At 42.0% G+C, this 288,358-nt stretch overlaps 6 protein-coding genes, 1 long non-coding RNA gene and 7 other non-coding genes across 20 annotated transcripts; 2 read left to right on the forward strand and 12 right to left on the reverse strand.

Moving 5' to 3' along the window:
• Nucleotides 1–19,375: 19,375 nt before the first annotated feature.
• Nucleotides 19,376–63,821, forward strand: alx4b (ALX homeobox 4b). Its single transcript, XM_088996949.1, has 4 exons — nt 19,376–20,018; nt 50,585–50,895; nt 60,548–60,676; nt 60,753–63,821. Exons 1-4 carry the CDS (start codon nt 19,691–19,693, stop codon nt 61,071–61,073), a joined length of 1,089 nt encoding a protein of 362 aa, XP_088853075.1. The 5' UTR covers nt 19,376–19,690; the 3' UTR covers nt 61,074–63,821.
• On the reverse strand, nt 38,490–74,516 carry LOC148897945 (uncharacterized). The gene is made up of 4 exons (XR_016115042.1): nt 74,409–74,516; nt 74,161–74,293; nt 71,378–71,474; nt 38,490–38,630 (listed from the first exon to the last, which is right to left on the reverse strand). It is a non-coding gene; the product is annotated as an uncharacterized LOC148897945 (long non-coding RNA).
• Nucleotides 74,517–78,331: 3,815 nt separating this feature from the next.
• Nucleotides 78,332–94,557, reverse strand: LOC148897946 (tetraspanin-18-like). Of its 4 annotated transcripts, XM_088996942.1 has the most exons (10): nt 94,428–94,557; nt 94,238–94,271; nt 91,332–91,476; nt 89,763–89,858; nt 86,758–86,952; nt 83,922–83,996; nt 83,743–83,841; nt 83,523–83,633; nt 80,402–80,485; nt 78,332–80,020 (listed from the first exon to the last, which is right to left on the reverse strand). In XM_088996942.1, exons 3-10 carry the CDS (start codon nt 91,416–91,418, stop codon nt 79,961–79,963), a joined length of 807 nt encoding a protein of 268 aa, XP_088853068.1. In that variant the 5' UTR covers nt 91,419–91,476; nt 94,238–94,271; nt 94,428–94,557; the 3' UTR covers nt 78,332–79,960. The 4 variants fall into 4 exon arrangements, with proteins under 4 accessions (XP_088853068.1, XP_088853071.1, XP_088853069.1 ...); XM_088996945.1 differs by lacking the exons at nt 94,238–94,271; nt 94,428–94,557 and adding an exon at nt 92,682–94,221; XM_088996943.1 differs by lacking the exons at nt 94,238–94,271; nt 94,428–94,557 and adding an exon at nt 92,320–92,342.
• Nucleotides 94,558–97,820: 3,263 nt separating this feature from the next.
• tspan18b (tetraspanin 18b) lies at nt 97,821–146,122 on the reverse strand. 4 transcript variants are annotated; one of them, XM_088997123.1, is made up of 9 exons: nt 145,841–146,122; nt 119,858–119,942; nt 106,742–106,840; nt 105,529–105,723; nt 101,851–101,925; nt 101,652–101,750; nt 101,332–101,505; nt 99,513–99,596; nt 97,821–99,237 (listed from the first exon to the last, which is right to left on the reverse strand). In XM_088997123.1, exons 2-9 carry the CDS (start codon nt 119,858–119,860, stop codon nt 99,184–99,186), a joined length of 783 nt encoding a protein of 260 aa, XP_088853249.1. In that variant the 5' UTR covers nt 119,861–119,942; nt 145,841–146,122; the 3' UTR covers nt 97,821–99,183. The 4 variants fall into 4 exon arrangements, with proteins under 4 accessions (XP_088853249.1, XP_088853248.1, XP_088853250.1 ...); XM_088997122.1 differs by having other exon boundaries at nt 119,858–119,945; XM_088997124.1 differs by lacking the exon at nt 145,841–146,122 and adding an exon at nt 125,578–125,621 and having other exon boundaries at nt 119,858–119,945.
• Nucleotides 146,123–168,974: 22,852 nt separating this feature from the next.
• trnae-cuc (transfer RNA glutamic acid (anticodon CUC)) lies at nt 168,975–169,046 on the reverse strand. Its single transcript has one exon. It is a non-coding gene; the product is annotated as a tRNA-Glu (tRNA).
• A 613-nt stretch (nt 169,047–169,659) lies between these two features.
• Nucleotides 169,660–169,731, reverse strand: trnae-cuc (transfer RNA glutamic acid (anticodon CUC)). Its single transcript has one exon. It is a non-coding gene; the product is annotated as a tRNA-Glu (tRNA).
• A 1,077-nt stretch (nt 169,732–170,808) lies between these two features.
• On the reverse strand, nt 170,809–170,880 carry trnae-cuc (transfer RNA glutamic acid (anticodon CUC)). The gene has a single exon. It is a non-coding gene; the product is annotated as a tRNA-Glu (tRNA).
• A 601-nt stretch (nt 170,881–171,481) lies between these two features.
• On the reverse strand, nt 171,482–171,553 carry trnae-cuc (transfer RNA glutamic acid (anticodon CUC)). Its single transcript has one exon. It is a non-coding gene; the product is annotated as a tRNA-Glu (tRNA).
• Nucleotides 171,554–172,154: 601 nt separating this feature from the next.
• On the reverse strand, nt 172,155–172,226 carry trnae-cuc (transfer RNA glutamic acid (anticodon CUC)). Its single transcript has one exon. It is a non-coding gene; the product is annotated as a tRNA-Glu (tRNA).
• A 913-nt stretch (nt 172,227–173,139) lies between these two features.
• trnae-cuc (transfer RNA glutamic acid (anticodon CUC)) lies at nt 173,140–173,211 on the reverse strand. The gene has a single exon. It is a non-coding gene; the product is annotated as a tRNA-Glu (tRNA).
• A 601-nt stretch (nt 173,212–173,812) lies between these two features.
• On the reverse strand, nt 173,813–173,884 carry trnae-cuc (transfer RNA glutamic acid (anticodon CUC)). Its single transcript has one exon. It is a non-coding gene; the product is annotated as a tRNA-Glu (tRNA).
• An 11,012-nt stretch (nt 173,885–184,896) lies between these two features.
• On the forward strand, nt 184,897–185,788 carry LOC148897955 (ferritin, middle subunit). Its single transcript, XM_088996950.1, has one exon. It carries the CDS (start codon nt 185,073–185,075, stop codon nt 185,601–185,603), a length of 531 nt encoding a protein of 176 aa, XP_088853076.1. The 5' UTR covers nt 184,897–185,072; the 3' UTR covers nt 185,604–185,788.
• Nucleotides 185,789–194,164: 8,376 nt separating this feature from the next.
• Nucleotides 194,165–219,856, reverse strand: cd82b (CD82 molecule b). The gene is made up of 9 exons (XM_088996680.1): nt 219,721–219,856; nt 216,450–216,522; nt 215,321–215,393; nt 209,407–209,531; nt 205,683–205,757; nt 200,834–200,932; nt 200,184–200,357; nt 197,007–197,090; nt 194,165–195,501 (listed from the first exon to the last, which is right to left on the reverse strand). The coding sequence occupies exons 2-9, from the start codon at nt 216,510–216,512 to the stop codon at nt 195,424–195,426; spliced, it is 771 nt and encodes a 256-aa protein (XP_088852806.1). The 5' UTR covers nt 216,513–216,522; nt 219,721–219,856; the 3' UTR covers nt 194,165–195,423.
• An 11,584-nt stretch (nt 219,857–231,440) lies between these two features.
• Nucleotides 231,441–276,992, reverse strand: LOC148897957 (tumor protein p53-inducible protein 11-like). Its single transcript, XM_088997235.1, has 8 exons — nt 276,833–276,992; nt 266,037–266,111; nt 240,367–240,506; nt 237,135–237,193; nt 236,937–236,985; nt 236,532–236,628; nt 234,167–234,268; nt 231,441–233,586 (listed from the first exon to the last, which is right to left on the reverse strand). Exons 3-8 carry the CDS (start codon nt 240,493–240,495, stop codon nt 233,453–233,455), a joined length of 570 nt encoding a protein of 189 aa, XP_088853361.1. The 5' UTR covers nt 240,496–240,506; nt 266,037–266,111; nt 276,833–276,992; the 3' UTR covers nt 231,441–233,452.
• Between the last annotated feature and the right edge of the window lie 11,366 nt (nt 276,993–288,358).

Consider the following 288,358-nt stretch of genomic DNA (forward strand, 5'->3'; position numbering starts at 1 on the left):
AAAGTCAAAGGGTGGGGGCCAAATCTGGCCCGCCACATCATTTTATTCGGTCCGTGAAAGCAAATGAAACTTTTGAAATTCCATGATGCTTGCAAAAGTCCAAACCCAAATGTCAAATTGTCCCATGTACACCACAATAATAGTCATTATTTTTGACTTCATATTTGAAAACTAGTTACAGTGATACCTCGGTTTACGAACCCCTTGCCTTACGAATTTTCGGTTTACAAACGTTACATTTATGAAAAATTTACCTTGGCATAGGAACTATTTTATGGGATACACACGGAGCACAACAATGAGTGATGTGTCATTCGCAAACGAGTCCGTTCTCTTAACAACAAAATGGCAGCCGACTGTTTTTGTCCTCTATTCCTGTCAAGGTTTGCAAGGTGGTGATGGCGGTTGTGGATCCCAAAAAGCAGGCAGGAGGGAGCAGCAGGTTGTATTGGAGAAATTGTATTAAAATAAAGTCAACAGGAACAAAATCTAAAACATTAAAATCATCTGAACAGAAAAAGTATCAAAGAAAAAACCAAGAGTAAAAGTCTGCCAAGATGAAACAAACACATGCACAGTATACAATGCATACAGCATACAATGACCCGACCCCGAATGGTCGTGCCCGGAGTCCTTTTAACTGCCACTAATGAAGACGACCAACACCTGAACAACTGAGGGCGGGGCCGACAGCACGACCCGTTGGTCGCCAACCAGATCGTGACAGTCTGCCACTAATCAGAGCGACCAGCACCTGTGCAGGTGCCGGCGGGGCCGACAGCGCCACCCGTTGGTCGCCAACCAGATCACCGCCCGCAGTCTTCGGTTAAAGCCACGTGATTGGTCAACAACGCAGCAGTAAGGGGCGGGGGGTTACAGACAGAGAGAGTGAGGCCGTTCTCCAAAAAACAAAATGGCGACAAAATGGCGACGACTTTTTTATTTTATTCCCCGCCCCAAGTCTTCGGTTAAAGCCACGTGATTGGTCAAGAATGCAGTAGTGAAGGGGGGGTGAAATTTGGACTTGTTTCAACTTTGATAGTTCAAAAGCAGAGTGTAGACTGCAAGGTTAAAATATACCACTAATCAGGCTCCACAAATAACCCGCACAAGCCATCTGTACACTTGATGCAAAAAGCTATCAACCCAGCTAAACAGATCACAATTGATTAGGAACTGGGTAAAATGATCGCAGAGAAAGCACCTACAAGGGATCATTCCTCACGATGGTGAAAGAAGAAGGCTACATTCCTCATCATGTGTTTAATGCTGATGAAACCGGCCACTCCATTCCATCAAGCCATCAACGGCCATCACAAAGGTAAAAAAAACAACTTTATTATTCAGTACAGTTTATTTCTAAAACTATAATACCATAGCACATTTATTATACATAAAATAAGGTATATTTTGTGCAGTTTTAAGGCTTAGAAAATTAGAAAGTAGAAAATTATGGTTTATGGGGACCTGGGAACAGATTATTCTCATTTTAATGGTTTCCTATGGGAAATTAATTTTTGGGATACACACATTTCCCCTTAAACACTCTGTCTGGGAACCAATTAAATTCGTAAGCCAAGGTATCACTGTATTCATAATTTTTTACACTCTAAATGTAATATGTGAAGGAGATGAAACAGTCTAATGCCTTCCCCAAATTCATAACAGCCCTGGAGAGGAAAGTGTAACTACAATGTGGCCTGCAGCAAAAAAATTACTTTGACACCCTTGGCAAAAAGCAATGCTTAAAAAACACAACCAAACCCCCCCAAAAAAAAGTCAAGGAATTCTCACCAACACTGGAAGGAGAAGCCTTCCATCTTAGGCCATTATAAACAAACATATGTTTTCAATGTTCGGGAGGCCCACTTGCCAAGTGTCATATTATTTGACTGTACCCTTTTGGCATGTGCCAAAAAGACTCATCGATTTACAATAATACCTCACAGCGTAATAGTGAGAACAGAAGTTTGCCTATCCTGTTGCGTTGCGTGTTATTAAACGTTCTACGACTATAATTGCTCCGCTCCCCTTGAAGTCACGACGTGAAATGCAAATGACTTGACATCTTTCATTCCTTTCATCACTTTGCTGCTGTGAAATGTAAATTTCTCCACTGCGAGACTAATAAAGGCAAATCCAATCCAATCCAATCCGATCTCAAAGGAGATTAGCAAAGATTAGCATACAGCAAACAGAAATGCAATTGACGCTTGGTCCCAAACTGTACCTTTGTACCAGACATGTTTTTTTAACTAATGATGGCCCATGATGTCAAACCAATCCTCCACAATGACTGTGACCTCATAGCTATAAAAAGCGACTGTCGTGTGAGGTCTTCCTAAGCTCAAAACGATCCGTCGCTTAAGTTATTTGGGGGACGCTTGTAACTATGCTTTGAATTTCTAGAATAGATCAAATGAAGCAGGGAAAAACAATGGAAAACAAGTGTCATGGAGACACCGATGAGGCTGTGAACCAACAGGGCCCTGTGGAGGTCTGGCAGCAGCGAGAGGGACACAGAGTCTCTGCAGCAGCCATTTGAAGGAGGACAAGGCAGTTGTTCAACAAGTGTCCACCCAAATTTAAGTACAAGCTGCGTGACTCTAATTAGCAAAGCCATGTGAAAAGACTTCTTTCTTGTCGCAACGAGGACATTCCTGACAATTAAGAAGATGAGTATGGTACTGTTTGTCTCTCCGAGGAAATGTTGCTGTGGCGAGTGACTACCTGGAAGAGAGAGATGCGCTCCAGCCACGTGTTGAGTCTGAATGCTGCTCTGCAACAAACAGCAGAGGAATGGATTTTTTGTACACAAGGGGTCAACCATCATGCAAGTTTATAATAAATGTAATGGAATACATTGTTAGCATGCTAAGGGACACCTGCCAAACATGCAAAATATTGACACAATTTCATTTAAATCAGTTCTGGTTTCGAGTATATGCGTGTATCTGCACACTCCATACAATATGGCCACATTTTGTCCTCATTTTGACAATGATCTATTGAATTGTATGACCTCAAAAATGAAAGTTTGGAGATTTCTCGTTTTTTTTGGGTTACGACTTCATTGCCTCATTGTTTTATTTATTGCATCAATTATGGCTGGAAGACCTTTGCAAGTTTGGGAAGATGAGGTATATCCACTGTCGTTTGCTTTTTTTTAAGTAGTGAAGACTTTTTGTCTAGCAAGAGGGTCAGCGTGAGCACAGACTTTGATGTGGGCAGCTGGAGCTGGTGACATAGTACATTTTCATCAAAGCTGGAAATTAGCATTTTGCGTGACAGTACTTGCTGAATTTATGTATTTATTTATTTATCTATGCATTTATCTATGTATTTATTTATTTATGAGTTTATATATATTTTTAAATTAATTAATTAATGTATGTATCTATTTATTTATTTACTTATTGATTAATTTATCATCAATGTATTTATGTATTTTTTATTTATGAATTTACATACATTTCCAATTTACATATTTATTTACATCTGAGTTAATAAAATATGATTATTATTATATGAAAAATTATATATATATATATATATATATATATATATATATATATATATATATATATATATATATATATATATATATATATATATATATATATATATATATATATATATATCTGGAGCCTTCTCTTCGCCGAGATGTGCAAGTGGATCCAATAGTTTGGATCTCCGCCCAATATCCCCATATATATATATATATATATATATATAGTTTTTGGGGGGTATTTATTTATTCATTTATTTATTAACTTACTTATTTATTAATTTAGCATCAATCTATTTATTTATTTAGTTTATTTTTTTTAATTTACATCTATATTTTACATGTATTAATTAATTAATTAATTTTAAATTTATATGTATATTTGACATTTATTTATTTATTTATTTTTGAGTTTATATATAGAGTATATATTACATTTATTTATTTATTTATTTATTTTTAAAGGTGATTATTGTTCTGTAGACAGAAGTGCCATAAGCCAGTGTTTTCTTGTGCCGGTCCCTCGCCCGGATGAATAGAGGGTTGTGTCGGGAAGGCCATCAGATGTAAAAGCCTGGTCAAAACAAACATGCCAATCAAACCTCTGAAGATGGAGGACACCGATTCGCTGTGGCGATCCCTTAAAGGGAAAAGCCGAAAGGAAAAGAAGATATAACATTTTTATGAACCGCTGCTTTCATTTCCTGTTTCCTCTAAAATGCATCTCCTCTCACCATTTTAATCCACCCATGATTCTAGATCTTCCCCATACGCTAACAACTTCTGTTGCAATTGTCACTAGATTTATCAAATCACATTGAAAATGTCATTGACTTGTCGATGAAATTCTGACAGTAACATTGAATGATGTACTTTCGGCACCTGAAATATTGGTGGATCAAGCATGCCTCACGCTTACTGTTTAGGGTTGAGTGCCTGACACAAATCTTCATGATGATGATGATGAGGTTTCTCGGGGGCTTGGCTTAGTTCGCAGTCACCCCCACTGTCTTCCTGTTAACCCTTCTTTAAAGCGAAACTCGATTGGATTAACGCTGGCCCGAGGGGGCGAGTAGGTTGGGGTAACCTGAACAGAGGGGAAAGCGGGGTCAGCCAACTGTTTCAAGTGAAAGTGGAATTTGGGGGGCATCTGTGTTTGTTTGTAATCGACCGTGTTTGGGGCTGATGCTGACATCCTGTGAGGCCTAAGGGGTAGGGCAGAGGTTAGAACGGAAGTGCATTGCGCTCCAATCAAAAAAAATGACCATTTTAAAGTCTGGAATGTGAAATCCTTCTCGGTCAATTGTGAATTTGCATTGCGGCCCCAATGAGCCTGTTGGATGTCACAATATCAACAGGCCGGAGATAAAAGCGGGAAACAGGTTCGTGATGACAGCTTCTCTCCTCACCTCCTCAAAGAGATAAGATTATCTAGAGCCTTCTCTTCGCCGAGATGTGCAAGTGGATCCAATAGTTTGGATATCCGCCCAATATCCCCATGATCTGCTTGCCGGTATCAAAATCTCAAACTGCGTTTTCGATGGGGAAAGAAAACTTTGACCAGAATAGAAAGTGTGTCATGGGATTGCTCAGCATTCAGAACCCCCGTGATGGGCCACCTCTGAATTTCCTGGGGTGAAACTGACCGCTGTGACAGTGCCGGCTCATCAGAGGGTTTCTCTTGACGCCAAAAGCAAAACACCAGAGGGCAGAACACTAGGCTTGCCTAGCCACCCAACCCGACTCCTCGGGTTCCTGGCAGGGATGCACAGAGCTCAGGATCATGCGCCCTCTGCACCGCCACCCCCCTGCACAAATACAGACAGGGTCGTGGGTCATCTGGGGAGCTCAAACAAGGCTTTCATCCCAGAGAAGCTCATTTCAAGGGAATGTGGCTCTTTCCCCATCGAGATAGGAGTCCTCCTTGAGCCCTTTGTGGCTGCGCTGAACCCTGGATCGGCAGATCTGTTCCCTCGGACGCGTTTGTTTTGCTTTGTTCCCGCATCTCTGTGCACATCGCTTGGCCTGGCCTGGACACTGTGGTGGGAAGATCACGTTGGGTCAACACACACACACGCACACACACACGCACGCACACACACACGCACACACACACGCACACGTTTTACAGCATCTAAAACAGGGGTGTCAAAGTCATATTTTGCCGCGGGCCACATTGTAGTTATGGTTTCCTCTCGAGGGCCGTTATGAATTTGGGGAACCCATTAGAATGTTTAAATCCCTTCAAATATTACATATAGAGCACACAGCAAATTAATGAATAACTCGTTTTCAAATCTGAAGTCAAGAATAATGACTTTTATTGTGGTTGACATCCAAAAATATGAAATTTTGGCTCAGATTTTAGCAATCATCATGGAATTTAACAAGTTTGATTTGCTTTCGCGGGCCGAAAAAAAATGATGTGGCGGGCCGGATTTGGCCTTGACTTTGACACCTGTGATCTAAAATATCCAAAACACGCAGTATATTTTTATTCAAATGCAAAACACCAATAAAAATGACTTAAAGTGTCCAAAATCTGCAAAAAATTGAGCTGCGAATTGGGCATTTTCAGAAAGTCCCGCCCCCAGTTCGTGACGTCTTGCATTGCTGGAGAATAAAAACAATGGCTTCAGATTCGGCTAATATGCTTTCTTGTTACACATCCAGTTATGAATATGATTCAAATAGTTCTGAAGAGGAAAGCATACATGTTTGCAATAGATTAAAGAATTTATTCCGTGTCATTTTGAGGCAAACGGCCGGGGGGGAATGTCTCACCCAAAAAGAGGCAAGAAAATGGCCACCGAGCTGTGAGGAATGAATCACAGCTGATTCCACAGGCTGATAAATTCCTTCCATTGAGCTTGGACTCCCTATGCTGGCAGCTTTTGGATGTAACACAAAGTTAAAAAAAACGCTACAATGCATCTTTTTTTACGGTCAGGAGGCGGTCCTTTTCTAACGTCACGTAAGGACTCGTCACCAACTCAAAAACAAGACTTCCTGAATGTTCAACGTGAGTCTTAAAATGTAAAATATAGCTATATGCGGTGTAATCTTATTAAAATACGCCCAGTAGAAGTCATTTGAAGCCATTTTACAAATTATGGACACAACTTGTCCGGAGGTTGTCCTTTAAGCTTGTTAGCCCGCAAGATAGTTGTTGGCAAGCAACATTGCAACACACACAACGGAGGCTTCAGGCGAATATATTTTCACGTCACAAATATGTAGGCCAATGCAGGCATGATAAATATGTTAAACATTTTGTTAGACATTTTTAATAATTCAAAAAGTTCTGGGTTGTTAACAAGAATGTTGTTGGCGAGAATGTTAGCAACGGTGTGGTTATTTTGTTTATTTTCATTCTTCCTGGTGATGAGTTCAGTCACTCATGCTATGTGGGACTTTAGTTCATTTAGTGAAAAGTGCCACCTGTGTTCCAATTGTGGTGCGGGGTAAGGGGTTAAAGCATCATCTGAGAATTTTAAATCACAATAAACAATGAACATGTGCTCTTGTCAGATTAAAGACCACTTGCTTTAGCTTGTCTTTGTATGTAAGTCTTTGTCCAAAATTGTTGAGGAGGGGCACGCACAAGTCTTTTGTGTCGAAAACCACTTCTGAAGTTGATGTTCAAAGATGTGGAAAATTGGAGAATAAAAATGGAAGTAAAAACGAGTGATGAAATTGTGTCCTCATAGATTCTTTTCATGATCATGTGGAAACAAGCACATCTGGCCATCATAGTGAAGCTAATGTCAAAATTGCAGGACATCAGTGTGATCTTTTAAGAATGCTTGGCACACACGCCATCATTTTTGCCTGCAATCAGTTTGTACAGCGTTGGGGGGGGGGGGGGGGGGGGGGGAATAGCCATTATTGTAATTATCCTGTGTTCGTTTTGAACGGACTGTGCTGTGATCAGTATTGTGCTCAATATCTCAACACCATTCAGGATGTTTCTACTTGTGAGCATTTGTGTGTGTGTCAGTATATTTGTAGCATGTGTCCGCAAATTGCTCGTCCTCTGAAGTTCGCCATATGTACCGCGTTAAAACAATCATGAGTGCTGTTTCAGTTTTGACATTGTTAGTGCGGGACGCCTCCATGAATATGTTAAAGTGATAAAATATATTCCACATTTCAGCCACCGAATGTCAAACGTTTGATCCATTGTTAGTGGCCCGTTTAATAAAATGGGTCTCTGCGGGAAAATATTAGCTTATAATTTCTTTGGCTTTAAAGGTTCCCAGCAGTCATTTGTTATTACTAAATGCCACAATCATCTAGAATTTATCCCAATACATTAGAGTGGACAGGGCTTTTTTTTAAATTACTACGGAATTCACAGCAATAAAGGCACAGCAAAAAAAGTCAAGTTAGATTTGTAATCATGTTGATCTATATCTCGATTGTATCTCACGATCCACACAACACACACATACATCTCTCTCTCCATCTCTATCTATCCAGCGATCTACACACACACTTCATACCATACATGGATAATATAAATCAAAATGATAGTGTTGGTATGAAGGTGATTATTATTCGAGTAATGATAAATATCCCCTTGCCTCCATCCCTATTACCCTATTAGCACAGACAATGTTGAATTGCTATTTCCAAAATTGGGGCAGTTTTATTCAATTGTGAATTAAATATTTTGACATTAGAGCACAAATTTAGATTAGTATGTTAACTAATTCACTGACAGACATGTGCAAAAATGTGTCCACTCCAGTGCCGGGGTTTTTGTAATTTTCACTTAAAAATTCCAGGACACACAGAATATTGAGTTTTAGGACTACATAAATATTCAATGCAGCGTAAGAAACCTTAGACTTTCTTCTTACATCAGAAAAAAAACATTTGATTCCTAAATTATATGGGTCTGGAGTTATATGAGCTTGAAATGAGGGTGGATGGCCAAAACACAATGCAGTACATACATATTGGTTTATATAGGGCTTTAACAACAGCTGAAGTTGGAACAAAGTGTGGACATGGGAAAAAGGCAAATGCTTCACCCTTGTGGAAGAGATAATACATTGCCAGAGGTCTGGCCAGCGCTTTAGCAAGCAGGAAAAAAACAAAATCCGAACAAATTCGGCAATTGGCGCTCTACGTCATATTTTCAATTCCTGTGAATGGCAGTGAATGAGTTAACATTCAATGATGCCATTTTTGTTTTATATTCCAATCATACTGTACATCAATAGTGTAAAACTAGTTGTAATAATGGAAGTTTCCTTTGCTTTAAAGTATTTATGACCACAACATCTGCATATGTCAAAACACAGAAAATACGCAAATCACTTAAAAAAGAGACTACAGTGATACCTTGGCTTGCGAACTTCATTGATTCCCAGAAAGTGTGTGTGTAAGGCGAAAAGTGTGTATTCCAAAAATCAATTTACCATAGGAAACCATTAAAATGAGAACAATCCGTTCCCAGGTATTGTAATTAAAGACATAACCTGTACAATATACGGTATAATAAAGTCGTTTTATTTACCTTTGTGACGGTCGTTGATGGCTTGATGGAATGGATAGCTTTTTGCATAAAGTGAGCTCTGGGTTGTACATCTTAGAAGTTGTGATATTGCAACAGCAACAGATGCATGCAGACACACTAGAAACTTCATTAATAGCTGGTTCCCTTGCTTGTCTACTCTTCAAATTGTACAGAAGGCTTGTGCGGGTTATTTGTGGAGCCTGATTGATGGGATATTTTACACTTTGCTTTTGCACTATCAATAAAGTTGAAACGAGTCCAAATTTCAGTGTCTTCTATCCATTTTCTCACCATTTAACTTTTGTTTTTGTTTTTTTTTTCACTTGTTTTTTTGTTTCAAGCTCTGTCATCTCCCTTTCATGTGTGTGTGGGTGTGTTTCTGTTTCTGTAAACCCTCACCCCGCTCACTCACTGATGCGTGTGTCCTGCTGCGTATGTCCCCTTCCTCCTCTACCACGGATCTTGACCAATCACGTGCGGCTTTAACTGAAGACTGGGGGCGGGGAATAGAGGGAAAAAAAGCCTGCTGTCATTTCAGAAGCTCCAAGAACTGGCTCGTTTGCGAACGACACTTCACTCATTGTGGCGCGCCGTGTGTTTACCAAAAAATAGCTCGTATGCCAAGATTGTACTCTCGCGAATTTAACGTTCGTAAGGCAAAAAGTTCGTTAGCTAAAGTGTTCGTAAGCCGAAGTATCACTGTATTTGGATTGAGAAAATGACTGGATCATGGGAAAAGCAATCAATATGAAACTCTAAAAAAATGTAGGCTGAGTGATAAACAGGCTATACAGTTGGGTTAATACCAATTACACTACAAAGCCACATTAAAGCAACTTTTTTTGCCATCTGGCTGGTCGAAAAAATGTGAATATCGCAACTGTAAATCTTGTCAGTGTGTTATTTATTAGAGACAATTTTCGAATATGGGTACCCCGGAAGACCCTCAGGGAACCTTGGATGAATTGACAGATTGTTTTAGCCCCATACAGGATACAAATAGTCATCAGTGTTTTATAGTGTGATGATGGATTGATGGTGAGCGAACAAAGAATCCGTCCGGTACTTCAAATTTGGAGAAGTGAGATGAAGGCGGCACAGCATCTTCTTTGTCTGTCTGTCCGTTTGGTCCTGTTTATCGAATTATACATCAGTACAACCGCTGGCTACCCCCCACCCTCCATTCCTCTCATCGCAGTTTAATTTGATCAGAGTATCTGCTGATGCAGTGTGCCCCCAACTCATGTGAAACCAATTTGAAACTACGCGTCAAACTCAAGTGCATCTGTCCTCTGCGCACACATTCAGGGTGTGGTGTTGCCGAGAGGGCTGGTTGATAATTAACTGACAAATCCCAGCCAGGAACACGCATTTATGAAGTGTTCACAGATGAGCGTGCCCAAGATGACTGCTTATATGTGCCAAAAATCTTCTTCATGCCATCATCGTGGATCAACCATTTCATGTCTGAATTTAGAGTGGAATTTTATCAAATCAAACTCCCCTGCAGGTCATAAAATTAAACAAATCTGCCTTTAATTTAGTCGGCACCAAGATAAACCAATTCACGATGTTAATATTTTCGAGAAAGAAAAAAAAAAACAATTCCAAATGTGTCTCGAATAAAATGTGCCAGACAGAGAAAGGGATGCAGCATCAAAGGACTCCCTTTCAATATTTTGTGGAGCAGCCGATGATGAAATTTCATATTTACATGTCAAAGACGAGGCCACCGTGTTGCCCATCCTGTGAACATCACTTTTCAAATATACACATGTACGTCAAGTACAAGCAATGCTGACTGGAGGGAGTCTTTAAATAAACTACAGTCTGTTGCCACCACAAATAGGGAGCACGAATGGAAAAGACAACAGGGATTACAGCAGTAGTAGGAGAGGATGCGCTGAGCAACAACAATCAAAATCGGCCACATGACAAATGCACAACAAGAAGCGGCGGCTGCTCAATAGCGTCCTGCTAAGTCACCTTGAAGAGGACAAAAGTGGTAAAAAAGTATAATAATAATAATAATAATAATAATAATAGTCGAGTAGTTAGCACGCTGCCTTCACAGTGCAGAGGTAGTGAGTTCGACTCTCACTCTGGCTGCCCTGTGTGGAATTTGCATGTTCTCCCCGGCCCCGCGTGGGTTTTCTCAGGGTCCTCCGGTTTCCTACCACTTTCCAATAAACATGCATCGCAGGCTGATTGAACAATTGTCCCCAGTTGTGAGTGTGAGAGTGACTGTTCTATGTCTTTGTGTGCCCTGCGATTGGCTGGCAACCAATTCAGGGTGTCCCCTGCCTCGTGCCCGAAGACAGCTGGGATAGCCTCCAGCACGCCCTGCGACCCTAATGAGGAATAAGCGGTATGGAAAATGGATGGATAATAATAATAATAACAATAATAATAATAATAATAATAATAATTACATACAGTCCAACAAACAACAAAATTAATTTTTTTTTGTCAAGTGCTAATTACTGTTTTAAATAACAAACTACCATTCAAGGATGGCATAAAATTCCTGAATAGGAAACCAATATGAAATGGAAGAACTCATTCTGTATGTTTTCACACACAAAAAACACTAAAATGTGAATATTATTGAGGTACTGTTTGTCTTATTATGACGAATTTTCCCCAACATGGAAAATGTATATAAATATCAGGATTTATCGATATATTTCTTTTTAATTATTCAAAGGGCTGCTCACAGTGTAGTCCCCTCGAAGCTGCCAGTTGCCCATCCTTGGTCTACAGTGGAGGTGACAAACTTTTTTTTGTCACATGGCACTTTGGAGTTTTGTCTTCTCTCAAAGAGCCTTTGAAAAATCTCAACATGACTTATTGCCCTTGACAATTTGGCATTTCGATCCAGATTTTAGGCAAGGATCATGAAAGTTGTCAGACATGATTTGCTTTTTAGGGCCATATAAAATGATGTGTGGTGGGACATTGAATCTTGAGTTTGACACCTTGATCTACAGCAGGGGGTGCTCATTACGTCGATCGCGATCTACTGGTCGATCGCGATCTACTGGTCGTTCGCGGAGGTAGTACTGGTCGATCGCGGCGTGACAGTAAAAAAAAAACATTTGTCAGCCTATCAAACGTCCCGTCAGTTGATTGACATTCAGGGCAACCATTCAGATGACAACTGAAATTTTACCTTTAGGTCGCCGTGCATGCGTAAACAACGGCGCTAAACGCAGCAAAATTTACAAGCTAGTCAGCGAATTACCTCAGATTTTAAGCCCTTGCTAAAACATATGGTGATCAAAATGAGTGAGAAACCTGGATAAAGTAAGGGGGTAAAACATATTACTTTCATACGGAATGGGAAAATGTGGAGCGACATTTTTGGACTGTTCATGGACTTCACATTGACTTCACGCCGACATTGACTTCACGCCGAAAAGCCAGCTGAGAAAGAGAACGGTGGACGAACTAAAATCCCAGTTGTTCGGACAGCAGTCATTTTTCACTCAACATACTTCAAAAGCGAAAGTCGCCACCGAAGCATTTTTCCGGGTGAGTCACGCCATCGTTAAAAACAATAAGTCCTTCCAAGACGGAGAGATGGTAAAAGAAGCATTCGTTGAAGCAGCTGACTCCTTGTTCAGAGACTTGGACAGTTCTGTAATTTACTCACACAGGAAAAGTACCCCAACTTGAGGAAATGTGCCAAATCCTTGACAGCATTATTCGGCTCCACTTATTTATGTGAGTCAGCCTTTTCCTACATGAAGATCATTAAGTCCAAATACCGTTCCACCATGAATGATGAACATTTGGAAATGTGCTTGAGGCTGGCTGTCAGCATCTACTGTCCGGACTATGCATCCCTGGCTGATTCAATTCAGTGCAAGTCATCAAAGTAAACTCAGATAATTACAAAAAATGTTAATAGTTATTTATTATGTTATGTATATGTAGTTATTATGTGTGTTGTGCAATATTGGGTTACTCAGTTATGCAAGGTACATCAACATACATTGTACATACAAAGAATCCTTAAAACATTTGAAAATAATAATGATTTGCATTTTTTTCGTGGGTAGATTTTTCTCTCTCTCTCACACACACACACACACACACACACACACACTTGGTAGTTTTTGTAGGTAGCTCGTATGCTGAAAAAGTGTGAGCACCCCTGATCTACAGTATCTATCTAGTATTTGCCCATGCACCCAGAGATCGAGCAATCTTCATAGTTCCCCGCCAGCAAAAATTCCGTCAGTTATGACTGACGACAGTACAAAGCACACCAGCTGGTGTATGAATTACCACCATTGCTGTTGTTCCTTCAAATTTGACTGAGTTGCATCTGTTCACCATGAGCAGGCCATGCAGCTCTAGTTTCATGTAAAAGATTCGAAGATCCCTTTTTTTTCTTCCAATAACCATCTCCAACGGAATATGGCGTGTAAAAAAATGACCACACGCAACTCGCCTCATTATGTCGTTCGAACATGAAATGAATAGCCAAGGGGAGCCTTCTGCTCGAACATGAGGTCTGTGCCAACACAAACCGAAAGGCTTGCAAGGCAAGCACAGGCTACGCAGTGCAAGCAGAGACACTCAAAAAAATGCTCAATGCAAACGTGTCCAAATTATGATCCGTGGGCCATTTACGGCCCGCTTTCATTTTCTTGAGATGCCCACAGCAGATATTCAAAGTAATTTGGCATGGCCTCCATCATGTTTTGATTTTTTATTTTTGTTTTCAAAAAAGGCAATATGTGTCTCAATAGTTGGATGCTTGCAACATCCAAATCCTGAATCTAAGCCTATAACTGCAACTATAAAATTGGTTGAGGTAGACTTTTTAAAAATATTGTCAAACTATGAGCATCATTGCCCAATTTAAAATTTTTGGAAAACATGTTACAAAAACAAAAGGTCAACTTCCCTCATTTTTGTCACGTTTTGCGAGGTGGTGATGGCGGGTTCGGATCCCAAAAAGCAGGCAGGAGGGAGCAGGAGGTTGTTTGACAAATTGTATTAAAATAAAGTCAGCAGGAACAAAATGTAAAACATCAAAATGATCTGAATGGAAAAAATACAAAGTAGCAAAAGAAGACCAAAAGTAAAAGTCCGCCAAGGTTAAACAAACACGTACACGATGCACGCAGCAAACAAACAGCAAACAAACAATGAATCGGCACCGGATGATCGTGCCAGGTGTCCTTTTAAGTGTTATTGATTATAACGACCAGCACCTGCGAGGCTGCCGGCAGGGCTGACGTCGCTACCCGCTGGTCGCCAATCTGATCGGGACGACCAGCACCTGTGTAGGTGCAGGCGGGGCCGACAGCGCCCCCCGTTGGTCGCCAACCAGATCATGACAGTACCCCCTCCTTCAAGGGGCTGCTTCCAGAAGTCCCAACAGTCGCCCAAAAGGTCCACTCGCCAGGGAACGGTCGGTGGAGAGGGCAACCGCTGCCTCTCCAGCACACGACGGGCGGCGGCCTGATGGAAACGGGACTTTGCCTGGGGTGGACGAAGACGCGGCACGGATCGTCGTGGGCGTGAGTGCGATCCCTCTCGCACGTTCACGCGACGGCGCATGGCTCTGCGTGGACGTCGAACTGCCAGGCGCAGAATGGCACCCCGTACGGCCGTATGGGACCAGGTCTCGGCCGGACGCCGACCTGGGCGTGAACTGCCCGGCTCCGGGGGAACGAGACCAGTCCAGAGCCGCTCCGGGATCCAGCGGTGAGTGGGGTCTCGGACTGACGTTGACACGGACGTTGCACGGCTCGTCGTGGATGAGACTCAATTCGTCATGCACGACGACAGCGTGGCTGGACGTGGGCGTGCAATGCCAGTCACCCAGTGTCACCCTGCACGGCCACCTGGAAGGAGGTCTCGGCCGGACATTTACGTGGACGTTGCGGCTCGTCGAGTGATGCAATTCAAACTCGACGAGGCTTGCACTAACGTGGACGTAGCATTGCCAGGCACAGGGTGGAAATGAGACGGGTCCGATGTACCTGCGGGATCCGATGGTAGGCCGATTCATTCTGTCACGTTTTGCGAGGTGGTGATGGCGGGTTCGGATCCCAAAAAGCAGGCAGGAGGGAGCAGGAGGTTGTTTGACAAATTGTATTAAAATAAAGTCAGCAGGAACAAAATGTAAAACATCAAAATGATCTGAATGGAAAAAATACAAAGTAGCAAAAGAAGACCAAAAGTAAAAGTCCGCCAAGGTTAAACAAACACGTACACGATGCACGCAGCAAACAAACAGCAAACAAACAATGAATCGGCACCGGATGATCGTGCCAGGTGTCCTTTTAAGTGTTATTGATTATAACGACCAGCACCTGCGAGGCTGCCGGCAGGGCTGACGTCGCTACCCGCTGGTCGCCAATCTGATCGGGACGACCAGCACCTGTGCAGGTGCAGGCGGGGCCGACAGCGCCCCCCGTTGGTCGCCAACCAGATCATGACAATTTTAGCCTTTACATATTACCACAACCTGGATAACTGTGAATCCACAGAGTTAATTTATAGTAATAACATCCAGCTTTGAATTTTTTTTTTGACAGTAAGTTGAAAACTGCTTTCGGCAGTTATTCTATGAATACTATAGTCACAAAATTGCCCTTTGTTGAGATGAATAAAGAGATGGAGAACAATGTTGGTGTGTTTTGCGCAGCTGCCTCACATAGCAGAGGTGCAGGGTTCAATTGTTGTGTGGAATTTGCATGTTCTGGGGGTTTTCTTCGGGTACTCTGACTTCCTCCCATATTCCAAGAACATGCATAAGAAGGTATTGGAACACTCGAAATTGGCCCTCGGTGAGATGGATGGTTGTTTGTATTTTATAAACATCAAACATTTTTCTCTCCAATTTAAAGCAGATTCTTTACTTACAGACAGTGTAGGTTTTCAAATACCTAGTACATACTTAATAAACAAATTACTTGACAATAATTATAATATAATTAACAAATACTTAGTACAACGATTTTCTCTCCATCAACACACAATTGAGAAAAATATTTTGATGCTGTTTAATGTCTACAAACTCAATTATCACGCATAACATCCATAAAATAAAGTACAAGTCTTGAGGCTCTCTTTTTGTCCATGAAGAAGACGTGTGTCAAAGTCAAGGCCCGGGGGCCAAATCTGGCCCGCCACATTATTTTATTTGGCCCACGAAAGCAAATCAAGCATGTCAAGTGCCATGAAGCTTGGTAAAGTCCAAACCAAAATTTCAAATTGTCTGATGTAAACCACAATAACAGTCATTATTTTTACTTCTGATCTGAAACCTAGTTATTCATTATTTTTTGTGTGTTCTGTACGTAATATGTGAACAGGATTAAACATTCTAATGGCTTCCCCAAATTCAAAATGGCGCCCAAGAGTAAACCGTAACTACAATGTGGCCCGTGTCAAATAATGAGTTTGACAGCCTTGCTGTAGATGAAAATGGCTTACATCATAAACTACAAAATATTGGGTTGTTATGTTGACGATAGACTACAGTTTTTGGTCATTCAGCGCTAAATGAAACCACTTTATGCGAAGCACTTTAGACTGTCCCTGCAGATAGCCCGTCCTCAAAAAAATTTGGACGCGGTTCCAGCTTGAAGTCAAACAGGCAAGTAGCCATTTAGCAAAACGCTTTTAGAGAGGATGGGCGATGTATATCTGTGACAGATGAGATTGCTGCCTGAAGCACACGAGTGGTTTGGATTAAGTGAGCGCATGGGACAGGACTTCAACGGAGACCTGAATGACAGGTCTCATTGGAATCCAGTCCTATGGTGTTCAGGGACCATTTGTATACCTACCTCGAACTCCCTTAAGGTCTAATCGCTTTACTTTTTATTTTCGCACACATACACATACATCATGCCATCCATCAACGAAAATATTTCAAGAGGCTTCCTATAACCTCCTTGGCAGGGCAATAGAACGGATGTATGGGTCTCAAACAGTGCAAAGCTTGTAAACCCCAGAACCTGCTTCACTGTTGGAAATATATATATTTTTTATTTTACAGGGCATCATCCCCATATGCCCACAAGGCAGCAAAACTGCTTTGCATGCCACCACACCTGCGACCCAACATCTCATTTTCTCTCTCTCTCTCTCTCACACACACACAAACACACACGTTTTTATGCTTTTTGGGGACCACTTTTCGGATCATCACTTCTGGGGACCACCCTTTCTGAAACGTTTTTTTTATGTTTTCTTTATGGGGACCAGGTTTTTTGTCCCCATACGTCAAATGGTCCCCAGGACGTGACTGTGTAAACAGGTTTTTGTCCCCACAACCACATATAAACGAGAGCACACCCGCCCACACCCCCCCCCACACACACACTTATCCAAACTATTCCTAACACACTTAATCTCTGTCTCTCTCTCTCTCTCTCACTCACTCACATGCAGCCACACAGACGAGCATTCTATTCCACTCACCCAGGCACGTAAAATTGTTTCGAAATTACAAAGTGAAAACCAAGAACACAATGCCATTGTCTTCCCCCAAAGCAGCTGTCATCTGTGGCGCAAATTTGAAATAAATTGAAACCTTTTTTTTTTTAAATCAGCTGAAGTTTTTTTTTTTAACAAAGTTGAAAACCTTGCCAGGCACTTTCTCCTCGTCTCGTTTCATGCGCGTTGTTGTGAAGAGGGCATATTACATTTTCCATGACATAATGGAGGTGAATTTTACGTGAACACGTATGAGCACGTCCCCCCCCCGTGTTAAATACCACGGTAATTCAAATATGTTGCTCACGAATGAATTTTAATAGGGTGTGTAATTAATTAATTAATTTCGAAGACGATATATATATATATATATATATATATATATATATATATATATATATATATATAATATATATAATATATATATATATATATATATATATATATATATATAAAGCAAATTAAAAAAAAAAAAAAAACAGAGCCCAAGTGCCAAAACAAAATGGCCTCCAATAACAAAGCAAAACGCATTAGCAGGCATACAGAGTCAAGCGCTACTGGGCTCTCAGTTCAGGGGACACACCATGATCTGATAAATGACAATTTCCCCAAAACCTAAAATTGCCATTGGTGACCAAAACCCAAAGAGATGACTCACTACGGGCGTTTCAACTCTCATATATATATATATATATATATATATATATATATATATATATATATATATATATATATATATATATATAGTGAAAAAAAACGACAAATCATAAATAAAATAAATGCTAAAGTGCTTTTAGCTTTTAACATGGAATATTAATTAACTGCTTGCGAAAATGGCCAGGTGTATCTTTAGTTTTTAAGAAACATTTTGCTCGCAGCCTCATTCAACTCATTTAAACGATTTTTGCTGGATTTTAAGAACCGTTGTAAGAACCACATTTTTAATGGAGACAAAATCTCAAACAAAACAAAAATTAATCGCGTGCTGACATTTCAGGACGAATCTGGAATAACACGAGTATAACAGACCTGGTCTGCATTCAAGAGATAAACACGGGGTTATATTTTCTCATTTAATTGTTGTTGATAGATATTAAGTCATTACCTTCGTTGACTTTCGGATAAATTAAGGAAGGAATTGACGAGAATGTATTCAATTTGGCCACAGACCCAACTTGTCTCCTCTAAACGATTTAATTCTGCCTTTTATAGCCTACGTCGTTTGAGCAAGCCAAACATCTCAACGAGCAATATTGGTGTGATGCTTTATACGTAATTTAATATTTCAACTGCAGCTGGAGCTCAAATAAACTGACTGCGGGAGTTTAGCGCGGTGACCATTGTGCATCGTGGAGAGACGTATGCATGCAAGGAGACTCGCAAATACGGCCTGGTGTTTGCGATCATTTATTTAACAATCGAGGCTTTTTGGAAAACCAAACAAACAACCTATAGGAATGATTAGCGTAATTTTAATCACGATCAAATAATTATCATGGTATATTGATGATGAAAAAGTCGGGCAAAATTTAGTCTTGATCCCCTTTTGTCTTCCTAGTTACTTTGCGTTTAAACAAACGCAGCGTATGAATCCCTCCAAATAAGAATAAACAGCGCGGAGTTTGCAGCTGTAAGACCCGCAGGAAAAATTAAAAAATCTGAATTCACGTACGCAATGAAAGCTGCTCCATTCATCTTCTGATTGCATTAATGTCATGTGTTGCGTTTCCCACGTGTTTACCACCACAAAAAAAAATCAAGAAAAGAAAAAAAAAAGAGGAAAATACACCCCACCCCCGCCCTTTCCTTGTTTTTGACCTCCCATCGGAGCATAATAGCGCGGTCAGAGCGGAGCGGGCCTACTCGGAGTGCGTGCGTGCTTGCAGCTTGGAGGTCAGCGCAGTTCTGCGTGACGCTTTTCCACTGCGAGCTCCTTCTGAGGCATCTCGCTCTCCTTCACAGAGAGTTTTTTTTAAAGCATTTGTTCACCCCCTCCACCCCCTGACTCTAAAGCAGTCCCAGATGCGCCTCTTTGAGCGTGTGAGAGCAAGGGCGCGTCAGTGTGCATTGCGTGGAAGTCCAACGAGAGCCGAATAGAAGAGGGACAGGGAAAGAAGACCAGCTTGGATTTTGCAACTCACTTTTTTCCTTGTTTTTTTTTTTTAATAAAACTTTTTTTAAAAGGTATGAACGCAGATACGTGCGTCTCATACTGCGACATGACTTCAATGGATGCCTATTATAGTTCGTCTGCCTCGCAAGGTCGCGAGCACCAGGCGAACCCGTTCAGGACATTCGGCAGCAGTGAAGCCAAATACAGCCCCACTTTCGGGGCAAGTAAAGCGCAGTCCCGGAGTCCTTTCCAGACAGAGTGCCAATCGCTGGATGGAGCGGAGGGAGACGGCCCTTTCCACAAGTACCAACTCTTCATGCAAAGACCCACCTGCAAGACTCCCCCCGAGGGCGGCAAATTACACACGGACGGAGGCCCCAACGGCATCCTCTCTTGCTACGGTGAGTTGACTTAGACGGGCAAAAAGTCCGGTGCGCATTATTGCGCAATTATGCGCCATGCAATTTTTATTCTTATTCTTTTTTTTTAATCAAAGGCAAATGTTTAACCGAGCTCTAGTAGAGAATTAAAAGTGATATATGAGAAAACAGGGTAATATATTGTAGGTGTTGCAATCCGATTTTTTTGTGTTCCCATTCACCAACTAATATTGAATCACACTGATACTGACATGCCTGTCGAAATCCCTGGGATGCCTTCCAAACTGCAGCCGTTAAATACAATATAATACATATTGATTTATATAGCGCTTTAACAACAGCTGAAGTGTAACAAAGCGCTGAACGTGGACAACTATCATATAAGGAAATAAAGCAGTCACAAAGAGCGTAATAACTAGGGAGTTAAACCAAGATCAATATACAGGGCAAACACTTAATTACAGAATAGAAAATGTATCAATGATTCAATGTTATAATTAGAGCTACAAATAGATACACAGCACTAACATACACACATCATATATGAATAAATACATAGTTTATACACATATAAAATATTGCTATGTCGTTATGTGTAGGTATAAAATAAAAATGACAAAAAAAAAATCAGTGAGTCTCCAGGCAGTGTGCATTAACTGATGACAACATGAGCGTTATGAGTAATACTTGAACTCTCCAGAATATTTTTATTTTAATACATAGTTTTAGTGTACATGAGCACACAATTGGAATATAGACTTGTACATTTTTGTGTTTGCAAATATAGAATATATCATGTCACTGAAAAGCTGTTATCATGGCTCATAATTTAGTTTCTGTTTTGATCAAACGCCTATATTTTACAATGCTTACTTGCCATCTTCATGCTGGGGAGACGCAGCACAGTTTGCACTCGGCTATTTAAATACAAATAAAGTTTGCCAATACCACGCATAGCAGAATGGCAATGTGCAGAGTCATCTACTTTTTAGTGGGGAGGCTGTCGCCAAGCTTGTTTGCAATCGTGCTATACTTTGGTGAGCTGATCTGGCAAATGCAGAGACAGAACTGTTTGAACGCATTCATTAAACACAGTATGCGTCCAAAGAGAGAGAGACTGCAGTGTTATTACTGAAAATGTTGCAGCCAGATGAAGGCAATGTGACTTTGGGATGGACAATTTTGGGGTCGAGTCAAAGCCTCAGGCATCAACATGTTTGTGCTCTTATGTGTGGTCCAACACATGAGATATATTGCTCAATGTTGATATTTTATCTCCTTCAAAATGACAAAAAAAATCTTCTGATACATTCTTGTGTGTGCCAACCTATCAACCAGGCTCTTGTGAATTCTTCGGTTTTACAGCCATTTTACTTAATATTACTACAGAGATTAAAATATTAAAATTGGATAGAGTGAAACATTTCAGTGTTTAGATAATTGTCAGAAATGTAACTTATGTCCCTATGCAGTGTTTTCGTCTGTGTAAGCTCTCAGTCGTACAGGAGTGGTCCATCGATGAGAAGGTTTCTTCAGCCGTCATCTGTACAAAAGTGAAGGTTTCGGACGTTTCGCCTCCTATCCAAGAGGCTTCGTCAGCGAACTAAAGTCTGACTGGTCGTATCGGCCCCATTTATATATCCCTAATGTCCAGACCTGGTGGCGCCGGACACAGCTATGATAGGTCCCTACTCTCAGGTTGGGGGGGGGCGCGGGACCCCCCCCCTGTGGCCCCACTGATTGTTCCTACATTCCTGACTAACGATTGGCCTATTACACCCACTCCCCCCGGTATCACCTCATCAGCATAACGACCCTCATCAGCATTGCGAAAGTTGCCTAACCTGTTTTGCCTGAGCAGGCTATTGTATGAACGATCCAAATTGAACCTCACACCACCAGACCGGTTTAATGAAGGATTTTGTTGTTTTATAAGAATCGCCTCTTTCACCCCCCTTTCAAACCATCTATGTTCTTTCGCTAAGATTTTAACCTCATTGTCGTCAAATGAGTGGTTGCTAGCTTTTAGGTGCAAATATCAATATGTTGTACACTTATTGTATATACGTGTGTGTATATATATATATATATATATATATATATATATATATATATAGGGGGGAGGGTGTGTGTGTGTGTGTGTGTGTGTGTGTATATATTTTGGGGTGCCTGAGCATCTGCCCTCAAAAAATGCCTTTTGAACCATATACAATAAGTGTACTATCCAAACGGATTCAGAAGTAGCCTCCCCTTATTTGACAAGCAACAGTTTTTATCCACTAATCAGTTTGGAAAATCGTCAAGTCAAATGACCACACTCAGCAAAACAGAACACACTTTTCACATTGGCCGACCAAAGACAAATATGAAGTCTGGAAGAGTGGTAAACAAGCTGCAATTGAAGGATTCCAGTGGGGAGGAAACTCAGAATGTTGGTGCCACTCCATCAAAACAGAACAAAATATATTCAAACTGTTTTTGGTTCTTGCAAGACTAACGGTTTCATGGTGTAGGTCTAGGAAGTAAAAAGACTATACGACATTGATTCTTTGATTTCATAATGATTGTGATTACAGTATATATATAAAATTACAGTGTATATATATATATATATATATATATATATATATATATATATATATATATATATATATATATATATATATATATATATATATATATATATATATATAAGCCAAAAGCAAAACAAGAAGTTAAACAACCATTTTCTTTGACTTTAAGTGCAAAACTAGCTGCAGACACTTAGTGTGATAATAACACGGGGTGATGTTCTCACAGTGATAGTAGCCCTGTGAGGGCAACCATAACTAAAGGGTGGGCCTTGACAAACATGACTGTTGAAAATCCTGGTGCAGGAATTTGATTTTAAAATTAAACATAGTTTGGGATCAATTTATGTAATGTGATCAATAAGGGTAAATACATGCCCTGGTCAGGCAGCATCACCACCCGGGACAGAAAAAGACTGGAGCGCTTTGTCAAGCGGGCCAGTTCTGTCGTGGGCTGCTCGCTGGACTCTCTTGAGGAGGTGGGCAACAGACGGACGCTAGCTAAACTAAAAGCTATGACGGACAGCCCCTCCCACCCCCTCCTGCCCATCCTGACAGCTCTGGGTAGCTCCTTTAGCCAGAGACTATTACACCCGCGCTGCAAGAAGGAGAGGTACCGCCGCTCGTTCCTACCGACTGCTGTCAGGCTTCACAATTCCCAATGATCACATGTGAAAAACAAAAAACAAAAAAAAATGGACACTTGTAAATATGGGTTGTTGCAATATATCTAAATGCATCTCTTGATTCTGCACTATGTACAGTCTTGTTTATAGAACGGTTTTTGCACATCTACATTTGCACAGTATACAGTTGACATTTTTATTTTGTTATGCTTAGAATATCTTGTTTTCTATCCTTTCACTCCCACCCCAACCCCATCCCTCTTCAATTGCTGCTGTGGACTGCAAATTTCCCCATTGCGGGACGAATAAAGGTATTCTGATTCTGATTCTGATTCTGATTTGAATTACCTTTTGAAAAGACACATTTTGCATAAGTACTGTATTTCAATTTTTGGCATTTCTTATTATTCAAATGGTAAACAAAAAATATTCCAGTCATATTTTCCAAACTTTAAATGTCAAAATACCTATCAATATTTTTCCCAAAAAGGTTTTCTGAAGATGCTAATTTCACTTCCATGTAAAGTAATACAAATACATATTTGTGGCTCTGTCTGTTTTCTTTTTTTTTCATTTACAAATGATTGTTCATTTTCCTTCAAGCCACCTGTACCATTAACTCAGTCACTGCCAGAAAATGTGTCCACTTCAGTGCCAGGGTTTTTGTCATCGTCACTTGAATTCCGGGACCAACAGAATATTGAGTTTTAGGACTACATAAACATTCAATGCAGCGTAAGAAACCTTAGACTCTCTTCATTCAGCAGAAAAAAAGAGTTAATTCCTAAATTATATAGGTCTGGAGTTATATAAGCTTGAAATGAAATGAGCGTGACTGTCCGAAATACAATGCAATACATATATATTGGTTTATGTAGCGCTACAACAACAGCTGAAGCTGGAACAAAGTGCAAACATGGAAAAAAGGGAAATGCTGCCCCTTTGTGGAAGGGAAAAACATTACCAGAGACCCTGGCTAGTGCTTTATCGGCACCCGAAACAAGAAATAACAAAACTTGAACAAATTTGGGAATGGCTCTGTACGTCATATTCTCAATTCCCGAAAAAAATGTGAATGGCAGTGAATGAGTTAAGTTCACAGAGGGAGCTTGATTGTAGCAATATACCAGAGGGATCGCTGACATGCCAAGATTATGCCTGTTATTGCACTTTCAACAAATGCAAGAGTATAATGGGGGTCAATGAGTAGTTACGATCCATGATGCACTTGTATCCGCATAGTTTGGTGGGTTACACATGCAAGTTGAAGATTTTAGTTGAGATTTACAAAACCATTGACATCTTTAGCGTTTTGAATTGAGTGTAGTTTTGCACTGTCAATAGGGATCACATTTTACTCTAAGTACCAAAAATGTCAAATGGTTCATCATTTTGAATAAACAGGTAGAAGCGTGGCTGTTTCAGCATGTGATACATTGTCAAATCAAGGTGGCATTGGTGGTGGGAAGAGGGGTTGGATGTTAATTTGAATAGCATTTTCAAGCATTATAATTGACGAAATTTGATGAAAATGAGATTTATTAATACATCCGGGTAACATCATAGTTGGCGCCACATATTGTTGCGCCCCAACGGGTGTGCATATGAAACAATGAGCGTCCCAAAGGGGTGAATAATCTACCTGCTTACACCCACTGCGAATGAAATCAAACCCCGTGGAGTTGATAGAGTGCAGAGGAATGCAACTCAGCGCCGCAAAAGGGGTCTGTATTGATCCGAGGCAGATGTGCATCATTGGCTGCTCTATGGTTATTATTCATACTCGCCAAACATCAGATCTCCGAAGGAACCACGCGTCCCCACAATGACAATGTGGGACCGGTTTGCATAACCCTGTTTCCACAATACCTTGGAAAAATAAGCAAAATGTCCCAAATGGACAGCTGTAAAAGTCTGAGACACTGGACAAAATTTCTGATATGCGTACGCGCACGGGCCAATTAACTAAATCCGCCTGTACAAATATTCACATTGAAAAGAGAATTTAACAGCATATTTATTATTGTGGTTGAAGCTTAAAGTAGAAGTTGCACCGCGTCATGTTGAGAGGATGTCTCTGACATTTGCGTTCTAAGTAGTTAGTATATTTGAGCCACCGCAGTTTGAAGCTGAGCCGTTCGTCAACCACTGGAAACCATAACAATAACAAACATGGTATTAAATCATTGGCTCACTGACACTATCAATCAGAACCGAGTATTATCTTAGTATTGGGGAACGATTTGTGGTCGAGCGAATGCATTAGGGCAAGGGGCCACTCATTCACTGCCATTCACAAATTTATTCGGGAATTGTAAATATGACGTAGAGCGCCATTCTTGAATTAGTGCGGGTTTTGTTTTTTCTTGCTTGGGTGCTGACAAAGCGCTGGCCAAATGTCTGGCAACGTTTTTTCCCTTCCGCAAGGGGGCAGCATTTCCCTTTTTTCCTTGTTAGCGCTTTGTTCCATCTCCAACTTTTGTTAAAGTGCTATGTAAACCAATAAATATGTATGTATTGCAATGTATTTTATACACGCACCACCAATTCAATCTCATATAACTCCAGACCCATATAACTGAGGAAATAACTTTTTTTTTCTGATGAAAGAAGAGAGACTAAGGTTTCTTACGCTGCATTAAATGTTGATGTAGTCCTAAAATTCAATATTCTGTGGGTCCTGGAATTCGAGTGACAATGACAAAAACCCTGGCCCTGGAGTGGACACATTTTTGCACATCGTCTGACGGTGAATGAGTTAAAATGGATGCAAATATTCGACACCCTCCTGTTCAAATGGCATTTTTGTTTTAGAGCGGGATGGGAGGGATAAAAAAAAATAACAAGACCAAAACAAATAATTTCCACGATTAATGTGACCTGCACGACACATTTGACAAAACTCCCGAAATCTTCAATTGAGGTGAAAAAAAATAAACAATGGTGATAATCTAGTTGCACAAGTGTGCACACCCTCTTAGATCGGGGAATGTGGTTTCGTTTGGAATTAACTGTTCGGTTTAAATTCTTGTTTAAAACACTCTATCATTAACCTTCCTCGTTTTCAAATCTGATGGCAAGAATAAAGACTGTTATTGTGGTTTACATGGGATAATTTGAAATTTTGGTTCGGACTTTAGCTTGACATGCTCGATTTATTTGTCATGTCATTTTTATTATGATACGAGTGTGATGATTCAGTGAGGTCTACCGGAGACAAATTCATTGTGTGTTTACATACTTGGCCAAAAAAGCTGATTCTGATTTGCTTTCGCGGGCTGAACAAAATGATGCGGCGTGCCAGATTTTTCATTTGGGCCTTATTAGATATTTCTTTCGAGTTGCATCATGCAAGATAATGAAGATCATGAAGATAACTGCTGAGAACTATGTCATACTCAAATGTGGGGAAACAGCCTTTAACTTCAGCAGAACTATTTTTAGGGGGTTGGGGAAGTCATACATTTAAAGTCCCTTCGCTTGAATATGAGTGCCTTTTTTATTGCATCAGTGGTTATCCAGCTCCCTGATTTAGACAGCTTTACTTGGGGTGGCAGGAGGTTCAGTTGGGAAGTGGGAGGTTATACCCCCACCCTCAGCCCCACACATACAATGTAATTTCAGGTTTCGATTTCAACATTGCCCTGTTAGTTTACACGTTACATGAATAACAATATTTATATTGTGCACTGACCCAGTCTGTGTAGGCCACGCAATATAACATATTTGAAATACGGCTGCCACCAATGATTATTTTGCTGGTCGACTGTATTTGCTACTCAATTAATTTTATCAATATTAAGTGTCATTTTTTAATAAATGGGGCCATGTATGCAGTTACATTACCGTCCAGTCCAAATTCTTGAAGGTCGGTCTAAATTAATGAGGACAATTATGATGAGAATATATAAATTTTTGGAAATTTTGTAGCTTGTGCCAGCATTTCTGACACTTGTAACTCATTCACTGCCAGACGATGTGCAAACATGTGTTCACTCCAGTGCCAGGGTTTATGTCATTGTCACTCAAATTGCAGGACCCAAAGAATATTCAGTCTTAGGACGACATAAACATTCAATGCAGCGTAAGAAACCTTTGACAGAACAAAAGAGTTAATCCCTAAATTATATCCGTCTGGAGTTATATGAGCTTCAAATGAGGGGGGCTGTCCAAAATACAATGCAATACATACATACGTGTTGGTATAGCCCTTTAACAACAGCTGAAGCTGGAACAAAGCACGAACATGGAAAAAAGGTAGATGCTGCCCCCTCGTGGAAGGGAAAAACTTTGCCAGAGTTCTGACCAGCGCTTTATCGGCACACCCGCAAGAAAAACCAAAACCTGAACAAATTCCAGAATGGCGCACCTCGTCACATTTTCAATTCTCGAATTGACAAAGTTATGGATGAACCAGGACTTAATTTCAGAGAGGCAGAGTGAAAGGGAAGAAGGAGGAAGAGAGGCGTCGGGTTTGGATTGGATTTGGATTGGCCTTTATTAGTCTCGCAGTGGAGAAATTTACATTTCACAGCAGCAAAGTTATGAAAGAAATGAAAGTAGAAAAGCAAAACACAGGAGCTGCTGGAGAGATAGAGCTCGGTGTCATCCGAATAGCAATGAAATTGTGTAACAAATTTATGGAGAATATTGCCAAGGGGAAGAAAGAAGGTAGGTGATAAAGAGGAGCGGTTCCAGGACAGAGCCTTGGGGCACACCAGAACATATAGGAGAGGACTGTGAAGTGCAGGAGTTAATTTGGATGAACCGAGAGCGGCCAGAGAGATGGGAGTGGAAGCAGCGGAGGGGCGTGTCAATGATCCCTATGGAATAACGTCTGTCAAGGAGGGTGGGATGAGAAATGGTGTCAAAAGCTGCAGTGAGGTCAGGAAGGACGGGTATGGAGAGTAAACCGGCGTCAGCTGCCAAAAGAAGACCATTTGTGACTTTTAAGAGAGCTGATTCTGTAGTGTGGTGGGGGCGGAAACCAGATTGGAATGGTCCGTAGGGATCATTCTGGGAGACGTGAGAGTGTAGCTGGGAGTACACAACTTTTTCTAGGATTTTGGAAATAAAAGGAAGGTGAGAAATGGGGCGAAGGTTCTTGAAGGCATTGGGATCAGATCCAGGCTGTTTAAGAATTGGTGTGACAGCCACCGTTTTAAGGGGCACAGGGACGATACCCGAGGACAGCGAGGAGTGAATAATGGCTGAAATGAATGGAAGGAGAGATGGCAAGCAGGATTTGTCCAGAACTGTTGGGAGGGGGTGTAATTGACAAGAAGAATTCTTGGATTTAGTTATGAGGTTTGAGATTGTAGAGGGATGGGGGAGATCAAAAGAAGAGATGAGAGGGGGTAGGAAGGCCGGGGGAGGGGAGGAGTACAGAGGAGCCAAGATGCTGGTGGACTTTGGTGACTTTTTCAGAAAAGAATAGAAGGAGAGAATTGCAGGTGTCAGAAGAATAACAGCGAGGGGGGAGAGAAAAGGGGTGAGAATTCTGTTATAAAGAGAAAAGAGAGCCCGAGTATTTCCAATATTTGAGTCATTGAGTCCAGAGTAGTCTTGTGATTTGTCTTTTTTTATTTTTGCTTATTTATTTTGATATTTGTTCACATATTTCAGGCAGCAAGATTTTTTTCATTGCAGAAGACTGAAATCTAACGAGTAAAATTGTGAAAGAAAAAATGTGCTCAAGCAAACTAAAATAAGCATTCGTACTGGATTTTATTTTACTTTTACTTGGGACCTTCAATTATCCAAAATATTTAGCTTTCCTTCATCTGTACTATATTTTAAAAGCACTCAATCGATTTGCAAATGTGGCAGAATGCAAAAAAGAGAGAGAAGGAGAACGCAAGAGACCTTATAATTTGGCGACGGAAAGTAGTCTGCGCTTAATCATTTGCATAGCGGAGGCCATGGTCTGTTGAATGGGCGTTACTTCCACTCCTCCTGGCGCATCTCACTATTTGGTGACCCCCCCAAAAATGGCCAGAATGGAGGCGGTACAAGGTGGTCTCCAATATTGGCCGCATCACATACATCAGCACATCATTCAAAAGGTGATACCTCTGTTTTTGACCATAATCCGTTCCAGAAATTTGTTTGAATACTGATTTGTTCGAAAACCGAATCAGCAATATCCATTATAATCAATGTATTGTTTTAAAATTCTACAAAACAACTTTTTAAAAGCACCTTTTCACTATTTTACAGCATAGACTGTACACACATGTAATAAAAGAGCAAGGTATTTGTAAAATACTATAAAAAACAAACCGCAATATGTAATTTTCACCAATTTTAACATCAACATTAACATTGGAACATAAAAACATCTCTTTCTCTCTGTCTGTCACGGGGCATGTTGGGCACCTATCCCAGCTGTCTTTGGGTAGTAGGCGGGGGACATCCTGGACAAGTTGCTAGCCAAAAAGAATAAAAACTCACGCCTATAACCAAGACAGAGTCCAGTTTGTGCTTGTTTGCATATCATTGTGAATTTATTGTCATAATGTTTTCATTCAAAATGTATTGTTTTCCTAATCTTGTTTTGTATAGCCAGACAAGGTGCTTAGATGTAAGCTAGACAGAAGTGCTTCGCCACCTCAACAAACTTCCAATTATGTAAAAAGATTATTGCTAACTACTCACATAAGTTGTAACACCTTCAAGACCATTTCAATAAATTAAACCAAAGTCGAGCAAACACAAACCGAAATAGCTTATCTGTCTGTTTGTCTCTCTCATCTCATTTTCCGTACCGCTTATTCCTCATTAGGGTCACGGGGGGTGCTGGAGCCTATCTCAGCTGTCTTCGGGCACGAGGCGGGGGACACCCTGAATTGGTTGCCAGCCAATCGCAGGGCACACAAAGACATACAACAGTCACTCTCACACTCACACCTAGGGACAATTTGGAGTGGTCAATCTGCCTGCCATGCATGTTTTTGGAGTGTGGGAGGAAACCAGAGACCCGGAGAAAACCCACGCGGGTCCGGGGAGAACATGCAAACTCCACACAGGGAGGCCGGACCGGGACGCGAACCGGCGACCTCTGCACTGTGAAGCCGGTGTGCTAACCACTCGACTACCGGGCCGCCCTTCTGTCTGTTTGTGGTTTTCCTTAATTGGTGGCGTCGCTTGGACGCAAACGTTTCTTCTTCAAAGAAAGGGTCAGTGTGGGAGTAAGTTCTAAACACATGCAAACACATGCTCATTAGCTAGTTGGGGGCTCGCGGCTTTCGTTGTGGCGCGGCAAACCCGTTAACAATCTGATTGGGATATATTCTGGCCACCGGAGGTTTCAATATAATTTAGTGGCTCAAACACAAAGGGATATGCAAACATAAGACAAACCTTTATATTTTTTTCGTGAGGGGGTGATAGCAGCACATTCACATTTATTTTTTATTTTCATGGACTTTGGGCTTTGTGGTTAAATGCTGCAATTGAAGCTAACTGGAAAAATAAAGATATTTTAGAACAAATTTGAAACTGCTGCTAAATGGGGCCAATACAAATACAGTTGAGAGCTCCACAACTCTGCTTTATCACAAATTTAGATTTTTCTGCCTTCAGTGGGGTCATTTCACAGTTGTGCCATATTTTGTCCAGCTGATTTTGACTGGGGTATTTTGTTAATTCTTTTGAACCCTTCCACTGTCTGATACCTTCAAACAACAAGATCCCACTGATGTTGTGGAAGCTCGCTGCAAAGCATAGCTTGAGCTGTAGAATGTAACTCACCGAGAGTTGAACTTTATTCGGGGTTAATCGGAGCTATTTTAAAGGGTGGCAGGTGTGTGCTGACTTACAGTTGACAGTTGGAAGGTTAATTCCACACATAACCACATTCCTAGATCTAAGAGGGTGTGCACACTTGTGCAACTAGATTATCATCATTGTTTATTTTTCTTTGCGTCAATTGAAGATTTTTGGGGGGGGGGGGTTGTCGAATGTTAACTCATTCACCGCCAAACGAGCAAAAATGTGTCCACTTTAGTGCCAGGGTTTTTGTCATTGTCACTCCAATTCCAGGACCCACAGAAATTGAGTTTCAGGACTACATAAACATACAATCCAGCGTAGAAAACCTTAGATTCGCTTCTGTCATCAGAAAAACGTGTTAATTCCTAAATTATATGGTTCTGGAGTTACATGATCTTGAAATGAAGGTGGCTGTCCAAAATACAATGCAATACATACAAGACATATTGGTTTATACAGCGCTTTAAAGGACAACCGACATCACATTTTTGTTTCCTAACTGACATCAGAAGAACGTTTTCTAGCATCTAAAATGCCCAAAACACACAGTATATTTTTAGTCAAATGCAAAACAATGGCTTAAGATTCGGAAAAGATGCTTTCTTGTTACTCATCCAGTTATGGATATGATTCAAATAGTTCTGAAGAGGAAAGCATACATGTTTGCGATCGATTAAAGAATTTATTCCGGTCATTTTGATGCATCTGGAGAGAAATTTAGTGACAAACTCTTTAGTACTCACAGGACCCAAAAAAGGCAGAAGATGGTGACAAAGCTCCGTGGAGATTGTCTCCTGGGAGGTTTTGTCAGTGAATGTCAAATACACTGTAGTAGTCTTGATGCAACACACAACGATTCACCATCGCGCTATTTATGTGTTTTCCTTCTAATTTCACCATCAACACGGTTCAACACGAAGTTTTCAGACCAAACAAAGTACCGCAAAATGCATTGCCGCCATGAAAGGACTGCTACAATTTGTCCTTTCTCGGTCAGGGGCGTTCTTTCCGCGACGTGACGTGAGGACTCGTCACCAACTCAAAAACAAGACTTCCGGAATATTCAGCGCGAGTCTTAAAACGTAAAATATAGCTATATGCGGTGGAATCTTTGTAAATTACGCTCAGTAGAAGTCATTTGAAGCCATTTTACAAATTATGGACACAACTTGTCCGGAGACGTCGGTTGTCCTTTAACAACAGTTGAAGCTGTATCAAAGCGCTAACAAGGAAACCAGGGAAATGCTACCCCCCTGTGGAAGGTAAAAAACATTGCCAGAGGTCTGGCCAGCGTATCGGCACCCAAACATGAAAAAACAAAACGCGAACAAATTTGGGAATGCCGCTCTACGTCATATTTACATTTCCGGAATAAATGGCAGTGAATGAGTTAATCGTGGAAATTATTTGTTTTGGTCGTATTATTTTTTTTATCCCTCCCCTCCCACCCTCAAACAAAAATGGCATTTGAAGAGGAGGGTGTAGAATATTTGCATCCATTTTAACTCATTCACTCCAGTGCCAGGGTTTTTTGTCATTTTTACTCAAGTTGCCGGGAACACATAATATTGAGTTTTACGACTATATAGACATTCAATACAGCGTTAGAAAAAAAAAGAGTTCAATCCCAAGTTATATTGGTCTTGAGTTATCTGAGCTTGAAATAAGGGCGGCTGTTCAATATCCAATGAAATACATACATATTTATTTATATAGCGTTTTGACAACAGCTAACGCTGTAACAAAGTGCTAACACGTACAAAAGGCAAATGCTGCCCCCTCGTGGGAGGGAAAAACCTTACAGAGGTCTGACCAGCGCTTTATCGGTACTCTCCGCAAGACAAACCAAACCCGAACAAATTCGGGAATGGCAGCGAATGAGTTAAATGATGGATTTTTAGGTATTGTGGGTTGGTCGAGAACATGAATCATGTGACAAACGGATGTTCACGGGAGTTGTAAATATACTTTTTTTTTTTTATGGTTTGGGGTGACGGAGCCATCTGATACGTAGCCAAATGCAGATAGCATGACAGATACACTCGGTGGTATTCAAAGAGTGTGTGAACACTGATACTGATTGCAGCAATTCTCTCTTCCCTTTTCCTCACTAATATCATGTTCACATAATACATTTCAAATAGCCGCTCTGGCATCAGTGTGAAATTGGAGCATCCTGTGATATGTAAAACGCGTTTCTCAATGCATGAAAGCAAAACAAAAACGCAAGAAGGTTCTGGCAGTACTTTAAAAGCATTATGTCAAAATATAGAACTCGAGGTTGGAGGGAAATGATGTCAGAGGATATGTATGGATATTTGCTGTGATGACTACCACATTTTGACGATGTTAGTGGCTGAACGGTGACCTGCGATCATGCCCCCAAATGCTTTTCAACAACCAAATGATGTGGGCGGGTAAGTGGGGATGTCTTTAGAGCATGCTTTTGTGTCGTAGAGAGTTGAAGCAACTAAAACGGGCTGCTTGCTATGAAACATCACGTTGACTCTGTTTTGTTGCTCATTGGTGAAATTCAATAACATTCGTGCTTTTTAATCCTGTTTCATTCCATCCATTTTTGACTGTTTTTTTGAAATTATGAACAACAATATAAAAAAAATAACCTGGAAAATTGCCAAATGAGCATAGGGAGCTTTAAGGCAAATGTGTTATAAAAATAAACCGCAGAACCGACAGGGCAAAGCAAAATCCCCCTTTTTAATTTATAGCGGCTATTTGTCTAATTGACATGTGCGGATAGTTTTCTTGTCTGATAAATTGAACCAAATCACTGTGGAAAGTGCTACAAATTAGGACTCGCGGTTGGCTAAAGCAGTGGTCCCCAACCTTTTTTGCGCCACAGACGGGTTCAATGTCAGACAATATTTTCACGGACCGGCGGATAAATACAACAAAATAAAATGATACGACAGGCATGGAAACTGTTTTTTTCTTTCTTTTAAAGGACAACCAACACCACTTTTTTGTTTCCTAACTGACATCAGAAAAACGTTTTATAGCTTCTAAAATACCCAAAACACGCAGTATGATATTTTTAGTCAAATGCAAAACACCAATAAAAATGACTTAAAGTGTCTAAAAACTACTTCAAATTGAAACCGGAAGTGACCAGATTCAGAAGGTCCCGCCCCCTTGTTCATGGTGTCACGCCAAGACGTCTTGCCTTGCTCGAGAATCAAAACAATGGCTTCAGATTCGGAGAAGATGCTTTATTGTTACTCGTCCAGTTATGGATATGATTCAAATAGTTCTGAAGAGGAAAGCATACATGTTTGCAATTGATTAAATAATTTATTCCGTGTCATTTTGATGCATCTGGAGAGAAATGTAGTGACAAACTCTTTAGTAGTACCCAAAAAAGGCAGAAGATGGCGACAAAGCTCCGTGGAAATTGTCTCCTGGGAAGTTTTGTCAGCGAATATCAAATAGTAGTGTCGGTGCAACAGACAATGATTTACCATCGCGTTATTTATGTGTTTTCCTTCTAATTTCGCCATCAACACGGATCAACACAAAGTTTTCAGACCAAACGAAGACCAAACCGCAAAATGCATTGAGGTGATGAAAGGATGGCTACAGTGTGTCCTTTCTCGGTCCGGGGCGTTCCTTCCGTGACGTGACGTCAGGACTCGTCACCAACTCAAAAACAAGACTTCACAAACGAGAATATTCAGCGTGACTCTTATAACGTAAACTATAGCTATATGTGGTGGAATCTTTGTAAAATACGCTCAGTAGAAGTCATTTGAAGCGATTTTACAAATTATGGACACAACTTGTCCGGGGCGTCGGTTGTCCTTTAAATATAATAAGAAACGTGAATCTATTGTGTATTTTTATACAACTTAATTAGTAGAGTCCTGGTAACATCGCGCCAACAACATATGTAACATCGTCTCTGCCCCTTAACGCTCTATGGCAGGGGTCCCCAAACTTTTTCCTGTGAGGGCCACATAACTTTTCCCTTCTCCGATGGGGGGCCGGTGTCAGTTTGTAACAGAAAAAATGTGACGATCGTAGGGGAGCTTAAAAAATTATTGTTTTCCAGAAAGCCACACATAACCAAATAACGCTTTCCAGATTCTTTACAGAAAGAAAAGTCAGGAAACAAATAATAACACTATTAATGAAAGAAATAATAACTAAATAACGCTCTCTGACTTCTTCACAGAAAGAAAACAGGAAGTAAATAACACTATTTATGAAATAAATAACTAAATAACTCTCTCTGGGTTCTTCATTGAAAAAACAGGAAATCGATAACACGATATGAAATAATAACTAAATAACTCTCTCTGGTTTCTTCATCGAAAAAAAAAAGCCATGGAACATTAGAAGTCAATGAGTGTCGTGCGGCGAGACAGCAAGCAGGTGGAAAGAGGATAAAAGTTCACTCAGCTAGATGCAGGAAGGGTATCGTGAGTTTTCTTTATTTGAAGTTGATATCAGCTTTCAACAGACCACAGGTAACACCGCTATCCAGCTTGTCCTTTGTCCCTCTTCTTCCTCCTCCAAGAGACTGGCTCAGGCTGGCTTTAAAGGTGCTTCACCTGAGCTTCTGGCCAATCAGGTCCCAGCGGCAATTGGCCATTCCCAGGTGGTTGCAATCACCTTCTCAGAGTCAATTAGTGGTCGCCCAACTCAACTATTTTGGATGGGGAGAAATGCGCACCTTTCTCCCATCCAAAATCCATGAAACACAAAATTATTTAACATTTCTTTTAGCATCATGACATCATTCACCCCCTCTCCTCAGAGTTCAGACATTCTTGTCAAATAATCAGCAATAACATTTGTTGTCAGGGCAGAGAATGTCATATGTGACAGGTCCTATTCTCCTAGTCACAGCGTATGGGCCCTGCCACTTTGCCAGTAGCTTACTTGATCCCATATGCAACAATATTAACACCTTCTGTCCAGGGTGCCAATCTTTCCCTGATAAATTCTTGCCGTTATTCTCGTTGGAGATCCTCTTCCAGCTCCTGACGTTCTGCATCTTCCGTTTCTTTCTGGAATTCTGGGTTCAGAAACCATGGGAATTGCAGCTTGTCTTAGATGATGAAACTGTGGAGGTTGGGCATGTTAGGTAACCAGACTTGGGAGTTTCTTGTGCGGGAGGAAGGTTCGTTGGCCTGGATGTTCGAGAGTCAGCGCCCTGGGGCTGCGGTCCCAGAGGAGGATAATGTTGACTAGATCGACTGTCAAATGTCCATTCTTACTTGTTGGGTGCATCTGATCTCTAGATCTGTTCAATCAACATCACTTCTTGTCTGAGTCTTAGGCTTCACCACTGGTTCTGGCTCACTCTGCCCAGTTCCAGCCTTGGCTTGGCCAGACGCCTCATGGAAATAAAGAACGGCATCGTCTTGGGGCAACTCAAGCTGCTGGTTTCCTTGATCCTCTTCAGAACTCTCCAGTTCAGTTTGGTTGGCCCGTGCTGCACGTCTTCTTCCTCGTCCCACCTTCTCCATCTCGGCTTCCTCTTATCCTTTCCACTCCAGCAAGGCGTAACGATCCCACCGCTGCCACCAATTGTCGTGCGGCGATACAGCACGACAGGTGGAAAGAGGATAAAAGTTCACTCAGCTAGATGCAGGAAGGGTATCGTGAGTTTTCTTTATTTGAAGTTGATATCAGCTTTCAACAGACCACAGGTAACACCGCTCTCCAGCTTGTCCTTTGTCCCTCTTCTTCCTCCTCCAAGAGACTGGCTCAGGCTGGCTTTAAAGGTGCTTCACCTGAGCTTCTGGCCAATCAGGTCCCAGCGGCAATTGGCCATTCCCAGGTGGTTGCAATCACCTTCTCAGAGTCAATTAGTGGTCGCCCAACTCAACTATTTTGGATGGGGAGAAATGCGCACCTTTCTCTCATCCAAAATCCATGAAACACAAAATTATTTAACATTTCTTTTAGCATCATGACAATGAGACTGTTGGGCTTCTGCAATTTGTGCAACAAAATTCATCGTGCACAATGCAAGACTGCAATTACACCCTTTCTAAATACATGTCCTGAGACTTGAGTCTAAAACTCCAGAAAAACATTATTTTTCACACTGGCTATGTTTAGTCATAGACACATAACAGTTTGTACAAAAAACGCATGCAACTTTACCGTATGATTAATCACATTCCAACAATAATCCCAAACTATTCCTGTGCTCTTTGATACGAGACAGTGACAGCCACGGCCTAAAAATCTTCGGACACGAGTGAGGTAATGATTGTGTCAGTCTATCGGCCGGCCGCTGATACTGAACAGAAAGATTTCAGGTTTCCCATGGAATATAAGCATTCCTTTGTGTGCTGCTGCCATAGATCTCTGCTCAGGGAACATCTGGGAGCCTTCCTTTCACAGAGGAAACAATACTCAAAATTTTGTTTGAGTGCCCCATGAAGAAGAACTTTTGTCGTACATATTAAATCTTTTGAAACACAAGGAATATAATATCTGTTCTGGGATGATTTACCTTGGAGTTTTTGTATTACATTGTGTATCGGCAATGGTGCAGGGTTACAGGAGATTGAGGAGATGGTTTTTTTAATGAGTTTTACCCCTTGATGTGGGCCTGAAGATGAAGCATCACTCCGCCATAGTGCTCTTGCGGCATTTGCTTTGTTCAGTTGTCAAGAAGAGGTGACATTTGGGCGAGGACAATTGCCGGTTGCTTGACTACAAAAATGTTGACTACAAATGGCTCACGTTGCCTTAAGCATCTGACCGTCCCTGGCTGAGAATAGCGTGGTCATCCCACTGATGAACTTCAAGGCTTATTGATTGATTGATTTATTGTTTGTGCATTTATGCATTTAGTTATTTGCCTAGTTGTCTACTTATTCATTTATTTCATCAATTATTTATATATTTAAGCATTTATATAAATATTTAATCATTTATTTATGCAGCCGTTTCTTTGTTTATTTATTCATGTATTTATTGATTCATTTATTTGTGTATATTTGCATTCATTTATCAGAGTATTTATTCATTTATACATGTATTTACTCATTCATTTTTTCATATTTATTTATATGTTTTCATTCATTTATTCATATATGTATTCATTCATGTACTCATTCATTCATTATTACTTAATCATATATTTATTCGTTCATTTATTGATTTCATTCATGTACTCATTCATTCAATCTTTCATTATTTATTCATATATTTATTGTATATTTGCATTCATTTATCAGAGTATTTATTCATACATGTATTCATTCCTTCATTCATTCACGTATTCATTCATTCATTCATTCCATACACGTACTCATTCATTCATACACATATTCATTCATTCATTCATAAATGTATTCATTCATTCATTCATTGGTTCATTCATTAATTCATAAATGTATTCATTCATTAATTCATTCATTCATAAATGTTCAAACATTCATTCATTTACTCATTCACGTATTCATGTTAATACATTCATTTATTCATAGATACAGTATTTCATATACAGTATGTTTTCATGCATTATTTTATTCAATCATTAATCTACCTACCTATCTTTCCCAAGCCCTTAAGGGTGCCTGCCTTGAAGAGATGGATGAAATGAAGATGGCTATTGTCACAGCTCTAGAGCATTCAAGAAGAATTCTTCCAGGAGTGCACAAAGGCTTGGCAAAAGAAGCCTGCGAAAAGTATGTTAGATTTCAGGAGAAATTACTTCCAAGGTCAAAACAAAAACATCCATTGCGACGGCAGGAACCTTTCTGGCAGATTTGTTTGCATTCTTGTTTCTAATCTGACTTTCCGACTCATGTTTATGCCACGCTTGTTAGAATTTTGTGGTATGGTTGTGGTGAACTTTTAAAAGACTGCACGTTAAAGTGTTTCGTCAGTAAACAACACTATTTAAGTCGTTTCAAATAAAATGTCTTTCAAGTTTATGACCTTTTTATTCCAGCATTTCGCCTCTACGTATGAATCAGACGGTGCTTAATGTTTACTGATTAATTTATTGATTGTGTTTGTTCAAAAATATGCGCCAAACAAACCTGGAGGGTGGCCGTTACCTAAAAGTTGGTGCTGTGTGGAGTGCTTTGAGTACCTCAGGAAGAAAAGAACGTTTCAACTATTGCGGAAAAGATAAAATAGTTGAAAGTAATGCGACAACATGTCTTTCAAATAATAAGGCGATGGATCGTCTGATAAACGTGGTTGTGGTTCAGACTGATTGCCATGCAACACCTCCAGGTCATAAACTTGACAGATTAATCATGAAGAAAATCTTTTGAAGTTCTGTGGCTCTTTGTTTTTATTTAATTAATGAAAAAGCCGCAAATCAAATCGGTCAAATTGGGCATGTGACCCCATTTACAAACGGCTGTAAGAAAAGATTGACGGCCGCGGTGGTGGCAGTTTCCGCATCATGTGTCAGCGTCGTCCAAGTTGCTGTTCTTAATAAGCATCTATTATCCAAAGTTGTGGCTGGCCCTCCGTGTACATCACATGTGTGTGTGTGAGAGTGTGGGTGTGTGTGTGTGTGTGTGTGTGTGTGTGTGTGTGTGTGTATGTGTTCCTATGTCAGGGGGCCACAGCAGCATTTGCATCGTTCACTGTTGTGCCCAAACCCAAGTCTCATTTTTAGAAATATGACTTGCGTTGCATTTCAAACAAACTCCACATGTGGTTAGGATTAGTTATGTAAAATTATGTTTTGTGTCTTCACAACATCAAGCTGGAAATGAGCCTGATGTGACAACATTTTGATTTGGGGCTGGCAATGGGGAAAGAGGCCCACGAGGCAGCTGAGGCCGTGATTTTGTTCTTTGAGGGAAAATAATGATTTGTGAAATTCTATGTGAACTTCTTTGAGAGACATAATTTAATTAAAGAAAGTGTGCAACTTTCTGCAGTAATTACATTTTTGTTTGTAACTCCTTCGCTGCCATTCCCGAATTTACTCGGGAATTGAAAAGTTTGACGTGGAGCACCATTCCCGAATTTGTGCGTTTTTTTTTTTTTTTTTTTTTTTTTTTGGGGGGGGGGGGGGGGGGGCGATAAAGTGCTGGTCAGACCTCTGGCAATGTTTTTCATTACACAAGGGGGCAGCATTTGCCTCATGTCCATGTTAGCACTTTGTTACAGCTTCAGCTGTTGTCAAAGCGCTGTATAATCCAATATGTATGTATTGCATTGTATTTTGGACAGCCGCCCTCATTACAAGCTCATATCACTCCTGACCCATATAATTTAGGAATTAACTCTTTTTTTTTCTAATGAAAGAAGAGAGTCTAAGGTTTCTTACGCTGCATTGAATATTTATCTAGTCCTACAACTCAATATTCTGTGGGTCTTGGAATTCAAGGGACAATGACAACAACTCTGGCACTGAAGTGGACACATATTTGCACATTGTCTGGCAGTGAATGAGTTAAAGGACAACCGACACAATTTTTTTGTTTCCTAACTGACATCAGAAAAATGTTTTATAGCATCTAATATACCCAAAACACGCAGGCTGATATTTTTAGTGAAATGCAAAACACCAATAAAAATGACTTAAAGTGTCCCAAAACTACTTCAAAATGACCCCGGAAGTGGCGAGTTTCAGAAGGTCCCGCCCCATTGTGCGTGACGTCACGCCAGGACATCCTGCCTTGCTTTAGAATCAAAACAATGGCTTCAGATTCTGAGAAGATGCATTCTTGTTAAATGTTTGCAATCGATTAAAGAAGTCCTCCCGTGTCAATTCGAGCCGTCAGGACTCCAATGTAGCGTCCCAGAAAATGCACAAGGTGGCACCCAAGCTCCTTTGGAAATGGGCTGATTTGTCTGCTGGCAATTTGTGTCAACTTGTATCAAATAGTCGTCTTGGTGTAACACACAATGATTCACCACCGCGTTATTTATGTGTTATCCTAATTTCGCCATCAACGGGGATCAACATGAAGTTTTCAGACCAAACAAAGTACCCACAATGCATTGTGTGTCACTTTCTCGGTCAGGGGCGTTCCAGACGTGACGTCACGTCAGGCATCAACTCGAAAACAAGACTTCCTGAATATTCAGCGCAAGTCTTAAAACGTACAATATAGCTATATGCGGTGGAATCTTTGTAAAATACGCTCAATAGAAGTCATTTGAAGTGATTTTACAAATTATGGACACAACTTGTCCAGAGGCGTCGGTTGTCCTTTAAGTTTGATCAGAGGATGCCCATCAAACGAGAGCACTCTGTTTAAAAGCATTGTCCTTCCTCATTAGTATGAGCTCATTAACCCATCCCCAGGTTACTAATTTATAGTGTTTCTTTTATTTGGTTTCACTTGACCCTCCCCATCCCTTTCCATAAAAACGGAAAGGGTGCCTTGTTGCTTTACAACCAGTTCAATTACACTTTGATGTTTTCTCTCTGTTTTCAGCGGCGTTGAAATGACTGACCCTAGTAAACACCTGACCTTGGCTAACCAAAGAGGTCTGCGGGTTGACAGAAAATGGCCGGCAAATTGAAAGAGCGGGCGGCTTTTCTTTCTCACGTTGAACGTATGCTGATGGAGAACGAACGACAGCATAAAACAAAACATAGAAAAATAAAAAAATCTTCGGGAGGCCAAGAAACCGCTGCCAAGGCAGTGGAATCTTGGCTTTGCAGAAGAAAGCAAGATTTGAGGACTGTGTTCTCCAGAAGGATAAAAAAAAGAAAAAAAAAATCTCGACAGGCACGAATCCTCGAGATGTTGGTGAGGATTGTGTTTGGTTACAATTAGTACGCCACAAAACAGATTGCTCCGAGTGCAAGATGCAGAGAAAGTACATGTCAAGGGTATGTGATCTGGATGTCGGGATGAGTATAAAACCTGACGGTGGCCATCTGTACGCCCAGCTGGGCCTCACATGTTTACGTGCCTTGCTCAGGGGCCCCCACCTCCCCCGCACGCCCACACCCTCAGCATTTCAAAACAAGTAGGGACTTTGCGTTGTCCTAACTCACTTCTGAACGTTGCGGTCATGCTCCCGCTCAATGAAAACATTGCGCGGGGCCGAAGCAGAGATTGGTAATGTCGGAACATCTGCCTGCACGCGTGGAGACAGTAAGCGGCTCTGACAGGTGGGCCACGGCGATATGAGGTCACGAACCCCAGCTGGCCAAGCTAAAGTTGTTTCATTAGTCTCAGTCGGGGCAAGTACGAGCCTGAGAGCAGGAAAGGGGAGGGCCGAGGCGGTTTTGGAGAGACGACCACTGACATCACGAAGCGGGACACACCGGCCAAAGAATATTAATTCATGAAAACAAACATCCATGTTGCAGACAGCCGACGCCCAACTCCATCACTTGAAAACTATTCCGCCAGCTTACTCACTATTAAAAGTATGGCTGACAGGGTTACCAGCACCGCAAAATATCAACAGTCCCCCTCACGATGCACTTTGTTTCTAAGACGACAGACTGTGGAGGGCGTTAAACAGAAAGTTGCGAGGAAAACGCATGTCGAGAATGATTCCAAATGTGATCTCGAGGGAGATAAAATCGACAGGGATCACCCATTTGGGAATGCTGATCTTCTTGCACATTGGATGAATTTAAGCCACACAAAATGAAGTGTAAAAAAAAATCTCCCAAAAGCAACCATTGTACCCACACTAAAGGATGATGCGTGACAGATGTGTAGCATGTGGAAGAATGGTGGAAGATGACTGAAAAGTGTGCACCCAAGACCCTCAAAAAATTTGCTTTGCGCATCCGGTTCTTCAGTTATAGCTCTCGGCTTTTTAATCACTTCAGGCATTTTGTGCTGAGCAAACAAGACTGAGGCGTGTTTAACTCATTCACTGCCACATGTGCAAAAACTTGTCCACTCAAGTGCCACAGTTTTTGTCATTGACACTTGAATTCCAGAACCCACAGAATATTGAGTTTTAGGACTACGTAAACATTCAATACAATGTTAGAAACCTGAGACCACAGGTGTCAAAGTCAAGGCCTGGGGGCCAAATCCGGCCCGCCACACCATTTTATTCGGTCAGCGAAAGCAAATCTAACTTGTGAAATTCCACGATGCTTGTGAAAGTCCGACCCAAAATTTCAAATTGTTCCATGTAAACCACAAAAACAGTCATTATTTTTCACTTCAAATTTGAAAACTAGTTATTCATTATTTTGTTGTGTGCTATGTATATAATATGTGGAGATGATGAAACATTTATATGGTTTCCCAAAATTCATAACGGCCCTCCAAGGGAAACTGTAACTACGATGTTGACCGCGACAAATATGAGTTTGACACCACTGCCTTGGACTCTCTACTTTCATCTGAAAAAAAAAGAGTTAATTCCAAAATTATATGGGTCTGGAGTTTTTTGAGCTTGAAATGAGGGCGGCTGTGCAAAATACAATTCCATACATACATATTGGTTTATATGGCGCTTTAACAACAGCTGAAGCTGGAACAAAACGCTGAGATGGAAAAAAAGGAAAAGAAAAAACATTGCCAGAGGGCATGGCCAGCGCTTTATCAGCACCCAAACAAGAAAAAAACAAAACCCAAACAAATTTGGGAATGGCGCTCTACGTCATATTTTCAATTCCCGAATAAAATCATGAATGGCAGTGAATGAGTTAATTTTCTGTTAATTTCACCTCTTTGCCGTCACCGAGAGCCTCGAAGGGATGAATTGTATGAGGTTTTTAAAGTACAGTAAAGTCTCGTTATATCGATATCGGATATATCGATAGTCCCGGATATATCGATACTATTTCTATGCACGCACGGAGAAAATTACATGCAAACAGGGTCGGATATATCGATAGTCCCGGTTATATCGATATTTTTTCGGACTCTCTTGAATATCGATATAACGAGACTTTACTGTAGTTTGAAATTTTATATTGACGTGATTATTTTCTACAGCTTTTTTTTCCAATTAAATGAAATGCAATACATCTTTCGGGTGACTCGTAGTAAAATATAAAGCTTGTGGAAATGTTTTAACTGTCATTCTTAGTTTTAATATACAGATGTACAGTATTTTTATGGATTATTTATTGTTTTAAAAAACTCACAATGTAAAATGTAATAACGATAATTCCCAACAACTATTCAACTTTTCTTCCATATGCCTGAACTCTAATAAAGATATGAATACATTTTGAAAAAAAACTGGTAAGCTCATGAACTGTATGAACCTGACAAACACAAAAACAAAAGGACATTTTGGTTAGATGCAATGTTCCCTCGAATTTTTCATGTGTCCGAGCAGACACACAAGCTCCCTGAGCACACTGAGGAGCACTGTGAGCAACATCAGATGTGTACGCTGTGGCCACACACCAGTATCATGCCTGTTGAAAATCTTGGATCATAGCAAGTTACATTGCTTATTAAAAGAATCAAATTAACGCAGCAACTTCCATTAGTTAACTTTTAATATAACTGATTTGCTTTCAAATGACATTTCTGCTGAATCTGACACTTAAATGACAACCAACATCATGTTTTTGTTTCCTAACTGACATCAGAAAAATGTTTTATAGCATCTAAAATACCCAAAACATGCAGGCTGATATTTTTAGTCAAATGCAAAACACCAATAAAAATGAGTTAAAGTGTCCCAAAACTACTTCAAAATGACCCCGGAAGCGGCGAGTTTCAGAAGGTCCCGCCCCCTTGTTCGTAACGTTACGCCAGGACATCTTGCCTTGCTCTAGAATCAAAACAACGGCTTCAGATTCGGAGAAGATGCTTTCTTGTCACTCATCCAGTTATGAGTATGATTCAAATAGCTCTGAAGAGGAAAGCAGAAATGTTTGCAATCGATAAAAGAAGTCCTCCCGTATCAATTCGAGCCGTCAGGACTCCAATGTAGCGTCCTAGAAAATGCAGAGGATGGTGCCCAAGCTCCGTTGGAAATGGGCTGATTTGTCTGTGGGGAATTTGTGTCAACTAGTACAAATAGTAGTCTTGGTGCAACCCAAAACGATTCACCATTGCATTATTTATATGTTTTTCTTCTAATTTCGCCATCAACACGGATCAACACAAAGTTTTCAGACCAAACAAAGTACCCAAAACGCACTGTTTGTCGCTTTCTCGGTCAGGGGCGTTCTAGACGTAACGTCCTGAATATTCAGAGCTAGTCTTAAAACATAAAATATAGCTATATGCTGTGGAATCTTTGTAAAATACGCTCAGTACAAGTCATTTGAAGTGATTTTACAAACCATGGACACAACTTGCCGGAGGCGTCGGTTGTCCAACTTCCATTCAGTCCACATTTTTCCCCCGAAAAACTCATTTGCTACTTTGGCTTCGCAGAGGAAATCTTTCTCACTCGAAAAGGAAAAAAATCTCATTCAGTTTCACCACTGGTTCTTCTATTTTCACATACTCCGACAGCCATTCCATCTTAAAAGCCCCACATTTCTTTTTTTACTTTGGCTTGATGAGTGGATGCGTCGCTGCCCGTTCGTTTTGCCATGATAAGGGGTTAGCATCTGTGTCTCTTAACTCCGCTGCACTGTCGTTAGCTAGCTAACCTGAACGGCGCGTATGGGCAAGGCACATTCGCGCCGTTCTGGCTGCGTAGCGTACGCGAACTGCACGGCATTATTGGCTGGACACCTGTCACATTGAGTTACATTGCACAATGGTACTATATATATATATATATATATATATATACACACACACACACACACACACACATACAATTGGTCAACTAGATTATATCCGTTCTAAAATTAGACATTAAATCATGTGTTTCGGTTTTATTTTATTTTGTGCACTGCATAGATGTTCTTGTGCGCTGAGTATGTGCAAGCGGTGTGCGATTGCGCACGCGTGGAGGTTAGAGGGAACATTGGTGAGATGTAATTGTTGGGATAGTTTTACAAATGTAGAATATGATTTAATTGAGAAAGTGTTTTTGTTTTTTTAAAGCATCAATTTTCCATATTTTCCGGTGTATAAGGCGCACCAGAGTACAAGGTAATAAATGGTGTATTTTCCAAAACGTTTCCATATATAAGGCACACCGGACTATAAGGCGCACCTTCAATGAATGAAAAACGTTTTCCAAATGTAATTTATAAATACAGAAACATTTCCAAATATAAGGCTAACTACATGATAAGGCGCTACAGTAGAGGCTGGAGTTTCACACTACTTCTTCTACAGGGGCAAAGGGTCGGTCACTGCTGATAGTAGTTGCGAGACCTGTTGCGCCTTACTTCACATATAAGGTGCACCGGGGTATAAGGCGCAGTGTCATCTTTTGAAAAAAATTGAGGCTTTTGGGTACGCCTTATACACCGGAAAATAGGGTAAATGTTATTTTCATTGTGGGTTTTAGTTTAAGCATGTCATTAATTTTGTTCACTGCAATTACCACAGCAAGAAAAGATGATCAGGTATTGTTAGTGAGCAGATAGCAACGTATTGAAAGTAATTGAATAATCGTGAAAAGTACCGTCACAAGATGCCGATATTTCAGGAAAACAAATCTGACTTTGACTTCATTAAATCGCCATGGTGGTTTAAGGTTTAATTTAGACCATGCTTCCAACAGACGTCTTACGTCGTTACTACGTAGGCATAGTCATGCTAATGAGGTGATACCAGGGCTAATGGGCCAATCAGTCTCAGGCATAGCACATTAGTGCTAATCAGACTGTACAAAAGAAGTAATCAGAATGGCTTGAGGGAGTCTTCTGCTCCTCCAACGTTAGAGCAAGGACGTATCAGAGCAGAGGTCTGGCACTGCCACCTCTGTCCATTAGGGATATATATAGGGCCAGACTTACCAGCACAACTTTAGTTCGCCGACAAAGCTCTTTGGATGAGGAGCGAAATGTCCGACAACTTCAAAGAAGTACAGATGACAGCTGAAGAAACGTTTTCATCGAAATCTGAATTTGGATAAAAGTTGTTCCAGACAGTCGTTGGCTTGACATTGCGGCCATTTGGCACATCAGCAAAAAGAAAAGTTGTCTCACAGTTGTGCTTTTGCGGTAAGTGACATTTTGTGTCGCAAATGTACACGTTGAATCAATAATTTGTATCAGTGAGTGCTAAGAGTGATGCTTGTTTTGTTATTGCTCTGAAAGCACAACAAAGCAATGCAATTGTGTGGTAGATTCGAAAATGTTTGATAATACGCTCAGATTTTGCGTACGGTCATGATGTGACAATGGTGGGAGAACCCAAGAGTTTTAAACATCATTCTGACTTCATTCCGATGTATTGGAAAATGTAGTCTTTGTTTCCACTGTTATGATGGAGACTATTACACGATAAAATGTCATGCCAATAGAAAAGCAAAAGCAGACAGAAAAAAAACCTTGACAAGAGCTCTGTTTGGGCTGGCCCGCCATCAGTCATACGTGCTTATTTATCCACATTGATATTTGTTTATATGAAAGAAAAGGGACAGACTTCTTCATCTCCAAAAAGGAAACAAACAAAAAAATCCTTGCGTCCGCTGACAGGAACAGAGCCAGATCTGTCACAAAATGGAGGCTGTCCAAATTGGAAGTGACAAACACAATGTTGTTTACATCAGAGCGCCAAAGTGGGCAAACGGGGGCCGGTGCACACGCACAAACACAAAGACTATTCAAAATGAGGCAGCTCGTTCATTAGCTCAGATTTCAAGCGCCGTGATTAAGCTAAGTGAGCGTGCTCCCACGGACGCCCCCCAAAAGTTGTGTCGCAGGTCACCCGAATGTGTCGTGACAACCTTTTCAAACATATAAAAGTCAAGTGTAGATTCAGCATACACAGACAAGGCCTTTGAACCCCAGAATAAAACATTATAGAGGTGATGTAAGCATAAAGTAGCCGCAACTGTGTGTGGATGCTAGAACGTGATGGTGTGCAGATGCAATTGCTGACTTGTTAGGCACCGGGTTCCGTTTTTTTCCCCGACTATGCACACCAAAAGCAACACACATTTGAAGGAGCGCATTGCTCTTTGCCTGTCGCTGTTTTTCTTCAACTTGCATTGGTCAGACTTGGGTGGCTGCAAGCCACAATTACGTTTTTGGCTTTTGTCTTATGAGCTCTAATGCAATTTCATTATGTGAGTGAAATATCCAAACGTTTCAAGCCTTCTCGTGAGATTTATATCGGGATTTTAAGTGCATGACTGTGAAAAATGAAGAGGTGCCAAAATTCAGGATTGACATGGGCCTGATTTCAATGTATCGCACAGTACTAAAGGCATCTGGTCTCAGTCATTGATACTTCAGGCAAAAAAAATATACATATTAAACATCCAACATTGAGTGTGTCATCCTTTTGAGTGGGGAAAAAGCACTCACCACTACTTTATGGAGCACTTTAAAAACAACTATATAGTCAAACCTTGGTTTTTGACCATAATCTGTTCCAGAAACTTGTTCTAAAACCGATTTGGTTGAAAACATTTCCTATTATAATCAATGTGATCAATGTCTGTTTTTTTTAGCATGATTGAATAATACATACACGCCAGCTCACAATGGAATGCTACACAAGGATAAAACGCCGGTCACAATGAGACATGACACAAGGAAAAGACATAAGAAAGCAGAGGGGAGTTGAGTGGTGCATTCAGGTGCGCTCAGTTTGCTTGAGAACTGATTTTCGGTTGTAAACTGAGACATAAAAAAAAACAGAAATTTTTGTTTGAAAACCAAATTGGTCAAGAACTGAGACATTCAAAAGCCGAGGTTTGACTGTATAAAATATAAATGAGAGTTGAAAAAAAATACCAAAGAACATAAACAACATAAAAACAGTTAACACTTAAGTCACTTAAGGTCAATCGACGCCTCCGGACAAGTTCTGTCCATAATTTGTAAAATGACTGCAAATGACTTTTACTGAGCGTATTTTACAAAGATTCCACCGCATATAGCTATATTTTACGTTTTAAGACTCACACTGAATATTCAGGAAGTCTTGTTTTTGTGTTGGTGGCGATTCCTGACGTGACGTCACGTCAGGAAAGCCCCTGACCGAGAATGCGACACACAATGCATTTTGGGTACTTTGTTTGGTCTGAAAACTTCGTGTTTATCCGTGTTGATGGTGAAATTAGAAGGAAAACACATAAATAATGCGATGGTGAATCGTTGTGTGTTGCACCAAGACAACTATTTGATATTCGCTGACACAAATTCCCAGTAGACAAATCAGCCTATTTCCAACGGAGCTTGGGCGCTATCTTGTGCATTTCCTGGGACGCTACATTGGAGTGCTGATGGCTCAAATTGATACGGAAGGACTTCTTGAATCGATTGCAAACATTTATGCTTTGCTCTTCAGAACTATTTGAATCACATTCATAACTGGATGAGTAACAAGAAAGCATCTTCTCCGAATCTGAAGCCATTGTTTTGATTCTAGAGCAAGGCAAGACGTCCTGGACCTTCTGAAACTTGCCATCTCCCAGGTCATTTTGAATTCATTTTGGGACACCTTGAGTCATTTCTATTGGTGTTTTGCATTTTACTAAAATAATCAGCCTGCGTGTTTTGGGTAATTTAGATGCTATAAAACGTTTTTCTGATGTCAGTTAGGAAACAAAAAAATGGTGTCGGTTGTCCTTTAAGCAATGATGTTGAGCCAAAAGTCAAACAACAAAAATGAGTTTTTAGTTGAGGCGTATCAGTAAAGAAATAAGCTCATTTTAGGTTTTTGGGTGACATTCCAGTTATCATTTTTTATGTGCAAGATTTCACATGACATTAAATGGGACATTAAATGGGACCTTGCTTTTTGGTCTGGTGTGTGAACATGTGCATCTCCAAAGCATGTGCAGAACAAGAGACGACGTCATTAACAACGTAGTGTTCACATAAGTAAATGTGGTCCAGCATGGAAGTTCCACAGATGTGCTGAGGGGATCATCTTTTTTGTCTTTTCATATCATTGGAGGAGAAATGTGTGAAGAGGTATGAATATTCGGGGGACGTGAACCAAGGTTTTTCATGGCTTCAGATTCCAGTGTATTTTTTCTTCTTCACAATTTAGAAGTCTACTTTTATATACCACATGTGGTTGTTTTGTAATGTTTTCAATCTGGCAAGGTTGTTCATGCCTTTCTCTGTCATATCTAATGACATCTCCCCATTTCCGTAGCAAGCTTAACTCATTCACGGCCAGACGCTGTGCAAAAATGGGTCCACTCCAGCGCCACGGTTTTTCTCATTTTCACTCAAATTGCAGGACCCACAGAATTTGAGTTTTAGGACTACATAAAATTGTACAGAGTTAGAAACCTTAGACTCTCTTCTTTCAGCAGAAAAAAATAGTTAATTTCTATGTTATATGGGTCAAGAGTTATCAGAGCTTGAAATGGGGGCAGCTGTACAAAATACTATACAAAACACATTTTGATTTATGTAGCGCTTTAACAACAGCTGAAGCTTTAACAAAGTGCTAAAATGGACAAAAGGCAAATGCTGCCCCCTAGTGGAAGGCAAAAACATTGCCAGAGGTCTGACCAGTACTTTATCGGCACCGCCAGCAAGAAAAAACAAAACCTGAACTAATTTGGGAATGGCGCTTCACGTCACACTTTTCAATGCCCAAATACATTCGGGGATGGCAGCGAATGAGTTAAACTGATCACAACTTTCCGTGTTTCCTTATTGTAGGAAAAGACAACAGCCTGACAGAGTCTGAGTTGCCCTCCAGCGTCGACCCCCCTGGGATGGACAGCAGCTACCTAAATTTAAAGGAAGCAGGAGCGAAGGGGTCGAGCGAACGTCCCGGCTCTGATCTTTCAAACCCTCTGGATAAAAGCGAGGCAGAGAGCAACAAAGGCAAGAAGAGGCGCAATCGGACGACGTTTACCAGCTATCAGTTGGAGGAGTTGGAGAAGGTTTTCCAGAAAACACACTACCCAGATGTGTACGCTCGAGAGCAGCTGGCACTCAGAACAGACCTGACGGAAGCTCGTGTTCAGGTGAGACCAGATGGGCACGTAAAAACGACAAGCGGTACAGTGACTGCCTCTGATTCTTATTCTTTCATAACTTTGCTGCCGCCGATTGGGAATTTCTTCATTGTGAGATGAGTAAAGGTTTTCTTATCAGACTCAGAACACCTTTATTCATCCCACAATGGGGAAATTATTCTTATTCTTGAATTCACGTGCTAAGATTCGCTAGAGAGTACAAGGGATATTTAAAACTAGAAATGTGACCATAGAAGAGTCTATTGTTCTCCTTTTCATCTCAATTTCCAGCCAACCTAAGATTAGAGCGAGATGAGCGGGACGAAGGGAAGTCGCTTTGCACAGACTTGCACCACACTCTGCGCAAAAGGTCAAAGGCCAAGGGTTTGTCCCCGGTGCAACGGTGTTGAAACTACTTCCACACACCACTGCGAAGGCAGGAGGTGAGGGACACGGGGGGAAAGAAGTAGTCATTGGACAATTTGGGAAATATATAAAAAGCACTTGAGATGCCAGCTTCAATTTCCATGTGCAGTCTGAGACATAGTCAGGGACGGTCTGGTCTGTGCGGTGGTACAGTAGAAAAAAAAGTTGGTTCGCACAGATCCATCCCTTCCCCAGATGAATATAATTAACGTTCTAAAGCCAACCGAGAGGCACACAGCCCACTCTTTTGAGTCACTGTGAAGATTGACCCAAAGTCCTGCAAAACAGACCCAAAACATGCACGCAATCAAGTCTAAATCCCACAATTGCAACACAAGATCTATCGGGACGATGTCCAGGGATATGCAATTGACGAATAACAAGGGGCATCGCAAGCTTGGCAGGCGACTTGATAATCCTTTTCATCTCAGAAACAATGCAGATGTTTTTCTCCAGCAAAAGACCGTCAGAGTCTGACTGTTCCTTCCCAAGTTTAATGATGAAGCTCTTTGTGTGCGGCTTGGGGCTTTTGCTGCTATTAAATGATTTACATGAACAAGAGCAAAAAAAAAAAAAAAAACAGTCCCTGGCGAACTTGGCCATACCTGCCTTTGGTGTAGGAGGGGTGTCAGGGAGAGGAGTGAGGGGGGGGGGGGGTGAAGCAGGGTTGAGGCACTCTATCAAGTCGCAGTGCTGCAGGATGACAGAGATGAGGTGAGACGGCTGGAACTTCAAAGCTGCTTTTGGAGTTTGTGCACTCTGCCCTCCCTTCTTGACTCTCCGTTCCCCCACTGCTGGACATGCAGCGTAAATAAAACTATTTAAGCCGCCTTTTGCCGTCAACGTCTTCAGCTATTACCATTACACTGACGAGTACTTTCAGCTTGCGGCCCACCTCCCTTGCAGATGTTTCTTTGTCAATGAAATAAGCAACAACGCTGTTGGAAGTTGGTCACTTTGGGTACGTCGTACGTGATGCATTAAACGGTTTCACCATGAGAAGAACCAGAAATCTGCTTGTCGCGAATCATGGTTAGTTTTTTTTTTTAAACGCAGATTTGGACAGGCAGAGAAGCACAAGACACATCTGACTTCATAATGCTTGCACCACAGATGATCTCTTTGCCAAACTATTTGGCTTATGTCCCCTTCTTACTGCCGTTCAAAGGCGAAGCAGGACAGTGCAAACCCTCTGTGAAACATGACTCACTCAGTATGCTCAAACCAAGAAAAGGGGTTCATAATTATGCACGCATCCATTCAAAAAGACAAAAAAAACTATCCCGACCACAGAAAAGACAACACTGTCAGCGTTCAGATAAAGAGAACATATTGGTCAGTGACAGATTGCAAACTTTATAAATGACGCGGTATTTAAATGTGTGTGTCCCGTGTGCGTCTGGTGGCCCGCCTTTGTCTGCACGCCTCGCAGAGGTCAAAAGGGTTAGCCGCGGAAAGCCACGGGCTTTGGCGTCAGGAAATTAAAACATGAAATAAAAACAAGCTCCAGTTTGAACATTCTCCTATCTCACTTTCCAATATCCCCACTTCCCCTCTTCCATATAAAAGGGGGGTAGGAGGAGAGAGGCGTTTTATGTGGGGGTGGGGATGGATGACAGAGGTGGCACTATGACGAAAATCTGACAACTGATTACGCTCATTAAAATTCCGACATTTGTCAAGAAAAAGCCAAGTCTCAACCTTCGACACAAAATTAAAACCATGTAACTACTGTTTCGAATCTCAACTAGTTTGATGTCAACACACAATTTAAAAAGCCATAGGTGGAGCTAATACCACAGCAATGCTGCAATAATTGTAACCATTTAAGCAACAGGAACGGTGCAGCACCACTTGTAGACAGACAACTTTATAATAAAAGGCACATGTTCTTTATCCTGCACAATAAAAAAACAAACAAATACTGTCAGGTATTATATCTTGTATGTCTGCAATTTACTGTTACTGCTAACTAAGGCATGAACACCAGATGGACCAGAATGTCTCTGGGCCTTAAAGGACAACCGACGCCCCCGGACAAGTTGTGTCCATAATTTTTAAAATCACTTCAAATGACTTCTACTGAGCCTATTTTCCAAAGATTCCACCGCATATAGCTATATTTTACGTTTTAAGACTCGCACTGAATCTTTAGGAAGTCTTGTTTTCGAGTTGGTGACGATACCTACCGTGACATCACGGTAGGTATCGTCACTGACAGAGAAAGCGACACATAATAAATTTTTGGGTACTTTGTTTGGTCTGAAAACTTCATGTTGATGGTGAAATTAGAATGAAAGCACATAAATAACACAATGGTGAATCGTTGAGTGTTGCACCAAGACTACTATTTGATACGAGTTGACACAAATTCTCAGCAGACAAATCAGCCCATAGCCAACGGAGCTGGGGCGCCATCTTGTGCTTACTCTGGGACGCTACATTTCAGTCCAGATGCCTCAAAATGACACGGAATAACTTCTTTAATCGATTGCAAACATCTATGCTTTCCTCTTCAGAACTATTTGAATCATAGTCATAACTGGATGAGTAACAAGAAAGCATCTTCTCCGAATCTGAAGCCATTGTTTTGATTCTCGATCAAGGCAATACATCTTGGTGTGAAGAAAAATGGTGTCAGTTGTCCTTTAAAGCATGAAAAGTGGTAGATTTAAAGAGTTTGATGTTTCTCTTTATTTGTAAGTAGGTTCGTTGTCAGATCTCCCAGGCAGGTGACGCGCAGAGCTTGATCGTGGCGTGGAGTTGAGCAAGTCGTGCCGTGATGTCCGTCCGACGCCCGGCGTGAGCCGGGCGTGAGTCTGAGAGGATTCTGCCCAATCTCTCTGTCCCGCGACCGCTCCTTTTATACAATTTGCAAGCGCGTGCTATGCGTCAGGGTTATACACACATCAAGGAGATCAAGGAATTGAAAGACATGAAAGTGTTGAAAGGCGCACTTCAAAATCATACACGCGTGTGACGCAACAGGGCTCCCCTCCTGGATCCGAAGTCGGTGAAAGCGATGAAGGAAAAAGAAATAAAAACAAAAGTCATTCTGAGACATGGTGAGGCCAGGCAAGATGACGGTCACCGGGCGTGGCAGGCGTCGGTTGGGAGGTTGCAGAGGAGGTTTTGTGGTGCCTGAAGTCGTTGTATGGGAGCACGGCAAAGCGTGCTCTACGACTGCCAGTTTGAGTCGATCGATGGAAACTTTCCTCACGGCCGTCGAGTCGATGCCGGAAGGTCTTCTCACCGTGAGTTGTTCGGCTGGGATCGATCAAGTCGGAGAATCGATGTGGGATTGTGAGGACGAAGGTGCGTGGGGTAGGCCATGCTGCCGGGCCCGGACAGGCCGGTCATCGGCGACGGTGGCGATGATCGCGCTGCCATGGCGCTCTGCAGGACGCTGAGGAAGCACGCTGACGTCGGCGGCCGTGTCGGCCATGAAGCGTCTTCCCGAAGTCCGATCGTGGACATAAGCGATGTCCGACGATGTCCGATCATGGACATATACGATGTCCGATCGTGGACATAAGCGATGTCTGACGATGTGCGATCGTGGACATATACGATGCAGCTAGTTGCAGAGTCGCCAGGCGAATTGGACGATGTTGGCCATCAGGGTGCGGCAGGTTTCACGGTGGGGTCGGGGCGCCCATGGGTGGTGGCGGCCCATCGGGAGCTTGGCTCGAGGGGTCTTGCTGTGAAGATGCCGGGTTCACAGGCTGCTGGGAAATCTGGTTCTTTCCATTTGGAGAGTTGATTGGGCTGAGGAGGAGGGAAAAAATCCTCCTGGCTAGCTCGCCAATAAAGAGTTTGATGTTTCTCTTTATTTGTAAGTAGGTTCGTTGTCAGATCTCCCAGGCAGGTGACGCGCAGAGCTTGATCGTGGCGTGGAGTTGAGCAAGTCGTGCCGTGATGTCCGTCCGACGCCCGTCTGAGAGGATTCTGCCCCGTGGTTCGCCCAATCTCTCTGTCCCGCGACCGCTCCTTTTATACAATTTGCAAGCGCGTGCTATGCGTCAGGGTGATACACACATCAAGGAGATCAAGGAATTGAAAGACATGAAAGTGTTGAAAGGCGCACTTCAAAATCATACACGCGTGTGACGCAACAGATTTATTTATATGTACATATCAGTACAACACTAAGAATCAGTGGCGGGCGATGCATGTCACTCCTAGGCCTTCAGTAGTGCAATGTCTGAATGAATCCACAGCTGTGGGTGTGGTGTGAATTGCTACACCTCCACAAGACCATGCCGTTGGCCAGGAAATAACTTGTGACTTGAAGAAACTTAAGAAATACTGTTATTAAACTGTTCGAATTTTTACTATGAACGGGTGGATTCACGATAACCTCATAAAATTGAAATCTTATTTGCTAGCTTCGGAGCTGTCCAACCATAATGATGTCCATCTATTCTTGAAAAGTCCGTATTGAAAATGGTATATCTGCAACCAAATCCATTTCTGCTCGTCCTTCAGCCATTGTGGGTTGACAAAACTGCAATTAAATCAACACAACAATATATTTGCTTATGGCGATACAGTGTGCTAGCCAGTATGCTCTTTTCACTAGCGGATAGTGATACGATGATTGGCTCGTGACTTGCCAATCATAATTTGCAAAAACTCTGAAGTTTCCTTCGCCTTCCAGCAGGGCTTGAGGAGCCAACTCTAAATCTGATTGGTTAAAGTAACAGTGTGAAGGCGTGAAGGCGATCCGGGTATTGAAGGCGATCCGGGTAAATTTGAATCTGCTAACAAATGATGGCTGAAATGTGACTGATTAAATGCTTAAATATGAAAACACACGTCTGTAAGCAACGCAACAGAGCAAAAGCAATGAAAGGAAGCTGAAAGACAATTTGGAATTATTTAAGAATTTATGAACTATTATTAACATCAGTCTGTGATTCAGATATTTTTAAGCCAGCAGAGAAGGCCTTCAGGGCCGAACGGCCACCACTGCTAAGAATAATGGGAATCAGAAAACATCTCACGGTGGTGAAATTCTCAATTTACAGCAGCAAAGTTATAAAAGGAAGAAGGCAGATGAATTAAAACGTATAGGAGTTGCTGTAAAGGCGCCATCTTGAAGTCATCATATCATAACAACAAAGTAGACTGGGCTTTCAATATTATTGCTTATTCTTGATTATTTGGGACACGTGTCCTGAGTTGCAAACATGGTCACAGAACAAACTGAACTTTAAGTGACGGCACAAATGCGTTGGGAGACGAGTCAGAAGCGCTCTCATCAGGTCTCCGTGTATTGAAGATGGATTTAGAAACTTGTGTCATGCATTGAGAAAGCGGAGAAGAAACCAAAGGCCCCGTGCTCCCAAACCTCAGGGGACTGTAACGGATCCCAAGCCCTCCTGCAAACATATGATTTAATTCAAAGGCCAACAACCCCTCACCTTGACATTGGGGTGCAACCACAACCTCCCATATCACTTTACGAGTTTGGAAGACTAATCTCGCCAGCTGACCTGTGGAATGTCGGCGTGAGATTTCTTAACATCAGCTTTGGGAGAAAACAAATCTTGATGCATACATGGTCCCCCCTTTTGAAAAATAAACCCATTTGTGATCTTAGACATACATACCGGAAAAAATAAATGCACTAGGCCATTTTTTTAATATGATGACAATGATGGAGAGGAATGGAAAATGCAAAAGGAGGAAGGGGGTCTGAAGGGTCTGGCCATGGGGAATTAATGTGAATGTCGGGAACTGTGAAAACCACAAACTGATTGGGCTTGGAATCAACCAACAATGAAATCTCAAAACACTGCTAAACATTTCTGTTGTACTTGGCAAGGAGGTTAAAGATAACATATCGTGCAATATAAATTAAATGTGATTGATATCAAGAGCATGACTGTCCATCTACGCAAGTATTCACCTCTTGTCGATCATCAGAATCAGAATCATCTTTATTGCCAAGTATGTAGAACACACAAGGAATTTGTTTCCGGTCGAACACGCTGCACTAGTATCATCAGCAAAAAAATTGCAAAGAGGCACTATACAATTCCATTTGGGCTACTGTTCAAAGAGTTAATGGCTTGGGGGAAGAAGCTGTTTAAATGTCTGCTGGATTTGGTGCGCATGGATCGGTAGCGCCTGCCTGACGGGAGTAGCTGGAAAAGGTGGTGGGCAGGGTGCGAAGGGTCCAGTATGATTTTCCGCACCCTAGTTTGGAGTCTTGCAGTGTGCAAGTCCTCGAGAGTGGGTAGGGCGGTGCCAAGAATTTTTTTCCGCCGTCCTAACTGTCCGTTGAAGTCGGATTTTGTCCATTTTTGTGGCGGCCCCGAACCAAACGGTGATGGAAGAACACAGGATGGATTCGATGACAGCCGTGTAGAAATGTTGCAGCACCTCATTAACTCATTCACTGCCATTCCCAAATGTATTCGAGAACTGAAAATCATGACGTAGAGCGCCTTTTCCGAATTTGTTTGGGTTTTGGTTTTTCTTGAGGTGGAGTGTGGATCAAGCTCTGGTCAGACCTTTGGAAATGTTTTCCCGCCCACAAGCGGGCAGCATTTCCCTTTTTACCATCATAGTGCTTTGTTTCAGCTACAGCTGTGTTTAAAGCGCTATATAAATTAAATGTACTGTATGTATTGTATTTTGTACAGCCGCCCCCATTTCAAGCTCAGATAACTCCGGACCCATATAATTTAATAATCAACTATTTTTTGTCTGATGAAAGAAGAAAGTCAAAGGTTTCTTACACTGCATTTAATGTTTAGAAAGTCCTAAAACTCAATATTCTGTGGGTCCTTCAATTTGAGTGAAAATGAATAAAAACCCTGGCACTGGAGTGGACACATTTGCACATCGTCTGGCAGTGAATGAGTTAAGATCCCGCTTGGGTGTTGGGTGTGGTTGCGTGAAAGAGGTTTTGCAGTGGTGTCAATTGTGTTGTCTGCCGCTGGTTTGAATTTGTTGTCCTTGACAAAAAGGTGATTTTCTAAATATTTGACATGAAAGAATAAGTGTATTGTAATCAAAAATCTCCAAGTTGATTTTGCCAGCAGTATTTTTGTAAACCAAAGTGTCACAACATTGTGCTGCTCGCCCATCTTTCGGCTTTACAGTAGTATGATGCAAGAATTACTGGACACGTGGAGTTCTCTTTAAGGAAATTGAAATGCTCCCAAATAGACAAAAGAAAGACACCATATTTTAGTCTTCAAAACCATGAACTTTGAACCATGCCAATGACAAGGGGATGTGGGGTTTTACGCAAACCATGCTGATTGTTGTCAATTTGGCCTACTTGCTCGTTGGTTGGATTTTGAACTGCATTGCAGTGGGATTCTCTTTTGTCCTGCTGGGTGGACAGGTGAGGGAGAGGACACCTTTCTCACCATGATTTATGAATGGCTACACACCCAGATGTGGATCTGTCGACACAGGCAGTCTGAAGGGAGGCAGACGACTGCATATCAAAGGCAGGAGGGGCTGGGGGGTGTGCATTACTGGGGGGGACACTCCATTTTTACATCAATAGTTCCATGCGGATGGCACTTTAAAGACACGTCAAGTACTAAAATGTACCGTGGGACTATTAAAGTCCGTTAAAATTTATTTGCTACACTTTCTTAGTTTGTCTTTCAGAGTGGAGGCCATGCTCCAATGTTTTTAGTCCACCGGTGACTGGCCTGTATCACTCTGCTGGGTTAAAGGTGACTAAAATTGCCTGAAGTACCTAACTTGACGTTGGGTCCAAAAAGGGGCGAATCTAATGTTGACTTATTTATACACAGAAAGATTTTGAAAGTTAAAGAGACCAAAAAATGTCTCAATCGATCATCAATATGCTATGCTAAAATAAAGAATGCTAAGTTTACTACCAATATTCACCAAGAGGAAAAATCAAATTTCTCCTGAGAGGGGCAAACGCATCTCGCCCTTTATGGACGATTGTGCCAAATTCGGTACACTAAAGATAAATGCTTATACAGGTAACATCCGAGTTACGACCGGGTTCCGTTCCGACAAAACCGCCATCAGTCAAACGGCCGTAAATCAAAAACCATTCAAAATGGCTGACGCAAGGATCACGTGATCATAACAAATGACGACACGCAGGCATCTCCTATACTACAGGATAGTATACGATGTCAAACTGTTGTGTTTAAGCAAAGTTTTCTATTGAATACTATTATATACAAGAATATATAAGAAAAATCTGGTGTTGAGGCTCAGTGAGGCTCAATCAATTGGTCAGCAAAACTGCAAGCTAATAAATATTGAGGTTCTTTTCCCTCCCATGATATTCGGTTTGACAACATAGCTCATGTTCCATATGTTGCAAAGAAGCGCAACAGGTGCAAGCATGGCACATACTCGGGGAAAACTAATATTTACTGCAAAAAATGCAATGTAAATCTTTGTTTGAATCATCACAAGAACTGCTTTGCATTATTCCATGGTTATTAGCTAGTTTTCTATATCTGTAAAGCAACTATGTATTTGTATGTAAATATTTTATGTAAATATTTTATGTATTTTTTATGTAAATAAAAATCTGTCATATGGATAAAAGTCGAGTGTTTGAAGTTGCATTTGACATATGTTTCAAAAAAGGCACTCACTCAATTGAGGTCTTTCATGACAATTGTACCGAATTAGGCACATTCTCAAATTTTCTATATTGTTGGAAAATAATAAAAAATGAAACTACCAGTATGTTATTATATCCACCAATTACAATAAAAACGAAACAGACAATAATTCAGGCAGTAAAGGGCTAGTCACGGATATTTTTTCGCTACAATTTTTACATCACTGATGCACTACATTCCTGATGCAACACATCTGTTTTTATCCCAAGCTGGGACAAACATCGTTTGGGAATCATGTTGTCAAAAGGGTCTTGCCTAGAGACCCAAACTGGTCTGGAAGTGACTGTCAGCAATCTTATCCACTCTACTGAGCTATCAAGCTGCCACCAACATTTTCTGAAAACGCTTCATAAAAATTACCTAAAGTACAGTACACAAAACTGCCCAAAATGGAGAAACATTTCAACTATTTAGCCAGGCCAAAATCCAATCCGGTTGGTCAAAATCTGTGACCCAACATGAGTAAAAGTAACCTAATCTGTTCAAAATCCAGAGCTACCTAGCGAGCGGGTTCGCGAGAAAAAGTACAAGCTAGCACTTTTTAGCGTGTAGCGAGATTATTCCTTGACGGGCTGCCTTCTTTGCAGGTGTGGTTCCAGAATCGCAGAGCCAAGTGGAGGAAGAGGGAGCGCTTTGGCCAAATGCAACAGGTTCGAACGCATTTCTCGACGGCTTATGAGCTGCCTCTTCTAACCCGGCCCGAGACCTACGCACAGGTGAATAAGCATCCCGGAACCTCTCCCAGTGGTGCCGTGAAGTGTTTGTGACTGTCTCGTCATGACTTGCTTTCAGATGCAAAACCCCTCATGGATCGGTGGCAGCAGCGGAGCCCCTCCAGTGCCGGGCTGTGTTGTTCCTTGCGATACCGCCCCCCCCTGCATGCCCCCTCATCCTCACAGTCATGGGGGGGTCCCCGACTTTTTGGGTGTGCCAAGCCCAGGGAGCAGCCACATGGGACAAACGCAGATGAGCAGCCTTTTTGGGGGACCCGGAATGGTCGGGGGGATTAACGGTTACGATCTCAATGTCGACCCAGACCGCAAGTCTTCCAGCATAGCAGCTCTGCGTATGAAGGCCAAGGAGCACAGTGCCGCCATTTCTTGGGCCACATGATGTTCCAACCAAGTCCTACCTGCCCCACCCCCAACCCCAGGCCGCTTCTCTCGAGCAGCCATCATCAAGCACTGCGGGGGAGTTTTGCTGAGAGCACTAATGATAACACAGGTCAAATGAACAAGGAGAGGCTGTAGAGATAGCATGGACCATTGTAGCGACCAACACAATGGAGATAACAACAGTGACAGTGACAACAAGCAGAAACCGAAAGTTCCAAAATGTAGAGGCGAAAATCAGATGCATGCGGTTCTGATTCCTCTCAGTCTCAGGTCTTGGTCAAAAACTTGGCGACACTGACAAAGCAATCATTTTGAGTGAAAATAAACAAACCAGGGTTCACAAAAAATATATAAACTCAAAAGGTTATTTTAAGCTGATTCAATTCCCCACAGGTCAAAATGCAACCACTTTTGACTTGCTCCAAATACAGTAAAAATCACATTTACATTTCTGAATACAGTATTTTCCCGTGTATAAGGCGCACCGGAGTATAAGGCATACCCCTAATTAATGGTGTATTTTCATACTTTTCCCCATATAAAGCACACCGGTCTATGGGGTGCACCGTCAATGAATGAAAAATGTTTCCCAAATATATCGAAATATACTGTTTATAAAGTTTTCCACACCACATTATAAGGCTGGGGTTATGCACAACTTCTTCTGCAGGGGGAAATGTAGTCAGTGGTTGCTGAAAGTAGTTGAGAGAACTGTTGTGGCTCAATATTACTTCACATATAAGGCATATAAGGCACATACATATAAGGTGCAGGGTCATCTTTTGAAGAAAATGAAGGCTTTTGGGGTGCCATGTATGCGGGAAAATACAGTAATGATCAGGGCTTTGCCTGGATTTAAATTGGACTGGATGATACTGCCACTCCCGAGTTAGTGCCTTGACGTTTATTGAAAAACCAAAAGGCTGCGACCGCGTGCAAGTAGAGGATAATAAATTAACATTTTCCAACACGATATTGTGTTCAGTTGATCCGCTCACTTTGGTTTGAATCCAAGTTGCATTTTTTTTACTTGTTCTTACACTTGTTTCATGCCCTTTGGACCGATGTGCCATTTTGTTTTAGCTCTTTTGATTGACTGTGGGTCTTGCGTGCATATTTTAATTTGATTTTACAGGGTATATTCAATCTGCCATTTTACACTGCAGTAGCATTGGCAGATATCTGTTTTATATCAATCCCCCTCAACACTTGTAGATTCGATTGGATGTCTGTCCTTTATGTTGCCATTTGTGAATTATATCATCAGTCATTTCAAACCACGTCATTTCCTCCCACAGAGCAACTTGCAACCTGCACAGGTTCCCCTGTCAGGCCTCGGCCTCGAGTTACAGGAAACTGGGCGTCGTCGGTGTTCGACAAGGCACAGCGGTAGCCTTCAACACCAACTAGTCACGCCAACGTCGACCAGAAACCAATGTAACTAGACACACTTAATTAGCATCAAAGTGAGCCCCCCCCCCCTCGTGAACACCAATGTGAAAAATAACAGCGAGGACACAGTGGTCCAAATGCAATGAGCCGGGTTCTGGTTCAATGCAGGCTCAATAGAGATGACACCTGATTCACAGAATCCAACCTGCCCCAAACTGAAAGCTAAATCAGTGGGCCTGATTGCTAAGTGGAAGAATTCCGTCATGTTTAGGTAACGTGATGACTTTTGTGCTGGAGTGCAGGAAGGTGGAAAGTATACATTGCAGGGGTGTCTGTGTTTCAACCCCCGCCTCGAATAAGTGCATCCCCGGGGTTTGGGCACAGGCTGACACTAAGGACAGATTCCTTTAGCTGATGTTCCTAACACCCACAAACTACTCTGTGTGGTTCTCTTTTCTACTGTCTGAACGAGGGTAGGGGTAGCCCCAATCAGCTGGATGATCTCAGAAAATAAATAAACTTGTCTTTGAGTCCTCCTCCCTTCCCAGAACTTCAAAAGATCACATTTGTGATGTCAATGAAATCCTGTCATGACATCATAATTACCTCAAGCGAGCGCTTCTTGAGACAGGGGATTGTTTTGGGTTACCTCGAGCATTTAGAGAATAAAATTCATCAGACCACTTTCGCGTTGATAATAACACATCAAATTACAGAATTTGATTGTAAGAATTAAATAGAAATTTCAGTTTCTGAATTGATGAAACTGTAGGAAATTCATATTTCGGAATGACCGCTAAATTGTCTCGTTGGTCCAACCAGGCGTGTTTTCAACTGCAGCTCTTTGCGTGATGATACTACTGAAAAGTTGTTGTGTGTGAATGTGAACAATATGTTTGCTATTGTTCTGTTGCTTGTGCATTTGTTTTACGTATTTGTCCAATAATAGGTCTCCAATGGCCAAACCATTGAAGTATGTATTACGGTGATATTGCCAAATAATTTTACATTGTGTTCAAAATTATTTCTAAAGAAATTGTTGCTCCGGGCTTTCAACTTGCTTTCTAATGGCTTCAAGCTGTTTTAATTTTCTTTCTTTAATCCTCAAGTATTTCTACTTATATAATGCGCCATTGCAATAAGTTATTGCACTTACAATTTTGAGAATTGTGCGTTTACACTTCCACACAAGTCTCAGGTTGTTCTGTGTCGCCCCAAAAAAATGTTGCTTCAAGCCATCAAGATTTTGCGCCGTGACACATCTGCTCAAGGTGCTGGACATTTGTTTGTACAGCGGTCATTTGTTTATCATTTGATGGATTGAAGTGATGATGTAATAAAATCCAAAAAAGTCTGATCGCGTTTCTTCTTTACAATACGACATTCAGTACAACTTTTTATTTTATTTTGCATAAGCTACAGGATAGAATGATCGCAATGGTAAGAGGTTTACTCTTGTGTGTTCTTTGTGTTTTTTGTTAACTAATTCAATGCCAGACGTACAAGATTGTGTCCACTCCAGTGCCATGGATTTTGTCATTGTCACTCAAATTGCAGGACCCACAGAATATTGAGTTTTAGGACTACATAAACATTCAATACAGCGTAATAAACCTTCGATTGTCTTCTTTCATCAGAAAAAAAGGGTTAATTCCTAAATTATATGGGTCTGGAGTTATCTGAGCTTGAAATGAGGGCGGCTGTCCAAAATACAATGCAATACATACATATTGATTCATATAGCACTTTAACAACAGCTGAAGCTGTAACAAATCAGGAAAAAGGGAAATCCTGCCACCTTGTGGAAGTGAAAAAACATTGTCTGAGGTCTGAGCAGCACTTTATCAGCACCCACCGCAAGAAAAACTAAAACCAGAACAAATTCGGGAATGGCACTCTACATCATATTTTCTATTTCCGAATAAATTCGGGAATGGCAGTGAATGAGTTAAAGAGTCCAAATTATTGGCACATGCACAAATCATTTTCTATTCAGAAAGATTGTTTTTGCATCACCGTAACGATCATTCAAACAACACAACCTTAGTACGATTGACTTTGCCATGATCAAAGGAAAGAAAATGCCTTGAGTAGTACGCACACAACTTAAAAGCCGAGCACTCCAAAATGCAGATAGGTGACATAAATAAACAGTCGTAGAGGGCAAGAAGAGCGACCCGCTGTGCCCTGGCCGGCTCTCATTAAATCGAATAATAGGTCACACTGCCCCAGTTAGGCTCCACTGACAACCTTAATAGAGGCCTACACGGTTAAAGGACCATGCAGACCATTAGGACACTTCAAAGTTTAGTCGAAACATTAGGGTTCGACTGATAAGGCAAAGAAGGCAAAGATCCAACTGCCTATTCACAAGCTTTATTTCTCCACCGATGGACCTGTCAATCAGCATGCTCCATAAACAAATGGAAACTTGAGCTGCTCATTAAAAGACATCGTTAGCAATGTCGGGGTTGTAAATCTGTGTTGAAAATTAAGTATTTCAGCAGGCACTTTTGCTTACTTTGAACACTTCCTTGGTTTGAAAACATAGCCCGACACATTGAATCTAAGTTCTCCGCTTCCTGTTTGACCAAGGCTCCCTCCTCAACGGCGTTGCCACCGGCGGTCAAAAATAGACAATAGTGTATTCATGTGAACCAATGTTACTGTGAAACTAAAGAAAACTTCTCTCTTATAACGTCAAATAACTCCTTGTCATAAATCCACTTGATGTTTTAAAGCGCGGATGGTGTCCGAGGGGGACATAAAAGATCAATCACCCTCCTGCGGTGGCTATAAGTCAGCAGGGCGAAGGAGCACAGAATCGAGGAAATCTTCATGACAAGGTAAAAATATCATCCAACGGCTCACGTTTTGGCCAAGCTGTATGGATCGCTGCTTTAACATTAGAAGTAACATCTGTTGAGCAACTTTTAGTCAAGCAACCCATCGTGAACATGATGGGATGGTTCTATGTGACCAAAAATACAAAAACAAAGCACCATTCTTCAATAGAGATGAACATAACACAGATTTGCATGTATAAAGAAAGAGAAGTCAAACTTGGCTTTCTTGTCTGACCAAATGATTGTACTGTGTCGAATTGGGAGTCTCTCTCAGACATGCTATTCTCAGAATATTTTTTACTTTTTAAAAACAAACAGTCAACAAAGGCTCCATCGCAAAGAATTGAAATATGCACAGTTTATTTCTTTAATTACAGTCCTCGTGTAATGCGCCTCTTTCCAAACAGCAATTCCCTTTGACCTTCGACCTCCAACGCCATTCCATCGAGCCATAAATGACCATCACAAATGTAAATAAAGTGACTTTATGATACAATGCAGTGTATTTCTTTCATTACAATACAATAGCACATTGTACATATACATACATAGAATAAGGTATGTTGTGTGTAGTTTTTAGGCTTATTTAGTTTAAAAGTATATTTTATGGAAACCCGGGAACGGATTATTCCCATTTTAATGGTTTCCTATGGGAATTTTTTTTGGAGATACACACTTTTCGCCTTACACACTCTGTCTGGGAACCAATTAAGTTCGGGCACCACATTGTGCGTCATAACCGAGAAAGCGGTGTGTATATATATATATATATATATATATATATATATATATATATATATATACATACAGTAAAGTCTCGTTATATCGATATTCAAGGGAGTCCGAAAAAATATCGATGTAACCGGGACTATCGATATATCCGACCCTGTTTGCATGTAATTTTCTCCGTGCGTGCATAGAAATAGTATCGGTATAACCGGGACTATCGATATATCCGATATAACGAGACTTTACTGTATATATATATATATATATATATATATATATATATATATATATATATATAGGTCCCGCCCCCTTGTTCGTGACATCACACCAGGATGTTTTGCCTTGTTCTAGAAGCAAAACAATGGCTTCAGGTCCGGAGAAGATGCTTTCTTGTTATATATATATATATATATATATATATATATATATATATATATATATATATATATATACACACCGCTTTCTCGGTCACGGGTGTTCCCTCCATGACGTCACTTAGGGCATCGTCTTCAACTCGAAAACAAGACTTCTTAAATATTCAGCGCGAGTCATAAAACGTAAAATATAGCTATATGCGGTGGAATCTATATAAAATGCGCTCAGTAGAAGTCATTTGAAGTGATTTTACAAATTATGGACGCAACTTGTCCGGTGTCGGTGGTCCTTTAAGGATGGACAAGCTTGGAAACAATTGGTTGTCAGAACCAATAGGCTGTGACTGAAGCCGGCTTTTATTCCATTCAATTTGCACAAACAGGGTAATTGAGCCCACATGGATTGATATATTCACAATCTGTTGCTTTGAACAGTGTTTATTATCATATTACTTGTAAACTAGCATATTAACTCCTTCACTGTCAGACGTGCAAAAATGTGTCCACTCCAGTGCCAAGGTTTTTGTCATTGTCACTTGAATTCCAAGACCCACAGAAAATTTTAAAATTTAAGAGTTGACAAACTATCATCAGCAGACCGACTGCTGATTCCCTCTTAACACCAATCAAGTTATTATCCGGATGTGTCTCCTTCGCTGCTCTTCACTCCAGAACCGCATGGCATCTCTCGCTTGGCTAGTATGTTTTTAATTATGAAGCTTGTGAATACGCAGCCGGTGGAGTATCACTATGATTTATTGCTCACTCACGCCTTGCCGTGTTTGGTGCATTTGCTCAAGGAGCCCGCCTGCTGCCGAGCTCAAAAGGTCAAAAATATACAAATAGTCAATGTTTCACAGACTGCATTGGTGAACAATGTGCAACGATTGTGAAGCAGAAATGAAAAGTCAGCCGTGAGGGAAAACGTTTCTGACAAGCGAAACCCTGGAAGGATTTGAGGAGCAGAAAAGGAAGAACTAAATGAAGAATCTCTTGCAATGGTCTTCAACTACATGCTAAACAGAACTTCTTTGTAACCATGCAACTTTATGCGACCGTCACACATGGGATCATTTATTAGTTGTCAACTGAATCCAAAAATGCTTGGCCTGAGAGACGTCTCATCCCAACAGACTAATTTCCTGGCCTACCCTGCTCTCTTCCTGTTTTATACCGACTCATGGGCACCACATTGTGCGTCATAACAGCTACTCTGAGGAAGCACGGTTATGGCTGCCGTGGGACTATTTATGCAGAATTTAGCAGGCCAACTCTTATGTTGGAGTGCCACATTTGATTTTCAAAACAAAACTTGTACAGTGTTTTATTTAAAGGACAACCGACACCATTTTTTTGTTTCCGAATTGACATCAGAAAAACGTTTTATAGCATCTAAAATACCCAAAACACGCAGGCTGATATTTTTAGTCAAATGAAAAACACCAATAAAAATGAGTTAAAGTGTCCCAAAACTACTTCAAAATGACCTCGGAGATGCCGAGTTTCAGAAGGTCCCGCCCCCTTGTTCGTGACATCACGCCAGGATGTTTTGCCTTGTTCTAGAATCAAAACAATGGCTTCAGGTTCGGAGAAGATGCTTTCTTGTTACTCATCCAGTTATGAATATGATTCAAATAGTTCTGAAGAGGAAAGCATAAATGTTTGCAATCGATGAAAGAAGTCCTCCCGGATCAATTCAAGCCGTCAGCACTCCAATGTAGCGTCCCAGAATATGCACAAAATGGCGTCCAAGCTCCGTTGGAAATGGGCTGATTTGTCTGCTGGGAATTTGTGTCAACTAGTATCAAATAGTAGTGTTGGTGCAACACATGACGATTCACCATCGCGTTATTTATGCGTTTTCCTTCTAATTTCAACATCAACACGAAGTTTTCAGACCAAACAAAGTGCCCAAAACGCATTGTGTGTCGCTTTCTCGGTCAGGAGCGTTCCAGACGCGACGTCACATAAGGCATCCTCATCAACTCGAAAACGTGTTTGCATGTGTGTGTGTGTATGTGCGCGCGCATGTGTGTGCGTTCGCATGAAAAACATTTCTAAATATTTTACTTTTATGGCTCTCTTAGTCAAAAAGGTTCCCGACCCCTGCTCTAGAATCAAAACAATTACGTCAGATTAGGAGAAGATGCTTACTTTTTACTCATCCAGTTATGAATATGATTCAAATAGTTCTGGAGAAAAGCATACATGTTTGCAATCGATTAAAGAAGTACTTGCGTATCAATTCGAGCAGTCAGGACTCCAATTTAACGTCCCAGAAAATGCACAAGTTGGCGCCCAAGCTCCATTGGAAATGGGATGATTTGTGTCAACTAGAATCAAATAGTAGTCTTGGTGCAACACACAACGATTTACCATCGCCTTATTCATGTGTTTTCCTTCTAATTTCGCCATTAACACAGATCAACACAGAGCTTTCAGACCAAACAAAGTACCCAAAACGCATTGTGTGTCGCTTTCTCGGTCAGAAGCGTTCCAGACGCGACGTCACATAAGTCATCCTCATCAACTCGAAAACAAGACTTCCTGAATATTCAGCGCGAGTCTTAAAACGTAAAATATAGCTATATACCGTGGAATCTTTGTAAAATACGCTCAGTAGAAGTCATTTGAAGTGATTTGACAAATTATGGACACAACTTGTCCGGAGGCGTCAGTTGTCCTTTAAATCAGAATCAGAATCATCTTTATTGCCAAGTATGTCGCACACAAGGAATTTGTTTCTGGTAGAACACGCTGCACTAGTATCATAATCAAAAAATTGCTAAGTGGCACTATACCAGTGATGTACGGTGAGGTTCATGGCTGGTGAGGCACTGACGTCATCATAGTCAGATTTACAAACATATGAACTCTACAGAGTAGTTTATTCACCATTTGATTGGCAACAGTTAACGTATTTTGTTTAAAATTTCATGTCAGCATTCATTATATATACAAACTGTAGAATAGAAAAAAATAATTAAAAAAACGTTTTTATCGTGTTACCTTTAGTTGTAAATGAAGTCCATGCGCCGCTCCTTCTGAAGAAAGGCATGGATAACTTCTTTGTAGAAGCCTTCCTTATCTTTCTTCAGTTTTAAAAGTCTCTCTGTCTCAACCGAGATCACTGCCAGTGAAGAAAGTCGTCCTTGATCAGTCCTGTTCCCACTGTATGTTTTCAGTGCTGAGAATGACAATCTCGTCTACTTCTACAGCAACAAATGGGGCTGCACCGATCTCCGTTTTAATGTCATTTCTAATGACATCACCAACTGCTTCAATTAAATCGTTCTGTATTCTGTTTCACAGGCTAGAAAATATAGTGGATGTCCCAAAATGACTCGCTAGCCTGTCATCTTTCTGAGCGAAAGCATGTAATAGTTCAACATAGTTGCCACGATGAGCAGAGCCTTTACTTTCATCATTTCCACGAAATGCCAGCTGTTGTTTGGCAAGGAAGCAGGTGGCATTGATGCGATCTTTTAAAAGCTCCCGCTTCTCCTTTACCTTAGCATTGTGGATGCTGATGTTGAGTCTTCGCTCATTTTTGATGAGGCTCCGTTGTAAAATTTTCAGGTCGCAATATCCCATTTGAGTCCAGACATTGTCACAAGTTGAGAACAGAAGGCAGGAAAAGCAGAAAAGGCGGTTTCTTGCTGGACATCCACACAGCCAGCCTTTTCGTGTGTACCAGTCCGCCTGAAAAGAGCGATTATTGTGTCCCGTTGTCTGAAGCAAACCTTTTAGCTCCGGTGTTGGTCTTCCTTTAATTATTACCTCCTGCTTCGATTGAAAGTCCAGTTTAGAAAATTCTTTCAATTTAGATACGTAATCCTCCATTCTGAAAGTGAGGCCAAGCAACACGAAAAAATGACTGCAGGGTTGCACTTTACTTGCTCACTGTAGCTTTCTGTCTCTAATTCTATTATTCGGCAGACGTGGAGTCGGAAGTATCTCTGGAATCACAAGCGCCCCCTGTCATGAGGCGGGAGAACTGTTTGCCTCACGTACGCACAGCGTTTTGATAAAAATAAAACAAAATAAACACTGTAGTACAGTGTTTATAATGTACAATGACTCTACATTATATACACCAGCTAAACTGTAGAATTTTAGTTCATATACTAAACGTGTTTGAACGCTTTAATAGCGATATGCAGAAGGACAGCAATACGGTCTCACTGCAGAGCAAGCCAGCACAGTAAGCATAGTGATTGCGCAATCCGTGGTGAGGATCAGCCGGCTGGTGCCTCACTGCTCATCTCTACTTAGTATTTGAACGGTAAATGTGAAAATTCAGCGATTTTGAAAAAAATCCTAAAACGGTGAAGTTAAATGGACAAGAACTTTAAAGTACAAATCACTAAATACATATAACTGTTTAATTTATTTTTTCATTTGATATTTCCATGACAGCTTTCCATGATGGCAGGTGAGGCACTGCCTCACCTGCCTCCCCTGACTGCACATCACTGCACTATACAGTTCCATTTGGGCTACTGTTGAAAGAGTTCAAAGAGTTCAAATATTTCAAAGAAGTCAATTAATAATACATGTACAGTAAAGTCTCGTTATATCGATATTCAAGGGAGTCCGAAAAAATATCGATATAACCGGGACTATCGATATATCCGACCCTGTTTGCATGTAATTTTCTCCGTGCGTGCATAGAAATAGTATCGATATAACGAGACTTTACTGTATTTTTTTTCAAATTCAATGATGGCTAGCCACATTATATTTGAACAATTATCTCATACTGTGGCGGTAAAGCAGTATTACGGCATTATTTAACACATTTATTAATTTGCAAGGGAGGAGGGCGGGTATTAAGGAGCATTATGGGTTCCATGTGACCCACAAACCCACATTTTTCCCACAACTGTTCTTGACACAGCATTAAGTAGCCCAATTTAATTCCAAGACATGTGTGTATGATAGCATAAGATGATACTTACATTTTCACATGGACTTGTAACAATCACAGCAAAGAAGATGGGAATTGTCTGGGCCTCAGAGGTCGGGGGGCTTCTCTGGCATGGCCAACATCTCACACTTTTCACACAGGATAAACACAGAACAAGGAGGAGAGGTAAGTTTTATGTTAAATACATTCAGGAAACAAGACTTGTTCGGGTTCTCGTGGGAGTCCATTTGATCGTAAATCATCAAGCAATGAAAGTTTCCTCTCCAAAGTGTGGGCTAAAACCAACTGCCCCTCCCTCTGTTCAACCCCCCCCCCCCACTCTTCGCTTGGAATTTTTATGATGAAACGAGAGATGTGGTGCTACAAGACTTCTTTGGAGCAAAGAGGTACACAACTTGTCATAAATCCTTTGTGGAAGAAAAAAAAAAGTACATTTACGTCATGGGCTGTTTTAAAAACATTCTTTTGAATACTCAGAGGTATTCAACAAATTCTTTTGCATGCTTTTACAGTGTGTGGTATCCTCCAGGCAAACAACGATTTGCCAACCAACGACTTTGGGTCTCATCGCTAGACCAGAAGATTTTCAAAGTACGAAGACTGATCTGTGAGAGACAGCCTAATGAATAGAAGAAATAGAAGAAGCTTACTGTTAGCTTGTCCAGTGACTAAATTGTGGTTTCAAACTGCCTTTTCATTTTGTGTGTGTGTGTATAATGACTTGGGAGAAATGTTTTACAAGCACCGTCTCCTTAATTTGTCCAGCAACAAAACAAGTTTCACACACACACACACACACACACACACACACACACACACACACACAATACACACATACATATATACACACACATACACATACACACACACACACACACACACACACACACACACGCACGCATATACGCATATATATACGCACACACACACGCACACACGCACACACACACACACACACACACACACACACACACACACACACACACACGCGCACACACACACACACACACACACACACACACACACACACACACACACACACACACACACACACACACACACACACACACACAGTCTTCTTCTTTTCCTTTCGGCTTTTCCCCTCAGGGGTCGCCACAGCGAATCAATGTCCTCCATCTATCCCGGTTTTGTGCATCCTCTTCTCACACACCAGCTACCTTCATGTCCTCTTTGACCACATCCATAAACCTCCTCTTCGGTCTTCCTCTCGGTCTCCTGCCTGGCAGTTCAAGACTCAGCATCCTTCTCCCGATATAGTCACTGTCTCTCCTCTGGACATGTCCAAACCATCTCAGTCTGGCCTCTCTGACTTTCTCTCCAAAACCTCTCATATGAGTTGTCCCTCTAATGTACTCATTCCTGATCCTATCCAACCTGGTCACTCCCAAAGAAAACCTCAACATCTTCAGCTCTGCTACCTCCAGCTCTGCTTCCTGTCTTTTCTTCAGTGGCACTATCTCCAGTCCAAACATCATGGCTGGTCTGACCACGGTTTTATACACTTTTCCTTTCATCCTAGCTGAAACCCTTCTATCACACATCACACCTGACATTTTTCTCCAGCCGCTCCAGCCTGCCTGGACACGCTTCTTCACCTCTTTTCCACACTCTCCATTGCTCTGGACAGTTGACCCCAAGTACTTAAAATCCTCCACCTTCTTTATCCCTTCTCCCTGTAGCATCATTCTTGCACTTGGATCCCTCTCATTCACACACATATATTCCGTCTTGCTGCGACTGATCTTCATTCCTCTCCTTTATATATACATACACATAGTATACTGTATAATATATATTATGTACTGTGTATACAGTATATAATATATATTATATAGTGTGTATACAGCAGTGACGTGCGGTGAGGTTCATGGCTGGTGAGGCACTGACGTCATCAATGACGTCACCGCTCGTCTCTACTTAGTATTTGAACGGTAAATTCAGCGATTTAAAAAAAAAATCCTAAAACGGTGAAGTTAAATGGACAAGAACTTTAAAGTACAAATCACTAAATACATCTAACTGTTTAATTTATTTTTTCATTTGATATTTCCATGACAGCTTTCCATGATGACAGGTGAGGCACTGCCTCACCTGCCTCCACTGACTGCACGTCACTGGTATACAGTATATATATATATATATACAGTAAAGTCTCGTTATATCGATATCGGATATATCGATAGTCCCGGTTATATCGATACTATTTCTATGCACGCACGGAGAAAATTACATGCAAACAGGGTCGGATATATCGATAGTCCCGGTTATATCGATATTTTTTCGGACTCCCTTGAATATCGATATAACGAGACTTTACTGTATGTGTATATATATATATATATATATATATATATATATATATATATATATATATATATATATATATATATGTGTGTGTGTGTGTGTGGGTGGGTGTGCGTGTGTGGTTAAATATGTTTTATATATAGTTGAAAGATATGAAGTGCAGGATATCATAATTTAACCAGCAGTAACTCCAAGCGGCTGTTAAAATCTGAATCATAATTTGACCTCAATCTCTGCAGACACTCCACACTGAAACACTCGTACCTAGGGACAATTTTGAATATCCATCAGCGTGCCATCAGTGTTTTGGGACTGTGAGAGGAAACCAGTGGACCCGGGGAAGACCCACTGAGGCCTGGCAGAACATGCAAACTCCACACAGGAAGGCCGGAGCAGGGTTTGAACTAACGACCTCCGCGCTGTGAAGTCGGCCGCCGGGCCTCGCCCAATCAATAATTTAACTTTAAATAATCATGAAAGAATCATTACCATGAGGCCGCTTGGTGGTCCAGGGGTTAATGCATCCTGCAATTGGCTGGCAAGGGTCCAGGGTGTCCCCCGTCTACTGCTCGAAGACGAGTGGAATGGGCTCCTGCACCCTCCGCCCCCTCCGTGAGTGAACCTTGTGACGAAAAAGAGGGTCAAGTGGTCTCTTATCATATAGGCACACTTTCTTTTAAAACTAAATAAAACCTAAGCTACGCAAGTTTAGCACGGACTTTGAGAAAATTACTCACATTCGCTAATAGTGAATTAATATTATCACAGACAGCTACAAAATAAGTTCAAAAGAGTTGACCTGACCACCTGCAACAACAGCTACTTGACTATCTATCTGATTGTTATCAGACTTCCGTGTTCTGATGGAAGCCCCGCCCACGCCTGTAAACTACGCCCACCAATATCCAGGAAAAGGATTCACTCTAAATTGATAGCCAACCAATGGCAGGGCACGTAGACAAAGGCAAGGCACGTAGACGAACATTCAACACTCAAAGTCAATGTTTCTCATACCCTCAACGCATGGGGGGTGTGGGAGGAACGCGGCTTACCCGGAGAAAACCCACCGAGGCACGGGGAGAACATGCAAATGGAAGGCCGGAGCCAGAATCGAACCCTGCATTGTGAAATTGACGTGCTTGACAGATTAAAACGATTTCATTTAAAATCGAATGATGTACGACTGAGAGCTTACACAGACGTTTTAAAATCGAATGTAACTCATCACAGGTGAATTGTTTATGAGTAATTATTTCACGTGCCGGCGCTACGCGGTGCTAAAGTAAACTTACCGTTCATTGTTACTAGATCAAATGCAATATGCGTTGTTTGACGACGTTTTCTTTTTAAAGGGGTTAAAATTATGGAGAATGGTCCTGATTCTGAAACAACCCACTGGAGAAATATTTTGCGAAAGTAATAATAAACATAGTCAACACTTTTAAACTATAACAATTTGGCTATGTGAAAAACTTGCTTGGCACCTATTTACTTTTAAAACTTGAATTACGCAGTACAGGGTTGGGCTTTTCTCTAGGCAGTTGTGGCTTAGCAAGAGGGGAGATGCTGCCCCCGAGTGTTGAGCCAAGTATTTTCTGACATTGCCATGATTGAGGGTTGCGTTTTTGCCAGTCACTTCGACTCACAATGGTGCCATTTTTACAGTCAACTGCTGGGCTAATATAATAATTACATTACATAAATACATTTCATTTATCAACCAATATCTTGGTCCCAGGTCCCAGTGATAAATCCTTGTAAATCATAGCTGACAATAAACTATAAAAGGCATTTAAAGTAATTTGGTCTATTTGTTTTTCTTCTTCTTCATTGGTCAATGTGTGAATGACTTCACTATGATGCAAAATCCAAACAGGTCGGCCCTCCTAATGCGTCAATTTTACGGGCCGCCTCTGCTCACACTGCCCACTTCCTTAGCTATTGAACAGTTCATTGAATTCTACACATATTAATATATTGATGTAGTATTTAGAATTTTTCCAAAGAATTTCACGACATACAATGTGTATAGAGGATGGGAAATTGATTACTTTTCCATTTCCAAGCATCAACAGCCTTGACGCCTTAACACATTTGATCACAACCGCTTTGGATCAATTAAAAGCTTGTTTTAAATCAGACATGCGGTCCTGGAGTTATTTTCAAACAGAGTACAAGGTAGGTACCGTATACAGTTGAGTGACTTCAAATATATTCAAAGTTGCAGTCAACTCATTCACAAAAAAAACACATTATGTCAGCCTGGGTACAAGGAGACAATAGGTTATTTCTAAAAGCCATTTATTAAGAATCAAATGCATACAGAACCATTTTAACACCCAAAATCACAGCAGTAAAATAACAACCATATCTACATAAATTTAAATCATGTTGACATTCAAATCTGGAAGGTTCTTTAAAGACCTAGAACTTAGTTTACCAAATACAGTTGTTCATACACATTTGAAAACTGCATCGAGGATGTAAACACTCACTTTCAGAGCGCTTACAACAAAATAGTGTAACAAAAATAGCGGACTGTGTAAATAGCATTTCAAAGGACAATATTACTATATACAAAGTTATAGAGGGAAAGTTGGCAAAGTGTACAAAATTAAGACACATCCTTAACAATTGGCAAAATGAATCCCTTCATTTATCTTGTAAATTATAATAAAATAGTAGATGTTGTCACACCTCAAACAAAATACCAATAATACATTGATTTTTGTGATATTGACATGTTAAGGGTGTTGTCGAATCGATAAAACAACCATGTATTTGGAACCTGTTTTTTCAAACTGGCATTTTCCCCTCAAAAATATAATATAAAAAATATATATAAAAGTGGATCTAGACATCTGTATCTACTCCGGTCAAGGATGACGCTTCGTACTGATGTCCCAACGTTTATTGTGAAACACTTGGAACACCGTGAAAACTAAAGGACATTAAAGCGACAACATTACAATAAGTTCAACAAAACATACAGTAAATAAGCAAATTAATAACGTACCGTATGCACCTTATTAACTGAAAGTAGATAAATGTTGACGTAGACTTTAGACCAGAGATGTCAAACTCATTTCACATGGTGGGCCACATATGGCCTCGGTAGATGTCAAGTGGAGCCGGATATCATGTCTTTCATTAGTTTTGGTATGAAGAAGCACAAGAACATTCGGAAAATGATGACAATTAATGAGCATTCCTTTAACACAACATTTCGTTTCATGAACAAAATGTGCAATTTACTTTTATCATTCACACATTTGCATTGCAACTGATCCCAATGATACTACAATGGCTCAAAACGTTAACAATAAATTGGTATCTAAAAATATAATAACGCACTTTAAGATTAAATGATATTTATAAAGAAATGACTTTTTAAACCATTTTTTGTTCCTGATATTTGGCATCTTTTGGCATGTACAAGTGTCATGTCCTGACGAGCTGACACTTTCAGAATGTCCTTTAAGTGCTTGTTTGTGAGATTTGAACGCATTTGTTTTGTTGCTATTCATTACTGAGAAGATTTGTTCACAAAGGTAGGTTGTTCAAAAAATGCCCAAAACTTTTAGCTGCCAGGTATGTTAATTCGGGGTACACTGGTAGTAGATACTGATAAAAATTTGTACAGACCTACGGAGGCAAATTGCAAATCAATTATTTATAGCTGGATTTCGACCGGTAGATCAGAAGCTTTAAGTCAAGTTCACCAAATAGGTACCTGAACATGTTTCTCAAACTCCCACAGTAATCCTGCAATCTTGACTTTGTACCGCATCACGTCCGCATCAAGTCTGCTCACACACACATTGAAAATTCTACACTCCTATTTTTCTCCGTTTGGATAAAGACAGAGCTAATGAGGGTGTTGAAACCACGGTTGAAAAAAAGACCGTGGTTGAAAAAAAAACACGGCTCTTTTCCACTACGTAGATCGAAACAGCATACTCTGCCTTTTGGTGGACAATCATTAAATTGCACCTCATTAAAAATATGAATTCCATGTCGGTTGTGCATTTTTTCCACTTTTAAATTATCACGCGGGCCTGTTCAAACCTCCTTGAGGTCGGTTCCGATATTTTTAGTCAAATGCAAAACACCAATAAAAATGAGTTAGTGTCCCAAAACTACTTCAAAATGACACCGGAAATTGAGAGTTTCAGAAGGTCCCGCCCTTGTTAGTGACGCACGAAATGGGCTGATTTGTCTGCTGGAATTTGTGTCAACTAGAATCAAATAGTAGTCTTGGGGCAACACACAACGATTCACCATCGTGTTATGTATGTGTTTTCCTTCTAATTTCGCCATCAACACAGATCAACACGAAGTTTTCACACCAAAAAAAGTACCCCAAATGCATTGTGTCGCTTTCTCGGTCAGGGGCGTTCCAGACGTGACGTGTTCTCAGGCAAAACAAGACTTCCTGAATATTCAGCGCGAGTCTTAAACATAAAATATAGCTATATGCCATGGAATCTTTGTAAAATACGCTCAGTAGAAGTCATTTGAAATGATTTTACAAATTATGGACACAGCTTGTCCGGAGGCGTCAGTTGTTCTTTAAATGGCAGTGAATTAGTTATCACCTGAATTCTTCATATTACGTATATACATATGAGTAAATGAGATGCTTCGAGAATACGACTTTTATTTGTGGCTGATACTGCTCTATTGTCCAGGCAAAAACAATGAGCAGTTTTTGAGAAATGTTGTGGGTGAAATGAAAACATTGGAACCCCCTCCTCGAGAAAAAAAAAAAAAAAACCTCACAAAAAACATTAAATTGCAAAAGTATATTGTAACAAATTTCTTGGGATATGTCACAGTATGCTTAGTTGGAAGCCACATCCAATTTTGATGACATTAAAACATAAATGACTTCCGCGTCACATCTTGACACATGAGACATCTTTGTCTATTCCTGTTCGCAACAGGCACTTTGCAGCAAATGTTCCTGAGATTTGTTTGGCAGTGAATGAGTGACATACTTAATTTTGTGACTTTTCAAATTCCACTCTTGTGCAAATAACCTTCAAAGTCCATTATTGAATGTGTTGCAGTATGCAGTCACTTTTGGAAGAGACATTAGTGAACAAGCGTCCTCAAAAACACAAGACAATAACGGACATAAAGCAACCAGTGTCTGAAGTGTAAATTTTAAGAAAAATGCTGAAAATGAAAACATGTGTGGTTCAATTATCATGATTTTTAAACAGAACGGTCTCAGTGCTGTACATAAATCAAATTGTGTATAAAAATGGACACCACGAAACTGAATTTATTTGGGAATTGAAAATATGACGTAGAGCGCCATTCCCGAATTAGTTTGGGTTTTGGTTTTTCTTGCTTGGGTGCCGACAAAGTGCTGGCCAGACCTCTGGCTGTGTTTTTTCCCCCTTCCACAAGGGGGCAGCATTTTCCTTTTTTCTATGTTAGCAGTTTGTCCCAGCTTCAGTTGTTAAAGCGCCATATAAACCAATATGTATGCATTGCGTTGTATTTTGGACAGCCGCCCTCATTTCAAACTCCAGACCCATACAATTTAGGAATTGACCTTTTTTTGATGAAAGAAGAGAGTCCAAGGTTTCTTAGTCTGCATTGAATGTTTATGCAGTCCTAAAACTCAATATGCTGTGGGTGCTGGAATTTGAGTGACAATGACAAAAACCCGGGCACTGGAGTGGACATTTTTTTGCATGTCTGTCAGTGAATGAGTTAAAATGACATGATTCTAGTGTGAGATGTTGAATCGTGTGTATTGGCATGTTGTATCCATTAAGTTTATTTTATGTAAAAAAAGGGACATCTTGAGAAGGTGTAGCTTCACTTTCTGCTTTTTGGATTGGTTTGTTGATTGAAGTTGATAAAATAAATTAACCGAACACCAAGACAGCTTCGCTTAACCTTACAAAATAAATGGTTTACAATTCAAAGGCCAGCACCGTACTTCTGCTTTGGATTCATCTCATGCTCCATGTCTAGTCCACTTTACAATCAGTCAATCTATGAAAGACCTGGTCCACAAATGACACTTTCCACTGAACATGAAAATTTTTTGAAATGAGTTGTCTCCAATATCCCACTTTTTATGTTGTGTGCCAGTATATTACCTTAACTCAGCGCCTCAAGCTTTGAAGTACAGCCATTTTAATATATATTTTTTACATCCAACCAAACAATTGACATGACTACAACGCATTTACAGGACTTGATTTTTGTCATTCCACACATATTCATTATTTTTCGGGGGTCGGGGGGGGCTTGAGTCCAAACGAGACTACGGAACAGGCCGTCGGAGTCCCCTGAAGAGGCACATCGAAATGGACGAGGATATGATCTGAAAGAACAGAGCAGATGGATTTGAACACATGGGTCATTTCAGACACAGCCACCAGCCCAAATCAAATGACACGGCAGCCGAATTTTAACAAATGAGTGTTGCGTATGTGTTATACAACGAAAACCACTAGATGGTGGGCTTGATATTTTCCTCTCCAGGCCAAAATGAAAACTCTCCTACTTGACAGAAGAGTCCAATTGAGGACCAGATAGTCAAACCTGACACACATTGACTTCAGCCACTAGTGATTTCATTAACGATTTTGTTTATCTGCTGTTTGAGTCTTGAGAATGAGCTTTTTGGCCCTCGATTTGAGACTTTTCCGGTCAATACATAGCAAACGACAAGGCTGAAATACAAATTAAAATATCTCCGTACCTCAAAGATCATCACTAAAATGATCAATGCTCCCCCGACATAGATGTAAGTGCTGTGTTCATTATAGACTGCCTCGTAACAACCCTGTGGACACACAATGCAGTGCAGTTAAGAATAAATAGACTGTAAACTTGCGGCACTGTCTAAAGTCTAAACCATGGGTCACAAATGGAATAATAATAATAATAATAACAATAATAATACATTTCATTTATAAGCGCCTTTAAAAACTCTCAAGCTCACTGTACACGATACGTTTTTCTGTGGGTGAGCAGCAGAAGCCAGACGCCCCAGCATTCACTCAACTCGGAAGTAAATCAAATTGATAGAAAGCTAGTTAGCTAGCTAATATATAGCTAATAGCTAGCTAACTAGCTATATAGATAATAGATAGCTATCAAGCTAGCCAGCTAGTATATAGCTAGCTGGGTAACTAGCTCGATAGGTAGCTGGATAGATAGCTGGACAGATAAATAAATAAAAAGAAGTGAAGAGAGGAAAAAAGAAATCATAAAGTCAAGAGAAAAGACAAAAAAAGCTAAATGGAACGAAAGAAAGTTGAGCCAAAGATAGTGACTGTGGGCACCAGGTGGCAAGCACCTCCATCTACATGTTTTAAAATTTTAAAATACCACAAGTCATTGGACACCATCAATGTCAACAATCAGTTTGACCAAATGTGTGAACTTGTTGCATTTTTCCTAAATTTTGTGAGACAATATGAACATAAGAACATAACTTGAAAAAAAGGAAGGTCATGAACAATAACTTAAAAACATTGGCATGACATTGTGTGCTCTCGATGTATCGTGGTTGGATGTTAAGATAAAAAGCGTCAGTGCTATATAAATCAATATGTATTGTAATGTTTAAATATATTCCCCACTTCATGCTTAACTTGTTATTTTTTTAACACGTGTTGCTTGCTCACCTTCAGTGCCATATTTTCATCCCTTTGAATTTTTGCACCCAGGTTTATTTTCTTTTGGTATTTTGCATGACTTTGCACAGGAACATTTGGGATGTTGTGTGATTGATATTTCCCAGCCAATTATAGCACCATCCCTCATTTGCATAAAAATCAGGGTGATTGGTGCACACTATGCTCTAGTACATTATGTTTGATATTCCAGAAAAAAACCTGGAGTTGTTTGGAGCCTGTGCATGACATTGGTGGGTAAACTGAAAGATACCCCTATGCGGATGAAGTGACGTGGGCAATTGTATCCACCAAATGTACCATCACTATACGTCCACTTTGTTTGTTGAAAATGGAATCAAACTGAAGTGAAATATCAAGGAAATACTGTACTAATTTTCAGGTGTACGGACAATACTATTCCCGTGCCCATGCAGAAATCGCATTTGGGCTACTGATAACATTGTTCAGATGTGTTATAGATGAGTGCGAGCTAAGCATTCAGTATTCAGACGCATTGGATTGAAATCCAATCCAATTCATTTAATAAGTTAGGACAGCACTTTTTGTTTGAAGTCACAGACTAAGTAAGCAAAATTATTGGAAGATACTATTTTAAAATTAACTCATTCACTGCCATTGCCGAATTTATTCAGTAATTGGAAATATGACGTAGGGCACCATTCCCGAATGTGTTCGGGTTTTGGTGTTTCTTGTGGGTGGGAGGCATGCTCCGGTCAGACCTCTGGCAATTTTTTCCCTTCCACAAGGAGGCAGCATTTTCCTGTTTTACATGTTAGCGCTTTGTTCCAGCTTCAGCTGTTATTAAAGCGTTATATCAACCAATATGTATGCTTTGTGTTGTATTTTGTACAGCCGCCCCCGTTTCAAGCTCAGCTAACTCCAGAAGCATATAAATTAGGAAATAACTTTTTTTCTGATGAAAGAAGAGAGTCTAAGGTTTCTCACGCTGCATTTAATGCTTATGTAGTCTTAAAACTTAATATTCTGTGAGTCGTGGAATTTGAGTGACAATGACATAAAAACTTGTGGACACATTTTTGCACGTCTGGCAGTGAATGACTTAACTAAGATGAATTATATTTAATATTTGAGGGATAAGTCTTACTTCGAATGACAGAATTGCCTTCATCAGACTGTTGCATTCTTCATTTGAAATGCTCTTCTGACCCTTTGCTCTTTCAATGCTTGCTTGTTTTAGGGGATTTGAGGTAAAATGCATGCTCTTTTGGGTTAAGGTCCAAGAAGCAGATTTGGTCGGTGTAAGATCTTCCATTTTTGATCTTTTAGTCATTTGTAATGTTGGCAGTTGGGATTGTCTTACACGGTGAAACATCTCGGTTTTGTGGACTTCAAAATTGTGTTTCTACCATCATCTATCATCCATCAATCCATCATCCAAACCTCTAATATCATGAAGGTCATAGACGTGCTGGAGCCTATCCCAGCTGTCTTTAGGTAGTAGGGCTACACCCAGAAGAGGCTGTGAGCCAATCGCAGGGCACACAAAGAACCATCCCGTCCATCACACCTCAAAACGTCTGTAAAATGTGGGAGGAAACCAGAGTACCAGGAGAAAACCCACACAGGCACAGTGAGAACATACGAACTCTGCACAAGAAAGCAGGAGCCCGAATTCCACCATGAGTTACATCAAAAAAGGGTCAAGCACTCATGCCATGACATTGCCCCCACCATGCTTTACAAATAAGATTATGTGGAACCTTATTTACTCCAAACTTTGGACTACAAGAGTCTGGTGAAGTCAATGCATTGTAGCATTTGAAGCAGTTAGAGCAAGAAAGGGTTACTGCACCAAATATGAGATGTTATTTTATCACTGGAAAATGCAGATGATTGAAAAAGCAGAGTTATTGAAAACATTGATATTGAAATCCAGTGAAATAAAAACTGGAATTCTGAACTTTTGTCTCACACTCGTCTTTTGATCTGACACCCAAACATATTCCAACAAAACAAAAGCAATTGGCCTTGCGGTTTCAATACCCTTTGAGGGAATATGAAAGAGGCCAGGGAGGCTTGGGTTTGAAATACAAGCAAACAAACAAACCAACCTGATTTGTTCCATTCACTTTGCAAGAAAAAAATAATCAGATCCATGTTGCATCAGGGCAAACAAAAATGTGGAATTAACCTGCAGTGTGTTTATTTAATAAGTACCAAGAGAAATGCATTGGCTCCCTCGCACTTGGACGAGGGCGCTGGGACGCAGCAAGAATTGGGAAGATCAGCCTCAAAATCGTCCTTGCCATTTATACCACAACATTTGAACTGAAATGAGACAAGAGTAGAACACACACATTTTATTCCAGTGCTGGTCAGGAATCGATGAAATATATGACTTGTCGTGACTGGTTTGTCACATGTGCTCGGGACTTACATCACTCATCACCTTGCTCAACACAACTGTGTTGTGCGCATCCAGGTTTGTGAAATTATATTCAGCGAGAAACCATTCCTTTAACCAGTCTTCGGATAACTGAAAGAGGCACAGAATATTCACAGTATAAGGAAAAGAATCACCGTTTTACAAAACAAGTCACCAGATGTTGAGCTTACCGTTGACAATTTTGTGATGGCATAAATCCCAGAAAAGAGCGTTATTAAGAAGATGCTGGTCATGCATCCAAAGTACTACAACAAGACCAAAGGACATAGCGGAGAGTCAAGAAAGTAGTATTTGCTTAAAAAAATCACATGACCCCCCTCCCAAAATAAATAATAATAATTGACACCCTGAATATCAAATGGCACATTTCATCGAGCTTCAAACATTCTGAGCGAGCGCAGGTTGTGCTCAGAGACTTTCGGGAACGCAGCCACTCGGTGTGGCTTGAGGGAGCCGGAATGAATTTCAGAAGTGAGTGGACCAGGATTTTTGGTGCAAGTCCAAGCTGTAATATTAACAAATACAATTGCCGCCTGAGTATACGTTGCAGGACCATACAAACTATGGAGGAAAAAAAAATGGATTCTACCACAAAAAAAAAAATAAAAGAAAATACAGTAATTGAAGGAACCAGGTAAAGAAACAAAATTGATCATGAAAATCTCATGAGCAAAGAATAGAAGAGAGCAAAAGAAAATAATATTCATGGAGAAAGTTATGTCGTGAAAACTATTTACCTCTCCCAAAATACAGCCGCCCCCCACCTTACAAACGAGATATGTTCCGAGTAGTCGTTCATAAGGTGAATTGGTTCGTAAATTGCTTCAGTGCTATATTTTGTATAGAATGTACAAAATGTTTAAAGGACAACCCACACGATTTTTTTGTTTCCTGACATCAGAAAAACGTTTTATGCATCTAAAATACCCAAAACACAAAGGCTGATATTTTTAGTCAAATGCAAAACACCAATAAAATTAGTTAAAGTGTCCCAAAACTACTTCAAAATGACCCCGGAAATTGCGAGTTTCAGAAGATCCCGGCCCCTTGTTCATCACATCACGCCAGGACGTCTTTGCCCTGCTCTAGAACAGTGGTCGGGAACTTATGGCTCGCGAGCCATATATGGCTCTTTTGATGATTGCATATGGCTCGCCGATAAAACTAAATACATATTCTTGTTTATTCGCTGCTCATTTCCTGTTGGGGCTGCAGTTGGCGGAAAGCGCAATTTTGATTGGATGATACTGGCCATCATGTTGAAACAGGTAAACCCCCCTTTATTTAAATGAGTCTGACGCGTACACTTCAGCACCGGGATATTCGCCTTTGAGGAGAGAAAAGGTTCTGATTCTAATTTACAATGGAACAATACCATCGATGAAACAGTCGAATGTCAGTGACATTTTAACAAGCCCCATGTTAATGTTAGCATCAATATACTTCTGCGAGAAGTATATTGCAGATAGCAAGTGTGGAAGCTTATGAGCCGTGTGCAGGCTAGCTAGCAGTAACTTTGCCGGCAAGTTGAATTTCATTCCGATCGTTTGGCTGGATTTTAACCAATCACGAGGAACGGAAAACGATTCATGTTAACAGAGAGTACTATCACAAAGTCATTTTTAATAATACATACTGACATTTTGCTGAAAAGTGGCCGTGCGTGTTTGCATGTGTGTGTGTGTGTGTATGTGTGCGCGCATGTGTGTGCGTTCGCATGGAAAACATTTCTAAATATTTTACTTTTATGGCTCTCTTAGTCAAAAAGGTTCCCGACCCCTGCTCTAGAATCAAAACAATTACGTCAGATTCGGAGAAGATGCTTACTTTTTACTCATCCAGTTATGAATGATTCAAATAGTTCTGGAGAAAACCATAAATGTTTGCAATCGATTAAAGAAGTACTTGCGTATCAATTCGAGCAGTCAGGATTCCAATTTAACGTCCCAGAAAATGCACAAGATGGCGCCCAAGCTCCATTGGAAATGGGATGATTTGTGTCAACTAGAATCAAATAGTAGTCTTGGTGCAACACACAACGATTTACCATCGCCTTATTCATGTGTTTTCCTTCTAATTTCGCCATTAACACAGATCAACACAGAGCTTTCAGACCAAACAAAGTACCCAAAATGCATTGTGTCGCTTTCTCGGTCAGGGGCGTTCCAGACGTCACGTCACATCAGGCATCATCATCAACTCGCAAACAAGACTTCCCGTATATTCAGCGCAAGTTTTAAAATGTAAAATATGTCTATATACCGTGGAATCTTGTAAAATACGCTCAGTCGAAGTCATTTGAAGTAATTTTACAAATTATGGACACAACTTGTCCGGAGGGGTCGGTTGTCCTTCAAGTCAAACACTGAACGGGGAAGTACAATACACAGATGCTCTAACAATCGGTAAATAAAATCACACCTACTGTGGTACGATGACATGTATCTTGGGTCTTCAGGAAGCCATTACTGAAGCTGCTGGCATGTAATTACTGAATTATGCGCCAGCAACCATTACTTTTAGTTATGCACCAGGTCCTCCTGGAGCATCAACTGGGAAGAGGGATTCCCTGCCCGCCCACGCACTCTACGCAGTCAACCGCAAGTGAGGTCGGCCGGAAAAAGGCGCGCAATACAAAATCTAACTTATAGCATCTCTGTCCAAACATTTTTTGACATACCCGCAAAAATGTTCGAATGTACTGTTTTTCGTAACTTGAATGTTCGTAAATTGGGGAGTGTCTGTAAATACATGTATATTTGAAATACATGAAGGCACCTTGAAAAATAATGGCCACGGTGTCAGTATATAGAACCTTACTTTTGCACAGAAACGGTGTTTCATTCTTTCAGCATAAAAGATACAGATCATGACCTCGCAGTCAAACATATTTAAGAAAAAAAATCCAAACGGAATCCAATCAAGAAAAGAATGAAATCAACACAATTTGATTGTTTTTCAAAATCATGGAGGCCCAGCAGAGTAAAATCGATGTAATATACTTACGACAATGAGCGTGCATCTATTTTCACGAAGGGCTCCGTACCAGCCGAGGAAGGCCAGAAAGAAGAGCAAGGTTCCAATGGCAATCACCAAGTAGATGAGATTGGAGAGCAATGGATGTATCTGGATCAGCTCACCAATAGTTCTTGTGCCCAACACCACCAGCAATCCTATGCCCAACAAGAGTAATCCTACCATCTGAAAAAAAGGGATGTGGGATGGGGCCAGATGAAGGAGCCACAAAGCCATTGCATTAGGAACATAATGAACCGATTCATAATGAACCGATGAACCGATTAAAGGCACACCAGAACAACTCATATTAGTGCATAATAACAATTGGAGAGTTATCTGCATTGAAAGTGAGGGCGGCTGTACAAAAGGTAATTGCTGCCCCCACGTGGAAGGGAAAAACATTGCTAGAGGTCTGACAGAAGTTTCAAATGCACCCCCCCACACACACACAAGAAAAAACAACCCTAACAAATTCAGAAATGGCGCTGCACTTCATGCTTATCAATTCCCGAGTATATTCCAAAATGGCTGCGAATGAGTTAAAAGGGAATGGATGACATTGCAAGTTGTAGAAATGTTGTTTCATCAATACTGTTCGACTTAAAGGACAACCGACGTCTCCGGACAAGTTGTGTCCATAATTTGTAAAATGGCTTCAAATGACTTCTACTGAGCGTATTTTACAAAGATTCCACCGCATATAGCTATATTTTACGTTTTCAGATTCACGCTGAATATTCCGGAAGTTGAGTTGCTGATGAGTCCTCACCCTACGTCACTGAAGAAACGCCCCTCACCGAGAAAGGACATACCTTGCATCACCTCAATGCATTTTGCGGTACTTTGTTTGGTCTGAAAACTTTGTGTCGATCCGTGTTGATGGCAAAATTAGAAGGAAAACACATAAATAACGCAATGGTGAATCGTATGTTACACCGAGACTTGATGCTAGTTAGGTGTGTGATGTCGGTTGTCCTTTAAAGGACAACCGACGTCACTTTTTTGTTTTTTTAACTGACACAAGAAAAACGTTTTATAGCATCTAAAATACCCAAAACACGCAGTATGATATTTTTTGTCAAATGCAAAACACCAGTAAAAATGACTTAAAGTGTCCAAAATCTTCAAAAAATTGAGCTGCGAATTGGGCATTTTCAGAAAGTCCCGCCCCCAGTTTGTGACATCACGCCAAGACGTCTTGCATTGCTTGTGAATCAAAACAATGGCTTCAGATTCGGAGAATATGCTTTCTTGTTAACCATCCAGTTATGAATATGATTCAAAATCGTTCTGAAGAGGAAAGCATACTGTTTGCAATTAATTGATTAAAGAATTTATTTGTGCCATTTTGAGGCAACATTGGGGGAAAATCTCTCACCCAAAGAAAGAGGCACAAAATGGCGACATCCTGTGGCCACCTCCGTTTACACAGGCTGATAAATTCCTTATATGGCGCTTGGACGCCCTCTTCTGGCCTTCTGGCGGCTTTTGGGTGCAACACGAGGTCCCCAGACCAAACAAGTACAGCAAAATACATTGACGTGATGGAAGGGCCGCTACAATGCGTCTTTTTTACGGTCAAGGGTGGTCCTTTAGTGACATCACGTACGAACTTGTCACCAACTCAAAAACAAGACTTCCGGAATATTCAGCGCGAGTCTTAAAACGTAAAATATAGCTATAAGTGGTGGAATCTTTGTAAAATACGCTCAGTAGAAGTCATTTTACAAATTATGGACACAACTTGTCCGGAGATGTCGGTTGTCCTTTAAAGTGTCAAAAATCTGCAAAGAAATTAACCCGGAAGTGGCCAGTTTCGATAGGTCCCGCTCCCTTGTTTGTGGTGTCACTATTGGTCACATAGTGCCTTGGTCCAGAATCAAAACAATGGCTTCAGAGAGTTCTGATTCGGAGAATATGCTTGCTTGTTACTCATCCAGTTATGAATATGATTCAAATAGTTCTCAAGAGGAAAGCATACATGCTTGCAATCGATTAAAGAATTTATTCGTGCCATTTTCAGGTATCTGGGGGCGGGAAATGAAACACCAAAAAGAGGCAGAAAATGGTGACAAAGCTCCGTGTATGGAATTAATCAGCCCGTTTCCACAGGTTGATTAAATCCTTACATGGAGCTTTGTCGCCTTCTTCTGCGTCTTTTTGGTGCTCCACAAAGTTTTCAGACCAAACGAAGTACAGCAAAATGCATTGGCGTGATGGAAGGACTGCTACAATGTGTCCTTTTTTTCGGTCAGGGGCGTTCCTTTAGTGACGTAACGTGAGGACTCGTCACCAACTCAAAAACAAGACTTCCGGAATATTTAGCGCGAGTCTTAAAACGTAAAATATAGCTATATGCGGTGGAATCTTTGTAAAATACGCTTCGTAGAAGTCATTTGAAGCCATTTTACAAATTATGGACACAACTTGTCCGTCGGTTGTCCTTTAAAGTGCCAGTCATAAACTCCATATGGCACAAAGTGCCTTGGATATTTCATCTGACGAATTGAATGAAAGGTGGACTTGAATAAAATCATACATGTTAAGTACTCACTTTGTAAAGCAACTATTGACACAATAAAAGAGAATGTTAAACACATTTTTATACTAGTTGAATGTATAAACAATGAAAGCATTTTTGTGTTTTATATAGACTTTTGTAACTATTGACACAATACATACAGACAGTTCATTTGTAAGGTGCAACAAACGAAAATGTAACACATTTTTAATCTAGTTGAATGTATAAATAAACAATGAAGGCATTTTTGTGTTTTATTTACACTTTTGTAACACTTACATTTTAACACGCACCAGAGTCACGAGTAGGAAAATCTCCCGATTTATGATTTCTGAAAACTTAACATGTATGATAAAAAAATATTGGCCTCTTTTCATAAGATGTAAATGTGGCTACTGTCAAGTCAGTCACGGGGTCTTGACTGACAACAAATGTATTTAAGGCCACAGGAAGAGAGATTCGGGTTACTTACAATAAAGAAGGTGTTGAGGATTAACAAGAAATACTTGACGCCCATCAGACAGTCACCTGTCATGACGGTTTTCGATCGTGGGCGCATGACAACCGCCTGTCAAAAAAACAAAAAACAAAACAGCACTTCATGAAAAAGCTCCTTGGCACAATCAATCCTGTCTGGTTTATGCACTTCAAGTTGCCTCATAAAATGAGACTGCCAAGTATTTTTTTTAATGCATAGTGGTACAACAAAAACATTTACTGCAAAAATTACTTGCAAATAAACAGAACATCGATGAAAAGGTTTCTTCAGCCGTCATCTGTACTTCTTTGAAGGTGTCGGATGTTTCGCTTCTTTTTCCAAGATGCTTCTTCAGCGAACTAAAGTTTAGCTGGTAGTTTCGGCCCTATATATATCCCTACTGTCCAGACGTGGCGGTGCTGGACTCTGCTATGATTGGTCCCTGCTCTCAGGTTGGGGGGAGCAGAAGACTACTCCTGGGGGCTCCACTGGTTACTTCTATTGTCCTGCCTGAGTATGACGTCGACTGGCCTGATTGCCCCATTTGCTCTGGTATCACCTCATCAGCATAACTAAGCCTATGCTAAATTCTATGCTGAATCCTTTCATTGGCTCCTAAAGGCATATCAATCAAGAAATGCAGAAATATATTTTTTATAATATAATATTGATCATAAATAAACTCTCATCCTGCATTTCTATTAGTATTATCGATAAAACCCTAGATGAAGAGTTTATCCATCAGAATACAAACATAGGAAACCTATTTTCTGGATATTTAGTAACAAACAAACAATATACAACCAAGCTAAGTACCGTATTTCCTGGAAGATAAGGTGTGCCTTCAACCAAGGACATATTTAAAAACATTTTCCATACATAAGGTGCACAGCATTATAAGGGGCACTTTCAATTAATGACACATTTTAAACCGTTTTCCATACATAAGGCACATCGGGACATGGTCAACTTTTGAAAAAAATCTTTTTGGTGCGCCTTATAGTGCAGAAAATACGCTAATTTGCACACACTTGGACACCTGAAGGGTTCCCATGCAATCTTGTGTTGACAGCCGAAAAATGCCACATGTCGCTAGATATTGGAACAATGAGGTACTAACTTTAAATTTATGGCAGTACACATTTGTACCGTCAGTATTAAAAGGGTTAAGTGGACTGCAAAAATTACTCTCAAATTAACAGAACATTTTCCTCAGATGAGATACTTTGCCATACTTTTAGTGCGCATATAGAGGGATACATACATATTGGGCCAGAGCTACCAGCACAATTTTTAGTTCAATGACGAAGCTCTTCGGATGAGGGGCGAAACGTCCGACACTATCAGATGACGACTGAAAAAACGTTTTCATACACAGGGATGCTTTTTGGGGTAGTGGCGGTCCTCGTACAAGACAAGACTCCCTTTTTGTTTGTCCCATTTTTCAGGAATACATGCCCTACAATAAAAATGCATTGCAACGTTTTACATAGTTATGATAAGTGTGTCTAATATTTAGATGTTGTTGTTTTTTGTGACAGTACTTGCACGCATTTTACTTACATGATGATGATGATGGTGCCGCGATTGTTCTGTGCGCAGCGACTCTGGCCGGCTTCCATAAGAGGCAGGCTCTATGCGAGTGTGCATCTTCCGTTGTTGAATGGAAAGAGCCTCTTACTCAGCAAGCTCAGTGCACTCTACTTGTCTTCATGTGAAAGGAGCAATGGTTATTTTATTTTTAGTTCTTCAAAACGGGATGATTATTTTATTGGGTACATCACTTAGTTATAGTTGTGGCACTTGTGCAAATACAATATAAATTAAGTTGAATCTGACTTAAGCATACACAGCCATGCTATTCCCAGTTCATCATCAACATGCTAAATTCAGCACCTGCCCAGGAATAGAGAACTCTTTGAACAACAAAGATGTCATTGCAAATCTCTCACTTTAATGCCAATTACGCCGTTGAATGGCAAGGATTTATGCTATAAGGAAACCCTTGACCTGCTAGAAATCATTTTGGGGATTTCACTGTACATGGAAAAGCAGCCTGTCATCAAAAGCATGAACTTGCATCATAAATGAGAACACACATGCTCCACACAGAGTGTGTGTAAATGTAACCGGCCTCAGGCCTAGGGGATACCTGGGTCGGTCCAAAGCGCTTCACAGGCAGGTAGCACTGTGAACGACGAGGAAAGACAACACGAGACAACCGTGTTAATCAGCTTCTAACAACGGCATTTATGACCACTCATCAAAACATCAATTCAGCAATTTCAATATCAGAATACATTCATGTGTAGATCTATACATTCAACATCTATACATTGTATATATCCTCCACATTCGCACATGCTTATGCACGTCTGCCCGCTCGTGTGTGTTGTACTGGGAACTACAATTGACATCCAAAAATCCAAATTCATCAAAGCCACAAAATATTCATCAAAGCCACAAACAAGGTTTCATATCTAGCATCGCCCAATAAGTCCCCAATTACTTTAACATCTAGAGAATGTCTAACACTTATTATTTTGAATACCTGTGAACGACGAGGAAAGACGACACGAGACAACCTGTTAATCAGCTTCACACAACGGCATTTATGACCACTCATCAAAACATCAATTCAGCAATTTCAATATCAGAATACATTCATGTGTAGATCTATACATTCAACATCTATACATTGTATATATCCTCCACATTCGCACATGCTTATGCACGTCTGCCCGCTCGTGTGTGTTGTACTGGGAACTACAATTGACATCCAAAAATCCAAATTCATCAAAGCCACAAAATATTCATCAAAGCCACAAACAAGGTTTCATATCTAGCATCGCCCAATAAGTCCCCAATTACTTTAACATCTTGAGAATGTCTAACACTTATTATTTTGAATACCTGTGAACGACGAGGAAAGACGACACGAGACAACCGTGTTAATCAGCTTCACACAACGGCATTTATGACAACTGCGCATGCGTGAGCTGAGCCTACATCGCCTTCCTCTGTTCCATTCACAGGCGCGTAGCGCCCTCTCCTGACTTGGTAGTCTAATCGACTAACATACAATAACAGAGGTCGTTTCTAACCCCCTACACTAACACACGATGGGCAGATTTTCCATGGCAAGATGCCACTTGTGCTGTGATTCCACCAGTGGTGGACCGTCAGATCTGCAAAGCCTTCCCTGCTGGCCTAAAATCATCTGAATCACTGACTGATGTAAATTATATTTTGTCCATGAATTCTTAATAAGTAATTCCAAATTGTCTTTCAGCTTCATTTCATTGCTTTCCCCCCATTGTGTAGCTTCCAGATGTTTTTCGTATTCAAGCATTTAACCAAGCACATTTCAGACATCATTTGTTTCTAGGGTCAGAAATCTACCTGGATGTCTTCACAATCAGTTCTGCAGGCCCTGTCGCATCAAATATGTCAATCAACTTGTTGCTCTAACCTATCAGATTTCAAGTTGGCAACCCAAAAGTTGTCTTTTTGAAAAAAGTATGATTGGCTAGTCACTAGCCAATCGTAGTTTGCGAAAGCTGCTCTGATCACAAGCCGCTAGCGATTAGCTCATACTGGCCAGAGGTAGCACACTGTATCGGTCGCGAGCTGCATCAGCAAATATATTGTGTTGACTTATTGCGGTTTTGTCAACCCACAATGTATGAAGGAGGAAAGGTTGGAGATTAACTGTTAATGTCATTTTCAAGAAAAAAATGTGCATTGTGAAGAAAGGTCGGTCAGTTATTTGCTGGCTTATGGTACCCTCTAGTGGACTTGTAGTAAATCACACACTTTTGTCAGACTTGGCATTAATGAAGGCCTCGCGATGAAATCCACGGCCCGCCACTGGATACAACCACACATGGTGTCCAAATTTGCATTAATTCACATTAATCCCATGGTTCAGTGAAAAATCCCCAAAATGATTTTTGATTTTGTGTGGTTGTTTCTCGAAAATTATCTTTTTTTTTTTGTTGTTTACATTTACGCACTCTTGCAAAGCACACTTATTCTATTACAAACTGACAGTGGCCCATCTTCACAGAAGTGAAAGGTTATGTGGCCCTCACAAGAAAACGTTTGGGGACCACTAATTTGGATGACATGAATCTAATCAGATTTTTTTTCATTTTAGGGCTGATTGTGGCCAAAACAACCATCATAATAATTGTAGAACAATTTGAATCATTAACAAACTGCATTTTTTCCACACTGCTCATCTACAAACAATATGTATATCGTGTTCAGTGCAGATGACGAGACAGTGCAATAGAGCCAGACCAAGGGGGATGCTAATCCGTTCGGAGGCACTAGCTCTTCATTTTCACCATCACTGCTCCTACCACTCGACAGAACATCCCTTCTCGTTCCGCCGAAGTTAGCGTCAAGAGTCACGACGCAACAGTGACATGTTATTTCGTAGAAATACTGCTTGTGATACTTACCAAAATTTCCAACCTACGCCGGCAAGCGTGTTGTCTGCGAAACACAATGCGGTGACAGTTTACAATAAAAACGTTCAACCCGACAAGTATCAAAAAGCGGCAGCAGCAGGTGATGTCAACTCCAAAAGATCCAGTGACTAAGGCCGGTAGATGTCGCAACGTGTGCTAAAACGTCGGCTTCTGTGCTCACCTTTGTCGACTTGAGACCACTGAAATAAACGTTCAATGTGCGTGACAACATCGTCCATTCATCCGTTTGACGTTCACAGTCCGCGTGAGCCTTGCTGGGTTGCATAATCGAGGAAAACACAGGAAACACGAAGAATCGTTTTTTTCTGAGAGCACGCAAACGTATCAATTACGTCACCCGAACGTCCGTTTGTTTGCATCTTAGTTTTTATTTATGGTATTTTTTATTTTTTTTTTTGGACCGGGACAAATGAATGTGACGTGAATGTTCCACTTGTTGGGCAGTTGAGCAGTGTCTTTTCTACTAGAATGTGCGTTTTCGGTGCGCACAATATTGGTTAAGTCAACTAATATTTGATATTTAAAATCCTGATGGGTTTCAACAAATATAATAATAATAATAATAATAATACATTCCATTTATAAGCGCCTTTCAAAACTCTCATGGTAACTTTACAGTCACACGATATTTTTCTTCTGCGTGTGAGCAGCGGCAGCCACACGCGACAGCGTTCACTCAACCCGGCATTGTTGTTCATAAGACTTTATAAGAAGAAATACTGCGATGCATTTAGACCAGAGGTGTCAAACTCAGTCATACGGTATTTATTTTTGAATCAGCCAAAGTGAACTCATTCACTGCCAGACGTGTGCAATAATAATAATAATAATAATAATAATAATAATAATAATAATAATAATAATAATAATAATAATAATACATTTAATTTCTAAGCACCTAAAATGTGTCCACTCCAGTGTCAGGTTTGTTCTCATTGCCACTTTAGTTTCAGGACACACAGAATATTGAGTTTTAGGACTAAATAAACATTCATCGCATTGTAAGAAACCATACACTCTCTTTTATTAGAAAAAAAAAAGTTATTTCCCAAATTATATGGATCTGGAGTTATATGAGCTTGAAATGAGGGTGGTTGTCCAAAATACAATGCAATACATACATATTGGTTTATATAGTGCATATAATGAAGCAGGTTAAATATGTGATGCCCATTTCACGGTAAAATCAGAGGATTGTCATCAAATGGTCAGTATAGTTTTGCTTTGTTTGAATGCCACTGTGCCGATGACCATTTTGTGTTTGGGAGCCTTTTTCTGAGCATCTTCATCTTTATGAAGTTCATAGACTTGCTGTTCTGTAGCCACAAGGAGACACAAGCCAGTGTCTTATTTTGCCGGTCCCAAGCCCGGATAAATACAGAGGGTTGTGTCAGGAAGGGCATCCGACGTAAAGGCTTGGCCAAAACAAACATGCCAATACAACCTGTGAAGATGGAGGACACTGATTCGCTGTGGCGACCCCTTGAAGGGAAAAGCCGAAAGGAAACGAAGAAGACTTTGTTCCAGCTTCAGCTGTTGTTAAATCGCTATCTTCTTCGTTTCCTTTCGGCTTTTCCCTTCAAGGGGTCGCCACAGCGAATCAGTAACCTCCATCTTCAGAGGTATGATACGCATGTTTGTTTTGGCCAAGCTTTTCTGTCGGATGCCCTTCCTGAACAAAGAAAAAACAAAACCGAACTAATTCAGGAATGGCACTCCACATCATTTTTTCACTTCACGAATAAATTATATGAATGACTTAATATAGGGATAAATACTGTAATAGTTTTTTTTTTCTTTCTTATTCTTTACACTGCTTATTTTATTGCCACGCCTGTCCCCATATGAACAGTTTTTAAAACATATTCTTAATGTAGAGTACTGCAAAACAACAGTTTACAAATCCGCAGTAGGAGAACCACTGCTCTAATCTGCGCATAGATGCAAATGTTAAAATGTGCTCCGAGATTGGCTGTTGACCAGTGACACCCACGTCGGCAGAACCACTCAACTTCATCTTGAGCATCATGCTGAATACCAAATAATCATCAGTGCTGAGACCATGCTGAGCTTGTACGAGGGAAAACACTTTGTCATCTCTTCCAATATGACCCATGGGACGAATGAAGTGTGATTTTCATTTGCGGTGTTTGCCACACTCCACACTCCAGAGTGGGCAAACAATGTCCAAGGAAGCCGATATGTGCCATGTTATCCTTCAGCTCAATTAAAAGCTAATTTTTCGTCATTTAGGCACATCAAATCAACGCTCCAAAACACGGAATGAAGATGGACTCATGTGGGGTTAAGAAATGCTCCCCGGAGGCATACCGTGCCGCTTACTGACTCTTCAATTAGGAGACTGGGCTTAGCAGTCACAGTGAGTGTTAAAGGACAACCGACGTCTCCGGACAAGTCGTGTCCATAATTTGTAAAATGGCTTCAAATGACTACTACTGAGCATATTTTAATAAGATTCCACCGCATATAGCTATATTTTCCGTTTTAAGACTCGCGCTGAATATTCAGGAAGTCTTGTTTTGGAGTTGGTGACGAGTCCGTACATGACGTCACTAAAGGAACGCCCCTGACCGAAAAAAAAGACACATTGTAGCAGTCCTTCCATCACGTCAATGTATTTTGCTGTACTTGTTTGGTCTGAAAACCTCGTGTTGCACCCAAAAGCATGGCGTCCAAGCTTGCCAGCACAAGAAACAGTGATGCGTCGTAATTATGTCACTAGTGAGGTGACAGCGACTCGTTGAAATGTCCCATTATCGGTGATGAGGGGATCAACACGCACACCACGCACATTCGCGATCCCGGAAAGCACCAAACTTACGCGATCGCGGCTAACAATCACCTCCGGCAAAGCAAACTGTTGGATTTGCCAGCACAAGCGTCGTAATCATGTCACTGGTGAGGTGACAGCGACTCGTTGAAATTAAATGAAATTGAAGTGTCTTCTTCGGCTGGCGGAGGTCGCGAGCGGTGGCCCCGCCCCAGCTGTCAACTCGCACGTGACAATTTAGGTGTCATTAGTCACGTGGAAGCATCGCCTCAATAACGCCATTGTGTAAAGCTTTTAGGCGAAGGATGGTAGCAATGGTGAACGGTACCAGGCTCTTTATTTGTAGAATGGTCGTAGAAAGTTACTCTCAGGGAAGTGACACACAGCGTGAGAGAGAGTCAGGATGAGATTCACATTACAGCCGCGGTGTGCACATGTGACGCCACAAACGCACACCTCGTTCGTGTTTCTCAATGATTCTTCTCCTCGACGATTATTAGGGGATCATCTTGCATTCATTTCCTAATAGTGCGTATTTTCATAAATTTTCACAAATTTGACGTTCGTAAAACGAAAAGTTCGTAAGGTAAGGTGTTCGTAAGCTGAGGTCTCACTGTATTTGGACAAGAGAAATCCCTCATCTAGCAACACGATGGAAAAAACTTTCTCCTTCACGTTGCGAAAGGCCCTGGTATGTGGTCAAAAACAAGCTAATCTACACACACAAATGATCAGAACAAGAAAACGAAGAGACAAAACAGGTTGTTTTGAATGCCATTTATTAAAGATCAAATGCATACACAAACATTTTAACATCAATATTCACACAATAAAAGAGTAGCCACATAAACAGAAATTTAAATCACGTTGACGTTCAAGTCCGGGAGGGACTTTAACTTTAAAATCACATGCTCACAAAATAGTACATAAGCGTTTGAAAAATTCATCCAGTTCACACACACACGCACGCACACGCACACGCACGCACGCACACGCACGCACGCACGCACGCACACACATTCCTGTTTCAATGGTTTTGTTTGGTCCGGATAACTCCAGATAAAGGAGTGAGGACCACCGTTGCTGATAAGTTTAGAGAAGAACTAGTGTTATTTGAACACTAAATGTCACCCCATTTCCCACTTCAACTTCTTTAAAAACAAAGCAATAAAAATTGACTTGAAACTGAAATAACAGCAGGAATGAGGCTTCTGAATGGCTACATTCAAAGTCCTCACCCCTGTAGTGAATTCGGTTAAAGTATCATTTTACTTTTTGTGGTATGAACTTTTTCTTCTCATTAACCACACGCGCACACACACATAAACACAGACAGTGAGTAAAAAGTGTGTGTATCCAAGTGAAATGAAAATACACACCAAAAAAATCATTTTGGGTGAATTTGTGAGGACCTTTCTGAAACTTTAACAGATGCGTATATAGACCCTCTGAAAGCCTATACAATGAAAAATTTGTGAGGACCGGCCAAAAGGTCCTCACTTGTCAAAAATGTCCTCACCACGTATGGTATAAAACGTTGGTGGTCTCACAAGACCAGTCATACAAACATACACACACGTACACACACACCTACAGAGCTTATCCATGATACAGCATGATAGAAATATGGCTATGAAAAGGGCATGTGGAAGGATTGTGTTACTATGTACACTAATAAAGAGTAAAAGCCAAAGTGTACACAAGAAAATGAAAACAAAACAAACATCTGTCACAACTAAGCCAAATGTATTTTAATATAAATATTGTTCATCCAAAAGTCAGTGCGGTGCCTTCGGCTTTGGCTTCATCTGATTCTCATTTCCAGTCTACTTTGCACCCAGTTTATGCACAACAGACACTTTCACTGACCACACAAAATCTTTTTACATCATCTTTGTCTTGGATATTGCAGTTTTTTACAGTCTCTTACTATACTGTTACCAAGTGCCTCCAAAGTCCAGCTGTGAAGTACCACGATTCAAGGAATTGATTTTTTTTTGTCTGGAAACCGAATCAAATATTTCGAAATAGAAAATGAGTTCAAGATCAAATTCAAAGTCCTGTGTTTTCTTCTTTCTTCACATATTCCCTATTTTTCCTTGGAAAAGAAAAAAGTCCAAACAGACTACAGAGATTGCAGTCCTCTAAAGAGGCACATCGCCACGGACATGGCAAGAAGCTGAAGAAGAAGAAAAAACGAGTCTTTTACTAGGGACAAATGGATCATTTCATGCTCAAACATGAGGTCTGAACAAAATTAAATTAAATCCAAACTCAACTTAAACACAAGTCAGCACTGCATTTGTGTTAGTGTACGACAACCACCAAGAGGTGGCGAGCTTTCCACAGTCAAGACTCAAATGACATAAACATTTTACCATGATTACAATTTTCTCGAAAAATCATCAGCATATAGCAAAAAAGGGTCTGAAAAAAACCCAAATATTTCCATACCTCAAAGGTCAGCACCAGAATGAACAACGCTCCCGCTAAATAGAGGTAAACTTCATAGGTTTTGAAACCTGCTTTATAACAACCCTGCGAACACATAAACACACACACACAACCACATGACAAGAAAGGATCAATAAATTATAAACTGACAGAATTACACTTGACAACAACAGATTGTAATCTGAAACGTATAGAGCAGGGGTGTCACCCACATTTTTTTTGTCGCAGGCCACATTGTAGTCTCCTCTCGAGATCCGTTATGGATTTCGGGAAAGCATTGGAATGTTTGATCTACTCCACATATTACACCGGAACGCACAAAAAAATTAATGAATATACTAGATTTCAAATCTGACGTCAAGAATAATGACTGTTATTGTGGTTTACATTGGCCTAGGAGCAAGCATCATGGCAGTTGACATGCTTGATTTCCTTTCGCGGGCCGAATAAAATGATGTGGTGGGCCAGATTTGGCCCCCGGCCTTTGACTTTGACACCCGTGGTATAGTACATCTCTGGGCAAAGGCATGTCAGGATGAGAATGAGGGTCCGCGTTGATGATGTTTCACATTGTTCAAGTAGTTTTCATTGTCTCAAGCCATTTTTGACATTGCGCTCCTCATCCGAAAAGCGCTAGCGAACTAAAGCTGTGCTGAAGAAGCTTTTTGGATGAGGAGCGAAACGTCCGACACCTTCAAACAGTACAGATGACGGCTGAAGAAACATTTTTATAATTGAATAGAAATGGATTTTTCGTTCAAGTTAATTGCAAAATATTTTTTCCTGTTTTTTATTTGGGATCCATCTATTAAACCTTTTCCAATTGGCTGACTTGACCCCTTTCAGGGACAATGTTTATTTATGACAGTGGACAGTGACCCATGTTATCAGGTTTCAGGGTGCACAAAAGGATTCAATCACAAACCCAGTGTGAAATCATTCACGGTGATATGAATATAATGATTTAAAGGACAACCGACACCATTTTTTTGTTTCTTAACTAACATCAGGAAATCGTTTTAGCGCATCTATAATACCCAAAACACGCAGGCTGATATCTTTAGTCAAATGCAAAACACCAATAAAAATGACTTAAAGTGTGCTGAAACTGCAAAAAATTGAAACAGGAAGTAACCAGTTTCAGAAGGTCCCGCCCCCTTGTTCGTGACTTCACGCCAGGACGTCTTGCCTTCCTCGAGAATCAAAACAATGGCTTCAGATTCGGAGAAGATGCTTTCTTGTTACTCATCCAGTTATGAATATGATTCAAATAGTTCTGAAGAGGAAAGCATAAATGTTTGAAATCGTTTAAAGAAGTCCTCTCGTATCAATTCGAACCGTCAGGACTCCAATTTAGCGTCCCAGAAAATGCACAAGATGGCGCTTAAGCTCCGTTGGAAATGGGCTGATTTATCTGCTGGGAATTTGTGTCAACTAGTATCAAATAGTCGTCTTGGTGCAACACACAACGATTTACCATTGCGTTATTTGTGTTTTCCTTCCAATTTAGCCATCAACACGGATCAACACGAAGTTCTCAGACCAAACAAAGTACCCAAAATGCATTGTGTGTCGCTTTCTCGGTCAGTGACGATACCTACCGTGACGTCACCAACTAAAAAACAAGACTTCCTGAATATGCAGCGCGAGTCTTAAAACGTAAAATATAGCTATATACCGTGGAATCTTTGTAAAATACACTCAGTAGAAGTCATTTGAAGTGATTTTACAAATTATGGACACATCTTGTCCGGAGGCGTCGGTTGTCCTTTAAATAACAAAAGAATTGATTTGGCTAAGAAGAGTCATCAAAAAGTACCTGTATGTTGATATGATCTTGCGAGCCATTCAGGCATTTATCCCGATCAGCATGCTCCAAATTCCCGGTTGGTCTCCGCTGTAGGCAGCAGGCAGGTGGAACTGTGTGATTGTATTTTCTACGAAACAGACTGCCTTCAAAATCTTCTAAACCATTTATGCCACAGCACTCATGCTGAAATGAGACAACAAGAGTACAATAAAAGCATTTAGTTCCGTATTAGGAGGAGATGTCATTTATGAACTAGGAATCGTAGTGACTGGTTGTTGGGTACAGTGTGCAAGGACGTTACTCACTGTACACGTGTAGTCTGTACTTACTTGCACCATCCATTTATTCCATATTGTCGTGTATTTATCGTCGGGGGCGTAGCCCTGGTACTTTTCGCGCATTTCTTTTTGTAAATCTTCAACAAAGAACTAAAGTAGGCAGAGAACCAGTATGTGAATGACCAAAAGACAGTGTTTTTTTTTATGAAGGAAAACAAACAAGTGAAAACAAAGAGATGCTGTGTCATACCTTTTGACGCTGTGTGTAGGCCCAAACCCCAGCAGCCAGTTCTGCGATGAAGACGATGAAGATGAGCATGAAGAACTGGAACAAAATGAGAGAACCCGGCGGTGAGTCAAATCAGTGGAGGAAAAATTTATATTGAAATCCTGCTCTGATCCAATCGCCTTAACTCAATACAGTGAGACCTCAACTTACAAACACCTTATCTTACAAACTTTTCGTCTTACAAACGTCAAATTTATGAAAATTAAACCTTATAATAAGCACTATTTTCATAATACACACCCACCACGGCTGGCGGAGTGATCTTCGGCGGAAGCACACGACCGAGCAGCACCAGAGGTTAAGATACCAACAGTCCTTATGGAAGGTGACTCTCCTTCCATAAGCCATCAACGACCATCGAAAAGGTAAATAAAACTTTATTTTACAGCACAGTTTATTTCTTTAATTACAGTCCTCATCCAACGCGCCTCTCTTTCCAAACAGCGATTCCCTTTGACCTTCGATTTCCAACGCCATTCCATCAAGCCATAAATGACCATTACAAATGTAAATAAAGTGACTTTATGATACAATTCAGTGTATTTCTCTCATTTAGTTGAAAAGTATATTTTATGGAAACCCGGGAACGGATTATTCCCATTTTAATGGTTTCCTATGGCATTTTTTTTTTAGATACACACTTTTTCGCCTTACACACTCTGTCTGGGAACCAATTAAGTTCGTATGTAGTTCGTAGTTTCCCGTGCACATGTTGAGAAATACCAAGGGCTCCGAGAGGAGCTGGAGAGAGCCTGGAAGGTAAAGGTGAGAGTCGTGCCTGTGGTGGTCGGAGCACTCGGGGCAGTGACCCCCAAACTCGACGAGTGGTTGCAACAGATCCCGGGAACAACATCGGACATCTCGGTCCAGAAAAGCGCAGTGCTGGGAACAGCACGGATATTGCGCAGAACCCTCAAGCTTCCTGGCCTCTGGTAGAGGACCCGAGCTGAAATGGGGGACTGACTGTGGGTGAGATGAGGATTTATATATATATATATATATATATATATATATATATATATATATATATATAAAAAATCCTCGTCTCACCCACCATGGGTGGTGTCTGTCCCCATTTCAGCTCGGGTATATATATATATATATATATATATATATATATATATATATATATATATATATATATATATATACATATACACATATATACATATATACACATATATATACATATATATATACATATATACATACATACACACACACACATCTATATACACACATACACATATATATACACACACATACATATAGATACACAGACAGACAGACAGACAGACAGACAGCAATAGAGATAGATAGATAGATAGATAGATAGATAGATAGATAGATAGATAGATAGATAGATAGATAGATAGATAGATAGATAGATAGATAGATAGATAGATAGATAGATAGATAGATAGATAGAGACAGTGGTGGGCCGTCAGGGCCAGCAAGGCCTTCTCTGCTGGCCTAACATAATCAGACATCATTATCATAATTATAATAAAAGTCAATTTCATTAAAAACGTCTTTTTTCTAAATATATATATAATTATTCTACATACTGTTTTCTTGATGTTATATTATATCCATTTGGTTATGCTCCTTTCAGTGTTGTAGTTTTACGTCAGTTTTTAATCCAATCAGAATTCAGCTAGTTTGTGTCGCCAGGCTGTATGAAATCTGACCGATGCAGTGTATTTCTTTCATTACAATACAATAGCACATTTATTATACATAGAATAAGGTATGTTGTGTGTAGTTTTAGGGCTTATTTAGTTGAAAAGTAAATTTTATGGAAACCCGGGAACGGATTATTCCCATTTTAATGGTTTCCTATGGGATTTTTTTTTTTAGATAGACACTTTTCGCCTCACACACTCTGTCTGGGAACCAATTAAGTTCGTAAGTTGAGGTCTCACTGTATTTACTTTCTGTCCTACTTGTTGGTACACACGAATTGGCGGTGACATGAATTGCGAGGCTAACTAGCTGAAAAAACAAACACTGAAACAGAATTTTTGCATTAGAATCAGAACAGATTATTGTTGCAATGTCCCAGACGAACAGACAACTCAGCATGTGCGACGTACTCAATAGTATAGCGCATTGACATTCATCTTGATTCAAATAAAACAGGGGTCGGGAACCTATGGTTCGCGAGCCATATATGGCTCTTTTGATGATTGCATATGGCTCGCCGATAAATATTATATATTATAATACATATTGTCGTTTTTTTCGTCGTTCATTTCCCGTTGGGGCTGCAGTTGGCGGAAAGCGCAATTTTGATTGGATGACACTGACCTAGAATGGCCGAAAGCGCCATGTTGATTGGATGATAGTGGCCGTCATGTTGAAATAGGTAAACTCCCCTTTAAATGAGCCCATCTTGTGCACTTAAGCGTGAATGCACCGGAGCATTAGAGGAGAGAAAATGTTCTGATTCTAATTTGCAATGAAACAATACCATCGATGAAACAGTCGAATGTCAGTGACATTTTAACAAGCCCCATGTTAACGTTAGCATCGACATACTTCTGCGAGAAGTAGATTGCAGATAGCAAGTGTGGAAGCTTATGAGCCGTGTGCAGGCTAGCTAGCAGTAACTTCGCCTCTGTACCGGCAAATTGAATTTCATTCCGATCGTTTTCCTGGATTTTTACCAAACACGAGGAACAGAAAACCATCCATGTTAACGGTGAGCGTTTGTATGTGCGCGCGCCCGTGCGGCTCTCGCTGAAAAACATTTCTAAATATTTTACTTTTATGGCTCTCTTAGTCAAAAACCTCCCCGACCTTTGGAATAAAAGGAGCTCGCGTCTGCGTTGAGCACCACTGCATATGTGGTACTATCGCAGTTTAGAATTGAAGCGGATTTACGTGGGACAGGAGATGTGAGACAATCTCTTTTCGTCAATGGATTCTACAGCTTCGTGTTTGCTTTCAACATTTAGCTTGTAGCAGACATGCACATTCCACGTAAAAGCTTGGCCAAAACCAAGGTGCGAATCAAGCCTCTGAAGATGGAGGACACTGATTCGCAGTGGCGACCCCTTGAAGGGAAAAGCCGAAAGGAAAAGAAGAAGACGTGCACATTTCACTATGACGACCCTGAACCACTGGTGAAAAAGATGCTTTGATCATCTCCTCTTTCATCTAGACCTGCTTTGTACAACAAAGATTGAATGACTATCTGTGTCTTTTGTGTTGTGTCACATTATTTACTTTTTTTGTTGTTGTTTTGATGACAAGATGGCGCCGCGAGAGTGGCTACCTTAAAAGCAGGTCCTGTATTTTGTTTTTCTACTTCGTCCTTTCATTACTTTGATGCTGTGAAATGTAAATTTCTCCACTCGGAGACTAATAAAGGCTATTCCAATCCACTCTAATGTTGTCTACTCAAGGTTAAATGAGATTGAAGGTTTCTTCTTTTCAGTTACGTCTACCCTGTCGACATTTCAATACTGTACAGTATGTCAGAATTTAGACCAAGGGTCCAAGCCATGAGTCCTCAACAGGAGGTGGGGGTTATCTTGTATACAGACTGAAATGGCCTTGCATCCGACTTGGTTTGTCGGCAAGACATTTTAAAAACTGAAATATGAGACGAAAATATCAACATCATTTACTTACGAAGAAGAGCAGACACCTATTTTCACGGAGGGCTCCGCAGCATCCCACGAAGCCGAGAAGGAAGAGTAAGGATCCAATACCCAGCACGGCAAAGACGGTTTTTGAGAGCACGGGGTGTTGCATCAACATTTCACTCAATACTGCTGTGCCAAACAACACCAACAACCCCACACCAAGTAGGAAACAGCCTGCCATCTACAAAAAGAGGTAAGGGTGGGGGTAGGTGAAGGAGACAGAAAAAGGGGACATTATAAATTCATGGAAACACTCAATAAAATGCAGACCGGAGCAATTTCAGGTCGTGACTGCAGAAGAGACAATGGAGGGGATACATACATGCACACGCACGCACACACACACACATCTCTTTTCCTTTCGGCTTTTCCCTTCAGGGGTCGCCAGAGAATCAGTGTCCTCCATCTAACTCGGTTTTGTGCATCCTCTCTCTCTCTCTCTCTCTCTCTCTCTCTCTCTCTCTCTCTCTCTCTATATATATATATATATATATATATATATATATATATATATATATATATATATATATATATTATATAATAGATATATATGATATATAGAATGTTGTCAAAGAGGACATGAAGGTAGCTGGTGTAGAGAGAGAGAGAGAGAGAGAGAGAGAGAGAGAGAGAGAGAGAGAGAGAGAGAGAGAGAGAGAGAGAGAGAGAGAGAGAGAGAGAGAGAGAGAGAGAGAGACCTTGAAAAACGGCTCTCACGGCCGCTAAGTGTGAAGGGTCCATCGAGAAAACAGAATGGGATAGCAGTTGCCGTGACATAGAGACGTTAACTCTACTATTTGCGCTGCTGGTCGTGCATTCCCTTAAACAAGCACATCTGAGTCGAGTCATTAAGAGCTTTGGTTGTGCCTAATAAATCAGGAAAGGTGATAATGTCCCCACACTGCACCTGGACTCACACTTAACAGGATTAACCTTGATTGTTTGATCGAGACTGATAAACTCAGGTGCCGGCCACAAAGTCCTCATGGCACAATGCGAGTTGAATGCATGTCCGCACGCAAATCTAATCAACGCTGATCTAATCAAAGTGGTGTTCAACAAAATCAAGATTGTTCCAGTGTAATAAAATGGAAATGTGGCTACCATCAGTCTTTCGGTCGCCAGGGTCTTAATTCACTAGCTTGACGCCAGTTTCATCAAAGGCCACATCCACATGAAAAGAAATGAGTAATACTTACAACTAGGAAGGCGTTGAAGATCAACATGAGGTATTTGACGCATGTTAGACAGTCCCCCGTCATGACTGTTGTCCCTCGCGCTGAAGCCTCTCCATGTCCCTGTCAAAACAAACAAACATGCCACTTCAGAAATACGGCACGGCCAACATCTCCTCGGCACCGTGTTCAGCATTATCTTGAGCACTCCAAGTAGACCCTGTAACATGACGGCCAAGGAAGTCACAATCTATCAAAACAAACACACACCTTCCTGATCATTTGATTCCATGGACTGCAAACACGGATGCCCTCATCAAAAAGGGACTAAGTTGCCTCTTCCTACTCAGGAAACTGAGGTCTTTTGGGGTTCAGGGGTCACTCCTAAAGACTTTCTATGACTCTGTGGTCGCTTCAGCCATCCACTATGGAATTGTCTGCTGGTCAGGCAGGATCACCACCGGGGACAGGAAAAGACTGGAGTGCCTGGTCAAGAGGGCCAGTTTTGTCCTGGGCTGCTCGGTGGATTCTCTGGACGAGGTGGGCAACAGCTATGATGGACAGTTCCTCCCACCCCCTCCTGCTCACCCTGACAGGAGTGGTACTGCCGCTTGTTCCTACCGACTGCTGTCAGGGTTCTCAATTCTCAATAATCACATGTGTAAAAAAACACAAACAAAACTGGACTCTTTATTGCACTGTAAATATGTGTTGATGCAATACAGATACAAATAACACAGTAACACAGCTACATATATCAATACTGTATACCTTTTCTTGATACTTGCACTATGTACATTTTTTATAGAAACATGTTTGCACATTTAGAGTATATATTTCAGTCTGCTGACATTTTTACCATGCTTAGAATATCTTGTTTTTCTATCCGTTCACCCTCCCCCACCACACCTCCTTTCAAATTGCTGCTGTGTACTGCAAATTTCCCCATTGAGTGGCGATTAAAGGTTTTCTTATTTAGTCCAGTGAAGAACACGTTTGGACTGTATTCAGGAAATACAAAGTCGTTTACCCTGACGAATGGGATGATTCCCAAATCACACATTTTACTCACTTTTCGCAGGAGAAATGGTGACTCTTGGTTCAGATGGAACAAAACATATTAATAATTTGACACAAGTTCCATTTCATTTGTTTCGGAATCTGAAAGATATTTTATTTTGAGAAATGACCAGTTTTCCTGTTACACCGGGGAAATTGTGCTTGAAGCTTCAAAGTCTTTTTTGAAGTCCCATGTTAGCGCTTTTTTCCAGATCCAGCTGTTGTTAAAGGGCTATATAAATCAATATGTATGTACAGTGAAAAAAAAATCTGTGATGCACTGAAGCTGCGAAAAGTGAACTGCGAAGTAGAGAGGGATCACTGTATTGCATTGTATTTTGGACATCCACCCTCATTTCAAACTCATATAAATCCAGACCCATATCATTTAGGAATTAACTTTTTCTGATGGAAGAAGAGAGTCTAAGGTTTCTAACGCTGTATTAGATGTTTATGTAGTGTGAAAACTCAACATTGTGTGGGTCCTGCAATTCGACTGAAAATGACAAAAACGCTGGCACTGGAGTGGGCATATTTTGCACATGTCTGGCAGTGAATGAGTTCATGTCTTGAGAAATGTGAGCCCTGTTGAGCTTCAAGCACAATTTCCCCATTGACAGACATTCCCGAAAGAAAATTTAAAAAATCCTTTTGACATGAACATAAACCAGCTTCTCAGTATTAACCAATCAGCGCAACTTCATCTCAACTCACTGGGCCACTAAGCCTTCACAAAAACATTTGCGACTGACATGCAGAGTTTTCTCCTCAGGCAGGTAAATTGTGTGATGAAACAAGCACGCTGACAATTTGACAATAGTTTTTCACATCCACCCTGAACGAGTTCGTATGTAAACACAATTTCACTGGTAGAGGTAATCGGTTAGCAGGAACCTTTAGCTCACTTATATATTTCACTTGATTTGCGACTTTTATTTCAGAGTGAGCAATATCGTCTTTATTCCTCATTATTACGCTCAATACTGCAGATGTGTGGGGACCCGCTGCACAATGGACAGATTGCGCGCAGCTTGAAGGCTTACTGGGAAATGGATTTAGAGCAGCATTTAACACCTTCTCGAAATCATAATGATATGCTCAGGTATTGATCACATTCCGGACGCTTCTCGGAGGGCAATCAACAGCCCGGTTTCATGAGATGGGCTTTTAACTAATATCTCTCTGTGCTAAACTCTGCTGAAAAGCGTAATGAGGGCACGTGGGGGCTAAATTGAGGTTTGCATACATTACATTCACGGAAAAAAAGGTGTCAAGAAGGGGGCTTCTTTTACCCTTCTCGCAGTGCACTGTCGATGCGTGACTGTGTTCATTGTAGCGGGAGATAAAGAAAGAGGTGAGGCGTCATTAGAGTTTCAACACAAAATGGCGCCTTGGTGCTCTTTACGAACGCTTTAGCTCCCAAATGTTTCACCTTGCGAACATGAAATTTGCGAGAATATAATCTTGGCATACAAACTGTCATGGTTTGCGTGGTGGTGATGGTTGTGGATCCCAAATAAGCCGACAGCCCCACCCGTTGGTCGCCAACCAGATCGTGACACAAACTAGTTTTTGGCAGATGAAACAAACCAACCAGATTACTTGCAAAGAAATCATTTTCCCACCACTTAAATTAAATTGGATATTTTCCCACAGCGTGCCTGATGATCTCTTGGGACACTCGTGCTCTGTTGGGGAAATCAGCGCACGAGTGTGTTCTGTGCGTTGATTACATTTTGTAATTTTTTTTACGAAACGATCATTCAATTGCGTCAACGTGATATCCTTGATGACGGATAACAAAAGACGCGTGAGGACCCGTGGGTCAACTGCAAGTCATATGCTCACCGGTGCTCTCCTGGAGCTCCTGCTCTCAAGCTGCTGCACGTCCACCAATTGAGGGCATGTTATGCTACGAGCAGACAATAAACGCTTGTGCCTACTCAATTTGAGCATTTCCCACGGCCTCTCGCGAAGGCGCGCTGCTCTCGGGGCTTTCCCGGTAATTTAGCTGTAACTCGATTGAAAATAAACGCTGAACGATGGGATGTGTTGTGACAACGATGGGAATTATTTGTCCACACTTTGGCTTCTACTTCCTCCTTTATTTTTTATTTCACTGTCCCTCTGTGATGACATACTGTCAGAGTGCATGAGGATAAGACATCCCTTGTTATTAACTCATTCACTGCCATTCTTGAATTTATTCAGGAATTGAAAAGCATGACGTGGAGCGCCATTCCCGAATTTGTTGGGGTTTTGTTTTTTCTTGCGAGGGGCGGGGTGCTAATAAAGCGCTGGTCAGAACGCTGGCAATGTTATCCCTCCCACGAAGTGGCAACATTTGGCTTTTGTACAGCCGCCCCCATTCCAAGTTCAGATAACTCCAGACTCATACAATTTCGAAATTAACTTTTTTCTGATGAAAGAAGAGAGGCTAAGGTTTCTTACGCTGCATTGAATGTTTATGTAGTCCTAAAATAGGATATCCTGTGGGTCCTGGAATTCGAGTTACAGACAAAAACCCTGGCACTGGAGTGGACACAATTTTGCACATCGTCTGGCAGTAAATGAGTTAAGACATTTTAAACACGCACAAACACACTACAGTAAAGCTTCAAATCTGGAACACCTTCAAGGGTGTGTCATTTAAAATCAGAAGTTTTTGGTAGAAAGCACAAATCAGCGTGACCTCACTTCCCCTGAATTGCTGAGCTCAGTGGTGGCCTGTTTGCCTCAGCTCACCCTTAAATAGTATGAAAAGCACTGACCTACGTTTAGCAGATATTTCACAAAATGAAAAGATTCCCCGGAAATGACAAGCTGTCAATGCTGAGTCTGTTCAGATGGACCGCTTTAAAAAAAAGATAATGGGTTCCGGGAAAATTGTGTTGGATAGTAAAAAAATCTTGTGGAGCGTTCTTGTGGAATATTGCAAGAAGGAAAATTGAAAACAGCATAACTGGCTTTCTCCTACTGGCTGACAAGTTTCAGTTAATCCACCAATAAGAAAAAAATTAGGAGCCTGAACACGCTCCCGAGTTCATACTACACACAAGCTGTCACGTTCCGGCGGCGACAGTGGCAGCTGGCGAGCAGGAACGTGTGGTATAGGCGGTGGATCGTAGAGCAGGACAGAGGCGTGGGTACCGGCAAAGGATTTATTAACATAAAGCGCGGGTCCGAAAATACGCGGACCCGGTAACAACTCGTGAAACAAACTCAAAATGACAACTGACAATGTTAGTGGGTGAGTGGCGGCAATCCACCCAACCACACTAACCAAGAAAATAAAGTGGCACACGAGGGTGCAAAACAACCTACGACGCGGTGCAAACAACAAACGCGTTCGTGGCTAAGATCATTCCTCGGGCGAAGCAAATAACGTACTGGTAATAAGTTCCACGTACTAGCTTGGCGTAAGGCGAAGTATCTTCCGACGCTGGGTGGATGCCAGCGTCGGGTTTAAATGTCCACAGTTAATGAGGAGGGAATTGACAGCAGCTGGCGAGCGGCGGGAACGGAGGCCCCGCCCCGCTGTCAACTGGCTCATGACAGTACCCCCCCCTCAACGGACGCCTCCTGGCGGCCCGCCTGGTTTCGACGGGTGAGCCTCGTGGAAGTCCCTCAGGAGCGACGGGTCCAGAATCCAGGTTCGCGGAACCCATTGACGGTCCTCCGGTCCGTAGCCCTCCCAGTCGACCAGGTACTGGATGCCCTTTCCCCTGCGGCGTGAATCCAGGATCTCCCGCACTGCGTATGCCGGTCCTCCGTCCACCATCCGCGGGGGGGGGGGTTGGGCAAGAGGGGGGGCCAAGGGGCTGGACTCCACCGGTTTGATGAGAGATACATGGAAAACCGGGTGGATCTTCATGGAGGCGGGCAGCCGAAGTCGGACCGCGACCGGGTTAATGATGGCCTCCACCGTGAAGGGGCCCGCGAAACGCGGACCCAATTTGGGGGTTGTCCCGGCCAGCCGTAGGTCCCTTGTGGACAACCAGACCTTCTGGCCCACCTGGTAGGCTGGCGCGGAACGGCGACGGCGATCCGCGACCCTCTGGTTCCGGACTGCCGTGCGTGATAGGGCTGCCCTGGTCTCCCTCCATACCCGATGGGCCCGCCGAAGATGGTGTTGTATCGACGGGACCTCCACCTCCCCTTCCTGTGTGGGAAAGAGCGGCGGCTGGTAGCCATAAGCCGACATAAACGGTGACCGACCTGTGGCTGAGGAGACCAGGGTGTTGTGGGCATATTCCACCCACGGGAGATGGATGGACCAGGCCGAGGGACGATGAAGGCATACGCAGCGCAGGGCCGCCTCCAGGTCCTGGTTCTTCCGCTCGGTCTGGCCGTTGGACTGTGGATGGTAACCGGAGGACAGGCTGGCCGACGCCCCCATGGACCTGCAGAAACGCTTCCAGACCCGGGATACAAACTGGGGCCCTCGGTCCGACACGATGTCAGTGGGGATCCCGTGGAGACGGACGACGTGTTTGACCAATAGTGTCGCCGTCTCAATGGCGGACGGCAACTTGGTCAACGGCACGAAGTGTGCCGACTTAGAAAACCGGTCCACTATCGTGAGAATGACCGTCTTACCACGGGATGGGGGGAGGCCGGTGATGAAATCCACTGATATGTGGGACCAAGGGCGCGGGGGGACAGGTAGGGGGCGGAGCAGTCCTGCCGGAGGCTGATGGGAGACCTTGCCACAGGCGCACTCCGGGCAGGCCTTAACAAAGTCCGCCACGTCGTCGCGGAGCCGCGGCCACCAGAATCGCTGGGAGACGAGGTGCTCGGTGCGGCTCACCCCTGGGTGACACGCCACCTTGGATGCGTGCCCCCACTGGAGCACCTCCGAGCGCAGCGACTGGGGAACGAACAGTCTGCCTGTGGGACACTTCTCGGGAGTCGGGGTACCTTTTAATGATTCCATGACCCTCCGTTCGACCTCCCACTGGAGCGCCCCCATGATCTGGCGGCCGGGCAGGATGGGTTCCGCAAGGTCTTCCTTGTCTGCTGGCTCGTGGATCCGCGAGAGGGCGTCGGGCTTGGTGTTCTTTGTTCCTGGACAGTAGGTTAGGGTGAAGGAGAAGCGTGTTAAGAACAGCGCCCACCGTGCCTGGCGTGCGTTCAGCCTCTTGGCGGCCCGGATGACCGCCAAGTTCTTATGGTCCGTAAGCACGGTGAACGGCTCCTTCGCCCCTTCGAGCCAGTGCCTCCACTCCTGAAGAGCCAATACGACGGCGAGCAGCTCCCTGTTGCCCACGTCGTAGTTGGCTTCGGCGGAGCTGAGGCGGCGGGAGAAGAAGGCGCAGGGGTGGAGCTGCTGGTCGACTGAGGAGCGTTGGGAGAGTACTGCCCCAACACCTGAGTCCGAGGCGTCTACCTCCACAATGAACGCGCCGTTGGGGTCTGGATGGCGGAGAACTGGGGGGTGAGAGAAAGCCTCTCTCAGCAGCCGGAACGCGGCGTCCGCTTCTCTCGTCCACCTGAACGGGGTCTTAGTGGAGGTGAGTTGGGTGAGGGGGAGGGCTTTCCGGCTGTAGTCCCGGATGAAGCGGCGGTAGAAGTTGGCGAACCCCAGGAAGCGTTGTAACTGCTTGCGAGAGGTAGGTGTGGGCCATTCTACTACCGCTTCGGTCTTGGCTGGGTCAGCCCGGATCTGCCCCCGCTCCACGATGAAGCCCAGGAAGGATAAGGAGGAGGTGTGGAATTCACATTTCTCGGCCTTGACGTATAGTCGATTCTGCAGCAGCCGCTGCAGAACTAGCCGGACGTGCTGGCGATGTGCCTCAAGGGACTCTGAAAAAATTAAAATGTCGTCCAAATACACAAAACAGAAAATATTCAGAAAATCCCTCAAGACATCATTAATGAGGTTCTGGAACACAGCGGGTGCATTGGTGAGACCAAACGGCATCACCAAGTACTCGAAGTGTCCCAGAGGTGTCTTAAATGCGGTCTTCCATTCATCCCCCTCTTTGACCCGAACAAGATGATAAGCGCTCCGGAGGTCCAGTCTAGTGAAGATGGTCGCGGCCTGGAGGGACGCGAAGGCGGAGTCAATCAGTGGGAGCGGGTATTTGTTCTTTATAGTTATTTCGTTGAGTCCCCGATAGTCCACGCACGGACGCAACGATTTATCCTTTTTAGTGATAAAAAAGAACCCCGCTCCCAGAGGTGACCGTGATGGCCGAATGAGCCCGGCCGCGAGCGAAGAGTCAATGTAGTCCCGGAGAGCCTGTTGTTCGGGTTGGGAAACGTTGTACAGACGAGAACTGGGAAACGGAGCGTTGGGCTGAATGTCAATGGCGCAATCATAGGGACGGTGCGGTGGTAACGACAGGGCGCGGTCCTTGCTGAACGCCTGTCGTAAGTCGTGGTAACAGGGCGGCACCCCCTCTAGGCTAATCTCCTCCCTAGGGTAGCTGTGAGATGGTGCCGGCCCACCCGCGGCCGACCGGAGGCAGTGAGCGTAGCAGAGGGGGCTCCACCCCTGAATGGTAGGTCCGTCCCACGAAATGGCCGGATTGTGGGTCCCCAGCCAAGGTAACCCGAGCACGATGGGAACCGAGCGTGAACGCATCACGAAAAACCGCCGGTTTTCCACGTGATTGCCCGAGAGTACGAGTCGAAGCGGCACGGTTTCTTGCGTAACCTCGGCGAGTAACCGACCGTCGAGATCGAGTATGCTCCGACTCGCCCCCAGCTGAACAACCCGACACCCCAACGCCGACACGACGCGCGGGTCTATAAAACAGCCGTCGGCCCCCGAGTCCACTAAGGCCCGAACGGACATTGTCCTGGTGGGACCGTGTATAACGGCATCCAGCTCCAGTCTCCGCGACGTGAACCCCCCCGCGGACCTTAAGGGAACCCGTTGCTTGTGTGGACGGGGTAACTTGCAGTCACTGGGGGTCTTTCCGGGAAGCCCCCAACTGGGACAGTCCGGGGCTAGATGACCCAACTTGCCGCAGAGCTGGCATGCCGGGCCGGTGTTGCGTCGCTCCGGCGCCCGCTCAACGGCCCTTTCGACCCCCATCTCCATCGGCTCCACGGCCGCGTGCCCCCCACGCGGAAAGGTCCGGGCACCCCCTCGGGTCCCTGCTGGCGGCTCGAGTTTTGCCTGGGCAGCCCGCTCCCGGGCCCTGTCTCGCATCCGGTTGTCCAGCTGCAGCGTGAGGGAGATCAGCTCGCGAAGGCTGGAGCACTCGTCGCGGGTAGCCAGCTCGTCTTTCAACGCCGCGCTGAGCCCGCGCCGAAACATCCCTCGCAGCGCACGGTCGTCGTACCCGCTGGCGGCAGCCAGGACGCGGAAGGCGACGGAATACTCCGCCGCCGATCGGCTACCCTGCTGGCAGGTCCACAGCTGGGACTCCGCTGCCTGCCCACTCACCGGGAGATGGAAAACCTGCCGTAACTCGGCGACGAAGTCCGGGAAGGAGGCTCGGAGCTCCGGCCGAGATTCCCAGACGGCCAACGCCCAAGCGGCTGCGGGTCCGGCAAGCAGGCTGGTGACGTAAGCCACTTTGGCCGCGTCCGTGGTGTATACGGAGGGTTGCTGGTCGAAAACTATGGAGCACTGCAGCAGGAATTGCGCGCAGCGCCCGGGCTCCCCTCCGTAACGGGTGGGATGTGGGATGTTGGGTTCGCGGCTCAAAGTCTGGGGAGGGACGGCCCCCGCGACGAAGGCGCCGCTGGCCTCAAGTCTATCTACCCGTTGGGCTAACCGGGTGATGTCGCGGCGGATCTCCGCGATGGCGGGCACCACTTGGCCGAGCTGCTCCGCCTGCTGAGCGAGGACGGAGAAGATTCGGTTACTGTCCGCAGGATCCATGTTGGTCGGAAGATTCTGTCACGTTCCGGCGGCGACAGTGGCAGCTGGCGAGCAGGAACGTGTGGTATAGGCGGTGGATCGTAGAGCAGGACAGAGGCGTGGGTACCGGCAAAGGATTTATTAACATAAAGCGCGGGTCCGAAAATACGCGGACCCGGTAACAACTCGTGAAACAAACTCAAAATGACAACTGACAATGTTAGTGGGTGAGTGGCGGCAATCCACCCAACCACACTAACCAAGAAAATAAAGTGGCACACGAGGGTGCAAAACAACCTACGACGCGGTGCAAACAACAAACGCGTTCGTGGCTAAGATCATTCCTCGGGCGAAGCAAATAACGTACTGGTAATAAGTTCCACGTACTAGCTTGGCGTAAGGCGAAGTATCTTCCGACGCTGGGTGGATGCCAGCGTCGGGTTTAAATGTCCACAGTTAATGAGGAGGGAATTGACAGCAGCTGGCGAGCGGCGGGAACGGAGGCCCCGCCCCGCTGTCAACTGGCTCATGACACAAGCAGCACGAAAGCCGGACAGAGGCCAAATTGCAGACATCATCATGTGATCGCTGTCTTGGACTCTAATACAATTTTGTGAATTCCATCTGGGGCTATTTTTGGGACATGTGAGAAACTATCCAGCTCTCGGCTAAAGAGGCGAGTCTCCACGGTTACCCGGATACGGCATGAGAGTGGCCTTTGTCTGTCTGTTTGGCATTTCTACATAAGCTGAGGTTTCTGTTAGAAAACAAAAGGATAGTTGCGCGAAACGCGTTCCGGCAGCTTGTCGGCTACTACGCCGCGGCGGTTCAGTCACCTTCCCCGGAGAAGGACGACATGCGTTTTTAAAATCCAATAAAACATCTGAAGCTTTGGCCATACGATTGAAGCTGAGGACAATAAAATACAGCAGGATTTGTTTTCAACGATTCAAAGAAACGGAGAAAAGATTGAAATGTGTAGCAGTCTCTATCTCCGATTAAAGAGTTGAAAAGCACCATAACACCGCGTGCGGTGGAAAAGCAGTGGCCATGGAGTTTATTGCTAGGCCTTCAGTGAATCAATCCGCAGCAGCGAGTGTGGTGCGATTTACTACACATCCACTAGAGGATGCCCGTTAGCCATGAAATAAGTTGTCACTTGAAGAAACGTAAAAAAATACTGTCATTAAACTGTTCAAATTTTTACGATGAACGTGTGGATTCATGATCACCTCATAACATTGCAATATTATTTGCTATTTTTGCTAGCTTTGGAGCTGTCCAACCTTAATGATTGGATTGGATTTACCTCTATTAGTTTTGCAGTGGCGAAATTTACATTTCACAGCAGCAAAGTTATGAAAGGAAGATGAAATGTCCATCTATTCTTCAAAGGTCCACCTTGAAAATAGCTTTAACAGTATATCTGCAAACAAATCAATTTCTTCTCCTCCTTCAGCCATTGTGAGTTGACAAAACCGCTATTAAATCAATACAACAATACAGTAAAGTCTCGTTATATCGATATTCAAGGGAGTCCGAAAAAATATCGATATAACCGGGACTATCGATATATCCGACCCCGTTTGCATGTAATTTTCTCCGTGCGTGCATAGAAATAGTATCGATATAACCGGGACTATCGATATATCCGATATCGATATAACGAGACTTTACTGTATATTTGCTTATGCAGCTCACTACAGATACAGTGTGCTAGCTCTGGCCAGTATGATCTTATCACTAGTGGCTAGTGATAGATACTATGAATGACTAGCCAATCATAGTTTGCGAAAACTATGATCTATCCAGCACCTTCCAGCAGACCTTGGGTTGCCAACTGGAACTCTGATTGGGTAAAGTAACAGTTTCATCAACATTTTTATGCTCCAGGACCCGCAGAACTGATTGAAAAGGCATACAGGTAGATTTCTGACCCTGGTAACAAATGATGGCTGAAATGTGATTGGTTAAATGCGTCAATACGAAAACACACATCTGGAAGCAACACAACAGGGGAAAAGCAATGAAAGGAAGCTGAAAAACAATTTAGAATTATTTCATAAAAATTCATGGACAAAATATAATTCTTTTGCCTGTGATTCAAATATATTTAGGCCAGAAGAGAAGGCCGACTGTGTAAAAGGGGCCCAACTGCCCTCTTTAACCGTTTTACCACATACCAAAAAAACAAGATAGGACAAATAAGTTTTAATGATGAAAGTGAGTGTTCACAGTTTTCTCCACCGAAAGAAGGAGAAGAAGTATGAACATGATCGACTGTTGAGTGATTTCACACACAGTGGCATTTTGGGGCATATATTCAGATGCTGCTACACTTTCGGAAATGATTTTCTCAGGTAGTGAAATCTTCTGTATATGAATGCCATTTTAATCCCCTTAAAATAGATTGTCCCCATTTTTTCCTTTGACAGCCATTGACAGCCTTGATATCACGAATAAACACAAAGAACAATAAGAGTAAATGACTTAACATCTTAACGTCATTCTTTGGAAAAACAAACAATGATTGATCATCTTGAAATTTGAACAAACGTTTGGGTGATTGGTTTACCTTGCTGATGGTGTTTGATTATTAATATACGAGAACTGATTGAGTGACTACAGCCAGTGTATCTCAGTCCGAACTACCCTTTCACCTTTCGATTAATACAGTACATGTCTGCCACTCAGTCATGGTTGGAATATTAATGTTCCAAATGTCAATGCAAATCAGAAATTAGCAAAGAGCAGCAATGGGGGTTTGTGATCACAGGGGAGGAAGAAAAATAATCTAGCCAGTGCGGTCTTTGTGCTGTTTTTTTTTCAATCTAACTTGGGCATAAAATGGACCCATGATCCACTAATCCAGAAGTGTCAAAGTCATTTTTTTTGCCGTGGGCCGCATAGTAGTTATGTTTTCCTCTCAAAGCCGTTATCAATTTGGGGAAACCATTAGAATGTTTCTTCCCCTCTACATATTAACTCATTCACTGCCAGACATGTTCAAAAATGTGTCCACTCCAGTGCCAGGGTTTTTGTCATTGTCACTCAAATTCCAGGACCCACAGAATATTGAGTTTTAGGACTCTATAAACATTCAATGCAGCTGAAGAAACCTTGGACTCTTTTCTTTCATAGGAAAAAAATAGTCTGCTGACCTTAAAATAAAGGTAGCTGTCCAAAATACAATGCAATACACACATATTGGTTTATGTAGCGCTTTAACAACAGCTGAAGCTGGAACAAAGCACGAACATAGAAAAAAGCTGCCCCCTTGTGAAAAAGAAAAAAAAACATGGCCAGAGGCTAAGGCCAGCGCTTTATCAGCACCTCAAGCAAGAAAAACCAAAACCAGAACAAATTCGGGAATGGCGCTCCACGTCATATTTTCAATTCCCGAATAAATTCAGGAATGGCAATGAATGAGTTACATATTGTCTTCTGTTTTCTTGCACCCTGTCAAGTTTGTTTCATCTTGGCAGACTTTTACTCTTGGTTTTCTTTGATACTTTGTATTTTTCTGTTCAGATGTTTTAGATTTTGTTCCTGCTGACTTTATTTTAATACAATTTGTCAAATACAACCTGCTGCTCCCTCCTGCCTGCTTTTTTGGGATCCACAACTGCCATCACCACCTTGCAAAACAAATTAATGAATAACTAGTTTTCAAACCGTAAATCAACAATAATGACTGTTATTGTGTTTTAACAAAGTAACAAATAATGACTGTGATTGTAGTTTACATGGGATGATTTGAAATGCTTGATTTGCTTTCGTGGGCCGAATGAAAGGATGTGGCGGGACAGATTCTGCCCCCAAGCCTAATGGATTGCGTTTTGCACAGCAGCCCCAATAATATACACTCTTAAAGTAAGAAGTGCATGAAATAAATATACACAATGCGATAGTACACCCAATGGGGAAAAAACATGATCCATCAAATTTGACTCAAATATTCGATTTTACATGATTGTTTTGCACTTGTAAACCCATCCGAATACCAACAAAGAAATGTTTTCAATGAAGTTGGGCAATAACGAATGTTGCGGCCATTGGGTACGTTTTCAGATTTCAACTTCTCATAATGGGCACTCCAGTGATTGGCTGGTAACTGGTTCAGGGTGTTCCCTGCCTACTGCTCGAAGACATGTGGGATTGGATCCGGATGGATGGAAAGTTCTTATATTTGACTTGCTAATAAATGGTTTCGCGCGATGTAGGATATGCGACAAACACTCGTTACATATATCGTGGCGTACCATGTCTGTGAGTTGGTGCCTTGTCTTTGTTCAGTTGAAGTTGAGGCCTTCTCTTGAGGATCAGTGACACTCCGCTTTTTGTGTACTGCTGGACGCACAATGGAAAAAGAAGCACAGGTCAGCAACAAGATAATGAGACTAAAATAAAACAAAATAAAACGATAAGAGAGAGATGAAAAATGACATATTGGTAGACTGCGTTATTCATCGGAAACACAGGCAGATGGTAGCTTGAAAAAAAATAAAACACAGTTATAAAATTCTAAGGCACTTTAAATGACAGAGAATGTATTCATAATAGATGAAGCAACTCGTTCCCAGTAGAGAGTGTGTGACTGCACTGCTGTTTTATCTCGGAGAATAATTCACCGCCCTCGGCCGGATTGGCGAATTTATAATTGGACATCATGCGAGAAAATATCTTTTTAAGTGCACTTATCCAGACGTGCGCAGGTGGTTGTTTCAGATCGCACCTTAAGGTCTTCTTACTTGGATAATTGTAGTTATTTAAAAGGACCCAGGACACATAGCTTCTAGCGTGACCTTGATGAGCGCCTGAGCTCATGCATTATTCACTACAAGTACTTTCTTCACACGCAACTTGAACCGTCACTGTACGCCACGCCACGTCTTTGCCCGAGCGTCCCTAATGAGCAAAAATGTTTTCAACTTTCTCTGTTCCCAAACAGTGGGGGCTCCATATGTCTCCCAAAAGAAAATAACGATTGTCAACTTTTCTACTGTTATTCCAGATCGTTTTGCAAAAGATAAAAAAAAAAATAGCGCCAGATATTCACCAAAAGCGTTGCTACAGCTTAACGGTTCTGTTATCAGATTCGATGCTGAGAACCAGGCAGTACATCCTCCTTCTGACAGAGTTTTAGGAGAATATCTCAGCACGGGGATATCGAAATGCCAGCAGACAACAGATTCATTGAACTGATTGTGGCAGCAGTTGTGATAACATCGGGGGAAAAAAAGCAATCAAAGCTGGAAATGGAAATATACTCGGCGAAGTGGGGAAACATTGGAGTCAGTTACGCTGTCGCATGAACTTCGGCAGCACAGGGACAAAGAATTATTCATTGATAAAATATTCCCCCAATATTGCATCACGAGTACGCTACTGACTGGCTAGAATAAGGACAATGGAAAAAGATCCCATCCAAATGCAAATGAAATTAACTAATTCACTGCCATACCTTAAATTATTCAGGAATTGGAAAGCATGACGTGGAGCGCAATTGCCGAATTTGTTTGGATTTGGTTTTTCTTGCCGGGGTGCGGATCAAGCTGCGGTCAGACCTCTGGCAATGTGTTCCCTCCCAGAAGGTGGCAGAATTTGCCTTTTCACCATCCAAGTTGTTCAATAATGTCATTTGTAACATATATTTGTTACATACGTGGATGCATTTTTATGCTTTAGGGAATATCTATGTCCGAATTTTGAGGGGGCTTGGAAAAAATTAGGGCATTTACGTGGAAAACTCGTGTCTACTTACATTTTGTCATTTAGAAATTTTTCCACAACCAATTCATTTTGTCAATCGTGGTACCACTGTACTGCCAGCCCTCATCCCCCAAAAGTTTAAAATCTTTGCACAGGCCACCGGTTGCAGATATTTAGCCATTATTTATCTTTTGAAAAGGATTTTGTTTTTTTAATACAGCTCTTGTATTGAATCTAGATTGATTGTCATGATGTTTTGGGTGGGCCATTTATTGTGAAAAATTACAGCATGGTAATTTGCTGCCATTCTGTGTTGGATTATGAGAAAAGCAGAAAGTAGGTAAATAATGGTCATAATGTGAGGGTAGTACGAGTGTGAGGGCGCCCAAATGGCACTCTGAAGCCTGTTGTTGTACGCGTCTCTCCCCTGCGCCTGTTTAGAGGGCTATTAGCAAGAGGAGAGCAACACCGGAGTGGGTCTGCATTATTTGTTGGTTCCCATGGATACCATTTTCACAGGAATGTGGAGCACCAATCGGATGGCGGCGCCTCATTGAATCAGTTATGGGGGCAAGAAGAAAGATCAGCGCAGACGGCAGCAAAAGCACAACAATAGCACGAGCCCCTCGAGGAAGACCATAAAGGCCAAACCGAGGATCGTTCCGCAAAGTGGCGCGCGAAAAGACTTTTTCTATAAATTGCTTATAAATGGCTGTTCAATGAATCCCTCTCACCAAAGCGTCGTCTCACATCAAATCTGAGGAATTCAATCATCAAGGCTGTCATGAACCGATGTCAGTCTGATGTTATTTCAAGCTCCGACATGACTATTTCATCACCGACATCTGGTTTATGTATAAAACAGCAACGCGTTAACCACCGGAACCTGTCGCCGTATATAATCATATTTGGTGTTGTAAGAAAAATCATCCAACATGCAAATTGCAATGAATGATCAAGGCCACGTGCAGATCCACGACATTTTTCCAAGGAAAAATGTCGGACAAGCAAAAATGTATACATACACGAAAGCATCTTTCTCCTATTAACAGTGCACTGTACGTATCATCCAAATTACATACATATAAATGTACATACAATAGTACATCAAAGCAAACTTTTAAGATCATTTTTTTTAAATCCAGTTTTTATGAAAAACAGCATAAACGCAACAACAACTGTAAGGCAAAAAAAACTACCGTAATTTTCGGACGAAAGAGCGCACCTGATTATGAGGCTCACCCAATTTGTTTTTAAAGGAAAAAACATTTTGTACATACCTAAACTGCACCTGTCTATAACCCGCATGTTTATAAAGAAAATGGTACACAGAAGATGTTTTCAAAGTGTTAATAATATACCTTAGCCTTTCTTTCAAAACAGTGCCTGTTACGCGGCAGCAACACAACAAGCATTATGTTAGTAACACAGCCCTAACAGGGCTGGATTAAAAAAAAAACATGCCGGTAAAAGTGAAACACGGCAGTAACACCGCAGCAATATGTTAGCACTCACTAACAGGGCTGATTACAAAAACATGGCAAGTCGCTGAGAGCCGTCCTGATCTTCCTTTTGTGCACTGAAACCATGGAAGTCTTCCTCTTGGGTGTCGGGAGTGGAATAGCGTCAGATATTCCTCGCCACAAACGCTCTCATTCACTCTTTCGTTGTCGCTCTAAGTGTCACTTACATCCTGAGGTAAAGTCACTCTCGAGCTTGTGCTGTACTCTCCGTCACGCAGCTGACCGGCTTTTCGAAACCCGTTGATGATGCTTGATTTTTTTTTCTTCACACTGCTTGCTGTCAGGATCCACTGGCAGACCAGTTTTGCTGGTCATCCAAGCCTCCCATTCAACTCTGCGGGCTACTTTAAATGAATGATTCATATGCGAAGTTACATTGAACTTGTGTCTTCCTTGGCACATATATTTGCCCTGTCTCACTCTTACCTTTCGAGCGCCACTAGCGGCCGTTAGGAAAAAAAATGCCTAAATTGTCCGCATCATTGCATAACACACATGGTTGTTTTGTGGCAAAAGGAAGCTTGCGACAAAAGTCGCAGCTTATAGTGCGGAAATTATGGTAGATGTACAGCATTCAGTCCAATTGGAGAAAGTATTGTAACACAGTACTTTGAATTGAGATCTGGTATTCTCGGTTCTAATATTTCAAGGCCAACAATGTTGGGACACGGAGCAATGACACTCATAGAAGCATGCCTTTTTGGACTGTGCTGTGTGAAACGTGGAGTCGGACCTGATGGAAAAGAAAAAGGCTTTTTCATAAGCTGTTCCCATGAAATTTGAAGCAAACAATTGTCTGAACAGTCATGAAAAAAATCTAGAATTAAGATTCTGGTGGAAATAAATGTGTGTCACGTAACCCGTGATTTGACAAGTCAATTTATTAAGAGGAGCATAGAAAGACTTGGCTTCGAAAAGCTTATTTGCCCTCAGAGGAAGTTAAGCAACTTTTATAAGGCACAGCACCACATTGTCAATGCCAGTCCAGTCGGGTCGCTAGTGTTTCCCTTTGTCTTGACGGGATGCATCATCCCCATCAATCCGGCAGTCAACTTTGATGACAATGTCAGAGGTCAAAAGACAGCAAAGGAGATGGACCATTGTGCCTCTTCCTCTGTGGAGAGGATGTGGGCAAAATGTTGCGGATGTGAAAAGGAAGTTCATTTTCTCATGAATCCCAAACACATAAGCGCACCAGCAGTGTTGACAAATCGTTCAAACACGAGCAGCACATCCACTAAATCTCTGTACTGTTTTCTGTATAAGGCAGAGTAGGCTTGGCGTGTGCTAACCTATAGCGTGACCAAGAAATGCACCTTCATATGTATCAAGAGCGACATACTACAGAATGATGTAACAGAGTATCCGGTCATTTTTCCAAAATACAATGTCCGAAATACAGTAAAGTCTCGTTATATCGATATTCTCGGGAGTCAGAAAAAAATGTCGATATAACCGTACGATCGATATATCCGTCCTGCGCCGAACTGCATGAAAGGGGGGGGGGGGTACGTAGATGGGGGATCTTTGATATGGCATGCAATTTTATCATTGGCTTCATGGATTGCATATCTAGCATGCTTTTTGTACAGTAGTGAAGTGAAAAATAAACTTGTGCATCAAATAAAAACGTCTTTACACTTTTTTAATGACTATTTCCTTTAAAAAAATGCAACAATGCAAAATCCTCACGTTGTTCTATTCACACGAAACCACGAACGCCAGCATGTACAAAAATGTGAAAAACAGTGATTGTTGCAAGCGATAGAGATATTAGAATGCAACACAATTAAATACATGGATGGAAAACAAAAACTACAACGTTTACATGACTTACGTTGATGCAGTGTTCTGCTGCACGTCAAACTCTTTCGCGATGAAGGATTTGCTGGTTGAATTGTCCTCCACAGCCACAATTGCCTTGTATGTTGTTCGGATATCACAATTCTTACGTTTCCCCATGGTTTAAATTAGTGTTGAACAACAGTAATGTATATAAGCTCTGCTACGCCGTTTTTTTATTGTGCTCGCGTCAACAGGATAAACACGGAAGCTGGTCACGTGACTGGGGCTTGGGAGGACCCGACAACGGGGTTCAGAGTGTCTGAATAGAATGGCTGAGCTGTGGCGTAACAGCAGCTCCTGTTTGTGATAACTGCTACGTTTTGTTATTAAAAAGACCGACCCGCTATAGCAGCGACTGTGCGCATCATTTCCCATGCTGAGGGGCATTACAGTATGTTTCAGTAATGAAAGACGTGAACTCTGCTGCAATTTTTTTTTAATTGTGACAGAAATACGGAAGCCGGTTACGTGACTGGGGGGTCTTTAATACAGTATGGCATGTAAAGTAATTTTCAAAATCATCACGCTGACATCGTGAAATGGCGGGAGATGAAAAAGAGCACCGTAGTAACCGGATTATCGTAATGACCATGAATCGTACTAAACGGAACTAATTATACATAAAAAGACTAGAAATGTGCACGGGAAATGAAAATAGTATCATAATAAGCAGTATTATCAATATAAACGATATCGATATAACGAGACTTTACTGTACATGAAACGGAGTTAATTAAGTCATTTATTTTTCTGTGTGGCCCAGTACCAAATGACCTCTGGACCAGTGGCATTCCACAGCCCGTGGGTTGGGGACTGCTGATGTAGTCTATATGCATCTGAATCAGGTGTGTTGCAACCACAAGAGATGGAAAATAGGAATGTTACATTTATGAAAATGTTACCTTTTTTTTACGAACTATTTTTCGGGATACACACGGAGCTGCCACAATGAGTGTTGTGTCATTCGCGAACGAGCCCGTTCTCCTAACAAGAAAATGGTGGCCACCGTGTTTGTACTCTATTCCCCGCCCCAGTCTCCAGTTAAAGCCATGTGATTAGTCAGGAACCCAGCAGTGGGGGCGGTGGGGTTAAACATTAAAGAGACAGGCAGACAGGGAGAGAGTGTGAAAACACACACACACACACACACACACACGCACACGCACGCACACACACACACACACACACACACACACACGAAAGGGAGATGACAAAGCTTGAAACAAAAAAACAAAAGTGTGAGTGTGAGAATAGTGAGAAAATGGATAGAAAACAGTTAAAATATATGGGATCTTTTAACTGTTTTCTATCCATTTTCTCACTATTCTCACACTCTCACACATTTGTTCAGGCTCCACAAATAACCCGCACAAGTCATCTGTACACTTGATGGAGAATAATAATTTATCATGTTTAAAAGTGCCGTGCTTTGCTGACCAACTAAACAATGGGCCTACAGTCAAAGCGCAGATGGCCACAGTAAATCTGAGTGAAACAGACACGGCAAGGTGAACTGTCGTCTCCATCTAGATTCTAGAAGGTCCGGCCTTGCACAGAATTTAGGGCTTTAGATACTCCTTTTTCACCAAAGTTATTTACGGCTTAAACATCCTGCACAAGCGCCAGATTACAAACTTATCAGTTCTTGGAAAAGACAACCAATTAAAATGTCTTATGTTTTACTGCTTGCAGCTGTTGGTGCTCAGAACGCCCAGAGGCGTGGCATTATAATCAAGAAAACTATGTTTACTAATATATCACTGTAATTTACATATACTCTCAATAAATAGCTTGGCAGAGGGGCGCAGAATTCAGACGTATGTCATCTGATGACTGCGTCTCCTGCCGGCAGTGGGGACAATCTTTCTGGTTCTGAGTCTCTGTCCACGGTGTCTGACTGTCATATCTCTGACAACACTTGATGCAAAAAGCGATCAACCCAGATAAACAGATCACAATTGATGAAGAACTCGATACAATTATCACAGAAAAAGCACCTACTAGGGATCATTCCTCAAGATGGTGAAATAAGCCTGTTCCTCATCAAGTGTTTAATGCTGAGGAAACCGGACACTCCATTCCATCAAGCCATTAACGACCATCACAAAGGTAAATAAAATGACTTTATTGTACAGTACAGTTTATTTCTTTAATTATAATACTATAGCACATGTATTATACATAAAATAATGTATATTTTGTGTAGTTTTAAGGCTTAGAAAATTAGAAAATAGAAAATTATGTTTTATGGGGACCTGGGAACGCATTATTCTCGTTTTAATGGTTTCCTATGGGAAATAATTTTTCGGGATACACACTTTTCGCCTTACACACTCTGTCTGGCAACCAATTATGTTCGTAAGCCAAGGTCCCACAGTATGTATATATATTCACCGTTTTTCATGCTTTTAACACCAGAGAGGACTGATGTCAGTAAGAAAATGGGCTACGACAGCAAAGTGGAGACTGTGGAGTGCAACACGACTGAATCAAGATATGCTCACTTTGTAATTTTCTAGTACTTCCTGTATAACTTAACTCACCACTTCCAACTTTCACCGAATTTGTCGTGGCCTCAAGATTAGCCTCTTATCTGAGAGGAGCCAGAGGCCAGTGGAGGGAATGAAAACCCTACACTGAAACTGAGTAATTGACCAGAAAAAGACCTGTCGAATTTGCCAGGGGATGGGGTTAAGGAGCGAGGCGGGAAAGGTTGTGAATACTGCAAGATCTGAACCCATGGGACACAATTAAGAGCAAGGCTTTTTTTAGAGATGGTTACAAAAACACTGCAAGGATACCAGCAGTGCAGCCTTGCAAACCAAAATAGGAGTTCGTTCTTGCATAGCCGGAGGGGGATGGGATGGGGTGTAAACTCCCAACAGTTTGTTCGTGGACTTCCCCCGCTCGCAGGCCTGCCAGCTGACATGCAGCCACACAGCAACGTTTGCCGTTAGCATGACATCCTAAAGCCTCGGAAAGCTCAAGACTCAAGCCAACGCGCACATCGGGTTGGCTGCATAATGACGTTAGCAGACGAGCTTCCCTCAGTATGTTTTCCACTGCCGGCGTTGATAAAATAGCACGGCTGTTTTTTACTGCTTTGAAATAAGTCATGATTGTGTAGCGAAAAGAACTAAAACATCGAGCTGATATAGAGCAGCCGAGCATCTTAATGCACACAAATAGTCTTAGATATGTGATCTACTGGCATTGCTAATCAAAGAAAAAAACATTTTTGCTCCGGGTTTTGTGTTGAATCTTGTTAGTGGTTTTCTTGTACATATTGGGCTGTGTTTTAACCCATTTAAGCCGAGCGTGTTCATACGAGTACACGGATAAATTCATTTTTAAAAATCCAAATAAAATCAAAACAGAGTATCAAATAGGTTCAAACGGAGTATACTGTATAATGAACAATAATATAATTAAAAATAATAATGAATAATGAATGTTCAACTCATTTTCAAATTCCATTTTTCAAGTCAGACTCACTAAGTATGCAATGTCAGTGTATTTATGTTTTTAAGGGAGACTCAAACTGTAATTTACAATAAACATTTAAATAACTACGTGTACCACCAGAGCTGGGCAAGCATATGCGAAGCAATTATTAACCACAAATAATTTTGTCCCTGAACATTCCACCCTATTACACTAATTCTTTTTTTGTGCTATAAAATATATGTTTACACTTATGTTGAGTAATACGCCATACTGTGAGCAACAGAAATATTCAATCCTGGCCAATAACAGCTAAATTGAAGCCAGTTATTCACACAATGCAATGTGCTGCGCTGAAAAGGCAATCGCGCAGGCATAATGAATCTCGTATGTGTAGAGAAATGTTGTGTGCATCGTGCAATGGGCAGTTGGAGAGGGGGGGGGGGGGGGGGGGCTACACAGGAGCAGCGAACAGGTGTCCCGCTTGGTTATGAAAGCCAGAAGCTTCACATCTGGATCATTTCCTCAAACCAGTGGGAGGGAGGCCACAGACAGCCACCTCCTCATAAAGCAAAACAAACGAGAATATTTATGTCTGCCTGTTTGTGGGTAACAAAGTGTAACAAACTCACCACATTAGATGCTGTAGCGCAAATGTGTGACAAGCGCTGTCAAATATGTTACCTGGCAGAGCAAGACAAGTACTTTAGACATCTGGCATCGTCTTGGCATAATTAACAAAAATACAGTGAACCCTCAGTTTACGAACCCCTTGGCTTACGAACCTTTTGGTTTACGAATGTTAAATTTATGACAATTTTACCTTGGCATACAAACTATTTTTCGGGATACACACGGAGCTGCCACAATGAGTGATGTGTCGTTCGCGAACGAGCCCGTTCTCCTAACAAGAAAATGGCAGCCGACATTTTTGCTGTCCTAGAGTGCAAGGTTAAAATTCCCATCAATCAGGCTCCACAAATAACCCGCACAATCCATCTGTACACTTGATGCAAAAAGCTATCAACCCAGCTAAACAGAACACAGTTGATGAGGAACAAGGTAAGATTATGGCAGAGAAAGCACCTACAAGGAGGGATCATTGTTTTTTTTTGTTGTTGTTATTTTGACTTCAAGACGGCTCCGCAAGAGTGGCTGCCTTTCCAGCAGCTCGTGTATTTTGTTTTCCTACTTTCATTCCTTTCATCACTTTGCAGCTGTGAAATGTAATTTCTCCACTGCGAGACTAATAAAGGCATATCCAATCCAATCCAATTCCTCAAGATGGTGAAAGAAGAAGGGTACGTTCCTCATCAAGTGTTTAATGCTGATGAAACCGGCCATTCCAGACGACTTTATTATACCATAGCACATTTATTATACATAAAATAAGGTATATTTTGAGTAGTTTTAAGGCTTCGAAAATTATGTTTTATTGGGACCTGGGAACGGATTAATCTCATTTTAATGGTTTCCTATGGGAAATTAAATTTTGGGATACACACTTCGCCTTACACATTTTCTGGGAGCCAATTAAGTTCGTGAGCTAAGGTATCACTGTATATATTTCTGGGATGTATATCTATATATAGTATATCAAATATTGTGCGCTACACGAAGCATAATATTTGTAATCATGACATTATTACCACAGATATGAATCGGTAGGTATGATACGCTAACGCAAAGCTAGTTGGATCAAAGTTGTGAGCCAAGTGTCAGCCTTGTACTGATGCCTGTGTACTCGTGTCTGATTCCTTGTACAGATTTTGAGAACAGCAAGGTTTATGAGAACATTTTGGGAAGATAAATGGGAGATAATTCCTGATTTCTTTGTTGAATGCCAATTAAAAATGAGAATTTTAACCTTCTGAAAACTTTTGCCTCATATCTCGGAATCGATGGATGCAACTTCCAACTCTTTCTTTTTCTCAGTCACATATGTTCGGGTTTTATAATATTTTGAATTTCAAACTCTTACATGAGCGACATAGGATTGGATTGGATTGGATTGGATTGGATTTGCCTTTATTAGTCTCGCAGTGGAGAAATTTACATTTCACAGCAGCAAAGTCATGAAAGAAATGAAAGGATGAAGAAATGAAGAAATGATAGGCGGCATGCCTTTTCAAACTAACCGCCTTTATACAGCTTTTGTATTGGAGCACTATTATTTTCTTCCATAAATAATTGATCTCAACCTCTGAACAGGTGAAATACGAAAAAAACAAGCCAGCGAATTGTATCTCCATGTGTTGATTCTCTTTAGGCAGGGGTTGTTAGTGGCCCTTCACAACCTTTAAAGGACAACCGACGTCTCCGGACAAGTTGTGTCCATAATTTGTAAAATGGCTTTAAATGACTTCTACTTAGCGTATTTTTACAAGGATTCCACTGCATATAGCTATATTTTATGTTTTAAGACTCGCGCTGAATATTCAGGAAGTCTTGTTTTTGAGTTGGTGACGAGTCCGTACGTGACGTCACTAAAGGACCGCCCCTGACCGAAAAAAGACGGATTGTAGCGGTCCTTCCATCACGTCAATGTATTTTGCTGTACTTGTTTGGTCTGGGGACCTCGTGTTGCACCCAAAAGCCGCCAGAAGGCTAGAAGAGGACGTCCAAGCGCCATATAAGCAATTTATCAGCCTGTGGAAACGGAGGTGGCCACAGGAGGTCGCCATTGTGTGCCTCTTTTGTTGGGTGAGAGATTTCCCCCCAATGTTGCCTCAAAATGCCACAAATACATTATTTAATTGATTGCAAACATGTATGCTTTCCTCTTCAGAACTATTTGAATCATATTCATAACTGGATGTGTAACAAAAAAGCATATTCTCTGAATCTGAAGCCATTGTTTTGATTCTCAAGCAATGCAAGACGTCTTGGCGTGACGTCACAAACTGGGTGCGGGACTTTCTGAAAATGCCCAATTCGCAGCTCAATTTTTTGCAGATTTTGGACACTTTAAGTCATTTTTATTGGTGTTTTGCATTTGACTAAAAATATCATACTGTGTGTTTTGGGTATTTTAGATACTATAAAACGTTTTTCTGATGTCAGTTAAAAACAAAAAAGGGACGTCGGTTGTCCTTTAAATTCGTAATAATTAAATGCTGACAAGCCCCTTAAAACAAAAAAAATTGCAATGCTTTCCACACAGGTTTTCTCAAAATGAATTGCCTCCTAGACAAAGAACTAAAATATATTTGATAACGAGATATTTAGGGCGAAAGGAGATTCCCACGAGAAAACCAGGATGGCAAAGGAATGTGGTTGGACATTTTCCACAGCACAAAGTTGCGAAAACACAATGCATCAAGCGCACGAGGAGAGTGGCGTCAGTAGTGGACCCGTCGGGAGTAGTCATGCTTGGCTCGACACAAAAAGCACTCAATGGAATTAGATCTCATCTCCTGATCTTTCCAGTGTATTCATCAAATGTAAACAGGGAGAAGCAACTGTGGGAACATTGACTGCCCCATGGCAGGAAAAGGAATCCATCTTATGCCACCACATGAAATAATTTGTCAAGATGGAGATTGGAGACGTCTGAAGAAAACCATCGCAAGTGGGAGTTTGGTCTTTCGGAATATGAGGGGATGGGGTGGGGGTGAAGGTTAACTCATTCACTCCCTGACCTGCAAAAATGTGTCCACTCCAGTGCCAGGGTTTTTGTCATTGTCATTCGAATTCCTGAACTCAGGGAATATTGAGTTTTAGGACTACATAAACATTCAATGCAGCGTAAGAAACTTTGGCTCTCTTCTTTCATCTGAAGTTATTTCAGCTTGAAATGAGGGCGACTGTCCAAAATACAATGCAATACATACATATTGGTTGATATCGCCCTTTAACAACACTTGAAGCTGGAACAAAGCGCTAATATGGAAAAAGAGGGAAATGCTTCACCCTTGTGGAAGGGAAATAACATTGCCAGATGTCTGGCCTGCACTTTATCGGCACCTAAGATAGAAAAACCCAAAACCCGAACTAATTTGGGAATGGCGTTCTACGTCGTATTTTCAAGTCCCGAATAAATTAGTGAATGGCCGTGAATGAGTTAACTGGCCGGACTGAGAAATTCTCGCCTCGGGATTCCCCTGCCTGTGGACCCCGAGCTGTGGGAAAGGGACTTGATGCAATTACGTCACATTGATTGATGCGAGAGGCCGCAGAAAGATGAAAACTGAGCCGCTTGGACACCATCCAGGATCTTGTCCTCAAAGAAAAACAAGTCAATCGAGGTTTACGCCACAAAACAACAACACGGAAAGGTGAAAACGGTGTCAAGATGGACAACGCGGCCGGGGAAACCCCATGGGGCAGCGTGGTCAGGCAAACCTCATCAAAACAATAAAATGGCTTTGATTGACAGCATTGCATCTGTGAAATAACAATGCTGAACGCACATGCTCATTGTGATATCGCATCCTCGAGGGAAGGTGATGACACGTGTCTTGCTTGACTTGATGCCGCCGATGCTGTCTCGAGTATCCAGCGGGGTTAGTGATGAAATTATGAGCCGAGCACTCGACCGCTGCAGCTGTAAATAAACGGCACGTTTCAGGATTGCAAACAGAACCGCAGGACTGACCGCAGAAGGGTTATTTATGATGAAATGTGCAACTGCCCTTTTGCTTATTTAACCATTCGCAGGTGTCTCATGTGCCAAAAGAAAGCTCATGTTACTTCCATTATGAGGGCAAATCCAAATCCAAATGCAATAGCCCTGTCAGCTAAAATGTGCGGTAGGAAAACTGCAACTTGTGATTTTATTTATTTCTTTTTATGATTAAAACTTCCCCACAACAAAGAAAATACACAGTAGTGATAATCGCAACATGACGCTTTCATTATCGGCAAAAAAGGGGTGGAGCGAGAAAAGAACAATTCCTATAAAATGCTTTGTGGACAAATCATAACAATGAAATGCTTTTGATTTTCCACTTTCACAAACGATCCATCTGTCCGCAATCTGTCAAACCCTTTGGAGGAACAACAGACCTGAGGTTGACGCCAAAGGCAACAGAACAAATATGTACGCACAGGGAGCTAGCGAATCCTCTGAAGAAGTTTTTTATTTTTAAAGCTTGCATTATTAACGTCAAAAAGAAGTGCGAGGGGGCTTGCTCTAGATGTGGTGAATGTAACGAAAGCTTACTTGGAAAAAAAGATTTGAAGATGTACATCTGTTCCTTGTTAAAAAAATATTTCCAATTCCAAAGCGCCTGCAGAGATAAGCAAATGTGCTTTTAGTAATGGATTATATTTTCTCATTGTTTCTCTTATGCTTTGTTTTCGTGAGGCGAGACGATAACGGATCATGCCCGCTACAAGCTAGACAGACTGCAGTGATTTGATAAACAAAGTGATAATTGATTGATACGGTGGTCAATATGTGAGATTTTCTATTTGTTTGATTCCTATTGCCACATTTTCTTGCGGCGTACCTGCTCTGCCAGTGTCCGTGATGGCATATGGAAAAAAAGCTATTTGATTATATCCGATTGACATTGAAGCTCTTGCTTTAATTGATCAAGAGTGAATTCTTTCAGTACATTCTTGTATACAGTATTTTCCAGTGTATAAGGCACACCAAAGTATAAGGCGCACCGTCATTGAATGGTGTATTTTCAAACCTTTTCAATATATAAGGCGCACCGGACTATAAGGCACATCTCCAATTGATGAAGAAAAGTTTTTCAAATATAATATATACAAGTTTTCCAAATATAATGCACACCACATTAGAAGGTGCTTAAGTAGAGGCTGAGGTGATGTATTACTTCTTCTACGGGGGAAATGGAGTCGTGGTGGGTGACAGTAGTTGCGAGACCTGTGGTGGCTCACTATTACTTCGCATATAAGGCGCACCTGCATATAAGGCGTAGGGTCATCTTTGGAAGAAAATGAAGGCTTTTTGGTGCGCCTTACACACCGGAAAAAAACGTTATACAGACGCTCCCCAACTTATGAACAAGATACGTTCCAAACCATCATTCATAAGGTGAATTTGTTCGTAGGTTGCTTCAGTGCTATATTTTGTATGGAATGTATGTTTAAAGGACAACCGACGCCTCCGGACAAGTTGTGTCCATAATTTGGAAAATCACTTCAAATGACTTCTACTGAGCGTATTTTACAACGATTACACCGCATATAGCTATATTTTACATTTTAAGACTCGCACTGAATATTCAGGAAGTCAGGAAGTATTCAGGAAGTCTTGTTTTTGAGTTGGTGAGGATACCTACCGTGACGTCAATGTAGGTATCGTCACTGACCGAGAAAGCCAACACAATGCATTTTGGGTACTTTGTTTGGTCTCAAAACATCGTGTTGATGGCGAAATTAGAAGGAAAACACATAAATAACGCAATGGTGAATCGTTGTGTGTTGCACCAAGAAACTATTTGATACGAGCTGACACAAATTCCCAGCAGACAAATCAGCCCTTTCCAACGGAGCTTGGGCGCCATCTTGTGCATGCAGGAAAATTTTAAAAAAGCAGCATTGTGTCGTATTACGTCATGGCACCTCCTGTGCAACTGCCTCTACAGCAGCTCGTAACCCTGTTTGAGGGGGAATTGCTGTGTTTGTGAACGACAAATGATGTATCAGCACATCACGATCAAAGAGAAACTCTGCATTTGGGACTTTGAATATTTTTCGACATACCCGTAAAAATGTTTGTATGTACCGTTGTTCGTAACATGAATGTTCGTAGGTAAGTACGATATATACTGCATATATCATTTACTTGCAATTTTGAGGATGTCCATCTAACCACCATACACAAGTAATTTAAAAAAATAGATATACATTTTCAAATCAGAGTTTGATTGGCAGGAGATTCTCGCCACATGAAGATAGGGGGATGCGATAAGGCCTTCATGTTGATCCAGATACAGTCACGTGGGAGATAAAAGCGGAAATTCTCTGTCTTGCGCCACAACGTCTAAATCAAGCCAAGGTTACTGGCTGGAGTTCAGTGTGATGATGAAAGGTGATGGCAGCCCTTCCCGTTTTGTTTTTTTCTGGATTCACCTCTTGGAAAGATGCCTGAGCCGTTCAAACGTTGCTGAAAATGAACGATGATGACTTTGCGACAGACTCCTCGTCCTCAACCGGGACACATAAATTACTGAAATACATCGGAGAAGCATCCGTCCTTCCAAACAGCCGTTTTATGGTCAGAACACTTCTTCCACTATCTAACCAAACACACACTTTGCTTTCTCGCTGATAATTTATACATCAAGACGATTTTATGAGCATCAAACATACATTGCCTCGTTTTCCACTGCAGAATATTTTCATCTGCCAAATCTTCAAAGACAATAAGGTGCGGCGAGGTAAGAAGTAAAAGCAACAATTCTGTCTGTGTTTGCTGCGAAAAACAGGAAATACATTTTGCAGTAACTAACTTGTTCTTGCCTCTCCAGCCTTCGAGGAAAATTAAGCTGTTTCACAATTGCTTTTGGAAATGATGCACTGCCCTTATTAACTCATTCACTGCTATTCCTGAATTTATTTGGAAATTGCAAATATGATGTAGAGCGCCATTCTTGAATAAGTTCAGTTTTAGTTTTTTTCTTGCTTGGATGCCGATAAAGCGCTGGACATACCTCTGGCAGTGTTTTTCCCTTTCACAAGTAGCAGCATTTCCCATTTTCAAAGTCTGATTGGTTATAAAAACAGTTTGACCGACACATTTGATGTGACCGGTCCTGCAGAACTGATTATGAAGGCATCCAGGTAGATTTCTGACCCTGGTAACAAATGATGGCTGAAATGTGATTGGTTAAATGCTTAAATACTAAAACACACATTGGAATCAGCACAACAGTGGAAAAGTAATGAAAAGAAGCTGAAAGACCATTGGGAATTATTTAATAAGAATTCATGGACAAAATATAATTCATATCAGTCTGTGATTCCGATAGTTTTAAACCACAGAGAAGGCCTTGCAGGCCCTGACGGTCCGCCATTGTTAAATGTACATACATGTACTGTATGTAGGGTTCGGTGAACATGCATTTTAATTGGTTAGGTTCGGTACCTCTAAAATGGTAAGGTACCAGTGAGCTAGGTACTTAGGATGCAATACAATTCAAGGAAAGCTCACTTTGAAGTGATTTGGTCCATTTGGTTCAGTTCGATGCACTTTGTGACACAAATTTGCTTGCTTTCCACTGTTGCTGTAATTCAGATGCTATTCAATGGGGCAGTAAGAGACAATTGGCAACCAACTCAAGTAAATGCCATGTCATAAGTTTGAATTGAGCGGTATATCGTTGAGTCATCTCGAGCTGCTGATTGCCCCGTGATATATGGCCGCCAAGTGGTGTGCTTCACGGTATGTGTGACACAAACTTGTTTGCGCATAGCTGCGTTTGCAGCCTGGCAGAATTACAGAGTGCTTCGAAGAGATTTATTTTAGGCATGATATGGGTGTTCAACCCAGTCTGCTAATAACACACTGCCTTTGCAGTCTGATAACCATGCACACTTTGGATACTTGACGTCACCTGTGCGTATGTGTGTGTGTGTGTGCGTGTCTCTCTCTGGCAGCATTTAACTCATTCACTGCCAGACGTGCAATAATGTGTCCACTCCAATGCCAAGGTTTTTGTCATTGTCACTTAAAGGACAACCAACATCACTTTTTTGTTTCCTAACTGACATCAGAAAAACGTTTTATAGCATCTAAAATACCCAAAACACGCAGTATGATATTTTTAGTCAAATGCAAAACCCCAATAAAAATGACTTAAAGTGTCCAAAATCTGCAAAAAAATGAACCCGCAAAACCCAGAGAGCAACTCATAGCAAAACGTCTGACAGTCGTGTTTTTGAAGTAGTTGGAGGAAACTTTTACACTTCCCCCCCCCCCCCCCGCAATAATATTTTTTTTTCTCATCGTACACCCCTGGATCTGTCAAACCAAAACTAAAAAGTGATCAAAACATAACCCAAAAAGAAGCGCCTCGTGTTGAAACTCAAGACAAAGAACGCACCACTTGTTCAATACGTCTTGAAAAGAAAAAAAAATAGTGCCTTTCGTAGAAATATTTTCAATGACGGCAGGTATCAAATATGTGCTTCCTCCTCAATGTGATTTGAACTTTTACCCAGCGTCCTCTTTGTTGGCATGCCAGCCTCATGCGGCGGAGCACAGTAATGCCACGAAACCCCATTTTCCATATTGCAGTCTTTTCCACATAACGACGACAACACCAGCAAATGATGAAAAGGTTTCTTCAGCCGTCATCTGTACTTCTTTGAAGATGTCTCACATCTGAAAAGCTTAATCAGCGAACTAAAGTTGTGCTGGTAACTCTGGACCTCTATATATCCCTAATGGACAGAGGTGGCGGTGCCAGACCTCTGCTTTGATAGGTCTCTGCTCTGCGGTTCGGGGGAGCAGTGGACTGCTCCCTGAACCTAATCTGATCATCTACCAGCACAACTTTTGTTTGCTGACAAAATTGAGGAGTGAAACGTCTGACACCTTCAAAAAAGTACAGATGACTACTGAAGAAACCTTTTCATCAATGGACCCCTCTTGTACGACAGAGCACACAGACACAGACGAACAACAGCAAAGAAATAGCCACCAAAACGATCACGTTTCCTCTCCCACCGATGGATATCAGACGGGCCCGTCTCACTGGATCAGTGCCAAACGCAAAGGCCACACTAAGCCTCCATCTGAGATTTTTTCGCATCAGAAGGAAGGCGGAGCAAGTTGTAGTATCGCTACTCTGTCCTCAGCAATAACCAAAACAACATCCCTTCTTGCCCTTAGCACTTATTTGATGGAAATATGAGCCTATACCATACATTCTGAATTGAGGTGGAATGTGTCCTCCAGTCAAATCCAGCTGGAGGACAGGTTATCTGCAAGGTCCAGCTTGTCTAAAAACCTACCTTCTACCTCATTACCTGCTAAGATTAGCCAATATTGTTGAGGAAATAGGACACTGGCGAGATAAGCGCAAAGAATTTGCAGGGTGAACCCAAACAGGAGACCTGTTTCCTTGTGATAAAGAGGAAGCTGCAGCAGAGAGGCCGCTCAGCTTCCTGCTCCATGTCAACTCGGGGGTCTGCCGGCTGCCCTCCGCCGAGGTCATCCGACGCTTCCTGCTTCATAAAGCTGACACACAATCATGCAGCGGTGTGTCAATATCCTTCGATTATGTTGCAATGGTGTCACCGAAATGAGTGAGCGAATTCAATGGTATAGATCCCTCGCTAGTTTACTAGCAGGAAAAAAACTTCAGTGTTCACTTTGCTACAAATGCATGCCTTGGACTACCACAAAGCTGTATGAACACTTTATAAACACATTAAAAGGTTTGAACATACACAACCCAGCATAAAATGTATAGTTTTGAGAGGCGCTTATAAATGACATGTATTATTCTTATAAATACTGTATAATCATGTGCATTTAAAGCACAACCGAAACCATTTTTTTTTGTTTCCTAACTGACATCAGAAAAATGTTTTATAGCATCTAAAATACCCAAAACACGCAGGCTGATATTTTTAGTCAAATGCCAAACACCAATAAAAATGACTCAAAGTGTGCTAAAACTGCAAAAAATTGAGCTTCAAATCAGCCATTTTCAGAAAGTCCCGCCCCCAGTTCGTGACGTCACGCCAATATGTCTTGCCTTGCTCGAGAATCTAAACAATGGCTTCAGATTCGGAGAAGATGCTTTCTTGTCACTCACCCAGTTATGAATATGATTCAAATAATTCTGAAGAATAAAGCATACATGTTTGCAATCGATGAAAGAAGTTCTTCCGGGACGGATGTGTTGTGTCCCAGAAAATGCAAACGATGGCGCCCAAGCTCCGTTGGAAATGGGCTGATTTGTCTACTGGGAATTTGTGTCAACAAATATCAAATAGTTGTCTTGGTGCAACACACAACGATTCACCATTGCGTTATTTATGTGTTTTCCTTCTAATTTCGCCATCAACACGGATCAACACGAAGTTTTCAGACCAAACAAAGTACCCAAAATGCATTGTGTGTCGCTTTCTTGGTCAGGGGCGTTCCCTCCGTGACGTGACGTCAGGAATCGTCACCAACTCAAAAACAAGACTTCCTGAATATTCAGCGCGAGTCTTAAAATGTAAATATAGCTATATGCGGTGGAATCTTTGTAAAACACGCTCAGTAGAAGTCATTTGAAGTGATTTTACAAATTATGGACACACCTTGTTCGGAGGCGTCGGTTGTCCTTTAAGAGTTGGGGGTTAGTGGGATGGCGATATTGGTGAGTCTACGCTACGCCAACCGTGTCAAATTCGTTTTTGCCACGGGCCACATTGTAGTGACGGTTTCCTCTCGGGCCGTTATGAATTTGGGGAAAACATTCGAATGTTTCATTTCTTGCACATATTACACACAACATGTTTTCCCGACAGCACAACAGCCACATGAATTATCCATGACTAGTGTTAGCAGTATTTGTGAATCTTGATACACTCCCCTCAGGCAGGCGCTACCGATCCATGCACACCAAATCCAGCAGACATTCAAACAGCTTCTTCCCCCAAGCCGTTAACTCTTTGAACAATAGCCAAAATGGAACTGTATAGTGCCTCTTTGCAATTTTTTGATGATGATACTAGTGCAGTGTGTTCAACCGGAAAGAAATTCCTTGTGTGTTCGACATACTTGGCAATAAAGATGATTCTGATAACATCGGCACTCACACATGTTGTGAACTTGAGTTACAAAAATAGCCAGAAGCAATCTGACAAGATTTTCGGTAGGCATTAAATGCCTTTCAAGCCATGGAGATTTCACTTTGCCACCAGTAAATTATTTCTCCCATCTCGAAAGCAAATTTAATTTTGTCATCTCTGCAACCAACAAAGATGCTGGAGCCATTACTGGTTGCGGACTGCGTCTCACACACATTAAATGAAGGGTCCTCCAGCAATCGAGAAAAACAATTTTCTCATTGAGCTGATAGATACTCCATTTAGGACTTGCCAAGTCTACAAGCTCATGAGCAAGCAAATCAGACTTAAAAAAAATTCCGGATTTGGCACCATAGTCATGGCAAGCACGTGGATCTGCAGATGGATTAATTTGAGGCCTTTTTTGTGAAGATGCACCACTGAACCGGCAGTCAGCGGGCTGAAAACCACGTGAACAATTTCTGTCGATGGCAGTCGGAGCAGCGACGCCGCGTTTCCCCTCACCATGCGTTTGTTTTCACTCCAGGTGACTTTCCACACTTGTACTGCGGAACGTGTGAAAAAGCAGCACAAATACACAAAAAAGACTCACACGACGTGTTCCATGTCAGTCTGTGAGCAGAACAAATGCCATGCGATGGGCAACAGCTACACAGGGATGCATATGGGAAAAAGGGGGCCATTTGGTCCCTTTGTGTCTGGAAAGGGGGCCAAATTCTACAATGGATGGGGCCCGATTTAATTACAGTAAAGTCTCGTTATATCGATATCGGTTATATCGATAGTACCGCTTATTACGATACTATTTTCATTTCCCTTGCACATTTCTAGTCTTTTTATGTATAATTAGTACCGTTTAGTACGATACCCGGTTATTATGATAATCCGGTTATTACGGTGCTCCTTTTCATCCCCCGCCGGCCATTTTTGTTGTTTATATCGATATATCCGTCGCGCCATTGGTCAACTTGGTCACGTGTCTTGTTACGTGAGCCGCCATCGGTCGCGCCATTGGTCGACTTGGTCACATGAGCCGCCATCGGTCGCGCTATTGGTCGACTTGGCCGTGTGACTTTGTCACGTGACACGCCATCGGTCGCGCCATTGGTCAACTTGGTCACGTGTCTTGGTTACGTGTCACGCCATCAGTCGCGCCATTGGTCGACTTGGTCAGGTGACTTGGTTACGTGCCCAGCATCCGTGTAGCAGAGCCATTTTCATTTTCAGGCGCTAGCTCGTGTGTAGCAGACGAGATTGAAGTGTTTGTGTTAAAAGGTAAAAATGGGAAGCAGAAGAAGATTGATGACTTTTTTAAATTGTATACATAATACAGTAAGATGTAAGCGTTGCAGTTTCCCTGTTGTGTTATGTACATGCCCACTGTACTGTATATGAATGCAATCGTTTTTTGCAACAATGTTTCTTGTTTTGTCTGCTGAAGCGCGATGATTTTGAAAATTATTAACATTCCATACTGTGTATTAAAGGACAGCCGATATCACTTTTTATTCAAATGCAAATAAAAATGACTTCACGCCAAGACGTCTTGCATTGCTTGTGAATCCAAACAATGGCTTCAGATTCGGATAATATGCTTTCTTGTTACACATCCAGTTATGAATATGTTTCAAATACACTGTAGTTCTGAAGATTAAAGCATACATGTTTACAATCATTAAAGAATTATATGTGCCATTTTGAGGCAACATTGGGGGAACATCTCTGACCCAAAAAAAGGGAGCTAATGGCCAGCTCCGTTTCTTATATGGCGCTTGGCTGCCCTCTTTTGGCGGCTTTTGTTTAATGCAGTTCGGCGCAGGATCGGATATATCGATAGTCCCGGTTATATCGATATTTTTTCGGACTCCCTTGAATAGCGATATAACGAGACTTTACTGTAGATTGCCAAATTATCCAAAACTGTTTGAAATAAACCAAAATACATTCATCGGAGCATGATATTTCTAAATTACCCCAAAAAAAAACATGATTTGACTAAAATCTATTTTTCTAATATATAAACAATTTTAATTCAAGTCAAATAATTTATTAATACATAAAATAAAGAAACCTTTTCTATTTTTTTAGTTACTACACAATCAATCCTTGGGTATTTTGATATTTAATGGTGTTACAGAAAAAAAACAAAGAGAACAGACTTAGCACTTACTAGTGTGCACTTAAATTTCTTTGCTTTGAAGATTTCCAATGTGCTACAACAGCTGTGACATCATTCCCATTAGCCACTAAATTGGAATCATGAACATCAGTTTTCTGCTACGAATTGTCACTACCTTCCGCAGATTTATTCGATTATTTCTAAAAAAAACGAGAATGTGTTTGTTTGCTGCCTGTTTTTAATGTCTTTTACAGTATTACTCCGGTTCTCACGCTTCATATTGCAAAAATCCGCCATGGTCGATGTAAATACTGCAGCGCACTATGGGTAAATGAATGTTCGATTATCCCTTTCGGCAGTTTCCAGTGGATCACGGAAAAGCCCGAGATATCCTCTCCTGTGACTTTGGAATGCACCGAAACAAATGCACGGTGATAATGGCTTGATATCGGTAAGGCAAGATGGCAGATGACGAAAGTTAAAACCACTGATGGAAACCGAACAATTTTCAATTGCTGTTTAACTAAATGTATTTCCTTAGCTATTTTAAAAGAAGTATGTCATATGTGGTGTAAATCACATAACAATATGCGCTAATCGTAACAGACATGCGGCAGTGCTGGCGCAGTGGAGTGACAAAGTTGAGCCAGTCGCCGTCAAAATACGTAAATGACGCAGAAGCTTCCCTGCAGGTATGTGTTTTTCTTGATTTGAAAGAAAAAAGTCCCTTCTTTTTCTTCTTTTCTTTGCCCTCCAAACCTGTTGTTGTTATTCTGATGGACCTCCAAATTGTCTGGATGCTGTAGATGTTCTTCCCAAACTCATTTCTCTCCTTGCACTATAGCGGGAAAGCCGAAGATGGATTTTTGGTGTTGGCCGTGCTTTCTCAAATGAATGGCAACAAAGCTTTACAAACTCCATCCTTTGTGTGTGGACAGCACAACTCTTGTGAATCGAGCTCTGGAGGTATTAAAAAAAAGCTTGAGGCGGAGCTTATTCATCTGCGTTGGTGGCGACTGTTGCAGCAGCATCAATACGTATGCTTCTTTGGCATTTCCCTTCTGACAACGTCAATGTTGTAGTCAGTTTCTTTCTCTATATTGACGCTACAGTTGTCTCCCAGTCATTGAAGAAACAACAGAGCTGCAACACTGATACAGAAAGCACCTCAGCACATTTAATTAATGGTGACAGGAACCAGTTGGTCCAATCTGTTGAGCCATTTTATGATGTTGCATTCATGTCCGTGCGCGCACGCACGCACGCACACACACACACACACACACACACACACACACACACACACACACACACACACACACACACACACACACACACACACACACACACACACACACACACACACACACACACACACACACACACACACACACACACACACACCTGGACACTGCTTTGCGGTAATGGTTCCCATGGTGCTAATCTCGGGTGAAATATGATCTGATTTCCAGCTGTTACTGCAAGTTACTGGAGAAGAACCATTTTAACTGTGATTCCGCAACATTTCAATTATGACAAATCATCCATTTTATTCAGTACACCTTTAGAAGCCTACCGATTTTAAAATATAGCATGATCATCTTTTTGCAGAATTTGCCATTGCACCACGCAGGCTGGCCAACGCATGCAGCCACAAGCATGATGCTGAAGCCTCCAGGAACGTAAACACGTGTCCAAGTAACATAAACCATAACAGCTACAATAACCTGATTTGTAGCCTTCAAGTTCCGCTCATTACTCCCTCTGGTCTCACTCTGTGGCTTTCTTGCGGCTCTTTTCGGTCTAACCCCAAAAACAATCACTTTTATGTCAGAAGTACAGAAAGGACAACGTTGTCTTCCGCATACCAACATTTTGTCTTTGCATCAATGACAACAATACATGCTGACTAACATCAAGTTCTTCACATTTTCCTCTCAAGTGAATTTTCCAAAGCTCTCATTTGAAGTCAGAATGAATCAGCTCAACCAATAAGTGATCAGCAGTGGTATCCATCCTTCATACAGGGATAGGTCAGTATGTTTGGATCCGTGCATGACCAGATATTAGAAGTAGTACCTTGTATGACTTGTTTTTCACCAGAGGAAAATGGGCAGTATTTTCAGCAAAAAGGGCGGTGCTGTTGGACAGTCTGCGGCTGGATGGATGCATGGCTTGAGGACCCCGCAATGAGAAGAAAGGAGCATCTGCGCGGAGCGCCGATGCGTATGTGGAACTGTCGCGACTTGGAATTGAAGCGGATTTACGTGGGACGGGAAACGTGAGACAGTCTCTTTTCGTGCTACAACTTAGTGTTTGCTTGTAGCAGACGTGCATATTTCACCATGACGTCCCTGATCCACTAGTGAAAAGGACACTTTGATCATCTCCTCTTTCATCTAGAACTGCTTCATACAACAAAGAGGGTGCAGAAAGTGCTGAAGATTGAATGGCTGTCTGTGTCTTTTGTGTGTATCACATTATTTGTTATTTAGATTTCTGTTGTTGTTTTTGACTTCATATGGTGCCGCGCGAGAGTGGCTGCCTTTACAGCAGCGCCTGTATTTTGTTTTTGTACTTCCTTTCCTCCTACTTTCATCACTAGGCTGCTGTGAAATGTAAATTTCTCCCCTGTGAATCTATAACGGCTAATCCAATCCAATCCAGAAAAACTCTACATATAAACTGTGAGCATCTCATTTTTCACATGCAATTTCTGAAAGAATCACTAATTGGTTTCCATCACTTGGACAAATATTATCCAGAAATAGTGTCATGATTTCTTTCGTTTTTTTTTTTATGGGGGGTGGGGAGGCAATGTCTAATCTTTTCTTGATGGATGCAAAATGACACTTATGCCGGCGCCCTTCAGCGAAGTCACCGCATCACAATCATGCATGCGATGAACCCGAAGATGTCAGGAGACAGCACTGGTCAGGCTTAATCCCGTGGGAAGAATGCCAGCTTGAAGGGGATGCACAGAGGGATCGCCACACAACTACAATTCTACGTCACACAATAACAACAGCCAATACAAATATTCTTACAAAGAAATTACTGTTTAATTTTTAATAACCCTGCCAAAAAGGATTGAACTACATGTTGTGGTTGAAGTTTACAGTGGTGGGATTTTTTTCTGAGATCTTTTCCTAAAATGTTTACCTGATTGATTTCACTTTCCATTCATTCATAATAAAAAACTGGTGTTGCACAAATTACTGTAATGTAAATCATTGGAGATGCAGTAACCGGTTCAATCCAAAAAGGTCTGAAAAAAAGCAACAAAAAGTTGTTCTACAATATGAACAGATGATTTGTGTGGATTCAACACAAAGATAACATCAGGGTTTTTTCATGGAGGACCGTAGAATGGGAGGTTATTGACTGCAGAGGTGAAATTCCGAGCATTTGGACAGTAGATATCGAAATGAAAAACAATTCTCTTGATTCATTGCTGTCGTTCTAAAACGTAGTGTTTAATTACAAATCTAACCAAGATTTTCTTTTTGAAGACAGAATATGTGAAATAGGTCTTGAATTGGATTGAATTGTCATGAGTTATAAATGAGGGTTGCTGGTGCATTCGACATAATTTTCAACACGGTGTTTTATGTATTCTAACATGAAATTCAAATTCAAAACACGTCCGTCAACAGGTGAACCTCACACCAAACCAAAAAAAGCACATTTTATTTACTTCTCACAATTTCACCCAAAAGAAATGTTCGTTCGATTTAAGGTTTCAAAAAAAGTAAACAAGGCGAGTGAATCCGCCTACACGTAAGACCACGAGAACCACTTTGAAATCAAGAATTGTTCATTTAAGTTCACGGGTTGAGAGTCCCATTTAGGATACAAAACACATTTCCTACCTTCAGAGCCGAAGCGTTTGGAGCTGTGTATCTCTTCCTCGCGTAAATATCACAAAAACAAACAACCTCCCGTTTGGACGAAGCTTCGTCTTGTACTTTGACGTAGTACCAAGTTCAAATGTCCAACGGACCGCTCGAGATTCGTCAAACGAGATCGGTTGCGTACACCACAAGTTGCAGGAGAAGCAGTGTCGCTATGGAACGTGTTGCGTGAAGTCACGGCGAACTGAGAGGCTCAGAGGAACATCCAGCACGCCCGAGCCTCGACGACGCAGTCCCCGCCCCTGGGGCCCACCTTCCTCCGCACGAGGGTGGGGCGGTGGTGGGTTGTCCACCGGACCGGACAAGTCGCATCCAGTCGCTTCTACTAAAGAGACAGGCAGACGACAGAGAGAGTGATAAAATGGAAAGAAACTGTGAGATTTGCAACTTTGATAGTTCAAAAGCAGAGTGTAGACTGCAAGGTTAAAATATCCCATCAATCAGGCTCCACAAATAACCCGCACAAGCCATCTGTACACTTGATGCAAAAAGCTATCAACCCCGCAAAAGAGAACACAAGTGATGAGTCCTCTCCAACTAGGTAAAATTATCGCAGAGAAAGCACCTACAAGGCTTCTCTGCAGCACCGGAGCGCCGCAGGGAACAGTCCTGGCTCCATTCCTCTTCACCCTCTACACCTCGGACTTCAACTACAACACCCCAACCTGCCACCTTCAGAAGTTCTCTGACGACTCAGCTATTGTCGGCCTCATTACAGAGGGAGACGATAGGGAGTACAGGGGACTGATCATTCCTCAAGATGGTGAAAGAAGAAGGCTACGTTCCTCATCAAGTGTTTAATGCTGATGAAACTGGTCACTCCAATCCATCAAGCCATCAACGACCACCACAAAGGTAAATAAAATAACTTTGTTATACAGTACAGTTTATTTCTTTAATTATAATACCATAGCACATTTATTATACATTAAAAATAAGGTATATTTAGTCTAGTTTTAAGGCTTAAAAAATTAGAAAGTAGAAAATTATGTTTTATGGGGTTTTATGGGGATTATTCTCATTTTAATGGTTTCCTATGGGAATTTAATTATTGGGAAACACACCTTTTACCTTACACACTCTGTCTGGGAACCAATTAAGTTCGTAAGTCAAGGTATCATTGTAATCAGAATAATAATCAAATTCGTTTATCAGGGTAACTGGCAACGCTACTTGATGCAACAGGATAATCAGTCCAGATATTTTTTTAGCCTGGCAATCCAAACTTCGCTGACTTTGATCAGAACTGGGCTCGAAATCAGTGTGATTTTCAGGATACGTGTCACTGGTGAAGTTTGGTTTTTGTGGTGACCGAGTGCCGACGATGATCCGAGTCGATTATGTTTCCAAATGTAACTTAAAGCTCTGGCGAGACTGTTTATGACGCTGACCACAGATCCATTTTGTCTCAAGTTAATTATTCATGCTTTCACGGGGCACAGAATGAAAAGTGGTTTTGTTTCCGCTCGTTTTTTGTCAGGAGTTGGCAGGGGGGTGTCCCCCTACTCTCCCTACATGATCCTCGTGTCGCAACATCTACTACAGATGGAGAGCAAGATAAGTGTTCCATAGACTTATACTTTTGGCCTCTCCCCTAAAAAGGTCTTGACCCTGACATTCCCAGCGGCGTACGTGATACAGCTCAACACCCCCCCCCCACCACCACCCGTGATTGCTTTTCTAGTGGCACACAAGCCGGCTGTGGATTTTTGTCGGTCTGATCTTCATGCCAAGATGAAATAACAAAAGGAGTCTTAAGAAGAAATATGAAGAAAGTTGTTTGAAAGCTAGCACTCAAAAAGTCAGGTGGCAGCATCACACAGCCGCTATCACATGAACAGTTTGACCGCACAAAGAACAGCTGTGAAAGATTTTCTTTTCGGCTTTTCTGGTATTTTCAGAAGGGGATGACAGTGAGGAATGGGTGACGCCAATCCACAGCGCCGTGCCTTCCCCCTCTTTAACTCACTCACTGCCAGACGATGTGCAAAAATGTGTCCCCTCCAGTGCCAGGGGTTTTTTTTCATTGTCACTTGAATTCCAGGACCCAAAGAATATTGAGTCTTAGTACGACATAAAGATTCAATGCAGCGTAAGAAAGCTTAGACTTTCTTCTTTCATCTGAAAAAAATAGTTAATTCCTAAATTAAATGGGCCTGGAGTTATACGAGTGTGAAATGAGGGCAGCTGTCCAAAATACAATGCAAGACACATAGGGTTTATATCACGCTTTAACAATAGCTGAAGCCGGAACAAAATGCTAACATGGATAAAAGGCAAATGCCTTATGTATGAGGAAAAAAAAACATTGCCAGAGATCTGGTCAGCGCTTTATCGGCAATAAAAAACAAAACCAACAAATACGGGAATGGCGATCTGTCATATTTTCAATTCCTGAATAAATTTGTGGATGGTAGTGAAGGAGTTAAGTAGCTACATGCAGGCAAACTGGGATTTTTTTGAAGAATATATCACCCTTTCTTTTCATTAATTATTTATTCTTATATTTATACTTTCATGCACCCTGATAAACTGTCCACTGTAGTAACCTCTGTCCCTGAATGGGTTGATTAATATTTTCCACCAATTCTTTTGGTGCAGAAAGGTACACGTTTCAAACTAATTTCTGAAAAGAGGAGGGACAAAATAAGAGAGGCATGTTGCACTGAGTTTGTTTTCAGATCCTTTTCACTGTTTTGGTTTTCACTTAATTTTGGCCATTGCCAACGGCACCCCCCCCCCCCCTTTTTTTTTAGCAATCTGTCATATTTATATGATTTTTTAAAACATTGTTGCTATGGTGTTGTCATGCAGTCCATTGACTCAAACGCATTTAAAATCAATTGACACAGCCAATGCCAAAATTTCACACACATACCATCGAAACATGCGCAATCTCATTAACCATGCCATGGCTCTGCTTCACAAGCTCTCACAGAGTGAGCATTGTGCAGTGACACACACACACACACACACACACACACACACACACACACACACACACACACACACACACACACACGCGCGCGCGCGCGCACACACACACACACACACACACACACACACACACACACACATGCATACGCATACGCACACACACGCACACACAAGGATGCATGAATTTCCCTGGTGCACGCACACAAATATGCGAATATAGCATCTGATGTGGAGATGGGTTGTCCGGACTGCAAATAATTTAACAAGAAAAAAGAACACCCCTCCCCCCACACACACATGTTAACCGGCAGAATTTAAATTCATCTTTCATTGTTGTTGTTGTTTTTTTGACATTGAGAATGGCATGGATACTGACTAAAGTGAATGACGTTTGCAAACCTTCACAAATAGTTTCACAAATGTGTGGAAGCACATAACACTCTCTGCAGGAAGTTGGAATAATGTAAACAAGTAGTACCTGCAAGCTCACAGATGATTTTGTGTGTATTTCTGAGGTGGATCTGACAATTATGTCAGATAAATATCAAGTTCAACCTCAATCTGTCAACATGGCATAAGAACATATTGGGAGGAGCGGAGGATGGTGGTGGGGGGAGGGGAACACGCATAATGGGACTTTGTGTTGTTGTGCATTTTGTGGAACGAATACGGATTGTTTTTCAGCATTTTTGGCCACGACATTCATCAAGGAGGAGACTGTACTGAGTGGTTGCGCCTTTTTGGCAGCCAGCATTGTTTTTGATTGGGAGGAATGTCAGTGCCATTTGAATGTCGTCGCTGGACAGCACTGGGGTGATTGTGCTTTTTTTGCGCCTGTCATGGGCAGCATTTCCACAGCCCCGCTTTGTCCAGCAGAAAGGTTGGTGCTGTTGGACAGTCTGCGACTGGATGGATGCATGGCATGAGGAGCCTGCGATGAGAAGAAAGGAGCGTCAGTGCAGAGCGCTGATGTGTATATGGAACTGTCGCGGCATGGAATTGAAGCGGATTTACATGGGACAGCAGATGTGAGACAATCTCTTTTCGTCAATGGATGCTACAGATTTATATTTGCTTTCAACATTTACCTTGTAACAGATGTGTACATTTCACCATGACGTCCCTGATCCAATGCTGAAAAGAATGCTTTCAGCCTATCCTCTTTCATCTAGAACTGCTTCGTGTCACAAAGAGGGTACAGAAAGTACAAAAAAATGAATGACTCTCTGTCTTTGTGTTGTGTCACATTATTTGTGATTTTGTTTTGTTTTTTGACTTCAAGATGGCGCCGCTAGAGTGGCTGCCTTTACAGCAGCTCCAGTATTTTGTTCTTGCTGCTGTGAAATGTAAATTTCTTCATTGGGAAACAAATAAAGGCCCATCTAATCTAATCTAATCTAATCTAATCTAATCTAATCTAATCTAATCTAATAATAATCTAATCTAATCTAATCTAATCTAATCGATGAAAAGGTTTCTTAAGCCGTCATCTGTACTTCTTTGAAGGTGTTGGACGTTTCGGTCCTCATCCAAAGAGCTTCGTCGAGCGAAATATCCGACACCTTCAAAGAAGTATAGATGGCAGCTGAAGAAACGTTTTCCTCGATGGACCACTCCTGTACGACTGAGAGCCTACACTGGCGAATCTAATCTATTCTAAAGAAGTGACATCTGCAGGACTCTTCTGGCCCAAAACCAGGCTGTTGGACTGTGTTCTTGTTGTCAAGTGTTTTTACAATCCCATTGTGTTTTTTGTAGTTTTGTATGTTTAACTGCGGGCCCCCAATGAAAGGACCACCCGTGGCATGTTCACCTTTAAGTGTTATTACAACATTATAATACAAGGGTTAGAAACAAGGAAACACTCTGGATGAACTTTCGCCTTGATTGTCTAACCCAGATTTGACTTTCCTTCAATGACCGGACAGTATGTCTAGAGACACAGCTCTGGTCCTTTTATGGGAAATTCTTCTCTTCACCTCAGTATTTTAGTGGAAACATTCCATATGAGACCCGTGACAGACATATCCTCCCACTACCCCCCCCCCCCCCCTTCAACCCTTTCCTCCCTTGAGGAGACCATCCAGCAAAAGCAAGCTGCAATCACTGAATTTAAGTTTGGAGCAAAGTCATCCATTTGGTTTGGAAACACTTGAATCTTGATGGCTCCTGTGCTAGTGCTCATTGCGTGTGTGTGTGTGTGTGTGTGTGTGTGTGTGTGTGTGTGTGTGTGTGTGTGTGTGTGTGTGTGTGTGTGTGTGTGTGTGTGTGTGTGTGTGTGTGTGTGTGTGTGTGTGTGTGTGCGTGTGCGTGTGCGTGTGCGTGTGTGTGTGTGTGTGTGTGCCTGGCTGTAATCTAGCAACCACCCCAGAGTTTTTGTTGTTTAGAGAAGCGTCTCCTAAAGCTTTATTGTGACAAAAATATTTACATCACAAAAATAAATAGTGAGTGTTTCCATCAGTCAGCAGCGAAACGGGAGTAAGTTGTTAGCAGACTGAAATGTTCGTTGGTACTTGACCTAGTTAGTGGTGATTACACTGACGGATGAAAACCCATTTTTCTTGTGAGTTTAGTAGTCCATTTTTATCATTCGTCATGAAATGTGCCTCTGGTTAGCATGGTGGGTGTCTGTGAATCAAAGAATCCTCCATTTCTGACACGAATGTTCGATATCAAATATTCAGTGTAGAAGATGCATTCCGTGTTGCTTTACCAAAATGGGAGATTTGAAAATGGGGATTTGAACTGTATAACCATTTCATAACATGTCCGGAGATGGTTTTTGATGATCACTCATGGCACACTTGTTGGAAAAGACTGTTTTAGAGTATCTAACAACTATAATTTTGAACATATTTGGTTGGTGCAGACTGCAGGGCTCCTGCAGGCCGTCTCCTTTGTCCTACCGATAACCGTCTACCTGCTGCGCCTTTGCCTCTGACAGCAGCTTGAGAGGAGGCAGTGGAGCGTGGGAGGCAGAGATGTGCACGGAGGTGTATCGGCTCGCATAGTTTTCATACCGTCCTTTTTCTTGCAAGTCCCAACAATAACACCTGCCGGACCTCACGTTGACCTAGAAGAATAGAAATAAGCCTCAAAAGGATATACTCTTCATCAAGTCCATTTCGTCTGGGCTGACCCTCCCCCCTTCTGTCTGGGGGTGATAGACCAAGCGTGGCTGGATTCCCCACATGCACTGTATTTCCAGTGTTCCCACAAGGATGAAGTCAGGAGCAGGCAAATGCATCCAGTGAAAAGTAGGCCAGTGGACTTATTGCTTACTACCACCTCAACACCCCCTTCCTCCTCATCCACCTCTAAAAATTCGATGCACCAGGAAAGAAAAATCCATCTGTCACTACGAGCTCCTTTTTTTGCCAAATCTGCAAATTCATGTCATAGTATTTGTACATATTGAGTGTGAAAATGTATCCCACCCCTGAGCCGACAATGCAACCCTAACAGCTACTCTAATGTTGACACTGCTTGCTGATCTTGTCACGGGTGGAGACAATTTAGTTTCAGAACGCTTTGATGTAAATTAGTCGCACCATTACTCACCAAGAGTGCAAAACGATTCACTCAGACATTTTGTATAAATAGCAGATATCAAAACCTTATCATTATTTTTAATTCTATGTATGTAAGCGAGTCAGATATTTGTATTCTGACAATGCCAAAACACAAGACTGGTTGAAAGTTAATGTCAAAAAGGCTGTTGGCAATAAATAACAAGCTAAAAATATTTACAAAAAAGTGTGAGACTGACAAAGTTTAAACAGAAATCACTGGCGACAAAATAATAAAAAAACTAGCTCACTAGCTAACATAAAATTCCTACTTATTTCAAACCGATAAACACGTTAAGGCAAAAATTAGTGCATCCAAAAGATAGGCTACCAAATGAAAAACAAAGTAATGTAGTTTATTCCATACATTGTAAGAATGAAAATTGTAAAGAGCAGTACATTGGGGAGACTCAGCAAATTCTCAAAAAAAGACTTTATCAACATCGCAGGGATAATACTAGTGGGCCTCAATCGGCAGTACATTTGCACCTAAAAGCTAGCAACCACTCATTTGACGACAATGAGGTTAAAATCTTAGCGAAAGAACATAGATGGTTTGAAAGGGGGGTAAAAGAGGCGATTCTTATAAAACAACAAAATCCTTCATTAAACCGGTCTGGTGGTGTGAGGTTCAATTTGGATCGTTCATACAATAGCCTGCTCAGGCAAAACAGGTTAGGCAACTTTCGCAATGCTGATGAGGGTCGTTATGCTGATGAGGTGATACCGGGGGGAGTGGGTGTAATAGGCCAATCGTTAGTCAGGAATGTAGAAACAATCAGTGGGGCCACAGGGGGGGGGTCCCGCGCCCCCCCCCCCCCCAACCTGAGAGTAGGGACCTATCATAGCTGTGTCCGGCGCCACCAGGTCTGGACATTGGGATATATAAATGGGGCCGATACGACCAGTCAGACTTTAGTTCGCTGACGAAGCCTCTTGGATAGGAGGCGAAACGTCCGAAACCTTCACTTTTGTACAGATGACGGCTGAAGAAACCTTCTCATCGATGGACCACTCCTGTACGACTGAGAGCTTACACAGACGTATAGCTCACTAGCAGTAACTTCGCCTATGGACCCGGCAAGTTGACTTTCATTCCGATCGTCTGGCTGGATTTTTACCAATCATAAGGAACGGAAAAGCATTCATGATAACGGTGAGTACTATCGCAGTTATTTTAAATAATACATTCTGACATTTTGTTGAAAAGTGGCCGCACGCGTGCATGTTTGCGTGTGTTTTTGCATGCGCGCGTGTGTGCGGGCGCTCGCGCGTGTGCGGCTCTCACTGAAAAACATTTCTAAATATTTTACATTTATGGCTCTCTTAGTCAAAAAGGTTCCCGACCCCTGGTCTAAAGGATACTTACAAAACAAAAAGCTTCATTGCTTGAGGAGACACAGGTGCGCTGCTAAAGGGTCATGGCCGACACTCCAGCAGGTGCTGAAATAAACACTAAGCAGACTAGAATGTGACACATTCAAGTCATTCAAAGTTTCCATGATATATATTTATCTAATTTTCCATCTGCCTCCACTATTCACTTTTGTGTAATACCCACTGTATTAAACAAAAAGCAAACAGGTAAGGTAAAAGAACACATTTATCTTTCTTGTTTACTCATTCACTGCCATTCACAAATTTATTCGGGAATTGAACATATGACAGAGCGCTGTTCATGAATTAGTTCAGGCTTTTTTTTTCATGCTTGGGTGCCGATAAAGCGCTGGCCAGACCTCTGACAATGATTTTTTTTTTCCCCTTCCATAATATCCAATTATACAATATTCCAAAACTAATTCCGACCTATTTCTTATGATTTTGAGAAACACATTTCTGAATTAGCAGTCGTTAATGTTATTAACTAATTCACTGCCTTTCCTGAATTTGTTCGGGAATTGAAAATATGACATGGAACGCCACTCCCGAATTTGTTCAGGTTTAGTTTTTGCTTGCTTGGGTGCCGTTAAAGCGCTGGCCAGACCTCTGGCCATGTTTTTTCCCTTCCACAAGGGGGCAGATTTGCCCACATTATTAAATAGTTTCAGTGACAATAAAACTCTCAAAGTTGCTCCCACCATACAAAAGTCGAATGATTCTTCTTGTTCTTTGAGAGATAAAGACGGGAAGTGCAGCACTTTTGTTTTGCAATGGCTGCAGACTGATTGCAGGCAGACCACTCCGCAATCACATTGTTCACCTTGTCCCTCATGTCCCCCTTGTCCTTGTCTGCACAAGATGACACAAGGGCGCTGCTGCTTCTCAAGATAGACTAATCCAATCCATCACACTGAGCTACCGAGTAGCCATCAACACCTCCAAAGATCAGGCACAGGTCATCCCCCATTGATTGTGTGTTACTCACTTATGAAATAATGTGAAGAAGGCCTTTAGCTTGTCCTCATTTGCAGTTGATGGTGTCGAACGAAGACATATATGCACTTTTCACACAGGGCGTCATAAGAACACCTAACCGTTTTCATAAGTAATTTTACTCTTGGGGGATGCCGGTGAGCTGACCTCTTCTTTTCCTTTCGGCTTTTGCCTTCAGGGGTCGTCACAGCAAATCAGTGTCCTCCAACTAACCCTTAGCATCCTCTTCTCTCATAATAGCTACCTTCATGTCCTCTTTGACAACATCCATAAACCTCCTCTCGGCCTTCCTTTGGTTCTCCTGCTAGGCAGTTCAAGGCTCAGCATTCTTCTCCCAATAAATTCACTCTCTCTCCTCTGGACATGTCCAAAATATCTCAGTCTGGCCTCTCTGACTTTCTCTTCAACGCCTCCAATATGAATTGTCCCTCTAATGTACTCATTCAGAATCAGAATCAGAATCAGAAAACCTTTATTTGTCCCACAATGGGGACATTTGCAGTCCACAGCAGCAATTTGAAAGGGGATGGGGGTATTGGGGTGAAAGGATAGAAACAAGATCTAAGCATTGCAAAATAAAAATGTCAACTGTATAATGTAAATGTGCAAAACCGTTTCATAAAAAAAAACTGTACATAGTGCAAGTATCAAGAAAGGCATAATGATATATGTAGCTGTATTGCATCATCCCATATTTACAAGTGTCCTTTTTTTCCTGATTCCTGATCCTATCCAACCTGGTCCCAAGGACAACCTCAACATCTTCATTTCTGGATGAAAAGGTTTCTTCAGCCGTCATCTGGACTTCGTTGAAGGTGTCGGACATTTCGCTTCTCATCCAAGAGGCCTCGTCAGCTCACTAAAATTTTGCTGGTAGCTAGTTCGCTGACGAAGCCTCGTGAATAAGAAGCGAAAGGTCAGACAACTTCAAACCTTTAGCTTCTCATCCACGAGGCTTCGTCAGCGAACTAGCTACCAGCAAAATTTTAGTGAGCAGACGAACCCTCTTGGATGAGAAGCGAAACTGCTCTCAGTCGTACTCCTGTACGACTGAGAGCTTATACAGACGCATCTTCATTTCTGCTAAATTTTGTCCCATTTGAATAAAAACATGACATGCTGTGGATGTAACAAAACAATCAACATAAAAACAGTTTCTAACCACCACATATGGTGATGGGATGACCCAGTTTTGTCATTTTGGTACAGAGTTACATGCTGAGTAAGGGGGTTGAAAGTGATGACTTTGGCGACACTTATTAAACTTTAGCATTTGACTGTTAGCAGGTTCATTGACTCTTAAGGAGCATCCTTCCGAATCCTCCTTTCCAATTTCAACAAATGTGTCAAGGTATTTCTGGAGTTTGACAGACCGAAGGCCAAGATTATTCTGTGTTTTCTCTTGGATGAAGAGTCGAAATAAGATTTGCTCAATGTGTTCGCGCCTGAGATGAAACTCCTCATATTGTTTGCTCTGATTTCTACTCACAATATTGGACAGGTGTCTCCAGAAAAAAGTGCATGCTCTCATTACAGGCCAGAGCGCACACACATACATGAGACCCCCTCGTGGTTTCCCTTCGGCCCAGTGAATCTGACAGCAAACGGTAACAGTAATGAGAAAAAGGATAACTGTGGAGCATCAGCAGCTGCGCCCTGCAGTGTCCGTCACCATTAAACTGGCGCATACAGAGACCATGTCGTGCTGTTTCAAAGAAAGTAGGGGCAACCAAGCAGGAGTTTGCCAAGAAACATTTTCAAGTGACAAGACACCAATGGACTTTGACGTTATGTTGACCCACATAAGAAAATTGCAACATTGCAGAAGCAGACATGGTCTGTCTGGCTGTCCATCTGTCCGTTTGTCCATCCTTCCTACCCCCCAATACCCATCCCACTACCCACCCACCCAACACATTCCTCCCACTTGGTTAATAATGAAAACTCCATGCCGCCTGTCTCTTTCTGTCACGAAGGATTAACACAGCACAGCACAGTACAGAGCGCAACAAATTACAATGGCAATTTGTTACTTTGTTAAGACACATACTGTAAAAGGCATTGGCTCCTAAGTAAAAATTTGAGTGCAGTTTTAAAACTAGCTCTCAACTGCCATGAGCATCCCCAAATGTTTGGGGAAGTGACTGATATTATTGTGCACTGGGAAAGGATGAAAAATAAAGTTAACTCATTCACTGCCAGACAATTCCCAAAAATGTATCCACTCCAGTGCCAGGGTTTTTGTCATTTTTACTCAAATTGCAGGACCCACAGAATACAGTATTGAGTTTTAGGACTACATAAACATTCAATGCAGCGTAAGAAACCTTAGACCACCTCTTCTTTTCTTTGGCTTTTCCCTTCAAGGGGTCGCCACTGCAAATCAGTGTCCTCCATCTTCAGAGGTTTGATTCACATGTTTGTTTTGGCCAAGCTTTTACGTCGGATGCCCTTTCTGACACAACCCTCGGTATTTATATCTTAGAATAAGGGTGTCGAAGTCATTTTTTGTCACGGGTCGCATTGTCGTTACGGTTTCCTCTCGGGGGCCGTTATGAATTTGGGGAACCCATTAGAATGTTTCAATCTGTCCACATATTTTGTCACGGGCCGCATTGTGATCGATCCAAGATGGCGCCGCGGATGGCAGCCTCGGTGACACGCTCCTTAGTATTGTTCCTGGTTTTGTCATTTTCATTTGTCTTTTTGCGATCCTACGCGACTCAGTTACACGAGGGAAGAGTTACTGAGCATTGGGGAATCCACTCTTGGACTATTTTCACCGACACACCAAAATCTACAAGGTTTTTTGGGGCTGCTCGCGAGCGGCGTAGCAGCTCTATACGGAGCTTTGAGACGCCGGCGTAAGAGGGGGAAGCGAGCCGGCGTTCTCGTCAAGCTTCGGCAGCGTGGATTTCGAACGCCGCTCCCATCGATCCACCTCGCTAATCTACGCTCACTACCAAACAAGATGGACGAACTTCTGCTTCTCACAAAGACCAATAAAACGTTTGCCCGCTCTGCTGCGCTGTGCTTCACTGAGACTTGGCTCAGTGACCGCCACCCGGATTCCGCACTACACCTACCCGGATTCCGTCTCCTTCGGGCCGACCGTGATACGGAGCAATCGGGGAAATCCAAAGGCGGTGGACTATGCTTCTACATCAACGAAGAATGGTGCACCGATGTCACGATGCTCGACGCACACTGCAGCCCTGGTTTGGAATCGCTGTCTCTCAACTGCAAGCCATTCTACTCGCCACGTGAGTTCGCTTCCTTGCCGTTGCCGTGTACATCGCGCCACAAGCTAATGCTAACGCGTGTATACAAACGCTAGCGGACCATGTAAACCATCTCGAACTAAAATATCCAGAATCACCCCTGATCATTTTGGGCGATTTTAATCAAACACGTTTGAACCGTGAACTTCCCAAATATAAGCAGCATATTGACTGTTTCACCAGAGGAGAAAACATTCTAGATCATTGTTACACAGCACTCAAAGGCGCATACCGGTCTGTTGCGCATGCAGCATTGGGTCTTTCTGACCACTATTTAATCCACTTAATTCCCACATACAAACAGAAACTCAAATGTGTAAAACCGGTAGTCAAGACAGTTAAAACATGGACAGATGAAGCAAAGTTATCGCTACAAGAATGCTTAGACTGCACTGATTGGAGCGTCTTTGAAACTTCAACGGGCACATTGGATGAATACACAGACACTGTAACATCATACATCAGTTTCTGTGAGGACATGTGTGTACCAACAAAGTCCTTCCGCTCATTCAACAACAACAAGCCATGGTTCACTCCCAAACTCAGGCAGCTTAGGAAAGAGAAAGAATTCGCATTTAAAAGCGGCGATCGAGCAGTTTACAAACTCGCCCGAAACAGGCTGACGAAGGAAATTAACATCGCAAAGAAAAGTTATGCGGAGAGGCTTAACAAACAGTTCTCCGCTAACGACTCTGCATCGGTGTGGAATGGCCTGAAAGCAATAACAAATTATCGTTTACCTTCCCCCCAAGCAGTGTACAACAATGGTATGGCTGATGAGTTAAATACATACTTTTGCCGATTTGAAAAGGACACCACCATTTCCCCGGTCTGCCCACCATTACCAGAAATTACCGTATCTCCGTCCTCTGCCCTACAGATCCACGAACTGGACGTTAGACGGCTCTTCAAGCAGCAAAAGATCAAGAAAGCTGCAGGACCTGACAGAGTGTCCCCCTCCTGCCTGAGAGTCTGCGCTGACCAGCTGGCTCCGGTCTTCACACAAATCTTCAACAGATCCCTGGAGCAGTGTGAAGTCCCATCCTGCTTCAAACAGTCTACTATCGTCCCAGTTCCAAAGAAACCAGCACCCTCGGGATTGAACGACTATAGACCTGTCGCTCTGACGTCTGTGGTCATGAAGTCCTTTGAACGCCTCGTGCTGAACCACCTAAAGAACATCACCGGACCTCTGCTAGATCCTCTTCAGTTTGCCTACCGGGCAAACAGGTCTGTGGAGGATGCAGTCAACATCGGACTGCACCACATCCTCGACCACCTTGACAACACAGGAACCTACGCAAGGATCCTGTTTGTGGACTACAGCTCTCCGTTCAATACCATCATCCCAGAACTCCTCATCCCCAAACTTCTCCAGCTTGGTGTGTCCCCCACGATCTGCCAGTGGACCCTCAGCTTCCTGACAGGACGGACACAACAGGTCAGACTGGGAAATATATCATCCACAACACGAACCACGAGCACTGGAGCCCCGCAGGGATGCGTCCTCTCTCCATTGCTCTTCTCTCTCTACACGAACGACTGCACCTCAACGCACCCATCTGTCAAATTCATAAAGTTCGCAGACGACACCACGGTCATCGGTCTCATCAAAGACGGCGACGAGTCTGCGTACCGACAACAAGTGGAGCAGCTGGAGCTCTGGTGCAGCCGTCACAACCTGGAGCTGAACATGCTCAAGACAGTTGAGATGATGGTGGACTTCAGGAAACATCCATCACCACAGCTACCCCTCACACTATCCAACTGCCTGGTGTCAAACGTTGAGACCTTCAAGTTCCTGGGAATCACAGTCTCCCAGGACATGAAGTGGGAGGTCAACACCAACTCTATCCTGAAAAAGGCCCAACAGAGAATGTACTTCCTGAGGCTGCTAAAGAAGCATGGCCTGCCACAGGAGGTGCTGCAACATTTCTACACGGCTGTCATCGAATCCATCCTGTCTTCTTCCATCACCGTTTGGTTCGGGGCCGCCACAAAAATGGACAAAATCCGACTTCAACGGACAGTTAGGACGGCGGAAAAAATCATTGGCACCGCCCTACCCACTCTCGAGGACTTGCACACTGCAAGAATCCAAACTAGGGCGCGGAAAATCCTACTGGACCCTCCGCACCCTGCCCACCACCTTTTCCAGCTACTCCCCTCAGGCAGGTGCTACCGATCCATGCGCACCAAATCCAGCAGACATTTGAACAGCTTCTTCCCCCAAGCCATTAACTCTTTGAACTCTTTCAACAGTAGCCAAAATGGAACTGTATAGTGCCACTTAGCAGTTTTTTTGACAACGATACTAGTGCAGCGTGTTCTACCGGAAACAAATTCCTTGTGTGTCCTACATACTTGGCAATAAAGATGATTCTGATTCTGATTCTGATTACATATAGAGCACAGAACAAATTAATAAATAACTAGTTTTCACATTTGAAGTAAAAAATAATGACTGTTATTGTTGTTTACATTGGACAATTTAACATTTTGGTTCTGAGTTTAACAAGCATCATGGAATTTCACAAGTTTGTTTTGTTTTCGCGGGCCGAATAAAATGACATGGCGGACCAGATTTGGCCCCCGGGCCGTGACTTTGACACTGGTGCCTTAGACTCTCTTCTTTCATCAGAAAAAATATTTAATTCCGAAGTTATATGGGTCTGGAGTTATCTGAGCTTCAAATGAGGGCGGCTGTACAAAATACAATACAATACATATTGATTAACATAGAGCTTTAACAACAGCAGAAGCTATAACAAAGCGCTAACATGGACAAACGGCAAATGCTACCCCCTTGTGGGAAGGGGGCAGCAAGGGAAAACATTGCCAAAGGTCTGACCAGTGCTTTATTGGCACCCCCTCCAAGAAAAACTAAAACCCAAACAAATTCGGGAATGGCGCTCCATGTCATTCTTTTCAATTTACGAATACATTCGGGAATAGCAGTCAATGAGTTAATAACATTAACAACTGCTAATTCAGAAATGTGCCTCTAAAAATATCAGAAATAGGTTGTACTTAGTTTTGTAATATTATATTAAACTGTTTTTTTAGGGAAAGGGGGACTGAAAATGACTAAAGTGAGGCAGAATGTTGCATTTTGGGCGTGGCATGAGTTGCCCTAATCCACCAAATAAGAATTTGAGGGCCTTCGATAGCATCAGTGGTCCTCCAACAGAAATGCAAATGCCAGTTAGCTTGCTTTGGATGCACCGGTATGGCTGCTATGTGCCTCATTGTTTCAGTACGTACATAGTCAACTGGGAAACTTTTCATAAGAGTGAGAGGGAAAAAGTCCTATGTGACAGATGTCGTGGGGTTGTGAGGGTTGTGCTGGTATTGCAACTTTGCCATCCATCCATCCATTTCCGTACCGCTTATTCCTCATTAGGGTCGCGGGGGTTGCTGGAGCCTATCTCAGCTGTCTTCGGGCTCGTGGCGAGGGACACCCTGAATTGCTTGCCAGCCAGTCGCAGGGCACACAAAGACATACAACAGTCACTCTCACACTCACACCTTGGGACAATTTGGAGTGGCCAATCTGCCTGTCATGCATGTTTTTGGAATGTGGGAGGAAATCGGAGGACCCGGAGAAAACCCACGCGGGCCCGTGGAGAACATGCAAACTCCACACAGGGCGGCCGGACCAGGACGCGAACCGGCGACCTCTGCACTGTGAAGCCGGTGTGCTAACCACTCGACTACCAGGCCACCACAACTTTGCCAATTAACTTTAAAAAATAAAAAAGACACAGTAACAAATTCGGTGATATTTTCAATGATTAAAAATATTTTTCCCCCTGCACTCTAAATTACGTATTCTGAGCTTTTTCTTGTCCTGGAAAAGCCCCATTGAGAGAACAAATGTGTGGCACAATGTTCATAAGGTTATGCGGGGGCCAGGGTAAAAAGGTCACATCATAAATAATTGAAGAACAACTGTAAGATACTCAAAGCAGCTAATGATTTGCTTTTAGCGTGGCAATATTTCCTCTTAAATGCTTTATTTTGAAAGGGAAAACTCCATTTCTGAGCACGCGGAGGTATACAGGCCATATTGAATTCATCTCACTCCCTGAAAACCTTTATCTATCTAATGGTCAATTCACAACACAAAAAGATTATCAAACCATTTAAATGAGCCATTCTGGTTATGGATGGATTGTGAGGCAGCCAGGGGAAGTGAATAACACTTGCGAAAAAAGGAAAAAAAAAACTAAAGGAAGGATGGAGAAAGTATGCAAATCAAGTATGGGGAAAAAAAGCCTTTTTTTCCCTTCTCACTCCTTGCAGACTCCAGAAGCTTTATTTATGATTTAATCTTCTCTAGTGGGAAGCCCTCGGGAAACGAAGGCACTCCTATTTTACACTTTTAGCAGAAATAATTATGTTAGGCATTCAAGATAGCAGCGAGCAGAGAGAACAACATGGCAAAGACTAATGTCGACAGGGGGAGAATAAAACAAAGAAGTTAAACATCACACTCAAGTTTCAACATGATCTTGGAGCCCAATAGTCAAAAGTTAAAAGCCCAGAAAAAAAAAACAAGTCAAACAAATTGCTCTGCCTTCTCTTTATGTTTCTGCACCGCATTCGTAAAAAAAGACAGATCTACAATTTTAAGATAACAGAAATCAATGTTAGCCGTAACTTGGAAAACCTTACTTACTAAACCTTACTACTAAAGTACAATAATTGGATGGTAAGATTCAAATTTTTGCTTCAGAGCACGGTAAAGTCATCAAAAATCGGATGAGAGTATTAAATTACAGATGCTCCTCACCTTACGAACGAGATACGTTCAGAGTGGTCGTTCGTAAGGTGAATTTGTTGGTAAGTTGCTTCAGTGCTCTATTTTGTATGGAATGTATGTTTAAGTCAAACAATGAACGGAGAAGTCTAAAACACAGACGCTCTAACAGTCCAAATTTGGTTCCGGACCGGTTTTTAATTCTATTAGCCGCACCGTTACTCTCAAGAGTACAAAATAATTTACAAAATAAAAAACAGACATTTTTAAAAATAGCATATATCGAAATCCTATCGTTATTTTTAATTCTATGTACGTAAGAAAGTCAGATATTTGCACGGGACTATTGAATTACGTGCCAGCGCCAACCGGGAAGAGCGATTTCCTCCCCGCCACATACACTACGCAGCCAATCGTAAGCGAGCTGGGCCGGAAAAAGGCGCGCAATACCAGTGTTTGAAATAACGTCTACCCAGAGGCCCGGGGCATACAACTTTTACGTCGGGCATACAACTTTCAAAACGTCTTGTCGGCCCAGGTGGCCGACAACTTCTTCAAGAAAACAAAAAAAAAACAAAACATTTGTTTTCAAATAAAACATTTTTTTGTATTCAATGAAGCAAAAGCTACAAGCTAACCGCTACAATCCATGTGGACTCCTCTTTCTAAGCGACTTTCAAAACTTTCAAGTACACTTTTCAGTCACGGCACAGTCCGAAGCACGAAACAAGCTTCTGATTGGCTGCCCGTGCCGAGTATGCAAATTGCTATGTTCGTTTGGCAATTTGCATACTTGGCACGGTAGCCAATCAGAAGCCTGTTTCGTGCTTCGGACTATACCGTGACTGAAAAGTGTACTTGAGAGTTTTGAAAGCCGCTTAGAAAGAGGAGGCCACGTGGCTTTGAGCAGACAACGCAACGCAAACATTGCATTGTGCACCATGACGACAAACGACAACTGGAGCAAAATCTTCAGCAAGGGATATTTACCATAAATTAAGCAAGGGAGCATTTGTGGTGGGTACTTCCTTAATTTAAAAAAATCCTTTATACGTTGCAACAATTTTTTTTTTTCTCGATTAGTCGTCTTATTTTCTTTCAAGGGCAGACAACTTTATGGCCGGGCAGGCAACTTTTTAGAGTTGTCCACCTGGGTGACTTTTTGTCATGAGTTTCAGACACTGGCAATACAAAATCGAACTTACAGCATCTCTGTCCAAACATTTTTTGACATACTCAAAAATGTTTGTATGTACCTTTGTTCGTAACTCAAATGTTCATTAGTTGGGGAGCGTCTGTACTTCACAATGATCGCAAAAAACAGACAATCATCAATCATTGCTAAAAAAGGTTTTAAATCTAGATATTAACCAACAATGCCACTTAAACTGGATTTTTTTATAACTAAAATAACAAACTCAGCCACAAGAAATTATCTGCAATTGGCTTTTGTTTAAAAAAATCAAATGCAGCTCATACACAAAAGGATGAGTCAATGGTAAGAAATAATCCATGATAAATTTAAGTATAATGTGTTACACACACAAATGGGATTGCACAAAGCAATACATGTGGTAAAAGAAGACCAGAACAGCTGCTTGTAAATTTCCACTGTATAAAAACAAAAAGATGTTTTCCCCAAAGGGTAACTTTTTCTTTTTCATGAGACCGTCCAGTTCCGCAGCTAGTTAAAGCACCTATTGCTGTCTCGTACAATAGTGAATCCTGCAATAATGCAGCTGTGCTCCAAAAAGGCATCATGCACACAATGACAAAAATGTACAGAAGACTCAGCTAATGTCTCTGCTCACCGTGGGTCACCGGTGGGTCCTCCAGCATGAATCTCTTATAAATATTGATGCTCATTAATAGTAAAGAGGCGAATGCATAATGCTCTGCTTGCTCTTATTTTCCAAGGAGATGCACTCCAACTGCAGCATCCTTTCTGTCGTCATGACAACAGAATTTAGCAATGGACCCGAGAAGCTCAGCACCACCCCACCACCTGCACCCTCTCCAAACACACACACATTTGATCCCCTTGCTGTCAAAAAGACAAAAACTGGCGCACATAGGACAGACGTTTGACATGATAATATTGCCTCTGGAAGCGCTCGCACTGATGTGGGAGTGAACGAAGGTACAAGAAGCAAATGAAGCATGTCAAGGAACTACAGGGTGTTCAATCCAGATAAGGAGACATCCTTATTTGGATGGATGGAAAGATGGAGCTTGCTGAAAGTTCTGGTGTATGGCCATTATTGCTTCAGTGCTTGCTAACTTTGGCTTCAATGTCCAGCCATCCATTTTCTTATCCGCCTTATCAACAAAGGGTTGCGGCCCAGCCGATCCCAGCTGTCTTCGAGGGAATGGGAGTGGAGGGTGGAGGGGGTTGACACCTTGAACTGGTTGCCAGCCAATCACAGGGCATACATAGAAAAACAACCTTCCGTGGTCACATTCACACCACAAACAATTTAGAGTGTTGGCCACAGTTTGACACTGGGAGACACACATACAAGCACTGAACATGTAAGCAATGCCTCTGATATCCCTAAAAATATCAAAAACACAGACACAAGGATGAATGAAGGCAGACAGTTGAGGGTATGGGGGAGGGGGAGGGGTCATTTACAGTACCCATGCCTCTGGGCAAGAAGGCATTGAAATCCAGGCATCCACATTTATTCACACACATGCCACTTACTGTTATTAATGATGGGCATCAAGTCGGAATGACCCAGAAAGACTGTCTGCACAGAAGCCCCTCCTGAACAACATTCCAAATCCCACGACTCAGCACACCATCTAAAAGCCTGTATGAAGTCAAACACATTGTAAGGAATTTATGAGAGGACATACATGCATGAATGAAACACTTCTGTACAAAGGGTTTTCAAAATTTGCCGTCACAGCAAAGATCGCTTTTTACTGCCAAATAAGTTAACGTTATACATTTCAACTCTACTACTGTTCAACCAATGACCATGTGGTTGGAATATTCAGAAAGACCTTAAATGGAGATCGCAATTGAGGAAAACCGATTGACTGAAATAATGAAAAGCCCTCAGGTTAATACAACCCCGCTTTCAAGCTCTGTATGGATCACCAAATTTTATCACATCTAAAGAAAAAGAAAACATTTAGTCACCCTTTTGAAAAGTTAAGACTGTATAACTTTGAATGACTCAGGGAGTTGAGGGTCCGTGTTCAGTGCTTTAATGGAGACAAGGGAGCCGAGTGAATGTGGTCGCCTCGTTCCAGACATGCACTCTCTGTCATCCGGGGGTAAGCAGCTGTATTTGGCTCACTTTCAAGCATGTGCTGCCATGCATGTGCAGCTTTTTCACCCTGCTTTGTTTCATTAGGCCTATCTAAAGGCTTCACCCATCGGGGATGACAGAGACTCACACAAATCCAAAAAGCTGTTTTGCCCCAGTCATGACTGCTATTATTGTTTCATATACCTCCTCACCCTCTTCCTTGTCCCCTGAGCTGCCCGCCACCACTCACACCGCGCTTCATCTCTTAATGCCTCTATCTCCTCCGCGGCCAGATTGTGATGGCAGAGTGCAGCCAACAGACGAGCTCTAATCTAAACCAGATGAGGCATAAACAATACAGGACTCCTGCACTGGCTGCTCTTGCTTTTAACAAGAAGGCCCACCATTGTGTGTCTGTGTGCGTGATTCCAGCTTTTCCTGATGAGTTGAACCACATTCTAACATGCCCATTTGCACTAAGAAGACCGATGACAGGTGTCAATCATTGTCGTAATGACTGAAGCACACCGTGCTTGTGAAAGAAGGAACAACCACACTAAATATCATTCTCAAAAACTGGTCACTTCCCAAAAGAGATATCTGTCTGGAATCGAGGCATTCAAGGATCCAGCTATAGAGTCAAATGGCAGAAGTATTAAATCACAAAGTGATTTCATTGTCACAAAGTGATTCAGAATCATCTTTATTGGCCAAGTATGTAGAACACACAAGGAATTTGTCTCCGGTAGATCACACTGCACTAGTATCATCATCAAAAAGACATGACAAATAAATCTGGAGGACACTAATAAAGGTGAATCTAATTTAATCTAATCTAATCAAATTCCTTAATGAAGTGGTGCTTCTCTGGAACAACTGTGAGACAATGTGCAAAGTATCAAGCAGACAGTGGTTCAAATGACTACATAGCTGGAGCTACAATGATTATAATAGGATGCAGTTCCACAGGGTTGTGCAAAATTACAAAGAAGCACTCTACAGTTATATATGACTTACTGTTTAGAGAGTTAATGGCGAGGTGGAAGAAGCTGCCCTCATTTGCATCCCCTCATTTTTTTAAGGGGTGGCATTGCGTTTAAGTCAATGGCTTTTGTACCAAACCAATGAAATTCACAGAACATGCTTCTCCCTGACCGGGAATCAAACCCAGGCGTGGCGGTGAGAGAGCAAAAGCCAAGCCGCTACACCACCAGGGACTGTGTTGGTTTGAAACTGTCTCTTGGTCAATTTTTTTGCGGTATTGTCGTCAATGCCTTGTGAAATCAACTCTTGCCATTCACAAAAACATGTTTTGCCTTAAAATAAGAGAACACTGGTAAGGGTAGTGATAGCACCACGTCCTGGCTACTTGAGAAACAGATACAGGGATGTTCTAAGAAACTCTCCCTCATTTTTTGAGCGGGGGGGACATTGCACCAGGGCCTCAGAAACTGACATTTCTTAGGTAAGCCGGGTTTCCCTGACCGGGAATCAAACGCAGACCGCAGCAGAAAGAGTGCCGAAAGATAGCCACGAGACCGTCAGGGACAGACTGCTGCCTAAAACCATGTCCCCGTCGTTTTTTTCAGGGGTGGCATTGCATCAAGGTCAATGGCTTGTGTACAAAACAGATACAGGGCGGTGAAAATGCCAAATCCTAGCCACTAGACCACCAGGGACTGAGTCGGTGAGAGAATGTCTCTTGGTAAATTTTTTGCTGTATTGTCGTCAATGTCTCGTGAAATCACTCTTGCCGTTCACAAAAGCTTGTGAGGCCTGGTCCCCCCAAATTCTTTAAGGAGATGACATCGCACCAATGCCTCTAAAACTAACACAGGTTCGGTATGCTGGGTTTCCCTGACCGGGAATCAAACCCAGGCCGTGGGGGTGAGAGCGCCAAATCTTAGCCACTAGACCATCAGGGACAGTGTGTTGTTGAAATCTGTTTATCCCTTGATTTCTAAAGGGGATGGCATTGCCTCAAGGTCAATGGCTTGTGTACAAAACATATGCCATTCACAGAAATTGCATATTCCTCACCGGGATTCGAATGAGGGCCATGGCGGTGAGAGCGCCAAATCGTAGCCACTAGACCACCAGCGACTAAATTGGTTAGAAAATGATAGCCACGAGACCGCCTGGGATGGACTGCGTTCCCGTCATTTTTTTAAGGGGCGGCATCGCGTGAAAGTCAATAGCTTGTGTACAAAACAGATGCCATTCACAGAACGTGCTTTCCCCTGATGAGGAATCGAACCCAGGGGGGGGGGGGGGCGGTGAGAGCGCCAAATGCTACCCACCAGACCACCAGGGACAGTGTGTTGCTGAAATCTGTTTATCCCTAAATTTTTTTAAGAGGGTGGCATTGCATCAAAGTCGATCGCTTGTGTACCAAACAAATCCCAATCACTGAGCTTGCATATTCCTCACCGGGATTCGAATGAGGGCCATGGCGGTGAGAGCGCCAAATCGTAGCCACTAGACCACCAGCGACAAAGTTGGTTCGAAAATGTCTCTTGGTCAATCTTTTGCTGTATTGTCGTCAATGCCTCGTGAAATCACTCTTGCCGTTCACAAAAGCATGCGATGCATGGTCCCCGTCAATTCTTTATGGGGGTGACAGTGCACCGATGCCTCTGAAACAGGTCAGGTATACTGGGTTTCCCTGACCGGGAATCGAACCCCGGCCATGGCGGTGAGAGCGCCAAATCGTAGCCACTAGACCACCAGCGACAAAGTTGGTTAGAAAATGTCTCTTGGTCAATCTTTTGCTGTATTGTCGTCAATGCCTCGTGAAATCACTCTTGCCGTTCACAAAAGCATGCGATGCATGGTGCCCGTCAATTCCTTAAGGGGGTGACAGTGCACCAATACCCCAGAAACTTACAAAGGTCAGGTATACTGGGTTTCCCTGACCGGGAATCGAACCCGGGCCGTGGCGGTGAGAGCGCCAAATTCTAGCCACTAGACCATCAGGGACAGCGTGTTGTTGCAATCTGTTTATCCCTTGATTTTTGAAGGGGATGGCATTGCCTCAACGTCAATGGCTTGTGTACAAAACAGATGCCATTCACAGAAATTGCTTTCACAAAAACATGTCTCTGACTGGGAATCGAACACGGGCCGTTGAGGAGAGAGTGTCAAATCCTATCTACTACGAGACCACCAGGGACTGAGTTGGCTTGAAACTGTCTCTTGGTCAATCTTTTGCTGTATTGTCGTCAATGCCTCGTAAAATCACTCTTGCCGTTCACGAAAGCATGCCATGCCTTGTTGCCGTCAATTTTTCAAGGGGGTGATAGTGCACCAATGCCTCTGAAACTGACACAGGTCAGGTATACTGGGTTTCCCTGACCGGGAATCGAACCCGGGCCGTGGCGGTGAGAGCGCCAAATCGTAGCCACTAGACCACCAGCGACTAAGTTGGTTAGAAAATGTCTCTTGGTCAATCTTTTGCTGTATTGTCGTCAATGCCTCGTGAAATCACTCTTGCCGTTCACAAAAGCACGCGATGCATGGTGCCCGTCAATTCTGTATGGGGGTGACAGTGCACCGATGCCTCTGAAACTGACACAGGTCAGGTTTACTGGGTTTCCCTGACCGGGAATCGAACCCGGGCCATGGCGGTGAGAGCACCAAATCCTAGCCACTAGACCACCAGGGACACTGTGATGTTGAAATCTGTTTGTCCCTTGCTTTTTTAAGGGGGTTTCAAAGTCAATGGTATGTGTACCAAACCAATCCCAATCATACGGTAGGGGCTGTGTTGGTTCTTTTGCGGTATTGTCGTCAATGCTTCGTGAAATCAACTCTTGCCATTCACAAAAACATGTCTTGCCTGAAAAGAAGAGAACACTGGTAAGAGTAGTAATAGCACAAAGTCCTGGCTAATTGACAAAGAGATACAGAGATGTTCTAAGAAAAGTTTGTCCCTCAATTTTTGAGTGGGGGATATTGCACCAGCGCCTCTGAAAGTTATGCTTCTTAGGTTAGCCGGGTTTCCTTGACTGGGAATCAAGCGCTAAATGATAGCCACGAGACCGCCTGGGACGGACTGCGTTCCCGTCATTTTTTTAAGGGGCGGCATCGCGTAAAGTCAATAGCTTGTGTACAAAACAGATGCCATTCACAGAACGTGCTTTCCCCTGACGAGGAATCGAACCCAGGGGGGGGGGGTGAGAGCGCCAAATGCTACCCACCAGACCACCAGGGACAGTGTGTTGCTGAAATCTGTTTATCCCTAAATTTTTTTAAGAGGGTGGCATTGCATCAAAGTCGATCGCTTGTGTACCAAACAAATCCCAATCACTGAGCTTGCATATTCCTCACCGGGATTCGAATGAGGGCCATGGCGGTGAGAGCGCCAAATCGTAGCCACTAGACCACCAGCGACTAAGTTGGTTAGAAAATGTCTCTTGGTCAATCTTTTGCTGTATTGTCGTCAATGCCTCGTGAAATCACTCTTGCCGTTCACAAAAGCATGCGATGCATGGTGTCAATTCCAGTGCACCGATTCCAGGTCAGGTATACTGGGTTTCCCTGACCGGGAATCGAACAGTGGCGGTGACCAATACCCTAGACCAGAAACTCTTGGTCAATCTTTTGCTGTATTGTCGTCAATGCCTCGTGAAATCACTCTTGCCGTTCACAAAAGCATGCGATGCATGGTGCCCGTCAATTCCTTAAGGGGGTGACAGTGCACCAATACCCCAGAAACTTACAAAGGTCAGGTATACTGGGTTTCCCTGACCGGGAATCGAACCCGGGCCGTGGCGGTGAGAGCGCCAAATTCTAGCCACTAGACCATCAGGGACAGCGTGTTGTTGAAATCTGTTTATCCCTTGATTTCTGAAGGGGATGGCATTGCCTCAACGTCAATGGCTTGTGTACAAAACAGATGCCATTCACAGAAATTGCTTTCCTCTGACTGGGAATCGAACACGGGCCGTTGAGGAGAGAGTGTCAAATCCTATCTACTACGAGACCACCAGGGACTGAGTTGGCTTGAAACTGTCTCTTGGTCAATCTTTTGCTGTATTGTCGTCAATGCCTCGTAAAATCACTCTTGCCGTTCACGAAAGCATGCCATGCCTTGTTGCCGTCAATTTTTCAAGGGGGTGATAGTGCACCAATGCCTCTGAAACTGACACAGGTCAGGTATACTGGGTTTCCCTGACCGGGAATCGAACCCCGGCCATGGCGGTGAGAGCGCCAAATCGTAGCCACTAGACCACCAGCGACAAAGTTGGTTAGAAAATGTCTCTTGGTCAATCTTTTGCTGTATTGTCGTCAATGCCTCGTGAAATCACTCTTGCCGTTCACAAAAGCATGCGATGCATGGTGCCCGTCAATTCCTTAAGGGGGTGACAGTGCACCAATACCCCAGAAACTTACAAAGGTCAGGTATACTGGGTTTCCCTGACCGGGAATCGAACCCGGGCCGTGGCGGTGAGAGCGCCAAATTCTAGCCACTAGACCATCAGGGACAGCGTGTTGTTGCAATCTGTTTATCCCTTGATTTCTGAAGGGGATGGCATTGCCTCAACGTCAATGGCTTGTGTACAAAACAGATGCCATTCACAGAAATTGCTTTCCTCTGACTGGGAATCGAACACGGGCCGTTGAGGAGAGAGTGTCAAATCCTATCTACTACGAGACCACCAGGGACTGAGTTGGCTTGAAACTGTCTCTTGGTCAATCTTTTGCTGTATTGTCGTCAATGCCTCGTAAAATCACTCTTGCCGTTCACGAAAGCATGCCATGCCTTGTTGCCGTCAATTTTTCAAGGGGGTGATAGTGCACCAATGCCTCTGAAACTGACACAGGTCAGGTATACTGGGTTTCCCTGACCGGGAATCGAACCCGGGCCGTGGCGGTGAGAGCGCCAAATCGTAGCCACTAGACCACCAGCGACTAAGTTGGTTAGAAAATGTCTCTTGGTCAATCTTTTGCTGTATTGTCGTCAATGCCTCGTGAAATCACTCTTGCCGTTCACAAAAGCACGCGATGCATGGTGCCCGTCAATTCTGTATGGGGGTGACAGTGCACCGATGCCTCTGAAACTGACACAGGTCAGGTATACTGGGTTTCCCTGACCGGGAATCGAACCCGGGCCATGGCGGTGAGAGCACCAAATCCTAGCCACTAGACCACCAGGGACACTGTGATGTTGAAATCTGTTTGTCCCTTGCTTTTTTAAGGGGGTTTCAAAGTCAATGGTATGTGTACCAAACCAATCCCAATCATACGGTAGGGGCTGTGTTGGTTCTTTTGCGGTATTGTCGTCAATGCTTCGTGAAATCAACTCTTGCCATTCACAAAAACATGTCTTGCCTGAAAAGAAGAGAACACTGGTAAGAGTAGTAATAGCACAAAGTCCTGGCTAATTGACAAAGAGATACAGAGATGTTCTAAGAAAAGTTTGTCCCTCAATTTTTGAGTGGGGGATATTGCACCAGCGCCTCTGAAAGTTACGCTTCTTAGGTTAGCCGGGTTTCCTTGACTGGGAATCAAGCGTAAAAATGATAGCCACGAGACCGCCTGGGATGGACTGCGGTCCCGTCATTTTTTTAAGGGGCGGCATCGCGTGAAAGTCAATAGCTTGTGTACAAAACAGATGCCATTCACAGAACGTGCTTTCCCCTGACGAGGAATCGAACCCAGGGGGGGGGGGGGGGGGGGGTGAGAGCGCCAAATGCTACCCACCAGACCACCAGGGACAGTGTGTTGCTGAAATCTGTTTATCCCTAAATTTTTTTAAGAGGGTGGCATTGCATCAAAGTCGATCGCTTGTGTACCAAACAAATCCCAATCACTGAGCTTGCATATTCCTCACCGGGATTCGAATGAGGGCCATGGCGGTGAGAGCGCCAAATCGTAGCCACTAGACCACCAGCGACTAAGTTGGTTAGAAAATGTCTCTTGGTCAATCTTTTGCTGTATTGTCGTCAATGCCTCGTGAAATCACTCTTGCCGTTCACAAAAGCATGCGATGCATGGTGCCCGTCAATTCCTTAAGGGGGTGACAGTGCACCAATACCCCAGAAACTTACAAAGGTCAGGTATACTGGGTTTCCCTGACCGGGAATCGAACCCGGGCCGTGGCGGTGAGAGCGCCAAATTCTAGCCACTAGACCATCAGGGACAGCGTGTTGTTGAAATCTGTTTATCCCTTGATTTCTGAAGGGGATGGCATTGCCTCAACGTCAATTGCTTGTGTACAAAACAGATGCCATTCACAGAAATTGCTTTCCTCTGACTGGGAATCGAACACGGGCCGTTGAGGAGAGAGTGTCAAATCCTATCTACTACGAGACCACCAGGGACTGAGTTGGCTTGAAACTGTCTCTTGGTCAATCTTTTGCTGTATTGTCGTCAATGCCTCGTAAAATCACTCTTGCCGTTCACAAAAGCATGCCATGCCTTGTTGCCGTCAATTTTTCAAGGGGGTGATAGTGCACCGATGCCTCTGAAACTGACACAGGTCAGGTATACTGGGTTTCCCTGACCGGGAATCGAACCCGGGCCGTGGCGGTGAGAGCGCCAAATCGTAGCCACTAGACCACCAGCGACTAAGTTGGTTAGAAAATGTCTCTTGGTCAATCTTTTGCTGTATTGTCGTCAATGCCTCGTGAAATCACTCTTGCCGTTCACAAACGCACGCGATGCATGGTCCCCGTCAATTCTTTATGGGGGTGACAGTGCACCGATGCCTCTGAAACTGACACAGGTCAGGTATACTGGGTTTCCCTGACTGGGAATCGAACCCAGGCCGTGGCGGTGAGAGCGCCAAATCCTAGCCACTAGACCATCAGGGACAGCTTGTTGTTGAAATCTGTTTATCCCTTGATTTCTGAAGGGGATGGCATTGCCTCAACGTCAATGGCTTGTGTACAAAACAGATGCCATTCACAGAAATTGCTTTCCTCTGACTGGGAATCGAACACGGGCCGTTGAGGAGAGAGTGTCAAATCCTATCTACTACGAGACCACCAGGGACTGAGTTGGCTTGAAACTGTCTCTTGGTCAATCTTTTGCTGTATTGTCGTCAATGCCTCGTGAAATCACTCTTGCCGTTCACAAAAGCTTGTGAGGCCTGGTCCCCCCAAATTCTTTAAGGAGATGACATCGCACCAATGTCCCTTGCTTTTTTAAGAGGGTGGCATTGCTTCAAAGTCAATGGTATGTGTACCAAACCAATCCCAATCATACGGCAGGGACTGTGTTGTGTAAAAAAACAGATGCCATTCATAGAACTTTTTTTACCTGACCGGGAAGCAGTGAGTTCGCCAAATGCTAGCCACTAGAGCACCAGGGACAGTTTGTTGTCGAAATCTGTTTATCCCTCAATTTTTTAAAAGGGTGGCATTGCATCAAAGTCGATCGTTTGTGTATCAAACCAATGCCATTCTTTGAGCTTGCTTTTCCCTGCTTGGGAATCAAAAGCGGGCAGTGGCGGTGAGAGGGCCAAATCCTAGCCACTAGACCACCAGGGGCTGAGTCTGTTTGAAACTGTCTCTTAGTCAATCTTTTGCTGTATTGTTGTCAATGCCTCGTGAAATGAACTCTTGTCGTTCACAAAAACATGTCCCGCCTGTTCCACCTTCATTTTCGAAGGCGGTGACACTCCACCAATGCCTCTGAAACTGACATGGGTCCGGTAAGCTCGGACTCCCTGACCGAGAATTGAACCCGGACCATGGCAGTGAGAATACCAACTCCTGGCCACAAGACCACCAGGGACGCACATGGTTTGAAACTGTCTGTTGGTCAATCTTTTGCTGTATTGTCGTCAATGCCTCGTGAAATTAATTCTTGTCGTTCACAAAATCATGTCATGACTGTTCGCCCTTTTAAGCAGTATTTCCCTGACCAGGAATCGAACCCAGGCATGTCGGTGCGAGCGCCAAATCCTCACCACTCGACCACTAGGTACTGGATTGGCTTGAAACTGTTTCTTGGTCAGGCTTTTGCTGTATCGTCGTCAATGCCTCGTGAAATCAAGTCTTGCAGTTGACAAAAGCATGTGATGCCTCGCCCCCCCGATTTTTGAAGCGGGTGACATTGCACCAATGCCTCTGAAACTGATGCTGGTCAGGTATGCTGGGCTTCCCTGACCGGGTATCGAAACCGGGCCGTGGCGGTGAGAGCGTTGATGCAATATATTAATATGCCTTTCTTGATACTTGCACTATGTTGAGTTTTTCATGAAACGGTTTTGCAAATTTACATTTGCACAGTATACGGTTGACATTTTATTTTGTTATGCTTAGAATATCTTGTTTTCTATCCTTTGCCTACGTAGAAAGCAGATCCAGAGATGTTCTAAGAAAAGGATCTCCCTCAATTTTTGAACCGGGAGACATTACACCCATGACTCTGAAACTGACACCTGTCAGATAAACTGGGTTGCCCCTCACCGGGTATCGAACACGGCAGCTGTTCAAGCACCATATCCTCGTCACTTTACAGTCTGACATTTGGGCTCCCTTTTCTCTTCACACTGATGGCTCTTCAGGAATTTTACCACATGATTGAACACAGATTTGGACACAGGTATAATGGAACCGTCTCATGATGACATCTATATGGCTGACGCTTTTTCGTTAAGCAAACCATCATCAGGCATCATCTGGCACAGTGCACGGTACACAAATAAAGACAACATTAAAACATTTGGTCATATTTTTTTTTATCCTTTCTGATCAAAGTCAGCAAAGGCTCGATTTCTGGATTAATATATGACATAAAAAAGATGGATTCCAGATATGTAAAGTCAACCGCTATTCAGATCATGATTGAGATTTTAGGGTAGCGTATTTTCCGCATTATAAGGCGCACCTTCAATGAATGATATATTTTACAACGTTTTCCATATACGTATAAGGCGCACCGCATTATAAGGCACTACAATAGTAGCGCACCGGATTATAAGGCGCATGGTCATCTTTAGAAAAAATTGAAGGCTTTTAGGTGTGCCTTATAGTGCAAAAAATACGGTACATCAATGCAGAAGTTGAAGGACCCGGGAGCATTCAAAAGGAACTGGGGGGTGGGAGGGGTTCTCTTTGTAAACTTTTAAATATGGTATTTTGATTCATAATACATTTGTAGAAAATCCATTTAGCAGAATACTCCATCCGCTGCAATTCATTTTATGAGGCTCTCATGTATACATTGCCATCTCCTGTCAACTGAAATTCATGTCAAACTGCACTCTCGCATGAGTTGCACAGATCACAGTTTAGCTGTTTTTTTTGGTTCGGTCTTGTGACATGATCACCACTTTGGCCTGATAGCATCATAATTTTGACCAAAGTTTTCATGATCTTTTAATGAAGGTGTCGAATGGTATCCTACTTTTCCATCATATTCCCAATGGCAATTGCATTTCAGTCCACTATGGACAAAACAGGATGAAGAGCAGTCACAGTATGATTGAAAAACCCACTCAGCTGTCGTAAAACAGGGTGAATATTTTTTTTCACTGATTCACACGTTTCTCTTGGCAAGCTGTATCGCTCAAAGTTTCACCTGTTCCTTTTCCCTTGTGGTTGGGGTCTCTCGGTTCAGATGTTAAATATCAGTACATGTGATTTATTGGACGATAAAGGCCAGATTGCTGGAGCGTAAAACCCAGCGACTTATGTGAGAAAGGGGCTGACAAAGATGAAGAGTGCAGACAGGCCCGGAGGGGGGCACACTGTTCTTCGCATTAGGCTGTCAATGATTCTCATTAACATGGCTCTTCTAATCAGCACCTGAGAATATTCCAAGGAAGGCCATCCGCTCTGCTATCACCCAATTGTGCTTTTTTTTATTACGCTCACAAATGAACATTCGGTTCCTTTCACCGAAAGGGGCTGATTGGTTCTACGACACTCTGTTCTACGACACTTCTGTTTTTAACATTAGTCTGCACGGTCACACGTGAAAAACAGCCATGTTACAGATGTCCACTCTGCCCTCATTACTTTGAGGAGTTTAAAAAAAGATCCAGCTTTCGAGACCTGCTGGAGGAAGTCTTCTCTTGCCTTTATGCAGTGTCTGAAACTCATGACAAAAAGTTAGTGGACACCAGGGCAGACAACTCTGAAAAGTTGCCTGCCCGGCCATAAAGTTGCCTGCCCAATTTTTTCACAACTTGAAACAATAAGATGACTAATCGCAAAAACAAAAAACATTGTTGCCAAGTATAATGGATTTTTTTTAATTATGGAAGTAACTACCACAAATGCTCCCTTGCTTATTTTATGGTAAATATCCCTTGCTGAAGATTTTGCTCCAGTTGTCATTTGTCGTCATGGTGCACAATGCAATGTTTGCGTTGCGTTGCGTTGCGTTGTCTGCTAAAAGCCACGTGGACTCCTCTTTCTAGGCCCCTTTCAAAACTCTCAAGTCCACCTTACAGTCACGGTATAGTCCGAAGCACGGAACGTTCGTTTCACAATTTACATACTCGGCACGGCAGCCAATCAGAAGCCTGTTTCGTGCTTCGGACTATACCGTGATTGTAAAGTGGACTTGAGAGTTTTGAAAGACGCTTAGAAAGAGGAGTCCAGTGTCTTGTAGCGGTTTGTGTGTAGCTTTTGCTTTATTGAATAAAACAAATGTTTGATTTGAAAATAATCTCTTTTTTTTCTTGAAGAAGTTTTGAAAGCTGTACGCCCGACGTAATAGTTGTACGCCCCGGGCCTCCTGGCATACGTTATTTCGAACACTGCTTTATGTCTCTACTGTGAAGCATTGATGGCAAAAATGAGTCTCCCTCATCAAAGAATTACTGACTACTTTCAGTCCAGTCGGAGCAGAAAGGGGAGAGTCCTTGCAAAAGATGTGTGACAAATTTCAAACAAATTTGTGTTAGATTGCTTCCTCAGGAAGAGACCTAAATGGAAATCAAAGACGCTTTGTTATTTTCCTTTCAAAGTTTAGATTGTCACCACTACGACAGTGGTTTTAACTGTTAAGGTGCATTCTTTCTGCCATAAAAGCATCAAAATGAAGTAAAAGTTGCTTATATTATGAAATGTCATAAAAATAGACATCAATTGGACACTGAGCTGGACGGCTTGGAATCTACATTGAGATGTTACATAATGAATGATTTAATGCTTTTGGCTCTACAGAGCCACTTGCTCTGAAGGCAAGTAGGCTGTCATATTAACTTGTTTTACATGGTTTATTTCTGAATTCACAGGTTTGGTAGGTGAAGGAGAGCTGAGAAGAGAAAATATAAATGATGTATCAGCAACTACTCAAGTTTAATGATCCCAGAGTCAATAATCGGGAAGTGTGCGTGGTCAAAATATGCTGCAGCTTTTTCCGCTGCAGGAACAAAGACATGTCCACGCTCCACCAGTCACCAATATCTTTTGATAAGGTCCTCTAGGGAAGCAGTTCATGAAACAGGAAGGTCCGGTTCCATCCATGTGTAGACTGCCTCCCTTATTTTTATGTTTCCTGAACAAGAGCAGCTGCTACTTAACTGAAACAAACAGTTATGATTTTCCACAGACCTGAAGACAGTCAGATTTGATTGTCCTCAGAGAGAGTGCTGCGCCACGGGATGAAAGTGAGTGAAGAGTCAGGCATGCTCAATCTTTAATCATGATCAAGTGCTGCCAACACTGGAAAATGCAAATTCCAAGGCTGCTCAGCGTCAGATGAGAGCGGCTCAGCGCCTCCCATCTCTCAAGCATCTGACAGATTGAATAACAGCAGCTACTTCTAAAGCTCCAAACTAAACAACCGCAAAAGTACCACAGACGTTGTGTCCTTCTGCTTCAAACGCAAGATCCCCAGACTGATTTACCATCTCTTCACAAAGCCTCCCTCGTGGCTCCAGACAGACTTCCGAAAGTTCCCCCAAGCTCTCTGGTACGTTCCTGGCACTGAAAGGGCAAAGATAAATAAATGACTCGCAGTCTTGATGGAGAGCAGAAGAATTGAGCGAAGGTAAAGAAGACATCCGCTGAAGAATGCATACATTCTGGGAAGGCATAAATTCATGTTAACGCATCAGCCACAGGTACTGAAAGGACAACCGACGTCTCCGGACAAGTTGTGTCCATAATTTGTAAAATGGCTTCAAATGACTTATACTGAGTGTATTTTACAAAGACTCCATCGCATATAGCTATATTTTCCGTTTTAAGACTCGCGCTGAATATTCAGGAAGTCTTGTTTTTGAGTTGATGACGAGTCCGTACGTGACGTCACTAAAGGACCGCCCCATAACAATAAAAAAGACGCATTGTAGCGGTCCTTCCATCACGTCAATGTATTTTACTGTACTTGTTTGGTCTGGGGACCTCGTGTTGCACCCAAAAGCCGCCAGTAGGCCAGAAGAGGGCGTCCAAGCGCCAGATAAGGAATTCATCAGCCTGTGGAAACGGAGGTGGCCATAGGAGGTCGCCATTTTGTGCCTCTTTTTTTGGGTGAGAGATTTCCCCCACAATGTTGTCTCAAAATGGCACAAATAAATTATTTAATCGATTGCAAACATGTATGCTTTCCTCTTCAGAACTATTTGAATCATATTCATAACTGGATGTGTAACAAGAAGGCATATTCTCCGAATCTGAGGCCATTGTTTTGATTCACTAGCAATGCAAGACGTCTTGGCGTGACGTCACGAACTGGGGGCGGGACTTTCTGAAAATGCCCAATTCGCAGCTCAATTTTTTGCAGATTTTGGACACTTTAAGTCATTTTTATTGGTGTTTTGCATTTGACTAAAAATATCATTCTGCGTGTTTTGGGTATTTTAGATGCTATAAAACATTTTTCTGATGTCAGTTAAAAAACAAAAAAGTGACAAAGATTCCACCGCATATAGCTATATTTTACATTTTAAGACTCGTACTGAATATTCAGGAAGTCTTGTTTTTGAGTTGATGACGATGCCTGACGTGACGTCACGTCTGGAACGCCCCTGACCGAGAAAGCGACACACAATGCATTTTGGGTACTTTGTTTGGTCTGAAAACATTGTGTTGATGCATGTTGATGGCAAAATTGGAAGGAAAATACAGAAGTAACGCAATGGTGAATCATTGTGTGTTGCACCAAGACTACTATTTGATACTAGTTGACACAAATTCCCATAAGAAAAATCAGCCCATTTCCAACGGAGCTTGGGCGCCATCTTGTGCATTTTTTGGGATGCTACATTGGAGTCCTGATGGTTCGAATTGATACGGGATGACTTCTTTAATCGATTGCAAACATTTATGCTTTCCTCTTCAGAACTATTTGAATCATATTCATAACTGGATGAGTAACAAGACAGCATCTTCTCCAAATCTGAAGCCATTGTTTTGATTCTAGAGCAAGGCAAAACGTCCTGCGAACATCACGAACAAAGGGGCGGGACCTTCTGAAACTTTTGAAGTAGTTTTGGGACACTTTAACTCATTTTTATTGGTGTTTTGCTTTTGACTAAAAATATCAGCCTGCATGTTTTGGTTATTTTAGATGCTATAAAACGTTTTTTTGATGTCAGTTAGGAAACAAAAAAAAATTGTGTAGGTTGTCCTTTAACTGTCGCCCGGCGTGAGAATAACCTCAACTACTGCAGTCATACTGTGATTGCGTCTCTTGCCAATTTGAAGTGGCTACCGCATTTGTAGTGCAAATGCAGCGCCACCCCCAGCCCCTTAGCGAGCACTCAAATCAGCCGGGCTCCCAGTGGGTCAGGGAACGCTAGATCCTATTATATACTATCACCACGAGGAGAGGAGAAGATGAGGATGGGCGGGGGGCATTCACTCACCACCAACAGCTCTGGCCAACATTGGCGTAGGCTCAGCAATATTTTTCCAAACTACGGCGGTTGAGATGGATGGAGCCTCATGCGACAAATATAGCACTCAGGTTTTTCTGAATTGGGGATGACAAGAGCATTACCATAGGTTAATGAGGAGCTTGGTGCTGCCAGGAGCTGCACAGCTACCTCCATCCATCACGAAGACCGCAGCACTGACACCACTTGCACAATCGAATATCATCCGACACAAAATATCTATGGTTAAAAAATATGACGCTCATTTTCCAACGATATTAGATTGGATTGGATTGGATTTGCCTTTATTAGTCTCACAGTGGAGAAATTTACATTATGAAGTGGTAAGGCACTTTGGTGAACTCTGGAAGTAAATTTAACTCATATTACACTTTTAATAGGGAGGATTCACATAGTGCTTCACATTCAACAAAATATTATTTTACAGTGTCAATCCATGAACATAGATGAAATATTTGATGTAAATAATTTGGGGTTGGGGCGGCCCGGTAGTCGAGTGGTTAGCACACCGGCTTCACAGTGCAGAGGTCGCCGGTTCGCGTCCCGGTCCGGCCTCCCTGTGTGGAGTTTGCATGTTCTCCCCGGACCCGCGTGGGTTTTCTCCGGGTCCTCCGGTTTCCTCCCACACTCCAAAAACATGCATGGCAGGCAGATTGACCACTCCAAATTGTCCCTAGGTGTGAGTGTGAGAGTGACTGTTGTAGGTCTTTGTGTGCCCTGCGATTGGCTGGCAACCAATTCAGGGTGTCCCCCGCCTCGTGCCCGAATATGGCTGGGATAGGCTCCAGCAACCCCCGCGACCCTAATGAGGAATAAGCGGTACGGAAAATGAGATGAGATGAGATGAATTTGGGGTTGGAGCTAATTTCCCATACACTAGTACAGATTCACTGCCTCCTTCGACAGATACTGTACAGCATGCAACAACTCAGAGATTGTTAAATTTCATAGAAAATGCTCATTTTGGAGCATGAGATGACCGAGCAATTGGGAGAATTTATTACATTTTGGCAGGGCAATATACAACCCTCAGGTGCAAATTCACCACAGTATCTTGGCTCCCTGAAAAAAAATTACAGTGATACCTCGGTTTACAAACCCCTTGTCTTACAAACTTTTCGGTTTACGAACGTTACATTTATGAAAATTTTACCTTGGCATACGAACTTTTTTCGTACACGGAGCTGCCGCAATGAGTGATGTGTCGTTCGCGAACGAGGCCGTTCTTCTAACAACAAAATGGCAGCCAACTGTTTTTGTCCTCTGTTCCCCAACCCCAGTGTTCGGTTAAAGCCACGCGATTGGTCAAGAATGCAGCAGTGAGGGGGGGGGGGGGTAAACATTAAAGAGACAGACAGACGACAGTGAGAGAGTTTCAACTTTGATAGTTCAAAGGCAGCGTAGACGGCAAGGTTAAAATATCCCATCAATCAGGCTCCACAAACAACCCACACAAGCCATCTGTACACTTGATGCAAAAAGCTATCAACCCAGCTAAACAGAACACAATTGATGAGGAACAAGGTAAAATTATCGCAGAGGAGGCACCAACAAGGGATCATTCCTCAAGATGGTCAAAGAAGGTTACGTTCCTCATCAAGTTAATGCTGATGAAACGGGCCACGCCATCAAGCCATCAATGGCCATCACAAAGGTAAATAAAACCTTTATTATATAGTACAGTTTATTTCTTTAATTATAATACCATAGCACATTTATTATACATAAAATAAGGTATATTTTGTGTAGTTTTAAAGCTTAGAAAATTAGAAAGTAGAAACTTATGTTTTATGGAGACCTGGGAACGGATTATTCTCATTTTAATGGTTTCCTATTGGAAATTAATTTTGGGGATACACACTTTTCGCCTTACACACTCTGTCTGGTAACCAATTAAGTTCGTAAGCCAAGGTATCACTGTACTACAAAAGCACCTGTTGAATCAGAATCAGAATCAGAATCAGAATCAGGAAGCCTTTGATCGTCCCACAATTGGGAAATTTGCAGTTCGCAGCAGCAATTTCAAAGGGAGCTTGCTGCGGAACAAGCATATGATCTATTTTGTGTCACCCCCCAAGCTTTAAAAATCACATTTGTGTAAAATATTATTTGTGATCGTAGGCTGTAATGAGAAAAATGTCAGAATCTGATGGCTGTTTATGTCACATCGTCAAGCCTGGCATAGTTCTGTGACACATTTCATAAAAGAAGCCTTAAAGGACAACCGACAAGATTTTTTTGTTTCCAAACTGAAATCAGAAGAGTCTTAAATCTTTGTAAAATACGCTCAGTAGAAGTCATTTGAAATTATTTTACAAATTATGGACGCAGCTTGTCCGGAGGTGTCTGTTGTCCTTTAAATCCAACTTGTTTATCTAATGAGCTCCAATGCAAGAGTGTAGCAATCCAAAGTGGCCTGTAGATCATATTGGAATGGGCATGCTGCGCCCTTCACTAACTGCACAAGTAAATTCTAAACAAGACATCTTGTAAACCTATGTTGGAGCCCCAAATGCTGTTTATGCTAAGCAGTGTCTGAAACACATGACAAAAAGTTAGCGGAAACCCGGGCAGACAACTCTGAAAAGTTGCCTGCCCGGCCAGAAAGTTGCCTTGCCAAAAAGATGACGAATCGCAAAAAAAACATTGTTGCGAAGTATAAAGGATTTTTTAAATTAAGTAAGTACCTACCACAAAAGCTCCCTTGCTTAATTTATGGTAAATATCCCTTGCTGAAGATCTTTCTCCAGTCGTCGTTTGTCGTCATGGTGCACAATGCAATGTTTGCATTGCGTTGTCTATTCAAAGCCACGTGGCCTCCTCTTTCTAAGTAGCTTTCAAAACTTTCAAGTACACTTTACAGTCACGGTCTAGTCACGTTCGTTTGGCAATTTGCATACTCGGCACGGCAGCCAATCAGAAGCCTGTTTCGTGCTTCGGACTGTACCGTGACTGAAAAGTGTACTTGAAAGTTTTGAAAGCTGCTTAGAAAGAGGAGTCAGTGTGGCTTGTAGTGGTCTGCTTGTAGCTTTTGCTTTATTGAATAAAACAAACGTTTGGTTTGAAAAAAATCGGGGGTTTTTTTTCTTGAAGAAATTGTCAGCCACCTGGGCCGAGACCTTTTGAAAGTTGTACGCCCAACGTAAAAGATGTACCTCTGGGCAGACGTTATTTCAAACACTGATGCTAAGTCATCATTGCATTTAATAATTATTGGAGGAGCCGGTGAATGTTTATGGAAACAAAAAGCCCACCAAGAAGAAAGCTTGTCTCCTGCATGCATTTATTCATAAGACACAATCAATAATAAGAATGGCCTTATCTTTTAGAAGTCTCCTCTCTTTCCTAATTGGTCCCTTCAGGTTTGTTACGCGTGACAACAGAAGAACTGAACCCAGATGGAGCTTTGTGTCGAAGGATACAAGTCAAAATGAGTAAATTAAATGTTTTAATAATATGTATATCAAGTGTCGTTCAGTAGTGTAAATCTTTGAAACTAGCCAATGAGAACTACAGTTGGTTTCGTCCCATTTTTCCCCAGAGGGCGACAAAACGCAATATAGTGCTGTATAACTATCCATGGCATTTCAGTGGTATTTGGGATACGTATTTGAAGGGCCATTATTATTTGAACAAGGAATGTTGTTTAAATCTTATCTTCCATGTCACCTCTACACTGCGGTATAGGGGATTCACAATTAATAGTTATCTAAAAACATGTCAAAGACAAAGTTCTAAATAAAAGAATAAAAGTCGTCAAAGTTACCATAATTGCTGATCATTAATACTGTAATGCCCCTCAGCGTGACAAATGATGCGCACATTCGCTGGTTTAGCGGGTCGGTATTTTAATAACAAAACTTAGCAGTTATCACAAACAAACAGGAGGTGTTGTTACGCCACAACTCACGCGCAGACATTCTCCTCGGGCACGCTGCACAACCCCCGTTGTCGGGTCCTCCCTTCTCTCCGTATGTGTCGTCACGCTAGCCGACAAGCCCAGTCCCAAAACATGCGCAATGTCACAGTCGTCTAGAAGTTCTTGCTTCAACAGTGTTTGAACGGAACTTCTTTCAGCCCCCTTTTTTTGCCTTTACTCCAACTCTCTTTTTTCCACAGACAACAGTACCTCGACGAGAAGCTTTATTTTTATACTTTCTCTCGGTTTTTGTAAGAAAAGACGAACCAAGCCAGCGAAGATGGAGTCTCAAGTGCGTCAAAACTACCACCGCGACTGCGAGGCCGCCATTAACCGAATGGTCAACATGGAGCTTTTCGCTTCCTACACCTACACTTCAATGGCCTTTTACTTCTCGCGAGATGACGTTGCCCTCCCAGGTTTTGCTCATTTCTTCAAGGAGAACAGCGAGGAGGAGCGAGAACATGCCGACAAGTTGCTGGCCTTCCAGAACAAAAGAGGTGGAAGCATCTTCCTTCAGGATGTCAAGAAACCAGAGCGTGATGAATGGGGGAGTGGACTTGAGGCCATGCAATCTGCTCTCCAGTTGGAGAAAAATGTCAACCAGGCTCTTCTGGAACTCCACAAACTGGCCTCTGAACACGTGGACCCCCATCTGTGCGATTTCTTGGAAAGCCACTTCCTGACCGAGCAGGTGGAAGCCATCAAGAAGTTGGGCGACTACGTCACCAATTTGAGCCGCATGGATGCTCACAATAACAAGATGGCCGAGTACCTGTTTGACAAGCACACTCTGGGAGGCAAGAGCTAAAGATTCAAAAGCGGGCCTCAACGTTGGCAGTCTTTACTCGGCGCAAACGGTTTAATTTTTGATTAACATCTGAAAGTGCACGTGGTGTTTATGTGGGTTAATAACGGGTGACTTTGTCAAATGTGGCTGTTGTAAAGATGCTGTATTCTGAATAAACAAATTTGAGCTGGAAAAAAAAAAAAAAACATGCGCAACACAAGCACTGAACGTTACAATACCCACAAGCCATCGTCTTTTGCTATCTGCGTTGGACAATGAGAGCTAGCTTGTTTCTGCTGTGGGAATGGCAAAGACATACTTTGACAAATTGAGAGACATAAATGTATGATGTACAATGTCGTTTGAACTAAACATTAGAATATCCATTTTTTCTTTAAAAAAATCACATTGAAAATAAATGTCCAACAACGTCTGATAATTTTGTCTGATCCATTCACCTGCGTGTACGAATTATGTTGTTTTGAGAAGCTCCAACCAAAGAAGTAAAGAAAATTGTTCATTTATCGTTCCATTGGTTTAAAAAAGCGATTTAAATGGTGTGTGTGTGTGTGTGTGTGTGTGTGTGTGTGTGTGTGTGTGTGTGTGTGTGCAGCAATTTGTCAAATTATTTTTTTGTAAAACAAAGAAAGAAAAAAAAACAACTGGCCGAGATGTTTTAAACCAGGGGTCGGGAACCTTTTTGACTAGGAGGGCCATAAATGTAAAATACTTAGAAATGTTTTTCAGTGAGAGCCGCGCACACATGAGCGCGCGCACGCACACACGCTTGCAAACACGCACGCGCGGCCACTTTTCATCAAAATGTCAGAATGTATTATTTAAACTAACTTTGTGATAGTAGTCACCGTTAACATGAATGGTTTCCGTTCCTCCTGATTGGTAAAAACCCAGCCAAACGATCGGAATGAAAGTCAACTTGCCGGGTCCATCGGCATAGCTAGCCTGCACACGGCTCATTAGCTTCCACACTTGCTTTCTCTCGCAGAAGTATATTGATGCAAACGTTAGCATGGCGCTTGTTAAAATGTCACTGACATTTGACTGTTTCATCGATGGTATTGTTTCATTGCAAATTAGAATCAGAACCTTTTCTCTCCACAAAGACGAATCCCGCGGTACATTCAAGCTGAAGTGCACTTGACATTTGTTTTACTCGTCAAGCTTATTTAAAGGGCCGTTTACCTGTTTCAACATGACGGTCAGTATCATCCAATCAACATTGGGCTTTCCGCCAAGCTAGGTCAGTGTCATCCAATCAAGATTGCGCTTTCCGACAACTGCAGCCGCAACAGGAAATGAACAGCGAAAAAGCGAGAATATGTATTTCGTTTTATCGGCGAGCCATATGCAAGCATCAAAAGAGCCTTAGGTTCCCGACCCCCTGTTTTAAACTGTACTACATTAGGAAAAAGAGACATGCTTTCCCCCCATCCGGTTTCAATTAAAAAATAACAACATACTTTACCTCAGAGGTTCTTGTAAATGTTGTCATCTACTCCTGTCCGTTTCCAAGAAGACTTGAATGGAAGGCAACTATGCTTCTTTTTTATTTTTTTCCCCCATAATATGTTGTCATCCACTGAGGTTTCAAAAGTACCAACCATATTTGAACAAAGTAAGTCAAAGAAAATACAGATTTATGTTTTTATTTTAAAGGACAATCAACGCCTCCGGACAAGTTGTGTCCATAATTTGTAAAATCACTTCAAATGACTTCTACTGAGCGTATTTTACAAAGATTCCACCGCATATAGCTATATTTTACGTTTTAAGACTCGCGCTGAATATTCAGGAAGTCTTGTTTTCGAGTTGATGACGATGCCTAATGTGGCGTCACTAAAGGAACGCCCTTGACCGAGAAAGCGACACACAATGCATTTTGGGTACTTTGGTCTGAAAACCGTGTTGATGGCGAAATTAGAAGGCAAACACATAAATAACGCGATAGTGAATTGTTGTGTGTTGCACCAAGACTCCAATTTGATACTAGTTGACAAAAATTCTCAGCAGCAAATCAGCCCATTTCGAACGGAGCTTGGGCGCCATCTTGTGCATTTTCTGGGACGCTACATTGAAGTCCTGACAGCTCGAATTGATCCGGAAGGACTTCTTTAATCAATTGCAAACATTTATGCTTTCCTCTTCAGAACTATTTCAAGCATATTCATAACTGGATGAGTAACAAGAAAGCATCTTCTCCGAATCTGAAGCCATTGTTTTGATTCTAGAGCCAGGCAAGACGTCCTGGTGTGACGTCACGAACAAGGGGGTTTGCATTAGATCGGGGCATTCGAAGTAAACCACTGTTGAGTCAAGACGTATCACATTGCTTGTCTTGTGGTTTTTTTTCTGGATCCCACAACACCGTATCTCCCTTACTATAGTGGAGAGCGCAACATTTTGGAGGCACCGCTGGGATATTTGCGTTCGAGTGTTGTCTACTCGCCGTGGGTAGAAGCTCGCGCCGAATATCCCCAATCAACCCAGTCGGAGTGGCGTCGCCGTTTACTGGTTTGTTTCTACATGTGCTCTAGTTGCATCTCTGTGCGTACAGCCACCACTAGAGGGCACTGGAAGACTTTGAAGTGAATCCGGCCAGCTGAACTGCGTCTACCCTCTCGAAAATGGCGTTAGAGGAATTACAGTTGGACATCAAAGGCAAGTTATTTGGACTGAATTTTCAACAGTTGTCAGAGTTATGTGCTGAAATCCAAATATCTGGACTGGAAAGAGAGCAACTTACAGGAAAGACTCGAGGCCAACTAATTAATATTGTGTCAACCTACATTGAAAGAGCTGAATTAGAGCTAGAAGATGGAGGAATGTCAGATTTGCTACGTATAAAGGACTTGATTGAAAGTATAAAAGATTTTGAACCAGGAATAGCCAAACCAAGTGAAAAAGGTCGGGATGCAGTGCGAAAGAGAAGCATAGTGCCCCCAGACACTGCCCCCTGGCGCAAAGATTTCAAAATATCTGGACAAATAGGTGAACTCGGACAAAAAGATAAACTCACATTTCCTAATTTGGTCAGACAGATAGAAAGTGGGCTCAGTAAAGGCTACCAGGGGGATGAGATCATCGATGCAGTGGTTCGTGCCATAACACCAGGTCTGCAGTTGAGAAGCTACCTCGAAGGGAAAGAAAATCTTACCCTAACTTCTTTACGAAGGATTCTCCGATCTCACTATCAAGAGAGAGGAGCCACTGAGTTGTACAAGCAGCTCTCATCGGAAGTGCAGACTAATAAAGAGTCCCCACAGAAATTTCTACTGCGTGCAATGGATCTTCGTCAAAGGATTCTTTTTGCATCTCAAGAAGCTGAATCAGGGGTGAAGTATGATCCCACGTTGGTCCAGAGTTTATTCCTGCACACAGTTCTGACGGGGTTACAGAGTGACAATGTAAAGAGTGACATGCAACCTTTCCTCCTGCTAACCACCACATCAGATGAAGTACTGTTAGAAAAACTAAACATGGCATGTGCAAATGAAAAAGAGCGACAGGAAAAAAAGAAAAATGCTGCTGCACGGGTGACAACGCTGAACACTGTCCAGGTAGATGACACACCAGTCCCGATTGGGAAGAAGACAGTCTTAAAGCAGAATACTGTTACTGTGCCGAATGAACTCCTTTCAGAGATCAAAGAGACTATTCAGAAACCAACAGCCACTTCTCAGCCCACCAGCGGAGGACCTGAACGCCTGCCTGACCACTACCCTGAACAGGTCGCCTTCACTCCACCTTCACAATATCAGGTAGATCCACCAGCCAGGCACTACTACACCCAGCACTCCCCATCAGCTCTTCAGCAGTACCACCCAGCACCAGGGCCCAGGCCGATGAGGGGGGCAGCACAGTTCCAGCAGCGGTTCGCCCCTCCGCAGTACTACATGCCCCGTCGCCCTCAGCCCAGGTGTTATTCTTGTATTCAGACAGGTGAAGAATATTGTCAGCACTGTTTTAAATGTGGAAGTAGTGAACATTTCAGAGCAGGCTGCAAAGCACAGAACTCAGCTAGGAACCATGCTTTAAACTAGAAAGGGTTACTCCAGTGGGACATGGTGTGACCACAGAGACAGATAGGTCCCAGTGTTACAGTGGTGCTATGAAAATGGAATGTAAGCCCCACACACGTGGCCCCGTTCAGAAGAGACATAAGCAGTCATTTGTCGAGCGTACAGATAAGAACCAGTGTGGCAAATTACCTTCGGTCAGGGAGTTAGTGGGAAAGAAATGTCTTATTCGGTGCTTTTTGGGTAACAAAAGGGTTGAAGCACTCTGGGACTCGGGGTCCCAGGTGTGTGCTGTAGATGAGTTATGGAAACAAACAAACTTACCTGACGTGTCATTGAAAAATGTGAATGAACTTATTGACCCTGATAACACTCTCAATATTGTGGCAGCTAATGGAACGGATATGCCTTATGTAGGATGGCTTGAGATATCATTTAAACTTGGTGCTAATGATCCAGGGCTACTTGTAGCGGGAAACTCGCCATCCCGTGGTCATTTTGAAGTAGTTTTGGGACAATTTATCTCATTTTTATTGGCATTTGACTAAAAATATCAGCCTGCATGTTTTGGGTACTTTAGATGCTATAAAACGTTTTTCTGATGCCAGTTAGGAAACAAAAAAGTGGTGTCGGTTGTCCTTTAAGTGGGCAGCAAAAGTAAAACATTATCTGAATGATAGCCAAACACAAATACCGGAAAACTCGTAAATACAGTTTCAAAGTATGTGTACTGTTTTTAGTCTCTTTTGATGTCAATCCCATCCCCATTTCTCTTCCATGAGACAAACATCAGCCATCCCACTTATCTTGTTCAGGGTCGCTGGAAAGCGGGAGTGAATCCCAGCTGACTGAGAGTGAAAGCGTGATGACGATTGCCTGTCAATCACAGAGATGATACATCTACAGGGCCAGATTACCGATCACAACTACAGATCATTTGCAGCCCTCACAAACACTCACATATGATTTGTAGATGTGGACCAGAAAGTAGATGAACTCATCAGAGCAGACAGCCTGCTGTAGCGATCTAAAGAGAAAGTGTGGTTATTTTCCACCTTTGTTGAATTCTTCACACCGCTGGGTTGAACATGAGGTGGAGGACACCCACTGACCTACAGCCACGTGTCGCCTCTCTGCCTATCACGGAAACAATTTAAACACCTAATGGAACTGGACTGATCCTCTCCAGCCTTCGAGATCATTTGTGCTTACAAGACGTCAGGCTCCATGTAATCCAAATACGAAGGGGATGAGATGTTCTCAAGTCATGATTTCCAACCACTGCAATGTGGCACATTCACGGGCCGTGAAAGATCAGCAGTTGCATCATGGAAAATGATACAATTTCACGAATAGTGGGAGTCAAGTTAGACATTTTCTTTTCTCGTGACTAGTCGAAGCATCCTTTTGATGAATATTTTCTGTGACAGATGAATTTAGTATCCACATTTATGGCACATGGCGGGGTGCATTTGGCCACTTGAAGTCAACTAAAAATGTTCCTCGAGGCTCAGTAAATGAACAATCACGGCTCACATGTTTGGAAGTCCTCACATCTAGCCAGGTGACCTTTCGCAAGCTTTCTTTGTCAGCAACATATCGGCTTACGAACGCTTTAGCTCACGAACCTTCCGCCTTACGAACATTAAATTCGCGAGAATCTAATCTTGGCATACGAACTAGGTTTCGGCGGACGAACCAAACCACACTTTTGAACAACACCAACTAGTTTTCCACACCCCTTTGAGTGCAGACATGTTTTGCTATTGAGTGGAGTACTTTTGCTATTATGGGAGTGAAAAAGACCCCACCACAGGCTAGTGTTAAGCCGAAGAAGACACAGTAGAAACTTACTGTTGAGCAGAAGATCATCGAGAAACACGAACGAGGTGTACATTTGTGTGACTTGGCGTCCCAGTACCACTATGCTAAGTGGACCATTGCTACGTGTGGCTAAGGGTGTTTCTGTGTTGTCAGGCAATAGAAGAGGTTGAAAAACTTGTTAATTTGGATTAATGAAAAGCAGCTAGCAGGGGACCGTTTGAGTGAGGGTATTATCGCCGAGAAAGCACGGCAACTTCACTTGGATATCATCAAGAGGCCATATACGTAATGTGTTGTGCCTTATATATGGAAAACTTTTATATATTCATATACTATATTTGGAAATCATTTTTCATTCAGTGAAGGTGCACCTTATAGTCCGGTGCGCCTTATATTTGGAAAAAGTTTGAAAATACACCATTCATCGTGGGTGCGTCTTATACTTCAGTGCGCCTTATACACTGGAAAATACGGTAAATAGTTTTGAGTAGTTACGTTTTAGTTAAGGTCGACTAATGTGATGTCTCAATAATGGCTTGGGAAAGCTCATATAAGCTTGAGACCAGGTCAGTGTGCAGGTGGAGTGATCAGAAGCCCACCGACGTCATCACGATGTCTCGACAGGATGCTCAGAGGAAGGACAGCATTGGACATGCACAACCAAGTGGAAACATTCTAGTAGAGCAACACATGCTGTTTTGTTTTGTCCAGCAATCTTAAAAAAATAAATACATATTTTTTTGCCCTAACCATACACCCAAAGAAATAGAATACCATGAAGAAGTGTATTATGTCCGTCAATTTCAAGCTTTACATTTTGAAAACACATCAACCAACTGTGGAATTGACTTGGAAAGAGTCCAAACTTTTACAGGTACTGTAATATGTACTCTATGAGAATTAGTTGATAAAGGCTGTAATACAAGTTAAAGGACAACCGACGCCTCCAGACAAGTTGTGTCCATAATTTGTAAAATCACTTCAAATGACTTCTACTGAGCGTATTTTACAAAGATTACACCGCATATAGCGGTATGTTTTAAGACTGGCGCTGAAAATTCAGGAAGTCTTGTTTTCGAGTTGATCACGATGCCTGACATGACGTCACGTCTGGAACGCCCCTGACCGAGAAAGTGACACACAATGCATTTCGGTACTTTGTTTGGTCTGATGGCAAAATTAGAAGGACAACACATAAATAACGCGATGGTGAATCGTGTGTTGCAGGAAGACTACTATTTGATACTAGGTGACACAAATTCCCAGTAGACAAATCAGCCCATTTCCATGGAGCGTTTTCGCCATCTTCTGCATTTTTCGGTGCTACATTTCTGTCCAGATGCCTCAAAATCACACGGAATAAATTGTTTAATCGATTGCAAATATGTATGCTTTCCTCTTCAGAACTATTTGAATCATATTCATACCTGGATGAGTAACAAGAAAACATAATCTTCGAACCTTCAGAAACTCGGCATCTCTGGGGTCATTTTGAAGTAGTTTTGGGACACTAAGTTTTTTTATTGTATTATATTAAATAATTTATTTTTATTGGTGTTTTGCAGTTGACTAAAAATATCAGCCTGCGTGTTTTGGGTATTTTAAATGCTATAAAAAGTTTTTCTGATGTCAGTTAGATGTCGGTTGTCCTTTAAATAAACATAATGTTGAAACAATCTCCCAACCCTGTCCATGGAAAGTAGCCTTTGAAAGAAAGGAAAGCATGGCAAACAATCAAACGCCGACGCAAGATACAGCTGCTAACTTAGTAGCATGGCTTATACGTGGAAAGTTGCAACACAGGTAATGTTAAAGGTTTAATAACATATTATTTGGTGTGTAAAATCAATGTAAAGCCATTGCCAAGTGATGATTTTCATGAAACTGAAAAATAAAAATGCTAAACACAGGAATTACAAAATATTTTTGTCAAACTAAGGATACAAATTGTTTTCCCTAATTAGTTTGAGAAGCGTTCATCTTTCATCCTCAGCTATTTTTTATTTGCATTCTTTAAAACCCTCCCCCAAAGCAAACCCGATTCAATTCAACAAAATGAAATAAAAACAAAATGTACGCATGTTGTTAAAACTAAACACCATAGCTACTGCATGTTGTGCAGAGCAGCCCTACATGATTATACCTGTTTTAATGGATTATTTACTATCATGATTAATTTTTACTCAGTATGCAAATAATAATTATGCGGTGTCACAGCTGGTGTTCATCGCTTCAAATATAATTAGAAATAAAATGATCCTAATTCAGCATGGCCTGATGCAGATGTGCTGAATTAGTGGAGAGGTCTCTTCGGGGAGTTTGAATGCTGGAGGTGCAATGAAGTGACTTTTTTGGACAGTCGTGGAGACTTGTTGCGAGCTGTGCTGGTGAATCACAGGAGAGCAATTGACTTGTGCTTTGACATGAAATTAGGAGCCACCCACGTTTTGAAGAGGTGTATTTAAAGTACAAAATGAAAGGTTTTAATATACTGTATATTTATATAGTATATACACAATATATTCTGTGATAACGAATTGGTTGGTCTATCCACATAAGCCAAGACTTATGTTTATAATTTGACAAATTCATTGTTTCTTGAGCCTTTTTTTATTTCAAGACAGTCCAACCTATTAACTTGCACTTTAGATTTTGCCGTGGTCTATACTGCCATCTATTGCTCTCCATCGGTACAAACCCAAGCACAAAAAAAGCACACAATCGGGGATTCCCCTTTAATTGCATTTTCCGTCGTAACAAAAATAGAAAACAAATACATTTGTTTTCATATCCACATACAATTTGTGAAATAGTCGCTTCTGTGTTTCAAAGTGTATAAAATGATTGCAAACAGTAAAAAAAAATTTTAATGTTACACTTTGGCAAATGGGGCAAGAGAATATTTGAAATGCATCAACATGAGAGAATGGTAACATTTAAAAAAACAGCAACACTTTTGTTGAAACAAACAGTTCTAAAAGAATATGACTATAAATACATGCACGCTACGTGTTAAACAAGAGTCATCTACCTGTGAAATAGGCCAATACAGAAAATAAACACAAAAACAAAAAAACAACTGCTCAGTAAAACCAAGCGAGGGTAAGGTCAAGACTCTACTGTCAGTTCACTCACTTTTTTTCATAAAGAGGGCAGGGAAAGCTTCCTTTGGAAAACTCATAAATACAACTACCGATTACCAGTCAGACACACTCAAGCGGAATGCTTATTCTGTGATGCCGATCGTGACCCAGGGCGGAGAAGGCTGGTGAGATTAAACAGGCGAGGCGCAGGGCTACAAGGAATTGGCGGAATTCAACGCTTAGAGCCTTAGACCTTCACTGCAGCTCCCCTGCCTCAGGCTTTTTTCCCCTCCTTTCTCCTCCTTCACTTGGTGGCGGCGAAAAAAGAAGCCACAGGATCTGAATGGCATTAATTCCACACACACCCACTCATCCTCTCTCATCTCATGTACCCGGTGTCTCGGCTCCATCAAATCGAAATAAAGTGCTATTTCTCTCACTCTCTTTTTTGTTTTTTAAGCGCTTCAGTGAGATCAACAGAAGGAAACACCAAATCATATACGTATATAAAAAATCCTACTTGTACTTGAGTGTTTTCATCCTTTTAAATGGGTAACATTCAAACAACGAAAATAACAAAATTAATATATAACTATTTTGATCATTTCATTATGATCGTTTTGTTATGATCGTTTCATTATTATTATTATTATTATCATCATTCTAAGCCTATAATGGCAACTTGTGAACAATAGCTAACAAGTATGTCCATTTCTAACGTGTTTGACGATGATGTAAGAAATCTGCTCAACTGTCAAGAAGGCAGGAGAAGCTCGAATGAGACGTCTGCCGTTGTGTGTGTGTGTGTGTGTGTGTATGTGCGTGTGTGTGCGCGTGTGAATTGGAATGTGAAATGAGAAGCGTGATGTAGATGCGTTTCTGTGTGTGAGCGGCACTTCAGTACTTGGGTACTTTGGTGTAATCTTCTTGGACAACACTCCTGCACAAACACATGGAGAGGATCATCCCAAGAAGCTGGCAGGGGAGGGGGAGAAAAAAAAGCAGTGACAAGAAAATGTTAGAAGTATATTGCAATGTAGCGTGTTACATGTTGTTCCAAGTGAAATGGGTCATTGGAGCGGCAACAATTTTTCCCTCTTAAGTTGTGAAATATCATTTAGCTACCAATGTGGCTTCTAATCAACAGTGATCAATTCAGTGGACAATCCCGATACATAATTTACATGACAATAAAACAAGTTAGAATTAGATAACACATTTTAATTATCAAGAAACCAAGTTATAATTGTAATGACAGAGACAACACTTCTTATTGTGACATTCAAAGATTCACATACAGTATCACATTTTGGGTTAATACGGGGTTTAAACAAATAAATACAAATAATCAAAATACGATTTTTATGATTTTTATCACTGCCATTCATTAATTTATTCGGGAATTGAACATTGACTTAGAGCGCCATTCTTGAATGTTTTCAGGCTTTGTTTTTTCTTGTTTGGGTGCCGATAAAGCGCTGGCCATGGCGTCTGGCAATGTTTTTCCCCTTCCATCTTCAGCTGTTGTTAAAGCGCTATATAAACCAATATGTACAGTATGTATTGCATTGTATTTTGGACAGCCTCCCTCATTTCAAGCGCATGTAACACCAGACCCATATAATTTAGGAATTCACCCTTTTTCTGCGATGAAAGAAGAGAGTCTAAGTTTTTTTTCGCCGCAATGACTGTTTATGTAGTGCTAAAACTCAATATTCTTTGGGTCCTGGAATTCGAGTGACAAAGACAAAAACACTGGCACTGGAGGGGACACATAACTCTCTAAACTGTAACCCAAATAGAACTGTATAGTGCCTCATTTTTTCTTATAATGATACTACTGCAGCGTGTTCTACCGGGGACAAATTCCTTGTGTGTTCTACATAGTTGGTAATAAAGATGATTCTGATTCTGATTATTGAACGTCTGAGGGTGAATGAGTTAATTGAGATGACAAACAACTTTCAGTAATCATAAACATTGCAAATACAAACTTTTGTGACTGAAATTCCAGCGAATGTGAAACATCAAATGTTCACTTCCGTCGAGCATCAACCTAGCGGTGGTGTTAGATTGGAAAACTAGAAATAAAGACCGGTGGACCCCATTAAAAAAAAGCAGAACATCCCCAGTTAGTAGCATCAGTTTGCAGCGTTTTGGTTGATTAAGCAAGAACGTATGATCCCATGAATAACCGAAAGAAGTGCGCATTCTTTCTCACGCATTGCCGATTTTGCAATTATGCCTCCTCACATACATCCACTGTGGAAAACGGGCACCACGACCCACACTTGCAAGCCATTCCCAAACATTTTAAATGGATCTGACAAGAATGACGACGTGAGGATTTTGAATTTTAAGTTGCAGTGATCAATCTCGATTAAATTGTGTAATAAGGCGCCAACACAACACTCCCTTCAGGAGCAGGAATCATCCACTATTTGCTTGAGCGCTACTTTGAGGACAAAATGGATACATACCTCCACAACTGCCACACCGACACAGATTCCCAAAATAACACCACAGTTCTCCAGAAGCCATTTCTCTACACTGATCATGCACCCCTGAAGAGGCAAATAGAGAAGAAGCACAGGAGAAAAAAACCCGTTAGCATCGGGTAAAATGATCTTTCAAAATGACGACTGACGGCAGATACAGATTTCATTTTCATATTTCCACAGTCAAAAGTTGTGGCATTGTGTCTTTGTTTCATTTTGCGACCAATGGCTGCCATTGTAGGACTCCGCCTGCAGCTGCACAGGTGTTGGCCGTTTTAATCAGTGGCTGTGAAAGGGACTCACGGCACTGCCCTTCAGTGTTGGGTCATTGTCTGTTTCACCCTGTCAGGTTTGCTTCATCTTGTCATGTTTTATTCATGGTTTTGTTTGCTACTTTGGACCTTTTTGTTCTGTTAACTTTGTTGTTTGAGATTTTGTTCCTGCTGGCTTTATTTAATACAGTTTGTTAAATACACGCTGCTCCTCCCTCCTGCCTGCATTTTTTTGAGGTCCACCCCCACCCACCAACTTGCAAATCGTGACACATTGACACTTGTGCAATGGTCCATTTCACAACAGTATTTTGTGGGTATTATATTGAAAGGATGGAGCAGATAACGTGGCCATCCGTTTATTGGTTGACAACGGGACAACAACAACGCTACAGAAATATGTGAGTAACACAGAAAACAAAACGTTCATGTTGATACCTTTACACAGTCAAGATCAGTTGACTTAAATTTCCTCTTCTGTGATTTGTTGTATTTTTCGTAAAACAAAATACAGTGAGAAAGTGAGAAAAAAAAAAAAAGAGTCCAAGACGGCGCCCGAGGAGGCAGCCATCTGAGCAAGTGCTCTCATGCGGCATGAATATGTCAGTACTGTTTTTGAATGTCGGTGCCATTCGACTGTCATCGCTGGACAGCTCTGGGGCCATTGTGCTTTTTCTTCACAGCCCCACTTTGTTCAACGGAAAGGTCTGTGCTGTTGGAAAGTCTGCGGCTGGATGGATGCATGACTTGAGGAGCCCGCGATAAGAAGAAAGGAGCGTCAGCGCAAAGCGGCGATGCGTATGTGGAACTGTTGCAGCTTGGAATTGAAGCGGCTTTAAAGGGGATAGGAGATGTGAGACGAACTCTTTTCGTCAATGGATGCTACAGCTGAGTGTTTGCCTTCAACATTTTGCTTGTAGTCGACTTGCACATTCCACCATGATGTCCCTGATCCACTGGTGGAAAGACGCTTTGATCCTCTCCTGTTTCATCTAGAACTGCTTCATGTAACAAAGAGGGTACAGAAAGTGCTTAAAGGACAACCGAAGTCTCCGGACAAGTTGTGTCCATAATTTGTAAAATGGCTTCAAATGACTTTTACTAAGCGTATTTTACAAAGATTCCACCGCATATAGCTATATTTTACGTTATAAGACTCACGCTGAATATTCAGGAAGACTTGTTTTTGAGTTGGTGACGAGTCCGTACGTGACATCACTGAAGGAACGCCCCTGACCAAAAAGGATACATTGTAGCAGTCCTTCCATCACGTCAATGTATTTTGCTGTACTTGTTTGGCCTGAAAACCTCGTGTTGCACCAAAAAGCCACCAGAAGAGGGCGACCAAGCTCCATGAAGGAATTTATCAGCCTGTGGAAACGGGCTGATTAATTCCTCACAGGAGCTTGGACGGCATTTTCTGCTTCTTTTTGGGTGATACATTTCCCCGCAATGTTGCCTCAAAATGGCACGGAATAAATTTTTTAATCGATTGCAAACATGTATGCTTTCCTCTTCAGAACTATTTCAATCATATTCATAACTGGATGTTTAACAAGAAAGCATATTCTCCGAATCTGAAGCCATTGTTTTGTTCTCCAGCAATGCAAGACGTCTTGGCGTGACGTCACCAACTGGGGGCGGGACTTTCTGAAAATGCCCAATTCGCACCTCAATTTTTTTGCAGATTTTGGACACTTTAAGTCATTTTTTTTGGTGTTTTGCATTTGAATAAAAATATACTGCGTGTTTTGGGTATATTAGATGCTATAAAACGTTTTTCTGATGTCAGTTAGGAAACAAAAAAGTGACGTCGGTTGTCCTTTAAGAATGAATGACTGTCTATGTCTTTGTGTTGTCGTATTATTTGTTAGTTTTTTTTTGTTCTTTTGACTTCAAGACAGCGCCGCGAGAGTGGCTGCCTTTCCAGCAGCTCATGTATTTTGTTTTTCTACTTTCATTCCATGCATCACTTTGCTGCTGTGAAATGTAAATACAGTAAAGTCTCGTTATATCGATATTTTCGGGAGTCGGAAAAAATATCGATAAAACCGGACTATCGAGATATCCGATCCTGCGGCATGTAAATTTTCTCCTTGCGTTCATAGAAATGGTATCATAATAAGCAGTACTATCAATATAACCAATATCGATATAACAAGACTTTACTGTATCTCCACTGCGAGACTAATAAAGGCAAATCCAAAGCCAAAGATTTTCCCCCAAGGAACTATTTTTTCTGCTCATTCATTTGCATCTGTTTTCATAGACATCCACTTTATTTTAGATCGCATAAAACATGAAAGTGAAAATGGGTGCAAGAATGTCCCTTGTGCCCTTTGTCAAAGTGAGAGTGGCTGCCTTTCCAGCAGCTCATGTATTTCGTTTTTCTACTTTCATCCTTTCATCACTTTGCTGCTGTGAAGTGTAAATTTCTCCACTGTGAGACTAATAAAGGCATATCCAATCCAATCCAATCCAAAATGCGAAAGATAGTATACCAAGTATGCTACACATAGAGATGGGAACCAAGTTAAAAACACTGACTTGATTTTGTAAACTTCTCTCTGTTCACAGCCATTTTGCTAGACATGTGCACATCAGCGGAGATGCAATATGTACCAAAAAAGAAAACAAAGTGAAAAAGCCTACCATTAATGATCCAGACTTTGTTTTGATATAACCCGAAGCCATTGAGTGTGAAAGGAAAAAAATAGCTCGCCCTGACGGATGTCTGGGAAAGTTCGGGCCAATGAAAACTCCAAAGCCAAACATTGGCAAGTGCAAAGCAAAAACATGGAAAAAGCTGAAAAGATTAGCTGACTCCGCGAGTTGAAGTCTTCTTAAAGAGCAAGTGCATTTAAACAGACGTTGAGAGTGGCCGTACCGTTTGGTAAACGGGAAGATCAGAGGACAGGTGCTCACACAGGCCGTCCACCCTGACATCAGTGCCAGGCAAGGACTCGTTACGACAGGAACACGAATAGAGATGCTGGGAGCTGTTCTTGAGCAGCAGATTGTCAGACCAGTTGCCAGGCCCCGTCCACCCACAGCACTTCATCTGTGACGAGAGAGGAGATGTGCGAGGTGAGTGGGAAGCTGATTGTTTCCTGAAGTGCGACAAAAATAAACTTCATTTTCGCGCACAAGTTTTCAATACCGCAAGCGTCATCCAACTCCTTCAGTGAAGGCGGATTACAGTAACAGACACAATACTAAATGTGTGTTGACACGCATTGAGTTGCTTTCAGGGCACTCTTGTTTGTTGTTCTGCAAAATGGCAGTTGGGAACCAGTTTTTAAATGTAAATTACTGACACATTAACACAGCTGTCATCTGTACATTTTGCTGAGCAACATTGTATTAGAAATATAGGATAGAAAATACTTTTGAGTTTGGACTAAAAACGTTTTGAGTTATAAATAACAACAAACAAGACATAGTGGGGGATGATTTAGAACTAAAATCAAAAACCGCCTACAAAAATTCGAAACGCCACGACCATCTTCATCATCATTGTCGTCAACATGAACTCACCGTCCTCTGGATGTAGTCCCAAGTGTGGTCTGTGGTTTTGTTCTGGCCAGTGTAGTGGATGATCATGCCTTTGATGATGTTAGACATTTCGTGTTTCAGCTAGTAAAAGCAATGAAGAGCTTTGATTAACATGGATGAGCTGGACGATTTTGAAATAATACAATACATCTTAATTTATATAGCACTTTCACAACAGCTGCAGCGGAAACAAAGCACAAAGCAAAATAATAAACAACAGGAACATAAAAAACATGGACAGCTGTGCAATCTTAATGACTTTCGCCATGCGCCGCGAGAGTGGCTGCCTTCCTAGCAGCTCCTGTATTTTCTTTTTCTACTTCTTTCTTTCCCTCTTCCTTTCATAACTTTGCTGGTGTGTTGCTTCCGGGTACAGAGAACGCTGGTGCAAATGGCAAATTATAGTAAAAACAGTGTCTGAAACTCATGACAAAATAGCCGACACCAGGATTGACAACTCTGAAAAGTTGCCTGCCCCATTTTTCAGAGCTGGAAACACAATCAGACGACTAATCGCAAAAAAAAAATGATTGTTGCAAAGTATAAAGGATTTTTTAAATTAATGATGTACCTACCACAAATGCTCCCTTGCTTAATATACGGTAAATATCCCGTGCAGAAAATTATGCTCCAGTTTACGTTTGTCCATTCACGGGTGCACAATGCAACCTTTGCGTTGCGTTGTCTGCTAAATGCCACGAAGCTCCTTTCAAAACTCTCAAGTACACTTTACAGTCACCGTATAACGTACGTTTACGTTTTATAGTGTCATAAATATTGTTAGTGTCCTCCATCTTTAGAGGTTTGATCCACATGTTTGTTTTGGCCAAGCTTTTACGTCGGATGCCCTTCCTGACACAACCCTCTGTATTTATCCGGGCTTGGGACCGGCACAAGAAGACATATGTCCCTTTGTGGCTACAGAACAAGCAACTCGCTCAGTAAAAAGCAAAAACTATACTCACCATTTGATGACAATACTCTGATCTTACCGTGAATTTGGCATATCTTTCCTTACATTACATCACAAACAGAACTTCTAAGTCCTTTAAGCACACAAAAGCTAAAAACTCCTAAATTAACACAACAAATAATAATGCACGACCTTATAACGCTCGGGAAAGTCCAAAGCACGAAGCAGGCTTCTGTTTGGCTGCCGTGCCAAGTATGCAAATTTCAGCTGCAGATAGGATATTTAATACAACCAGCCTCTGTCTGTGTGCTTGGCAACGATACATATGTACTGTTTGCGCGTGAAGGCGAGGGTGTCCGTAGCGAGTTTGTAGAGCGCGCGGTCAGGACAATCCATTCATGATTTTGCGGAGTTTAACACAAGTAGATATTATTGAGCTTGAGTATTTTGTTACACAATCTTGATAAATCACAGTGCGTATGCTATTTTAATCTATTTACATTTCCTCCTCCCAGTATCTGCAAAATAGTATGTAAATGCCATATCTTACAAATTTATTAACTTATAAGGGCTATTTTTCATATTTGAAAGACAGTTAATAAATTGGGTTGTAGTGTTCTTACTGTGCTATGAGGTTTGCACACACTACATTTAATGCTTTAGTATATCCGGCTCAAACAATCCCTCCAAATGCTCCCGGCCCGGCCCCTCTGTCAAATTTTAGAACCCATTGTGGCCCGCGAGTCAAGAAGTTTGCCCACCACTGCTGTAAAGTGTCCTTGAGAGTTTTGAAAGGCGCTTAAAAATTAAATGTATTATTATTACTCGATGATGTTTGAGTAGACAAACACTTTATTAGATGAAGCAGTTTTAGATGAAAGAGGAGGGGATGAAAGCCTCCTTTTCACCAGTGGATAAGAGAATGTGCACACCTGCTACAAGCTAACGTCTGTGTAAGCTCTCAGTCGTACAGGAGTGGTCCATCGATGAGAAGGTTTCTTCAGCCGTCATCTGTACAATTTTGAAGGTTTCGGACGTTTCGCATCCTACCCAAGAGGCTTCGTCAGGGAACTAAAGTCTGACTGGTCGTATCGGCCCTATTTATATATCTCTAATGTCCAGGCATGGCGGCGCCGGACACAGCTATGATAGGTCACTACTCTCAGGTTGGGGGGAGCAGAGCTTAGGCAAAACAGGTTAGGCAACATTCGTTATGCTGATGAGATGATACCGGTGGGAGTGGGGGAAATAGGCCAGTCGTTAGTTAGGAATGTAGGAACAATCAGTGGGGCCACAGGGAGGGCTCCTCTGCTCTCAGACTTTAGTTCGCTGACGAAGCTTCTTGGATAGGAGGCAAAACGTCCGAAACCTTCAAAATTGTACAGATGACGGCTGAAGAAACCTTCTCATCGATGCTACAAACTAAGTTTTTGAAAGCAAACACAAAGCTTGACAAAAAGAGATTGTCTTGTCTCACATCTCCTATACCACATAAATCCGCTTCAATTCCAAGCCGCGACAGTTCCACATACGCATGGGACCTCTGCACTGACGCTCCTTAAAGGACAACCGACGTCACTTTTTTGTGTCTTAACTGACATCAGAAAAATGTTTTATAGCATCTAAAATACCCAAAACACGCAGTATATTTTTATTCAAATGCAAAACACCAATAAAAATGACTTAAAGTGTCCAAATCTGCAAAAAATTGAGCTGCGAATTGGGCATTTTCAGAAAGTCCCGCCCCCAGTTCGTGACATCACGCCAAGAACTCTTGCATTGCTGGAGAATCAAAACATTGGCTTCAGATTCGGAGAATATGCTTTCTTGTTACACATCCAGTTATGAATATGATTCAAATAGTTCTGAAGACGAAAGCATACATGTTTGCAATCGATTAAAGAATTTATTCCGTGCCATTATGAGGCAACATTGAGGGGAAATGTCTCGTCGAAAAAGAGGCACAAAATGGCGACCTCCTGTGGCCACCTACGTTTTCACAGGCTGATAAATTCCTTGTATGGAGCTTGGAATCCCTTTTGCTTTTGGGTGCAACACGAGGTCCCCAGACCAAACAAGTACAGCAAAATACATTGACGTGATGGAAGGACCACTACAATGCGTCTTTTTTTCAGTCAGGGGCGTTCCTTTCGTGACGTCACGTACGGACTCGTCACCAACTCAAAAACAAGACTTCCTGAACATTCAGAGCGAGTCTTAAAACGTAAAATATAGCTATATGCGGTGGAATCCTATTAAAATACGCTCAGTAGAAGTCATTTGAAGCCATTTTACAAATTATGGACACAACTTGTCCAGAGACGTCGGTTGTCCTTTAAGAATCTAATGTCAACCTACAGACCAGAACTCCACACTAAATTTCAGTCTTTGATTTGAAAATTACACTCTAAGATAAACTATGATAAGATAGCTATCAGGTGCCACGCTGAGCTGAAAAGCTGCGAAAACGCCGCCTGTGCGTCTGCTGGTGTGCGAGATCACAGGCCTGTGGCAGCGTTGGAGGCTTGAGAGCTCTATTGGAGATACAACCTCACCCTATTCTGGGAAAAGGCGGGGCACCGCCCTGCCCTGTGGTGAGCCTTAAACACAAGGAGCACATCCAGGCTCACGGGGGCGTGCACAGACGCTTACTGGAGAGCAGGAACAGCAAAGTTTGCTGCCGTGCACCGAGTACGCAAGCCCTCATTTGGCCTGCCTGGGAGTGTTCAAGACTACACACCCTCTCGACATACACTGTGCAGAGACAATGTAGCCGGTAATTTTAGTTCAGCCTAAATTAATGAAATCAGCACTATTTTAATTTGAGTTGGACAAATGTTACGTATTTTGCATTTCTGATGGTTCGATGTTTGGCAGTGTAGCTATTTTGGTGACTAGGTTGTTTTAAGTGGTTAATGTTGTTTCTGGTAAAACAGTACAGCTAAAGGAAGGTGATAGAGATTAGAGAATAAGAAGTTATCATATTTAAACGTTTCATGCTGTTGTATCCTTCGTCAACACTTCTGACTCAATACACAAGCGTGGCACGGGCAACCTGGGGCCAATCGGGTCAACGGACACAGCAATGTAAACGGTCAGCCTCACAGGGGTCATTTACGACCTGGGGAAGTCTTATCACAGGGGTAATTTCGGACTTCAAACTCCTTTTCACACAAAGAGCTCACTAGCCAGGATGCAAACTTATCAGTTCATGGGAAACAATGTTTTATTGCTTACATCTGTTGGTGCTCAGAACGCCCAGGGGCGTGGCATTATAATCAAGAAAACTATGTTTTACTAATATATCACTTTAATTTACATATACTCTCAATAAATAGCTTGGCAGAGAAGCGCAGAATTCAGACGTATGTCATCTGATGACTGCATCTCCTGCCGGCAGTGGGGACAATCTTTCTTGTTCTGAGTCTCTGTTCACGGTGTCTGTCTGTCATATCTCTGACAGAAGGATATTATGTTTGATCTATTTTTGGCCAATTGGGCATGAAGGTGACTCACAAGTGACAGGCCACTTTGAGATGTCAAACCCCCTCGATACTGTCGAAAGGCAGGTTATTCCGCTTTTCTTTTACATTTCTTTACACTTAACTTCCTCTGCTCGAATAATGTGCTCAGAACAGCTGTATTTTGTATGACTTCTCGACCTAAATCATCTAGCCTACCAAAAGCACCCAGTGTCACATAAAAAAAATAAACATCGTCTCCTGAGTTTCACTTGTCGAGCGATGAAATGGTATTCCACCACAGGAAGCGGGAGTCTTCCGCTCACAGCTGCGACATGAGGAAGCACAAACACCCGGAAGGCCACAGCTGCAGCAATGGTTGGGGTGCAAGGTGGCGAGCAGCATTCTAAGTAGGGCTGCAAAAGACACTAAAAGATCACGGGAGTGAGCGACTCACCCGGTCTCTTTGGAAGTAGATGAGAACTCCAGCGGTCACTTGAGCGATCAGGATGAGCAGCAGACAAGTGAAATACTGTTGGAGACATTCAAAAGAGACTTCTTCAGCAGTCCGGCGATACACAAGCAAAATAACAAACAACAAAACCAAAGGGAGGAGAGCACGAATAAACCACAATAACAGTCATTATTTTTTACATCAAATTTGAAAACTTGTTCTTCATTAATTTGTGGTGCACTCTGTATGTCATAACGGCTCTCGAGAGGAAACCATAACTACTACGCGGCCCACGGCTAAAAATTACTTTCACACCCTTGATATAGAGTCTTTCAAGGAACCCAATGCGGATTAAAAAGGGTGAGCCATCTTCACGTTTCAATTTTAATTATGTAGGACAATGGAGTTTGCATGTTCTCTCCGGACCCGCATGGGTTTTCTCCGGGTCCTCCGGTTTCCTCCCACACTCCAAAAACATGCATGGCAGGCAGATTGACCACTCCAAATTGTCCCTAGGTGTGAGTGTGAGAGTGACTGTTGTACGTCTTTGTGTGCCCTGCGATTGACTGGCAACCAATTCAGGGTGTCCCCCGCCTCGTGCCCGAAGACAGCTGAGATAGGCTCCAGCAACCCCTGCGACCCTAATGAGGAATAAGCGGTACGGAAAATGAGATGAGATGTTTAACTCATTCGCTGCCATTCCCGAATTTATTCGGGAATTGAAAAGTGTGAGCTGCATTCACGAATTTGTTTGGGTTTTAGTTAAAGTGCTTATATAAATACGTAAGTATATATGTATTGTATTTTGTACAGCCGCCCCCCATTTCAAGCTCAAGGTAACACCAGACCCATATAATTTAGGAATTAACTTTTTTTCTGCTGAAATAAGAGTGTGTAAGGTTTCTAACACTGTATTGAATGTTTATATACTCTTAAAACTCAATATTCTGTGGGTCCTGCAATTTGAGTAAAAATGACAAAAACCCTGGCAATTGAGTGAACACATTTTTGCGCATCGTCTAGTAGTGAATGAGTTAAGAAATGATCTCTAAACCAGGGTGCACATTTTTGTTATTATGAGGAGGTACTGTGTCAGCTGCTCACTGTCACTGGAAAAGAAATAGGTCAATAACAACTCCACAATTAACTGCCAACATAAGAGGCCACGCACAGCGTCAACCCCCCCAGCAAATCTTACAGGCTTTCTATCCCTCTCCGCCCCCACGCGCCCACTTCCGTCAGTCAACACATGGTGCAAGCACATGTAAGTAGAGACGTGATCCGCTTTCCTGTCAGCAGGAATTTGTCATGTGTTCTTCACCAGGCATGTGGAACTGAAGCAGGTGCAATTACGAGTGTTTTTCTTTGCAAGGAAATGTGTGCCTTCTGTTCTAACAATAGCTTTCAAATGACAGCCGAGAACGCCAATCTGGGGATGATTAACTGCTGTGGGAAATTTTGGGGACAGGGTGCATGGTTTTCGGTTTCTCTCTATTTCAGTCGAAGACAGTAATGTTAGGGAAGTCGGGAAAGTTTTGATGACAAACATAATTTGTGCTCATTAGTGTTCATGGGAAGAGTGCGTTTTATCTTGCCAGACCGCTTGCTGCGTGGTCATGACAAAGATGTGTTTTTTTTGTAGATGTGACATGATTTCACATTTCAAGTTGGAGTGAGAAACCAAAGACAACACACGCATCAGCAGGGATGAGAATGACAAATGAGAAAAAAAAGTCTGGGCCCGTTTGGGGACCCAGGGGGCGAGGCCCCCCGGAAGCTCAGTGATTTTAACAATTTAAAACCACAAACCCATTAATTTCATCACTGAAAGTCAACCGTATTTGTGAAAATAAAGTCCCGTGTTTGGTGGGCTACCAGTATGGCAAAATTGTTATATCAGTTTAATTTTTTGCCATGCTTCAAATATTGCATTTGTTCGTTTTAAACTTGATGTTCTTGTGCCGGTCCCAAGCTCTGTATATAAATACAGAGAGTTTTGTCAGGAAGACGTAAAACCTTGGCCAAAACAAACATGCGGATCAAACTTCTAAAGATGGAGGACACTGATTTGCTGTGGCGACCCCTTGAAGGGAAAAGCCGAAATGAAAAGAAGAAGAAGAAACTTGATGTAAAAGTTTCACCATTTGCCACACTTTTGAATGATATTTCATTCTTCAATATGTATACATCATTATACTGTCAATTTAAACATAATATAGTATCTATCATAGGATCTAGCAGAGCTGAAGATGTTGAGGTTTTCTTTGGGAGTGACCAGGTTGGATAGGATCGATCAAAGAATTTATTCCGTGCCATTTTGAGGCACCATTGGGGGGAAATGTCTCACCAAAAAAGAGGCAGAAGAAAATGGCGACCTCTTGTAGACATGACAGTGTATTGCTTTCCGCAGGCTGATAAATTCCTTATTTGGAGCTTGGACGCCCTCTTCTGGCGCAACACGGGGTTTTCAGACCAAACAAGCATTGACGTGATGGATGTGTCAATGTGTCCTTTTTTTTTCGGTCAGGGGCGTTCCTTCAGTGACGCCACGTACGGAATCGCCACCAACTTAAAAACAAGCCCCCGAAACACTCAGCACGAGTCCCACAACGCAAAACACAGCTATATGCGGTGGAATCCCTGCAAAACACGCTCAGTAGAAGTCACCCGAAGCCACTCCATTATTGTATTGAACATAAATAGTATGACCAATAGAATGATTTGTCCACTTGAGAGGACAAAGAGTCTATTTGTTGTTTGTTGTTCTATTTGTCCTCCTTCGCCATAGCGGCACTCGGTGACCGACAACAAAACCGCCACATTATCATCATCCATTTAATTTCTAAGCACAAGGTGACAAGCATAAGGAGGTATACAATCCATCCAACTGTGGATTGATAAAATGCCATTTTATTTCTTCTGTTGTTGACAGAGAAGAATTGTCCAGTTTTTTAAGAATCACCCGACCATTAATTTTAATCTCATTAGAGGGACAACTCATATCAGAGGCTTTGCAGAGAAAGTCAGAGAGGCCAGACTGAGATGGTTTGGACATGTCCAGAGGAGAGAGGGTGACTATATCGGGAGAAGGATACTGAGCCTTAAACTGCCAGGCAGGAGACCGAGAGGAAGACCGAAGAGGAGGTTTATGGATGTGGTCAAAGAGGACATGAAGGTAGCTGGTGTGAGAGAAGAGGATGCACAAAACCGGGATAGATGGAGGACATTGATTCGCTGTGGCGACCCCTGAGGGCAAAAGCCGAAAGGAAAAGAAGAAGAGGATCTAGGATGTAAATGCTGGAAGGAGTAAAAAAAGAAGTGTGCAGATGAAGCTTCAAAACAATAAAAATGCCTTACTCATCTGAACAGTTTTTGATCCCAGCACTCTTGTCAATTTTCCTTGCGCGATCTTCATCCTTCTTTTCGAACAATTTCGCCATCGTACACAATGCCCCCCCCCCCCGACATTTTCTCAACGGATTTGCGTGTTTTGGGTATTTTAGATGCTCTAAAACGTTTTTCTGGTGTCAGTTAAAAAACAAAAAAGTGACGTCGGTTGTCCTTTAAAGTGTTTATCGGTTTATTCGGTTGTCATTTATGTTTTGCAATCCAATATTTAAAAAGGAAATGAAATCAAACTTTTTTTTCTGGACATGTGTTCTATGCACCCCGACAAGCAGTCCAAAATATTTACTTCACACTGACAGTTCCATCTTTCTCTACTCACCAGACCAAGAAGACAACGAATTTCATAGATGGCTCCAATGCAGCCGAAAAATCCCATGGCCATTGACAAGGACCCCACTCCGATGAGGATGTAGGAAGCCACTTTTACTGTGTCCGATGATTCCTCTGTAAAAAAACATGAAAATAAACACACCTTGTTCTGTTATGGGAGTTTTCTGAAGAGTTAGTCAAGTTGAAAAAAAGTTCTATGGGGCCTCGCTAGTGTAAATTTTGTTTCCTGATTAATATTGTATTTGTTTTTACCCATCTCAGGGGGGCATCCATTTTGCCACTTGCTGTCGACTGAAAAATTACATCTAAATTTGAAGCACTCAGTTACCACCACACTATAACTGTTCATTCATTCATTGGGAGATAAGCAGCCACACCCCAAACTTCTTTTAAGACTGTAACCACAGAAAATAATTCCAAATTACTGCAGCTAACACTGAGCAAAGGGAGAGGATAAAAAATGCTTCTCAGAACAAACAGAGGTTTTTGGAATGGTGTGGGAATGAAATGGAAGAACTCGGGGTTGCACAGGAGATAAACTGCAGCCAATCTGTGCATTTGCTCCACATGTTTAAGACAAACAAAACAAAACAAAAAAAAGAAACCAAGAGTCGTGGGACATTTCCAAGGGGGAGCAAAGTGGCCAGAATCAGATAATTCATTTGACATTGTTGAGAAGAGTCTGGCAGCTGCAGCAGTTTATCTATGGTTGCAATTTGTTGCTTCTTGGCAACCAACTGCATATACAATTCTCTTAAATTATCTGCTGATGGTATCTTACATGGTTGTGTGGACGTCTCATTAAAGACAGGCATGATAAAAATAAGCACCATGCGCTAAATCAGTAATGCGAGACGACTGTTAGCAAACCTTCCCACACAAATGGGACTGGCACAAACAACAGCACATCTCTTTCCTGGTTGCCTTTATCACCCAGGCAAGCACTAGGAAATGCCATTTATTTTAATTATGCTTTGGGTAACAAAAACAAAGTAAACAAAAAAAAAACCCACACAGTTTTATAAAGATATTAAGCGTGGCAATAAATATTTGAATACTGTACTTGACTTTAAAAAGCACAGGTTGGTCACGCAGAGGTCAACAGTAAATTCATAGCATTTTGTTATTGTGATTCGACTTGTCAACATATGGAGGTGTGCCACAATTACTCAACAACATATATCGAAGCCCCACATATTGCAATTTTGCATGTACTCCCTGGGCCTGCATTGGGTTTCTCCGGGTCCTCCGGTTTCCACCCACATTCCAAAAAACATGCACGGCAGTGTGACTGTACTTGAAATTGTCCCATGGTCTGACTCATGGTCATCTCTGTGTGCCCTGGCAATCGGTTCAAGGTGTCCCCCGACAACTGCCCAAAGACAGTTGGCATGGGCTCCAACATACATGGCTAACCTTGTGAGAATAAAGCAGTTCATAAAACAGATGGATGGAAAATCGCCACCATCTTGTGGCATCTATCGGCAATGATCAAACTTTTCTAGGAGGGGAGTTCGATTACACGTGCTCGAAAGTAGTGGACGACTGCGGTCTTTCAAGCAACACAACAAATAGATTGTTCTTTCAAAACACTGACATTTGAGCATACAAGGCAACTGTATTTCTGAAGGTCAATCAAATACCCCAAAATAATACTGTGAAGGTAAGGTTTACAGGAGTGGAATACTGACAACAAAAAATATTTGGATAACTCTCGATCTTGACAGTAGCATGTATTTTATTGGTCCCAATATAGGAGGAAATGTTTTAGTGCGCAGTTTGTCTCTTCTGAAAAGAAAAAGCTCGTAAAGTTACACTCAAGTATTTCCTTTTAGGCCCTCTGCCAAGTGTATCTGTGGGGTAAAATAGATTTCATTGACTTCCTGCTATCGAAAAATATGCACATGGCTCAGCTCAGAAACAGTTAGCCTCTGCATTTACACTATTTCATAATGCATTGTGCCTCACTTCTCGATCAGTCTCCTCTGAAATAATTCGGGTGGCTTTCATGAACTTGCCATATCGATCTTTCTGCAAATTCATCCCATGAAGCAGCAGGCATACACTCAGAGAAAAGTAACGGTTGTGCATTCTTACAGATAATTAAATGAAGAAATTTGGAATTCGAAATTTATTTCTGCTCAGTGTGTCGGAAAATGTGACAAAAGTAGGGGAGCCACTGTAGCCAAAACCAAATCCACACACAGGCTTGTCTTCTGCTCTTCTTGGCTGCTGCTTGATAACCTTGCTCAAGTGTGAATAGGACGACAACTCCCAGAAAACTGTTCAAACTTTTCCTCTTCCGAGCAGAAATGTCAACAAAAATAAATACAATCAACACCTGTTGCCAAAAATGAAGGTTGTTTTTTTAAAGGGTTTTCAGTTTTATTTTAATGGCTATTTTATTTTGATCTATTTATTTAGTTTTCAACTACGAAAGTAATCTTGTTCACCAGCGATGGAAAGACGCGTGTGAGGCAAGAAGAGAATAGACTTTGACACCAAAACATTACCAGTCTTTCGGCCTGCTGTTAGCGAAGCGGCTACACACGCTTCTATTTATAGAGCTTATAATAACTGGAAACTGCAGACAAAGAGATTCTGTTTATGCCCGTGAACGGTGCAACTTCAGAGAAGCTGTGAAGCAATAAACAGCTGCACAGAGCTTTGTTTTTGGTTTCTTTTTCTATGCGCAGCAGAAGGATACCTTCAGTGAGTTAGGTATTCTAGAACGAAAAGGTCGGAAAATATATGGAGGAAAAGTCCCCAATTCCCATATGGAACAGGATGTTTTGGTGCTTCAGGTAGTCAGCACTGTCTCTGGTTACAGATGGATTTTGAGGGAATGACAAATATAATTCGTTTTGCTTTATTCCTTGTGTAGTGAGGGAAAAAAAACACTCCGCAAAAATGCAACAGTCAAATATGACTTAACTCATTCACTGCCATTCACGAATGTATTCGGGTATTGAAAATATGACGAAGAGCGCCATTACCGAATTTGTTCTGTTTTTTTTCTATGCTTGGGTGCCAATAAAGCGCTGGCCATGGCATCTGGCAATGTTTTTTTTCTTTTTCACTACGGGGCTGCATTTCCCTTTTTTCTATGTTGCCGCTTTGTTCCATCTTTAGCTGTTGTTAAAGTGCTATATAAACCAATATGTATGTATTGCATTGTATTTTGGACAGCCACCCTCATTTCAAGCTCATATAACTCCAAACCCATATAATTTAGGAATTAACTCTTTTTGGAAGAAAGAAGAGAGTCTATGGTTTCTTACGCTGCATTGGATGTTTATGTAATCATAATATTCAATATTCTATGGATCCTGGAATTCAAGTGACAATGACAAAAACCCTGGAAATGTAGTGGACACATTTTTGCACATGTCTGGCAGTGAATGAGTTAAGGACACAGGGTCAATCTTGATTTTTTTTGTCAGTACAGTTTGTAAAATTCATGACCCAACTGGAAAGAAAGTCAAACGCGGTCTGTACACATGTACGAGAGAATGCCTTTAAACTGTCGTTCATATGGGGTTTTCTCAGAAATCATTTACTAAATGTGTGACTAAAATTGAGCTTAGGCAAAACCTGTTAAAAAAAGATTAACGTTCAATCAAACCTGCCGGCAGTTTGCTGCCAATAGATGAGGTTAATTCAACTTACAAGAGATTTTTTAAAAAAATGTAGTCAACTCTGTGTTGACTACAATTGTGTTTTGACACATGTCACATGTGCTGTGTTGACCCAGCCGCCCATGAACACGGCAAGACCCCTCAAGCCGAGCTCCTGATGGGCCGCCACCACCCGTGGGCGCCCCTCCCACACCATGAAACGTGCCGCACCCTGATGGCTAACACCGTCCAATTTGCCTGGCGACTCTGCAACCAGCTGCATCGTTTATGTCCACGAGCGGACATCGTTGGACATCGCTTATGTCCACGATCGGACTTCGGGAAGACGCTTCATGGTCGACTCGGCCGCCGACGTCAGCGTTCTTCCTCAGTCTCCTGCAGAGCGCCATGGCAGCGCGATCAACGTAACCGTTGACCGGCCCGTCCGTTGACCGGCCTGTCCAACCCCACGCTCCTTCGTCCTCACAATCCCTCATCGATTCCCCGACTTTACCGACCCCAGCCGAACGAATGAGAACGGTGAGAAGACCTTCCGGAATCGACTCAACGGCCACGAGGAAAGTTTCCATCGATCGACTCAAACTGGCAGTCGTGGAGCACCCGTTGCCGTGCTCCCGTACAACGATTTCAGCCACCACCAAAACTTCCTCGACGACCTCCCCACCGACGCGCGCCATGCCTCATGATCGACCGTCATTGTGCCTGGCCTCTCCGTGTCGCCGAACGACTTTTGTTTCTCTATTTTTCCTTCACCGCTTTCATTGACTTCAGATCCAGGAGGGCAGCCCTATGGCGTCACCGGTGCGCACGACATCCCTGATGTCTTTCAAGCCCTTTGATCTCCTTGATGTGCGTCTCAGCCTGACGCATTTCCCACGGATGAAAATGGGTATAAAAGTAGCCGACGCGGGACAGAGAGAATCAGAATCATCTCGGACTCTCAAAGAGACTTGCAAAGACCCGCACAGGCACGATTAAAGAGAACCATCAAACTCTTTAACACATGTGTTTTGACATGGACAGCAAACACTGAGCACCAAAGTCTCAAATTATCTTCCAATTAATTAGTTTTACACTTCAATAGATATAAACAATGGCCGTCGTGTGCAACATACTTTTGTAGATCAGGATGGGCGCTGAACACCACCAATTTATCAGCTTTTCATTTTACAATCCAAAATGACTTGCAGATGAACGGCACATCTTTCAAATCTTTCTGGCTGGCGCTCAAGAATACACACACAAAAAAAGTGTGCAGAACTGGCATAGAAAAAAAATCATTTTGTTGTGTAATTGTTTCCAATAAAACTGGACGCCAGGTGTAAACAACATGTTTGTCATGTGATGAATGAAAGCGTTAATGAAACAGGCTAATGACATATTTCAAAGTCAATTGAACTTCTGGTTTTAGTTTTAAGACGTAAAGCATTCTGGACCAATGCAGGGACCTCGTATCCTCAAAATAGAACGACTGTAAGAGTTTTTGTGTCTGCTGACAAACGGGGGAAAAAAAAAATCTTCCCAATCACGTTATTTAACTCCCAGCAAAGAAATGAAATACATCTGGAATTAATATAGCAAAAACATTGATAAGGGATTTATACACAGATTGGCTTTCCAATCTGTATGGATAAGCCTGAATTTGGATTCATGATTCTTTTTGACATTGTTATCATCGTGCTGATAACATTCCTTTCTGCAACTCTGTGGAAGTATTGGATCCTTTGTAGGAAATTGAATGGGGACAAAATCTGTTAGGGTACTCGGGATGTGAGATTGTGTCGAGGGCTGCTGGGTTCAAGGTACAACTCTGCATGGGAATACCGTGTTATTCTCTGTCATAAGACTAAACAACCTGAGAAGTCTGGAAATGTCGAGCTGTTCATTCAGTCGACTGTGTTTCCGAAAAAAAGTCAACTTTTAGTATGAATCTGCAGATGTCATCATGTTTCAGCTTTGTGCTTTTTTTTAGTCTGGTGTGAACACTGCTGTACACTAAGTCTCTTGGGAGGTGATACACATGTTGCACAGAGCAGGCAGTCTCCGGTCAGCAGAACAGCCACGGGGTTAAATGTGCTGAATATTTACGGAACATTATCACACCAAGACGTGGCAGTTGGATGGCGTTCGGGCATGAATGTGTGTGTGTGTGCGTGTGTTTGTGCATTTGTTTGTCCGCGTGTGCGCGCGTGCGTGCATGTGTGTGCGTGTGTTTGTGCGTTTGTTTGCCCGCGTGTGCGCGCGTGCGTGCGTTCAGGCACTTACGTAGAACAGCAATGAAACTCTGGTTATCAAATAGAACCCATAGTCCAAAGCCCATGATCAATGCTCCAAAGACCTACAAAGATAAATAGTTGAGAAGAGTCAACCACCCTAGACTCAATTTCAAATTAAATAGCTATTTTTGGGGTGCCTCCACCTAGGATAAATCAAATTCATTAAAAAAAAAAAAAATTGGGGAACAAGACTAAATTATCAACAAGTTGCACATGATGGAGGTTTGGGGAGGGGGTTGGAACGAATTAAAGTATTTACATGGAAAATGAGTCTCTACTAACACATTTTTTAATTAAGAAATCTATTTCAAAACTAATTAATGTCATAAGTAGAGGTACCACATTAGGTACTATGCTATTTGTGCCATCATGATTCTATTGAGCAGAATATTTAGGATGTTGTATGTAACACCCTCCCAAACCTCTTGTATACTACTAATTAGGTCATGAAGTTAAGAGCAGCCCCTTGATGTGAGGTTGAGGGCCACACTGTTAAAGGGCCGAGGGGGCGGGTGCAGATGAGAGCTTGCGGACCCCCTTTGCAGCACGTGAACAATAATTAAAACCCTGGTTAAGATGTTGAGAGATGTTCATTTAAGGGGACTTTTGAGCCCGCGGCGGTCATCATTAGGCCACTACTTCCTGGCGTCCACTGAAATTAACACCAAGAAACAGCAACGCAGACTTACTAACACGCACATCAAACGCTTTCTTTTAGAATATTAATGTGTTAGAAAAACCCAGACATCCTCCTAAAGTCCATTTTAAGAGTCATGTTTTATCCGGCCCTGGCTTTATGTCGTGGCGGTTAAAGCAAGATGGCAATAAAGCTCAAGAGCAGCCTTGGCTGAGGCTCTGTGGAATTACAATTTTCAGGGAGACAGCTCCCACAATAAACTACATCTGTGCGAGAGACTCAAGAGTAGTGAAAAAGCTTCCAATAACACTTGAAATAGTCACAAGAATTAGCTCTGGTATTTTTTAAAAGGGTCTCTGGAGGCTCTGAGTACTTGTTAAACATAGCAACAAGTTAAATACAAAGTGGTAAAAAAACAATTGTTCATCTACTCAGCAGAAAAAAAATATTACGGTGTGATTAGGAATCTGTGCTTACTTACAAAAAAAATGAGATTGAAGAGGAAGAGAAAGTACTTGGTGACGGTGATGCATCCTTTTGCCATGGTAGCTATTCTGTGAGACAGAAGTAAACACGGTGTAGGGGTTAAATTTACTTTTGGGATAGCCGGAGTGAGCAAGAAACATAAACACAGAAGGGGAACATACAAAAGCTGGACTCGGGAGATGGTCAAACCACGTTGAGAGAACAACGGAAAATTTAAGATTCGGCCCCCCAGCCCCATGAGGCACCCCCTCTCAAACAGCTCTGATCTTTATAGTACTGGACCTGTAGTGTGATTTAACATTTCTTTCTCATTTTTAGAGATTTTGACATCATACTTGTGCAGTTTTCTTTTTTTCCAAGTTTCTTGACAAAAAAACTTTAAAGACGAGATCAGCCGGGAAAACACACTATGGTGAAGAAACATGCTAATGTAATCAAAAGCAAACACATGACGGGTTGACTTGCTGCAACAAGTTTGCAAAAGAGTAAACAGTGTGACCAGTTGACATACCAAGCTGAAAAAAGAGGAACCAAAGATACAGTTTGAATATATAGTGATGTCTCCTTCGTGACTAGTTTGCTGTTCTTTCTCACAGTTGCATTAGCACGACTGCACAAGTTGATGTGTTTGACTGCATCACAGTAGCTTCTCTGTGAGCAATAATTTCCTTTTGAGACACAGCTGTCGGCCAGGCCAACATCACACACAACAGTAGGAACATTTTATGGAGCTCCCTCAAGACAAGATGAGAGGGCAGTGCTCCAAAAGTGCTAAATAAATATTTACCATAGCCAGGAATTTTCTGTGAACTGGCACAAAAACTATAAATAGCCATTGAGGTCAATTGAGAACATGACAGTAGCTCAATAATTAAAAGGCCAACTCTCTTCACTGAAAAAAGGCACAGAAAATGCTGAAAATGAAAAACAGAAAATGCTGAACACATGACATGACAAAGTCACTGTGGTCATTTATTATCTGATATGCCAATAGGTAATTTTTCAAATGACCTGAAATGACTTGAAAAAGTAAGTTGCATTTGCGGTTCTTTCAATGAACAAATTATAAGCAGAGCAAAATAATTGTTGAGCTCATTTGAATGTATTGTCACAATAGCAACAAAAATTACCAACATACAGTACTTGAAACATATTGTGTGATTTATTTACATCGTCCAGTTCTGAATAAAACATCTTCTGCGGTAACTTCCTGACTGGTCATAAATTAGGAAACAATAATATATGTCATTCAGTACAAATAAAAAAGTGTGCTTTTTAGGGATAAAGCAAAATTGTACAATCATTGTAAAACATTTGCCCCGTGAAAAGAGCATCTGCTGGCTTGATGAGCTGGATGACCCAAATCGCCACAATTTTATGCCGACCCTGGTTAACAAAGCATACATCACACATATGAAATTCATGCAAGAATATAATCCTGAAAGAAGATTTTCTTTGTGGATTGATGGACCTCAGTGGTATGGATTAAAATGGTTGAGCTATAATTCACATTGTTAGTAAACAGAGCCCCATTCCAAAAACAGCCCTACGACAACATGTCGCACCGCAATACATTGGTTACAGCGTCAACAAACACAGTGGAGTGCAGGATATGACGAGGCTGTCCGTTCCTCTGACACTTTCACCACATCACTTTTTAGAAACAAGTTTCTTCAAGAGCGATGAAGGCTGGAGATGTGGTCATCTGAAATCCATGTAGTTCACTCTCACTATATCACACTTTAACAATATTAAACATTATTTGTAAAAGTGTCTGCTCTTTTCCCCCCAACATTCCCTCTACACATTTGTTTTAAGAGTTGTGATCTGTAAATTCTCCACCCTTGTATTATAGGCAGTATGAGTGGCAGATGGCAGGATGGCTAATGGGCCCAGCATGAACCAAAAAACAGCTCTAAAGGCAATAGGTCTCGACCTGCCTTCTGCCATGACTGTATATCGATATCTGGCCCATTTAAACATCTGTCAAGCCTGTGCTCTATTCCAGGAAAAAGCCTTTAATATAGCCATAGAATCCTGCTTCAGCACATTTGTATTAACACCAGACACAGGTCATTATTTTCATTGACATGACCACTGGTAGTGCACTGGTTCACAGAACAGGCAACCAGTTGGAGGGTTAGCCTCTCACTAAGTCTTCTTCCCAGATTCCCTGTGACCCTGTACAGTGTATGCGTTTGAAATACAAATGGTTGGACGAAATGGCAACTATGTCGATCAAAGAAATCTGTTGTGATGTCATCTGGAGGTTGATCAATTGTGTGATGTCAGGGGATATGTGTCAGGGGATATTTGTTGAGACGATGATTCATCGGTGGTGACAAAGAGGGGGCTCCCAGACATTCTGATTCTGACAGTTTTGCCATTACAATCTCGAACTATTTCAAAACTGGAATGAATAATGAGTTTTGATTGTTCCTCAGAGTCTGCTGGTCAAACACACATACAAAATAAAACCGTCCATTTAAATCGGCACCATGGGTTGTGTTGTAATTGGTGTTGCCTCAAAGGAAATACAATACTGTAGTTTGCAGTTTAGAGTTGTGATTATAGTGTGCAGGTAAATAAAACAGCAGTACTTCAAATAGCTGCATTATACTGTATTTTTAGACCTGAATTATGTACAGTTCTTTTTATGAACGTTTTTGCGCAGTTATATATTTCAGTCTTCTGACATTTCTATTATGCATACTTAGTTTTTATCGTTGCAAACCCCACCCCATCCCCCCCATTTTGCTGCTGTAGATTGCAAATTTCCCCTGTGGGAGGCTTTCTGAAAGGGGCCCAAAACAGTTACATCGATCAATACTCTCGTCTAGTCAATTATATTAACATATAAATACATATAAAATCATTAGAACTTAAAACAAGTTGAATAAATCGGACACAACTGTGACCGTCCTGCCAAACTATGTGCTTCGTAACTTATTTTCAGAGTACAGTTTAACAAAGGCATTAAAAACCATTTTATCAAGCCTCAATTTCAACATGAACCTAAGAAGGCTAATAAGTTAGTTGAAGAGAAAGCAAAAGCGCCTACATTTAACACTAATCCCCTGCCAGCCCAAAATAGTCAACACTGTTATTTAGAAAAGTCCGTTTTCGCATTGTAACCAAAAATAAAAGTATAATTCAGACGCAAGGAACGGCGGAAAGTACGACAAACAGACGTAAGCAAACAAGGTAAAGTACATGTATAAACTTCCAAGTTTGTTAGAACCAAAGAATATTAAAAAAACACTTACTTAGTTTGTTTCAAATCACCGAGTTCGGTCGATAGTCTTCGAACAAGCGTGAGTGAGACTCCGACCACTTGCTTACTGGAGACAACGTGTACGCATGCCCGTCCTGGGAAGAACTCCCTCCCTCACAGGCACGCGCACCTTGGAGGCAGACTTCGTTTAAAGGACAACCGACACCATTTTTGTTGTTGTTTCCTAACTGACATGAGAATAACGTTTTATAGTATCTAAAATACCCAAAAACACACAGGCTGATATTTTTAGTCAAATGAAAAACACCAATAAAAATGACTTAAAGTGTCCCAAAACTACTTCAAAATGACCTCAGAAAGTTTGGTTCAGAAGGTATCGCCCCCCCCCCCCCCCCACTGTTCGTGACGTCACGCCAGTACGTCGTGCCTTGCTCTAGAATCAAAACAATGGCTTCAGATTCGGAGAAGATGCTTTCTTGTTACTCATACAGTCATGATTATGATTCAAATAGTTCTGAAGAGGAAAGCATAAATGTTTGCAATCGATTAAAGAAGTACTTCCGTATCAATTGAGCCGTCAGGACTCCAATACAGCGTCCCGGAAAATGCACAAGATGGCGCCCAAGCTCCGTTGGAAATGGGCTGAATTGTCTGCTGGGAATTTGTGTGAACTAGTATCAAATAGTAGTCTTGGTGCAAAACACAACGATTCACCATCACATTATTTATGTGTTTTTATGTGTTGTCTAATTTCGCCATCAACACAAAGTTTTCAGACCAAACAAAGTACAGTGAGACCTCAACTTACAAACTTTCAGTCTTACAAACTTCAAATTTCTGAAAATTAAACCTTATAATAAGCACTATTTTCATAATACACACCCACCACGGCTGGCGGAGTGATCTTCGGCGGAAGCACACGACCGAACAGCACCAGAGGTTAAGTTACCAACAGTCCTTATGTAAGGTAACTGTCCTTCCATAAGCCATCAACGACCATCAAAAAGGTAAATAAAACTTTATTTTACAGCACAGTTTATTTCTTTAATTACAGTCCTTGTGTAATGCGCCTCTTTCCAAACAGCAATTCCCTTTGACCTTCGACTTCCAACCCCATTCCATCAAGCCATCAATGACCATCACAAATGTAAATAAAGTGACTTTATTATACGGTGCAGTGTATTTCTTTCATTACAATACAATAGCACATTTATTATACATAGAATAAGGTATGTTGTATGTAATTTTAAGGCTTATTTAGTTGAAAAGTATATTTTATGGAAACCTGGGAACGGATTATTCCCATTTTTTTTAATTTTTTTTTTTTTTTTTTGAGATACACACTTTTCGCCTTACACACTCTGTCTGGGAACCAATTAAGTTCGTAAGTTGAGGTCTCACTGTACCCAAAATGCAGTGTGTCGCTTTCTCAGTCAGGGGCGTTCCAGACGTGACGTCAGCTCAGGCATCGTCATCAACTCGAAAACAAGACTTCCTGAGTATTCAGTACGAGTCTTAAAATGTAAAATATAGCTATATGCGGTGGAATCTTTGTAAATTACGCTCAGTAGAAGTCATGTGAAGTGATTTTACAAATTATGGACACAACTTGTCAAGGCGTCGGTTGTCCTTTAACTCACACCTGTCCATTTGCTGATATAAAGTCCATGTTTCATTTGGATTATTTTAAATTGTGTAAATTCCGGTAACATTAAACATGATACAGTAAATTAATCTCAAACTGATAGGTACAACTGATAGCCGAAATTGTGTCAAACGATAAAAAGGCATCCTGTTCCTAGTTTCACAACTTCCTCTTTGCTATAGTGGACAGTATCTCCTCCTGTCACGCGGAAAACTGGCCTTCGATTTCCCGACAGGGAGTTTTTTTTTTTTTTAATTTTCCTCACTTTCCCCAAAGTGCTGAAAACGACGTTCTCAAACATGACCAAGCTTTTTGGAGACCTTATTGTCATGATCTGGTTGGCGACCAACGGGGGGCGCTGTCGGCCCCGCCTACACCTGCACAGGTGCTGGTCGTCCCGATCAGATTGGCGGCCAGCGGGTAGCGACGTCAGCCCTGCCTGCAGCCTCGCAGGTGCTGGTCGTTTAATCATTGACACTTAAAAGGACACCCGGAACGACCATCCGGTGCCGGTTCATTGTTTGTTTGCTGCTTGTTTGCTGCATGCATTGTGTATGTGTTTGTTTAACCTTGGCAGACTTTTACTTTTGGTCTTCTTTTGCTACTTTGTATTTTTTCCAGTCAGATGATTTTGATGTTTTACTTTTTGTTCCTGCTGACTTTATTTTAATACAATTTGTCAAACAACCTCCTGCTCCCTCCTGCCTGCTTTTTGGGATCCGCACCCGCCATCACCACCTTGCAAACCGTGACAGAATGAACCGGCCAACCATCGGATCCCGCAGGTAGATCGGACCCGTCTCATTTCCACCCTGTGCCTGGCAATGCTACGTCCACGTTAGCGCAAGCCTCGTCGCGTTTGAATTGAGTCACTCGACGAGCCGCAACGTCCACGTAAACGTCCGGCCGAGACCTCCTTCCAGGTGGCCGTCCAGGGTGACACTGGGTGACTGGCATTGCACGCCCACGTCCAGCCACGCTGTCGTCGTGCATGACGAATTGAGTCTCATCCACGACGAGCCGTGCAACGTCCGCGTCAACGTCAGTCCGAGACCCCACTCACCGCTAGATCCCGGAGCGGCTCTGGACTGGTCTCGTTCCCCCAGAGCCGGGCAGTTCACGCCTACGTCGGCGTCCGGCCGAGACCTGGTCCGATACGGCCGTACGGGGTGTCATTCTGCGCCTGGCAGTTCGACGTCCACACAGAGCCATGCGCCGTCGCGTGAACGTGCGAGAGGGATCGCACTCACGCCCACGACGATCCGTGCCGCGTCTTCGTCCACCCCAGGCCGAGTCCCGTTCCCATCAGGACACCGCCCGTCGTATGCTGGAGAGGCAGCGGTTGCCCTCTCCACAGACCGTTCCCTGGCGAGTGGACCTTTTGGGAGACTGTTGGGACTTCTGGAAGCAGCCCCTTGAAGGGGGGGTACTGTCATGATCTGGTTGGCGACCAACGGGGGGCGCTGTCGGCCCCGCCTACACCTGCACAGGTGCTGGTCGTCCCGATCAGATTGGCGACCAGCGGGTAGCGACGTCAGCCCTGCCTGCAGCCTCGCAGGTGTTGGTCGTTTAATCATTGACACTTAAAAGGACACCCGGCACGATCATCCGGTGCCGGTTCATTGTTTGTTTGCTGCTTGTTGGCTGCATGCATTGTGTATGTGTTTGTTTAACCTTGGCGGACTTTTACTTTTGGTCTTCTTTTGCTACTTTGTATTTTTTCCATTCAGATGATATTGATGTTTTACATTTTGTTCCTACTGACTTTATTTTAATACAATTTGTCAAACAACCTCCTGCTCCCTCCTGCCTGCTTTTTGGGATCCGCACCCGCCATCACCACCGAGCAAACCGTGACACTTGTGAGTTTGATTTTTTTTTTCGTTGTTGCAAACAAGAGTCCAGGTCCAATTGCATTTCTTATTATTACCGAGCGCTGATTGCGACTAAATTCCTCAAGTGAAATCAATGTAACTTTGACTGCATTCAGTAGAGATTATAGTGTACTAGAACATACATGTTAAGTCTCACGATTTGGTCAGGAGACTCCTGATTTTGACCACAATACTAACTTTATAAAGCAACCATTGACACAATACAGTTTTTTTTGTAAGGTGAAACAAAAGAAAATGTAAAAAAAAAATAAGATACATTTTAATACTAATTGAATGCATGAATAAACAACGACAGCATTTTTGTTTTATTTACTTCTAATTTACACTTTTGTCACGCTCACATTATTTTAACACGCAGTACAGTCGCAAGAACGAAAATCTCCCGATTAATGATTTCTGAAACTTAACATGTATGCTATAATGATAACATCTTTTTGATTTGTCATGTACTCACACATACAGTATATAACTCCCCCAATGTTCGACCCATCCCTCACAATAGCAGACAGAGCAAACATAGTAACACACCTTACTTCACAAAGGGGGTCACGGACAATGAGATATGTGCGTGATATTGAAATGGTCCTGTTGACAATCGTTACAACATAAGCGCTGATGGCAAATGCAATACCTTATGTCCCATCAAGTGGCATTTGGCGGTAGTGATGACGGCAGGCCGCAAAACATCTGTGCACCCAGTCATCGCAATGAATGGCCTAAAGTTAAGAAAAGTCAACAATGATCAATATTCAATATGATTGATTACTGCAACTTTCTGGTGGCAGTTGGGCTCCTCGCGTTCTGGCTGAAGGACTACACGGCAGCATTCAAAAGTTCACTAAGTAAGTAGCGCGCTAGCTAGCAGCCATTGTTTGAATGCATTGTGAGACCTCCTGGCCAGAGAGTCTCTTTTCCACTTGACTCACGTACGGACCGGTGTGAAGCGATTTTCGTTAGGCAAGGTGGCCAAATGAGAATACGTGTGCCGGTGGAGGAGTGCATATTAAGGTGCACGCAATATCCACACGCCGAAATGTGAATCGGAAGTTTTCCAGCGAAAGAATATTGTTCACAAGGTGGTGATAGCTGGGATTCAGTTTGTGTGGTGGACCGCTTTTAGTCTGTAGAGCGGAAGTGTTTTAGGGCAGCTGCCATTGTACTGAGTCGAGAGGAAAGAAATAAGATCAAAAATACATTTTTAACTTGGTTTGTCTATGCTAGCATCGTGGCTCAGAGAAAGTTCTTTGTCTCGGAGAGAAGAAAGGGTGGGGGCGAAGTCATTTGAGCCGTTGGTGTGTGTGTGTTGGTGTGCGTGTGCGCGTAAGAGCATTCCTTGTGTGTGTGCGTGAACGCGCATCCTGGCTGAGGACTGGCGCGAATCACGCCCTTTGTTCTTGGGTTTGAATCAACATCGCGAGGTGTGCTTCCTTTCTTGTGATAGTTGAAGAAGGAATTTGTTGTTGCAATCGTGAAAATGGGTGCTATTTTTTCTAAAAAGACCCCAATTCATAGGGACGTAGAGTTTATGTCCAAAAAGTTCCCAGGTAGCGAACTTTATTGCAAGAAGTGGATGGACTGTAGTACGTTCTCTGGTTCTTTACAACTCCAGCCTCTGAAGGAAGTTTTGTTTCTATTGAAACTTCAAGAAGCATCCGCGATGAAAAAATCTCTTGGAAAGATACGTGCCGAGATAATTGCCTGCGAAGCTTGGATTGCGCAAGCAAAAATCAGAGAGAGAGAGATGGAAGCCAAACGGATGAAAAAAGAGGAGAAAGCGATAGTTGCAATGTCTTCCAAAGTGAGCTCTGACGATGAAACTGTGGCTTCGTCTGTTGCACGTCCCAATGAAAAGTTGGTGGAAAATGGGAAGCAGCCATTGTTTCAACCCCCAGGGCTCCCCCACGGGAGGCGAGGGGGAGAGGCGGGGGGCTGCCCCGTCGAGGCGCCACGACCCCCCTCCTCCTCCGCGGAGCTGAAGAAGGGGGAGGACGCCATTTGTTCAACCCCTGTGGGGCGGGTGGGCCCCCCTGCGTGGGCCCCCCAGGTGATGACTCCAAATGTCTGTTGGGCAGACCAGCAGAATGGAGCGCTTATGACCCCTACTGGAGGAATACGAGGATTACAACCTGAGATGGCAAATCAGATTGCCGCTGATTGTGTCTCTTCGCGTACGAGGAGCAAAGCAAATTGTTCTGGACAATTGTATCCGTTTGAAGAGTTGAATGGAATTGAAATGAATAATGGAAGCGACTGTGACGTTTTGCCACTCATTCAGGTAGCAAATCCTAATTCTTCAAGCATACATGATCAAACTATCTTGGTTTATCGGCCATGGAGCGACAGTGATGTTGCAGAAGCGTGTAAAGGACTAGGTAATGTTGTTGAAAATGCAGAAAGTTGGACTGAGAATTTTGAGGAATTATGTGCTTCTTATCAGTTGAATGGACAAGAAACACTTAAGGTTTTCAGGAGATGCTTGGGACATCATTGGAATCGGGTGAAAGGTGACTTCACTGGGAAAACATCGATGGGAACAAATATGACGTACGAGGAAGCGTCAACCCAACGAAGATTGGTTTGTGAAAACATCCGAACATTATGGAAGAAAACACCAAACTTTGGCTTGATTCAGAATTGTAGACAGTTACGTGGGGAAGATATTAACATTTTTCGGGGACGCTTGGAAAATGTTTTTCGAAACCACTGCTGTATTCCTGAATCTGCTGATGAGAATTCCATATATGTCAACCAATTCAAGCAAACATTTTTGCAGAATTTGACACCGGAAATTGGAGATTTCATTCGCAAACATTATGTCCAACACCGGACTGGAAGGTTGGTTGATCTCATGGAATGGGCAATACACGCCCAAGAAGTGGTGAGAAAAAAGTGGGGAAATGGTGCAGATTCGCCGATGGAACATGTGATGGCATCTACCATGGGTAACATAATGGAGAACGTGTTATACCAGGATCGGATGAAGAGACGGATGCCGCACAATGATCGATGCTACAGTTGTGGCAGTGTAGGGCATATGGCTCGCCACTGCAAAAAGAAACCTATACCGAAAAGGAAACATGGGAAATCTTACAGACCTCCACCATATAATACGCGATATGGTGAAGGACATAAAACAAAACATTCAGATTGACGCGAGGAACCCCATTTCAACACTGATGACAACAGTCACAACAGTGAGGAATGGGAATCAATAAAACCAGTTGAAATCTTGGATTTGACTAATGTGTTTGCCTTAACTTTACCGGAAAACGAAAAACCTTATTATTGGCTAAAAATCGGGAAAAAGGATGTCAAATTTCTTTGCGATAGTGGTGCATGCAGATCAGTGTTAAGAGACACCATTCCAGGTGTCACTCCGAGTCGACAACAAATTTCTGTGGTATCTGCAGATGGGAAAGTGACATTGTTACCGATTTCTAAACCAATAAAAATTTTAGATGAGGGACTAAGTCCATACAAGGTCACTATGGTCTTGAGTGGAGAGTGTCCTATAAATTTGTTGGGGAGAGACCTGTTACAAAAATTGCAAATAGCGTTAATACCAACAGAAGAAGGGTATAAACCCAAAAAAGTGAATTTTCTGGAGTCCTTCGTAGTTGACGCTATGGGGGACCCAGTAAAGGTCGATTCACTAGAATTATCACTGATGGCCACTTTAGGGGCGGAGGACTTTCCAGACGTCCCTGCCACCCTTTGGTCATCGGGAAAAACTGATGTGGGCTTACTTAAAACAGCTAAACCAGTTGAAGTATTGCCTAAAACGACTTATCGACCAAGACTTAAACAATATCCATTAAAACAGGACGCTATTATTGGCATCACCCCTGTAATACGGGATATGGTGAAAGCTGGTATTTTGATTGAAGACCCAACTTGTGAATGTAATACACCGATATTTCCTGTTAAAAAAGTGGAATCTGGAGTTTGGAGAATGGTGCATGATTTACGACAGGTAAATAAATCCATACAATCACGTGCTCCGTGTGTGCCAGACCCGCACACATTATTGAACAGTTTAAAACCTGACAAAAAATGGTTTACAGTGATTGATTTGAGCAATGCCTTTTTCTCCATTCCATTACACAAAAATTCACGTCATTGGTTCGGATTTACATTTAATGGGAAAAAATATACATATACAAGATTACCACAAGGGTTTACAGATAGTCCTACAATTTTTTCACAGGAAATGTCTTCGTGTATTGCTGATTTTAAACATCCTGAATCTTCTCAGATTCTTTTGTATGTTGACGACATCTTAATTGCTTCACCGACTGAAGATGAGAACAAGACTGTATCAATAGCTTTGTTCCAATATTTAGCAAATACAGGTAACAAAGCTTCTTTGGATAAATTGCAGTTCTGTCAACAAGAAGTAGTTTTCTTAGGACATCTTTTGTCAAGAAAGGGAAGAGAGTTGACAACTAAGAGAAAACAGACAATTTTGCAGGTTCCTCGACCTAAGACGAAAAAACAGATGATGACGTTTTTGGGACTGTGCAATTATTGCAGAACTTGGATTCCGCATTATGCACAAGTTACCCAACCATTATTGACACTTATATACCAAGACGAAATGGCACTGAAAGACTCTATTCAGTGGACCGAAGAGGGCAGTAAAGCATTTACAGAATTAAAAAATTTGATAGCAAACACTAGCGTCTTAGCTTTACCTGACTATGACAAACCTTTTGTTCAAACAGTTGACTGCAAAGACAAATACATGACTTCAGTCCTGTTACAAAAGCATGGACAAAAGCTGAGACCAGTTGCATTTTATTCTAAAAGAATAATTCAGATCCAGGTGCTTTGTTGGCAAAATGGTTGTGTGAAATGTTGTACAACAACAAAGAGGTCCACAGCACGTGTACTGCCGCAGTCCTGTGTTCCCTTTGCAGGAACAGAGAGGCTGCTGGGCTCCCCGAAGGCGCTGATCAAGGTCTGCACCAAAGTCGGAGGGGCCATTCACCGTGCTGATAACAACGCCAACTGCCATCAAAATCGCCGAGAGGTCCACCTGGGTGCATCAAAGCCACTGCAAAATCGTTCACCAACCAGATCCGGAGCAGGTGGAAGAGAGACGGAGCCAAACCACTCAATAGCCATGGGTTTGGTCCACATCATCTTGCTGTATGAATTAGTGGAGGCAATCCAGATGACGCACGTAAAGCCTCCCATTCCATCAGCCTGCCAGACTCCACCATTGCAACCAACGATGACAGAAAAGTGCCCTAGCATGGCACATCCTGTAGCCTGCTTGCCACTACAAGATGCAGGAATCATCTCATTTCCTCTTAACATCCTCAGGAACGAAGCACGACAAACGGAAGTGATTACCCTCATGGTTCTTGGTACGCTCGTATCAAGTCAGGGAAGACTTGGACCACTGGTTGGGACTCAGTTGTGGTCCATTCTGAGCCCAAAACAAAATGGGTTCAAAATAGCTGTGCCCAAGAAGCAAAACGAATTGTCAGAAAGATAACTCAAGGGAACTGGTTAGGAACTGGAACTGGCACAATGACAGATATCCAACTCGTTATCGTAACCCACAAGGTTGCGGGATGCATGGACTTGAGACTCTGTCCTGATTTTCGTGAACATCACACTGGTTTTCCTGTAACTATATGCATGTTGTCATCTTTGACAACACCAGTCGTGACATCGCCTTTCCAGCGCAAACCGCATATCAAACCGACAGCCTGGATGGAAACACCTGACAAAAAAGCCCAAAATTCAGATGTCATGGACGCATTATATCAACCATTTGCAGGAGAAAAACATGACTGGAATCCGTTGTTATCAAACACGTGGTATCGTTATGCTACATTAATTGCTAAACAAAATAGGAAAAGTAATTGCTTTGTTTGTTCTTTTATGCCACATTCTGTAACGCAACAAAGAGTGCATTCAAAGGTATTTGGAGATAAAATGGCTCGAGCTGCGTATATGTTAATATCTTCGCATAAACCTGATCAACATTTTCCAGTTCTTCGCAATGCTTCGAGAGGAGAGATTGTTCCAAGTTTGGATACCATTTTGGAAACTGAAAATCAGGTTATGACCGAGAGCGGATTGCGATGACCAGTATGCGTTGCAATGTACGGTACAGGTCAAAATCTAGGTTTTATAGATGAGAATAGATGTTTATACGTGCTACCGTTAAACACCAATGTCACCATTTTACCTGTATCTTCACATCTTTGGTGGTTATGTGGATGGAAAGTATATTCTTTTATTCCTCCGAAAGCCTACGGTATGTGCGCACCTGTTACTGTGACTGACAATACTTTCATCATTACCAGTCGTCCAGCACACCATCATGTGAAAAGAAGAGTGTCGTTTAAGCCCCACGATTCGATCTGGGGAACTGATGTTCCAGAACAATTCAAACACCATAGCACGGGAAGTAAGGTAATGTTAGCTCTTTTTCCACAAATTGGAGTAGCTAAAAACATGCTACGAATTGAAACAATTGACTACAGGTTTCAAGTGTTTGTAAACGCCAGTTTGGAAGTAGATGAAATGCAAAACACTGAAATTGCAGCAATTAGACAAATGGTGCTGCAAAATAGAATGGTTTTGGACCTTTTGACCGCGCCACAAGGGGGCGTCTGTGCTATGGTGGGTGATACTTGTTGTACGTACATACCCGAAGAAGCGAATTCCATAAACATGACTGATGCTCTGTCTGTTGTCAGGGATCTCAGAGATGCCATGGCCAAGGATCACCGGCCTGATCAACCGTGGATCTTTGACGGGCTCTTTGGGGGCTCTTGGTATAAGACTTTGCTCAGACTGTTTATCCCATTCGCAATTGTGATTGTACTTATTTTCTTAGTCATTGGTTGTATTATTCCATGCTTAAGAACAATGCTAATGAATATGATAACTAATTCCCAGGTGAATTACGCAAAGGTTTTGTATCAACAAATGCGTGAAGGGGACCCAGTGTTGTAGCTAGGGATAGTACACCATGGCCAGAGAGTGGTTGCTCCAAAGAACAAAAGCAAAAAAAGAAAACGGAGAGCCGAGAAGGAGTTTTCCTCATTAAAAACCCTCAAAATGGAGAGGTTATATATCACAGCAGCAAAATTGTGATAGAGGTTTTTCGCCTTCTCCATGGTAAGTTAAATAATATTAGACGTTGGATAGATGAGATTAGAATGGTTCCCTGTGCAAAATTAGTATGACGTGCATGCATGAAATCTTTTGGAAATGTATGAACTGATGTTTAAATGTACAACAGGACTGCCTACCACTGCTGATTGTGCCCAATTAAAATTATATTTAAGCTCGATGCTCAACAGTGAGCTGCATCCGACCTACCTTCCCCTCTTTCTGTGGAAAAAAAATGGAACTAAAAATACCTCTGAATACTCATAGCATTCAAATTGACCTAAACATACATCTTTGTCACTGGACGAGTTAAACAATGGAACGGCTAACATGCTTTATTTGCCAAGAAACATTTAAAAGTATGACGCCAGCCAGCATTTTCCCACCAAGCATGCTAATTATGCTTACAAAAACCTGTCAGTGCATGAACCAACAGCTACCGCTCAACGATTGTATAATAAACAGTCCTCCAAAAGAAGTGTACAGTCAAACAATTTGCTGACATTCAAGTCTGAAAAGACCAGCAGGCCTTTTTTTGACAGGGGGAAGTTTCTCAATGACAACTTTTTGCTGAGCTTGCAAAAGCACGTCTTCATCAGTTAGCTAAATATGGTGAGTATGCTAAGTATTTTTTTTCAAATGAGTTCTTGCTCACCTTGTGTAGAATACAATTGAAAAAAGTCATGGTGTCTAAATACTTAAAGAACTACACGTACATTACTGTATTCATGTATGAAGTTTACATTTGAATGACCCCCCCCCCCCCCCCCCCAAGTAGCATGTTTGCTACAGTGTATCGAAGAATTAAGCAGGTCTCAATAGGTTAGCGGCAAGTATGGAGGGAATGCATATATACACTGATAGAGTGTGGGGTTCTTTCTGCCTATTGAATGAAATATATACATTTATCTTGATCAATAACATTTATTTAGCCATATTAAATATGGCTCAAGATAAACATAGTAAGTTTAATCAGTATAAATAAATGTATCTATTTCCTTCACTATAAACAATCCCCGCCACCACACACTCAAGATGTTAAAAATCTGTGCGCGTTTCATTTTGGTGCACCATAAAACACGAGCAACGACATGCATTTGGTAGTCTATAATAAACAATAGGTTCTTTATTTCTAACCAACAATTCAATCTGAGGTACAAATTTCACAAAACAATATATACACAGAAGAAGAAAAAAACAATGCTACGAGCTGAAACCGTTTGACCTGGGAAGAAATTCAGAGCAGAGCAATGCACAGTAGGTCATCAGATTTAAACAATTTCTGTTAATCTTTCACTCAATTGAAGTGACTAACATTCTTGGGAGGAATGTCAGAGAACTCTAAGGAAAGAACAGCCTTTAAGTTAGCCTACTTCTGACCTTACCTTGAAAAAAAAACATCTGACTTAAATACTGAACTTCAGAGAGCTTTGAAGATTTCAAGTCTGATTATTTGAGACCTTTATATAGGCGGAAATTGAATCACATTTTGTTTCTCAACCCCTTAATTAGCATGCTAGTAAGGACAGGCTAGTAAGCTTCAACACACTGTTTCTGGGAAGTGTATCTAATTAAACATTGGCAACAGATAATTACTAGTTTAAAGGAGAAAAGCAGACCTCACCCATGTAGTTCCTATCGGGAGTTCAGACTCACCCAAGTAACAAGCACGTGTGTGCTTAATACTGAACATGCAACAGCAAACCCGCAATCACTCAGACCTCAGGACAACTCCCTTCTGGGGTGGGACGCAGGAACCACCTTTGAAGGAGGCCCTGTTTATCTTGACCAATTTAAGCTTTTTTCCTTTGCAGTTGAATTTTAGAACGTTCCATTGACGGAACCTAAGGTAAGGAAAAGCACAAGTTCAGAATAAAAACCTGAACTGAACTGGAATAATGGCAAATAACAGGGAGGTAGAATTGTACTGCATGGAGGAGTAAAATTGGCAAGTACCCGTTATAAAGCACAAATCAAAATATGTGTGTTTTTTTTTCACATGTTCACGTCCATCTTTGTGAACACATTCATCTTTTGGTTCATTGGTTGTTACTCTACCTCAACGATTTCTGCACGGCAGGATTATTACACGCATGACATTTATTAACACATGTTGCTTAAATAAGTACAAAATTACACTTGAGAGAAACTTCAACTCTATCAAATACTGAACAAATTTCCGGTCCACTTCACACCACCTCACTTACTTGTATTTACAGATAAACCCAGTATAAGGGTAAAGATGCAGTGTTGGTGACATTTTTGAATAGTTTTAAGGCAAGGCTACGCATACGGCGTTATAGAAAAACTGTGCTACACTACTCATGGCAGTTTAACCAAAGCAGTTTTGTCTGCTCTACAATGACTGCTTGTGATACAAGTTCAACAATAAAGGCCAGAATTTGACGTGCTTATCCTGCCTTGCGTGTTGAAAAAGATTATTACTGGTGTGAACACACTGCCCACAACATTTAGTCTTCAATTCGGTAGCATTGAGTAGATACAAAAAGGATCACTTTACATCCTTGTTCAACACTGCGGAAAATCCAATGTCACGACTGTGCTATTTATGAAAGTCAACAGAGAAGATTTGGCCTCCCTTTGAACTTGAGTGAGCACCAGTGATGCTCAAAGCGCTTCAGCAAACATACACTTCGAATAAACAGAGCAACACGTACCAGCACAAAGTATTGGTCCTTGAACAGTTACGAGGCAGTGGCAAGATGCAACTTTTTTATGGAATAACAGTTAACTATAAATTTGGAAATATCCTCAAATTACATTAGCATTAGCAGGCGGCTGCGCCGTATCGTATAGGGCTGAGGTGACAGGAATACAATGCAAATCCTTTTTTTTTTAAACAATAACGACACTCCAGAGGAAATTGTGTTTTGAGGTTCTGACCTCACACGTGTATATATAGGAGAATTTTTTTTCATGTGGTCAATTGTTGACATTTGCATCTCACTGGGAACAGACAAAGCTACAAGCTCCGTTTCTCATAACAACTCAAACCTTTCAACCACGTCTTATATGATCTGTGCTTAGCTGTTAACTCCTTGTATTCCCGTCAAATGCACAGGAGCTCAAATCTTCTTTGGCTTGCGGCCCAGGTGGTAGTAGTAAGCCATGGTGACCACCAGGAAGAGGACTCTGCTGAGAAGCAGCAATATGGCAGCGTTGGGCAGCATGCCAAGCTCTACCAAGGTAATGGAGGTCACTGAAACCACAAAGAATTGCATCGTTATTGAGACACGAAGATGCAGTATTAGTTGCTTTGGGCATGACAACTTTCGCCAACGTATATCACGTCTCATATGAAAGTCTCCTATTGTGTCAAGCAGATCCAACTCTGAAAAAAAGCATGTGGACAAAATTCATTGAACAACAATGAGGAAAAATAATTCATTTATTGATTGAGTATATATCGGGGGCTTTTGAATGTCCCGAGTTCCATTCCTGCCTGAACCCATTGATTGACTTGATCTCTGAGCTTTATTAAGTGCCAATGCTGAAAAGCTTGAGGGGAAAAAAAGCAAAGATTTGTTTCTCATGGAATGCCTGAAAGTCAGTGATACCCAAAATAGTATCAATTGAGTTTACAAACCAATCAGAGACTGTGAAATATGTAGGTTGTAATTATAGACACTCCACACTAGAGGGCAGTTCGTGAACACTAATGCGAATACTGCTATGTTATAATTAAAAAAAAACTTGATTTAAAGGACCTGCTGACTTATTTAAATACCATCGGCTGGAATTGGTCAAGAGAATATTGCGTGGGGAGATTGGATGAATACCAAGAAACTGGACTGCAAAGTAGCAAGCTTCACTCAGCAGAGTCCATTGGATGATCATCTTCTCCGCTGTGTAGAGGCCATTCCACATGATGAGGGCCAAGCCTGCAGAAACAAGCGATGGTGGGGAAAATTATTGGATTCGGGGCATGAGAATAAACAAAACAAAAATATCAATACGCATTTGAATGCGGCCATTCATAAAATCTGATAGTTTACTGTGACATTGTGTACAGGTCGATATTGGATTGGATTTGCCTTTATTAGTCTCGCAGTGGAGAAATTAACATTTCACAACAGCAAAGTGATGAAAGGAATGAATATAATTATAAGGAATGATATAATTGGTTAATTGAGTCCGTGAAATGAATTGACTTGTTCATCATTTTGATCATAGCTTGCGTTCCGCTCCATGTTCTTCCCTGCCATTTTCCAGTTTGTTTCCCTGCATGTCACTCCCCTGCTGCACACAATCATGCTGTGGGAACGAGCAGGGAGGAGGCTTAAAGGTGGGAGGCTTGATGGACAGTATCGTCTCGCTGGCAGATAGTGGCTGCTTTGGCTTGATGAGACCCCCATTCTTCAACCCTTCAACCTCTTTGCCGCTTCCTATCGAGGAAGAAATCACCCCCGCCCACTCCGACCCTTTGATAATCCCCAAAGGCCTGTTGACATTCACCAAAGAAGGAAAAGGCTGTCCCTTCTTGTCCATGTTAGCTTGTTCAGTCACATGTTCGGCTGCGTGCACAGCCATGTTTTATCGGTCCTTTGTATTCGGCCGCATGTTCTCTATCAAACAAGTTCTTTTTGTTGCTTGGTTTGAATAAAAACTGGGAAAAATGTGGGGAAAAATGAACAACTCGATTCACCGTTTTGAAATACAAAACACTTGTCATGATCTGGTCTGCGGTCACCACCTTGCAAACACTAAATTGTGTCAAAAGTGAGGTATTTTCACAATGAGTTGATTTTTTTATTTTAAGAGAAAGTTCACATTTAAACAGTTCCTAAATATGGCACACCACCAAGAAGATTGTTGTTAGCAACCAAGCCTAATCTGAACAATGAAAAACTATATCGATAAAATGAGGCTTTACATTTATGAAAATCAATAAAATACAATTTCGACGACCCATTCTTCCGCCGACACATTTAAGCCATGAAAATATAGTGCAACAGTTTCAAGCCTCCGGTGTTTTGAATATAACCTACCGGACCATCACTTTCCACGGTCAGAAAGCTTTAAAATTGTTACGTCATTCCAAAGCCCCCAAACAACACTGTCTGTCAAATGTTTTTTTCCACTTCCCTTTTTTCCAACTTTCCTCAGATTTTTGCCCCTTTTACAAGACACACACTCGTGGTGCCCTCTGGGCCATGCCAAAGCACCATCCAGCAGCCATTTAAAGAGCTTCTTCCCCCAAGCCATTAACTCTTTGAACAGTAGCCCAAATGGAACTGTATAGTGCCTCTTTGCAATTTTTTGATGATGATACTAGTGGAGCGTGTTCGACCGTCCAGCTGCTGAAATGACTCCAGTTTGACGCAACAAATCCTTTTTTTTCTGCATTTCCTTTGTATGATGATTAATTTTATGGCATAGGCAACCGGAGTTAGCGATGGATAACTGCTGTCATTCATATGTAAGTTTGTAACTCTTCATCTTGAAAGCTTAAACAATGTTTTGCATGCACAATCATTAAACAATCTGCACTGATGTTGACATCTTGTAGTTTATTATTTGTTATTCATGTCCTTATATGCCACATATCACCCAATTGATGCTATATTGCTTATTCACAGAGCATCATATTTACTTCATATGTCATGTCCTTCACCAGTTTTGTCGCTTACGGATCGAATTGATACGGAAGGACTTCTTTAATCGATCGCAAACACTTATGCCTTCTTCTTCAGGACGATCTGAATCATATTCATAACTGGATGAGTAACAAGAAAGGATCTTTTTCAGAATCTGAACTCTCTGAAGCCATTGTTTTGATTCTGGACCAAGGCAGTTTGTGAAGGAGTTTCCTGACGTGACGTCACGAACCGGGGGCGGGACTTTCTGAATCTCTCCAGTTTTGAGCTCACTAGTGGCAGTTATGGGCAACTTTAAGTCATTTTTATTGGTGTTTTCCGTTTGACTAAAAATATCAGCCTGCGTGTTTTGGGTATTTTAGATGCTATAAAACGTTTTTCTGATGTCAGTTAGGAAACAAAAAAAACGGTGTCAGTGGTCCTTTAAGAACTTGCCAAGGAATTCATATGAAAACATCATGACTCCATTTACAAGTACAACAGTTAGTAATTGAGCTGGAAAGATGTTTGCATTTATCTTTTTGTGCATCTTTGGACCGTGACTTACTGAGTAGTGCGCCTCCATAAAGGCGTACCGATAGGCTGGTTGTGGATAGTTCCTCCTCAAAAACAACCTCATAGAGATGGTTGGGAAACACCAAGGCCTGTGTCGGAAAACGTTGACACAAACATCATTTATTACAACGCAGCAACATTGTCATCACAAATGTCCCTAAAATCTAGCTCTCAAAATACAGCCACTGTTGCTGCACGTGTGCCGTTTGTGAGCTAGAATCATGAACACTGGTCATAAAGAAGATGGAAGCAATAAAGCAGACAAAGATTGAACTGTTTCCCAAAATGCTTTAAGCGCACACAACTGAAAAAAACTGACGATTCATTCATTGCCGCACATGACATAATGAGGGATGGCCACCATTTGCACAGCATGCAGAATTTCCGTAGCACTTACCATTGCGGCGATCACAGTAAAACCCACCGCTGAGGTTAACAACCACATCCTTGAGGAGGACACATAAAAGGCATTGCTTTAAACCGCGTTTAAGATGTTTTTAACAGTGTTGACATATCTTGAACTTTCCTGGTAGTGATGCAGCATGCACTGTGTTAACACGGTCGCTGCTGAGTAACCATGGAGCTGCAATCTCACCTCAGACCGATTGGCTCTCGAACTGCGAACTTCATCTCATTTCCCAGCATCTGACTGATCTGTAAACCAACAAACAAGAGGAGAAAAAACGAGGGAGGACGATTAGACATTACAGTATTAGGGAAACTTTGATAACTTGAGATCTAAATGATAGGTATTCATTGAGGAGCAAACCAATGAAGTACCCTCATTGGAGGTGTCGCCCACGCCTGTGAGTCAGCGACCGTAAATAAACACTTTTATAAACACAGAGACAAAATCAGAATCGAGCTGAGTGACAGTGACAGAAAGTGGCCTTATGATGTTAATTAGAGACGATAAATGTCTTTAGCTCCTTAATCAGCGCCTAAAGATTACGAGGGCATGCGTGATAACCTCATCGGTTTGTGAATTACGGATGAGTGAGGAAGCATCAGCCTAGTGAATCCCAGGAGAAAAAAAATGTTTGCTGCAAATAACTTAATCGAGGCAACACCGTAGCAAACATTGCTTCATTTCGATTGCTAAACATTGAAAGATGGCAGTGTGGGGAGTGAGGACGATGACAAATTAAAAATTAAATAAAATCCCTGTGGCTGTGGAGTTACACACAAGATATTATTTCATTCAATTCAATGAACACTAGCAATTCTCATCTCATATTTTCAGCATGATTTACATTAGAAGATTAGAAAGTCTGTACCATCAGGGACAAATTATTATTGCTGACTTCATCGTAATTGTCATCGATAGTGTATGTATGGTAAAATGATACTTTGATAAAAGACATTGGATTTGATTACCCTCCACAAAGTGCTCGCCACTTGACAAGTACTCAGAAGACGGAACACATAACCCCTGCTCTGGCATGCCTTCATCGGCTCCTAGTACATTTAACAGTTCGTTTTTAACTCCATAATTGCCATTCACAAATGTATTTGGAAATTGAAAATATGATGTAGAGGGCCATTCCTAAATTTGTTCGGGTTTTGTTTTTTCTTGTTTGGGTGCCAATAAAGCGCTGGCCATGGCCTCTGGCAATGTATTGCATTGTATTATGGGCAGCCACCCTGATTTCAACCTCATATAACTCCAGACCCATATAATTTAGGAATTATGTAACTCTTTTTTCCGATGAAAGAAGAGAGTCATTGAATGTTTATATAGTCCTAAACCTCAATATTTTGCGGGTCCTGGAATTTGAGTGACAATGACAAAAACCTTGCCACTGGAGTGGATTCATTTCTGCACATGTCTGGCAGTGAATGAGTGAAGATTATATTATTTAAGAAATGGTCTCGCCCCATCTCTATGAGCTCCTACACCCCTAGGCACTTGCACTGCGTGCCAACTCTGCGAATCAGATGCTACGGATGGTATGGAGGCCTAACCCGAAGCTCAAAGGAGCTCATCTTTGAAACTTGTTTAAAAGCTTTTTTTAAATTCTTTGACTTATGCTGAGGCAAAAGCCAAGGGTGACATCTATCAATCCATCTGTCTATCCGTCTATCATCCATCCATCCATCCATCCATCCATCCATCCATCCATCCATTCGAGACATTGTCAAGCTTTCTTTCATACAAAACTACAAAAATACCCCAGTTTAAACAATAATTAATCAGTTTGCATGGTCGAGCTGTATCACTCCCCAAAAATGGTGGTGACCAAATGATGAGCGGGTACGACCAACTGAGAAAGCTGGTGAAGAAAGTTAGTGCAGACTGCTGAGTCAAAATAAACAAATGACATCGGGTTGGATTATGTGGGTGGCATTTTTATATTGTTATACACAACGCGTGTTAAATCGCTATACCGCACACTTCGGCATCGACCATATAAGAGAAATACAACCGTGCCTGCTGGGATCACGTGACTTTGTGAATAATCCTTCTTGGAGTTCCAAGGGACTCTTTGACCGAAAACACTTGAATTATATGTGCCTTGAAAAATACCAAAAGCAAGCTGGGCAGCAATAAATGGCAAAAGGGGTTCAGTTGAAGGGCATAATGCACAAGGAAGAAACAGGAAATGAAGAACGAGTGCGGCATTTGAGGAGAGATGCTTCGCCACAGCTGCTCTGTCCTGCTTTTACCTCATTCTCACTCGATCCAAAAACGGGGAGTAAACAGAGGACGACACATCCCCATGTTGTTGCGAGGCTGCTCTGGATTTTGACAGTTTATGAAGTGGTAGGTGTGTGCAAAGGCCCTGTTTCATGCTGTGAGAGCACTGAAAGAGCGGCCGTTGGTGTTAAGAAGCAGGCGGTTGACAAATCCTCTATGGCAGAGAATAAATCGAATGCTTCAATTTAACGTTTCGTCATAGCAATAGTATTCCTACCTCAGCAGGAAGAGGAAGCAAGTGAGGCACAAGAGAAGCACTTCCCCCCTTTGTTTACAAACCCACATGAATTCAGAGATGCTTGATTTCCTTTCGAGAGTGAGCCCTGGCAAAGAACAAACTTCCTCTTCCCATTTTCTCCTCGGCGCTTGGTATTCTGAACCACAGTTGAAATTAAAAACTGGGTTGAATGTTTGATCTTAACAGAGAATTAACAAATTAAGTTACATCCATCACACCACAGTGTCTTACGTGTGACTAATGCTGGATAATCATGCAGTCAATCCACCCCATTATATCGACCACAAGACTCATTCAATGAGCATGGATCGTGAATCATGAACATATCCTCCCTCGGTCAAATGACCATCTCTGTGCCCAACATTTAGCTCCAAGTATCTCTAAGGGAATGTATGTTGAAGAAATCTGATTTAGTGTCCTCATGTTCCAGATGCTCCTTACTGTGTTTTTAATTTCAGCATTCTTCTACTATAGCAAACTGATGAGAACCTGCAATCGCTTTCTCTCAGCGAGTGTATGTTTCAGAAATGAATATTTTGGAGTTGCATTCACTGGCAAAATGCACGTGTGAAGTTTTATTGCAATGTCCAGCATCCAAGTCGTCTATTTTCCAGTGAATTAAAAAATTCTCATGAGAGCTACTGGGGGGAGGGGGTAATGGGAATGTGGAATCTTGATCGACTGTAACGCATAAGCAGCAAAAGTGGAAAACAGGAGACCAGTACTACTAATGAGCCAATTAGTAGATTGGTCTGGCGATCCACAGACTGTTTTATATGCAATGCTTGAAAAATAGCCATTCGGATAATGTTGAACCATATGCTTCACCTTTCTTACACCAGCTACAATTTGCCTATTAGCCAAAGCCACAAGACTGGAATTTAATCTGACCTTTGATCGGTGAACTTCCCCATCGTCATCTTCGCCTCCAACTCCAAGAATCTTCCGGCTTTTCAGGCGGCTTATCAAATCGGTCTGACTGTGCTTCTTCATCAGAGGAGGGTGGGGTTTAGAAGCCATGATCCACAAGACTAGATGGAAAACAGAAGACAATATTGAGGAAAAGAAATTATGATCTATAGACTGTCACTTTTAGAATAATAATAATAATAATAATACTAATAATACTACTACTACTACTACTACTAATAATAATAATAATAATAATACATTTCATTTTAAGCACCTTTCAAAGCTCTCAAGGACACTACAGTCACAGACAAGCATAGGCACTATAATAAATAAAACGGGTATGATAAATAAAATACAATTATGAATAGATACAAGAGAAAGAGCTACACAGAAGTGAGATTTTAAATAGGTGGGATTTGAGATGGGATTTGAAGATGGGAAGAGAATTCATATTACGAATGTTGGGAGGAAGTGACTTCCAGAGTTTGGGCGCAGAGCAGCTGAAACTCTGTCCCCCATTGTGCTGAGATGGGGGGGGGGGCACACAGAGGTGGAGGGAGGAAGAGGATCTGAGGGAATGAGAGGGGATAGAAATTTGAAAAAGGTCAGATAGTATGGGGGGCAAGGTTATGTATAGCTTTAAATGTATAAAGAAGAATTTTTAAGTTGATTCTATATTTGACAGGGAGCCAGTAGAGCTCTTGGAGGACGGGGGTGATGGTGGAAGGATGAGGTTCTGCTGATGATCCGGGCTGAAGAATGCTGGACGTGTTGAAGTTTGTGGAGAAGTTTCTGAGGGACACCAAGGAGAAGTGAATTGCAATAGTCAATCCGGGAGGTGACAAGACTATGAATGAGGATCGCAGTGGTGTGAGGGGTGAGAGACGGGCAAAGACGATTGATATTGCGTAGGTGGAAGTACGCAGATCGGGTTATTTATATGGGAGTGGAAAGATAGTGTGCTGTCAAGGATGACACCTAGGCTTTTGACCTGATGGGAGGGAGAAACAGTCGAATTGTCAATAGTTTAGTTTTATCACGAAATAGAATTGGCAGACAAAACACGATAAATCTGAAGTCCCTCATTAAAATGCAAAGGGGAAAAAATGTCAAAAATCAACCATGCATTCTTCTCTGATTTAATTCTATTTAGTCCACAGAGAAAATAAATAAAAAACAAACCTATATCACATCACTTCACCGGACATCATTATATATATCTTTTTTTTTCTTCAAAAAAAAAAAAACAGTCAGAATCTAATTCAAATTCAAACTGTTTCATCCTCTGATAATAATGGGAAGGCGGTAAACAACATGAAATTCACTCATACAAAATATCAGAGGCATATTGTGTGTAATCGATTTAACGAGGGGTGATTTACGAAGATATTGGGCAACAAATTGCACAGGCACTCACTTTTGCTAAATTCTGCACAAAAGAATCCTTTGCAAACTGAGCTCAATGACTTGTGTGACCATTTTTCCCAGTTTGACAGTTGCAATCCTACGGAGCCCCTAAGGGGACATCGAAGAAAAAAAAAAAAACTTTGCGAGATCTCGCAAAACTTTGCGTTCCCTCGCAAAACTTTGCGTTCCCTCGCAATACTTTGCGTTCCCTCGCAATACTTTTGCAAGATCTCGCATTCTTTGCGAGATCTCGCATTCTTTGCGAGATCTTGCAAAGAATGCGAGATCTCGCAATCTTTTTTTAAAAAATACGCGTACATGTACTTCCGGTTCATCGTCAGTGTAACCGAAAACAACAAACATGGAGCCTTTTCACCCTTTCGTTCCTTTAATCCAGTTTTACTTTAAAATTGGCTTGAAATACAAAGATATAAAATCCGTTCTTGAGATTAAACACGGCTTACTAATAAGTGAAAGACATTTGAAGCGAGTGGTGAACAAAAGTGGACTATTTCGCCGAAAAACGTTCGATGACTTGGGCGTCTTGGTTGACTTTATTCACAACCAGTTGCAGAATTCCGGACAACTACACGGTTACAGGTGGATGTACAGTAAGTGCAGAGAACATGGGCTTCTTGTCAGGAAAGAGGATGTTCGTCTGGTCCTGAAAGAGTTGGATCCGAGAGGAGTGTCTTTAAGGCAAGCAAGACGTCTGAGACGACGAAACTACTTCTCGAAAGGGCCGAATTTTATTTGGCATATGGATTCATGACAAACTGAAACCGTTTGGAATTTGCATCAATGGGGCTATTGATGGCTTTTCAAGGAAAATAATGTGGCTCAAAGTAGTGACCCGAAGTTAATTGGAGGTTACTACATTGAAGTTGTGCACCGTTTGGGAGGTTGTCCTCGAATCGTTCGAGCTGATTTGGGGACTGAAAATGGTCATGTTAAAGGCTTCCAGCGTTTCCTGGTGCCCATACCGCCAGGCAGCACCCTTGACAGTTACTTGGATGGAGCCAGCACCGCCAATCAAAGAATTGAATATTGGTGGGGGTTTCTTCGCAGCCAATGCATGGAATTCTGGTTATCACTCTTCAAAGACCTCAGAGACAATGGCTTCTTTGACGGTGGATTTCTGGACAAAAGCATCCTGCAATTTTGTTGCATGGGACTTATTCAGGTGAGTTCATATATTCTGTAGCTCCATTTATGAAATATGTATTTTTGTATTTGAGAGGGTGTTGATGGGACACAAAAGAAGGTAAATAATCGGATAGTGGAAAGAAGATAGTGGTCTGTGTGTGTGGGGACATAGGGTGAAGGTGAAATGATCAAGGAAAAGATGAAGGAAAAGTGGGGATGGGCAGAGTAGTAAACATGAGTGACGAGTGTAAGGTAGAAAGGAGGGAGCAGGGAGAGAAAAGCAGTCTAATTCTATAATTTCTTGCTCATAAGAGCTGCTATGACTGTGCAACTATTCCTAAATCTGTCTGTATGTGCGCACCAAATCCAGCAGGCATTTAAACAGCTTCTTCCCTCAAGCAATTAACTCTCTAAAAAGTAACCCAAATAGAACTGTATAGTGCCTCCATTTTTTTGATGAGACTAGTGCAGCGTGTTCTACAGGAGACAATTTCCTTGTGTGTACTACATACTTGGCAAAAAAGATGATTCTGATTCTGATCTTATTCTCAACAGGATGAGTTGGATGATACTGCCCGTGTTTGGAACAGCCACTTATCAGGCCCTCAAAGAACATAAATGTCCCCAGTGGTCGGCCCAACGTGATGTATTCTTTACCTGAACTTTATGGCACAAGGGACTTCCTCTCCACAGTTGACAATGAACAAGTTCAACTATGCAAAAGCCAGTGTGTCTTCCGTTTAACTATGCCTTGTGATCCGGATGTATTTGTATTGTGTGCTTCCTTAATGGCCCAGTCTGGTCTGATGCCACCAAAAGAGCCGTATCAGGCTGTGAACTTGTACTTGCACCTCAGAGAGGCCCTTACTGCAATTCTAAATTAGAAGCATGATGTTTTCAGGGGTCAGAGACATTAACCTTTGGTGAAAGCATTTTTGTTTCCGTATACCAGTCATACTGGAATTATATTACATTAAAATTTAAACATGAATTACTCAAAGCAATAACCATATATTTTTTGGTGTGTGTTTGGGTGAAACCATTTTATGGCTCCTCAACTGGTTCGAAGTAACATTTAATGAAGGCTGAATCCGACGACCATTGCCATTTCTTCAACCCTTTGTTCATCATTTCTTTTATCACTTCACTTTAAATGGATTATTGGGATACATTTGAGGACGAATAATATATAGCAATCACAATTTAAATCATTTTTTTGTCTGCTGTTTTTGTTACTGTATAAGGAAAGCATATTTGATCAATATGAAATGTTCATTTGTCAAATCATTCTGGGTGTCAATAAATATACTGTCTTGGTTGCTGATTTTAACCACAGATACTTAACCAATGTGGATCTGAATAGTATTCCTGCACCCCAGTACACAATCACTTGCCTGTAAATGATAACATAATTGTCACTCTTCAATTTCGTCAGCAGGTGGTGTCTTGTGTTTAAAAAAAACATGAATTATTTGGAACAAATTTTATTAACATTGACAAATTCGTATGAACAGCAATCACAAACATATAAATAGAATACAATATCAAGTACAAAAATAATTGCTTTTGTTTGAACAGTGCAAATATTTGCAACATTACATGACATATCAACTTCAAACCTTTAGGTCAAACTGAAAGTGGCACCATATCCGAAACCATTAGGAGAATAAGTGATATGGAAAAAGGAATGAATGAATAATAACCATGAAATCAATTGTAGACACAAATGGAAAATACAACTGTAGACTGCCCTATGCAAGGTTGACCATGACAGATGTTTTACATCTCAAAGTACAAATAATGAAATGCTCCTAAACTGATGTGTGTGCATGTGTGTGTAGACATAAGAGAGTCAATCAATCAATTGCGCACTTTCTCCCACCATGTTGGTGACAGATGAATGAGCTTCACTGCATTCATCCAAATGAGATGTTGGAGTATTTTCTTTTGTGCCAATGTAAAATCTTAACAGTTTCAATGTGTTTTTTTTCATAGAGTCTGCCAATTGTTTCATCTAAAGCAATGTGGTTTCTTTTGAAATCACAGACCTCAAAAGTAAAGTCTTCAACAGGTCCTTTGGTTGAGCTTCCACCTGGGAAAAATAGCCCTTTTCCCAGCTCCAAAATTTGAGCGACAGTTGCTGTTTTTTTCCAGGATGGCATACCTTGTTCCTCCACCTTTGCTTGTCCTCACTTGATGGTAATCGTTGCCATAAATCTTCCTTTGAGTCTTTTCTGCAGAAACATTGTTATGTCTTGCCATCCCATCAACATGGTTTTGGAGTACTCCCGAAGTCTCAGCCAGTACACCTTTTTTCCTTGATCTTATTTTGCCTCTTAATTTTTGGAGGAGCAGTTCATTATCACCACTGGACATTTTCTGATGACAAAAGCAAAGGACAGCTATTCGATCACCATAAGAAGTGATATATTTGCCCATTTGCTCTTCGGTCATCATAGCAATTACTGCCATGTCAACCTGCAAAGATAAATTGTGAGAATAAATACTTGACATGTTTATTTAATTATCAATAACTTTTAATACATTTAACATATTCACATGAGTGATGGGACACTACAGTCATCATTATTTGTATTCAGTATTACACGAGAATAGTACATTAGGTAGCGGCAGCCCAATTACTAACTGTAATATCGATTTTAAATTGTGTTAATAACCTCATTATTAAAATAGAATTAACAGTACAGGTAGAGTAGATAGAAATGTTAGCTTCACTTTCACTTTATTGACCTACTACCAATACTACTTCGAAAAAAAATGTCCATGTTTCTCTTGTTTTGCTTATTACATCAGACTTTGTAGCTGTATGCCCACCTTGTCGCTTTTCATACGTGCAATGTCCACGTGAGGGACGTTTCTTGACTGCAAGAAGTGTTCCAAGTCTTCCTCCATGATGCGCCGAGTTGTTGCCTTCTCTCAATAAGCAGCGCGCGCGACCGTCTACCTGAGCCAAGCTGACCCGGAAGTACAGGAACGCACATTTTTTTAAAAAAAAGATTGCGAGATCTCGCAATCTTTGCGAGAGAATGCAAAGTATTGCGAGGGAATGCAAAGTATTGCGAGGGAATGCAAAGTTTTGCGAGGGAATGCAAAGTTTTGTGAGGGAACGCAAAGTTTTGCGAGGGAACGCAAAGTTTTGCGAGATCTCGCAAAGTTTTTTTTTTTCTTCGATGTCCCCTTAGGGGCTCCGTACAATCCAATTCAAACTTGGATACACTTTTGGATATTCTGCACAAAACCTGAGTAAATGGGGCCCAAAGTCTTCAAGTTCATCTTGTACATTAATGATACGTTTGTCAATGCATACAAATACGAACAGTCACAGTTTAATTACAGAGGGCCAAATGATTAGCGCTAATGACCGTTGCCTGACGACACAAAATGGACAAGCAATCGTCAAAACAAAAGACATCATCACCGACTCAGTAACGATCACCTGTGCAGAGCAGACATGCTCGATGGAACAGCCTGTCCTACATTCAAAGACAGCGTAACAGAGCAAATACAAATTTGAACAATTACTGAAACACTTTCATGTTCAAAAAATAAACATCCAATTTTTATGAAACAAAAAACTAAAAACACGATCTGTCTGTCTGTCTATCTGTCTACCTATCTATCTAAGGCATAAAGAAAACAAATAAAAAGTTCACAGAGGAAATTGGAAAGTAATAGTGGAGAATTGCCCCCATTTGTACTACGCACTAAAGTCTTTACAGCGTCAGGACTCATTGATTTGGTCTTGTAGCGCAGCCTGAGCCAGCCTGTTACAAATGGTTGCAAAAGATACAAAAATAGACGTGACCCCTGGAAGGAATGAACTGCTCCATGGCCAAGTTTTGGACTGAGTGCTGAAAATGACACATTCTACCATATGCTCAAATACTCCTGCAAGGGTGCCCCTACGAATCTCCCAAACACTGCTTCTTGATTTGCCAATGTAGCACTGATACAGTTGCCTAGCAACTGCCCATGGTCCAATCAACTTTCCACCGTAGAAAACACCTGTCATGATTACAACTACCGTAGCTTTGATGAGGAGATCTCTGTTGAGACCCACTGATGACTCCACTGGCATTATTCTCGATAGCATAGCATTCAAGATGGACTCATATGATTATATTAATATTCAATCAACTGGAGACAGATTGTGTTTTTATTGTGAAATGGGGAGGTGGGAGTCAAACAGGATTCCAGAGAAACTATCGCCTTCCTGCAGAAACCGTTGATATTTTTTTAGATGTCGGGTGGGTTCACATATAACATAGCAAGCAATGGCAAACATTTATTTTTTCTATTCCCTATTTCTATGTGTTGTTCCACCGTTCCATCCAACCACCGACCCAGCGACATATTTGCATATACAGTGTACACACATATAAATATATACGTATAAAGTTGTTCCAAAAAGTCTGCAAGAGGAAACAGGATCTGAATTCCTTTGCTGCATTTTCAGACAGAGCATGTGTTAATAAAATAGCAAAAGTCTAAAAATAGTAAGAACTGTTGGAAATGTTTGAAATCCCTAAGAAACGGTTGTAAGTGAAATTAGATGTGATAAAAAAGTGTTGTTTAAAATGACAAACTAAAAATACTACACAGTCGTAAAGCATCCACACCATCTCCTTGGCTTCTGAGGTGTACCGACTGTGAAGAATATAAAGGACACCATGCAGTTCTTCATCACATCCTACCAAGACATATGGAGTACGCCTTATATAGCCACATGCAACAACGACTGTGCATCGTTCCATTCCTGGTTACTACAGGAACTACTAAAGATTCAGAGTGGTGTAACTTCAAGCTAATGAAAGGAAGAGGCAGTGGAGCACAACAACAGGAGCATCAGCAGACTGTAGGTCAAGTCACTCCACTCACGATGACAGTCTCTCCAAACATCACTTCTCTCACTGTATATAGATTAGACAATGCGCAGTCCGCACAGCGACAGAAAGATGACGAAAGAAAGGCCTGCTAACTCCCCAAAAGAGGTCAATGATAGTTTTACAAACACTTAGTTATTGGGCCTGTATGATGATAAACTTACATTTAGTCAACAACAATGTCAGTACAGGGATACGGGTCAAGTTCATGAAAATTTGTAACTTGTAAAACTTGGTTTGAGAACGTGTGACTATAAAAGGCAAAGAGAAGTCAGAGCACCTCGCTGTAGGGTGAACCCAGGCTGTATGAGCAATGCAAATTAAAAATAAAAGAAGAAAGAATGTACAGTAATCCCTCGCTACTTCGTGGTTCAGATATCGCAGCTTGAGTGCATTGCAGATTTTTTTTCAGGGGAAAACTTTTTTTTGTAATTAATGGCATGCAAATGTGCAAACAAAGTAAAAGAAACAACACTGCAAACAAAGCACAATAAAATCAAACACACTGACTTTGAACAGCTCACGGAGCATTGTGCTCCATGAGCTGCTCTCTATTCTAAAAAAAAAAGAAAGACAAAGAAAAAGAAAGAGTGCCAACAACTACCGATAACAACGTTCTTCTCTCGGAGAAAGACTCCTTCAGCAGAAAAAGACGCTACAGCGCAGCGGAGTCAGGACGAATAGGTGCAGCAGCACAATATTGTTTTACAACACCGTTCTTTAAACTACAGTAAAGTCTCGTTATATCGATATTCAGGGGAGTCCGAAAAAATATCGATATAACCGGGACTATCGATATATCCGACCCTGTTTGCATGTAATTTTGTCCGTGCGTGCATAGAAATAGTATCGATATATCCGATATCGATATAACGAGACTTTACTGTATTAAAAAAGAGGTTTTATTTTTTGTTTCATTCTGCAGTATGTGCAGTTTTGCATTGTAAAAAAAAGCTGACTACATTGTACTTCACGGATTTCATCTCATCTCATTTTCCGTACCGCTTATTTCTCATTAGGGTCACGGGGGTTGCTGGAGCCTATCTCAGCTGTCTTCTGGCACGAGGCGGGGGACACCCCGAATTGGTTGCCAGCCAATCACAGGGCACACAAAGACATACAACAGTCACTCTCACACTCACACCTAGGGACAATTTGGAGTGGTCAATCTGCCTGCCATGCATGTTTTTGGAGTGTGGGAGGAAACCGGAGGACCCGGAGAAAACCCACGCGGGTCCGGGGAGAACATGCAAACTCCACACAGGGAGGCCAGACCAGGACGCGAACCGGCGACCTCTGCACTATGAAGCCGGTGTGCTAACCACTCGACTACCGGGCCGCCCTATGGATTTCATCTATTGAGGGCTATTTTTGGAACGTATCTCCCGTGATAAATGAGGGTTCACTGTATAGAAAACACACACACACAAAGTTTGTATTGTGGGGTCCGTCATAATTTAATCGTGTAGACACAATGATCTTCCTGGTGGATTCGAGAGGAATCTGGCATCATCAATTCAATGTTGAATTTTACGTTCATATTTTTCATCCTTAAATCACCAAAATATCCTTCACAATACCTGACACACACAAAAAAGTCAAATTACAATCATGCATAGATGAACTAAAAAAAGAATAACCTAATGCATTCTAAAACTGCCATTTTCGTCACCCTATATACACTGTCAGTCTCCGAAATCACTGTCAACCACATGGAATGGAAGCTCCCTAAAACAGAAAGAATTGATGTGTACAGTTTGGTCGATAGACCGATCCTCCCAGCCACCAACCCCACAGTTACATTAACATAAATTACATAACAGATAATTGTGGTGAGATTAAACAAACAAAAAAAACAAAATAAATGAAGAAGATGAAAACCACTTGCTCTGATGAGAGCAGTCAGCATGCAGTTAGCCCATCAGTTAATAACACAATGAGAATCCGCTCCCTTGTAATAATGAAAATTCTCAGAGTGATTACTTGAGTGCTCGATTGTAAAACAGACAATCAATGTGACAATGATTGTTTGCATTACATCAATGGTGTCATGTTCTGGTTGGCGACCAACGGGTGGCGCTGTCAGCCCTGCCTGCTGCCTCGCAGGTGCTGGTCGTTCCCAATCAGTGACAGTTAAAAGGACTCCCGGCACGACCATTCGGTGTCGGGTCATTGTATGCAATTGTATGCACTGTGTATGCATTGTATGCTGTGCATGTGTTTCGTGTTTACTCTTGGTCTTTATTTGATACTTTGTGTTTTTTCTGTTTGAATGACTTTGATGTTTTAGATTTTGTTCCTGTTGACTTTATTTTCATACAATTTCTCATACACAAACTGCTGCTCCCTCCTGCCTGCTTTTTGGGATCCACATCTGCCATCACCACCTTGCAAACCGTGACAAAGGGTTGATGTATGATTGCGTGACAAACAGCGAATACAGGTACTTGTCACATACCAGTTGTCAACTCAACAGCTGCGGAAACCAAAAAATAAAGCAAAAAAAAAAAAAAAAAAAAAAAAACAGACATCAGGATCAGTTTGGCTAAATAAAAATGTGTCATTTTAGAGGAAAAAAATAAGTGCCAAAAATATGGTCAGCCTTTTCATCATTCTATACAGGGGTACTAACCACTTTTGTGTGGTAAGGGGTGGCAGTAGGAGATGGCATAAAAGAGTAAATTTGGAGCAAGCCCGTGGAAGAAAGGCAAATCAAGACAAAAGGAAAGCAGGGACCAAGACAAGGCTACGGCTTGAATAATAACAGCGGAAATCTATTACAGGGAGCTGACAGTCACTTCAATTATTTCTTGGGTTGGAGAGGAACGACGACTTTGATGAATATGTTGACAAACATCAGCAACATCACGATAAATCCGAGCAGAAACATGAATTAGGCGGATGTTGATTGGTTTCGAAATGTGAACAAAAAGCGCGCCTTCTCAAACAATGCTTGTGTAATTGCAACAGTCACAAGCAAAGAAAAGAAAGGGTAATGAAAATGCAATTTGATGACGTTAAAACGATTACTCTCTTTCAACAGTAGCCCAAATGGAACTGTATAGTGCCACTTAGCAATTTTTTGATGATGATACTACTGCAGCGTGTTCTACCGGAAACAAATTCCTTGTGTGTTCTACATAGTTGGCAATAAAGATGATTCTAATTCTGATTATGTTTGGCTGAATTCAACAGTGGGGTGTGCATTGTCGCCATGGTATGGGAGAGTAATCAGTTATCTGACGTCACCATCATTTGTACAAGACAAATCCAAGGAAAGGTCCACACCGCGTTTCAGAGAGTAGCTTTGGTGTTTAATTACCGGTAACCCATTCAGGGACAGCTGTTACCACAAGTGGATATCTTATCGTGTTATCCGGTTACAGGGTGTATCAAAGGGTAATCAATGTTTCTATGGACTGCAAAGGATTCCACCAATTTTGACAAACTGATCACAAAGGCGGGATTATTATGGAACAAAATAATCATCACAATAAATTGGAACAACATTGAAATGACAATGAACAAAATGATTAACTTTGTATTTCAAAACTTGAGCATTTATTCAATTCCATAAGCTCAACCACTCCAAACTATCATTGATCGCCCCGAGCTGTCTCATCCCTGCACGATGAACACAAGTTTGAGAGGCACAAAATACCCTTGCAAATATCGGAAATTGAAGCCTCTTCATTTTCATTCAGAAAGCAATATACCATTGAAAATTAATTTTCCATCATTCCATCGCAGTGTGTATAAGCATGAAGAGTGCAAATATCAGTGGCATTTGAGTCACTGGGAGGGGGAAAAAGCTTCAGGCAATTATTTTTCACAATAATGACACCGCCTCCCCTGTCTGTTTGCGTATTGTTTTTGCATGTGACCATATAAAAACATTGGGAATTTCTCTATTGTAAGACCAATAAAGGTTTTCTGGTTTTATCTTATCTTTACATAATCCTTCTGAAGTATTAGGTGGTGCAAGCTAAACATTTCATTTTTGACTTGCATGCTGGTGTACTTTGCAATAAAAATGCCATATAGCGTCGTCAAGTATTGCCAAAATTAAGTTAGCCGTCCTACCCGTGTCAGGCTAACGGAGAAGACATGAAGTACACTTGAAGTGAGAACTGAAGAACATTGCAATCTAAGGCTATTAATATACCCTTTTTCAGATTTCGAATAATTCATGCAGCAGTACAGCAGTGTTATTTTGTCTTACCTGTCAATATTTTTCCAGAAATTTAGTGTGTTAAATGAATATCATTGCCAAAATCAATGCTAATTTCTCATTAGCATTTCCATGTTCTAGAATGAAAGCATATTTCATTTTCTATGCACAATATGTCTGTCACATTCGGAGTGGCGTCAGGTGCGCGCCCCTCCCCTCCCCTGTCCCTCCCCATGGCACACCTGTTGCCTATTCACCAATGCCTTCTGGCTATAAGAGTCACCCGGTTTGTCTCGGTAGTTGCCGGTGTATTTCCCGTTGTGAGTTTCTCATCACAGCCGTATGCCAGGTTGGTCACTCTCTTTTTGCTGCCCTGTCCTGTTTGGTGTTCCACTGCGTGTCTCAGTAAAACCCTTTTTTTTTAACTCATCAACTTTCTCCATTGAGTACTTCGGATCCAGCCTCTTTTTGTCCGACGTGAACTATCACGTCCGACATCTGCTTTTGCCTCGTGCAAACGTGATAGAATACACCGGCCACTATGGATACCGCCGATGGAGGCAAGTTTATGTTCGCACTAGCTCATCAGGCGGAGCGTTCGAGCCAGCTGGCACAAGCTATCGCGGAGATCCGCGGCACGATGTCCATGCTGGTTCAACGCTTAGAAGGGGTTGAGACACGCATTGCGACTTTGACGGGGCCCCCCACCCCCTCAGTAAGCAGTCGCGATCTCCCCTTGCCGCACTCCTCACGTTATGGAGGTGAACCCAGGCGCTGCGCCCAATTTCTTATGTAGTGCTCATTGGTGTTGGACTAACAAACCTCTGTATACGCCAGCGAAGAGGCAAAAGCAGCATTTGTCACCAGCCTACTCACCGACCGGGCAGCTTCCTTCCAGGCAGCATCCATGACCCTCCCATCTAATGGGAGGGCCCCACCATAAAAGGCTGGAGTCCCCACTGTTACGCGCAATGTCTTCGGTCGGCCACAGTAGGGCGCAACCTCTCCCGCGGCGGCCCGTCCGAAGAGATTTGCCTCGAGGGCGTGCCGCGATGTTACCACGACCTGCGAGAGGCATTCAGTAAAGACCGCGCTCAATCCCTGCCACCTCACCGACCTTCGATGAAAAGGTTTCTTCAGCCGTCATCTGTATTTTTTTTCAGGTCACCGACCTTATGACTGTGCCATAGACCTACAGCCCGGGGCTCCACTGCCGAACTCCCGTCTTTATCGCATCTCTCACCCGGAAAAAGAGGCCCTGCGTATTGACACCTCCCTCGCAGCGGGACTTATCCGACCCTCACAATCGCCACTCGGCGCGGGGTTCTTTTTCATTGAGAAGCAGGACAAGACCTTGCGTCCGTGCGTCGATTACCGGGGTCTGAACGACATCAACATTAGAAATAAGTACCCGCTCCCCATCATGGATTCGGACTTCACACCTCTTCAATCTGCCACCATTTTTACCAAGCTGGACCTGCGTAGTGCTTACCACCTAGTCCGCATCAGAGAGGGGGACGAGTGGAAAACCGCATTTAAAACACCCTTGGGGCATTTTGAATATATGGTGATGCCGTTCGGATTGAGCAACGCTCCCGCCATATTTCAAGGCCTGATCAATTATGTGCTCAGGGACTTCCTCAATGTGTTTGTCTTTGTGTATTTCGATGTCGATGGCATTTTGATTTTTTTTCTAAATCCGCAGAGGAACAGCGGCAGCATGTCCGGCGGGTCCTGGCGCGGCTCCTACAAAACCGGCTCCTTGGATTTCGTGACGGGTCTTCCCCCTTTCCGTGGCAAGACGGTCGTCCGAACGGTGGTGGACCGTTTCTCTAAGTCGGCCCACTTCATCCCGTTAACCAGGTTGCCGTCTGCCATTGAGACGGCCCAACTCTTGGTTAACCATGTCGTCCGTCTCCACGGGATCCCGGTGGACATCGTGTCGGACCAGGGACCACAGTTCGTGTCCAAGGTATGGAAACATTTCTGCAGGGCCATAGGGGCGTCGGCGAGCCTGTCGTATGGTTACCACCTTCAGTCCAACGGCCAGACGGAGCGCAAAAACCAGGACTTGGAGGCGGCTCTACGTTGTGTGTGTCTCCACCGTCCTGCGTCGTGGGCCCTCCACTTGCCTTGGGTGGAGTACGTGCACAATACCCTGGTCTCTTCAGCCACAGGTCGGTCTCCATTCATGTCTGCCTGTGGTTATCAGCCTCCGCTATTCCCCTCCCAAGAGAGCCAGGTGGAGGTCCCGTCCATACAACATCACCTCAGATTGGCCCATCAGGTGTGGAAGGAGACAAGAGCTGCCCTGTCGCGCACGACGTCTCGGAACCAGAGCTTAGCGGATCGTCGTCGCCGCCAGGCACCGGACTACTAGGTCGGGCAGGAGGTGTGCTTGTCCAAGAGGGATCTCCGGCTGGCCGGGACGTCGGCCAAATTGGGGCTGCGGTTCGCAGGTCCCTTCCCCATCGAGGCCATCCTCGGCCCGGTCTCGCCCAGGCTCCGGCTGCCCCCCACGATGAAGGTCAACCTGGTGTTCCACGTTTCCCTCCTCAAGCCTGTGGCAACCAGCCCCCTAGCCCCGGCGCTCCGCGGATGGTGGGCGGCGACCCTGTGTACACCGTGCGGGAGATCTTGGACTCACGGAGCACGGGCAGGGGCTTGCAGTATCTGGTCGGCTGGGAGGGCTACGGGCCGGAAGAACGTCAGTGGGTCACCTGCTCCTGGATCCTCGACCCATCACTTACCCGAGCGTTCCACTCAGCTCATCCCTAGAAGCCGCCAGGGGTGGTCCGTTGAGGGGAGGGGGGGGGGCACTGTCACATTTGGATTGGCGTCAGGTGCGCGCCCCTCCCCTTTCCCTCCGGGTAGCACACCTGTTGCCTATTCACCAATGTGCCTTCTGGCTATAAGAGTCACCCGGTTTGTCTCGGTAGTTGCCGGTGTATTTCGGGTTGTGACTTCCTCACCACAGCCGTATGCCAGGTTGGTCGCTCTCTTTTTGCTGCTCTACCGTGTTTGGTGTTCCCCTGCGTGTCTCAGTAAAACCGTTTTTTTTAAGTCATCGACTGTCTCCATCGAGTACTCCCTTTTTGTCCGACGAGGTCGTTTGCTTTTGCCTCGTGCAAATGTGATAATGTCATTCTTTAAGGTGTGTTTAGTTTAACTGTAAACTCCAACTCGGGACTCATTTGAACATCTTATTTGCTTTTCCAGATAATTCTGAAAGATATGGAGCTGAAAAGCTCTGTCATGACAACCCTGAGATAAATGTTATCATCCGATACATGGTGCAATGGTGCATACATGGGTCAAAGCGTCGGGGGCTGGTGTCTTCAAAGGCAAAGGTTTATTAGAAGCTCTCAGTGATTGGCTGGAGTTTTTGTGGCAAGGTTGAAACAGAAAATAAAAAATAAGAAATGGGGGGGCAGTAAGGCAGTACTGACAGACACATTGTCAGGAGATGAAATAGCTCATCTGAGCAAAAAAAAAGTACAACACAGCAGGAAATCGAGCCAACACTGAAAGAAGATGTCCAGAGTTCTTTGCGCAGCAACAAAGCTGACACAAATTGTTAATCTGTTTTGCTCCCACGTGTTGTTATATGACAGCCATAAAATATGTATTCGGAATTGTTTTCTTTTCTTTTGGTACTGTTAATAACGCGATGCACAATAGAAATCCACCTTATTCCTCTGATCCATGAGGCTTAGAATGATGCATGTGAGCGAATCCTGGTGTTGTATTGACATGGAAACTGCATTCTCCACTTTCGATGACTGTTGCAGACTTCAATAATGTGAGAATGTAGTTAAGAGGAAGAAAAATAAATCCTGCTCCCAACTCTTGAAGCGAGATAGGAGGATAAGCAAAAAAAAAAAAAAAAAAAAAAAAACGGCGAGCAGCAAGGAACAGTCAAATGTTGAGCAAGATGAAAAGTGCAGAAATATCAGCACCTAGACATAAAAAAATGGTTGTATTTTGTGAAAAAATGCTCGACACTGTTTGGTCTCGACACTGTTTGGTTTAGATTAAACCAGATATAGTACTCGGTCAAACCTCCTACATCCCACCGAAATGCTTGACGTAAACACACTTCGCAATCCTCAATGTCATAAAACTGCACTCAATCTTCGGAGTGTAGGAGAATATCTATTTATGCTAATCTCAATTGCTGCAAATATGAGCACAATTGGCCCCAATATTTTTTAGCAGAATGTCTTCCTCTCCATAGGCACTCAGTGCTTACTGACAAAAAAACACTTACTGGCCATAAAAATAAAAAATAAAGCACAGATTTTTCAAATAACTTTAGAGTTTGGCTAATTCTACACAATATCATGTCTTCTGCATGTAAAAAAACGACCCAGCTGTTCTGTGACACTTGGCACCTGGCGAACCAGGTGTGCATTGTGCAAAGCTGTTTGTCCAAAAAAATCAAAAGGAGCACAGGTACAAATCAGAATCAGAATCAGAATCAGAATCATCAGAATCAGAATCATCTTTATTGACAAGTATGTAGAACACACAAGGAATTTGTTTCCGGTAGAACACGCTGCACTAGTATCGTTGTCAAAAAAACTGCTAAGTGGCACTATACAGTTCCATTTTGGCTACTGTTGAAAGAGTTCAAAGAGTTAATGGCTTGGGGGAAGAAGCTGTTTAAATGTCTGCTGGATTTGGTGCGCATGGATCGGTAGCGCCTGCCTGAGGGGAGTAGCTGGAAAAGGTGGTGGGCAGGGTGCGGAGGGTCCAGTAGGATTTTCCGCGCCCTAGTTTGGATTCTTGCAGTGTGCAAGTCCTCGAGAGTGGGTAGGGCGGTGCCAATGATTTTTTCCGCCGTCCTAACTGTCCGTTGAAGTCGGATTTTGTCCATTTTTGTGGCGGCCCCGAACCAAACGGTGATGGAAGAACACAGGATGGATTCGATGACAGCCGTGTAGAAATGTTGCAGCACCTCCTGTGTGCAATTGTTGAAGTATTGGCAACAGTATTAAATGTTCAACAAGTATAATGCCAAGTTAATGAGTCTAATAATACATTCATACATTTCATCCCAACGCATGGATATAAAAAGTAAATAAAATCATTTTGAAGAGTATTATCTTTTATGTTTACCTCTCCAATAAATTGAGAGAAATGTCTTATGGAAGGGACACTTCCTTCCTGTTCATGTCCGTGAGGGTGCAAAAAGCATCCATCCATCCATCTTCTGCCACTTATCTGGGGTCGGGTCGTGGGGGCAGCAGCTTCAGTCGGGAAGCCCAGACTTCCTCTCCCCAGCCACTTCTTCTAGCTCGTCCTGGCGGATCCCGCAGCGTCCCCAGGCCAGCTGGGAGACATAGTCTCTCCAGCGTGTCCTAGGTCGTCCCCGGGGTCTCCTGCCAGTGGGTCAACACATCACCAGGGAGGCGTCCTGGGGGCATCCTAATCAGATGCCCGAGCCACCTCATCTGGCACCTCTCTATGTGGAGTAGAAGCGGCTCAACTTTGAGCCCCTCCCGGATGACCGAGCTTCTCACCTTATCTCTAAGGGAGAGCCCGGACACCCTATGGAGAAAGCTCATTTCGGCTGCTTGCATCAGGGATCTCGTTCTTTCGGACACAACACATAGCTCGTGACCATAGATGAGGGTTGGGATGTAGATCGACCGGTTGATTGAGAGCTTTGCTTTTTGGCTCAGCTCCTTCTTCACCACAACAGATCGGTACAAAGTCCGCATCACAGCAGACGCCACACCGATCCGCCTGTCGACCTCTCACTCCCTTACCCCCTCATTCGTGAACAAGACTCCCAGATACTTAAACTCCTCCACTTGAGGCAAAATCTCCTCCCAGACCCGCAGAGGGCACTCCACCCTTTTCCGTCTGAGAACCATTGTCTTAGATTTGGAGGTGCTGATTCTCATCTCATCCCAGCCGCTTTACATTCGGCTGCGAAACGCAAGAGAGAGATTTGGAGAGCTCCACTTGAAGGCCCCAACAGTACCACATCATCTGCAAAAAGCAGAGATGCAATACTGAAGTCACCAAAACGGAAACCTTCAACGCTTTGGCTCCGCCTAGAAATTGTACCCCATACTCCCGACGCACCCTCCACAGAACTCCACGAGGGACACGGTCAAACGCTTTCTCTAAGTCCACAAAGCACATGTAGACTGGTTGGGCGAATTCCCATGCACCCTCAAGGACCCTGCTAAGGGTGGAGAGCTGGTCCACTGTTCCGCGGCCGGGACGAAAACCACACTGTTCCTCCTCAATCTGAGGCTTGACTTTCCAATTGACCCGCCCGTCTAAAACCCCTGAATAGATCTTTCCAGGGAGGCTGAGGAGTGTGATCCCTCTGTAGTTGGAACACACCCTCCGGTCCCCCTTTTTAAAAACCACCCCGGTCTGCCAATCCAGAGGCACTCTCCCCGATGACCACGCAATGTTGCAGAGGCATGTCAGCCAGGACACCCCCACAACATCCAGAGCCTTTAGGAACTCCGGTCGGATGTCATCCAGCCCCGGGGCCTAGCCACCGAGGAGCGTTTTAACCACCTCTGTGACTTCAGCCACAAAGATTGGAGAGCCCACCTCGGAGTCCCCACACACTGGTTCTTCCAAGGAAGGCGTGTTGGTGGATTTGAGGAGGTCTTCGAAGTACTCTGCCCATCGGTTCACGACGTCTGGAGTCGAAGTCAGCAGCGCCCCATCCTCACTGTACACAGTGTTAGTGGTGCACTGCTTTCCCCTCTTGAGACGCCGGATGGTGGACCAGAATTTCCTCGAAGCGGTCCGGAAGTCGGCTTCCATGGCCTCACCAAACTCTTCCCATGCCCGTGTTTTTGCCTCGGCGACCACCGAGGCTGCATTCCGCTTGGCTAATCAATACCTGTCAGCTGTGTCAGGGCTCCCACAGGCCATATAGGCCCGGTAGGACTCCTTCTTCAGCTTTACGGGATCCCTTACTACTGGTGTCCACCAGCGAGTACGGGGGTTGCCGCCACGATAGGCACCAACCACAACTCCGATTTGCTGCCTCAGCAAGGGAGGTACGGAACATGGTCCATTCAGACTCAATGTCCTCCCCGGGACATGTGTAAAGTTCTGCCGGAGGTGGGAGTTGAAACTCCTTCTGACAGGGGATTCCGCCAGACCTTCCCAAAAAACCCTCACAAAAGCAAAAAAGCAATTGAAACCATTTTCAGTTGCACACATTCTGTCGCCCTTGAACAGTACCGGCCATAAAAGTACTTCTTTTACTGATCAAGTCACACATAAAAGACAGTAAAGTCTACTAAGAGAAGACTTTTGGACTTTCTGGCTAGTACAGACAATATTTAATTTAAACTGTATCTCTTCCACAACAGTATTACTTACACAAAGGATGTCATCTTGCTCGCTGAAGTGCTACTTTGTTGCTAAGTAGCCTCCCTGGATGACGAGCAGAACTAACTTTCAGGGTTGACTCTGCGTCAGAAATAACGTAGACACGTGGGCTTTCACATCTTGGCAAAGGTCAAAAATCCATTCTTACAAAAACAACAACTCAATAACATGGGAGTTTATTTCAGCCAATTTAGGTTGGGCCTGCTGTATTTTTCAAAGAATACGACTAAGGAATGACACACAAACTTGGATTTAAACATTCAAATTGCCCAGCAGGAGGATTTGATAAGTCAGCAGCATTTAAAGCCAACCACTTGTGGATAAGCAGATGAGCAACTACCGCAGTTAAGAGTAAATAATAAACGGTCATTTAGCCCTTTTAAAATCAGGAAAAAACAGGCAATTTTTTCTCTGTATTTGATAAATACGTGACATTCCAAGATCTGATGCCACATCAAAGACATACACAACTATGATGGTTTTATGACTGTTCTGGTGGACTAGATTGCAAAGCAGTACCGGTAAGGGCTGCAGGGGCTTTGCAATAAAGTTTTTTGGGACTGATGAGAACAGGATTAACTTCAACCATTGTGAGCGAAAGGCCAAAGTAAGCAGAAGGAAATGATGTGCTTCCCATCTGCCAAATATAGTGAAGGTAATGGCATGGCTTGGACTCACATCTACTTCAACAAACAAGTGAGCCCGTTCACTTGTTTTTATTTATGGTGTAACCAACTCATAGTGGTAACAGTTGACTCAATTTTGAATACGACAAAACCGTTTTGTCTGACAAGCAACAGAAAAAAAAATCCGACAAAACAAAGGACTTCATCAGGCAAAAAAGTGGAAGGTCTTGCATTGGATATGGCACTAAAACAAATACAATGTGCATTTTACCTCCTGAAAATCAGAATGAAGGTTAAAACCCTCAGAAGCCAATAAAAAAAACGAAAGAGGCTCCAGAAAAGGCCTACAAAAAGTTATTCAACTGAAGAATACAACTGTCTGGTAAAGTTGTGGGTTACATATTTTGCAAGTTATGCTCTTAATTGTTAATTGCTATTCATGTGAAGCTAGTTTAATTTTGTTCGAACTTTGTTCCAATACTTCTGTTCACTCGAAAAGTGGCTGCCTTCAAACAACAGGTGGTGTGCCTTGAGTTGTGCATTGAGAATATTGTACTAACTCTGTCACTTACTCGTCTCTCGTTGACAAGTGTGCAAATGGTTGCTTGTAACAACTAGAAAATGTGCATATTATGATATCTTCAAAAACGTAACACTGACCTTGATAGGATGTATAAACAGACAAAAACTTTATGGGAGACCAAAAAAAATGTCTTTCATAGTTGTGCCAAATCATCAGGCGCCAGGCAAGAGAATTTGATTAAATCTGGTCAAGAGGACTCTGCAAATGATCTTTGAAATGTCCTCATTTTAGAAAGCAGCAAAATGGAGAGAGAACCAATCAAGCCCAGCATAAACAAACAACTAAATTAAGTTTGTCGAGATGCATCTGTTTCTTTGGGAGCAAAGTTGTTCATCCTACTCCCAATTTTCAAATGCCCACTCACTGGATGATGAGTCTCAAACACTGTGCTGTCAAGCAACACAAGCTTCCCGGATGATTTCTTTAACACTGTCAACATGTGTGGGTTCTAAGACACTATCTGTGTTTGGAAATCAATATGATGTAAAATAAATAAACAGAGGGTTGAAATGTAGGTATTTCAGTAATTCCTCCTTATCTTGGGGGTTGCATTCCACACCTGCGAATTCCAAGAACTTGCAAAATCAATGGATGAGTCATATTCATTATTTTTTTTAGAATTATTGTGAAATATGATACAACACTGTCTTGAATTAAACCAAATACTAAACTTTTTTTCAGGCTCAAGCATTTCAAAATTAAAATTAAAATATGGATGTTTTCTCACACCTAAATGATAGTTTTTAGAAATACTACCGAGAATGTTTTGTCAACATTGTGGGTTTTGGTCATGGCGTGGAGACTGTTGTCATCAGTCTACACCCCTTTAGCGAATCAGGATGCTGTACACCAGGGGTGGCCAACCAGTCAGAGACGAAAAGCCACATTTTTTACAATGTTACTGCAAAGAGCCACATCATAAACATGGGCACACATGAACACCCCATCGCCCATCCCTCACACACACAGACCTCTGCCCATCCAGATTTATGATAAATATCACATTTTACACACAAAATCAACAAATATATCAGAAATTGACTCCCAGAGTACTAAAACCACAGGAACATTTCCAACAAAGAACACTGTCTTACACACACAAACTCAGTTCAACCAAGTCCGCAAACAAAAATATAATAATTTACAATAGCGCACATGTTGTTTGGTGGGACTTCTGGCATTCCTTGGCTTGAACAATCCTCATTAAATCTGGCTTGCATTCTGTTGTTGCCACTCGAAGCAATTCTTTTCAGTCAGAACGGATTGATGCTTTGATTTCACACGTTTCAGGGGAGAAAACACAGACTTGCAGACGTATGTTGACCCGAACATTGACAGTATTTTAAGCGCAGCCGGTTTGACATTGGGGTATCAAATCACCCGCAGCTTCATCTGTGAAGCCATCATTGTTTCTTTCACATCTATGCCACGGGTTTTCTTTTAATGGCACAATATCAAGGAGTTTGATCACACAATCCTTTTTCACAGACCGTGCAAATATTGCCAACTGATGCTTTTCTTGTATGTCACAACTTTCATCCAATGCAACACTAAAATACTCACACGCTTGAAGGTCAGAGTGCAGCTGTGATTCAATAGCCGTGCTGACGTCTGATATTCTGCGTTCAACAGTGTGGCGGGACAGTTGGACATCTGCTACATTAATAAACTCCCCTTAGTTGTATGGCTTTTTAGCCTGTGCAATGTTCCAAGCCAGTTGGTATGATGCAAGCGTTACGGTCTCTGGGTGCTTGGTAAAATTTAGGAAAAAAATTATCTGCTTTTTGGTCTGAGTTTTCAAAGTGACCAACTTGGGCTTGCGAAGTTCAGTCCCTTTGGGAAATTCCTGGTTGATGTTCGCGTGGAGTGAGCTGAAGTGGCTCTGAAGAAATATGTTTGCTTCACCCTGTCAGGTTTGTTTCATCTTGGCAGATTTTTACTCATGGTTTTCTTTGATACTTTGTACTTTTCAGTTCGGATGACTTTGATGTTTTAGACTTTGTTCCTGCTGACTTTATTTTAATACAATTTGTCAAATACAAGCTGCTGCTCCCTCCTGCCTGCTTTTTGGGAGCCAACACCACCTCGCAAATCGTGACAAAATGATTGATTTTCATCTCACGCACATGTGTGTTGACGTCACATGGTCAGCTTGATATCGTATTTTCACGACTATAAGGTATAAGTCTTCACGACTATCAGGTGCACTTAAAAGTCCATTTTCTCCAAAATGCACTGCGGGCGCAATGGTTGTGAGGTTACGGTACATAGGGGATGAATGGCAGCGCCAGCGTCAAACATTTTTTATGCTTGTCATGTGGACGCCCCTTAAGAGCTGCGTGAAATCAGTCAAAGAGCCGCATGCGACTCAGGAGCCGCGGGTTAGCCAGGCCTACTGTACACAAATCACTGTAAATAAATACATAATTAAACTGCACTGAATCAGCGAATAAACAAACAAACAAACAAATGAATGAAAGAATGAACTCACCCCCACAAAAAAAGCAAAACTGTGAAACAGCAAAGCTGTGAAAGATGAAACGTGATAGCGAGCAAACACCGTATTGACGACACATGACCCCATCCGTAAAACAAATGACATGGTTACTGAATAGGCAACTTTTAATTCAAATGAGCTGGTTTCATTTTCATGTGCATAATTTGCCTTTACGTCTTGCACTCTAGATGGCTTAAATAGAAGGTTGCTGGAGTATTAGAAAACACCTTTGATGTCGACAGCAGACATCTCAGCCTTTTCTCGGCTCCTCTCCTGACCCTTTAGAAAAAAGATGAGTGTATTGAAATTGCTCAATAGGTGAACAGCTCAAGATAACTTGGTTGAAGTTAAGAAGGAACACTACTGTATTTCAATACGGCCTTGAATAATAGTCAGATGAAACATATGATGTATGCTATTTGAGTTCAGATTGGAGGGTTGCTTTCAAATGGCTTATTGAGCTTACATTTTTGCCATGCTATGTATCTTCAAAATAGCTGCTTCTTGATCAACGTGAGTAGGACGACATGGCTTGCTAATCAGGTTTTTACCAAGGCCCCAAAATGCCATGAGGGTTTGGCAGAGTTTACACAGCAACAAATGAGGGAACAAACCTTAGCCGACAGCAAATCTTTGCCTACACCCTTTGTCTGATGTTCATGCATGAGGAGCTTGAGCTCTAATTACGGGAAAGGTTGCATTGGTCTCCTGCAGCAATTACTTTCATTTATTTCCTTGGCGACAGTCATTTTGAGATTTTGATTTATTTTAACGATGACTTTAATTTCAGTGTCCTCCTGCTGGTATCTGATTTTTTTTGGGTCTGGATTCACTGACTACACCTGACTGTTAATTTGGCAAATATTTTTGCTTGATTTGTTTAAAATATAGAAGATGGCCAGGCAAAGAACTGGCAGTCGTGCAGTAATAATTGGCATAATGCGGTTTAATTTAGGTTTTTATTTCCCTTCAGGAAATATTCTGTACATATAGCTGCCAGACAAGGGATTGACTATCGGATAGGTCGATTATTGGTGGTGCCTCTATTCAGCAGTTTGACTAAATTCAGCATCAGATTAACTCATTCACTGCCATTCCTGCATTTGGGAATTGAAAGCAAGAGGTGGAGCGCCAAATCCGAATTTGTTCTGGTTTTGTTTTTTTTTTCTTGCAGAGGGGTGCCGATAAAGCACTGGCCAGACCCATAGCAATGTTTTTCCCTCCCACGAGGGGGCAGCATTTGCCTTTTGTACAGCCACCCGCATTTCAAGCTCAGATAACTCCAGACCCAGAACATAGGAATGAACTATGTTTTTGGGATGAAAGAAGTCTAAGGTTTCTTATGTTGTATTGAATGTTTATGTAGTCCTAAAATTCGTATTCTGTGGGTCCTGAAATTTGAGTGAAAATGACAAAAACCCTGCCACTGGAGTGGACATATTTTTGCACATTGGCTGGCAGTGAATGTGTTTTTTTAAAAAAGTGATGTACTCAAAACTTCAATTGTCTTTATAATTCTATAACCAAAACTAACCGAGCTATTGATCTTTCTGCTGCAGCGTTTCCAATATTTGTCAGTGCAATTTGGGCTGACAAGCTCAATTGCATGCCTGGTAATAACTTCATGGTGACAATTTTGCTCCTACGCCCATTTTGCCATACTTTGCTAATGTGAACTTCACTCAGCAAAATGTTGCCAATCGTCAACGAGAACCTATTTGTACCAACTACACCACACATGAACAGATGTTGACAGGATTAATAAAAAAACACAGAATATAAAATACTTGCGTCGTTTTTTTCAACATTTCAGTTCTCCTGATTCATGGGCGTGGCTAAAACGGCGCCTAATGAAGTACTTTGGTTAAGGCATGAGTCTCCCCTCTCTTAGGGGAGAACAACTTCAATGACTTTACTCATATCAGCAGTTATTTGGTGCAATTGCAACATCCAAGAAGATATGCCTATCCCCCCCAAAAATGGCACTGCAAACATATGGCTCACAGTAAACACTTTGTCCACACCTAATATCTTGTTCAAACTCATAAACTATTTCATTTATTTGAAAGTCATCCCTTGCCCACCCTATTTTTACTCACCCTTTAAAAGCAAACCGGAATCAATTATAGTTCTATATTACAATTTACTGGAACAAACCAAAAGGGTAGAATGAAGAACATGAAAAAAGACATTTGATATTGCACAGCGAAGGTTTGTAACAGACAAAACAACCATTACACTGAAAATGTCTTTTTATAGTGATCACTACTGAACTACTTCAGTGAAGCTAATTGGAGAGGAGCCCCAAAAAAGACATCAAAAACAACTGTTCATTGGTAAATGACGCAATCAGACAGCAACTATTTCCACCAAATGTTCAATTAGGAAACACTGCAGTTAAATACTTGCAGTGCTTTTACATATTTATTAAACCAGTGACAAGAGTAGTGTCTATCCCACTGCCGCCCTAAATTAAACTACTTGTAAACAAAACTATTTGGTTATAATAAACCCAGAACAAATTCTCAATCTAATGTTCAATTTACAGATATTTTCGTCAGTTTTATACCGGCTCCGGTGTCATTGATATGTACATGTTACAGATTGTGTACTTTGTTTTATTTGAACAATTTTAACATGAGAAATGGTAGCTACAAAACGTTAGCATTTAAAAGCACCACAAGATTATGTGAGTTAAAATGTTAGATGTGAAATACAAGAGGCCTGGAGCGAAAGTGGCTGATGACCAAATGGCAAAAGGGGAATGTGAAACCACTCACCCCTGATAGACACGCACGCACATGCACACTCACAACAAAAGAAAAACAGGGAAACTTGGACTGACAAAGCAATGGAAGAACGTATAGCGACACAAACTGATAAGGAAGTAAGACATTTCAAGTGACCGTTAGTCCTTGAAGGAACTTCAGTGGCTTACCGATTGTAGATATGGAATATGAAGTAGTAAGATGAAGCTGTTATCTTGTAGCAAATTTGCAGTGGAGTAGTTCACCTGTCAACGGAGATAAGAGCACGGTTTGAGATGTATTCAACTGTAAATCATCACTGCGCAATAAAGAAATGTATTGAATAAGAAACATAAAAAAAAGTCCAAGTTGACCGACATGCAAATAGGAAGTGGAAGGGATTATACAACAAATGCCAAATGAAATTTGCAGACAGGCGGACCAGCCTGAGGAAGGATGTGAATTTCCTAATACAGTAAAGTCTCGTTATATCGATATCGGATATATCGATAGTCCCGGTTATATCGATACTATTTCTATGCACGCGCGGGGGAAATTACATGCAAACAGGGTCGGATATATCGATAGTCCCGGTTATATCGATATTTTTTCGGACTCCCTTGAATATCGATATAACGAGACTTTACTGTATGCACACAATATTGTCCAGTGGTTTGTCACTGATCAAAAAAATGGAAATACATTTGTGTTTTCACCCTGGTGGAAATTAATGATTTTGGCAGCCTACAGTTGCAATAAAATTGTCAGCGTCATAGAAGGCAGCATATGGCCTGAGCTTTGCTAATCTTATCCACGGGAAACAAACAAGCACATCTGCCAGAAGATCATTATTAAAGCCACAGTTAACAAAGTTTCATTACACTCGGCAGGGAATTAAGAGGCAAGATGCCATAAAGAAAGTAATCCATGTTGGCCTAAACAAAGACTCTCTACAGACAAAACGCAAGGCAGCATATTAGCAGGATTCTAAATATAGCGGCCCACTGGACACTTTAACTAAATTCCACTTCTTTCAATTCTACCAATAACTCTTGAGACGTTTAAAGCAAGGCCTTTTTGTATGTCAGTGAATGTGTCTGATATTGAAAATACAAAAATACTTAGACTTTCCAATGTACATTCCATTATTCTGTTCACATTAAACTGAATCACTACAAGTGCTTCTTCTACCATTTTAACTTGAATTCAAATTTTACTCATGATATCATTGACACTTGTTTTAAGAGTAACCAATCAAAAAGACAAAGAAAAAACAGAATAGTTTGGTGCTGACTGTCCCGATGAAGCTCGTAAGGTATTCATAACAACACGCACAATTATTCGAAAAGGTTCAAATTTGGGTTGAATCATGATGTCATGATGCCAAAAGAAATGTTAAATAATTTTGTGTGTTCTGGATTTTGGATGGGAGAAAGGTGCGCATTTCTCCCCATCCAAAACAGTAGAGTTGGGCGACCACTAATTCACTGAGACTGATTGAGAAGGTGATTGCAACCACCTGGGAATGGCCAATTGCCGCTGGGATCTGATTGGCCAGAAGCTCAGGTGAAGCACCTTTAAAACTAGACTGAGCCAGTCACTTCGAGAAGGAAGAAGAGTGACAAAGGACAACCTGGAGAGCAGTCTTACCTGGGGTCTGCCGAAAACTGATATCAACTTCAAATAAAGAAAACTCACAGTACCCTTCCTGCATCTAGTTGGCTGCAACTTTTATCATCTTTCCACCTGCTTGCTGTAGCGCCGCACGACACATGAATTTAAAATATAATGGCCATTCTGTCGCGGTTCCACTGCTTCACAGAAACTTGCATTCTTGGAATGATTTCCCATGTTGCGGAAGACTTTCATCTAGTGTGCACCAGATGAATTCTGTACAGTGGGACCTTGGTTTATGAACTTAATTGGTCCCCAGACAGCGTGTGTAAGGCGAAAAGTGCGTATCCCAAAAATTAATTTCCCATCGGAAACCGTTAAAATGAGAATAATCCGTTCCCAGGTCCCCATAAAACACAATTTTCTTCTTTCCTATTTTCTAAGCCTTAAAACTACACAAATATACCTTATTTTATGTATAATAAATGTGCTATAGTATTATGATTAAAGAAATAAACTGTACTATACAATAAAGTTATTTTATTTACCTTTGTGATGGCCGTTAATGGCTTGATGGAATGGAGTGTCCGGTTTCCTCAGCATTAAACACTTAATGAGGAACATAGGCTTCTTTCACCATCTTGAAGAATGATCCCTTGTAGGTGTTTTCTCTGTGATAATTGTGTCTAGTTCTTCATCAATTGTGATCTGTTTAGCTGGGTTGATAGCTTTTTGCATCAAGTGTACAGATGACTTGTGCGGGTTATTTGTGGAGCCTGATTGATGGGATATTTTAACCTTCCAGTCCACACTCTGCTTTTGAATTATCAAAGTTCAAACGAGTCTAAATTTCACTGTTTTCTATGCATTTTCTAACCTTTTTTGTTTTGTCTTTTATTTTTCACTTTTGTTTTTTTGGTTTAAAACGCTGTCATCTACCTTTCGTGTGTGTGTTTTCTCTCACTCACTCTCTGTCTGCCTGTCTCTTTAATGTTTAAACCCCCCCCCCCTGCTGGGGTCTTGACCAATCACGTGGCTTTAACCGAAGACTGGGGGTGGCGAATAGAGAAATAAATGCAGTTGGCTGCCATTTTGTTGTTAGAAGAACAGGCTCGTTTGCGAACGACACATCATTCATTATGGCAGCTCCGTGTGTATCTCGAAAAATAGTTCGTATGACAAGGTAAAATTTTCATAAATGTAACGTTCGTAAACCGAAAAGTTCGTAAGCCAAGGAGTTCGTAAACCGAGGTCTCACTGTATTTTCACGTGCAGGTCATATGCACGATTCAACAAGTGCACTATGTAACCAGCCATTAGCAGTGAAAGCCGTAAATGGATTTACAAGCACTTTTCAGACCTCATATGCCTAACATCAAGATTTTTTTAGCAGACCTGGTTGCCTTCGATTAGCTCCATAAAGACTACTACTCTTCCTCTTCCAGCTGTCTCTTCATTAGAATGCATTTCAAACCACCAATAACGATAACATTACCATCCAAATGAGTTTGCCATGTCAAAATGGCCTCTGTTATTAATTTAAGTTGTTAATCACTGAAGAAATAAAATGTATGAAACAAAGGGTGACCATCTGCTTTGCCTACCACAACAAGAATATTCAAAAGCCCAGAGGGATCGCTTATAGCTGTACAATGTGCTGCTTTATGCCTCAGTGCCTCGCCTCTAAAAATGCAGAGACACATCAGCCATCATCTCCATATGATAGTGCTCACGTCTTTGCCGATTAGCAGAGCCACCCCCCGGGATGCCCATGCTAATAAACACCGGCTGCAGGAAAATGTGCGATGGCTGAAAGTGTTCATGTCAATAAAAAGGCTCAGAAATATCTCGGACCTGAATGAGTCATCGACTAGTCAATTTGAAAATTTGTTATTTGATTTTTTTAAACACCCAAACTGATAAAATATCCTCCCATATATTGTGAGAATACTGTGGATGGATCCAAGTGAACATTAATTACTGAGGTGATGACAAGGAAGTATAATCACCCTCTTTTGTCCTGATCGTAGATTCAACATTTCTGTAAGACATGTTTCTGCTATTTAAAAAAAACCCACTAATTTAATGTAACTGGTTCACTGCCATTCACGAACTTACTTGGGTGCTGATAAAGCGCTGGCCATGGCCACTGGCAATGTATTTTCTACGAGGGGGCAGCATTTGCCTTTTTTCGATGTTAGCGCATTGTTCCAGCTTCAGATGTTAAATCACCATATAAACCAACATGTATGTACAGTATTGCATTATATTTTGTACGGGCACCCTCATTTCAAGTTCATATAACTCCAGACAAAAATAATGTAGGAATTAACTTTTTTTCTGATGAAAGAAGCAAGTCTAAGATTTCTAACGCTGTATAGAATGTTTATGTCGTCCTATAACTCAAGATTCTGTGGGTCATGGAATTTGAGGGACAATGAAAAAAAACCCTGGCAATGGAGTGGACATATTTTTGCACGTCTGGCAGTGAATGAGTTAATTTCCATCCATCCATCTTCTGCCGCTTATCCGGGGGTCGGGTCGTGGGGGCAGCAGATTCAGCAGGGAAGCCCAGAGTTCCCTCTCTCCAGCCACCTCTTCTAGTTCGTCCTGGCGGATCCCCAGGCGTTCCCAGGCCAGCTGGGGGACATAGTTTCTCCAGCGTGTCCTGGGTCATCCCAGGGGTCTCCTGCCAGTGGGGCATGCTTGGAACACCTCACCAGGGAGGCGTCCAGGGGGCATCCTAATCAGATCCCCAAGCCACCTCATCTGGCTCCTCTCTATGTGCTAAGAACTATGAGTTAACTTGCTGTTTGCAAATATTGATAGTCCTTTGAGAACAGTGATACCTCAGCTCACAAACTTAATTGGCTCCCAAAAAGTGTGTGTAAGGCAAAAGGTTCGTCTGCCGAACATTTATTTCCGATAAGAAACCATTAAAAATGAGAATAATCCATTCCCTGGTCCCCATAAAACATAATTTTCTCGTAAATAAGCCTTAAAACTACACAAAATATACCTTATTTTATGTATAATAAATGTGCCATTGTATTGTAATGAAATAATTAAACTGTACGGTATAATAAATTTGTTTTATTTACCTTTGTGATGGTCGTTGATGTGGTTGCCTCTTGATGATATCCGAGTGAAGTAGCCATGCTTTCTCAGCGATAATACCCTCACTCACAGCAGCTAGCTGCTTTTTGTTAATCCAAATCACCAGAAGTTTTTCAACCTCTTCTATTGCCTGAGGCCGTTGCATAGACAACACAGAAACACCCTTAGCCATGGTCGACTTAGCGTACTGGTACTGGGACGCTAAGTCACACAAACGCACACCTCGTTTGTGTTTCTTGATGATCTCCTTCTTCTGCTCGACCGTAATTTTCTTTTGTGTCCTCTAGGGCTGAACACTAGCCTGTGGTGGGATCTTTTTCACTCCCATAATAACAAAAGTACTCCACTCGATAACAAACCATGTCTGCACTCAAAGAAAGGGGGTGTGGAAAACTAGTCCGCCAGCCACCGTGGCGCTGTGTGATTTGGTTCGTCCGCTGAAAATTCGTTGGTTAGGCAAGGCTATATGCTTGCGAATTTAATGTTCTTGAGCGTTCTTGTTCGAAACGTTCGTGAGCTAAAGCATTTGTATGCCGAGGTGTCACTGTATTGGGAGCTCCACACACCTCTCACTGTACTATTTGACTGCACAAACATGTTTGCACATAGCTGTAAGTGAGTTCAATCGCAATCAGCACTCGTTACGTCAACTAATCAACGGGATCTTCCTGGTCTCCAGGCTAAATTGTAATCAGGGTTATTCCTGTGTTCAAAATTAATTTGCTGCCGTCCCCAACCAGCCGGATTGTGATCACTCAACACAGTGTAAAGCTCCAGCTGTGCTGATTGAGGAAATTATGTTCTTCTGCAGACTTATTTTAACTGCAGTCGCAGTGATGCACCACTATGGAGGCGCTATAACAAGAGCAGTGCACAGGAAAGACCCGAAGCAACGATGCAGAAACAAATCGGATTATGTTGTTTTCTTTTTCCCCATGGGTGGATGTTATCAGTATTATGATTTTCTCTCGCAAATGTAACAAACAGGTAAATATTTCTTGTGTGTCAAATAAAAATATATGATTTTTAGCAGTGCAGAAATGGCAGGGAAAGCAGCCATTTTTTAAAGGTGGCTACCGAGTCCAGGTGAAGCAGAGCAGAGTAATTAACTCATTCGCTCCTGTTCCCGAATTTAGTGTGATGTGGAGCAGCATTCTCTTGTATTTGGGTTTGGTTTTTCTCACAGGGGGTGCCGATAAAGGGCTGGTCAGACCTCTGGCAATGTGTTTCCCTTCCACGATGGGGCAGTGTTTGCCTTTTTTCCAGTTTAGCGCTTTGTTACAACTTCAGCTCTTGTTAAAGCACTATATAAATCAATATATATTGTATTGTATGTTGTACTGCCGCCCCCATTTTGAGCTCAGATAACTCCAGATCCATAGAAGTTAGAAATTAACTTTTTTTCTGATGAAAGTCAACGGTTTCTAACCCTGTATTGAATGTTTATGTAGTCCTAAAACTCAATATTCTGTGGGTCCTGCAATTTGAGTGAAAAGGACAAAAACCATGGCACTGGAGTGGACAAATCTTTGCATATCGTCAGACAGTGAATGGGTTAATGCCAGAACGAATCTGGAGGTACGACTATATAAATCCGTTACCTGTTAGGGGCATAGTAATGTCTTAAAAACACAAAGAAGTGGCTTGGACAAGCAATGGCGAGATCAATTGACCTGCCTCAAGCATGTTGAGGACGGCATGCACCGCTCCCCAACACAGCAGGCGATAGTTGCCTCCCTAAACCAACTGCACGCTGACACATTAAAAAGACATTCACAAAGCAACAGAAGAGAAGAAATACAGTATATTGAAGATATAGTACCTGAAAGCACTCAACCAATCAAACTACAAAACCTAAAATACAGTAAAGTCTCGTTATATCGATATTCAAGGGAGTCCGAAAAAATATCGATATAACCGGGACTATCGATATATCCGACCCTGTTTGCATGTAATTTTCTCCGTGCGTGCATAGAAATAGTATCGATATAACCGGGACTATCGATATATCCGATATCGATATAACGAGACTTTACTGTAATATAATTTTGATCGAGTTGAAAAAATGTGTTTTTCATTTTACAGAGTACACTGCAGCATCCTATTGGACACAGACTTTGAAGGCTGAAATAATCTCTCTCAAATAAAAGTGGTTCCACCACAAAAGCTATGAGGCCATCATTCTCCTGTGCAAGTTTTAATGAACAAATTATTTATGATGATAATAGTAATATTGTTATTAGAAGACTGAAAGAATCTTTGTTGTAAAAGAAAACGAGTCTGTTGAATTCACAGGACACATGGACGTCACAGCACATGGTGAGGTACGACCTGTCCCCTCAATTTCAGCCAGGAAAAACCCTATGTACGGAAAAAAAACATATCTGCGAGGGAAAAAAAACCTGGCAATTTGGAAGTGAGCATTACAATTTTAGATTAAATCATAATAAAAAATCTCACTCAACTGTATTGGGAGCTCCACACACCTCTCACTGTACTATTTGACTGCACAAACATGTTTGCACATAGCTGTAAGTGAGTTCAATCGCAATCAGCTCTCGTTACGTCAACTAATCAACGGGATCTTCCTGGTCTCCAGGCTAAATTGTAATCAGGGTTATTCCTGTGTTCAAAATTAATTTGCTGCCGTCCAAATAATTCAAATGATTAGCCCATTGGTAAGCTCTGCAGACAATTTCTGAAGGTTTGTTGGAGGAGGGAGATATTTAAAACATGCAGTATATTGGCCCTCGATGTTCAAAGCGCGCTCGTGTGCCATTTGCTTTTTGGCGTAGTAAGCGGGTTGGATCACCCCCTGCCTTCTTACTCGCCGTATTTTCTTTTATTTGTGAATAAACATCCTGCTTGGGTAGTACGTGTCTGTTTTGGGATCCCAAACATTCTACTACGTTCCGACGAGTCAGCTGCCGTCACTCTCGCTCGGAACGTGACAGCTACGGATGACTCGGCTACAGGATGTTCTTTTCTCTTAAAATATCTATCCAATGACACTTGCTCTCACGCCCACAGTCACATCACTAGATTTCACAGCCTTCTTATTCTTTAATATCGTACTGATCGTAGATTTTGCCATGCTGTATTCCCTCGCCAGATCAGACACTCGCCCACCTCCTTCATATTTTGCGATTATTTCTTTCTTAAATGCAATAATTGTACGCACTACTTTTCTTTTGTCACTTTAAGGCATGATTAGGGGCTAAAACTCTTCGTACACCTATATTAAACGCTAGAGCAAAACGCAGCACGTCCGCTAGCGACAACAGTTGGTCACGAACAGAGCGATACACCCGTGCGCCGCTCAGCTCCCCACCCTCGCGTACGCACTCACGCGTCGAATTGGCGTTCGAACACCGATTGATGTTCGAACGCCGAAGCAAGAATATCTCGAATATTTTGTTCGAACACCGATTTGTTCAAACAGTGAGGCGTTCGAGAACCGAGGTACCACTGTATTCTTTTTTTCAAATAGTTAAGACGATAATACAGCAACAAAGTGAAATGGGGGTTGTGAACTGAAAAAGAAAAAAATGAATACAATTTCACAAAGTAGCTTTTGTGATGTATTTTTACATTTTTAAAGGCAACTTCAGGATGGATGTATGCCTTTCCAACCCAATTAGGAAGACACCTAAAGGCGACACTGTCAAGCCAGACTCTGTGATCGATTAGAAATGGTATTCTACTTATGGATAACTCACAATAACTAGTCAAGATGCACCTTGTAATATTACTGTATTCGTTAATGGTTTCACTGGAACCAGAATTAGTATTATTGGATTTCATCAACGTGAAAATAGTATGTTGTCATTTCTGAATATTAGGGTAAAGGTTGTAGTCAAAAATGTTCATTTCAATGTACAGGAGAGCCTTATCTTTATCAGAAAAATTTCTTTACTGTATGTATTATTTTCCACACTATGCCTTGCAGATTAATTTTTAATCAAATACAGTATAATGTTTTTGACATTGTTTAAAGTTCAAGATTTTATAAATTAGTTTGCCTGGACTCCGCTTTGAGATGTATTTTTGTCGTTTCCCGCATGTTATGATTGGCACCTGTTTGACCCAAGCCACCATCTTGAGTTCATGGTTTGTTGTGTGTTATACACAATGAGCTAAAAAAAGTATTGGTTCTCATTCAGAAAACACGACAGGGCTGAGCTTCGGAATTGGGGCTTGCAGCGTGATGAAGGTGTTTGGTGAAAGTGCAGCAGCGGCAACATTGCTTAACTGCTCTGAGGACAAATCATGACACACCTGAACTGCAACAGCGCCTCTCATGATGCTTCTTGCATACCCCCTTGTCATACCACAACAACCCTCCATTGCTTGGCAAATAGAATTGCTCAAGAAGCGCACGTGCACACACGCACACACACACATGCTCGCACGCGCACACACACGCACGCACACACAGAGACAGCGAGACAGACAGCGAGACAGACAGACAGATAGATAGACAGACAGAGAGACAGAGAGATAGACAGCCAGAGAGAGAGACAGACAGCCAGAGAGAGAGAGACAGACAGAAAAAGAGACAAAAAGACAGAGAGACAGACAGACAGCCAGAAAAAGACAGAGAGAGAGACAGATAGACAGACAGAGAGAGAGACAGCCAGCCTTCTACTGAGCGTATTTTACAAAGATTCCACCGCATATAGCTATATTTTACGTTTTAAGACTCGCGCTGAATATTCAGGAAGTCTTGTTTTTGAGTTGGTGACGAGTCCGTACGTGACGTCACTAAAGGACCGCCCTTGACTGTAAAAAACACTATTATTTTCTTCCATAAATAATTGATCTCAACCTCTGAACAGGTGAAATACGAAAAAAACAAGCCAGCGAATTGTATCTCCATGTGTTGATTCTCTTTAGGCAGGGGTTGTTAGTGGCCCTTCACAACCTTTAAAGGACAACCGACGTCTCCGGACAAGTTGTGTCCATAATTTGTAAAATGGCTTTAAATGACTTCTACTTAGCGTATTTTTACAAGGATTCCACTGCATATAGCAATATTTTATGTTTTAAGACTCGCGCTGAATATTCAGGAAGTCTTGTTTTTGAGTTGGTGACGAGTCCGTACGTGACGTCACTAAAGGACCGCCCCTGACCGAAAAAAGACGGATTGTAGCGGTCCTTCCATCACGTCAATGTATTTTGCTGTACTTGTTCGGTCTGGGGACCTCATGTTGCACCCAAAAGCCACCAGGAGGCCAGAAGAGGGCGTCCAAGCTCCATATAAGGAATTTATCAGCCTGTGGAAACGGAGGTGGCCATAGGAGGTCGCCATTTTGTGCCTCTTTTTTGGGTGAGATTTCCCCCCAATGTTGCCTCAAAATGGCACAAATAAATTCTTTAATCGATTGCAAACATGTATGCTTTCCTCTTCAGAACTATTTGAATCATATTTATAACTGGATGTGTAACAAGAAAGCATATTCTCAGAATCTGAAGCCATTGTTTTGATTCACTAGCAATGCAAGACGTCTTGGCGTGACGTCACGAACCGGGGGCGGGACTTTCTGAAAATGCCCAATTTGCAGTTCAATTTTTTGCAGATTTTGGACACTTTAAGTCATTTTTATTGGTGTTTTGCATTTGACTAAAAATATCATACTGCGTGTTTTGGGTATTTTAGATGCTATAAAACGTTTTTCTTGTGTCAGTTTGTCAGTTATTACAAAAAAAGTGACAGCGGTTGTCCTTTAAATTATGCTGTTTTTTCGCTATTTGGTGGCTGGCAACAACTCCAAAACATATTCAATGATTTATTAGCGAAGCTTTAATAACAATATTGCACGAGCCGGGCGTTATGCCAAAGTCAAATTTGCATCAACAGGGCGGGGTGTCACCGTTGTGCACGTTCGTATGACTTGGAATATAAAAGTAACGGTTAAGTTTAGAAGATTACAAGAAGGACTCAAAAGTCGTCTTCGTGTAGATATGACTTGTCCCTATCACACAGTGTTATTTGATATTATTTCATTAAATTTGGTGAACGCTTTACACTCGACGACTTGGTACATGCTGATACATTAATTTCAACAGCACAGTCTTGGAAAATAAAAACAAATAAAACAGTGAAGCAATGTTACATTCTCGTAGGTCGGACTCTCCACGTTTTTTAGCTAACAGTCAGTCTGAGACGTTGACGGATACACAAACGTCGCTCGAATCACCATAAAGTCGCATTTGAGGGAAAAGATTTCTTGACGGATAAAGACATGAAACTTACGGGTTAAGGAGCGAAACAGAGTCCGGAGTTGGGTTGAAGATACGCGGTTGTCGTTTAGTGTCGCGAGTGATCCCCGCAGACAGTGAGGAGGAACATCGCCGCTCTGAGCTTTTTTTTTCAACACGACCTCCTCAGCCAAGAAAGCCAGCCACGAGCTCCCTCTTACCGTAATCACCAAACTTGGATAAACACGCCGAAGCAAAACCTACCGTAACAAACACAAGCGCGCCACCACTTATAAATTATTACTGAACCGTCTGGCAACTGTGAATTATATTACGGAAGAGGATTCGGCCAATTGAAGAAAAAAAATAAGGTTGGCAAGATTCTCACTTTAATCTCAGAATTCTGACTAACTCATTCACTGCCAGACAATGTGTAAAAATGTGTCCACTCCAGTGCCAGGGTTGTCATTGTCACTCAAATTGCAGGACTCACAGATTATTGAGTTTTAGGACTACATAAACATTCAATTTAGCATTAGAAACCTTAGTCTCTCTTCTTTCATCTGGAAGCAAAGAGTTAATTCCTAAATTATATTGGTCTGGCGGTATCTGAGGTTGAAATGGGGGTGGCTGTAAAAAATACAATACAATACAATACATAAATGCTGATTTATATAGCACACAACAGCTAAAGCTGGAACAAAGCGCTAACATGGATAAAAGGCAAATGCTGCCCTCTCGTGAAAGGTGAAAACATTACTTGCGGTCTGACCAGCGCTTTATCGGCACCAACAAGAAAAAAACGAAACCCAAACACATTCGGTAATGGCGCCCCATGTCACACTTTTTGATTCCTGAAGTCATTCGGAAACTGCATCGAATGAATTAAAATGAGAATTATGACTTTATTCTCAGAATTTTGACTTTAATCTCAGAATTCTGATTTTGTGTCGTGTGTGGAGCTATGAATTGTGGTGAGAACCTTAGCGTGTGGTGTGGCTTGGAGGAAAGGACATAAAGTCGTCACATCGCGACTTGTTGCTTGGCTGAGGAGTGTTGTTTCACTTTGGGAGGAGCAGAGGGTGAGTAAGTGTGTGTCGTGTTTGTTTCATTTGGTGGCTGTGCTGTATATAGTTTACATGTTATTCCACTTCATCAAAATTACAGATATCGAATAGGAAATCTTGAACAGGTTTCAAAATTATTCTTTTGGGTGTTGTCCATTTCCAAAAATCACAGAGGGGAAAAATCAATACAAACCACAGCATAATCTCAGAAGATCATCTTTGAGACATTTGATAATATGTTGACTTTATCTGGAAGGTGGGGGGCTCAAATGCACATGGATTATCAAGTCTCAGTCTCAGATGTCTGGGCTTCTCGCCACACAGCTGCTCATCTTTCTGTTGTCCGATTTTCTCTTTGCGGAGAAAATAACAGCATCAGAGAAACTCGGTGAGGTGATAATAAAACAAGTTCTTTGACAGTGAACCAAGGTGCTGAATTTGGGGAAGGAACTCAGAGGAGTGAAAGTCAGAGGCAGAATTATAGTAATACGTGTGTAGGTGGCAAAAGCTGTGTACAGGTTGGGAGCAGGATAGAAGTCTGTGTGATGAATAAGACACTTTCTATCTTCATGGTAACATGTCAAATACAGTCACGGCAACATGATTTCAACCAAGATTTGAATGCATTTGGAATGAATATGTGCATACACCAGGTTCTATCATGAAGACATCAGCAATCCAGAACAGAAACTGTGATGAATTTTGCAATGTTGAGAAAGGCCGGCACAACAAGTGGAATGGGAATTAAATGTTATGAGCCCTGATAACAACACTCCGTGTCTGAAAATCAATATGAGCAACTGAAGGTACAAAGAAGGAGACAGTACAATATATGCACCTGAGGAAAAGGGGAAGTCAACACTGCAAATGGGAAATGTCTGCTTTTTTTCATTGAAACTCAAATTTATCAAATTTGTCTTGTGTCAGGCCCCTTTCACTCTAGTGCAGAAATATTCTTTGACCAGACCTTTGCAAACTTACCTGTATAATAACCATGACCTACAACCATCATCATTAATTATCAAAGTGGATTATCAGTTCTGCAAAGTGTGGGGCTGACATCTCTGCCTGTTGTGGTTGTGCATCATTTCACAATAAAGGTCATTCAGCTGCCTCATACTCATCAGAGCCCTCACTGCTGTCTGCAGAAAGTGCAGGTCAGAATGTGGTTACACAAACAAATGTAAATCCAGTTACTTTTGTCAATAGAACCTTGTGGATGCAGCGCTGCGGTCTATGGAGAGTATTCCTGTAAAATGTTCATGATACACTCGGATACAGCACATATAATTGAATCTCATGTCATCTTTATTTGAGACATCCTACGTCCACAGGCAAACTGTTAAAATACCCCCTCTTGTTCGTGGGGGATTAAATTACCTTTGATTTTTTTAAAGCATAACATATTTTTTGATTTGGTAAGTGTATGTCCCACAAATGGATCAATCATTACAATTTCTCTTCAGAATTTCCAGATGCCGACATGGTGTTATTTAAAAAGCCGGCAGGTAAAATCAACATCTTCATCTAATGCAGGGGTGGCAAAGTTATTTTTTGCCGCGGGCCACATTGTAGTTATGGTTTCCTCTCGAGGGCCGTTATGAATTTAGGGAACCCATTAGAATGTTTAAATCCCTTCAAATATTACATATAGAGCACACAGCAAATTAATGAATAACTCGTTTTCAAATCTGAAGTAAAGAATAATGACTTTTATTGTGGTTGACATCCAAAAATATGAAATTTTGACTCAGATTTTAGCAATCATCATGGAATTTAACAAGTTTGATTTGCTTTCGCGGGCTGAAAAAAATGATGTGGCGGGCCGGATTTGGCCCGCGGGCCTTGACTTTGACACCTGTGATCTAATGAAAAAGATTATTTAAAATGATCACCGGTGGGGGACTGATCATCTCAACAGGAAGGTCGTAGAAAATCAACAGGGTAGAAAGAAAGAAACAAAGGAAGGAAGGAAGGAAGGAAGGAGGGAAGGAAGGAAGGAAGGAAGGAAGGAAGGAAGGAAGGAAGGAAGGAAGGAAGGAAACAAAGAAAAAATGAACAAACCAACATTGCCTGGTGAAAAACAGTGATGCTGATACTGTAAACACAGGGAAAGGAGAAAAGGTATTTCTGGGAACATCATCACAGATGGAAGCATCATTCAGTGTTAAATCGTCAACAAACACCAGAGCTCCTATAGATAGATAGGTTGAACATCTTTGGAGGCGAGCATAGTGACGGTGGTGAAATTTCACGTTAATTATTTTCCTTTGCTTTGAAATTAATCATGCTGCCTTCCTTCAGACCCTTGGAGAGAGAAAAGCTGTGACTAAACAAGACAAACAATATTATTTCCAATGAATCACTCTCCAAAGGATGCACTATAATAACGGAAAGTAAAAATGCTCTCTCAACTCCTAAAATGGCATGCAGCTAACATGATATCTCACCTTCAAAAATAATTACAGTATTTTCTGGACTATAAAGCACACCTTTCAACAAATGACATACAGTGGGGCCTTGGCTTACGAACTTAATTGGTTCCCAGACAGAGTGTGTAAGGCGAAAAGTGTGTATCCCAAAAATTAATTTCCCATAGGAAACCATTAAAATGAGAATAATCCGTTCCCAGGTCTCCATAAAATATAATTTTCAACTAAATAAGCCTTAAAACTACACACAACATACCTTATTCTGTGTATAATAAATGTGCTATTGTATTGTAATGAAAGAAATACACTGCACTGTATAATAAAGTCACTTTATTTACATGTGTGATGGTCGTTGATGGCTCTTAAGTGACACCTGTTGTTTTCTTGTAAGGTCTTACGAAACGGAGGCATCACATTATCATTCATCATGTTGATGATTCTCATTGCCAGTCTTTTCTGGATGGAACTGTTCAATAACTCTCACTTGATGCTGCAGCGATCTCCTCCTCCTCGCCCTCAGATGACAACTCCTGAATGGCTTGCTTCCGTTTGTCCTCTTGAAGGCAAATCAAATCGTCTGTGTTGAGGACTTCATTATGGTCAGCAACAAGCTCCTCAATGTCATCTGCATCCACTTCGAGTCCCATGTTCTGTCCAATGGAAACAATGTCGTCCAAAACAACAGAGTCATGAGGATCCAATCCAAAGTCCCTCTCAAGGATACATGCGGGCCACAAATTCTTCCATGCTGCTTTCAAGGATCGAAGGGTAACACAATGCCAAGCCTTTAGTCACGTGAAAGCATCGAGTAAATAAAGCCTTCGTGTAAAGCTTTTAGGCGAAGGATGGTAGCAATGGTTGACTTAGCATATCCGCTAAGTCGCTAAATCTCACAAATGCACACCTTGTTCGTGTTTGTCAATGATCTTCTTCTCCTCGACTGTAATTTTGTTTTTTTGTCTTCTTTGGCTGAACACGAGTCTGTGGTGGGGTCTGTTTCGGTCCCATAACAGCAAAGGTATCTGTAAAAAACTCCTTGGAGGTGATCAACGTCTTTTTCTCCCTCTCTCTCTCTCTCTCTCTCTCTCTCTCTCTCTCGCTCTCCCGATCGACGTGTGCATTCAGAGAAAGGGGGTGTGGAAAGGCAGGCCGGCTGGGGCGCTCTTCGGTCATGTGCTTTGGTGTTCTTCCGCCGAAGATTACTCCGCCAGCCATGGTGGGGTGTGTATCGCAAAAAGTAGTGCTTAATCCAATGTTTAATTGTCATAAATGTAATTAATGTTCGTAACCCGAAAATTTCGTAAGGCAAGGTGTTCGTAAACCGAGGCCCCACTGTATTTAAAAACCTTTTCCATGCATAAGGTGCGCCGCATTACAATGAATGACATATTTTTCAATGTTTTCCATACATAAACCGCTTCGGATTATGAGCCGCATAGTCAGCTTTTGAAAAAAAACATTTTCTTTTAGGTGCGCCTTATAGTGCAGAAAATACGGTCCTCACCATTTGAATATGAAGGATGCTTCCAACTGTTTGGTACATTTGGCTCTCATCCAGTTATTTTGCTTCTATAAAATGTCTCTCTTATGAACATAACGGCATCCCTTCATAATGGCATCCTGTCTACCTCAAGGTTTGACAGTTGATAAACTGTGAGGTTTCTGACTATTATTTGACAGGCCAAAAATGTCTTGGATATTATAATGATTTTTTTTATTCCTCGAAAACAGAACACTAATACTACCCATCAATCGGGGTTATTTCGACTAACGATGACTGTGGGTGCACAGACGAGGATTTTAAAATGATCAAAATTCAGATGAATGAATAGAAAGACCATGACAGCATGGGAAATATTGTGCACTTCAGGATGAATATATATGACTTCCTGCATATGGCTGCAGGTGCGTCACAACAATATATAACCACAAGCTAATACAATCGCTACATGTAATAGCTGAATTATGTCATCATTATGTCTAGTGCATGGATAATCCAACATTCATCTGCGGGTGATTCAAAACTCTTTTTAAGCGTGTCTGAAATTCAATTGTTTGCTTTATTCCAAAACAAATGATGTAAAAATTGAAGAAAAATGAAAAATAGACGAGAGGTCATACCTTAAATCATGAGTGTCAAACTCATTTTTTGCTGCGGGCTACATCGTAGTTACGGTTTCCTCTTGAGAGCCGTTATGAATTTGGGGAAACCATTAGAATATTTTATCTACTCCACATATTACAAAGAGAACGCACAACAAATTCATGAATGACTAGTTTTCAAATCTGAAGTCAAGAATAATGATGCTATTGTGTTTTAAATACGCCAATTTGGCTTTTAGTTCAAACTTTAGCAAGCATCATGGCACTTGACATGCTTGATTTGCTTTCCCAGGCCGAATAAAATGATGTGGTCGCCGGGCTTTAACTTTGACACATGTGCCTTGAATCAATCCATGGTCAAGACCAGGGGTCGGGAACCTTTTTGACTAAGAGAGCCATAAAAGTAAAATATTTCAAAATGTTTTCAAAATGTTCAGTGAGAGCCACGCGCGCGCTCGCAAACACACACACACACACACACACACACACACACACACACATACATACGCGCGCACACGCGCACGTAAACAGCCACTTTTCAACAAAATGTCAGAATGTATTATTTAAATTAACTTTGTGATAGTACTCACTGTTAACATGAATGGTTTCCATTCCTCATGATTGGTAAAAGTCCAGCCAAACGATCGGAATGAAAGTCAACTTGCCGGGTCCATAGGCGAAGTTACTGCTAGCTAGCCTGCACGCGGCTCATTAGCTTACACACTTGCTATCTGCAATACACTTCTCGCATAAGTATATTGATACTAACGGTAACATGGGGCTTGTTAAAATATCACTGACATTCGACTGTTTCATCGATGTTTTTGTTTCATTGCAAATTACAATTGCAAATCCTCCGGTGCATTCAAGCTGGAGCGTACTCGTCATTTTTTTTTTACATATCGGGCTCATTTAAAGGGGCGTTAACCTGTTTCAACATGACGGCCAGTATCATCCAATCAAAATTGCGCTTTCCGCCAACCTAGGTCAGTGTCATCCAATCAAAATTGCGCTTTCCGCCAACTGCAGCCCCAACAGGAAATGAACGGTGAAAAAGCGAGAATATGAATTTAGTTTTATTCGATAAATTTGGCATTTGTGCTGAGTCATGCAGCTCACTTTTTTCCCTCTTCCATATATGCAGTGATACCTCAGCTCGTGAACTTAATTGGTTCCCAGAAAGTGTGTAAGGCGAAAAGTTCGTCCCCCGTACAATTATTACCCATAAGAAACCATTTAAAATGATAATAAGCCGTTTCCAGGTGCCCATAAAACATAATTTTCTACTAAATAAGCCTTAAAACTACACAAAATATACATTATTTTGTGTGTTATTGTATTGTAAGTAAAGAAATAAACTGTAGTGTATAATAAAGTCGTTTTATTTACGTTTGTGATGGTCGTTGATGTAGTTGCCTCTTTATGATATCCGAGTGAAGTTGCCATGCTTTCTCTGTGCTAATACCCTCACTCACACTGTCCCCTGCTAGCTGCTTTTTGTTAATCCAAACCAACAGAAGTTTTTCAACCTCTTGTATTGCCTGAGACCGTTGATTAGACAACACATAAAGATCCTTAACCACACGTAGCAATGGTCGACTTAGCATACTGGTACTGGGACGCTAAGTCACACAAACACACACCTCGTTTGTGTTTTTTGATGATCTCCTTCTTCTGCTCGACCGTAATTTTCTTTTGCGTCTTCTTCGGCTTAACACTAGCCTGTGGTGGGGTCTTTTTCGGTCCCATAATAGCAAAAGTACTCCACTCGATAACAAACCACGTCCGCGCTCAAAGAAAAGGGGTGACAAAAACTAGTCCGCCAGCCACCATTGCGCTGTTCACCGTGTGATTTTCTGCCGAAAACTAGTCTGCCAGACACCGTGGTGCCGTGTGGTTTGGTTCGTCCGCCGAAAACTAGTTTGTCAGCCGAGCCTATATGCACGCGAATGTAATATTCGTGAGGCGAAAAGTTCGTGAGCTGAAGCGTTCATATGCGGAGTTATCACTGTATTGTATAAACTGTGCCTGCATGGTTTTGTCTGGGTACTCCATTTTCTTCCCACATTGCAAGCGCATGCATGGCAGAAGGAGTCTGGGCAGGTACGACTCCCCCCATCCCGCAAAAAAAGGAAGTACCGTACATTTTGGGAACCCCAGCGCTTGAGCAGTGTTTTGTCCAAAAATATCTCAATGGCAGGGTGGCTTCCCATGATTTACATTAGTTTTGCAGAGCGGATTCATTTTTACGACTTTTCTTCCTGTAACTTGTGAACCGCTTTCAATTATAATTGAAGGGCAATTCATCTTATTTGCAGTAATACGGGAAGGAAATAGCCTGCGTATAAAACAGTAATAGTGCAGAAAAAGGCCCACTGTTTTCCCTGGTGTGTTTGAAGACTGATTACACTCAGGTTTTTAATGTGAGGTCCTCATTAATACATTGATGAAATCAAAATTTTCAGCCCGAGACACAGAAGTCATCCCTGCCTTCTTGAGTGTTCATTAAAACCCATAAAGCGGGAAAAGGGTGGCTAATTAATGTGCATAACTCAGCCTAGCGACTGTGAGGCAACACTGTCTCATCAAAGGCACACGAAAACGTTCATGTAACGGTGAAGATGTTTCATTATTCTAGCTAAAAAGCAAAGCCATTTCCAGGTTATTCGGTAATAACATTTAAGACACAAACATATTTTAACAAAATTTAGTTACACAATTAAAATCTGTCTCAAGGTATGAATGTTAATGTAAATTCAGGGGTTCATTGTTAATTAACTCATTCACGAATTTATTCAGGAATTGAAAATATGATGTAGTGCACCATTCCCCAATTTGTTCACATTGAAAAATTACAAAGAGTCCTTTGGCAACATAAAATTCCTACTTATTTCAAACCGATAAACACGTTAAGGCAAAAATTACTGCATCCAAAAGATAGGCTACCAAATGAAAAACAAAGTAATGTAGTTTATTCCATACATTGTAAGAATGACAATTGTAAAGAGCAGTACATTGGGGAGACTCAACAAATTCTCAAAAAAAGACTATCAACATCGCAGGGATAATATAAGTGGACCTCAATCGGCAGTACATTTGCACCTAAAAGCTAGCAACCACTCATTTGACGACAATGAGGTTAAAATCTTAGCGAAAGAACATAGATGGTTTGAAAGGGGGGTAAAAGAAGCGATTCTTATAAAACAACAAAATCCTTCATTAAACCGGTCTGGTGGGGTGAGGTTCAATTTGGATCGTTCATACAATAGCCTGCTTAGGCAAAACAGGTTAGGCAACTATCGTAATGCTGATATGGGTCGTTATGCTGATGAGGTGATACCGGTGGGAGTGGAGGTAATAGGCCAGTCGTTAGTCAGGAATGTAGGAACAATCAGTGGGGCCACAGGGAGGGGTGCTCTGCCCCCCCAACCTGAGAGTAGGGACCTATCATAGCTGTGTCCGGCGCCACCATGTCTGGACATTAGAGATATATAAATGGGGCCGATACGACCAGTCAGACTTTAGTTCGCTGACGAAGCCTCTTGGATAGGAGGCGAAACGTCCGAAACCTTCACTTTTGTACAGATGACGGCTGAAGAAACCTTCAATATGTATGTATTGCATTGTATTTTGGACAGCCACCCTCATTTCAAGCTCATGTATCTCCAGACCCATATCATTTAGAAATTGACTCTTTTCTTCTGATGAAAGAAGAGAGTCTTGGTTTTCTAACACTTTATTGGATGTTTATGTCGTCCTAAAACTCAATATTCTGTGGGTCCTGTAATTCGAGTGACAATGACAAAAACCCTGGCACTTGAGTGGACACATTTTGCACATGATAAACCAGCAAAAGGAGAGAAGGACTCCATTTTCAAGAAGCTTTATTTCGAAAGATCTGCACCGCAGTATAATCGACAACACACTCTTGTCTGAAACTAAATCAGTTCCTGCTTTTTCTTACTTCACGAGCCAATCAAAAGCCATCAACATAAAAACACGCCTAAGCAATTATTAAACAACAGAATGTAATGTGGGTAATCTTAACATGAAAGAATATGATGCTCTAACATAAAATGATAATAATTTACACAATAACGAGGGCGGTAGTCGAGTAGTGAGCACACCGGCTTCACAGTGCAGAGGTTGCCGGTTCGCGTCCCGGTCGGGCCTCCCTGTGTGGTGTTTTCATGTTCTCCCCGGGCCCGCGTGGGTTTTCTCTGGGTCCTCTGGTTTCCTCCCACACTCCAAAAACATGCACGGCAGCCAGATTGACTAAATTGTCCTTAGGTGTGAGTGTGAGAGTGACTGTTGTACGCCGTTGTGTGCCCTGCGATTGGCTGGCAACCAATTCAGGGTGTCCCCCGCCTCGTGCCCGAAGACAGCTGAGATAGGCTCGAGCACCGCTGGCGACCCGAATGAGGAAAAAGCGGTACGGAAAATGGATGGATGGATGGAGGGATGGATGGATAATAACGGTTATTTTGATACCGAACGTGACCTGTAATTTGCAGGAGGTGATGTGTCCCCTTTGATATGCACAAACTCCCCTTGGCTCACCTGTGATCCAAATAAGGACATACACAATGGAAAAGGAATCACTGTAGAATGAATTCTTATGTGTGAAATTCAGTGGCGGGCTTTGCATGTCACTCCAAGGCCTTCAGTAGTGCTTCCGGGTCGAGTGAACGCTGGCGCGTGTGGCTGTCGCTGCTCACCCGCAGAAAAAAAAAATCCTGTAACTGTGAAGTGTCCTTGAGAGTTTTGAAAGGCGCTTATAAATTAAATACCGTATTTTCACCAGCAAAGGGCGCACCGTGTGAAAAGGCGGAGTCTCAAATATGTGTGCCATTTCTGTATTTAACATACACATTGGGATGAAAGGGTGCAAGTTTCATATACCGGTACATATCCCCTACTGCCATACGTACGTCCGCCTCTCAACAACACACAGGCATACAAGTGTGCGTAATTATAAAAACAGATCGGGAGCAAAACTGAGTTTAGTAGTGCTTTATTTATTAATTACAAAGTAAGAACATTTTGTAATCATCACTCAATAGGCGTCGGCATTGTAAAAACAAGCACATTACCGGTAACAGTCAGTAATCAAACCCATCAAAGTCCTCATCCTCCGTCTCAGAATCGAACAGCTGCGCTGAGCCAACGTGGCAGGTTCACTTTCCTCACGGTCAGTCACCTTCTGTGCTGTGCGGCTCCTCGAAAATTATGCCGGCTTTTCCGAAAGCTTGAACCACCGTGCCATCAGACACGTTACACCACGCATCCACAATCCATTGGCAAACTGTGGCGTAACATCCAGCCCTTTTCGTTTGCCTTAATAATGACACCTGCTGGAAATGTCTCTTTAGGCAAAGTCTTTCTTTTAAAAATCACCATCGGTTGGAGTTTCTCTCCGTTAGCATGGCTGCCAAGCACAACAGGAAACGCGCTGCCGTAGACCTGGCCCGGATGGGAAAGTGTTTCATAAAACATCACAGTTTCATAAAGTGCCAAGACCAAGACGGACCTCCTTGAAAAGCCTTCAGTTTAAACTGAGCTTCATAACCATGTCTCTTTGCCATTTTCTGAGTTGTTAAAACAGCAATGTTCTGCATAAAGCACATACCTGTTCTTGTATACACAAACCACGGCCACACATCCCCCCATGCTCTCTACCACGTCCGCCTCATGGTGGCCTCTAATACGTCCGCACTACAGGGCGCACCATACATTTTCAAAAAAAATCTGAGACGTTTATATGCGCCTTATGGTTGTGAAAATACGGTATATTATAAAATCAAAACAATGGCTTCAGATTCGGAGAAGATGCTTTCTTGTTACTCATCCAGTTATGAATATGATTCAAATAGTTCTGAAGATGAAAGCATAAATGATTGCAATCGGTTGAAGAAGTCCTTCCGTGTCATTTTGAGGCATCTGGACTCCAATGTAGCGTCCCAGAGAATGCACAAGATG

The sequence above is a fragment of the Hippocampus bargibanti genome, linkage group LG05 (genome assembly GCF_051943395.1).
Source record: "Hippocampus bargibanti isolate YZ-2025 linkage group LG05, ASM5194339v1, whole genome shotgun sequence".
NCBI lineage: Eukaryota > Metazoa > Chordata > Actinopteri > Syngnathiformes > Syngnathidae > Hippocampus > Hippocampus bargibanti.

Coding starts and splice junctions, on each gene's coding strand:
- LOC148897957 (XM_088997235.1), bottom strand. CDS start 240,495: ATGGCTTCTAAACCCCACCCTCCTCTGATGAAGAAGCACAGTCAGACC. Junction 237,194..240,366: donor GGGAAGTTCACCGATCAAAG/GTCAGATTAAAT, acceptor GTTGGTTTACAG/ATCAGTCAGATGCTGGGAAA. Junction 234,269..236,531: donor TTATGGAGGCGCACTACTCA/GTAAGTCACGGT, acceptor TTGTTTCTGCAG/GCTTGGCCCTCATCATGTGG.
- tspan18b (XM_088997123.1), bottom strand. Junction 101,926..105,528: donor ATAGGTGTCTGCTCTTCTTC/GTAAGTAAATGA, acceptor ATTTTGTTCCAG/TTCTTCATGCTCATCTTCAT. Junction 99,597..101,331: donor AAGATCATATCAACATACAG/GTACTTTTTGAT, acceptor ATGTGTTCGCAG/GGTTGTTATAAAGCAGGTTT.
- LOC148897946 (XM_088996942.1), bottom strand. CDS start 91,418: ATGCACACTCGCATAGAGCCTGCCTCTTATGGAAGCCGGCCAGAGTCG. Junction 83,997..86,757: donor ATAGATGCACGCTCATTGTC/GTAAGTATATTA, acceptor GTCTTGTTGTAG/TACTTTGGATGCATGACCAG. Junction 83,634..83,742: donor TGAGCAAGGTGATGAGTGAT/GTAAGTCCCGAG, acceptor GTCTCATTTCAG/TTCAAATGTTGTGGTATAAA.
- cd82b (XM_088996680.1), bottom strand. CDS start 216,512: ATGGCAAAAGGATGCATCACCGTCACCAAGTACTTTCTCTTCCTCTTC. Junction 215,394..216,449: donor TCTTCAATCTCATTTTTTTT/GTAAGTAAGCAC, acceptor TTATCTTTGTAG/GTCTTTGGAGCATTGATCAT. Junction 200,358..200,833: donor GGGACTACATCCAGAGGACG/GTGAGTTCATGT, acceptor CTCTCGTCACAG/ATGAAGTGCTGTGGGTGGAC.
- alx4b (XM_088996949.1), top strand. CDS start 19,691: ATGAACGCAGATACGTGCGTCTCATACTGCGACATGACTTCAATGGAT. Junction 50,896..60,547: donor TGACGGAAGCTCGTGTTCAG/GTGAGACCAGAT, acceptor CCTTCTTTGCAG/GTGTGGTTCCAGAATCGCAG. Junction 60,677..60,752: donor GGCCCGAGACCTACGCACAG/GTGAATAAGCAT, acceptor ACTTGCTTTCAG/ATGCAAAACCCCTCATGGAT.
- LOC148897955 (XM_088996950.1), top strand. CDS start 185,073: ATGGAGTCTCAAGTGCGTCAAAACTACCACCGCGACTGCGAGGCCGCC.